We start from the raw sequence: 229,244 nt of genomic DNA on the forward strand, positions 1-229,244 counted from the left end.
TCCCCCCCCCCAAGGTCTCAAACAAACGAAAATAAAATAAAATACTGGTTTTCTAAATCTACCAACCAACAAGACAAAACAAAAAAGCCCTAGGATTTCAGCTATCTGACCCCACGTTTAGGGCTTTCAGGTGGCTGGGAGGGTGGGTACTTACCTTGGCCTCCTCCAGAGCAGCTGGTGACGCTGTGTTACAGTTGGTGTGGTCCAGAGTGGCCATCTTCTCCTACTCTTTCAGCAGATGATGTCTTTAACTACTGTCACCTGCTTTGAACAACAACAGAAACCTAAGTCCTTAGGCAGAAGCTGGTTGGTCAGGAATTGTTTTGTCACAGCAGCAGCAGCCATTTTGTGGCCCCAGACCTGCATGGCCTTCACTTTCAAGTGAAGACTTGGAAGGCTGCTTCCATACCCAAGTCTTCACATTGCTAGCCAGCAAGGGACCAAGTGGGAGCGCAAGGCCTCTGCTCTCCTAATAAGTAAAGGCAGGCTGGCAGTTAGGAGGGTAGGCCTGAGCTCTGTCACCCAAAAAGGACACTGCTTGGGGGGACGCTGTGGAGAGGGTGGGTCTGTAGCTCCTGGAAGCCCCTATCTTGACCACCTTCAACCTCTCTAGGCTGGGACCTGGTTAGAGCCTATGGTTGAAGTCTTTTTGTCTACAGGGCCTGGATGGCTTCTCTCCTGTCTCAAGGAACGGGGAACTAAAGGGAAGAAGTCTTCAAACTACATGCAGCTGACAGAAAGAAGAAAAAAAATTCAATGGGAGTAAAAATGGAGTTCTTGGAGGAGGGAAAAGTCCTGGCAGGGAGATTTAGCAAAGGTGGGACTGACCTATTTGCTGTCAAGGGCTTAGTGTACACCACTACCTCTGTGTGTCTTTCTGTGCGACCGCTTGTCCAAGAGAGTCTCAACGCCTCTGCCCTACCTCTTGCTGCAGTAGCAGCAGCTCTGGCCAAGCCGCTCAAGCCCTAAGATTGGGGGGGGGGGGGAGGAGGATGGTGGAGGGGCGAAGAGGACAGCCTGGCAGCGCAATGGCTGCTGGGGCTTGTAGTTCTTCCACCCTAGGAAAGCTGCCCAGGATACTTTCAAGCTCCCATTACGTCAACAACCATGCCCAGGAACGCCAAAGAAAAAAAAAAAAAAAACCTATCTGACTTTGCGTGGACGTCCCGCGCTCACCGATCTCTTCTTTGATTGGGTCGCTTGTCTGCCAGTCTCCCGACTTTTGTCAACAACTAGCTGTGCGGAAGCACAACTGGACCCGCCCTATCAGGGCTCAATTAAAGAGTTCATTGATGGCGTTAGGCTTTACCAGGGAGAAATAGAGATCCGGCTCGCGGGGGCGGGGCTTGCGCGCGGAGGGATTCCCTAGCCTTGAGGAAGGCGACGAGCAGCTCGGGGGCCGCCGCCGCCGCCGCCATTTTGGGCTGGGAGGAGGCAGCGGAGGGACTCGCTGCGCAGTGAGAGCACCCCATGGGGGGTGGTCCGGGCGCGGGGAGAGGCCGGGCCGAGTGGGCTGCCTGAAGTGGCGGCGCCGGGAGACGGCGGGGAGTTGGGTCGGGGGCCGGGAAGGGTGAAGGTTGGCGTCTCCCCGGCCGAGCCCAGTCCTCAAACCGTCCCGGCAGCCTCTCCGCCTCGCCTTTGAGAGCGGCCTTTTGGGGTAATTACCGTGTATTTCCCGGGATCCCAGCAGAGGAGAGGCCAGTAAGACGGCTTCCCCTCTGCTGTGCTTCCACCGGGACGTGATCCTGAGGCCGAGGTCTGCCCAAGGCCTCTCGTCACCCCCATTCATCCCGGGTATGGCGGCCAGGCCTGGCGTAGCCGGACCCCCCCATCTGAAGGACGAGGTGGGCGCGACGCCAGTTGGAGACCCTGGCTCGCAGGGACGGGCCGAGGTTGCAACTCTGGCCGCATGCCCTCAGCAGTGCTAGTGAGCTGGAGGCTCCGAGGGTGCCCGGCCGGATTGCACCCGCCTCCCCACCCCCATACACCGTGTCCATCCCACCTCTCAGGGCTGCGAAAAGCAACAACAACCCTCTAACTTCTATAACAGCCACCAACTCCCCCTGGGACCAACTAGATCTGGGCCCGTGGAAAGCTCGAGCTTAGCGCTTGGAAATTTCTGAGCTCTCTTGCCCTCAAGATTTCTCCCATCGAGCCCCGACTCTCCCAATGGCCTGACCTCGAACGTCAGCGTCCACTTTTGGAAACTCCTGAAGTGTGCTGCCCCACTTCAGAATTTTACGCCAAAGGGATGGGGTTATGCCCTTTGAAGGGTTGGGGGACAGAAAATAATTTCAGTCACCACAGTCCAGTAATAGAAACGGAGTGGCCCATTTCGGGTACTTCAAAAACATCTGCTTGCATTTTGAAATCTGAGCCGTAACTTAGGGGCGAAGAGGCTGTGCTAAAGGGAGTTAATTCGATGTGATTTTTTTGTAAGCCTACACCATGTCCCATTTAGTCTTGTTCCACAAACTAAAAAGAGTATTTTCTGTGCCACTGTCTCATTGTTACTGAAGCCATCTCTTCTGTAGATGCAGAAAGTACTTAAGTAGAAATGGCAGTTTTGATCTACTTTATGTATGCGTTATATAGGGGAGACCTCGAATAAACTTACAACCTAACATTATAGCACTGCCAGCATTTAAAAGGCTCTCTTACTGAACTTGTTTCTTAAAGATTTCCAGACTACACCTTCAAATGATAGCTTTGTAGTTGAGCTGTCAGTTAAAATTGTGCCCAGGTAAGGCTCTGAAGTAGGTGGTTAACTAGCCATTGATATCTGTGAGTACCTTGTAATGAATTTTACTGCTAGTTATAGATGGTCTTAACTCCTAGGCCCTTGCTTTTAACAGTAGGACCCGTGAAAGTTTCTTCAGGGTTGAAGGACTTCCCCTTGTATTAATAAAAAAAAAAAAAAAAAAAAAGTCTTTCCAGCTGGATGTGGTGGATCTCTTAACAAATTTGAGGCCAGCCAGCTCTCCATAGAGAGTTTCAGGCCAGCCAGGGCTACTAGTGAAACTTGAAATAGTCCTAAATGGGGTGAGAGCTTCCTAGCTATAACTGATTTTCCCCTCCATACCTCGTGGTTTGAAGAAAAATTTTAAAGTCTACTGTGCAAACAAAACAACAAACAGAAATACCTGGTCACTATTGACTGGCTTGTTTTTTTTTTTTTTTTTTTTGAGGCTTCTTACTCTACCCTAGGCAGAGTAAGCCTTCTGCCTCAACCACATGTTAGATTTACAGGTATGAGCTAGTATATCAACTTGTTTTTTTCCTTTGAGACAGGGCTCGAATAGCCCAGACTGACCTTAAACTCTTTCTGTAGTTTAAGCTGGCATTGAACTTCCTTCCTCCGCCTCCTCAGTCCTTGGATTGTAGGCAGGCACCACCAAACCCAATATTATTTATTTACTTCCTTTGTGTTTACATATGCATACATGTGGAGGTCAGAATTTGTAAGTCTGTTCTCTTACCACCTGGGTGTCCGGGGATAAAAGTCCTGTTGTCAGGCTTGGTAGCAAGTGCCTTTACACAATGAGCCATCTGGCTGTTCTAATGGGGTTATTGTTATTATTATGTTTGCTCTCACCCATGACCTGGAACTATCTGCTTGAGCCCCTCAAGTGTTCTCAGGTGTATACCACTGCATTCAGTCATGGCTAAGATTAATTTAGACGGGGTCAACTGTAGTTCTTGCTAGCCTTGAAAACTCTCTGTAGCCCAGACCTTTGAACTCCTGCCTATCCTTGCTGAATGCTGAGATTACAGCTGTGACTGTACCACCACACACAATTTGTGTGGCATTAGAGATTGAATCCAGGGCTTTGTGCACTCTAGGCAGTATCCTGTCAACTGAGCTACATCCCTAGCCCCTATTAAAGTTCTTAATCCAAACTGCCTTTTTTTTTTTTTTTGTTTGTTTTGGTTTTGGTTTTGAGGCATGGCTTTGCTCTGTAGTCTGGGATGGCCTAGGACTTGCTTTGTAGAGTTCATTGGCCTTAAATTTCCTGGGAGCCCACCTGCCTTAGCCTAGGGCTTCCATCAGCAGCCAACACTAACTGAAGCCACAGTGCAGTGCTCATCCTGTAGTTCCCTTTTTGTCATGTTCACTGCCCTGATCAAGAAAAGATGAAGCACTGGGTATGGAGCCTCATGCTAATCCCAGCACTTGGGAGGCAGAGGCAGGAGGATTACCCACAAAATTGGAGGTTAACCTTAGCTGCAGGTTAAGATCCTGTCTCAGAAAGAAAGATTGGGATGTGGCTGGTTGGAAGAGCACTTGCACAGCCTGCTCAGGAGTGGAGCCTGGGAGTGGGGAATGAGTTAGGAAAGCGTGACTCTAACTTGGTAGGAATCAGATAGGCACAGGAGCTGAAAGGGGACCTGGAGGTTCCAGCAGACATTTGTTAGTCATTTATAGATGAAGGTTTAACAGTGTTTAAGTCTTTCCATTCCTTGATTTTTAAGTAGTTGAGAGGTGCTTAGTATAATCCTTAGGAGGCTAAGGCAGGTGGATTGACATACTGAATACCAGTCTGAGACCCTTATCGCAACAACCAATGGGAGGGAGAGACAACTCAGCCAGTGAGTGTTTAAGCATGAAGACCTAAGTTCTGTCTCTAGAACCCAAGTTAAAAGAAGCTGGGGCCTAGAGCAATGTTGAGCAGGTAAGAGCACTTACTGCTCTTGCAGTGATCCATGTTCGATTCCCAGCACCCACAAAGGTAGAACGTGACTGATGCCAGTTCCAGAGCCCTTCTCTGAATCCCATGGGTGTCAGGCATGCATGTAGTGCACATACATTTATACAGGTAGACTCATACATACGCAAAAGGTGGTAGGGCATTTCTTCTCGGGAGGCAGAGGCAGGCGGATCTTTTGAGTTTGAGCCTAACCTGGCCTATAAAGGAAGCTCCAAGACAGCTAGGGCTACACAGAGAAGCCTTTGTTGGGGGGAAGGGGTGTTAGGGAGGCAGAGACAGGCAGATTCCTGGGGTTTGCTGAGTGTACTTGGCTAGTGACAGTCCACCAGTAAGAGGGTTTGTCTCCAGTAAATGAGTGTATGTTTGTGGGAAATGGCACAGGTGGATGGCACAGGTGGATGGCACCAAGGATTACCCTCTGGCCTCCCTCCATATACACGAGTGTGCACATCCCCATGCATATAGACCTGCATACTCATACACAAAATGAATACAAAACACTAGCTATGGCAAGGTGAGGAGGCAGTGGCTCAGGAAAACCCTAACTGCCTCAGTCCCTAACTCTGAATGGAGAAACACTGCTTCCCTCACGGTGCCTCAAGTGCTCACTCTTCTGTACCTGTGTAGACAGCCCTTTCTACTTTAGGAGTAGAGTCTTCAGAAGCTGTGAGGAGGTCTGGTAGAGTCCTTGCCTAGCACATGAGCCTCTGTCTTTTACCTCTCCACCAATAAACTTACTAGAGCATATATAAGACCTGCCTTACCAATGTATGGCTGGGGTGTACACAAAGGAAAAGCCATCTAAGGAAACAGTATCAGTGTCTCATGGCACCAAAGCAGTTGTGATTCTTAAGTCCTTGGTATTTTATATTTATCTGACAGCCAACTTGTGAAGACCAGTCACTCTATAAATTGGATACATGGGCAAAGGTAGAAATGCTTCTCCAAATTTCCAAATTATTCCTTGGTGCCATGAAAGTGCTTGCTTCTGAGACATTTATGCATCTCTGTGTAAACTCCCAACTCACAAGATTTATCCTTTCTTTTCTTTTTCTTCTGGAGACCAGGCTCACTGTATACCCTGGCTGTCCCAGAATTCACTATGTAGACCGAAACTGGCTGTGAAATCAATAAGTAGCCAAAGCTAGGGTTAGATGTGTTCCATCATATGCTTTTTTTCTCTGATCAGATTGTTTGAATGCTATTAGGCTTAGTGACCATTTTCTAGAACTAAAAGGAAGATGTTCCTTCCAGTCCCGAATTTGATATTCTGCTTTTGCCTGAAAGTTGCATTGGCATTATCTGGGTATGCAGAATTCCATGTTTAAAGCAGCCCCCAGGACTGGAGAGATGGCTCAGTGGTAAAGAGGGCAAAGTGCTATTTTAGGGGGCCTGAGTTCAAGTCCCAGCACCCACATTGGGGGGCTCACAGCTGCTATCTCTCCCCCTCTAGGGAATCCAACATGGCCTCTAAGAGTGCTTGTACATGCTCACACACCCTGAGGCACAGACATACCCAGACACATGATTAAAAAGAATACAATTTTAAGGTAGGCTTGTTTGGTTGGTTTGGTTTTGGGTTTGTTGTTGTTGTTAGTTTTGTTCAAGACAGGGTCTCACTATGTATGTAGACCAGGCTGGCCTCAAACTCATAGATCTCTACCTGACTGCCTAAACTAAAAGTGCTCTCCATCATACATGATGCTTGAATGCCTGCTGCAGTTTTTAAGAAAAGGCCTCACTATTTAGCTCTGACTGGCATGGAACTCACAGATACTTGCCTGCCTCTCCCAAGTGGCTGGGATTCAGGAATATAGCTTTTGTTCACTGAAGACCAGTAATAGTCTCTATGTAATTGAAGAGATGACTTAGTGGTTAAGAACACTTTCTGCTCTTGGAGAGAACCCAGGTTCAGTAAACTTAAGAACCACACAGTGGCTCAGAACTGTGTTACTCCAGTTCCAGATGATCCAACCCACTCTTGACCTCCTCAGGTAACAGGCATGTACATTGTGCACACACATACATGTAGGTAATTACTCATAAATTAAACTTTAAAAAAAGAAAGAAAGAAAGAAATGGGCTTGGTGGAACATGCATTTAATATCAGCTCAAAGGCTAGCATATCTCTGAGAATTCAAGGCCAGCCTGGTCTACATATTGAGTTCCAAGCACAGAGCTACATAGTGAGACCTCATCTCAAAACAAAAGAAGGGATGGGGCTAGATGTGGTGTCACACAGAGGTAATTTGGTAATTCTAACACTGGGGAAACTTTTTTTTTTTCTTGGTTTTTTTTGAAACAGGGTTTCTCTGTATAGTCCTGGCTCTCCTGGATCTCACTCTGACCATGTTGGCCTGGAACTCAGAAATTTGCCTGCCTCTGCCTTGCAAGTGCTGGGATTAAAGGCATGCGCCACCACTGCCCGGCAACACTAGGGAAACTTAAGGCAAGAGGTTCAGGAATTCAGGGCCAGCTGTAGGTGCATGGTTAGTTTGAGGCCAGCTTGGGTTACATGATAACCTGTCACAGCAAGGCTAGAGAGAAAATAATGGCTTCAGATGAGACTTTAAAGTCTGAATTTTTACTTGTATATGTGTGCATGTGTGTGCATGTGTGTGCATGCAGAGGCCATAGAGGTCAGGTGTCTTTCTCTTTTGCTTTCCACCTTGTCTTTTGAGACAGGGTCTTACTGAAGCCAGAGCTGACATTTGATTAGCTAGCAAGCTCTGAGGAGCAAAACTCTGGTTCTCATGTTTGGTGATCAACCACTTTACCTACTAAATGATCTCCCTAATCTGAAATTTTTATTATTCTTGAAAAAAGAAAAAAGGTGGGTGTGGTACCTCATATTTGTAATCCCAACACTTAGAGGGCCGAAGCAGAAAGATTGCTGAGAGTTCAATGCCAGCCTGGACCACACAGCAAATTCTAGGTCAGTGTATATCACAGTGAGACTCTACTTGCTTCTGTTTTCTGGTGGTTGTTGTTGTTTTTGAAACATAGACTCTCTGTGTAACCCTGGCTGACCTGGAACTTCCTTTGTAGACCAGGTTGGCTTCAACCTCACAGAAAACCTTCCTCTGCCTCCTGGGTGCTGGGAATAATGATGAGCACCACCTTGGTCAGCACAGTGAGGACTCATTAAAAAGGAGAAAAGAAAAGAAATAAAAAACTTTGGCACTGCTTTTGGGAACTGGAAAAATCATATTAGGTTTTTCAAAATTTACTACCAGCTTCCTGTAGCAGCTCAGCCTTTGAGGTTTGTTGGTGTGTAAAGGTTTGTCATAGAACTAGAGTTGCTGTCCCATGTCATTAGATAATTTTTCATAATTGAATTTCCTCTTTATAAGTAAAACTCAAGAAAAGGGTTATTTAACTTTAACAAAAATAAAACTGTCTTTCTGAGGCAGAATCTAGTGTAGACCAGACTGGACTCAAACTCAGTAGGTAATGGGGATGGCTTTGAACTCCTGATCTTCTTGCCTCCACTTAAAATTCCAAGCACTGGAATGAAAGGTTTAGCACTATGACCCATTTGGAGGTTGCTGGGAGATGCTAGGGATTGAGCCTAAGGACTCCTGCAGATCCCACATAATGAACTAAATCTGGATCTATTGGGAAGATTTGCAAAAGTTAAATTACTGATCTGTCTAAAACTCAGCCTTTGTATCTTCAGTAAGAACCCATTGGTGCTGGATCTAGTAGTGCACACCTTTAGTCCCTGTACTCAGGAGGCAGAGGCAGATATAGATCTCTTGAGTTTAAGGCCAGCCTGGTGTATCTAGAAAGTACCAGGACAGCCAGGGCTACATAGTGAAATCCTGTCACAAAACAATAAACAGAACAAATCAAGAATCCAAGTGGTAATCATTCAATACTCTAAGACATTTTGATCAATGACTCAACTTTTGTTTTCCAGATCATTTGACTTCTTCTACCTGCAAAGTATAGCTGTCTTTTACCCTTTGGTCAGCAGCTCCAATATTATTTCATAGTCTAAATTTAATATTTTCTTTAAATACTTTACTGAGCCAGACATGGTGGGTCATGCCTCTAATCCTAGCACTTGGGAGGAGGCAGGAGGACAGGCATTGAAGACCAGTTTTAGCTTCATAGTTCTGAGCCATGTGAGACCTTTGTCTTAAAACAAATTTAAAAATTGCTTTTCTGAGCCAAGCGTAATACATGCCACGCTTCTGGGAAGGGAAGGGAAAAGATTTTTGGAGCCTAGAAATTGAGATCAGCCTGGGCAACATAATGAGGCCTGCTCACAATAAAGTACATTAATACATAGGGTGTAGGTGGTTCATGTCTGCAATCCCAGCACTTTGGAGACAAACACATGTGAATCACTAAGTTCAAGCATAATTCTGTCTACATGCTGACTTGTCCAGGCCAGGAAGGGCTACATAGCAAGACCCTGTTTCAAAAACAAAACAAAAATAAAAAACCCCCCAAAAAAAACAATAAAAACCAAATCAGTAGGGTTACATTTGAAAATATTTCTGAGTGTGGTGGTGGACACCTCTTTCAGATAGCCTGAACCAGCATCAGGAATCTAAGGCAGGGTAGTTGCAAATCTGGGCAATAAAGCAAGACTATCACAGAAATAATAATTATATATATATATATATATATATATATATATATATATATATGTGTGTGTGTGTGTGTGTGTGTGTGTGTATACATATGTGTGTATATATTTTTTTTTGAGGTTTTCGAGACAGGTTTTGTTTTCCAGATCATTTGTCTTCTTCTACCTGCAAAGTATAGCTGTCTTTTACCTTTTGGTCAGCAGCTCCAATATTATTTCAGAGTCTTCAGGGTTTCTCTGTGTAGCCCTGACTGTCCTGGAACTCACTCTGTAGACCAGGCTGGCCTCAAACTCAGAAATCCACCTGCCTCTGCCTCCCAAGTGCTGGGATTGAAGGCATGCACCACCACTGCCTGGCATAAACATATATATTAAGGTCCAGTGAGATAGCTCATTGTATAATGGTAACTGCCACCAAGTCTGATGACCTAAGTTGGATCTCCAGGACTTTCTTGATAAAAGGAGAGGGCACTTGGCTCCACAAGTTGTCTTCTGACCTTCACTTGAATGGGGTGGCATGCTTGCACACATGTATAAATTTAGGGCCTAGAGAGATGGCTGAGTAGTTCCTAGAACTTGCTACTCTTTTTTAGGACCTCAGTTTGATTCCCAACATCCACCTGTTAGCACAGAACCCCTGCATGTGATCAGAGGAACCTTCTGTACTCTGGATGCCAGGCATGCATGTGGTACACTTAACGTACATGGAGGCACATGACACATGAAAATAAACCTTTTAAAAAACATTACATTACTTTTATTACTTTTCTTTCTTTTTTTTTTTTTAGTTTTTCGAGACAGGGTTTCTCTGTATAGCCTTGGCTGTCCTGGAACTCACTCTGTAGATCAGGCTGGCCTCGAACTCAGAAATTCACCTGTCTCTGCCTCCCAAGTACTGGGATTAAAGGCGTGCGCCACCACACCCGGCTTCTATTTACATTTTATTTGAGAGTAAAGTGGAATTTTTATTTCAATCATCTGTGAAAATGTAGAGTTAATTCCCTTCAAGAAGACAAAGGCCAAGTATGTTGGCTCAGGCCTATAATCTCAGCATTTAGGAGGCTGAGGCAGAATTGTACTAGGTTTGAGGCTAGCCAGGGTTTCATAGTAGCACCTGACTAACCTAGGCTAAGCTGAGGCCCCATCTCACAATAGTGGAGAAAGCTCACGAAGGCAAGTGCATCTCAGTACAAATACTTGACTAGTTATAGCCAACTTTGACCACATTGGGAATATTTGTTATCAAACATTAGGCATGTGAGTAGCTTAGGTTAATGTGTGTTTACAGTTACCTAATGTTCTGTCTTGGGCTTTGTTTTGGTTTTTGTTGGTTTGGTTTGGTTTTCAACACAGGGTTTCTCTGTGTACCCTTGGGTGTCCTAAAACTCTCTCTGTAGCCCAGGCTAGCCAGAAACTTAAGAGATTTGCCTGCCACTGCTTCCCCAGTGGTGGGATTAAATATGTGTGCCACCACTGTCTGACCAGGCTTTGGTTCTTCAGAAACACCAAAAGAGGGTATTAGATCCCATTACAGATGGCTGTGAGCCACCATGTGGTTGCTGGGATTTGAACTCAGTACCTCTTGAAGAGCAGTCAGTGCTCTTAAACACTGAGCCATCTCTCCAGTCCCCGATAGAATTTTTTGTTGTTGTTTTTCGAGACAGGGTTTCTCTGTATAGCCCTGGCTGTCCTGGAACTGACTTTGTAGACCAGGCTGGCCTCGAACTCAGAAATTCACCTGCCTCTGCCTCCCGAGTGCTGGGATTAAAGGCGTGCACCACCACGCCTGGCTTTATTAGTTTCATACATGCATTCGGTGTTATAATTTGGTCAGTATCCCCTTAATCCCTTCTATGAATTTTGTAGCTCACTGACTACACGTTGTGCTTCCTATATATTCAGAGGTGTGAGGCTCTCCACTGGAACATGGTGGACCTGCTAGGGCTACATCCATCATTCAACAAACAACAAGGCTTCCTCCTCCAGAAGCCATCAGTTGTCAGCGCCTCAGCTTTGGGGGTAGAGGTTGTGTCCTGCTGCTTTTTGTACTAGAATGGTGACCCTTGCTTTTCTGAAGGTAGACCATTGGGTAGTGGGGCTTTTTTGTTTTGATTTAGATTCTATGGATTCCTTTTGTTTCTCTGTCTCCTGTGTCCCCAGTCGTGAAGATCTTTGTGTGTGCTAGGCAAGTACCCTATCGCTGAGCCACATCCCCTGCACAGCTTCTCTAATTTGAAGTCATTGGTGTAAAGCATACATTGTTTTTTGCTTGGTTGATGCCCACTATTGACCCCAGCCTTGTGTTTGCTAGTCATGTGCTCTGTCTGCTATGCCACTGACCTACATCACAAACCCAAGGTTTCAGGAGATAATCTCACACCATGTTTCAGGCTAGCCTCAAACTCAGAAAACTCTTTTACTGCCCAAGTTCCGAGACTGTAGGGGTGCAAGTTATATGTGGCTTTAAAGTACTACACACCAGCTATTTACATTTTATATGTGAGAGTAAAGTGGAATTTTTATTTCAGTCACCTGTGAAAATGGACAAAGTTACTCCCTTCAAGAAGACAAGGGCCAAGTTTCATATTTTCCCCAAGCAGACGATCTTTATTCTGAGTGATGTGAAAAGTAAAATCCTGATCAAACAAGCTACTGTTCTTTTTTTTTTTTTTTTTTTTTTTGGTTTTTCGAGGCAGGGTTTCTCTGTGTAGCCTTGGCTGAGCCAATAGCAACTGTCAGGCCTACAGCACCTGTAACCTAGGCTCACCTCCAGCGTGTTGGGTAGCAGAGGATGGCCTTTAGTTCCTGTGTTCCCTGCTTCCACATTCCAGATGCTGGGATTACAAGAGTTCATTGCCACATCCAAGAGAGTATCACTTTTTTTTTTTTTTTTTTTTTTTTTTTTTTTTTTTTTTTGGTTTTTCGAGACAGGGTTTCTCTGTGTAGCCCTGGCTGTCCTGGAAGTATCACTTTTTAAAAGATGTATTTGTATTAGTGTTTTGCCCAACATGTGTGTATGTATGTAGTCCTGGAGCATGCCTGGTACCATGGATGTCCAAGGGAGTTACTAGATCCCCTGGAACTGGAGTTATAAATGGTTGTGAGCCATCATGTGGTATTGAGAAATAGGTCTTCTACAAAAGCAACGACTCTTAAACTCTACCCCATCTCTACAGCCCCCTGTATATCAGAGTTTTCCTGCAGCTATCTTTCCTTAATGACACGTTCATGTATATATGTGTGTGGCTGTGTGTATGTATGGCGGGTACACATAGACATGTGGAAGCTAGAAGATAGCTTATGTCAGTCACTGTCCATTTTGTCTATTTTGTGTATGTTCTTAATGTGCACATGCATGTGGCATATATGTGGAGGTCAGAGGACACCTTCAGCCATTGTTCTTTGGAGCTATCTACCTTTTTTGTTTTGTTTTGTCTTGTTTTTTGAGATAGCATCTCATTATATCCCTAGCTAGCTGGCCTGGAATTAACTATAATAGACAAGATAGGTCTTGAACTCAAAAACATCTGCCTGCCTCTTCCTACTTCGTTCTGGGATTACAGCCATGTATCACCATGGCCAGGATCCTTCCCCCTTTCCTAAAATGGAGTCTCTCACTGGGACTTACATATTACACTAAACTGACTAGACAGCCAGCCCCAGGGGTCCTCCCACCTCCCCAGGGCTGGAATTACAAGAGCAGGCCACCTGGCTTTTGTTATGTGGGCTCAGGGAGCAAACTCAGTTCCTAAGCTTTCATGGCAAGCATTTTGCCATTTTAGCCATCTCCCCAGACCCCTCTCCCTTTTATTATTTTTGAGACAGAGTCTCATGCAGTCAGGCTGGCCTAGAACCTGCTATGTAGTGGACAGTGACTTTTAATTTAGACAAGGTTTCTCTGTATAGCCCCGGCTGTCCTGGAACTCACTTTGTAGACCAGGCTGGCCTCGAACTCAGAAATCTGCCTGCCTCTGCCTCCCAAGTGCTGGGATTAAAGGAGTGCGCCACCACGCCGGACTGACTTTTAATTTCTAATTCTCGTGTTTCTACTTCGGGAATGGTGGGATTACAGGCTTGAGTACGTGCCTGACTTATCAAACCCAGGAGTCAACAACAGGAAAACACTGCACCACTGAACTGCATTCCCAGGCTACTACCTAAGAAAACAACCTTTTTTTTTTTTTTGGATCTTAATCTTGAATTCTCTGCTTCTGTCCCCTAAAACTCTGAAATCAAAAAAAGGATTCTGCCTCTTAAGTCTCTGTGTTTTTAAGTAACCCAAGTAGAGTTGTGTTTGCCTGTCTGAGTTAGTCTGGGAAGCATTTCCTCATTCATGACCATGCCCAGTACAAGAAAGGGAGCAAACTGAAATGGCTCACTTGTCAGCCAGGTCTTCTGAGCAGCTGCTAAAATGTTTGGCAAAGGACTTGCATGAAAGGCTGGGATGTGTGTGGGGAGGATCATTTGTCATCACAACCCTGTTACTACAGGCAACTCAGTGTCTACTCTACTGGAGTGGTGTGTCTGTGTCTCAATGTGTTCATAAGGAGAGTTTTGTGTTAATTTTAATCATTCCAACAACATAAATAGCAAAATGTTAGTGCCTTTGAAACACTCAAATTTGCATAACACAAGGTAAAGCAGAATAATTTAGAGATACTTAAAATTGTAATTTGTGGGGTTTTTTTTCCGGTTTTTCGAGACAGGGTTTCTCTGTATAGCCCTGGCTGTCCTGGAACTCACTTTGTAGACCAGGCTGACTCGAACTCAGAAATCCGCCTGCCCCTGCCTCCCGAGTGCTGGGATTAAAAGTGTGGGTCACCACGCCCGGCCAATTTGTGTAGTTTTAAAAACTAGACTTAATTTGCCTCTTCAAAGTAGAATGTACACCTCTGTACACTTTTTTCCTAATGATGAATGCATTTAACGTCTTCCCAGGGTGGGTTCTGGAAATGCCGTGTTTCTAATAGTAGGAGAAATAGATTGTCTCTAGATAAACGTTTCTTAGGAAAATGTGAATTCAGAGTTTCTCCCTGCTGCATCCTATTGTGGTGCAGTCGCCATGAGACAGGGCTTTGCAAGGGAAAGCCAGAGGGCACTGCTGCTGCTTTCCAGCAGACAGCCAGCTTTCCAGGGCTGCTGTATGATGTCAGAGAAGAGAATGAAAACCACAAGGAAAACGGTTTCAAAATAGACATTTAATGCAATCTTTAGATCAAAGAAAAGTTGATTTTACAGTTTCTGCAGGAGACCACCTGCCAGAATAGGACCGGCAAGCTTGGTTTTGAAGGTCCCAAGCTGTCCTCCTGGCACAGCTTTCCTTGATTATTGATTTGTAGCTGCATTCATTCTTGATGTTTCAGTCAACTCCACTGTTGCCATTTAGCTGGTAGGAAGGCTGAGAAGCCCCCGCCCTAAGGGGTTTTTAACCACCAAGGAATTTGACAACCTCCTGAGTTCTTGAACCCACTTGAATATATATAATATATTCAATAAATATATACATATATTATATATATATTCACACACAATTATGTGGGGCTTGTGGACCCCCAAGGCCCCCTATGGTTTTTAAGACTCCAAGTTAAGGAGCCAGTTGTGCTAATAATTTTAGCAATATCATTGCCCTAAGGAAACACTGACACAGGTCAGGTGACAGGGTTGCATTAACTGTACTGACATGAAAGAACAATTGTTGAGTTTACCATTTTGATTCTGTGATAAGGCCTAGTTCTCAGAGCCTCCCTGCATTTTCAAGAGCAGCCTAACGTAGGCAGCTGTCCAGGCAGCCCAGGAGATTGAGAATAGCTGCAGTACTGGAAACATGCAGGGTTTGTATTCATCATCTAAAGACCTCAGCCCTCTCCTGAGCCAGCTTTACTTGTAGAAAGGGGCATTTCAAATTTCAGTTGGATTCTAATGGAAAGGGCAGCTTTTCTTTCTTATTTTCAATAGAAAAAGTACTTAAGTGTCAGACATTGATGCTAAGTCCTTAGATCACTTAGCCATTTGAAGTCCAACATATCGCTAACATGTTTTCTCACAAGTTTATCTTGGCTATCTCTTGGATGTACTAAGAAAGCAAGTTTACCAGGAGCCTTACCAAGGTAGGCAAACAGGAACTCTATTGGAATTTTGTTGGGTGGTTAGGACAGAAGCCAGAATTACTGAAAAATTGACTTGTGGAGATGAAATGAGACTTTTCGTTATCTAACAATTGCCAAATCAGGCTTATACTTTTGTTAGCACTCTTTTGAACAGCCATCAAGATGCGCAAGCTAAGCTGCCTGTAGCCACTTTCTACTCCCCAGCATTAGGAAGCAGGGCACAACATTGAGTACATTTTACCTGAACTGTATTTTGAAGTATACTAAAACCCATTGGTGGGGGTGGAGGGAACAAACTGAATTTCTTCAAGTATTTTTGCAAATAGATAAACTTAACAATCTTGCTACCCCACCTCAAAAGTGCAGTCACACAAACCAGCACAATTTTGAATCTCTAGAAATCACACTGAAACTGTTACATTTACAAACATTAAATTTATTATAACTAGAATGAATGTAATGGGTCTCAGATTTGGCCACCTTATAGCTCCGCTTAAGGAGGGGATTTTTTTTTTTTTTAAACAGAAAAATGCATTGTAACTTGGTCAAATTACTTGCACATTAAGAAACAACCTCTAAGGAGGACAACAAGAAAAGCAACCCTTCAGTCTCACATAATTAAACAACAGGAGAAAGCACACAAGCAACATCATAGCTACATTTACCAAACCAAAGCCGGGGCGATTTTCTCTTCTGATTATGTGTCATAAAAAGGTCCGCTGTCTTATATACACATGTATATAATGTTACATTCCAGCACTGTAAAAAGTCCCCTTTGCCCCCTCCCCCCAAAAGTTTTCAGTCTAGTCGCCGAACTTGGAAAGAGGCGCTCGCTCCTGCTGCCGGTGCAGTTCGTTCTCGGTTAGCAGCTGGAGGTTCTCGGCGCGCAGCCGGTCCAGCTCTAGCTCTAGCTCCCGCACTCGCGCGTCGACGCCTCCCAGCCGCTTGCTTTCCAGCCGCAGCCGGTTATTTTCGTCCTCCTTGCGGGAGAGGCACTTCTCCAGCTCCAGGTACTCTTTGATGAGCTCCTGCTTGCTCATGTTCTGCAGGCTCTCGGCGTGGTACCGCTCGTACGTCTCCGAGAAGTCCCGCTGCAGAAACTCGCTGCCGTCCCCTCCCATGCCATCGCTGCCTCCGTCTTCCTCACCAGCTTCTTCCACAAAATCCTCATCGCTGGTGTCGTCGGATTTGGCGGCTGCCCGCTTGGGGTAAAGACCGGTTTTGAGATCAGGCTCCTCCTGATCGTGGTCATCCATGAGGAACTGCGTGGTGTTATAGGGCGCAACTGGCTGGCCCTTGGCGAACATCTCGGCTCGAACCCGCGAGGCTCGCAGGCTCTGCTTCTCGTCGAACTTTTTCTTCTCCTCCCAAGTCAGCTTGTAGTAGGGCTTCCAATGCCGCTTCTTCTTTGAGGGGCGTCTCCGATGTTTTTTCTTGCCCAGCTGTCTCTGTTGCTGTCCCCATGGCTCCTCGCCTCCGGCGGCAGGAGCCTCCAGCTTGGTAGCCTCCGAGTCATGACCTGGCTGCACGAGGGACTCTGACATCGGCTCTCCCTCCGCCGACGGGGAGGCACCGCCAGTGGATAAGTCCTCCCCATTCTGGCCCTTCTCCAGGGAGCTCAATTCTGGACAGGCATTCGTCTGCAATGGGGGCAGCTGGTGCTTCAGACCCCCTTCTCCCTCCTGCCCTGGACGGCTACCGGACTGCAAGGACGCTCTCGATTGCCACCTACTGTCCTCCTTGGGCACCCGTTCCTCCGCGCTTGGGGGGCGCTCAGAGGTATGCTCTTCATGGACAACAGCAGCACCTGTACAGTTGCTAGTTTGAGGCTGGTGTTGATGTTCTGTCAAGAGTGGCTCGGCCATGGCTTAGTAGAGTTCTCTTCTGGAAGTTTGAGAAATTCTGGCTTAAGGAAAAAGGTTTTTCTTTCTTTTCAAAATATGTCCAACAAAGTCCTCTTCGGTCAGTAATTTCTGCAGTAACGCCTTCCGTCCGTCCTGTCAGCAAACTCCAATCGCAACTTGGAGTCCAGTCAATAAAGGGTTAAGCGCACACAAGCGTGGCCAACTAGCAGGTCCAGAGGGTTCAGCGGCAGGCACCGTACGTAAATATGCAGAGGGGTGGGCTTCACGCCTCCCCGCCGAATGCTCCCACAGACGAGGAGTTGGTGCGCAAGGAGAGGAGGTTTAAGTCCAATGGGTTAAACCCAACCCGAAAGGGTTAAAACTACCCGATGACGCTGCCTCGGAGGGGCCGAATCCACAAAGGGTTAAATCCCCTGCCGCAGAGCCCACAAGGGGTTAAAGTCCCAGAGCCGCCACCTCCCACTTCCACGGGTGTCGCTCCAACCCGAGCTCCCAGTTCCTCAGGCCGGGCCGGAGCCTTAGCCGAGGACAGACAAACTCATCTCCCCTCTGGCTCGATGCTCCGCTCAGTTCTCCTCCGCCTCCTCCTCTTTTCCTCCCTCCCTCCTCCCCCTTCAGACAGCTCTTCTTCCGCCTCCTCCTCCGGCTTCCCCTCCCAACCTGACTTTCCACCTGCCAACTTCCAACTGCTGTCTCCAAGCCCTCGGCGCCTCTTATATATAGAAGCTTGTAAGCCCCGCCCATGCGCATGCGTAACGGAGTCCAGGTGTGGGGCAGCCGGGAGTCGTAGTTCCCTTCTTTCGGGCCCGCCGTCCTCGCGCGCCGTGCAACGTAGCCAATCATAGAATGCGTAGGGGGCGTCTCCCAGGCCGCCTTCTTCCATCGCTTAGCTCTCTCTGAAGAAACGTGAGCAGTCATTGGGCAAGAGTTATTCGTCTCTCCGAGGAAAGAAGACCAATTACAGAGGAGATGGGGCGGGTTCTGGACCATACCATTGTGCTTCAGGAATACAAGAAGATTCCATGACCTTTGGGAGCTTATACAGAATATTTTTATTAAAAGGTGCGTTTGAAAATCTACTGTCATATTCTGTTCTCAGCGGAAAGGTTCTGATAGCCATAAACCGTTTTCAACTTATGCAAAAATGGTCTGTCCCTAAAAAGTAGTCCCTAAAGTGTAAAAGAGGATTAAATTCTATAAAGAGAGCTGTTAGTCGTGATTACTGACATTGGATTCTTAAAATTACAATAATGTCTCTGAGGTAGGTGATGGGTTTCTTGGAGAGAGATAAGCGGAAGGATATTTTGGACAACTATTTATTAAAAAGACGAAAAGCGCATGAAGAAGTAAACAAATGAATTAAGAAGTGCCGCCTTAAAGGGACAGTATGGTGGCCTGCCGAGCATCAGCTTCAGACTAGGCCTCAGGAACTGAGAGGGCGGGTTCGAGTCCTGAGTGACGTCGGTCCTCAGGCTACCCTGGAGGCCCTTAGGTGAGAGCAGCCACCCAGGCCAAGAGCTATCTCTGCGCCAGAGGTGAAAGCAAAGTGGTCCTCCGCGGCCGAGCTCTCCGCCCGAGCCCCGATGGGAAGCGCGTGGTGAGGAGGAAGGACTCGCCCCGAACCCCGGCTTCTGCCGAAGAAAATGGCCTCCCGGGGTCGACTTGGCCTCTTCGCTTCCGATACCGCAAACCTTTCCCTAGCCAGGATACCCTGGAGAGATTGGGCCAATAGATGCGAAGTCTGTGTTGGGGAGGAGCCCCAAAATCAATGCGTTCCCGAAAGAAGGGGGGTGTCATCCACAGAGATGAGGTGTGCGTGTTGGGGGGAGGCTTCGAGAAGGAAAGCTGAAGGCCTTCTCTGAAATGGGTGTGCTTGGCCCAGGGCCGTAGGGTACATTGGGGGTGAAGTGGGGGTTCTATTCCCCCTTAAAAGGGATCCACACTCTGTACCCCCACTAGAAGGACCCGAAAAACTCCCTTTAATCCCCTTGGCGTAATTGCTACTTCTCCCTTTGCCTGAGTACCCTAGTGAGCCATTCTTCTTTCTCCTTACATTCCAGCCATAATGGAGTGAGATTCTACACATGGAACTATTTGACCAGCGCAGCCATGTGAGCGAGGTAGGGCAGGAGTTAGCCGCCATTTTAACTATAGGAAAGCTCTGCGACTTGGAGAAATCAAGTGACTTATCCAAGGTCACCTGACAACGAAGAGGCAGTTGTAACTAGAGCGGGTCGTCCTCGCGTCATCTAGTACGGTTTTTCTGTCAAAAACACAAAAGCCAAGACCAGGAAAGCCAGCTCAGCAGTTAAGAGGACGGGCTGCTCTTCAGAGGGCCTGAGATTGGCTCCCTGGGACTCACACGATGGCTCACAATTGTCTGTAGCTGCAGATCCAGAGGAGCTGATAACCCTCCATTGACAGCAGGCACATATGCTGTACACACATGCAGGAAAGGAAAAAAAAATCAGATATGTAAAAAAAAAAAAAATTAAAAGCAAAACACAAAATCCTTTCTCCCACACTCCCTCAGTTTTTATTTCCAGTAAAAGCTTCAGCTCATTGCAAACTATTACAAATTGGCAGTCATTTGTTAGGACAAAAAAGATAAAAAAGTCTTTGAGCTTCAAGTTGCCAGGACTGCACAATGAAGCCCGGCCACAGTGAGCCAAATGGCAATAAAGAAAATCCATGCAGCAACTTGCGATCAGACTGCTTGGGACTTAGAAATCTGTGTATTACAGAGCAATTGACTTGGAAGGAGCAGGAAGCACAATTTTGTTTTTGAGGCAAGGCCTCAGGATATAATATAGTCTTGCCTGAAATGCAGATCCTCCTGCCTCAGCACCGTGGTAATAATTAGGTGCATATCACCTCCCAGGTTAAAAAGGTTCCATAAGTAAAAGGGTTTTCGAACTTCAGAGTGCTGGGTGGGGCTACAATCTAGTATGAGACACTCTCTGAGGGGAAGCAAGTGAGAATGCCCCCAGGGGACATGCAGCTGTTTTGAAAATGACCATTCTAGCTTGTTTTCCATGCATTGCTAGAAACCTGGTCTGCCTGAAAAGCCTGCCTTTCTTCATTCATTACTTAGAACGCACCAGGAGACCAAGAACAAAGACTGAAAGGGGGCTCAAGGTATGGGAGATGGCTGCATAGTTAAGAGCATTTGTTCTCTAGAGGATCCAGGCTCCATCCCCAACATCCACGTGGCAGTTCACAAGTGTAACCCCAGTTCCTAAGCATCCCATGCTCTCTTCTGACCTCCACCAGCACCAGGCATGTGTGCTACAGAGTCATATATGCTCATACACATAAAATGTATTTAAATGTCTTTTAAAAAATAAAGAGGAAAAGGAGTCTTTGCAGACAACTTGCTGCAAGAGTCAATGTCCATGCTTCAGATTTTAGAGGGCTTGATTGAGTACGCACAGTCAGGAATATGGAAGTTATGGCTGAACCCAGACTAAGTTTACTAGAGAGGGCTAAGAGTAAGGTCTCATAATGGAAGGGGACATGCTCGCCAAGGTCTTAGACTTCCAGAACTTATATGTTCCGAGTCCTAGCCCTTTGCCAAGTATTTTCTACCCTCCAAGCACTGTTAAACCGCTCGACTGCCTTATGGTGCAGAAATCGGTCCTGTTTCACAAACAAGTCAATCCAGATTCAGGACAGCTAATCTTTTAGTCCACACTTGCCGAGCCAGCATGTGAGTTGTGAGGCCGACTTGACTTTTCCCTGCGTCCTGGCTCCCGCTCACTGCCCCGATGTCTGCCGACATCACAGGTTTAACTGCTTCAGCCTTTTTGCTTGTGAGTGGTGTCTGTCTTTAGGACTATCCTCCCTACTGTTAAAATCCCGGAGAGTGCCTGTATTTTCCAGTGAGGCACAAGGATGGCCAAACCCAGGGAGGTGGTCCGCCTCACAGGGTGTTAGGGAACTCAGAGGAATAAGTCTAAGGATCCCCGCCCAGTACGGTCTCCTTTCCCCCAAAACAAGGAAGATCCTGGAGCCCAGGTGGTATCGGTTGCCAATAGCTAGCCCTCGGTGGCTCTGGGCACTCGTTAGGTGCTGGAGTGGGTAGTTTAAAGCTGAATAGAGCAGCAGGATCGACGCAGATTATCCCGTGGGAGGCCAAGGCCGCCTAGGCAGTTAACAAAAGTTCCAAGGCCAAGCAGCTTAAGAGGTCTGTGCAGCCACTTAGGTCTACTACAATTAGGGGTCCAAGCAACGCAGAACCCTGCCCCCGCCCCTCAGGATAGAGGCTCAAAGTGGGCGGGCTTTGGCTTCTAGAAAATTCTTTGGGAAGAACGGCGATCTTGATAGGGAGTAACAACCAGACTTAAGGGCTTGGGAAGAGGCAAAGGCATTTGGAGCCTAGCACTGGGTACCCCGGTCCTTAGTGCGTTGTGCAGAGTTAGGTCAGCAGTCCTCCCGCTGGGGCGGGGCTGACCAACGCCCCGATTCCCTGCAAGAACCAAGCCCCGGAGCGTCCCCCAGGGTGCTCCCTGACCCCAGTCTGAGGCCTGTTTTCTCCAGGTTCCTTGGGGAGGAGGGAAAATATTCCTTATAAGGAAGTCCTAGTCTCTGCAGGGGATTTAGGGAGGGAGTGGGACCGGACTTGTGACTGGCGCAACCCGCCCGCTTCCCGCTCTTTCCACGGGTTCCCAGACGGCAGACTGAGGTTTTCTTTTGTTTAATGAAGCGTTCAATTGCACGTGAATCTTCAGTGAAGTCCTGAGCGCGATGTGTACTTGTGCGTGTGTACAGGGCATCCCAGCCCCCAGCGTACACACTCCTCCCATCCCTCCCCACTCCTGCGGGCTCCGGTCTTTCCTGCAACCAACCTTCCAGCCAATCAGTCTTCAGGCCAGGTCCGAGTCCCAACTTGCCCAAGAGCTGAGCCTCGGCAGGGAGCCGAGTCGTCGGGAGCAAAGTCAGGTGACCCAGAGGGTGGGGCCGGCTCACCGCCAACCCCAAAGTTAGGATGTGCACCATGACTGCTTTGGGAACTGCTTTTGGGGCGTAGGTGTGAGCTGCAGGGAAAGATGGGTCTTATGGGAGCCCCCATTAAAGGAGGGAGTGCCAGGGTTTACGAGGATGGGAGGAGGAATTTCTGAAGTTGTTTTTCTAAACCCAGGGAGGCTCAGGGCACAGCAGGACCTTTCGGGGACTCCTCATAGTCTTCTCAGTTGCTAGAGAGACCCCGTCCTTGAGTCACCTCTTCTGGGTCCGAAACTGTCGGAAGAGCCACTGGACAACGAAGGGCCACAGGATAAAGAAGAGCAGCGTGGGAACGGAGAGCCCTAGGGGCCAAGGCCGAGTCCTGGGCGACCTCTGCTGCCAAGAGGGAAGGAATCAGAACCCGGCTCAGGTGCAGTATGTCCTAGTAGTCTACTTCCAGTCACTGGGCCTGGCCTCCCTGAGACTAGGAAGGCCCTACCCTACCTCTGCACCACTGGCCTGAAGCACACCCCTCAATTCTCTCTCACACAGTCCAATCCCACTTGATAGGTGAGGCTGTAGGAAGAGACTAGCTTCCAAGCCAGCTCCTCCAGGCGGCAAAGGAGGCACCCCGCGAGCAGTACTAAAGCCCCGTATTGTAGAACACATACCACATATTTCAAACAAGGATGGGGTACTCTGGTGTCAGTTTCTAAATATCTATTCTAGAAGGAGTCAGGACTCCTGGGAGGAGTTCCTGATTCTAAGGTTGGGGCAGGGAAGATGGGGCAATCAATGTCCGACATCTTGTACTAAAAAACCAGGAAGCCCCTAAACTAAGGGTCTCAGAAGGATCTCCAAAGTTGTGACATTGTAGTACAAAAAGGGGGGGGGGAGCTGCCATATAAATCTGATTGCCTGAGTTCAGTCCCAGGCCTTATTTACAGGTAAGGGAGCACCACAGATGTCCTCTGACACAGACAGACAGACAGACAGACAGACAGACACACACACACACACACACACACACACACATAGCAACAGCACACGGTGGGGGTCTGTAACTCCACTGGATGAGCCAGCTACCTCGAGGCCAGCACTGCTCAAACATGGTGCATGACATACATGTAAACAAAATGCCCATGCCCATAAAATAAACATGAAAGACAAAAAGAAGGGCAGAGTTGGGGCTGGAGAGATGGCTCAGGGTTTAAGAGCACTGGCTGTTCTTCCAGAGGTCCTGAGTTCAATTCCCAGCCACCGCATGGTGGCTCACAACCATCAGTAATGGCATCCAATGCCCTCTTCCACTGTGTGAGTGACAGTGCACTCATATACATTAAAAAAAAAAATGGATCTTTAAAATTTAGGAGTCTGTGGTGATAAAAACAAACAAACCCCATCCAGGAGGTTTTCTACTCCATTCCCTACAACATGGGGGTGGGGGTGGGGTTCGAGACAGGTTTTCTCTATATAGCCCTGGCTGTTCTGGAACTCACTCTGTACACCAGGCTGGCCTTGAACTCAGAAATCTGCCTGCCTCTGCCTCCTAGGTGCTGGGATTAAAGGCATACACCACTACCGCCCAGCACACAGTAGTGGAGCTCTGTGATAGTCCCAGCACCTACATGGTAATCCACAGCCACCCATAACTCCAACTCCAGGGGTCATATAGACATAAAATAAATACATCTTAAACAAACAAAATAAACAGGCTAGGAATGCAGCTCAAAGGTGGAGCACCTTCTAGCATGTTGATGCCCCAAGTTCCATACTAGCACTGTAAAAAAAAAACACAAACAAACAAAAAAAACCCAAAAAGAACAAAAAAAGCAAAAAACAATAAAAGGTAAAGAAGTTGTCATGGTGGCCTTGCCTGTAATCCCAGCACTCAGGAGACTGAGGCAGGAGGGTTGCAGGTTAATTCCAAGGCTAGAGTCTGGCATACATATCAGGACCCTGTCTCAAAAAGAGAATTTAAAAACCAACAGATTTTTGCTCTCACTAAATCACTGTCCAGGCCGATGCGACCAGTCGTTGCCAAACACCTTACAGCTCAGTTGATGAATGACATTCCCTCCTTGGCTTCATAGAGTTGGGGCCACACTGTCACCCTTGCATCCAGTACACTCACTAGTGGTAGAAGGCCAGATGCCACCTGTCCCCTGAGTGTCCCAATATTACAAACATCACTCTGATGTGGTTTGTTGTTGTTTCTTTGTAAAACAATATCAGCTTTATTTATGTGTGTGTGTATGTGTATGTGTGTGGGGGTGGTCATGTGTGTGTGATATGTGTGTGTGATGTGTGTATGTGTGTGTGGTATGTATGTGTGTGTGTGTGTGTGTGTGTGTGTGTGTGTGTGATGTGTGTAAATGCCTATCAAGGACTGATTCTCTGGAGCTGAAGTCCCAGGCATTTCTGAGCTGTCTGACATGGGTGCCAGGAAGTGAACCTGGGGCCTCTGGATGAATAGGAAGCATTCTTTTTGTTGTTGTTGGTTCTTTTTGTTTTTCGAGACAGGGTTTCTCTGTATAGCCCTGGCTGTCCTGGAACTCACTCTGTAGACCAGGCTGGCCTCGAACTCAGAAATTCGCCTGCCCCTGCCTCCCAAGTGATAGCTGATCCATCTTTCCAACCTCTGGAGTTCTGTTTTTATTTTATTAAGACAGGGTCTTACTTTGTAGCTCAGCTAGCCTGGGAACTCACAGCAAACCTCCTGTCTCAGCCTCCCAAGTACTGGGATTACAAGTATAAACTACACTAAGTGGCAAAGGGAAGGGGGTAGAAACAAGGCAAACCACTGTAAGTCCAAGACGAGCCTGGTCTACATGGCAAATTCCAGGCCAGCCGGAGCTACACAATGAGACCCTGTCTCAAACAAACAAGAAACAAAACCAAACCCCAAGGGCTAGAGAGATGTCTCACTTAGGAGCGCTTGCTGCTTTTGCACAGGACCCGGATCTCAAGGTGGCAGCTCACAGCTGTCTTTGATTCCAGGGGAACTGACTTCTGAGGACACCAGACACCAGGCACGCAAGTGGTGCACATACACACATGCAGGCCAAACACCCAAACACATTAAATAAAAAGTCCAGGTAAATAAAGAAAATACTAAAACCAAACACAAGAGTAAGCTACGATAGCTGGCCTCTGATGGAACCCCGCCCAGAATGCATACCTGGATATGAAACCAGGCTCGGTATCTTACACTCAGTGCCCAAGAAACACAACATACAAAGATGTCATACATACATGATTAGACCCCAAAAGGTAGAACATTCTACATGTTCCTGTGCCAGACTAATTCAGGCTGAGGGAGAAGTTAGATGAAGAGCCAGATGTCCCCGGTTTGACATCTGCCTCCCAGCACAGCCAACGACAGTAATGATGATGGTGAACTAGGGACAGTGTGATCCCAGACTGGATAACAACAGCTAGAAAAGGTAGTTCCAGGACAACTAGGAAAATCTGAAATTGAGTTGCATATGTGATATTAAATGTAATAAAATGTATTCAGAGTGGAATGTAAATATAAGCATTATGATATATATACAATTTAGGGTTTTTTTTGTTTTTGGCTAGCCTGGGACTCACATTGTAGCTTAGGCTAGCCTCAAATATCATGGATCTTCCTGCCTCTGTGTCCAGAGTATTAGGATTATAGTATGCTGTTTTGGTTTTTCGAGACAGGGTTTCTCTGTGTAGCCCTGGCTGTCCTGGCACTCACTTTGTAGACCAGGCTGGCCTCGAACTCAGAAATCCGCCTGCCTCTGCCTCCTGAGTGCTGGGATTAAAGGCATGCGCCACCACGCCCGGCTTGTTAACTATCTTTTAAAAAATGCCTAAAATCTGTGAGATGGGTCTGCAAGAAAGGGTACTTGCAGCCAAGCTCGATGCCCCAAGTTTTTGTTGTTGTTGTTGTTTTTTGTGGGTTTTTTTGTTTGTTTGTTTGTTTGTTTTTTTGAGACAGGGTTTCTCTGTATAGCCCTGGCTGTCTTGGAACTCACTTTGTAGACCAGGCTGGCCTTAAACTCAGAAATCCGCCTGCCTCTGCCTCCCGAGTGCTGGGATTAAAGGCGGTGCCCCAAGTTTTAATCTTAAGGACTCATGTGTCAGAAGGAGAGAAGCAATTGTCCTGTGACTTGCACATGTGTGTGTGCATGCATGCACATGTATACACACACAAACACACCACCCTGCCCCCTATTTTAGCCAGGACTGATGCCACTGGCCTGCGATTTCAGTTACTTAGCAATGCTGGGTTTAAACTCCCTCCCCCCTTTGGTGGGGTCAGAGATTGAATCAAGAGCCGTATGCTTCCTAGGGAAATGCCCTATTGCTGAGCTATACCCCCAGCCCAAGCCCAGGTATTTTATAGTCTATAAAACAGATTATAATTTCAACTGGGCAATTTAGTAAGACCTTGTCTCAAACAGAAAAACGGGGCTGACTATCCTTCCTTGATTAGGAATCCCTAGTATTGGGGTGGGGGTAGGGAATCCTTTGCATTTCAAGTGGGTAAAAGGTAAAGGGGGGGATCGTTGAAGAATGCTCTGAGGGGAAAGGTGGCAGTGTTGAAATCCTTGTCACCAGGGCTCAGATCCACCATACCCAGTGGGTTAAAGAGTCACACCAGAGATCCCCAAATAGAGCAGCTAGGCCCATTCCTGGTATAACAACACCAGGCTTCTCTCTAGGGTGAGCACCAGCAGACTTGGGGCCACCTGTGCTCCATCCCTTGCTGTTTAGCCATCATAGATAGCAAAAGAGCCCATTTGAGGAGACCACTGGGTACCGGGCACCATGAAAGCAGTTCAGGAAAGGTCTTCCATGTTATATGCCCTCTGATAAGCTAAATTCTCACACCTCTGTTTCCCCTTTTGTGAGAGGGAAATAAAGCCAGGTGTGGTGGTGGACACCTATAATCCCAGCGCTTGGGAGGCTGGGGCTAGAAGATTAAACATTTAAGCCTTTGTCTTGCCACAAGCAAATAGACAAAAGCCAAGCCTGTAGGCCACATGGGGGGAGAAAAGGAATGAAGGAAGGTGGAAGGGGTGGGGTGGGTGGGGAAAGAATATCAGCAAATCAGTAGCAAGCCAGTAGGCGGCCAGGCAGAGTGGGTAATCAGGGATTGGTCCTCCACTCCTAGCATGCCCTTCCCACACTCCCTCAGGGCATAAACACTCCCACTGAGTGGCTTTAACCCCACCCAGCACTTTGGGGGCAGAGGCAGGAGGATCTCTGGGTTCAAAGCCAACCTGGTCTACAAAGGGAGCTCCAGGCCAGCCAAGGCTACACGGAGAAGCCCTGTCTTGAAAATAAACAATTAATTTAATTAATTAAAATAGAGGTTTCACTATTCTCTGCACAAAGCAGTGGACAGTTGGGAGTCACGGGGCCCAAGCCAAAAGCAGCTGACTGAGGAACCAAGAGTAGACTTCTGAGGTAATCTTCTCCACTCTTGACATGAAGGAAGGACTCACCTGCTTGAGTGGCTGGGGCTTGCTCTCCAGGCTCTGTAGTCTCCTGTGAACGTCCTTCATGCTTTCCTGCATGGCCCGGACTGTCCCCACCAGCCATGTGTCCAACTCCTGTGGGCCTATCAGGCCGCCTCCCAACCCCTCTGTGGAGCACAGACACACAGGGAAAGGACTCAGGAGTCCAGATGCACAATCTGGGGCAGCTCCAGAGAGGGGAAGAATGCCCTGTCCCGCCCCGCACTGGGACCTTGAGCAGGCCTGGCACAGGACAGAGTAAGCAGGCGTTGGAGTGTGGCCACTGGGTGTGTGGCTGTGTGACTCTGGGCAAACCATTCGTCTCTCTGGGCCTTGTCTTAGCTCCTAAAGATGGACGGTGTCTTCCTCACACCCTATCTGCTCAGAGGAACTATTTAGGAAAAGTACCCCTTTGGAGATTTAGCACACAACAAGTTCTAGACAAGCACAAGGCAAACAGAGCTCACTGTTTTTCTTCCCCGGAGAATTCCAAATGGCAGGCAGAGAGAAAGGGCAACTTCCCAGTGCCATACACCCGTCTACAAGTCGCCTGGCTTCGCTGAGGGTGCAGAGGCCAGCGATCTCAGGAAGTGCCAGCACTGGGATTTTGCTCACCCAGGCAGGCTTGCGTTTGGCTGCTGGGTAGCCCTCCCGGGCTGCTCTCCAGTGGCCCCATTCGACTTTAACCTTTGTCCTGACTGGGAGCCCAGGGAAGGCCTAGGGTCCCAAGAACGAGGTCAGGGTAGGAAGCTCTCACCCTTCTCCCCAGGGGACTCGGGGCTGCTCCTGGTGGTCAACTCTCTGCCAGCTGCTTCCTTCTGCTCCGACCAAACCTGCTGAGCCGAGGAGTCCCAGGTCCCAGGGGGGAGGTGGCACAACTCAGGCTCAGCAGCAACAGGGGACAAGACAGGCAGTCTCACCAACTCTGGCTCTAGCTGTTCCACGGAGTCACAGAAAACCTCCAGGTCCGGGTCTCTGGGTAGCCGGGACTCTGGAAGAGAGAAAAGGAAAGGAAGGCTTGTAGGAAGGAGAGCCGCACTGGGGCTGGGGGGTCCCTGCCTTTGGGAGGAGGGGGGAGAGTGGGCCACCGAGTACCAAGTCCTTCCTCAGGAGACCCAGAGTTCTTCCATAGCAGGTACAATGGGCCCAAGATATGAGACCCTGCAGAGAGTCTCAGAGCTTCCCCGAAGAGCACAGGAAGTCTCAGTGTCCCTGGGCATGCGATTCGAAGGGGACAGGGTGGCATCCGGCTTCTTCCCCCCCACCCCCTGCAAGTATCCCTTCCCAGTCTAGGTATGGTCCTGTATCCCTCCCGCTCAGCAGCAAACCTGGACTTGGAGGCACTGGCTCCTTGGGGACACAAGAAGGCTCTGGAGCCGCCTGATCCTCTCTCGGCACCACCGGCTCCTTCCAACCTGTCAAGACACAGCACTCAGACTCAAAGGTGGGGCAGGGAAGAGGCTGGCATCTTCCAGTGAGAGCAAGTCCCTTGTCCCCATTAGTCATGCATACTGGCTGATAACAGGGGCACCAACTCAGGTCCTCACAGAAACCACACACACCTACAGCTCTTGGCTCCTGCTGCCCTACAGCTGACAACCACCCAACAGCCTAGACCCGAGACAGTTCACTCTGTTGTTATCAGGGCTCCCATTCTGGAGATCTGACCTGTGACCCTTCTCAAGAAGGTTTCTGGGGGCCTCGGCATGTCAGGGATCACCTGGTACAGGGGCTCGAAATAAGCAAACAAATCCACTGCCACCTCGCCCAGGGGCACTGTGTCGATCACCTGTGCAGGAAGGGGTTCTAATGGAGCAAGCTGGTCCCGCCCGTTACCACCCACAAACCCCCTCTCCAGCTTTGCCCCGAACTACCTCCGTTCCATACACTTCCACCTCGTATCAGTCAGGATCAGACAGAATTGGGGGGGTGGGGGGGGAAAGGGCAACAGAAAAAGGATTTCCAAAAAAAAAAAAAAAATCAATGGATAGAAAACATGGAAGCACATCCCTGGAAGACAGAGGGGCAAGCCACCCTTAGGGACAGAGCACCACAGCCCTCACTACCTTCTGTGCCACCAGCTTCATCTCAGAGATGTAGGCAGACATGGCTTCCTCCCTGCTCATCTTGCCCAGTCTGTTCCAGGCATCCCTAGGAGGCAGAGGTCCTGTGAGAAGTCTGGGTAACAGCTGAGGCATTTGTACCCTGCAGGAGGGGAGCTCACCACTTGTAACGTCCAATGGGGTCCCAGAACCCAGGCCGGGGGACCAGGCAGGGCCCCATGGTAGCCTGCTTGTAGTAGCTGTAGAATCGCAGCATCTCTTCATAGGAGGGGCGGTAAGAGCCTGAGCAGAGGGTTGGGAAGGGGAGGGTACCTCATCAGCCCCGGGTCCAAAAGGGTGGAGGCTGCACCTTGGAAGGGCAAAGGTGGCCCCGGATCTCACTCATAGCATCTAAGACAGGAAGCAGAGGGGACCCCACCACAGCCTAGGGAGGAACTTGTCTGTCAACATTTGCAGGGTACAGGCCCAGTTTCATCTCATCTCGGGGTCGGAGCCCAACCATTGTGAACCCTAAAATGCTGATCTGTACAGGCTCACCATTCTTAGGCAGGTTCTGAATGACGCTGACTGCTGCCTGGAACTGTTTTTGACAGTCGGGCTCTTCCTTCTCGGTACCCATGCTGCTCCGAGCTCTGGAGCCCTACTTTGAAGCGACTCTGCAAGAGTGAGTGTCAATGTGACCAGGCTTCATGGTCCACGGTGGCATCCTAAGTAAGCCACCGGACCGGTTCCCAGAGGGGCAAACTTAGTCCTAAGAACTGATCGCTACCCCAGGAGGCCAGAAGTTGAGCTGAGAAGGCTCCTTCTCCTACCTCAAAGCAGCGCCAATGAGGCCAGGGTGGCGAGGACCACCAGCTTGGCCATGAGTGCGAGGGGAGGCAGGTGGCAAGGGTCTCAGAGCCACGTACGTCCCCTGATGCACCTCTCTAGACACCCATTTCCAATTCCTGAACGGGCGAATCAGCGAACGAGGAGGAGTCAGGATGGGACGAACAGCCTTCCACCCTGGCTCCCCGCGCCCCGGCCTCTCACTCACCCCTAGGCGCCCACTGCCAGGACACCAGGGTCCTCTTCTCATCACTCACCAGTGGCTTCCGATTGACCTCTTGTTCCAGAGGGGCAGGGATAGGGCGGGATACAGAGCTAGGAGAAAAGCCAACCAGAGGCACCGTTTCGTATTGGTCTTTTATACCCTAACCAGTCAGGAAGGCTCTTTCAAGAGTATGCAAATAATGCTATTCTGCCTCGCCCAGCCAGGCGGGGCTAATTTATGGGTGGCATTCCGCACCGCGCGACTGCCCGAGGCGGGCTGCAGCGCCTCCCGGTGGACACACTGATGGTCGCGGAGTCCTCGCGCCCCCTGGTGGAAACTCACGGGAGTGGGTCGCGGGCTCCGCCTGTCCGAGGCACCTCGACTCAGCTCTTGGAACACGTCTACGCTGGCAATAGAGGAGAGTCCTGGAGCCCGGCGTTCCGCAGAAAGGACACTGGAGCTGAGTTTTGGGAAAAGTAAGAGTGAACCAGAAAAATAACAACAACAAAAAAAGAACATTCCTGGAAGGAATCAAGAGATCAAGCAGAGGCGAAGGTTTGACATATAGTAAGCAAATTTAAGATCGCAGTGGTGATGGGGACTTAAGCTAGTATGAAGAATTGTCGGGACTTGGATAAATGAGAAAAGAATACAGAGGGGCAAGTAGATGGAGATTCCAGGACTCGAGAATCGCTACTTTTAGCGTGGGAAGCCTGGCTGTAGGTCGCGTCCAAGTGACAATATACGACCAGCTCGCTGCCCCTATCCAAAGCTCGTGCTTGAAAGCCACATGCACACCCCACCCTTTCGCATTCGCAAGGGTATGTCTAACACTACACCGGCACCCGTACAAGGAGGTTTTTCATGGGCTGACGTCATCAACACCTTGGCAGAGTGTTGTGCAGATCCCTTGACCAAGGATGGAGTGTCGCTCTGGAGTACCAAGCTTCTGGAACTCTAAACTTAGTCTCATCTTAGTCTTCAGATCGGTTGGCCGCAAGACGTCCACCTTTGAGGACTGGCTATTGGCCCGGAGCCCGGAGGTTAATTCATGACGTCACTGCCCGAGCCTCTCGTCCCCATTCCTGCGCAGCTCTGCTCCAGAATTCTATGGGTTTCCTCTGTACCAGGACCCTGTGTCCCGGGACGATCTCCTATAGATCTATCCCTTGTCTGGCTCCCTAAGGAACGCGGCTAAGGTGGATGGACTAGGGTCCTGAGTTCCCAGAAAAATGTGTCTGCGCCGGAGGACAATCCTATCCCTCCGAGAAATTCAATTCCCTTCAACAGGGACTCTGGCCACTGGTAGAAAGGAGATCCGGGGACCTCTGAGGAAATGGAAAGACCGACTCACTAGCAGGGGCGAACGCGTAGACACCAGGGCGCGCAGCTCCAGGCCTGGGGTCCCGCAGGCGCCTCGCACCGCCTAAGTTCGGCCTCGCTCCGCCCACCTCCACCTCGTCCCTCCCTCTCTCCCTCCTCCCGAGGTCTCCTCCTCCTGACTCTTAGGGCGCCGCTAAGTTTCTTAGTTCCGAACCGCGCCGCGAGCTGTGTTCCCGTTGCCCGGTTCTCACGCACAGATCCCGGGCCTGGCCCTGGGCCCTTCGAGACCATGCTGTGCGGTGGCTGGAGAAGGAGCCGCCGCTCGCCGGAGGAATCCCGGGTGTCCGCCCAGGTCGCAGCGCCCCTCGCGTTCCCGCCCTCGCCCGCGTCGTCGGACAGCAGCACCAAAAGGCCTGGGCTACGGGCACTGAAGAAGATGGGTCAGTGACACACAAGGATGGGTCCGGGTGGGCGCGCACTGTCTCTAGGGACAACCTGGACGGAGCGGGGTGTACGGGCCAACTGGTTTCCCAGGGTGCTTGGAATTGGGGGGGGATCTGACCAGGAGCACCAGCACTGTTCCAGTTGGGGTTCACACCTGGGGTCATGAGACTCCCAGGCTGTTTTAGAAGGCTTGGATGCCCCGGTGCATTCTCACCGGGAGGCGCTCGCGGGGCCGTGCTGGGGTGAGAATTTGGGACTAGGGGCATGGATAGGGTTGCTGGAGAGTGAGAAGAATGGACTGAGAGATAAAGCTTGGAGTTAGGTTGGGGATGTAGCTCAATCGGTAGAGCTCTTAGCTCTGGGTCAGATCCCCAGTATCACAACAACTTACTGTTGTTAATCTCCCAGCACTGGCGAGGTGTCAGTAGGAGGATCAGGAGTTCAAGGTCATTCTCTGCCACAAAGTAAAATGTGTGTGTGTGGTGTGGTGGTGTATGTGTGTGTGTGTGTGTGGTGTGTGGTGTGTGTGTGCATGTGTGTGTGTGCGTGTGTGTGGTGTGTGTGTGTGTGCATGTGTGTGGTGTGTGTGTGTGTGTGTGTATGAGTCTGGGATATATGAGACTCTGTTCTGTTTCAAAAAAAAAAAAAAAAATACAATGCCAGACAGTGGTGGCGCATGCCTTTAATCCCAGCACTCGGGAGGCAGAGGCAGGCAGAGGTACATTCAAGTGCTACTTGAGGTCTCTGGGCATCTTACAGCACCTGCTGCTCTTGATCCTGAGGAGCTGTTTGCAGATGGCCTCTGGGAGATTCTAGACACCCAAGCCAGCCCTGTAACCCTCAGGTCTTCTCTGCCAGCTGGTAACAAAGCCCTGGCAAGACCCGGGGGCAATGGTGCGAAACAGTCCAGCTTCCTATTTCAGAGGTGAGGGAAGTCACTAGTCTTTAAGGAGCCCTAGAGTCAGCTCAATACTGCTGTGGTTTGCAGGTGTGGTGCTAAGCTCACCTTCCTGAGGTAGGTGTCCTGAACCCCATTTCACAGAGGAGGAAACTGACTCAGACATCAAAGAATCTAGTCAGGGCCACTCAGACTGTGTGCCATCCCAACCTACACGATCAGAGTCCCGGCAAAATGGGACTCCCTAGGCTTGAACAAGGAGCATCAGTGAAAGCATTTTATAAACTGTGAAGTGCAGGAAACTGAAGTGGTTTCTCAGGACTGTCAACCTGGTGCCAGAACTCAGGGGTCCCAGATGCCAGCCTCCTCGGCTTCCCTCTCAGCTGTGCCCTCCTCTTCCTCATTCCACCGGAATGTATTGGATGTCCTCACTGTGAGCACTGTGCCTGGGGCAGATCTTCATCCTTCTCCGGTGTAGTCATTCAAGAAGTCAATATTTACCTACCATACAACAACAAACACGGCACACGCGGTCCTGTCCAAAGAGAGCTAAACAACTCAGTATTGCTGTCAGAAGATGGACCTTGAGGGAAAGAGTCAGGGAGGGAGGAGTAGACTGTGATGCTAGGGAGGCAGAGAAGACCCCACTGAACCCCAGAGCTGGACGGAAGCTCATGTGAAGAGGAGAGAGGTAGACAGACACCTTAGGGCTTCTCTGAAGCTTGGGTGGCGCTAAGGGTTCCAGAAAATCCACTGGCTGAGTTAGAGGAGCGGATGGATTATAGGGTGGTCAAATAGGGCTGAAAGGAGGCAGGGAGTAGCTCATGAAGAGGTATTGGGGTTCAGGTGAGAGCGGCACAGAAGAGAAGGATGCACAGACACGAGGAGGAGACAGGGTGGTGGCTGTCTAATATGAAGTCAGCCGTCTCTGGCTAGAGGTGGCACTAGTGGGGTTGGCTGTGTAAGATGATCTGCCACGGAGGCAGGACAGGGCTCTCAGGAGAAGCAGCCTGAGCCGTTGGCCCCTGGGGGTCGTGGAAGTTGCTGGGGACAGAGAGGAAGCTTTCCCACACCTGGGGCCATTTGCTGAGCCCCCGTCAGTGGCCACAGCACTAGGCCAGAGGCTGAGGCCACCAAGCAGGACAACTGAGGCTTGCCCTAGAGGTACACAGTGTAATAAGAAGAGACTTGTGGACACATAATTACGGGAGCGCCCAACTGAGTGTGTGTCAGCTGAGGGAGGCTGCATGGGAGCTCTGAGGAGCTCACCCTGGAACTATGTACATATCAGCATGTCATCGTGCCCTCCCTGCCACTGGCTGAGTGACTGCTGAGTGACCACACAGAGTGTGTAGGGAATGCCACCTCCTCAAGCAGTGCTGAACCCACAATGGCTGAGGCCTAGGCCTGTCACCCCCCCGTAGCTTCCATCCCCGCTGCAGATGCTGCCCCTCGTGAGATGACCCTCACCACCCTGCTCAGGCTAAGAGAAAACAGATCTTATTTCAGGTCAAGGAACTGGAGCAGGGAGTATCTCAGAGGAGCCCCAGGGAGGAAAAGGCCTGTGGAGCCACAGTAGGGGGAACCAGGCCAAGGACAGGGGAGGAGAGGACTGGGAGCCATCTGCAGCTTGGGGTGGGGGTTAGGGGTGGGCCAGACCAGCTCTTCAGGGAATCATAATATCCTGAGCACTCCTGCCCACTGGGCTTACCTTAGACTTCACCCTACTTATTTCTCAGCCTTTCCTGGGGCATGTGCCCTCCTCAGTGACAGAGAGACAGAATGTGACAGGATAAAGCCATTAAGGGACCCTGGCTGCCTGCCATCACAATCAAGGTTCCAAGGGCACGCTTTATTGCCACAGTTAGTGAGTGCTAACTCCTTCATAGCATCGTGCCGTGTGCTCTGTGTATCATCCCATTGCACGCTCACAGTCACATGAGATAGATGGCACCACAAGTGTCATTTTACCATGAGGTAACAGGCCCAGAGAGGGCTCAAGGCTGGAAGCAAGCCAGCTGTGGTGGCCCGTGCCTGGAATCTCAGCCCTGGAGAGATGGAGTGGCCAGCCTGGTGAACAGATTGAGTTCTAGGCCAGAAAGGTCTATGTATCCATCAAGGCCCTGTCTCAAAGCAAAGGAAACCAAAAAAGCCAGAAGTGATGGAGAGATTTGAATCCTAGTGCTGTGGTCCTGAGTCTAGGCTCTAAATGCAGGGATGAAGGAGACTCTCATCAGGAAAGGACCAGCTGTTTCCCAGAGGTGTCTCCTTGAGGGGCCAATGAGATATAGGGTGCTAAATTTAAATGTCAGGTAGACAAAAAAGAATTTTGAATGTACCTATGTATCTATCTCTAGAAAGTGTATGTAAATTACATATCCATGGTTATATATACTTTGGGTGGGGGGTGTCTGAGGACGGAACCCATGGCTTTGAGCATGCCGGACAGGCACTGAAGAACATCTGGAGCCCTGTGGGGTAGACTTACATTAGAGAGGTGTTTGCTGTTTATCTTAAACTCTCACGTAAAGGAGTCCCAACATCCCATTCTGCCCTGCCTGTCCAAGCCTGCAAGCTTAGGCTCCACCCAGACCCCTAATCCTCTTGACGGGCAGACAGAGTGCTGAGTAGACACAATCTGGTTCCCGTGGTCTGTGTTTGCTTACTCCTCTGATAAACGTGCCTGGGTGAGGAGCCTTTCCCAATGGCCTGTCCAGGATGTCCCCTTCTGGGTGAGTCGAGCTGGCCTGGGGTGGAGACGGCCTGAGGGGAGCTTTCTGAGACCTTAGACCTAGCAGGTGCCTTGACTGGGCGGTAGGGAGGGCAGGGCCGCCTGGAGCCTCCCCACCTCACCATCCCTTGACCCCGTTCATGCCTGTTCTGACCCAGACAAGCCCAGAAGGTACCACACCCTCAACTCCCCGGTCTACAGGCCTCTGGGGGCAAGCCCCACCTCCCCTTCCAGCTTTTTTTTTTTTCATCTTCCCAGGAATGTTATGGAAAATACTGAGCACTCCCTCTCTCCCTTGCTCTCTCTGGCTTCTGTGTGATGGTCAGCTGGGACAAGGAGCTGGGCATCCTTGGTACCTGGGACAATGGGGCTGGTTTAGGGATTGGGGCAGGAAGGTCATGGCAAACATGGCTATTGTGTGTCTTTTCCAGCACTTCATAAACTCAGCCACGAGGAAATGCTGCTGGCTCCCACCCCCCCTCACACACACTTTGGCAGGAGCAGTGGACTGCCCTGTTCCTGCATGTCTCACATTCCTGACAGAGCCCCGTGTGCTTTTCCTGACTGATAGTGCAGTGCGTGCGATGGTACGCACATGCACACACACACACACACACACACACACACACACACACATGCTACCTCCCCATGCTGACCTGCCTTCCTCCCGCCCAACCCACAGGTCTAGAGGAACACAGAAGTATACATCACCCCCGTTATAGTCACACCTACTCTACACATAGCCCTCTGTTAAATGCTCAGAACCTTACAGCCGTGTCTGCCAGTCTACACCGGCCTCTGCTCACTACGCAGCCCCTGCCTTGGGTATCCACACTGTTTTTAGCAGTGCTAGGATCTGGGAGCCCTTCCTAACTGAGCACTGTGCGTTTTTTGTTTTTGTTTTTGTTTTTGTTTTGTTTTGTTTTGTTTTGTTTTTGGTTTTTCCAGACACGGTTTCTCTGTGTAGCCCTGGCTATCCTGGAACTCACTTTGTAGACCAGGCTGGCCTCAAACTCAGAAATCCACCTGCCTCTGCCTCCAGAGTGCTGGGATTAAAGGCGTGTGCCACCACGCCCGGCGCACTGTGCATTTTTACTGGTTCTCCCACGGCTTGTGTTCCAGCTTAGACAACCCCCACCCCCTTAGCTCCCAGTTCAGTCTTACTTCACTACCTGGTTAGCTGTCCTGTGCCTCCTCCTCAGCAGGTTTATTGAGATAATTCATGTTCTGTATAATTCAGCTACTTAGCATAGAGCCTAGCCAGGAGTGCACACACCTGCAGCCGCAGCACTTAGAGACTGACGCTGGAGGATTGCTGTAAGTTTGTATGTGAGTTTCTGTTTGGAGGTGGAAAAGGCTACAGTAATTTTTGGTATATTATTAAAATTTTAATAATTGGGGACTCAGTCAGGTAGCTCATTTCTATAATCACAACACTGGGGAGCTGAGGCAGGAGAATTGTGAGTTTAGGGTTAGTCTGTGTCTAGACGTCTTGTTTCAAAAACACGTGAGTGGGTGTGTATGTGTGTGATAAAATTGATTGTTCTAGGCCTGGAAATATAACTCAGTGGCATACAATTTTTATGCCTGAAGACCTGGGCATGAAGAGGGAAGGAAGGGGTGGGGAGCGGGGAGAGAGGCAAACATCTATAATCTCAACATGCAAGGGCAGAGGCAAGAGTTCAGGGCCAGCCTGGGCTACGTGGCAAAGAAACTTCTCTGAACAGCAAGATAAAAGCAAACCAAAAATGAAACCCCTGACTGGTAGTATCAGTAATGCCAGGACATGGGAGATGGGGGCCGGAGGCTCAGGAGTGTAAGGCCATCCTTGGCTGCAGAGTGGGGTTGAGGCCAGTATCTAAGTGGTTGGCTCCTGGCATTTCTGCTCACTTGATATGCAGCTGTCATCATTACCTAGTGCCAAAGCTTTCCGTAGTTAACCCACCCCCACCCCCCCAGGTACGTTATAACCATTAGTTTCCCCTGCCAGTGATCTGCTTTCTGTCTTTGAGGCTTAGTATACAGCCTATCAGGAGTGCTAGTTCTGTGAAACTGCCAGTTCTGTGTGTCTCGAATCCGTTCAATCACAAGATCTGTATCACTTAGGGACCCAGTTTCTGTCACTGACCATCAGATTTCACGGCCAGTGTGCCAGGTGGCGCAGATTTCGCTTTCATCATCATTATCACTAGAAAGATAGTTTTGATATTTAGCCCAGGTTGGCCCTTTAACTCTCCATAATCTCCCCTGTCAGCCTCCTGAAAGCTGGCATTCCAGGCAGGCCCTCCACCGCTTTCCTTTGTCTCTGCCATGCTTCAATTCTCAGGTCATCTTGGTTGGGCGCTCGGGTAGTTACCACCTCTGGCTCTTCACCTTCCATTTCCTCCCTATTGTTATTTAATGAGCAGTGCCCCTCCCGCACAGTTGAGAGTGGTTGTGGACTCAGCCCAGGGTCCCGTAGAAAACCCACAGTCACAGTAGGATGCAGGAGGGGTGTGAGCCTGTACAGGGCTTGTAATTTATGAGACACCTGTGGGGTTGGGCCTGGCTGAACCCAACATCTGTTTCCTGGTGGTCAGGTAGAGAGCCAGCACCCACGTTACTGCCCTACGTCTGGGCCTCCTGCTGGCCTTGCCCCTTGCTTTTGATGACCCTGCTCATGGCTTAAGAGTGCCCACCTGGGCCCCAGCCCCTGGCGCAGCTTGGTTATACACTCTCACTATGGACTCCGTTTGACTTTTTCTTTTTTCCCCCCCTCTTGGATGGGAGAGGGTCCTTTGGGGTGAGATAAGGTCACAGTCTACAGTTTAGGCTGGCCTCGAACTTGGTAATCCTCCTGACTTAACCCTCTCAACCGCTGAGATTTCTGGTGTGAGCCACCACCCCTGGCTCTGGTTGGCTTTTCTATGGATGTGTGGTTACGGTGTAAGTAAGGGTGGTGGAGACCGGTGACACTTGGGTGGGTCGCTTTTCCATCCCAACAGACTCTAGCGATTGAGCCCAGGGGTGAGGACAGGAGTATAGGAGGCCTTGTCAACTGTGGAAAGTTGCTTCAGTGGAAGCCATCATCAGGCTTTACGACTGCCAGGCTCAATCTCAGTGGCCTGTTTGCCGAAGGCTGGGGACAAAGCAGGCCCGCTGTGACTCACCTCCATTTCCGGGCTTAGTCACTCCCCAGCCCCCTCCCCACTCCCCCTGGGCTTGGCATCAGAGGACTGGCCCAGTTAGGGGAGGTGACCTCAGCTGAGGAGCCTTTCCAGGCTGCTGGGGTGAAGGAAGGGTGAGCCCAGCTACCTTTGGTCCCAGGCCTGGTGGCGCCATCAGTGCCCCCTGCATGCCCTGCCCCTGTTGTTTCTCTGGATCAGATAATTCAGATTGCCTGAATAAATACGATAGAAAGAGGGAGGAGGGAGGGTGACTCGGAGTGATCCCTTAGCCTAGCTATATGGAAACAGTATTTCAGCCCCGTCCTGATCAGGGGCACGAAGGGGAACAGAAACTGAAGACCTCAGTCCTCTACCCCAGGGAATCCACAGATACCTAAGGGAGGGCAGGCTACTCCTGCCCGGAGACACTGATTTTTAGTCATGGTCACCCTTAAACTGTAAGGTAAATTTGGGGGCTGAGGAGACAGTTCAGTCAGGAAAGTGCTTACTGTGTAAGCTTGAGGTGTGGTGGCACATACCTATCATCCCTGTGTTGAGGAGGCAGAGCCAAGGTCAGATCAGTGCGGCTGGCTGATTAGCATATGCATACATCCTTGCACACGCATAAGCACTTCTGCAGATTCGACCACGCCCTCTGCCCAAAAAGTCATAAAGTACAATTTTAAAATACAGATGCCCAAGTGCCAGCTCACGCCTGCTCTGGCCCCGGGAGAACCTGATACACAGCTAGGGCTGAGAACCCAGAGCCCAAGGCATCAGCTCTGAACTCGGGAAAGACTGGGAAGGGCTGTGGGAGAATGCAAAACATTTAGCCGGTCCGTCTGCTTTGGCTTCAGAGTCTTCCCGAAAATATTAGCTGGAGCCAGGCTCTGGGAGATAGAGAAGACCTCATTCTAAGCCTGGGTTTATTAAAGTCTCCTGAGATTTGATACAGCGTGTTGTTTTGTGGTTGTGGGTGGTGGTGGTGCATGCGCGTGTGCCTGCATGTGTGTGTGCTCACGCGTGCACGCGTGCACACCTGCATGCTTGCTCAAACGCCAGAAGCAAGGGCCCTGCTCAGTTTCTCTTGGCCTTATCTCCCCAAGACAGGTTATCTCTCAGAGCCCGGAGCCTGGCTGCTGGACAGCAAACCCAGCAATCTTTCTCTGGCCAACTCCGTGGCCCTGGGATTACAGGTGTGCGCAGCCACAGCTGGCTTTGATGTGGGTTCTGGAAATTGGAGCTCAGGTCATCAAGTTGGAGCCACAAACTCTCTATGGCTGAACATCTCCCGGGCCTCGATGGTTTTTTGTTTCCTTAGACGGCTGGTTTTCTTGAACTCACACCTTCTGTCTCAGCTCCCCAAGTGCTGCTGGGATTTGGGGTTTACAGATTTGGGACACATCTTTTTTTCTTTTTTCCTTTTTTTTTTTTTAAATTTCTCCCTGTCGAACTCAGAAATCCACCTGCCTCTGCCTCCCAAGTGTTGGGATTAAAGGCGAGCACCACCACTGCCAGGCTTCTTTTTTGTTTTTATTCCTCTTCCTCCTCTGTTGTTTAAGAAAAACAAACAAGGCTAGAGAGATGACTCAGCGGTTCAGAGCACTGACTGCTCTTCCGAAGGTCCTGAGTTCAAATCCCAGCAACCACATGGTGGCTCACAACCATCCTTAAGGAGATCTGACTCCTTCTTCTGGAGTGTCTGAAGACAGCTACAGTGTACTTACATATAATAAACAAATAAATAGATAAATAAATATTTAAAACAAACAAACAAATCAAGATCTTACTATGTAGTTACAGCTAGCTTAGAATTTGACATGTGGACCAGACATGGCCTCAGATTTATAGAGATTGACCTGTTTCTGGCTTCCTTTTTTTTTTTTTTTTGGGGGGGGGGGTTTCGAGACAGGGTTTCTCTGTGTAGCCCTGGGTGTCCTGGAACTCACTCTGTAGACCAGGCTGGCCTCGAACTCAGAAATCCGCCTGCCTCTGCCTCCCGAGTGCTGGGACTAAAGGCGTGCGCCACCAACGCCCGGCTTGTTTCTGGCTTCCTAAATCCTGAGATTAAAGGCATGCACCACCATGCTTGCCCCTTGTTTGTTTTTAGGATTGATTTTATTTAGTGTGTGTGTGTGTGTGTGTGTGTGTGTGTGTGTGCACAGGCGTGGGTTGCATGAGTACCTCAGATCCTTGGGAGCTGGAGTTATGAGCCTGGAACTGCCTCCAGTGGGTGCTGGGAACCGAACTGGGTGTCCCGGGAGACCAGCAGAAGCTCTTCGCCATCGGGCTGTCTGTGTAGCTCCTTTTATTTATGTTTAAAACAGAGTCTCATTCTATAGCTCAGGCCAGCCTAGAACTCTGTAGTCCACTCGGGCCTTGAGCTCAAGGCCTTCTTCTTTTTTTTATTTTTATTTTTATTTATTTATTTATTTATTTATTTATTTATTTTTTGGTTTTTTTCGAGACAGGGTTTCTCTGTGTAGCCCTGGCTGTCCTGGCACTCACTTTTGTAGACCAGGCTGGCCTCGAACTCAGAAATCCGCCTGCCTCTGCCTCCCGAGTGCTGGGATTAAAGGCGTGCGCCACCACGCCCGGCTATTTTTTTTTTTTTTTTTTTTTTTTTTGTTTTTTCGAGACAGGGTTTCTCTGTGTAGTCCTGGCTGTCCTGGACTCACTCTGTAGACCAGGCTGGCCTCGAACTCAGAAATCCGCCTGCCTCTGCCTCCCAAGTGCTGGGATTAAAGGCGTGCGCCACCACGCCCGGCTTTTTTAAATTTTTGTTGTTGTTTTTTTTTTGTTTTTCTTTTTTTTTTTTAAGATTTATTTATTGATTATATGTAAGTACACTGTAGCTGTCTTCAGACACTCCAGAAGAGGGCGCCAGATCTCGTTACGGATGGTTGTGAGCCACCATGTGGTTGCTGGGATTTGAACTCTGGACCTTCAGAAGAGCAGTCGGGTGCTCTTACCCACTGAGCCATCTCACCAGCCCCCCTTTTTTTTTTTTTTTTTAAAGATTTATTTATTATATGTAAGTACACTGTAGCTGTCTTCAGACACTCCAGAAGAGGGCGTCAGATCTCATTACAGATGGTTGTGAGCCACCATGTGGTTGCTGGGATTTGAACTCCGGACCTTCGGAAGAACAGTCAGTGCTCTTAACCACTGAGCCATCTCACCAGCCCCCTCAAGGCCTTCTTCTTGCCTCAGCCTCCCGAGTCCTGAGATTGCCGGGGTGAACCACCAGACTCAGTTTTTTTAAAAGGAGAAGGTTCGGTTAGTCAAAGAGGGTGAATGCTTCTTGGTGAGGCAAATCGGGGAAGGCTTCCTGGAGGAGATGGTAGCTGAGTTTGTCCTTGAACTCAGCTACAAGAGAAGAGAAAGAGAAGCAGAAGAGGACTATCACTACAAAGAAGGGGTGGGGGAGAGAGAGAGAGAGAGAGAGAGAGAGAGAGAGAGAGAGAGAGAGAGAGGCAGACAGACCCAGGTCAGACTTTGCAGTTAGGCAAGCAGGAGCCTCGGAGTCATAAGACAAATCCAACATTGGAGCTTCCTAAGAGAAGGGGGGTGGGGGTGAGGGTGGGGGTGAGGGTGGGGGTGGGGGTGGGGGTGAGGGTGGGGGTGAGGGTGGGGGTGAGGGTGGGGGTGGGGGTGGGGGTGAGGGTGGGGGTGGCAGCTCACGCCTGTATTGCCAGCACTCCAGAGGCTGAGACAGGAAGAATGACATAACTTGAGGGCATCTTAGGCTACCTAGTGAAACTCAAGGCAGCCTGGACTACAAAGTAGACCAGGTCTCAAAGAAAAAAATGAATCAGTTGGGGATGGGGTGGGGATGGGAGGACTTGTAGCCAAAGAGATGGCTCAGGGGTTGCAGTGGTGGAGCACGCCTTTAGTCCCAGCACTTCAGAGGCAGAGGCAGATGGATTTCTGTGAGTTCAAGGCCAGCCTGGTCTATATGGTGAGTTCCATACATAGTCATAGTGCTACATAATAAAACCCTGACTCAAGAAAAAGAAGAGAAAAGAAAAGGAAAAAAAAAAACAGGGAGGAGGGGGGCACGTTGTCATTTGCCCCACTGTGGTTTTGGCGTTTTGTTTTTTCAATTTGATTTAGTTGCCAATATTTTAAAAATGTGGTCACTTCCCATTCCAGATGCAGATTCCTGGCTCTGGAAACTCTGGGCCTTCTCCACTCCTGGCTGTCCCTTGTCTGAAGGGTGTGGGCTCTCCAGTGAGCCTGGTCCCCTCCTCTCCCCCTGTCCCCTCTGGCGGTAACCCTTTGGTGTCTTCCCTTGTGGAGATGTCTCTGAATGAATTCCAGCAGAACTGGCCAGCGCAGGCTCTGGTCTTTGAGCTGGTGTGATCTGAACCCTCCAAGGCAGGGCAGGCTCTAGTACCCCGGGAGTGCTGGACCATGCGGCAGGTATTCATGTAGTCTCTATTTGTCAGCTGGAAAACTGGCTTAGTGCAGTCTCAGGCTAGTGCCACCAGGGTCATGTACCTGGGAGGTGACAGGGTTGGAATATTATTACACAGAGCTTTGAATGTAAATCTTGCTCTCCCCTTAACTTCTGCTACCCAGGGTGTTTGAAGAAAGCAGGAGGAGAAATATGGACCCTGGAGAAGGGCCCTGCAATGCAGTGGCCCAGGCGCCTGGAGCACGGGACTCCTGGAGCCCTTAACCTGATGCTCCTGAGGGCAGAGTGGCTCCCGCTGCTCCTGCAGTGGCTTTGGGAAGGCAGAGGCAAGGAAGGAAGGAGCTCGGGGTGCAGTAAAATTTAGGTTAGATAACAGTGTGGCTACTTTCCTGATGGCTGCAAGTTTCACATGAAGGAAAAGGTTGTTGGTGGCCAATTCTGAGCTTGGAGGCTTTAACAAAGCTTTAAGGTTGTATTTACATAGTTGCATATACATGTATCTGTGGCTTAGAAGACAATTGGCTGGAGTTGGTTCTCTACTCTTATCCTGTGTGTGTGTGTGTGTGGGGGGGGTGTCTCTCAGGAATAGAACTTAGGTTGCCAGACTTGCAGGGCAAGCATTTTATCCACTGAGCCATCTCACCAGCCCTTGAGGTTTTTGGTGGAGGCGGCTGGAGGAAAGAGTAATCCGCAGTGTGATTTGAGATCCAGGCCCTGTGTTTGGGAACTGCGGAAACCACAGTATGCAGCAGAGGGCCTCCTGCTGGTCAGCCCGCAAGGGGCTCCAAGCTTCAAGCAGGTGACAGTGGTGATGTGGCTTGTTAAAATGATAGCGTGCAGGGGGAGGGAAGCGCTGGCTGTGGAGAAGCTGTCAGAGGACCCCCTCCCCCACATCCTTCACCAGCTGGGGGACAGTGCAAGGGACAGATGGACAGGGATGCTACCCAGCACAGCCAAGCCCAACGCCCCATGTTTCCCTGCAGGCCTGACGGAGGATGAGGATGTTCAAGCCATGCTGCGGGGCTCCCGGCTCCTCAAGATCCGCTCACGCACGTGGCACAAGGAGCGGCTGTACCGGCTGCAGGAGGACGGCCTGAGCGTGTGGTTTCAGCGGCGCATCCCTCGCGCGGCTTCTAAGCACATCTGTGGGTGTGGGTCAGGGGTGGCTCGGGACGGGGCGGTAGGGACAGCAGAGGGCGCCTCGGCTGACGTCTGACCCTGCCTTGATCACAGTCTTCGTGCAGCACATCGAGGCTGTCCGGGAGGGTCATCAGTCGGAGGGCCTGCGGCGCTTCGGGGGCGCCTTCGCGCCAGCGTGCTGCCTCACCATCGCCTTCAAGGGCCGCCGCAAGAACCTGGACCTGGCAGCGCCCACTGCGGAGGAGGCGCAGCGCTGGGTGCGAGGACTGGCCAAGCTGCGGGCGCGCCTGGATGCCATGAGCCAACGGGAGCGCCTAGACCAATATCCTGCCTGGCTGGGACGGGGGACCTGTCCTTCCTTAGACGGTTCCTGATGTTCTGAAAGGGGGGAGGGTGTGTGGAAGTTCACCCTGGCCTGGTCTGGCCTGAGCCTCTAAGCAGAAGCACTGTCCCCACTCCAGGGAGGAAACAGGGAGGCCCTCCTAATTTGGGGAGCTGAACTCTGTGAAGACATTGCCTTTGTGCTGGGCGCGGTGGCACACGCACTCGGGAGGTAGAGGCAGGTGGGTTTCTGAGTTCGAGGCCAGCCTGGTCTACAGAGTGAGTTCCAGGACAGCCAAGGCTATACAGAGAAACCCTGCCTCGAACCTCCCCCCCCCACCCCCCCCCAAAAAAAAGAGAGACATTGGCTTTGTGCTCTGGGAGCCCCCAGGCTAAGAGAAAAGTACAGTCCCTAATTCCAAAGTCACCCTAACTGCCACCAAGTAATGACAACCTGTTAGTGTAAACCAAAGGACCTAGTCTATTGCTGGTTTAGTTCCTGAGCACACACACCTGGATCCATTCCTATCTGCACCGGGCTGACTCCGACCAAGACAGTAAGATGAGCTTCAAGGAGATCAAGAGCCTGCTGAGGATGGTGAACGTGGACATGAACGACATGTATGCTTACCGCCTCTTCAAGGTGAGCTCTGCCCCCAGATAGCTCTATCTGTATTTTTGTTGTTGTTGTTGTTGCTGCTGTTGTGTTTAGATAGGATCTTACTAGGTAGTCCAGGTTGCCCTTGAATTTGTGATCCTCCTGCCTCAGCTTCCGGAATAGCTGGGTTTTTTGATAGGTACCATCAGGCCTAGCTATATCTCCAGCTTTTTTGGTATGCAGTCACCTCTCCCTGCAGAAAGGCAACACCTGAGCCTGGTTAGTCTTTTCCAGCCAGGTGTGGTGGCGCACGCCTTTAATCCAAAGACTAAAGGCAGAGGCAGAGGCAGGTGGAGTTCCGTAACTTTGAGGCCAGCCTCATCTATATAGCAAGTTCCAGGCCTGGAGACGCTACCAAGTAAAACCCTATCTTCAAACAAATAAAACCTCTTTTCCATTCCCCGGAGCCACGGGACCAGAACCCTTTAGCAGAGCCCAGACATAGTGTGACACCTTCAGAGCCATCTTGAGCAGCAGAGTCGTTTTCACGACTCCCGGGCTGCGGGGCACCACTTGTACATGGGACTGTGTGGCTTGCACGAGGGAACACAAGGCAGACACACTGGAGTGCACAAGTGTGCATAGTTCTCCACAGTGAAGGACCTGCCCCTACATCTCTTGTGTGGGAGCTCTGGGGTGCACAGGTGACTCCATCTGTACATTGATTGTGGGACATGGCAGAGACGTGTGCGGATGCCGAGTGTGACAGCCTGGGCCCTGAAGAAACAAGGGAGCCACGTGCCTGTGCTCAGGCCCACATGGCTACTCGGAGAACTTATTTCATTCACTTCTGCTCACTGACTTGGTAGCTCATGAGGATGGTAAGTATATAGGGAGCACAATTGTGGCATAAGTCCTGCCTCCCAAGGCCACCATTTTGTCCCAAATCCTGATCTTGATCCCTGGGACGGTTGAGGACTCTGGGAGGCTTCCTAAGACTATCCCTGCAGTTCACACGGGTGTGTGCTCAAGGAACTGGAGTCTTAGGAAACAAGAGTTGCTGCTTTTCCAGTTGTCAGGGTCCTGGAGTGTGTCACCTGGAGTGTGTCAATTCAGTTCCCTCCTCTGAGCCCCACCTCCCTATTCTCCAGGAGTGTGACCATTCCAACAACGAGCGTCTAGAGGGGGCCGAGATAGAGGCGTTCCTACGGAGGCTGCTAAAGCGGCCTGAGCTGGAGGAGATCTTCCACCGGTACTCCGGTGAGGACCGGGTGCTGAGCGCCTCTGAGCTGCTGGAGTTCCTGGAAGACCAGGGCGAGGATGGTGCCACCCTGGCCTGTGCCCAGCAGTTCATCCAGACTTATGAGCTCAATGAGACAGGTGAGTAACTACAGTTTAGTCTTTGGATCTCCAGTCAGGAAGCTCTGCCGTCACTGACTGTCCCAGGCTGGTCCCCTCTCCTCTTCTAGGTATACACGTACAATGTGTTTGCCCCTCGGGGTTCTGTGGGAGATTAGAAGACGTGGTGCAATGCAGTCAGTCAGCAGCCTAGCTGTTCTAAGTGAGCCATGGGTGCTGTTTGAACCTGGACACGTGCCTCTCCCCCCAGGTAGCCCCACCCTCTCCTCCTCTTCCCTGTAGCCAAGCAGCACGAACTGATGACGCTGGATGGCTTCATGATGTATCTGTTGTCGCCTGAGGGGGCCGCCCTGAACGTGGCCCACACGTGTGTGTTCCAGGACATGGGTCAGCCCCTCGCCCACTACTTTATCTCGTCCTCTCACAATACCTACCTGACGGACTCTCAGATCGGAGGGACCAGCAGCACAGAGGCTTACATTAGGTACAGTGTGTGTGTGTGTGTGAGATCATGAAGTTCTACTCTGGGTTTCCTGGCTAAGCCTGCCCACTGGCCTGCTCTGTGGCACACCCACAGTTTCCCTTATCCGTCTGTCTGTTGATTGTAGGGCCTTTGCCCAGGGATGCCGCTGTGTGGAACTTGACTGCTGGGAGGGACCGGGAGGGGAACCTGTCATCTACCATGGCCACACGCTCACCTCCAAGATCCTCTTTCGAGATGTGATCCAGGCTGTGCGTGACCATGCTTTCACAGTAAGTCCCTGGGACCTCATGCCCAGCCCCAAGGCCGTCCTAGTGACCCCCTTGCCCCGCCCATAGCCCGATGCCCTTCCCAGAGCATTTGTTCATCAAGTGCTGTGAGAATATCAGGCCACGAGGTAAAATAAAGCTGAGCTGAGTCCTCCCTCCTCCAATCCTCCTGGCTAACAAATGGGCTGACATCACCCAATTTCCAGAAGTAAAACCTTGGGGCTTGGTGGGGGGACGGGACTTAGTCCTGACTGCTGAGTGGATACCTCATATGCTTTACAGTCATCAGGGTAGCCAACCTCATAGGCGACAGCATCTGCCACATCACCTTGAAATGGTCAATGTCATTAACCCTGAAGGAGCGTATTTCTAAACAGTTGCTGAAGCTACCCCAGTCTCCCAACAGTCCACCCTCTTCCTGAGACCAAGCTCTGACCGCCGGCAGGCACTTCCATACCCATCCTGGTGCCAGTGTGCCCCGTGCCTTACAGACTTGGTCCCTTGGGGTGGGTTTTCACACCTCTACCTTTGCCTGCCTGCCTCGAAAGAACTGACCACCATGTGTAGAAGAGGGGCCAGCAGATGGTGGATTCTGAACTGTTACCTGTGCCCCCCATCCCAACAGTCGTCCCCATATCCTGTAATCCTATCCCTCGAGAACCACTGCGGGCTGGAACAGCAGGCTGTCATGGCTCGCCACCTTCGAAGCATCCTGGGAGACATGCTGGTGACACAGGCCCTGGACTCACAGAACCCCGAGGAGCTGCCATCTCCTGAGGTGATGTTCCCACATCCATAGCCTGGGAGGTGGGTCCATCTGACTGGAATGCACCCCAGTCTTCACTCACACACTCCCTCTAGGCCAGGATCCCTCATCTCTTTCTTCCTGGACCTTTTCCTGCTCGGTTTAACTGGCATCTGCCACCCAACTGCTGCCCTCTGGTTCCTCCTTTTGTTTATCTGAAACAGGGTTTCTCTGTGTAGCCCTGGCTGTCCTAGAACTCACTCTGTAGATCAGGCTGGCCTTAAACTCAGAGATCCACCTGCCTCTGCCTTCCAAGTGCTGGGATTAAAAGTGTGCGCCACCACGCCCGGCCCTCATTCTTGACCATCCACTTCCTGGGCCTTCTGTGTCTAGCTCTACCTGGCCTGGTTTGTGTCCCTTCTCATAGTGTACCTGTAGGCCCAGCCACTTCCACCTCCATGTCCTGAGTTGACACTTCCTCGACCTAGATCTCCCTTCCCAGCCATCTGCGCTGGCCAGCTGCCACCTGCTTAGGACCACAGATAAGTAGGGCTGGACTGTCAGTACACACTATCACTCTCTTCAGCCACACCAGAAAAGGCCATCGAACCCCATTGCAGATGCTTGTGAGCCACCATGTGGTCGCTGGGATTTGAACTCAGGACCTCTGGAAGAACAGTCAATGCTCTTAATCGCTGAGCCATTTCTCCAGCCCCCCATCTTCCATTTTTTAATGTGTGTGAATTTTTTCATATATTCACACACCTATGTACACAATGTTTTTCTCATTTATTTACTTGTTTCATTGTTGCTCTTATTTCGAGACAGGACCTCATATAGCCCAGGCTAGCCTCCAACCCTTTTTTAAAAAATATTTTTATTTATTTATTATTATAAATAAGTACACTGTAGCTGTCTTCAGACACACCAGAAGAGGGTGTCAGATCTCATTACAGATGGTTGTGAGTGGTGACTGAGTTGGGGTTGCTGAGATTTGAACTCAGGACCTTCGGAAAAACAGTTGGTGCTCTTACCCGCTGAGCCATCTCTCCAGCCCGCCTCCAACCCTTTATGTAGCCGAAGGTGACCTTGAACGTTGGGATTACAGGAGTGTGCTACCATTCCTCGTTCATTCCTGGTCTACATGATGCTGAGGGTAGAACTCAGGACGCTGTGCATGACAGGCATGCACTCTTATCAACTGAGCTACTGACTCGGCCACGACTGGCTTGTATTCTTTAGCCCAGGTTGACCATCAAGTTGACATCCAGAAGGTTGTGGGACAGAGAACTTTATTGAGACAGAAGGATCAAGAGATGGAGGCTAAAAGCTAGGAATAGTGAGTGGCACATGTCTGTAATCCAAGCACAATCAGGAGTTCAAAGTTACCTTTGGCTACCTAGTGAGTTGGGGGCCAGCCTAGGCTACATAAGACTGTCTTGGAAACAAACAAAAAAAAAGTAGTATAAAAATATGTGCTGTAGTCATTCCTTCCAAGAGAGAGCTTTCTGCATTGGGCAGTAACAGCGGATACCTTTAATCCTATCACGGTGGAGGCAGAAGCAGGCAGATCTTTGTGAGTTCCAGGAGAGCCAGGGCTACCCAGAGAAACCTTGTCTCAAAAACAAAAACAAACAAAAAAACGAAAAAGGAAAGATCTTTTAGGAAGAGTGCTCCTTCCCTGTGCCCGAGCTGCCTCTGAGCTGTGTGAGCTGCTGTGTGGCACTCCCATGAAGGACACATTTTCATACACCCTCTCCATCAAAGGCCTAGAGGTGAGATCACTTCTTCCTGTTAGGAACAAGCCCTCCAGTCCTCCCGCCCCCTCCCTACCAGCCGCTCTCCCCAGTGGTGCCTGACCACCCCGCTGAAGGGCTTGCCTGAGGGCTTCACCTGTCTACCCCTGGCCTCTACAGCAGCTCAAGGGCCGGATCTTGGTGAAGGGGAAGAAGCTGCCAGCTGCTCGGAGTGAGGATGGTCGAATTCTGTCAGACAGGGAGGAGGAAGAGGAGGAGGAAGAGGAGGCAGAAGAGGCTTTGGAAGCTGCAGAGCAGAGGAGGCGAGTGAGTGTGTCTTGACAACTGGGTCAGCAGGCTGGGTCCTGCTGCGGGCAAGGGGGTGGGGCAGCAGAGAAGGTTGGGAAGGAAAGGGAAGTGGGGTGGGGGAGGGGCTCTTGAACTTAGTGATTCCCCACTGAGGCTGGTTTCCCAGGCCAAGCAGATCTCCCCAGAGCTCTCAGCGCTGGCTGTATATTGCTGTGCTACCCGCCTGCGGACCCTGGATCCCAGTCCTGGCCCGCCTCAGTCTTGCACGGTTGGCTCCCTCAGCGAGCGCAAGGCCAGGAAGTTCACCAGGGAGGCAGGTAGGGACCAGACTCTGGATATCTGGGGACATGGGGACAGGGGAGCATGGAGCCCTCCGGGCTTGGGTGGTGATGGTGGCGGTGGGTGGAGGATGGGCATCCTAGAGTGTTCTCAAGATTTCAGAGGGCTGAGGACATAGGAGGACCAGGTAAAGACTCTGTCTTTATGAGGGCCTGGCTCCAGGCTAAGTGTGGGTGCAGAGCCACAGAGGAGAGAGGTTTGGAGTAGCCTTCACCACAGGCATAACCAAATGGTGGTCAAGGCACCGGCTAGCTAGCCAGCCAGGCTAGTGCCAGGGGCTAGCAGAGCCTGGAGGCTATGAGACCAGGAAGGCTTCCTGGTTCATCCCATGTCTGAGAAGACGTCACTGCAGAGGAGGGAGGAAGCAGAAGAGGAAAGGACTCCAGAGAGGAGGTACAGGTCATAGGAAGACCTAGAGGCATGGCCACTGTAAGAGTCCCAGGAACCTAAGGCATAGCTAGGGGTGTGGGCAGGGTGAGTGACAGGGACCAGCATTCAGTGTAGGCTGCAGTCAGGCTGTGTGGCTGTCAGGTGTCCCTGCCTCTATCTGGTCCTTAGCAACCCCCTCTTTCTAGTCTCACCATAGGTCAGGAGAGAAGGAAGCTGGGGTGAAGTATGTGTGGGGGCGGGGCGATAGGGCCTGGAACTGGGCCAGGGACAGGAGCCTGGGTCCTATCATAATCCTGTCCCAACTTTGCCCCAGGGACCAGCTTTGTCAGGCACAACACTCAGCAGCTGACCCGAGTGTACCCACTGGGGCTGCGGATGAACTCGGCCAACTATAACCCCCAGGAGATGTGGAACTCCGGCTGTCAGCTGGGTGAGCGGGGCTGCAGGCAGGGAAGTCTCTGGGCGGGGATGGGTATTTCAGCAGTGGGCAGCCACCCAGCTTTCTAGAAGGTGGGAATGCATTGGTGGTTAACGGGCTGTCTGAAATGTAGGTTCATTCGTTCCTAGCAGTATGGAAGTGACATTCTGTTTTGTTGAGCCAGAGTCTCGCTATGCAGCTCTGGCTGGCTTTACACTCCTCTGCCTCTGTCTCCCCAGGGCTGGGATCATAGGTGAGCACACCACGGTCAGCAAAAAAATACACTTTTTCTTTTTCTTTTCTTTCCTTTTTCTTTCCTTTTTTTTTTTTTTGTTTTTTGTTTTTTGTTTTTTGTTTTTGGTTTTTTGAGACAGGGTTTCTCTGTGTAGCCCTGGCTGTCCTGGCACTCACTTTGTAGACCAGGCTGGCCTCGAACTCAGAAATCTGCCTGCCTCTGCCTCCCGAGTGCTGGGATTAAAGGCGTGCGCCACCACGCCCGGCCCCTTTTTCTTTTCTTGAGACAAAGTCTCTGACTGTCCTAGAACTCACTGTGCAGAGCAGACTAGCTTCACCTGCCTCTGCCTCCTGAGTACCGAGATTAACAGCATGCGCCACAGTGCCAGGCCAAAGGTTATATTTCCGTGTGGTACTCGGGTGGTAGAAGGCAGGGGGTGCAGTAGTTCATGTTCCTCCTTGGCTACTTAATGAGTCTGAGGCCAGCCTGGGTTACATGAGACAGTTTAAAAATACCTAAGAGAAAGTTACTTGTTTTTGTATGTTCCTGTGTGTGCACATGTGTGTGTGCACGCATGTGTGCATGGATGCAGAGGCTAACATGGGGTATCTTTTCAGATCTCCACTTTTTTTGTGTAGGAGTGTTGCTATGCAAGCATCTGTGTTGCTATGCAAGCATCTGCATCACATACATGCCTGTGGAGGCCAGAGAGGGCTCTGGACTCTCTGGAACTACAGTTACATACAGCTGTGAGACACCACATGGATTCTGGGAACCGAATTCACATGCTCTGTCCCCAACTGCTAAGAGTCATCTCTCTGTCACCTTAGTTTGTCAGACAAGGTCTTTCACTATCCCTGGGGTTTGCTCTTTTAGCTAGGCTGGGTGACTAGTGACCTTCCCCCGCCCCTATCCCAGAATCCACCTACCTCTGCCTCCACAACCCTGAGCTCAGAGAGACATACTTCTAGGCCTGGCTTTTTCATAGGTTCTGGGGATTCAAACTTGGGGCCTCATGCTTGCCCAGCAAGCCCTTTATCCCCTGAGCTGTTTCCTCAGCTCCCACAAGTTAGATCTTTCTGAAGGTAGACATTAACAACTGGCTGGGGTGGTGGCACAGACCTGTAGCCCCGGCACGCAGGGGGCAGAGGCAAGAGAGTGATGAATTCAAGGCCAGCTTTGTTACAGAGGCCAACCTGGGTTATGTGGTCAGACTGGACTGAAACAAACAAAACTAGCAAGAAAGGAATTCAAGGGCTGGGGAGATGGCTCAGTGGTTGAGAGTGCCGACTGCTCTTCCGAAGGTCCAGAGTTCAAATCCCAGCAACCACATGGTGGCTCACAACCATCCGTAATGAAATCTGATGCTCTCTTCTGGAGTGTCTAAAGACAGCTACAGTGTACTTACATATAATAAATAAATAAATCTTTAAAAAAAAAAAAGGCATTCAAAATCTTTATTTCCACATACACACACACACACACACACACACACACACACACACACACACACTCACACACTCCCTTACCTGATGATTTTGCCAAGTAAATACTGAGATGAACAGATTCTGGGAGAAAGGGCTTGGCCAAAGGAGACCATGACCCCTTTGGAGGTAGATAAGCAATGCCAAGCTTTTTCAGGTCTTGGCTCTGATCTGAGGGGTGGGGGGCCAGGGGTGGGGGTGGGAGTCTTTGTCATCACATCCCCCCTCCAACACCACTTCGCTGTTCTTGAAGAAATGCAGGGAGGAGGTGACTGCATGGTCCCCTCCTCAATAGGTCTCGACAGGGACTGGGCATTACCATCTGTCCAGCCTGGCTTTTCTGAATCTGAGGGGAGGAGAAAGCCGCTAAGATGCTCCTGTTCGACCCTGTTGTCTATTCCACAGTGGCTCTGAACTTTCAGACTCCTGGTTATGAGATGGACCTCAACACAGGGCGCTTCCTCATAAATGGGCAATGTGGCTACGTCCTCAAACCTGCTTACCTCAGGCAACTCAACACCACCTTTGACCCTGAGTGCCCCGGACCCCCCAGAACTACTCTGACAGTCCAGGTGAGTAGGCTGGTCCAAGTCTCCACCTCAGGTCAAGGCTAGCTCTGGGGAGGCACCAGCCTGTGGGGAAGAAAGACAAGGGAGGCCAGGAATGGGCCTGGCATGAGGGTAGCCCACGGGTGAGCATTTGTGCAGGAAGGACAGTGTCAGCATGAGGACAAGGAACTTGGAGCTCCAGAGGGGCAAGGGTGGGGGTGTGGGTCCTAGTGGGGAACAGGCAGAAGCTGCCCTCCCTCCCTTCCTCCTTTAGGTGTTAACGGCCCAGCAGCTACCCAAGCTGAACGCAGAGAAGCCCAGCTCCATTGTGGATCCTCTGGTGCGCGTGGAGATCCATGGGGTGCCCGAAGACTGTGCCCAGAAGGAGACAGACTACGTCCTCAACAATGGTGAGTGAGCCCTTGATTGAGGAGGGAGGGCCGTTGATGGGGGATAGAGGCCTGGGACCAGTGGACCCTAACTACATCCCTGTACCCTAGGCTTCAACCCCTGCTGGGAGCAGACTCTGCAGTTCCAACTGCGGGCCCCAGAGCTGGTGCTGGTCAGGTTTGTGGTAGAAGATTATGACACCACCTCTCCCAATGATTTTGTGGGCCAGTCTACACTGCCTCTCAGCAGCCTGAAGCAAGGTATGATGGATGGTAGGGAGTGAGAAGGGAAGGACAGGATGGAGTCCCAGCCTCTCACTTGTGGCTGCCTTCCCCCCAGGGTACCGCCACATCCACCTGCTGTCCAAGGATGGAGCCTCGCTCTCTCCAGCCACGCTCTTCGTGCACATCCGCATTCAGAACTCTTGAGGGCGTCACTGACTTAACCCTAACATCAGCAGGGCTGGCGTCGTGGCACGGAGCCCTCTGGAGCAGAAGACCATGGGAGTCCCAGCCCCTCACACCAGGTCCCTGTCCAGGTCACCAGGTGCTGTGCACGCCTGGGTGCTGGGAGCTGTTTGGTTGCTCAGTGAGAGAGAGGACCGTGATTGGTGTCCCAACCAGTGGATTTCAGGGGCCTCCAACCTTGGGGCTCTGAGGTGGTCTCAGATTCCCTGGTCTTCAACTTGAGGAGCAGGACACGTGTCCCCCTGCCCTCCAGCGGGGCTATCGTAACCTCCATCCCTGAGAAGGGCACAGCCACCCTCACTGCCTCCTTTCAGGGCGAGCAGAACCCCAGAGCCTCCTTCCCCTTAGGAGAAGGGACTTTTCTGGCTTCTCCTTCCCTTCCTGTCTCAGGCAGGCGGGGAGCAGCTGAGCCCTGGGAGAAACCTAGCAGTAGGTTTGTAACTTGTGTCATAGAAGAGCCCAAGAGGGCAGAAGAGTAACTATTTAAAAAAAAAAAAAAAAGTAAAGAAAAAGTGTATCTTTCCACTTTATTCCCCAGGCCCATGGGGAGAGGGACAGGCCAGAGTGGGGGCCTCAGGCCTCTCCTCTCAGTGGGAGTTGGGTTTTGTCCAAGACGGCCAGGGGTGGCTACAGGAGGCATGATGGCTTTTGGCTTAAAGCTGCTACCTGTACTAATATAAGGTTCCTTCCCCTCTCTCTGTGTACACACACACACACACACACACACACAGAGCCTTACATGGAGAGGGAGAAGGCCCAGCTAGGGTACATCCCAAAGGCAGGGCCTAGCAAAATAGCAGAGATTGGAAGGGGGCTGGGAAGATGGTGCAGCGGTAAGAGTACTGACTGCTCTTCTGAAGGTACTGAGTTCAAATCCCAGCAACCACATGGTGGCTCACAACTACCTGTAATGAGATCTGACGCCCTCTTCTGGTGTGTCTGAAGACAGCTACAGTGTACTTCACATATAACAATAAATCAACTTAAAGAAAGAAAAAAAGATTGGAAGGGTTGGGATGGGTAACCTCCACGGAAGACAGTAAGACGTAAACGCAGGTGACTGGGCCTGCTCACCGTCATGTTAGAAATCTCCCTGAAGAGCCTTTGCCACGCAGAGCAGGCTTGAGTCCCAAGGTCAATTCCCAGTCCTGCAGCATGCATGCCTCAGCTGTGCCCGGTGGGACAGGCCCTTAACCCCTCTATCTAGGAGGTTCAAGCAAGGCCAGCTGAGTTTCAGGGCCAGCCTTGGAAACCTAGTGAGACTATCTCAAAAAGTATGTCGGCAGTTAAGGTGCTCATTACAAAATGGATGATCTGAGCCCAATCCCTGGAGTCTCATGGAAACATGGGAGGGGAGACTGGGTACCCTGTGGCACCTGTGTTGCGCATGCACGCACACGACTGTGCAGGGCTTAGTGGCAGGGTTCTTCCTTAGCTCGTGGCTGCTCTTCTGCATCAGTACCAGCCTCTCTGTGGTAGGTGGGAAAGCCTGGGGAAGAGTCCTAAGCACCCTGAAAGAAGTCTTGCAAAGCTGTCCGGGTGTTGGTGGCCCTGGGGGCCCCTCGCTATACTACCTGCCGCTGACCAGAAGAACACAGGAGAGAGCAGACTGTTGAACTTCCTTTATTAGAAACAAGCGAGAGGCCCGGAGTGGAACAGTACATTGGGTATCCCAGCAACGAACGCCCCCAGCACAGCCCAAAGAAAAGCCAAGACAATAGAGTGGAGCTCTCCGGCCCTCAGATGCAGCACCTGAGGGCCACAGTTAACACTTTAGTTTCATTCCATGAAAACTGCCCCAACTCTCCTCCTCGGGTGCAGTCCGTCTGTAGACCTGCCTTCACTCTGCAGCAAGACACAATGGGTCTCCTCTGGTTCAAGGACAGGCAGACAGGGCTAGAGGGACGCTCTAGCTCCCTTTTCTGAGAGTCTTTCTCTCTTAGACGTAGACAGCTCCATGAAACCTCTTCAGAGCCCTGGGGCCCCCAGGTTAGTTGAATGCTGGTCATCTTTGGAGACAGAATTCAAAACCACAAAGAGACCTGCCTCTGGGCTTCAGAGCGCTAGCAAGTGAGGGCAACAAATGGCAGAAAGAAGGGGCAAGGCCTGAAATTTTCTATTCAAAAGAGGAGTGTTAGCAGAGCTTGGTGTGAGCCAATCCTCAGATAGCAATACCTTCAGACACAGGTCTGGGTGGGGACAGCAAGCCCACGCAGGCCTCAATCCAGAGTTAAGGCCTTTCTACCCAGCTCACTTTACAAACTAGTGTCTATGGCAGCATGGAGAGTCGATCCAAAGGCAGGGAAGGAAAAGGTGGCCTTCAGGACACGGCAGAGGACTAGGGTTAGGCTCATAGAGGCCTTCTTCCAACAGAGGCTGCCTGAGGCAGGTCAGCTTGGATGCCCCAAAGCCCTTCTTGTTTGGTCCAAGCTAGTCACAGGGCTGTCATACTGTGGAGTAGCTCTGAACCGCACAAATGGTGCTCTTTAGCCCCTAATCCCACGAGGGTTGAATGAAGACACCAGAACGGTTTAGATAAAAATAAGACTTAAAAACAACCCCTGAGCCAACTCCTGCAGACCTGGGCAGGGCGCCCATCTCAAGGCAGCGGCAGAAGCAAAGCAAGCCACCTGGTTTTCGGGACAGAGGCCTTGCCAGCAGCTCTTCCAGAGCATCCCCCTGGGGTTCACTGTTTTTGTCCCATGACCAGGGTCAATGAAACCAAAGCTCACTCCAGAGATTTGTGTTCCCCAAACCCCAGAAGCAATTTGAGCCGAGGGCTGGCTTGCAGCTGATAGAGAGTAAGACAGGAGGGCTTTCCACATTCCAGGCCCGCCCAAGAAGGAAAGCCTTGAGCACTCTGTCCTTTAAAGTGTGGGCACTTAGGGTAGTGTCTGATGATGGAGGCTGAGGGGAGCCCCGCCTCTGACCCCTCCCTTCTGGAGAACTCAGTGCACATTTTGCCAAGAACAATAGTTTCTTTGGTCTGAGTATCTTGGAGTCACAAGTCGGCCACCTTCGCTGGCACTTGCAGTTGGCAGCACAGGACAGTGAAGGGAGGAAGGTCCCTAAGCCTCTGATGAGAATCCTCCAAGCAGAGCTTCTGTCTCCACCAGCAGTCTACCAAGCAGGACTCATCCCTAGCACAGTTTCCTTCAGCAGAGGCGATGTGGCATTAGCTTCTGCAGGCCACCACCAGAAGCCACAGCATGCCTCAAACCCCTGCTCGCCTGTACGACAGCGTCATTCAGTTCTGGGGACAAGGCTGAACCTGGCTAGTGGCTAAGGCTTCTTTCCCCTATAAAGTCTCCCCGACCCCCAAGATGCCAAGAGGAGAAAGAGCAAAGAAATTCCCTACTATGTGTCACATGGCGCTTTCTCTCTTGTAGCACAAGCTACAAGGAGACTGGGTGTGGCTTGCTGACAGTTCAGCTCAATCCTGGGCCACTTGGCTCAACACTGCTCAAGAATGCCCACACGGGCGGCCAACGTGGTCAGGGGCTTGACTACTTCTGGAGAAACTGGCAGCATCGAATAAACATCACTACCACCACAAAAACCCACAACAGCACCGATGATGATTAGACTCAGACACTGGCAATGCCGCCGCCAAATCTAGATCATCTCTAGTTACTGCTTCTTGCGGCCACTGTGGGCTGGGCGCCCTGGGAAGGAGACAAAAGAGCACAGGAGATGGCTGAGGGGCTGAAGGCACAGGCAGGGGCTGAGACTCACTGGCCTGGGCATCGCCACACCACACCCACACCACACCTGCTCAGCCTCCCTGGGAAACCAGCTCCCTCCTTGCTCTAATATGCCTTAGACAGAGCTTGCGCTCATGTGGTCTCAAAGAGGTTCCAGATTCTACAAAAGGTCCAAAGTTCCTTTCAAAATGTCACCCATCCTAGGCAGTGAGGACAAAGTCTCTCAGAGGACACATACCTGTTAGGCTGCCAACAGCCAGCTCAGAAGCCTTCTAAAATCACTTGGTAGAATAGTGTCCTCTGGGACAAGGCCCAGGAGATGGAAGAGGGACTTGATTAATGAATCTACTTCCATGATTGTCGCCACTTCCTGGTCTCAGAATGCAGTAGTCTGGCCTCTGCCCAGGGCCAGTTCCACCCTAAGAGCTTGTCCTGTCATGCTGGAGATCCGAGCCCTCTCCTGAGCTGGCAGTCCCTCTCCTTTACCTCCTTGCTCAAAGCCTGCTTGGCAGCCAATTCCAAAGGGGAACAGGTGAGGCTCCCCAGATCCTCTTTCTCCTGCTCCCCCTGACAACAGCCACCACTCCTGAAGAAACAGTAGCTGTGCAAAGCACATCTGTCCGCTGCTGTCCTTGGGCTCTCATTGTGAAGAATGACCGGATTCAGCTTCTTTCTCATCAGAGACCAGACATCCTTGCACATTTGGAACATGAAAGATATTTAGAATATTTATATATATATAATATATATACTTTTATTATTCACCCGTTAACTCCATAATATGCCAATCACGAGCTAGGTTTCAGCAGTTACATTCCCTTGATCACGGCTGCATGAGCATGTTAATTCATTGAAAATAGGGAGACCAGAAACATGGCTAAAGGTGACATCACGCAGCCTACGCCATCGCAATATAATTGTCAAGTTCGCTGGCGGTTTGGTAAAGCCGGTTCAGTTCTGTTTTGTCTGTCAGAGATCTCACATCTGTGAAAGTTGGACCAACAAGTGGCAGGGTTCCGTTTCCTGGTTTGGATTCTCAGTGCCTTTATCCAGAATCTCACTGGCAACTGGTTACTGTAACACCAGCCCAACCTAGGAGAGCCAATGGGGAAAGGTCATGTTGAGTTGACAATATGCAGGAACTTTCCTGCCTCCCCAGACGTGTAGGTCAGGTCTACTGAGCTCAGAGGAAAATGTCTGCCATGGGAGAGCAGATGCCGAGCCCAGGCCTCTTAACCCAGCCTTTGCTGGGTTTCTATTTCCTTCAAGGAGAACAGTGGTGGCATCCTGAAGAACACTGGGCCAATGACTTCCAAAGCAGCTCCCGGTCAGTGCATCATAGACACTGACGGGTCCCCTGACCGACCACCCTGCAGTGGAAGGTGAAGGGGCAAGAAAGGGCCACACTGAGACAGGACAGGCAGCCTAGACCAGGAAAGGTGGATCTGCAGACCCTAACCAACCCTAACCTCATGGGTTAACTCCTGAGTCCCTCAAAACTGCATGCCTGATGGTGCAGGTCTTATTTCCAGCTTCCTACCGAGAAGGCAAGAGGCAGGGGGATGTTAAGTTCAAAGCCTGCTTGGGCTACAGATTGAGCCAGCCTGAAAGACTTAGATCCTGAATCCAAAAAGAAAAGTCTGGAGGCACGCCCTTCAGTCCCAGAATTTGGGAGGCAGGGCAGGTGAATCTCTGTGATCTGGGAACTTGAGGCCAATCTTTGTCTACATGGCAAGTTCTAGGTTACAATGTGAGACTGTGGCTGGAATTTATATATATATTTTAAATTTCAAGGTACACAGTTACCCAGCATAAGTGAGGCTGTATGACCAAGCTCCAGAACTACTACAAATGCAAACAGCACTACAGGGTGCCCTGCTCCCACAGACCAGAGCTCCCTGACCAGGAGCCTGGCCTCTGGCTGGGACACACATACCTTCTCGGCCCCCATGCTCGGGCACTTCCAATTGTACAGGTAATACTGCAGGTTGCCGTCCCCTATGCCGAACTTGAGCTTCTCCAGGAATGTCTTGTTCTCCATGAGATCCAGTGCATTGAATACGTCGAACCCTTTCTGCAGGGCAGCAGGAGAAAGGGCAACAGGTTACCTTCCTTCCCCCGCTGGCCTACAGGCAGCCACAGGGCAGGTTTCCATCACAGGTTCCAGTGGCATCCTGGTTAGTGCTCACTCTCCAAGACAGGCCTCGGATCACCCACAGCCTGGCCTTTCCTTGGTGTCTCCGTGAGCGGACAAAAACTGCATGCAGGCCATTCCTCCTGGAGTCAGCTCCTAAGCTTCCTAGCTCTGGTCACTGAACTCCCAGGTTCCCAGTGTGCACTGACTGAGCATGCTTGACAGGCTGCCCGAGGCTAGGACTAGGACATTTCTAAAATCTCACCCAACTGACCTGATGACCTGACGGAGAAGGACTAGCCTGCGCAGAGGCTGGCCTGGTACAGATGGATCCCAGAGTCATGAGAAAGGCAAGTAGACAACAGACAGACCTACCACTATGCCTGTCGGTTGGAGTCAGCCATCCATTCACTCACTAGGACAGATCCCAGGCTCCCCTCCCATGCTCAGAAAGCCAAAAGAACCCTAACACCGAGGCTGGCTGGCCAGTCAGGCCCCAACCAAGGAGTGACTCCTAGCCCTCTTCTAGACTGGAGTTGTAGCTGAAAATGGCTGGGGCCTTGCCTAAGAGCTGGAAACTAAGAGCTTGAGGCCTCCCACCCTATGGGCAGCTAAGTCCTGAGCTGTGCTCACTAGTACTACAAAGCCCCCCACCCCGAATCTCCCAGGTCTGGTCTGCTCCTCACCATTTTGGCTAGAACGAGGGCATCACTCATAAGGTCTAGAAGAGGGGTCTGGGTGTGGACGTTGTAGAAGGAGTATGCAGCTTTCAGACTCTTGTGGGTTGGATGGTTCATGATGGTGGAGGGAAGTGTATAGAAGCTCAGGAAATCAGTCACCTCACCGTTGGCATTCTGAGGGAAGAGTAAATAAACAGGCGGTGTCACACAGGCAAAGGAACAGCAGCCCAGAGACCATGGAAAGCTCACCCCGTCTCCAGGCAGCTGACTGGCTGGAAACTGGGACAGGGGAGGATGAGCAAGACGCAGCACACCAGCTAAGGCTCTTGAGCACAGCCTCATGGGGATTGCTTCTAATGCTGTGTCTTACTTCGGCTCTCAAAATATACATGTCCAGACACTGGGAATCCCTGTCCCCAACTGGGTTTTGATTGAATCAATAAAGAGCCAGCATCCAATGGCTGGGCAGAAGGACAGAGGGACCCTTTAGGATTCTAGGAAAGAAACAGAGAAGGAGCAGAATTGCCATGACAGGGAAGCAGAGAGGTCAGACTTTAGAGCCCGCTGACATGTAAGAATTTGGTAAACTCTCCCGATTGGGTCTGGGACAGCAGAGAAAAATATAGATTTTATATTGGGTAGGTGCAGAGCTGCACGCACCCACCAGGAGCAGAGCTGTGTAACAATTCACTGCTACAGATGGTGTTCAATGTATTACAGGCTTGTACCCACTATTAGAAATTAATTAGAAATCCTCAAATAGAATACACATGTGCCATGCTGTAAGCTAAGGAGCTGGGGAGGACTGGCTTCTTAGCAAGCTACAGATTTTGCCTGAGCCATATGGAGATTTCTTCTCATGGTTCAGAACTATTATAAAGAGTTTGGGCTCAGAGGCACTGGGCGCCCCTGCTACGTGTAAAGCCAGGCTGCTTGCAAGCCAGGCAGAGACAAATGGCAGGAGCTACATGCCTTTCACAACCAGATAAAGAAAGAACAGAGAGGAATAAAATTTGATTTAATTGTTTTTAAGGATAGAAAGGAGTATAATAGTAATTGTTTAACTGGTTTGTTTGTTTGTTTTGTTTTTGTTTTTTCGAGACAGGGTTTCTCTGTGTAGTCCTGGCTGCCCTGGAACTCACTTTGTAGATCAGGTGGGCCTCCAACTCAGAAATCTGCCTGCCTCTTCCTCATGAGTGCTGGGATTAAAGGCATGCGCCACCACGCCCGGCTTGTTTAACTGTTTTTAAGTATACATAGAATAAAGAAATTCAGGCCTTTGACCTCAAATATAGGAATCAAAGGGACAGAGATAAAATAGAAAAACTAAAAAAAATTCTTTAAAGAAAAAAACTGAGAAAGTCTTGCCAGGGCAAATACTCGAGATCTTTGAAGGTTGTCTCCATGGTATTTCTGGGATTGCGCAGCCTGGTATGACAGACTTAGAGCCTAGAAACAGGCTTATAGAGTAAAGAGAAGGCAGAGTTAAGTCTACATAGACGAGTAAATAGTTGAGACTTCTGATCATAAATTATAGGTCAAAGAGCAGAGGCTAAGTGGAAAACCTTATCAGACAGATAAGAGAAGCTTATGTGAATTCAAGTTATAGAAAGAGAAAGGGGACATAAGTATCCACAGAGATCCTGATCCGCACAGAAGGGAGCATTTAAGTATACAGATGAATAAATAACTTAGGCTTGACGCCATGTAGGTTGGGGCAGGAGACGGTGAGGAAGCACTATGTCAACAGACAGTAACATTTGCTTAGATTGTTTTAATTACTTTGAATTGTTTTAATTATCAAAATGCATGTGGTTATGAGTTTGCTGAGTACATTAAAATTCCTCTGGGAGAGAGGGCAAGCTATTAAATTAATTCAATGATTTCTGGTTGCTATTTTGGGAGAGAGGCTCTGTATTTATGTTGACAGGAAAGGAGAAAAGGCTTTGGATCCCTTCCAGTGTGATATGGATCAGATGTGACTGGGGAAGACCCCCTAGAGACGTTGGCTACAGGAAAGAAAAATTGGAGAAAAGCAAACAAGACAGGTAACTTGATCTGCTGACCCTTCAACATGGGGACAACCCTGTAACTGGCTTCGACATAAAATGTCTCTAGCCAAAACTTCAGCTAAAATTAGACAATAAATTGTGTTGGTTATGGAATCCTTAAGGTTCATCGTGCCATCCTTCAAATGGCAGGAATGAAGATTATTACAACTGGCTATTGATCAAATTAACTCATAAAAGGGCAGTTAGTTGTCTCTCACCTGCTCAAATAAGGAACAAGATTCATCTTTAACTGAGCTGGGCATCTTGCACAACAATACAAATATCTTTTTTTTTTGGGGTTTTCGAGACAGAATAGCCCTGACTGTCCTGGAACTCACTCTGTAGACCAGGCTGGCCTCGAACTCAGAAATCCGCCTGCCTCTGCCTCCCGAGTGCTGGGATTAAAGGTGTGCACCACCACGCCTGCCTCCCATACAAATATCTTAATAGTACTAAATTTTTAGTTGTAAGAGTCATATGTTGCAGACCTTGCAGCTCTGACAAGAATCATCGATGGGGACACTGAGGTGACAGCTGTTCCAGCCCCTGCCTCCTGATGCTGTCCCCTGATGGACTCCGTTCATCCAGCCTTCCAGACGGATCCAGTCAGAACTTCAGTCAAGCCCTGAGCCTTCTAAGCATCCAGAGACTGGATAACAGACGCTAAAGCTAAAATTTCTTTTTTTTTTTTAAGATTTATTTATTGATTATATGTAAGTACACTGTAGCTGTCTTCAGACACTCCAGAAGAGGGCACCAGATCTCGTTACGGATGGTTGTGAGCCACCATGTGGTTGCTGGGATTTGAACTCTGGACCTTCGGAAGAGCAGTCGGGTGCTCTTACCCACTGAGCCATCTCACCAGCCCCCCTAAAATTTCTTAAGTCTAAAAAATTTTGCTAATTTTCCTACCTCTCCCCACCCCTTTAAAGTTTTTTGTTGCCCCTATTCAGCAGAAAGAAGCTGTGGAGAGCCATCATCCTGATCCCTTGGGTGTGGTGTCTGGTTATGGCAAGTTTATACATTATAGATAGGTTGTCATTCTAAGGGATAATTTGGAAATGGCCATAATTTTCAACAGGCAGGAAAAAGACGGGATGGATTAATAAAATTATTCTTTTTTTTTTTTTTTTTCCTGTTTTTTTGTTTTGTTTTTTTTTCAAGACAGGGTTTCTCTGTGTAGCCCTGGCTGTCCTGGAACTCACTTTGTAGACCAGGCTGGCCTTGAACTCAGAAACCCGCCTGCCTCTGCCTCCCAAGTGCTGGGATTAAAGGTGTGCACCATCACCGCCTGGCAGTAAATTTATTCTTTTTTTTTTTTTTTTTAAAGATTTATTTATTGACTATATGTAAGTACACTGTAGCTGTCTTCAGACACTCCAGAAGAGGGAGTCAGATCTCGATACAGATGGTTGTGAGCCACCATGTGGTTGCTGGGATTTGAACTCTGGACCTTCAGAAGAGCAGTCGGGTGCTCTTACCCACTGAGCCATCTCACCAGCCCAGTAAATTTATTCTTAAGCAAAGCATTATAGCCACAATCTATATAGTGGTAAAAATCTTTATAATTGATACAAATTGAAGTTATTAGTTTACATTGGTACAGAATTTATGATCGATGCAGATTTAAGGTATTTATTGGTATACATTTCTATACTGATACAAAATTTGAAGTTAATGTTGTTACTCTTAGATAGGCATTGTGCCTATGCAACACATTTAAGAGTAGAAGGCTTAAACTCAGTCCCTCTCCTACCTGCTATTACAAACTGTTTAGGATGATTTAGTATCACAGCTAAGGACCAGATGGTACAGCTGTGAGTCTCTCGGCTTCTGGTCTAAGTATACTAAGCGCTCTCTGCGTCTTCCTGTAGCTCTCACCTCAGACTTTGGTGTCTGGACCACACTAGGCCGAGCTGAGACAAGAAGAGAGCAGGAGGCTCGCCCAACTAAGGGGTATGGTGCTCTTTATTCTGTACTGAGATGACCACAATTTGTTGAGGACCAGAGACTTTGGGAAGCCTAGCAGGGTAATAGCAGCTCTCTGGGAACCTAGATGACAACTCACCTCTACCACAAAAGTGTCAATGATGTTCTCCTGGGGGTAGAACCAGTGCTCCACCTCCTCCTGGTTCATGACAGGGGTGAGGTGAAACTGCTTCAGGTACCTGCTGAGCAGTTGGTGCACTACTGGAATGTCCTTCTTCTCCATTGGTCGTAGGCCAGCTGTCTTGGGAGTCTGGAAGGACAGAGAAGATGGACTGAGAGCCTATTATTCTCGAACCACCCAAACAGGCCCTTGAGAGAAACCCGAGTCACCCTCAGCATCAGCTGTAGCCCTCTGGGCATCCAGACTCAGCTTGCCTTTGGGGTCTGCTGGCCCCACTTCTTTGTAGGGTAGAGGCTGTGGTATCCATTTCTTTCCCACTTGGTTCTAGTCTGTCTTAAGATAATATAGGCCTCCCTGCCCTCCCTTGGGCCACTCTCCACAAACCATATAACCTGCTACCCTAGAGCCAACTGGCCATTGCAGCTATCAAAAGTATTCAGTGGAAGGAAACCACATGACCCGATGGAACAAATATTAGGGCTAGCAGACTATCCCCAGAGACTCAGCACACATAAGGGCTGGTCCAAGTTATAAACAGCAGAGTCATGGATGTTATATGGCTGTCTTCAGTGTGGAGCTACTATTAAGTATAAGGACCTGAGTTCAAATCCCTACAATCCATGTAAAAGCCATATGTAACAGTGTAAGCACCTGTAATCCTAGTACTCCTACAAGGAGAAGAGAGGTAGAGACAGCACAATATGCAGAATAACTTGGGCCAGCGAGCTTGGTGTACACAGAGGAGAAACAGTAGAGACACTGCATCAAAACAAGGCTGAAGGCAGAGAATGACCCTGGAGGTGTTCATAGACACACACACACACACACACACACACACACACACACACACACACACGGACCTCTAGCCTCTGACTCCCTAGGTCTCTCTCTCTAGGGACTGCTTACTGCATCACAACAGTCCCCACAGTGACCTCTGTAACCCCGAATACATCTACACTGGGTTCTCATCCAAACCTGCCTGGAATACAGGGGAGGGGTTATGGGATGACACCCAGGGAAAGACATCCCCAAAGCCCCTATTCCCCACCCTACCCCCCAAGACAGGATTTCCTGTAGCTTAGGCTGGCCTCAAACTTGTTATCTAGCCAAGACTGCCCTGGATCTTCTGATTTTCCTAGTCCTGAGTGATGGGGTCACACACACACACACACACACACACACAGCAGCTTTCCACAGCTACTTTGTCAATATGGAACTAGGCTGAAGGACTCTCTCAAGACAGGATAATGACCCTAACCCAGTCCTGTGCCCATAACAAGCTAAGCACATGGGGATCGACAGATTTGAGCTGCAGTCCTCTGAGCAGCAAGTACTGGTGTGAGTGACACCACCTGGTGGATGCGCTGAGGCCACTGAAGGGAACGAAAGATCTCACAGCCCAGGGTCCTGAGGCAGGCATGGCTGGAGAACAGGACACTTGGGAAGAAGTAGGCAGACTGAGATCTAGAATTGAAGATCTGGTTACTTCAGGCTGTCCAGTCCCTCAGTGCCAATTCTGGGTATAGGGGAAGGATTAGAAATCTGGCTTCTCTCACGAGCTCTGCCAGCCCTCCCCTGCCTGCCTTGGCAGAGGGAGTGGACACTTGAGAGCTGACTAGTCTCTGGACTATGTAGGACAGACAGAGATGACGGTTAGAAAAGAGATCCATTTTCTATCCACACTTCACTTAGGCTAAAATTACAGGGAAGCAGTCTTCTTTGAGCCCGGCAGCAGACAGCAGGGCTACTAAGCCAGGCATAGACGAGGCAGGAGAGCCGAGAATAGAAAACAAAAACAAACCTTTGTGGACAGTAAGGCACAAGAGCCTGGAGACTAGGGGCTGGTGAGTGGAAACCTCTCCCACACCCTCGCTCCTGCCCACCACCCCGGGGCACCACTGGCCTCTGGCAGTCGGTAGAGCTTCATGGTGCGCTGCATGGTCATATTTCTGCTCAGGTGGGAGAACTTCACTTCAATCAGCTTCCGAGGGTTTAGGGATCGATGCCAGTACCTGTAGGAACATAAATGTCCTGGCCTCAGAGGACTCCAGCCAGTCCCACTCATTAAGAGGGCAAGGGCAGGGGACCTCAAGGTGATAGCAGGTGTCATGAAGAAGCCCTTCTCTAGAAGAGCAGCCTCAGCTTCTTCCAGGGGGTCAGGGAATCTTTCCTCCCTGCTCTTCCATTTCAGAAGCCATTCCTTGTTAGATCAGGTGTCTGGGGAGCACAATCCTCTCTCCGGCAATCAGGCCAGGGGGAGGCTGACAATGCCCAGGAGACTGGCAGGCAGGCACTCGCTCCCCCTCCCGCCTGCTCTGTACTCTCCTGCAGTTATTATTTATGCAGCTCTCTAGGCAGAGAGGATTCAATTGTTTCAAACAACTTTCTAAGATGGAGGTCATCCTTAGATTACACAAGGGATCATCAGACAAGCTCCCCTTGATCCACAAAATATTCATAACCCCTCCCCGCACTCTAACTGCTGGCAATCCTACTTTGACAATGTCTAATCTTTCTTCCCACTCCCTGAACCATACTCTCCCTACATTCCGAAATCTTCTCCATCTGCCTCTTTCCAGTACCCCATCCCCAAAAACACTTGGCCCAGAAAAGGGCGATGCTGTGTCTCGGTGACATCCCTCCTCCCCTGCATCCCCAAGACCTACGGGAAGCAAGTCTTACCTGCAGGTGCCCACAGGCTTTGGCAACACCACTCCGGCAGTGTAAACAGCTTGGAAAATGCCCTCTAGGTGGACCCGCCGGGTGATCTCTCGGATCAAAACTGGAGCCACCCTCTTGGAGCGCAGCTTCTTGTGGACACACAGGAAGTTGATCTCCACCATCTTCTTCTCTCTGAAGAGAGGCAAATTGCTGACTTTCACAATTTTCCCCATTCAACGTAAGAGGAATCTTGCCAAGCAGACAGAACCTCACTTGAAGGGGTACACTCGGCTGTAGTCTCCATTGAGTAGTCACTCCTGGGGATCCCACCCACTGCCACTTTCTCCTTGGCAAGCCTGCCTCACATGATCTACTTCAAAACAGAAGGGGGCGCCTTCAAATGCCTTTCTCTGAGGGCACACCTAGCACTGCCCTGTGGAATCCTGAGAGTGGGCTGGGAGGCCCACCTGAGGCAAGCAATGGAGAAACCCCAGAGTAAATCAAGGCTCATCTAGATCAGAGACAAGGCTGATCTTGAACCTGCTAAGTAACTCGGGCCAGCCTTGACCCAAGCTTAGATTACAGGTGTGTCCCAGTGCCGACAGATGCTCAAAGGTTTTGGTTCTCACATGAATTTACAGCCTGTACACCCAGAAGATGGCCGCAGATGACTGTGAAACCATCTGAGCCTGGGTCACACTGGCTCCTGCCCATTTCTGACACTGCTCAGCGTGTCAGCATGTGACTGGGGCAGGAATGCAGAAGTGGATGGCCTCACTATAGGTCACAGACAAGGCTACCAGCTACAACTTAGAGACAGTCTCACTATGTAGCCTTGGCTGGCCTTGAACACAGAGATCCACCTGCCTCTGCCACTATGTGCTGGGGTTAAAGGCGTGCACCACCATGTATGTCAGAACATGTGGTTCTATGACGAGTGTCGTCACTCCCAGTACACAGATGCCTCCACTCCACCAGCCCCTCCATCCTCCTCGAACAGTGACCACGTAGCCTTCCTCTTCCAAACCCGGCAAGATGGTGGCCACAGGGCTGGTGCTTACGTGTCATAGATGTGGATGTTTGCTGGGATGGCACTGATGAACCCAACCAGTTTCCGACTTGAGACCACTCGGACCCCACAGTGCCACTGTGGGAGCCAACCTGGTGGCCGGAGAGCCCTGGAACAGAGACAGGGACAGGAGCTGTGACACTGCTCATAGCAGGCAGGTTCTGACCTGTACTAACACCTGGGGTTAGCAACTGTATTCTCTAGGACTAAGACTTCCTAGACACCAACACATTAAGACAACCGTTTCTCACAGCACCTTCTTGTGCTGCAGACGGTGCCCAGTCTCGCACATACATTCCAGGCAAGTTCCTTGGTACCACACTATAGCACCACACAGGTTCTGAATGTCCCCTAGGCTGGCCTGAACCTTGTGACCATTCTGGTTCAGCCTTTTAAGTACAGCTGTATGCTAGGTTCTGTGTTTCTGTTTTTTGAAACAGGTTCTTACTGTGTAGCCTCAGCTGGCCTCGAACGCACAGAGATTTGCCTGCCTTTGCCTTCCGAGTGCCAGTTTTTGTTTTTGTTTTTTTTTTTTTCCTAAGATTTGTAGTGTCTGCCTTTCTTTCTTTCTTTCTTTCTTTCTTTCTTTCTTTCTTTTTTCTTTTTTTCTGAGGATAATCTCTTTTTTGTTTTAAATTTATTTATATGTAAGTACACTGTAGCTGTCTTCAGACACTCCAGAAGAGGGAGTCAGATCTCGTTACGGATGGTTGTGAGCCACCATGTGGTTGCTGGGATTTGAACTCCAGACCTTCAGAAGAGCAGTCGGGTGCTCTTACCCACTGAGCCATCTCACCAGCCCCCCGAGTGCCGGTTTTAAAGGTGTGTGCCACCATGCCCAGCCTTTATGTTCATCTCAAAGCTTGGACTGGAGGTCTTCCACGCAAAGAGCCAATTGTCCTTTGGTAAGGAACTACACTGTGCTCTGTCCCCTGCCTCTCAGCATCGCTCCTTTCTGCTTTCCCTACCTACCAGGGTGACCCTGCTCCACTTCAGCCTCATGCCTCTATCTGCTGAGATGGTAAGTGTAGCCCAGGATAGCAGATGGTTAATCCAGGAGAGGCTTTTTTCTATAATTGAACACGCTCAATAACTGGATTGTAAAGGAATTTTCTTTCCAATTGTAAGGGCTCTTCTGCTCTTCTCCCCTTGAGAAAGTCACCATGGAGTCTATGGTCTTTGCTGGGAACCAACTCTACATGTCTCCCTCTAGCAATTTATTTTAAGGAAGGTTTCAGTTCTAAACACCACTTAAAGCAAGTCTCCAGATGTACAAACGGAGGGACACAGAGATTTCACACTCAGAGGCTGGCTCTTGGGATCTGCTACCTGCTTTGCCTTCTAACTAGGAGAGGTTTTGGAGACTGGAGACCAGGCTATTATCACACTAAACCTCTGGCTCCTTCGATTTCCTAGCCTCCAGAATCATGAGAAATGAATCCCTACTGTTATATAAAAAAGACACCCCTTATGACGTACCACAAGAGAAACTCTGGGGAGTAGTCGAATCGGAACATATTGTCATCGTCTTCCACGTAGTTCTCGTTCAGGAGGGTGTACAGCTCTTTCAGCTGCGGAAAGAGAGGGACCTCACTGAGATGCTCTGCCACACGGGGCAACTTCAACTCCACGCAGCGCCAGGCTTCACAGAGGACAAAGCAAACTACCAAATCCACCCCAGGTCTCACAAATCCCTCTCATCCCAGGCATGGTTAGAACAAGAACCCTTGGTTGCAATAAGAAATGGAACCACTAGAGGGCAGAGTCGCACACTTCAGTATACAGCTGCATCTATAGAACCTGCTAACCAACTACTTAAGATTACCCTGGTCCCCAGAGGAAGCCTCCCATTTTCTGTGAACATGCTCTGGAGAAGTGAGTTTGGAGGTTGATGAAGGAATCACTTACTTCCAGGACACCACTGCCATATTTAAAAAACCAAAAACATGATTGGATTTTTTCATTTAGCCCAACAAACTTTTTCTGCCTTCATAAGCCATCCCCATCAGTTGGCCCAAGTAGGAGAAAACGGGTCTAATGACCTGAGTTCAATTCCTGGAGCTCACATAAGGCAGAAGAGAACTGACATCACAACCCTGTCCTCTATCTCCACAGGGATATATGCTATGGCCCACACCTGCTTCTCATCTCCCATCCTCCCACTCCCACCTCACCAGTAAAAAGCTAAAGAAGGGGGCTGGCAAGATGGCTCAGCAGGTAAGAGCACTGACTGCTCCTCCAAAGGTCCTGCATGGTGGCTCACAACCACCCATAATGAGATCTGATGTTCTCTTCTGGTGCATCTGAAGACAGCTACAGTGTACTTATGTATAATAATAAATAAATCTTTAAAAAAAAAAAAAAAAAAGAAGAAGAAGAAGAAGAAGCTGGGCAGTGGTGGCGCACACCTGTAATCCCAGGACTCAGAAGGCAGAGGCAGGTGGATTTCTGAGTTTGAGGTTAGCCTGGTCTACAGAGTGAGTTCCAGGACAGCCAGGGCTGCAGAGAAACCCTGTCTCGAAAAACCAAACAAACCAAACAAACAAACAAAAAACCTCTGTTCCTAAGACAGGTATGGCAGAGCTGCTGACAGTCCTTGAGAGGATCTCTACAATCTAGTTGAAGGGAAAAGGCACTTAATAAATTGGGAGGGTGTGTGTGTGTGTGTGTGTGTGTGTGTGTGTCATTCCTTACAGAGAAAAAAAAATCTAAATCCCTAAATCCCTGATGTTAAGACAGGAGGATAACCAGTGTGGTCGTCCTGCAATCTCGGTGCTCGCAAAGTGAGGCAGAAGGTTTGACTCAAGTTCAAGGCCAGCCAGGGTTACATCATAAGACTCTGTCTCCAAGGGGAAAAAAGAAAGTGGCCGGGGGAATACGTGGGGGGAGTACATGGCTCAGTTGGTAGAGTCCTTGTCGAATAGTCCAGTACACACAGAGCTCTGGGTTCAATCCCTAGCCCTACGCAATCAGGTGCTGGTGACACACCCTGCTATACCAGCACATCCACCTAAGAAACAAACCCTGAACACGTGCTGGGCATGGCGGCGTGCGTGGGACTGTCACTCCAGTACTTAGAAGCTCTCTGTGAACCCAAGGCCACCTTGGTCTACAGAGCAAGTTGCAGGCCTGCTAGGGCCACACAGTGAGACCCTTTCTCAGAACCAAACCAAACCAAACCAAACCAAACCAAACCAAACCAAACCAAACCAGAACTAAATATATGGATACATGGTGCATACACACCCACACACCCACATTTGGGCACACGCAGTTTCCGCTAAATACACATTAAGAACGTGAATTATGGCGCACGCCTTTAATCCCAGCACTCGGGAGGCAGAGGCAGGTGGATTTCTGAGTTCGAGGCCAGCCTGGTCTACAAAGTGAGTTCCAGGACAGCCAGGGCTATACAGAGAAACCCTGTCTCGAAAAACCAAAAAAAAAAAAAAAAAAAAAAACCCTATCTCGAAAAACCAAAAAAGAGCCGGGCGTGGTGGCGCACGCCTTTAATCCCAGCACTCGGGAGGCAGAGGCAGGCGGATTTCTGAGTTCGAGGCCAGCCTGGTCTACAAAGTGAGTGCCAGGACAGCCAGGGCTACACAGAGAAACCCTGTCTCAAAAACCAAAAAAAAAAAAAAAAAAGACCGTGAATTAGGCGCTGGAGAGATGGCTCTGCGGTTAAGGCATCTGCTGCACTCCCAGAGGACCCGTCACTTCCTGACACCCAGATCACATGTTCACAGCCATCCAGAACTAGCTCCAAATGTAGCCTTGGGCCCCAAAGGTACTGTGCTGGTTAGTCTTGCCAAATTAACACAACCAAGCATATCTAGGGAGAGGAAATATTATTTGGGAAAATGCCTCCGTAAGAATAGACTGTTTCAGGGGCTGGAGAGATGGCTCAGAGGTTAAGAGCACTGACTGCTCTTCTGAAGGTCCTGAGTTCAAATCCCAGCAACCACATGGTGGCTCACAACCATCTGTAATGGAATCTGATGCCCTCTTCTGGGTTCTGGGGTGTCTGAAGACAGCTACAGTGTACTTACAGATTATATATATATAGATTTACATATATATATATATACTCATATAAATATATATGAGTAGACTGTTTCTGCCTTGACTTCCCGTTACTCATGGCGTGTGAGTGAAATAAACCCTTTCCTCCCCAGGTTGCTTTTGTTCCTGGTGTTTTATTACAGTAACAAAAGTCCTGACTAGGACACTCACATACCGACATGCAAGCTCACCTTAAATCACTAGTAAATATAACAACAATAAAGAGGCAGCTGCTGGGGTTGAAGCTCACTGTTTAGAGTGCTTTCTCAAGACCTGAACCATTATTAAAAAAGCACAAGGTGCTGGGTCGCCACTGAGGAAAGGTGAGGAGGGTAGAGCCCTCAGCAGCTCAGGTCACAAGTCAAGCAAGGTACAGACAAGAAGCCAGGCCGTGTGTCAAATGCCTCTAATCCAGCATTTGGGGAGAGGCAGGTGGTCTCTGTGTTCGAGGCCAGCCTGGTCTACATAGTGAGTTCCAGGACAGTCAGTTACATAATAGAGAGAGGACTTGCCCTCAAATACAAAACAAAATAAAAGAAAACCAATGACAAACAAATAAATAAACAAAATAAGAAAGAAGAAAAAAAAAAAAAGAAGGTTCCACAATAGGGACTTCAGAAGTCAACTTTCACCCTTACACCCATGACATGCTCTTACTGTATAGTCTGGGCATGCCCAGAAAGTACTGGATGGGGTCTGTTCAGCTCTGAGGCTCATCTCCTAAGAGTCCTGTCCCACCCACAAGCCAGGCCTACTCACCACACCACGGTCTCCCAGATCCAAGGCATCCCAGGTGAAGCCCTGGGGCAGGGTGTAGGGCTCCTGGCGAATGTTGTCTTTGTCAGGTTCGACTGGACCATGGGTGTTTACCACTTCACCTACAAGAAGAGCACAGCAAGTCTATTGTCTGCCCACAGAGTGCGTGAAGGGGCTCACTGCACACACTCACTGGAAGGCTAGCGAGGAGGTTCAGGTGGTAGAGTGGCTGCCTTGCCTGTGTGTGTCATACTTAGTACTACATAACCCACCAGAGTGGTACAAGCCTCTAACCCTAACACTCAGGAGAGGCAGAAGGACCAGAGCTTTCAAAGTCATCTTCCACTGCACAGTGAGTGTAAGGCCAGTCTGGGCGACACAGACCCTGTCCCAGAAAGAAACAATTATACCAGAGTAAATTCCTCCCGTCCCTAGGAGCCTTGCAGCTGACGAACACTCTACACTCTGTAACTGCAATCTCTCTCCAGTCTTTGGTCCCTAGAGAGGGCGGGCGCACAGCAAAACCTCAGAATAATCTCTAGGATCCAAGGTGCCTCATTTTTGGAAATCCTTTTAACTCTCCTGCAGGCTCCTGAATGACAAACACTCATCACAGCTGATTTAGCTTCCGGTCTCCTGGTTGGTGTAGGGTGTCGGCATGTTCCAGCCCAGACACTCTTCCCTGACTAGAGCTCTGTAAGGTTGCATAAGCCTGCCTCTGTGTCAAGACCAACAACAGTGCACTGGCCTCACTCCTCAGTCAGATGATCGCTCTAGCAGCCAGGGTCTCTCAGCCTTCCAGCGTCAGCCTCTAGGCTTGTGGGCCAGCTAACTGCCAGGTCAGGGCATCAGAGCTCTGAGCCCTCCAGATGCCTTTGGGTTGAATCACCCTCCTGCATGATGCAGGCAGGAGGTCTCCCTCTCACACAACCCTCTGTGGGGGAGCTTGGAAGCTGAGATGAAGGGAGGAACTGAAACCAGATAGGGCTGGAGAGGAAAGCTAGACAGGCCAGTTCTCCCTCTTAATAAGTTTTATTTATTTTGGTTTGCCCATCTTTTTTTTTAAAACAGGAGAATACTAAGTAGCTAAGGCTGGCCTTGTGCTCACAGCAATCCTCCTGTCTCAGCTTCCCAATGCTGTATTCCAGGTGTGCAGCCCTCCAAGTACTTTTAAGCAACTTCCAATTGTCCTCAGACATTTAACTTCCTGTGTTGGAGGGGCACACTCAGTAGAACAGCCTCACACTCGTGAGGTGGAAGGCAGGTTCTGAGCCTTGGTGGGACGGGACTGAGGGGAGAGAGAGAGCCTCCCCTCAACAGGATAAGGAAAGAGGGCAGCTAGATAGAATAGATCTGAAGAGAGACTGAAGGTTTGCTCAGGTCACATAACAACAGTTACACAGACCGAAGCTTCTGACACTGAATTGTAACCTCTGGTTATGTAAGTCAAAGTGTGGGGGTGTCAGGAAAATTCAGCAATAGTAAAACCAAACACAAACTGAAAATTAAATATGTACGGAATCTGAGGTAGTTCAGGCAGTGTCACGTGACCTCACATGGGCACACTGTACTCACTGTGTGTGGCCAACATGCAATGAAACATCAAGGAACCTGCCTTAGATCCCTACTTGGATGGTAACTGGAAGACAGCTCGGTGGCTAAGAGGAGGGCTGCTCTTCAGTTCCCTTCAGCTGCCAGCACCCATGCCAGCTGGCTCATAACTGACCTGGAAGGCCACCTCCAGGGGATGTGGTGCACGGTGCAGTGCCCTCTGCTAGCCTCTGAGGAAAAACGTAGACCTAACACAAGCAGGCACAGGCACAGAAACGTGTTTGCCTGCATATGCACCATGTCTGGTGCCCATGGAGGTCAGCTGCAGGGGTCAGAGCCCTGGGACCGGAGTTATGGATGGATGCCAGCCACCACCTAGTGCTGGGAACTGAACCCGGTCCTTCCACCAGAACAAGTGTTCTTAACCACTGAGTCATTTCTCTTGGCCCCACATGATCACTCAACAAATTTTGTTTAACAAAGGCATATGCCAGGCCCACCTGGATTTAGTTTCTTTCTCTTAATTTGGTTTTTGGAGACAGGGTTTCACTGTGTAATAAATAGCCCTGGATGTCCTAGAACTCACTCTACAGACCAGGCTTGCCTCAAAACTCAGAGATGCCTCTGCTGCTTGAATGCTGGGATTAAAGGCACGTGCCACCGCAACCTGGCTATTTTCACTTTATAAGTGGTTACCCATAATGACACAGACCACTTAAGTCAGGAAACGCCTGTTATGTACGCTTCTCACCTCCATAGACAAATGCTGTTGGACACAGCTGTCTTTTTACTTCCTGGTATTTGACTTGGCTCTGCCCTCCTAACCCACAGAGTACTGCAAATGTTACACTATTTCTTGAGAAGCACAGTAACACTAACAACCTGACCTAGCTTACCTTTGGTGTTAGAGCGTGTGTTGGGTTTTGTTTTGGAAATACCCTAAGCTAATGCCATGGCTTAGCAGTGAGGAGCACATACTGAAGACCCCAAATCAGTTCCCAGACCCTGTATCGGGGGCCCACAACTGTCTGTTGTTCTGGGTCTGCACTCAATAAAGGCATATATCCACACATATACAGGTATTTAAAAATAAACAATAAATTAATATATATTAATATATGTGTGTATATGTGTATATATGTATGTATTAGAAGAAAACACAGACACACTCCCTCAGCTACATACATATGAAGAAAGAATTAGGTCCCTGCATCACTCACAGAACCTTTGTCCACCAGAGGCTCTGAGGTTAGCCACTCAGGTCAGCTCCAACTCCAGTATGCGCTATCGATTCTGGAATATTGGGGGGATTTTTGTCCATCCAATCAACCCCTTTACAAGTTTATCATAGCAGTTTTTAGTTTAGTTTAGCTTGTTTGTTTGTTTATTGTATGACTACACTGTTGCTGTCTTCCGACAAATATCTATCTATCTATCTATCTATTTATTTATTTATTCAGTCAGTCAGTCATATTTACTTGTCTATGCTGTTGCTGTCTTTGGACACACCAGAAAAGGGCATTGGATCCCATTACAGATGGCTGTGAGCCACCATGTGGTTGCTGAGAATTGAACTCAAGACCTTTGGAAGAGCAGTCGGTGCTCTTAACCACTGAGCCATTTCTCCAACCCTAGTTTTATTTATTTATTTAGAGACAGGGTCTCTATCTATCTATCTATCTATCTATCTATCTATCTATCTATCTATCTATTTAGAGACAGGGTCTCACTGTGTAGCTTTGCTGGACTGAAACTCCCCTTGTAGACCAGACTAGCCTCAAACTCAGAATCTACCTGTTTCTGCCTCCAGTAATGAAAGCAAAGGTGTGGCCCACTCCTGACTTTCCTGTGGCTATACACAGGTGCCCCTCGGATGTGAGCCGGGACTGCTATTGGGATTTAGTAAGCACGCATCACTGAGGGAAACGGAGGAACCAGGGGAGTCCCCAGGCCAGAGTTCACAGCTGTCTACATGAACAAAGCAGTCTGTCACTAATGTAAGAGGGAGGCTAGACCCCTGGGCAGACATCCCCACTCACCATGTGTTAAGACATTGTTCTCTGTAGATTTATTTAAGAGGAGAGTGGACTAAAAAGAACCATCTTTGTTCGATGTGTGTGCTGTGATAAGGTTTCTCAACAATAGTCTTTTATGCAATCCTTTTAAGAACTCTCCTCTAGAAATAATTACTAAAGAACTTGTGGCCCTCCCTTACATAGAGGTGCGGCTAAGGCCCATTCCTTGCTCTCAGCTGGGAAAGGAGACACATACCTAATTTGGGCACTGGCTGTGTATCCCAGAACTGGTAGCTCCGTTTACTGGCTTCCTCCATGGTTTTGGCGGGTCCCTGACCCACTGAGAACAGCTCAATGGCCTTCTGTATTTCCTGGATCCTCTCTGCTGGCAAAGAGGTCATCTGGGCGAGACAGTTGGAGAAAGAAAAGGCCCATTGTGTTAGCGAGACTTGACAATTCACTGTGAGTTCAAGAGTTGGCAAGGGCATGCACGGTGAAGCACACCTTTAATCCTAGCACTGGGAGGCAGAGACAGGCAAATCTCTGTGAGCCAGCTTGGTTTGCACAGAGAGCTCCAAGCCAACCAGAGCTTAGCAGCGAAACCCTGTCTCAAATAAACAAAAAGAGTTAGCTTGGTATTGGAGTACAAATCTGAAATCCTAGCTCTCCGGAGGTAGAGGCAGGAAGATTAGAAGTTTGAAGCCAACCTTGGTTACATGAGACCTTGTATCAAAAACAAAACCAAACAAAATCCAATAGTTTAGAGCTACAGAGATAGCTCAGCTGGCAAAGTATTTGCCAGTCCAGCAAGAGGCCCTGAGTTTGATCCCCAGCACCCACTTAAACAAAAGTCAGCAATCAATGGTGGTGTATGTGTAATCCTCTGCTGGGGAGGCAGCACTAGGAGGATCCCTAGGGGCCAGCCAATCTAGCCAGATCATGGAGCTCCAGACTCAACGAGAAACCTATCTCAAAAAGGTGTCAGGCCTGGGCAGTGGTGGTGGACGGCAGTAATCCCAGCAAGGCCAACCTGGTCCACAAAGCAAGTTCCAGAGCAGCTAGGGCTACAGAGAAACTCTGTGCTGGGGAAAAAACAAAAACAAAAGAGCAAAAAAGGTGGCAAGTGACTAAGAGAAAACCAACACTGACCTCAGACTTCCACACAGCATGAGCAGCGTTCATGAACAAGTGCACATACACACATAACCAAGCGTTCCAAGCCTAAAAACTATCCAGATCAGGGTGCGGGTCTTGATCCTAATAAGGAACGGAGCAAGAATAGCTGAAAATTAGCTAACAGGGCTACCTATGGGCTTTTGTTGCTTTTGGGTTTCTGTTCCTTTTGGGTTTTGTTTGTTTGATTTGGGGTTTTTGTCTTAGACAGGGTCTCATTACGTGGTGTTGGCTGGCCTGGAAATCGCTGTGTAGCTCAGGGTGACCTCAGATTTTGCAGTTCGTCTCCTCTCCCGCTAGCATTACCAGTGTGCACCGTCACACTTGGATCTGCCTTCAGGATTCCTCTGCACGCCAGACGCATGCGGTTTATGCCAAAATAGAGATGATTGCAAAATTGCAAGCAATGCAGAGCAGAAAATACAAAGAAAAAAGCCTGTACGCAGGTGCAGTGGTGTAGGTTTGTAGTCCCAGTCCCTGAGAGGCCTAAACACAAGGATCAGAAGTTCAGGCTGGCATGGGCAACATAAGACACTGTCTTAAAAAATACACGGAGGGGCTGGTGAGATGGCTCAGTGGGTAAGAGCACCCGACTGCTCTTCCGAAGGTCCAGAGTTCAAATCCCAGCAACCACATGGTGGCTCACAACCACCCGAAATGAGATCTGACGCCCTCTTCTGGTGTGTCTGAAGACAGCTACAGTGTGCTTACATATAGTCAATAAATGAATCTTTAAAAAAAAAAAGAAAAAAAAAATACACAGAGGTGGGAGTGGCGAGGCGGCTCAGCAGTTACAAGCACTGTGAGCACTGGCTGTTCTTCTAGAGGATCCAGGTTTGATTTCCAGCACCCACATGGCGGCTCTCAAGTGTTTCCGACTCTGGTTCCAGGGGATCTGATACTCTCTTCTGCCTGCCACAGACCCCGTACATGTGTGGTGCACAAACATACATGCAAGCAAAAAACCTAAACCCACAAAAATAATCAATCCCATCCCCTCAACTACGACCCTCATTATGAGTAGTTTTAATCTGAAACTCTGAGACATACACAGTACCCCACACTTCTTTGCATGCAAGGTCAAAACATAGACTTTTTTTTTTTTTTCCAAAAAAGTAGAACTGGAAACTGACCAAATGTCTTATCAAGAAAAGGTACTTCCTGCCAGGCGTGGTGGTGCACGCCTTTAATCCCAGCACTCGGGAGGCAGAGGCAGGAGGATTTCTGAGTTCGAGGCCAGCCTGGTCTACAGAGTGAGTTCCAGGACAGTCACACAGCGGAAAAGGAGCACCAACTGCCAAAACTGTCCTTGAACTTCTACAGGCAGGCCGTGGCACAAGCGCCTCCCCCCTCACATGAATAAGCACGTGCATCCACATACACACACACCTACACCCCCATACACAAAGCAAAACTGGCTGCTAGAGATGTAGCTGAGCGGCAGAGGACTTGTCTTGAACATGATCCTGGGTTCGAGCCCTAGGATCACAAAAACAAAATATAAAACAAAGCAAAAAGGAAAAAAAACCCTTGACTACCTATTATCCTAAAAGTGTTCTTTAAGAAGTATGCCTTAGGTCAGGCACAGTGGCACCTACCTTCAATCCCAGTACTCTGGAGGCAGAGGCAAGAGGATGTCTGTGAGTTCCAGATCAGTCTGGTCTACAGAGCAAGTTCCAGGTAAGCCAGGGCTACACGTGAGACAGTGAGACACAAAATAAGCCTCAAACCTATCCATTAGAGGAGCCCAGGGGCGTAGCTCAACACAGAGAACAGTAGTGTGCAGGGGGCTCCAGGCTAGATCCTTAGCCCAGCACTCCCAGTGTCTTAGTCCTGTTAGGTAGGAAGATAAAACTGCTGCCATACTGTGCTGCCAATGTACTGTGCATGTGCGCCAGTGTCTCGACCTAGCCCCTGACCAGTTAACTGATGAGTATTTTGACTGGTTTGCTCTTCTTTGACTGTACTGCTGTGATGTAGTGGAGTGGTTCTCTACTTTCCTAATGCTGTGACCCTTTAATGCAGACAGACTCTCATGTTGTGGTAACCATTACCCCAAGCATAAAATCATCTCATTACTACTTCGTAACTAATTTTGTTACAGTTATGAATTGTAATATAAATTTATGATATGCAGGATACCTAGCTTGCCACAGCTTGAGAACCACTGTAATGCCTTTCTAACTATTATCTCCTGTGTGTGTGTAGGACCCCACCATGTGAGTCCAGGGTATTGAGTTCTGGTCATCGGCCTGGCTGCAAGAGACTTACGATCCAGAAGACCAAGAGCCACTGCTCCATGAAGTGGGGACTGTCACATTCCTACTCCATGGGACCCTGCACTTACACATGCCACATGTACCTGCAACTGAGGGTACTGTGCTGGGGAGTCGGGTCTAACCTGCGGGCCTCTTTAAGGTACTGAGCACAGCTTCATCACCAAAGTCTAAGGCACAGAAGACAGACAGCACCGGGTGGCTTCCATCTTTAAATAATAAGAGTGGAGATGAGCCACTCAAGCTGTTCTTCACATATACCTCGCAACTCCTCAGTCCTAAGAAAACCGCCTCCTGGTTACCTTCACGGGCTGGTCCTGGGTGGATTCCAAGTCGCTGCCTTTCTCTCTCTTCTTCTTTTGTTTCTTTTTCTTCTTTTTGGCTCCAGTGTCATTGGCTGGACTCAAGCCACTGTAAGACAAAGTAAACACGGATGGAGGTTCTAAACCAAACAAACAAAAAATCAAATGCTTTAAACCACACTGACAAAAGGCTTTTGTGTAAAGCAGACCTTCCTTAATCAAGCCTGTTGGCTGCTTCAGAAGCTGACTAGAGAATCCAGCTCCCACAGGGGGCGTTTGGAGGACAGGAGCAAGCACAGGTCCCTTCTCCACTCCCACCCCTCAGCTCCTCTTGCACATGAGGAGACATGTGCAAGGCATGTCCTATTTATTCAAAGGGCCTTTTCTGTTCTTGCATTCATCCAGCCAGCCATCGATCCATTCATTCATTCATTGAGACAGAGTCAGTCTCAAGCAACCAAGGCTAACCTCCAGCAATGACTTTGAACTCTGATCCTCCTGCTTCACCTGAAGAATGCTGAGATTACAGACGCTCTACCCACCTGGTTTATGGGGCGCAAACCTATGGGGCTTCCTGCCAGCAAAGCAAGCATTCTACCACCTGGGCCACAATCCAGTCCTTTCTTCTTCTTTTTTCTAAGATAGGATTTCTGGCTTGGTACCTAGTATGTGTCTTGGGCCGGCCTTGAAATTATAGCAGTCCTCCTGCCTCAGCCTTCTGGGAGCTAGAGAATACCTTTTTTGGGAGGTGAGGGGGTATGGACTTATTTTAGAGCTTTAGCTGCACTGAAGACCATGGTATCTCTCAACGCTGTGCTGGGACTACCACGTCCCCAGGGCCTTGAATTGAAAAGGACAGCCAAAAGGCAGCAGCAGTCTTTTGGGAACCCTCTGTCCTAACTTCTCCAAGGGTACTACTTTTATTCAGATTGTCCAACTAGGCATAAAGCAGCAGAGAGTATGGAAGGAAAAGAGACCATGAGGAAGAAGAGGATAGCTTGACATTTCTGCAGCCCATGCCCAAAACAGTCACGAAAGACAAGGGCCTGAATTACACATCAGGTAGCAAGCCTGAGCAGTCACTCAGGGCAAACCCAGAACTAGTAATCTCCGGAAAATTCAACCACAACAGTCTCACACGGTCACTTCTGCCACAGACAGATGACACTTCTGTGTGCATGGAAGCAGGAAGGGATGGCCTTAGGCTGCTTTTCCTCAGTAAGTCATGGCAAGACATTTTCCCAGCTAAGTTAAAATGTCAAAATGAGACCAGCATGGGATCACGTCCTTGCTGTGAGAGCACATGGGAGGCTGGGGTGGGGACAATGTAAAAGGGACATGGTGGTGTACATTTTTAATCTCAGCATGCAGGAGGCAGAGGCAAAAAGCAGGCAGGTCTCTGAGTTCAGTTCAAGGTTAGCCTTGTCTACATAGCAAGTTCCAGGCCAGCTAGGACTAACATTGTAAGACACATTCTTTAAATAAATAAATAAATAAATAAATAGGCACGGTGGCTCCCGAGTCCCAGGCCAGTCCAGAAGAGTTCTAGGCTAGCCTGAGCTACAGTATAGGACACTGTTTTTTTAAAAAAAAAAAAAAAAAAAAAGTAGCTCAGGGTTTCAAAGTCCTTTGCGGTTATCTGAGCATTAATGCCACCTTATAGCAATTGATCAAGTGCTATCTGTGGTAGTGAGTGTACATATATACAGAGAAAGTGATTTGTTATCACACACTTCCATTTCTTGGGCTGAGGCTGTAGCGCAGGGCAGAACGCTTCCCTAGTGCGTTCCAGGAAAAGAGGGTGGAGATGGATCTGGCAGACATATCCCACCATCTCTTCAGCTCTATCTCCCCTTACTCCCCCAACACTTAGGGGACTGACTTCGGGATGCTGAAGGCAGGGAGCCATCGTAAGGTTGGCAGTTCTCTATCTGAGTCGAGCATATGGCTGTCGAGTCTGGACACAAATGCACCTAATGAGAGCTCTATTAATGAGACACAGACGGCACAATGCAGAGGGGGGCTGAGGACATTCAGAGGTGGAAAAGGCAAAGCTCTTAAGACCAGATGCTCAGTGGATCCTCCAAGGCCACAGCAAAGACTAGGAGGCACAGTCACTCCTGAGTCAGAGACCTGCCTCGCTGCAGTAGCTCACGAGCAAAGAGTCCCATGCAGAGTCCGTTACAACTCAGGTCTCAGCTCAGAGATATGTGTAGTATTTCAGTCTCAGAATTATGTGTAGTATTGAAAAGGTATGTGAAATACAGTTAACGTGTTTCATTCACATCAGTTTATAGAACAAACTATCAGGGTCCTGTGTAGGAGTTACCATACCACTATTTCTTACTTAATTCTGTGGAAAAAGAATCAAAAGGTAAGCCGGGCGTGGTGGCGCACCCCTTTAATCCCAGCACTAGGGAGGCAGAGGCAGGTGGATTTCTGAGTTCGAGGCCAGCCTGGTCTACAAAGTGAGTTCCAGGACAGCCATGGCTATACAGAGAAACCCTGTCTCAAAAAAACCAAAAAAAAAAAAAAAAAAAAAGAAAAAGAAAGAAATGATGCATCCAGGTGTGCTATCTCATCTTTGGGAAACAAATGCAGGATTACTGCCACAAGTTCAAGGCTGCCCTGGTCTACAGAGATAGTCCCAGGCCAGCCAGGACTACACTACAAGACCATGTCTCAAAACCACGAATAAGGGGGCTAGAGAGATGGCTCAGTGGTTAAGAGCACCAACTGTTCTTCCAGAGGTCCTGAGTTCAAATCCCAGCAACCACATGGTGGCTCACAACCAACCTTAACAACAAGATCTGGCACCCTCTTCCGGAGTGTTTGAAGACAGCTACGGTGTACTTACACATAATAAATCAATATAGCTAAAAAAAAATAAAAACCCCACAAATGAACAGGTACAAAAAGCAACTCATGTTAGTCCCCAATGGGACATTAACAGGTAACAGTATTAACAGGTATAAAAAGCAAGGCATGGGCTGGAGAGATGGCTCAGTGTTAAGAGCACTGACTGCTCTCCCAGAGGTCCTGAGTTCAATTCCCAGCAACCACAGGGTGGCTCACAACCATCTGTAATGGGATCTGTTGCCCTCTTCTCGTGTGTCTGAAGACATAGGCAGTGCACACACATAAATAAAATAAAATAAAAATAAATAAAGGAATGCATGTTAGTTACCAATGGGACATTTACTACCCTCCCGGGGCTCTTCAGAAGAAAGGCCACTCGCGCTGTCACACCCTGAGCCTCATTTCTGTGGAAAGACCACAAACTGGATATACTCTTGTTCTGGTTTTGATGGTAGAATTTGTTTTGTTTTGAGACAGTCGCTCTATGTAGGCCAGGCTGGCCTTCAATTCAAAGAGATCCTCCCACCTCTACCTTCCAAGTGCTAGGACCGAAGACACGCCCCGCCACATCTGGCTTTATGTTTTCATTTTATAATTCATTCTACTGAGGTACTAAGCCACAACTATGAGAACACACGGCGTCATCATGATCTTACTGACAACATCCCCCAAAAGGGAGACAAGTGAATCTGAAGAGACACCAAGGAGTCTAGTACTATTCAAGGCAATTATAATAACTTACTCATAAGCTACCAAGATCAGAGACTTTGAGAATGCGGCCTCGAGAGGTATTGGAAACCCTCTAGTACTTGGAAGGATGAGACAAGACTGCATGAACCCAGGAGATTTAGGCCCAGGTCTTGGTTGAATATTCTAGGGCACGTCAGAATTTAATAAACTGAAAAAGAAATCTCTCATAAATACAAGCCTGAGACAGACCAGAAGCACGCACTTGTTACAGCAAACCAAAGTTTAACTTGGTCCTTTTGGTCCAAAACACAAAGCAGAGAATGAGATGGAATCTGTCCTTGGGAGGCAGGAAGCACCTGCTATGGAAACTGAGATGGGTGTTCATGCAGAAAGGCCCAGTCTAGACCTGTTTAAAGGTTTATTTATTCTATATGGATGAGTGTTTTATCTGCATGTGTCTGTGCACCCTATGTGCCTGGTGCCATTGGAGGCCAGAAGAGGGTGTCAGATACCCTGGAACTGGAGTTTTATGTAGTTTGAATCAACATGTAGGTGCTGGGAACCGAACCCAAGTCCTCTGCAGAGGAGCAGCAAAATTGATCAACTTAAGTAAGGCTGGGTGCCTTACTTTATTCTTAGCACTTGGGAGGCAGAAGCAGGAAGATTCAGGATAGCCAGGGGCTACATACAGAGACCGCGCATGCGCGATGAATTGGAAGAATGACAGATCCAGGGCAGAAGAAAAGCCATTAGGAAATGTCATCTTCAGAGATGCTGCGATGGCTTAGCAAGGGAAAAGTCCCTGGAGTGCGAGCCTGGCACACTGAATTCAAGCGGAGATCCAGGTGACGGTGGGAGGGAGGAGAACCAGCTCCACACTGTTGTCCTCTGAACTACACAGACGGTGGCATGTGTCAGACAGCGTCTTACACTGTAGCCCAGGCTGACTGTGAACTCATGGCAATTCTCCTGCTTCAGCCACTGGAATACTAGGATTATAAAGTATGAACTACCACACTCAACTAGAAATGTCTATAAAACAAAACAACAACAGGGTCTCTCTGTTTAGCCCCTGGCTGTCCAGGTATCCATGCATAGACCAGCCCAGTCTTGAACTCACAGAGACCCGCCTGTCTGTGCTTTCCTAATGCTGGATTTAAAGGCATATGCCACTCCACTCCACAGAAATGGCATTTTAAAATAAAGGCCCTAGATTTTAAATTCAAACACACAAGAAATCTATGGATGCTCTTGTACAAAATCAGAGCAGGAGAAGATAGAAAATGAGCCTCCCTCCGTGCTTCTAAAATAGACCCGGGGCCGGGTGTGTGTGGGTGGGAGGGAAGGGCGAGCTGACAGATGAGCAGAAGGAGCACAGAACTTCCTGACAACATGACAAGCCGTAACACAGGCCTCCTCTCCCTCTCACAGGACCAAAACACTCAGATGTGGGCCCGAGAACTCAAATCTTTTATTATGGGGGAGAGGGTACTGAACCTCCAGCCTCGGGAAGGATCGCACAGCAATCTGCCTGCTGCTTACATGAAGCAACCTGCTCACCAACTAGCCAGTCACCAGGAACAAGCCACTCTCTAAAGACATGGGGCCCTTTTTCCCTCATGTTAGTCTTACCAGTGGTTCTCAACCTTCCTAACGCTGCGACCCTTTAATGTACTTCCTCATGTTGTGGTCACCCCCAACCCATAACTTTATTTCATTACTACTTCACAACTGTAATTTTGCCACTGTTATGAATTATAATGTAAATCTGATATGCAGGGGATATGTGACACCAGGGGAGTCCTGACTCACAGGTTGAGAACTACTGTCCTATAGGACATATCCAGGAAACCACATTATTTGACTATCTTCTCACACCAGGCCCAAGAATGAAGCTTTAGTGTGACAGAGCAGGTGTCAGATGTACTGAGAGGCAGGCATGGTGGCTCATGCCTATCAGGTCAGTACTAGGATGCTCAGGCAGGAAGACGGAGAGTTCCGGGTCAGTCTGTGCTGTGCGGAGGATGAGCCATGGTTCATTCTGAAAGCCATCTCTGACTCCTCCAACTCTCACTGACATCTGCTCTAAAATTATAATCTTCTAAAACATTATATACATATAATTATTTACATAAAATGATGGGTTTCTTTCTTTGCTTCCCAATGATTTTAAAAATGTTCAGAGTGTGGAGGCCACATCACACAGCTGCTCTTCACAACCCCTCCCATTACACTGCACACAGCAGTTCAACAATTTTATGCTTGCCTGATGCTTTCTAGGCACAATGGACTAAAATAAAGCTCAGAAAAGCTACAGCCCAAAAGAGGTCAGTGAAGCATCTCCAGTGCTGTTTGCAGACAGCTGGGCCAACATTCTGAGAGAGTCGGAGAGTGCTGTGCTCCTCTGGGTCTCGGTTGAGATTTCAACCTACTTCCTGGCCACTGCCCTCCTTAGGTCATCTGTTCCCTGAAGTCAAAGCAGAGGAGAGTGCCACTGGCTGTCCAAATGGTGCCATCTGCAACACAGACTGCAGGTTTATGAGTACAAAGTTCAGAAGGCAAAATCTGCAACATTTGGTGACCAGTTTCCTTCTTTTGCTTTGTTTGCAACGGGAACCCATCATGGAGAACCTTGAACTCAAGATTCTCTCATGCCAGCCGCTTCTTGTGTATACCTGGGCATGTGGCTTTCTTTTCTTTTTTCTTTTTTTTTTTTTTGGGGGGGGGGGGAGAGGAGGGGGTTGTGGAAGGGGACACGGGATTTCACTAAATGGCCCTGGCTGTCCTAGAACTCTGTAAAGCAGGCTGGCCTCACAGATCTGCCTGCCTATGCCTCCCAAGTACTGACATTAAAGGCCTATGGGACCACAACTGTCTTTTTTTTTTTTTTTTTTTTTTTTTTTGGTTTTTTGAGACAGGGTTTCTCTGTATAGCCATGGCTGTCCTGGAACTCACTTTGTAGACCAGGCTGGCCTGGAACTCAGAAATCCACCTGCCTCTCTGCCTCTGCCTCCGGAGTGCTGGGATTAAAGGCGTGCACCACCACGCCCGGCCACAACTGTCTTTATTAACTTTAAGTGTAAGTGTGTATGTTTATACTTGTGTGTGCTGGTGACCTTGAAGACCAGAAGGAGCTGGATCCCCTGGAGCTGGAGAACCCTTTGCAAATGAAGTTACCCTTAGGGCTGCGACAGAGATGAGAAACAGAAGGATATTTACAAGGATGCTCAGGAGGAAGCCAGGTGGCAGGAGTCAGTATCAGCAGCCTATTCTCTGTACTGTGGTGGCTGCTGGATTACTGGGCATCATACCCTAAACTCTACATATTCCCACCAAGTAGTTAGATTGGGAGTGTGGAGCACAGATGGCTCAGCAGGTAAAATACCCACCGCCAACCCTGAGGACCTGAGTTTGAACCCAGGATCCACATGGTGCAATGCAGAGAACTGACTTCCTTTAAGATGTCCTCTGAGATACACATGTGTAACTGTGGTACACCTGTATGTTCACAACTACACACATTTAAAAAATACAATTAAAAAAAAAACCAAAACAAGAACTTCATTGAGAATCCTACACTACTCTGGTCCCAGAGGCACTAGGAGGCTCTAAGAAGGCAGGAACTGCAGAGGGCCACTTTTACTGCCACCTTTGATGCTGCAGATGTTTAGCAGGTTCCTGTCATGGAGAGCTGTTTTTAAGAACTCAAAAAGACTATGATAAAACGGAATAAAAGCTGGACCAGCAGGGCTAAGGGAAAATAAAACTGAAATGAGGATAGGCAGGGAAATTCAACAGCTTGTCTGGAGCATTGGGGCACAGCAAGTCAAAGCTCAGACTAAATGCTATTCAGTCCTCAGCTCATGTCCACTGAAGGTGATCCAGGCCTGTTAATGAGTTTAAAAGGCTGGCCAGCTCCACTGCTACCTAACTCCCTAGTCCGAGAAAACACACAGGTTGTTGAAGAGATCCAAAGAGGATTCCTGCTGCTACAGGATGCAGGAGCTGGGAATCCTGCCTAGTGGTTGTCCCTATCACGTGGAAGGATCTGGGTCTGAACATCAGCTCACCACCATCATCACCAACAACAAGGAGCCAGGATACAGAGGAAAATACAGCCCTAAATTCATCCTCTCGTGTCAAGAGCATGAGGTGGAGGCTCACGACAAAATCAGAACTGGTCTTCCTGAGTGAGGTGAGAGCTTGTTAGCACACAGTAACCTCAGTCACCCGCCAGCTGCTCCTCAACCAGCAGCACTAGACACACTGTAAAGCCAGGACTGCCCCCCACCCCACCCCCGCAAGGCATTCTGGGTGTTAGTCTTAAGTGCTGACTGCAGAGAACAGTGTGTTTCCTGTGCTTTAAGGAAGGACACCTCCTCCTGGAATCAGAAAAAAGGCTTTCAGAGAAGAGCTTGCTGAAGCAGGGACTGTGGCTCATGCCTGTACTTCTAGCCCTTGGGAGGCTAAGGCAGGAGGACCACAAGTCTGAAGGCAACCGTGGATACAAACTGAGACAGTCTCAACAAAACAAAATAAAAAACAAACAGCCGGGCATGGTGGCACACGCCTTTAATCCCAGCACTCGGGAGGCAGAGGCAGGCGGATTTCTGAGTTCGAGGCCAGCCTGGTCTATAGAGTGAGTTCCAGGACAGCCAGGGCTATACAGAGAAACCCTGTCTCAAAAAACCAAAAAAGAATGGATGTGCAGATAAGATAAGGTGGACAGGGGTGCTTGTGGCCAAGTCTGATCACCTGAGTTTGATCCCCCAAACCCACATGGTTCTTCTGACTCCCACAAACTTGCTATGCAGACACAAGACATTCACACAATATACACACAATAAGTAAATGCAATAAGTTTGTTTTTAAATAAAGATTTCGCATTTTGCCAGGCAGTGGTGGCGCACGCCTTTGATCCCCAGCACCTGGAAGGCAGAAGCAGGCAGTTTCTGAGTTTGAGGCCAGCCTGGTCTACAAAGTGAGTTCCAAGATAGCCAGGGCTACACAGAGAAACCCTGTCTCAGAAAAAAACAAAAAACAAAAATAATAAAGAAAAAATTTCAGGTTTTTAAAAAATTGAGAGGAAAAAGCTATAGAAGTATCTCCCTATACCCCCTAATCTCTGAGCTCCGGAGAGAAAGGGTTAACTGGCAGTCTGGCAAAGCTGACAAATTTTGGAGCGAGTGAGTGAGCCTATTAGTTCAACAGTGTGGAGATCAGCAGAACCAGCCTGCCATGGGCAGCCGTCGCCCTGAAATAGGCTTCATTGGCTTTTCTTTTGCTCTCCACTTTCTTCTCTTTGAAGCAGCTCTTGATTAGTTTCTTTTTAAACTGACATTTAATTAGGAAACATAATTAGAATACTTATTTGATAGCAGTGATGAGAGTTCTCTTCATTTCTGCTTTGATCTAGTTTTGAAACACCAAAAGCTGAAGAGAGATGGAGCAAGTGCCTGAAGGACCTTCCCAAGTGCTCCATGCAGCAAGAAGCCAACAACGAACCGCTGAGGGAGACCAAAGGGAGAACAAGCAAGTAAGGAGAGCTCGCCAGAGTTTACCTTCTGTCCTAGCTGTAAGCAACTGTCACCCTGACCCAGCCTCGAGTCCTCTGAGAGAGGCTGCAGTGAGGCACTGTCTAGATCACATTGGCTTTAGGACCTGTTCTGAGGGCTGATACGGGAGGGCCCAGCCCACTGTGGGCAGCACCATCCCTAGGCAGAAGGTTACATGAGAAAGAAAACTAGGGAGGCAGAGGCAGGCGGATTTCTGAGTTCGAGGCCAGCCTGGTCTACAGAGTGAGTTCCAGGACAGCCAGGGCTACATAGAGAAACCCTGTCTTGAAAAACAAAACAAAACAAACAAAAAACAAAAAACAAAAAAAAAAAAAAAGAAAGAGAGAAAGAAATAAAACTAGCTGGGGAGTGTGTTGGGGCACACTTCTAATCTCTGGGAGGCAGAGACTGGTAGAACTCTGTGAGTTTGAGGGTAGCTTGGTCCACAGAGCAAGCTCCAGGACAGCCAGGGCTACACAGAGAAATCCTGTCTCAAAAAACCAAAAAAAAAAAAAAAAACAAAAAACAAAACAAAAACAAACAAAACAAAAACAAACAAACAAACAAACAAACAAACAAAAAAACCCCTAAGAGCCCAGAGAAATGGCCTAGCAATTAGTGCTGGGCATGGTGCCCCATGCCTGTAATCCCTGCCCTTGGGTGAGAAGCAGGGAGCTCTTGTGAGTTCAAGGCGAGCCCAGTACAAGTTGCAGGCCAGCCAGAGCTGCGTGGTAAGAGCCTGTCTGTCTTTTGAAAAAGCCCTGGTGGCTCTTCTAGAGAAACCAAGTCTGGTTCTCAGCATCCAGATGGTGACTCACAACCATCTGTAACTCCAGGGGAATGGCTGTCTTCTTCGGGCTTCCACAGACAGCAGCACACAGACAGCAAAAACACACACACACACAAGTGTGAAGACAGTGGAGCGGCACTGGCTAAGCACAAGTGAAGGGGTGAGCCCCCAAGCAGAGCTCCTCCTCAGGTTCCTGTCCTGACTTCCCCTCAACAGTGGACCGCAACATAAACCTTTATCCAAGCAACAGGAAGTCAGCTAGAATGCCTTCTCCAAGTGAAATCTACTGGCTTCCCTCTGTTTAGTTATGTACCTTGTTTTGAAATGGTCTCACCCTGTAGCTTTGACGGCCCTCAAACTCCTGGCAATCCTCTGGCCTCAGCCTCCTCAACACTGGGATTACAAACACATTCTACAATATACACCAGCACTTTTTCCGAAGAGTCTTCATAGGTTACAGTAGTACCTTTTGATCAGGACATGAGGAAAACCCCTAAGATACCATTTCAAAAGCAGAAGAGGATGGCAAACGTCACTGTGGGAAAAGGCACCTGCTCCAGAGCCTGAGAGCCTGAGTGCCACCCCTGAAACTCACATGGTGACCAAATGACACAGTTGTCTCTCATCCCCCGCACATGCATGTAGCACATGTGCACCCACATACACACACATCCCCATATGCAAAACAAATAAAAATTTTAAATGCAATAATTTAGGGGGCTGGGTGGAGAGATGGCCCAGAGGTTGCTGAGTGTTCACAACCATGTATAAGTTTAGGTTCAGGGAACTGAAGCCCTTTTCTACCTCCCTCAGTTATCTGCGCACGCATTCACATGCACATACACATAATCAAAAAATTTTAAGCTAAAATTAAAGACTGAAAGGAAGAAAGAAAGAAAGAAAGAAAGAAAGAAAGAAAGAAAGGATACAAGCAAGAAACAGTTCAAAAATAAAAGAGGCTTCCGTAATAAACCGGAGGGAGGCTGGTTTCTGTATCTCAGCAATGTAGGTAAGAAAATCTGCTAAAGGTGAGCAAGCCTGACTGACAACCTGAGATCTGTCCACAGGAGCCGTGCAGAAAGGCAGCAGGTGGCGGCACACCTGCAATCTCAGTGCTCCTGGGAGGACACCCAGGGTAGAGAGGAGAAGCACCCAGAAGCTTGAGAGCAGTTAGCCTAGCACGCACAGCGAGGCAGAAACAATGGAAGAAGACTGCATTAACAAGAAGGAAGGAGAGTACTCAGCCCCCAACACACACACACACACACACACACACACACGATTTATTGTCGAAAGTATGTATAAAAAAAAAAAAAAAAACGGGGCCTAGCAAACACAGAAGTGGATGCTCACAGTCAGCTATTGGATGGATCACAGGGCCCCCAATGGAGGAGCTAGAGAAAGTACCCAAGGAGCTAAAGGGAACTGCAACCCCATAGGTGGAACATTATTATGAACTAACCAGTACCCCAGAGCTCTTGACTCTAGCTGCATATGTATCAAAATATGGCCTAGTCAGCCATCACTGGAAAGAGAGGCCCACTGGTCTTGCCAACTTTATATGTCCCAGTACAGGAAAATGCCAGGGCCAAGGGGTGGGGGTGGGTGGGTGGGGGACTGGGGGGGGAGTGTATTGGGGACTTTTTGGATAGCACTGGAAATGTAATTGAGGAAAATACCTAAAAAAAAAAAAAAAGCTAAGACTGGAAATGTGCCCAGGATCTTAGAACTAAAGAAGAGAAAACAGGAGAACTAGAAATTCAAGATTGTTCTCAATACAAAATGAGTGTGAGGGCTGCCTGGGCTACAGAGACCCTGCACTAACCTCAGGCCAGGCACTTTAAGATTTGCCTTCACTCACTAACACCTACTATGCACTAGGCAGCTACAGGACACCATCCTTCTTCTCATTTAATAGTCCATGAGATGGAGACCTAGACACACTCAGTAAGTTATCAAGACGTATTATTTGTTACTATAATAAAGCTACAAGAATGGAGTTTGTAAAATTAACAGAAGGCAAGCTGGGGGAAGTTAGGGGAAGACATGAAGAAAGAACAGGGAAGGAGAACTCCATCCGAAATGCTCTTTCCTCTCTACCCTCAGAAGCAACCGTGGAGAAAGAAACTTTCCCAAGATCACAACTACTGCGTACCTTAACCAGGTTTTAAAATAAAAGGTTTCATTTTGTCTTTGTAGATGGACTCTCACTATATAGTCCTGACTGGACTGCTGCATAGACCAGGCTAGTCCTGAACTCTCAGAAATCCACTTGTCTTTGCCTCTGGAGCACTGGGATCAAGGGATTGCACCAATTGGTGCAATTATAGGTAGAACACACCTACAATTCCAGCACCTGGGAGGCAGACGCAGGTGGATCTTGGTGAGGCCAGCCTGATCTACAGAGTAAGTTCCAGGGCAGCCTGGGTTACACAGAGAAACCGTGGGGTGGGGTTGGGGTGGGGTTGGGGTGGGGTTGGGGTGGGGTGGGGGGGTGGTGTATTGCACCACCACACCTTGCTCACAGTAGGTATGAATGACTCCAAAGTTCATACTTTCCCAAGGGTGATGCTGTCTCCTTCCAAAAACACTTACTCTGCTTTGATAGTTCAAGGAAAATGCTGGTTCTGTGCCTCAGAAGGACCTCCTGACCAGGTCCTTCATTTGTCACGTGCCACCTGCAAACTACTTCATTTTCACGGACCCCTCGATTTGGCATACTAATATAATTTGCTTACTCAAACCATATCCTGTAATAAAACACCCTCCCCCCCCCCCGCCCCCCTCTGGTCACTCCTAAAGATTTTGGGGAAAGGGAGCTACCACTCTGTGGTACCACAACTAAAGCAAAGAACTTTCTGGCAAACAGGATTTTCCTGGTTTTCATGCTTGTGACTGAACACCAGGGCCTGCAACATGGTGAGAACGTGCTCTATGGCCAAACTAGATCTCAAGTCTTGGCAAAGTTTTGTAAACTGCGGTTTTTCAGCGTACAAACCTATTTAAAAAATAAAATAAAAATACTGACACCAGTTAGGGGAACATCTTCACAGAGAAAATTAGAGCAATTATAGAATGAACAAAGAAAAAGTTGGACTTCCACTTCTGAAGGGACTTTCACACTCAGCCCTCTCATCTGAGAGATTTCTCCCTCAAGAGGCCTGTCCTGTGTTCCTCCAGCGCCTACTTCCTCCTCCTCAGCTCTTCCTTTCTTGGGAATAGCTGTCTTAAACGAGGCTGTTACACTGGATCTGCTGTGAATTACAACCACAGAACAGTCATGAAATCAAAGCTGGCAAGCTTTCTTCTCTGCCACATTCTTGTGATTTTTTTCCCCCATGCTGGTAAGAGAACAAGAGGCTGGATCCTTTTTTAAGCCTAAAACTCACCACGGTCAGATTACTGACCATTTAATCCTTTGCGCAGCCATCTTTAAGACAGAAGAATAAATAGAGTGTAGCCAAAGGTTACAAACTTCTATCTTCATCTCAACTTTAACTGGGGTTAGGGGGAAGCTAAGAGCTGCTGGCTACAGCTAATGGCAAGTTGGCTATAAAAACCAAACTACCGCCAGGCAGTGGTGGCGCACGCCTTTAATCCCAGCACTTGGGAGGCAGAGTCAGGTGGATCTCTGAGTTCCAAGCCAGCCTGGTCTATCTACAGAGTGAGTTCCAGTACAGCCAGGGCTACACAGAGAAACCCTGTCTCGAAAAATCAAAAAAACAAAACAAACAAACAAAAAAACCCAAAACCCAACAACAACAAAAAACAACCAGACACTCAACCACACACCCACAAGTCTCTACACAAAAAAATATACATATGCATATATACATACATACAGATTGGGTGGGGGGTGTTAGAGCAGCAGGAAAATAATATGAACTTAAATACATCATTTTCTGTGACTGGCTTACAGATGTACTGATTGAAAAAACAAAGACAAATACAAATTCTCAAATATCTGGCCCATTTCTTCTTCTCTAGTAACAAAAGACAGACATTACTTATAAGACCCTGACCTACACAGTGACCTGTAACAGTAATAATCCCTACTATACCCGAGAGACAAGAACATCACCCCAAGTTTGGAGTCCATCTGTTCTACATTGTATGTCCCAAGCCAGTCATAGCTACACAGTAGAACCTGTCTAAAAAGGCAAAACATAACAAAAACCCCAGGGAGACCCTAAAGTACAAGACGTGCAGTAGTACCCCACAAATACCACATGTTCTCCAAGAAGCAACATCAGTTTATTGAAGCTTTGAGGCCCTTCACTAAATTAACAAAGTGAAGGTACAATGAAATTGACTCTCCACCGATTATTTGAGGCAATAGACACTGAATAAATTAAAACATCACATCACTAATAGCATAGGATCATAGTGTGTTTATATTTCGGACTTGTCTGGCAGTTATATTTTACAACATAATTATATGCATGGCTTGTATAGCCTAGTGAATTTCCTCATTAAGCGTGAACTACAACGAAATGTTTTATTATTAGTTTATGGCTAGTCACGTTTCTCATACGCCTTTATAAGTAACGTTCCTTCTGAACTGCAGCATCTAGATTGCTCTGCGTTGTACTACTGAAACCCACCGTTCAAAATGTTCTTTTCCCCCATCGTGCCTAAAGCAAGGGAGTGGCACACTACACAGAACTTTTATATAATAAAAGTATTGCATGTCTCCGACCCTTAATATCTGAGCACCCATCCTGGTAAATGACAAAGACAAAAACCAATCGCTAGGCAGGATCTCAATGGCTTAGCCAATAAGAACATGGGGGTGGGGTTAGACTAAGCTCCCGGTGACTTCCCCGCACCCCAGATACCCAGCTTGTGGGAGACCGGACAGGAATTGGGCTACGATGATCTCGTTACCTCCTGTTGTGGCTGTTGTCCTCCTCGTTCTCGCAATCGCTGCAGTGCTCATGGCCGTTTCCATTCCCTTCCATCATCAGTGGCAACGAAGGTGCCGGCAGCTTCACTGCTGTCTCACTCTCATCCGCCATCTTGGGTTGCGAGAGCCGGACTCCGCGCCCCGCTACATGGAGGGCTCCTATTGGACAGGGGAAGTACGCGCTGTATTCTGGGTTTTGTAGTTTGTATGAAGAAATCTGCCACTAAGGGTGGCTTGTTTTCAAGAAACTGTACCGATGTGGACTACAAAACCCAGAAATCATGAAGGGACGCTGCCTTGGGAGGAGCGGGCAGCAATTCCGGAAGCCCCTAGGTTCAGCCGCCCTCTGAGACGAAGGGCGCTGTACGCCTTACAGGGTGGTCGCGGGGCATGCTGGGAGTTGCAGTTCCATGTTGAATTAGAGTTTCGCAAGTAAAGGGCTTGCAAAGTCCAAGGTTTTCAGGCCACCCTTGGTAATCAACGGGCCACAGGTGAGCCGTTATCGGCTAACGTTAAGGACCGTTACCATTCCTGGGTAAGTGAAAGACACTGAGGTCCATGGCTGCGATTCGTCAGGAGCTCAAATGCCCTTACAGAGGACTTTCCTACAGGTTTGCTCTCGGCTGCCTTCCCTACTCCAGCCTTTAAGGAGACCTGGGTCTTTGGAAATCTAAAACCGGGAGGCAGTGCATTGAGGTGTGTGGAACCCTGCCCCCGAGCCAAAGACTTGATTGCTTGCAGGCGAGGCTTACCATTTCTTGGCTTCTAGTTTTGCACTGCGCTCTTCTTAACATTTCCCTTTGATTCTCCTCTAGAGCCTTCCATAACAAGTCTTTTTTTTTTTATTAAGATTATGATAATTACACCATTTCCCCACTTCCCCTTTCCTTCCTCTAGCCCCTCCCATATACACCCCCACCTTGCTCTCAAATTCATGGCCTCTTTTTCTTTAGTTGTTGTTACATATGGGTGTGTGTGTTTTCTTAAATATATAAATATAGCCCGTTCAGTAAGCATAACGTTGTATGCAAATGATTTCAGGGCTGGTGTGCCTGGGAAGAACTATTCCCTCCCCCATTTTTAGCTTTCCTTAATTGCCTGTAGTTCTTAGTCTGGGGTTGAGGCCTCAGGAGCTCCCTACTCCCAACACAAGACTTTAATGAGCACTTACACACCAGGCTCTGGCGTAAGACTTTTTGTACATGAATTCCTATAGTTTTAACAAGCTTAGAATGTGTTATGCCATTATTATTCCTTTTTCACAGATGAAAAGACTGTTCCAGAAAAGTTGGTACATTGTTTGTAGGCGGCAAAATCTGTCTATAAATGTGTATCTGCCTACTCTGTGCCCTCTGTAAGGCTTCACCATCACACCAGTCACACTGTTGGATCCAGGCAACTGCCAAGGAAGAATCAATTATAGCCAGGTAAATGCAGCATCTATCTGAGAATTGCCTGAATGCTTCTGTCCCTCTGGGCTTCGTCCTGTAACTAGCTAATCTAATCATAATCCTGAGAAGATTGCCCAAAGACAAGGGCTCGGAGCCTTCCTATTTGTGCTGAGTATGCTGAATGGTGAGAGACTGGGTCTTACCATCAGAGAGCGGCAAGGCCGAAAAGGGAAATGACCTTTGCCTTGGTAACACTGAACAAGGGAAGAAGCAATTCCTTTTCTGACTCACAGAAAACAACAACAACAAAAAACTGCAGAGCTAAATATAGCCAACTCATCTTACTTGAGTGGCAGGCCCAAAGAAGTAAGACTCCAAAGATGCAAACACTCCTTGGTCATTTCTGTTTGATTTCGGAAAGCAGTCAAAGCTGCCCACTTGGGCTCAGCTGTCTCTTCAGGACCATATTCGCATTAGGGCCTCGTGGTAGAGAACATGCCTAGCATGCATAAGGCCCTGAGTTCACTATGCACTACTACCTCCAGCATATTACATGTATTCCTGTGTGCATGTGTGTACATGTTTGCATGCTTGCACTTTGACCCACTGAGCTGTCTCACCATCTGGAGGTTAACTTTTCTTTTTCCTTTTTCTTTCTTTCTTTTTTTTTTTTTTTTAAAGATTTCTTTATTATGTGTAAGTACACTGTAGCTGTCTTCAGACACTCCAGAAGAGAGCATCAGATCCCATTATATATGGTTGTGAGCCACCATGTGGTTGCTGAGATTTGAACTCAGGACCTTCAGAAGAGCAGTCAGTGCTCTTAATAGCTGAGCCATCTCTCCAGCCCGAGGTTAACTTTTCTATTGTCTCCTTTAACTCAGATGCTCTTGTAAAGTAGACACGGGAGGGGACTTGAAGAAAACTACATGTTCCCAAACTCAGTGATACTCAATTGCAAAGCTTGAACGAGAACTTAATCTCTTCTAATTCCCAGACCTGTGTTGTTGGCTTTTGCACAGACATGGTTTATGGTCAAGAAAGAAGGAAGATGTGGGTTTCTGAGGGTCCTGCCATTCTTGGAGTTCACAGCTAAGGTACAACATTTTGCTTTGCCAGCTGTGATGGTTCTTGTGACCCTAGGACTGTGGGCAGAGGAGGGAGGATTATAGCAAGTTTGAGGCCACCCTGAATTCCATAGGACTTTTCTGGCCTCTGTGGGTACCAACATAAATGTGTACAAACCCACACACATATATAAACATACACATAATTAAAAACAATAATAATAATAAAACATCTTTTAAAGAAGATTTCACAGCTAAGCCAGGATCGCAAGTTTAAGGTTAGCCTGGGCTAGCTAATGAAACTTTGTTCTCAACAACAAAAACAGATAGTACTTATAAATGATCACCTTTTGATTTATTGGGGCCAGGGGACAGGATGACAACAGCCCCAGCAATAGAGTCCAGGCCCTTAGACTGGGGAAAGGGGTCCTGCGGGAAATGACAGCTGAGCTGAGTTTTCATAAGAAAAGCACACCCAGTAGGGCAGTGGTGATGCCCTTTAACCCCACGTATTAGCCAGGGTTCTCTAGAGTCACAGAACTTACGGAATGTCTCTATGGTGAGGCAGTTTATTGTGATGACTTACAGTCTGTCGTCCAATTATCCCAGCGATGATCAGCTTGGATGGAAAGTCCAAGGATCTAGTAGTTGCTCAGTCCCACGAGGCTAGGCGTTTCAGCTGGTCTTCTATAGAAGTGGGTTCCAACAGATGTGCTGGCTAGTAAGTACAAGCAGGCGAAGAAGACTGAATCTTCCTTCTTTCAATGTCCTTATGTAGGTCTCCAGCAGAAGGTGTGGATCTGGGATTTGCTTGTCCCAGGCTGACCTTCAACTCAGAGATCTCCTTGCCTCAGTCTCCTGGAATTAAAGGTGTGTACTACCTTGCCTGGGCCTAAGCTTTTTATGGCCACTATGCCTCAAGATCTCCATGCCAAGATCCAGGTCAGAAATTTGTGTCTTCCAGCCTCAAGAGGGAGATCACAGGTGAGCCCTCCAATTCTGGATTGTAGTTCACTCCAGATATAGTCAAGTTGACAACCAGGAATAGCCATTACACCCCAACACTTGGGAGGCAGAGGCAGGTAGATCTCTGAGTTCAAGGAAAGCCTGCTCTACAGATTTACACACTAGGCAGGGCTACACAAAGAAACTCCGTCTCGAAGAGCAAAATGAGCAAACAAACCTCCAGCTCATCAGGGTAGGTGTTCTAGGCAGAAGGAGGGTGCTATGTTTCACATTTCGTGTTACATGTTTTGAGGGAGACTGCATGTATATATGTGTGCAGATGCACGCACTCACAAATGTCCATAGACAGGCCAGAGAAGATGCCTTTCTCTGTCGCTTTCCACCTTATGTCCTTGAGAGAAGCTTTCTCCCTGAACCTGGAGCTCGCTCACTGTTGTCCGCTAGGTGGGCAGGCCAGAGAGAGCATGATCCGAAGTGTTCTGACGTTACAGGCACACACTGCCAGAGCCAGACTTTACATGGATGCTGTGTCACTTAATTTAATCCCCATGATTGCGAAGCAGATAATCGTTGCTGCTGTTGTTTGAGATAGGGTCTTAGCTGGGCAGTGGTGGCGCACGACTTTAATCCTAGCACTCGGGAGGCAGAGGCAGGCAGATTTCTGAGTTTGAGGTCAGCCTGGTCTACAGAGTGAGTTCCAGGACAGCCAGGGCTACCCAGAGAAACCCTGTCTCGAAAAACCAAAAAAATAAAAAGATAGGGTCTTAACTTTGGAGTCCTGGCCGTTCTGGAACTTGCTTTGTAAACCAAAGTGGCCTAGAACTCAGAGATCTCCCTGCTTCTGCTTCCAGCTGCAGGGATTAAAGGCATGGGTCACCATGCTGAGCACAGCATATCCCCCCCCCCACACACACACACACACATACTGAACCATCTCATATCCCAGGACAGAGCTTTTGCACTACCATAATGAATTCATAAAGCTGTAGGTTGGAGGATGAGGAACATACTGCAAGTCAAGACTGGAAGCTAGGTTATTGGTACAGGCCTGTCATCCCATCTGCTGGGGAGAGGGGGCGTAGTAGAACAATGCCAGCCTGCCAACTTAGTGAGACCCTGTGTAAAAATAACCAATACCACTGAACTAGGGAAAGTTCAGTGGTAAAGAATTTGTCTAGCATGCCTGAGATCCTGGGTTCCATTCTAAGTACTACAGGGGGTGGGGGAGTGGAGGGAGGAAGGGAGGGAGGGAGGGAGGGAGAACAGAGACAGAGACAAAGGTAATACTAGAAAAGTAGGAGAGGCCAGGCATGGTGGTGCACGCCTTTAATCCCAGCACTTGGGAGGCAGAGGCAGGTGGATTTCGGAGTTCGAGGCCAGCCTGGTCTACAAAGTGAGTTCCAGGACAGCCAGGGCTATACAGAGAAACCCTGTCTCGAAAAACCAAAAAAAAAAAGAAAAGTAGGAGAGAGTTAGGCTGAAGAGAGGTAGAATATGGACTTTAGAATAAAGTTTCCAGGAGGAAAAAGGCAGACTTTAGCATTCTTAAACCTTTATTTCTATTTTATGTATATAAGTGGTGTGTGTGTGTGTGTGTGTGTGCACGAGCACGCACATTACTTGAAGGAAAAGTCTGATTCCCCAGAACTGGAGTTACTAATGGCTGTGAACTGCTACATGCATGCTGGGAACCAAACTTGGGTCCTGGGATGTGGCCTCCCTTCCCCCAGCCTGGAACCTGCTTGCTCAAGGATGGAGCTACCTGCTCATTCGTCCTGCCACGCCTACTGCTGGAACCTGCCTTTGCTGCCTGGAGGCACACACGTGTTCGTCCTGCTACTGGACCCTGAGTTACTTGGCAGGATATTGGGTTCCCTCCCCCTTCCTTTATAACTGAGTGTCTGGAAATAGTAAAATTGAGCTTTGATCAGGATGTTGTCTTAGCTCCATTGTTTCTTCCGCCCCGTCTAGATTCCTCTCTTTTCAGCGAACTGCCATTCTCAGTTGAACCGTTCGTGTTGTGGACTGCGGGCAGGCCGCAACAGTTGGCGCCAGAACTGGGACCTGAAGAATGGCAGAGGGATGCTAAGAGAAACGACTGCTGTGTGGAGCTCCATAAGAAAGGAAAGGATCTTCGTATCGGAGGAGCATCGGAGCAACGGACAGGTACACATGCTAGCGCTAGCCTAAAATTTCAGTTTTGTAAAGTGTTGCTGAGGATGCGGTAGGATACGAATCAAGTTTGAATCAGTGCTGACCCAACACTGTTTCTGCTTGGGGTCAGTAGTTCGTTAATCGGAACTAGATACGGAGACAGGCGGTGTGCCGCAGCTTTTTAGAAAGCTGCTTAGGTGGAAGAAGGAAGGGTTCAAAGTCAGAAATTTTTTAGATAAGATAGATAGCTGTTGTCCATGGTTCAAAGAAGAAGAAATGATAGATTGTGGAACCTGGGAGAAAGTTGGTGAGGCCCTGAAGCGAGTTAGAGTTTGAGATTAAGCTTCAGAGGCTGAGTCTCTTAAGATATTTCTAGTTTAGATAATGATTAATGTGGTTCCTATCCTAAATAGTAAAATTTAAGATAAGATATAAAGCAATGCCTCTTTATTAAAGCGTTAAAGCTTGCTTTAATAGGTATTCATAGGTATTAATTGATATCCAAACTTCGTAATATGATAGTAATGCTTCTAATATTGATTTTAACAGTGATAAATTGTTTTAAACATAGGTTTTGCTTTCCCAAAGTTGTAGATATTATCCTAACCTTGCACAAAAACTTAAAAATTATGGTTAAAACTGCCATTGTTCCATTGACTGCAGCTTGCAGTTTGATTGCAAATTTAAGATTAATGCTCAGATTAAAAAGTATTTTACCGGGGGCTGGTGAGATGGCTCAGTGGGTAAGAGCACCCGACTGCTCTTCCGAAGGTCAGGAGTTCAAATCCCAGCAACCACATGGTGGCTCACAACCATCTGTAACGAGATCTGGCGCCCTCTTCTGGAGTGTCTGAAGACAGCTACAGTGTACTTACATATAATAAATAAATAAATCTTTAATAAAAAAAAAAAAAAGTATTTTACCTTTGAGTCAATACAGGGCTCTGGGCAGTCCCAGAGCGGCTTGTGGCCCTTTCTTTTGTTTTGCAAACAATGCCTAAAAAAGTTTTTCCCTGTGTTCAAGAAAATTTCTTTTTAACAGTGTTACAGATCTATTCAGATGTTTAAAATAATGCTTAAATTCAAAGATTTTTGCTTCTAGTAAACTGGTAATCACTAGAAAATTTTGCCTCTACGTATGGCTAATATAGCTTTACATTATGTAAGAAAAATGTTTATTGTTTCTGCTTCTTTACAAGAAGCCAAAAGTTTTAATCTTTCAGTATATATTGTTTCCTAAGTGGAAAGTATTTTATTAACTAATGCTTCTCAAGGGAAGTTTACCTTAAATCCTTGCTTGTCATTTTTCCAGTTTAGACTAGCTTCTAGCCTTTTAACTTTATGGCAATAGTACATCAGAGACTGTATATTCAGACTTAGTAAAATTAGTCATTTAATAGAGTCATAATGATTTTTCACTCTTCTTCAGTGTGACCAGCCATTCTAACTCAATCTTAGACTGGTCTAATATTCAGTTCAATTATTAGAGATTCCTATATTCTAAATTACCTAGCAAAGTTAATTCAGAGCATATCCCCCAAGGTCACCAAAGGCTCATCTTGCCTTCACCTTATTTGTCCTAAACTTTTTGCAAACTGACATTAAAGGTCAGTCTGCAGCGGAACGCCACTGGCACCCAGTTACTTCTAATTCTTATGCATTGGTAAAATGGAAGGACGCCCTGACTAATAAATGGAAGGGTCCAGATCCAGTTCTAATCTGGGGAAGAGGCTCGGTTTGTGTTTTTTCACGAGATGAAGATGAAGCACGGTGGCTACCAGAGAGATTAATTCGTCAGGTAAACACAGATTCTGTCTCTTCTCGTAAGTATCATTCTAAAGACTAAAATTCCTCTTGTGCTGGAAGTGGAAGCTCTCAGAAACACTGTTTTCCTCTGAGCCAAATCCCCTACAGGAGGCCGGAGATTAGCTTTAGTTTTACAATTTGCATCTAAATAAAGTACCTTGACTTCTCCAAACAGAAAATTTACATTGCTACACTCTCATTGTTTAGAATTCTTCCTTTTCTCAAGCAGGTCAATCTACATTCTCAGGTTCTCCGCCCCTAAGAGCAAACAGGTGGTACTGCTAATCTCCCTTCCAAGGACATCCCAGCATGTGGCTTTTCAGTCTAAGATAAGATTTAGATTTACCAGGAGAGCTAGGGAAGTAGAAATTTCATATATATTTACAGAGATTAGTTCTTATTTTGATAGAGATGGGCTTAGTCCCTTAGCTGGCCTCTGGCTTTTCACCCTTGCTGTTACTGCAAGGTGTCCTTAGTTCCTCAGGCTACTGGGAATAACAGAGATGAAGAGGAAAGACCTTCAGCTCCTATTTTAACCAAAATTAGTGATGTTAATACTGACATAATTTTTGTCTAGGCCTTGCTAAATCTGAGGTTGACAAGTCTCATAGAGACCGCGCATAACTCAGAAATGCGCTACTGATTCATAATCATATGAATACAGTATGGGTACTGCTTGGCGCAGGAGATTACTGCGGAGGGAAGGTTCAGCTTGACCGTTTCTGAGTTCCCTGTGCGACACACCTGATTTGAAAGAGGTTGGTATCTGACTCCAGCTAAAACCCAAAAATACTTAAGGCTCTGCCTCCCCTCCCCAAAAGATACCAAGAGCCACAGATGTGAGTTGTTATAATGCTCACGGGAGGAATCAGGTCAATGTCCACCCAAGTCAAGGTTAAAGGCCCACTCATCTATGGATGAAAAGAATCATTTGATCACCTCTGTTAAGCATTGCCTATTTAAACTTAATTAATAGGGGGGAGAGAGGTTGGAGACCTTGCTGTTGTAAGAGCAAGCCCTTCACTGCCTCCCACCCAAATAAAAAAGCCAACTGGCCTTGTACTAAACAGCTGGTCTTACCCCCTTCTCACTGTTTCCCCTGCCTGTCATCAAAAATTGCGGAGGATTATCAGCTCAGTGTTATTCTAAATTTGTTTAGTTAAACTCAGCCAGGGTTCCAACGCCCTACTTAAAATGCAAACAGGTAGCTACCTATTCAGCACTAATTAGCATTATAAAGTCAGAGCCTACAGCCCAGCGCTGCTATTCCGTCTGCTATTCCGTCAGTGCTTTAAAGACAGTCTTAGCCAAATACAGTTTACCATTAGAAAAGTTAGGGAAAGCCGGGCATGGTGGCGCACGCCTTTAATCCCAGCACTCTGGAGGCAGAGGCAGGCGGATTTCTGAGTTCGAGGCCAGCCTGGTCTACAAAGTGAGTTCCAGGACAGCTAGAGCTACACAGAGAAACCCTGTCTCGAAAAACCACAAAAAAAAAAAAAAAAAAAAAAAGAAAAGTTAGGGAATCCCACGGAAACAGGTTTTTTCTTTAGCCCTAAGAACTCAGGCAGAACTATTGAACATAGATAATTTTTCTGCCTCAGGCCACCCCCTTTTTTATTTTTGTTTTGTTAACGAATGGGAGGAAATGTGGCCTCCCTTCCCCCAGCCTGGAACCTGCTTGCTCAAGGGTGGAGCTACCTGCTCATTCGTCCTGCCACGCCCACTGCTGGAACCTGCCTTTGCTGCCTGGAGGCACACACGTGTTCGTCCTGCTACTGGACCCTGAGTTACTTGGCGGGATATTGGGTTCCCTCCCCCTTCCTTTATAACTGAGTGTCTGGAAATAGTAAAATTGAGCTTTGATCAGGATGTTGTCTTAGCTCCATTGTTTCTTCCGCCCCGTCTAGATTCCTCTCTTTTCAGCGAACTGCCATTCTCAGTTGAACCGTTCGTGTTGTGGACTGCGGGCAGGCCGCAACACTGGGAAAAGCAGCAAGTGGTTCTAACCACTAGGCGATCTCTCCTTCTTACGTATCCTAGGCTAGCCTTGAACTTGCTATGCATGGAGATGACCCGGAACTTCTGATCTCCCTTTGTCTACCTCCCAGTGCTGAGATTATAAATATGCATCACTATGTCCAGTTTATGTGGCACTAGAGACCCCGCCCAGGGCATTGTAGGTACTGCATAGGCACATTTCTGCAACTGAGCCATATCTCTAGCCCCATAAAACAGACTTTACATTTGGCTTTTAGAAGCTACTTAAACTCTGGACTTTCTTCATTGTAACTTCTAGGATTCTATACACACACACACACACACACACACACACACACCACCTCCTAAGCTAAACTGCAGATTTGCTTTGGTGTATGTGGTTATCCACCTCAAGAACTTATGTTGTATGAGGTGGGAGAACCGGTTGGATTTTCCTCAGTTCTGTGTATCCCTTAGGCCAGCACATACTTAAAATTTGCTGAGTGGGGCTGAGTGGCAGAACCTTTGTCTAACATGTGTGAGATCCTGGGTTTGTTTTCTGTCCCTAGAAACAAAGAAACAAAAGTAACAACAACAAAATTGTTAGATTTAAGCATGAGCAAGAGGTAGCAAAGAAGGGGTAGGGTTGTAGTGCTGACAAGTAAAGGACCAGCAGGGACACAGAGCACATGCCAGGGGTGTGTGTGTGTACCAGGGACACAGAGCACATGCCAGGGGTGTGTGTATGTGTATCAGGGACACAGAGCGCATGCTGGGCTGTGTGTCTGTACAGCACTTTCTTGCTAGCATCCCATCCTGTTGATCCATGCCACCTGCTATCACTGTCAGTCTTCATTCAATGGTTTGTCTGTCCAGTGTCGATGCAGCTTAGGGTGGAGTTGGGACCTTAGATGGGATGTTTGAACACAGAGCTGGGCATGAATCATATTATCTGTCCTTCCTCTTGCACAGGGCATCATTTGAGTGGAAATATATGTGCAGTGATGAACTGGCCAAGCTACAAAGGCTGTGAGGCCAGCTAAGGAGTTTGGACTTTGTGAGAACCCAGGGGACAGTTATGCTTTTAGCAGCCTTCTCTCTCTCCCTCTCCCTCCCCCTCCCCCTCTCCTTCTCCCTCTCTCTCTCTTTTTTCTTTTTGAGACAGTATCTGGATGTAACTCTATGGGTAGCCCAGGTTAGATTCAACTCATGAACCTCCTGCCCAGCCTCCTGAATACTGGGATTACAGACACATACTGCCATACCCAGCCGTGAAAGGTTTTAAATAAAGAATGAATATTAATGGTATTTGTAAAATGTGGTATAAGTTTGTGTATTAATATTTATTTAAAGTAAACATGGAGAATAGATTTAGTTTTAGGAAATAGAAGTGGAGTCATTTTTAATGGCCTCTTCATACAAAGCTTGAAGCTGTGTGATCTGTTAGGCTAGATGCTAAGTAAGGGTCCAGATGGAACTAAATCACTGTCAGGATGAAACGAGATCATGGCCTAAGTTGGGGTCAACTCAAGGGTTATTGTCACTCTCTTGAATACTGGGAAGTCGGTGGGTTGAAAGAGTTGTTGATGGCATCGCCTCAGAACTACAAAGGTTGAGACTGAGGAGTTGGCTCAGTGAGGTCGAGTGCTTGCTTGCTCTGCAAACCTGAGTTTGAACCCTCAGCATTCATGTATTCATGGAAAAGGCCAGGTATGGCTGCATGCATCTTTAACCCCAGCACTGTGGTGGGGAGAGAGACTGCCCAAAGGGAACAAGAGTTTCTCTGTGTAGCCCTGGGTGTCCTCGAACTCACACTAGATCCTAAGTTGGCTGGCCTCCAACTTAGAGATCCATCTGCCTTTGCCTCCAGAGCACCAGAATTAAAGGTGTGGGCTACCACCAGCAGGCGCTGTAAATCAATTGTTACAGGGCAGAGACTGAGACTCTAGAGCTGGCTTTATAGAATAAGAGATTTAGTCTTCTTTGTCCCCTGCCTTAGAACCAAGAGAGCTGTCTCCTAAGCAAGAACTTTCTTCTGAAAGTGAACTTCAGTGATAGCAACAAGCTGTCTTGGTGTAGGGAGTTATTCTGTGGCTCTGTTCCAGGAAATATTCCCCAGGCATGCTAATGCATACAAGCAAAGTGAGTCAGAAGAAAAGAAAAAAGACATAAGGTATGAGGGCCTTTGTCGGGAAGAAGAAAAGTTTCAGGAAGACACGGGAAAGGGCTGGCAAGATAGTTGAGAGGGAGAGGAACTCACTACCAACTCTGCAAACTGGAACTGAACCCCAGAATCCACAGGGCAGAAGGAAAGAGCCAACTCCTACAAGTTGTCTTCTGACCTTGAAAACACACACACACACACGAACCCCAAATATTTCAAGAAAAACATGTTTGAGGGTGAATTCTAAGGTACTGGGCAAGATGCATACATCTAAGTCTGGTTAGTAGAGATGGTGGAGGAGGCTCACACCCTGTCTGCATGTGGGGAGCACAGGGCCCATTTGATTGTGAGATGAACTCTTATTTGCAAGTTCAAGGCCAGTCTAGGCTGCATAGCTACTGTGTTGGGGTGGGTGAAAGGATAGATGCCTTTCGTTTGGAGACAGCATAAGCATCCTTGGCCTAAAAGGTAAGTGGAGAGTTTCCAGGACTGGGATTTAGACAGCGGGTAAAAAAACTGGCATTCTTCCCACTCCCTAATTCTTTCCCTAATTTATTTATTGTATATCTATCTACCTGTCTATACTGGAATTGGCACTTGGACTCCAGGCCAAGTGTTCTAGCACTAAGCTACATTCTTAGCCCTTTAACATTTTTATTTGAAAATGGAGTCTCTAACTTCCTCAGGTTGGCTCTGAACTCAGTCTTGCCTAGGCAGACCTTAGCCTTTTGCTCCTTCTGCCTCAGATTCCCAAGTAGCTGGCTGGCATTACAGATCTGAGTTGCCAGGCCAGGCACCCTACTCTTCTAACCCCCCATCCCCTCCCTGTCTCTTTTATGTGTGTTCCTTTGAGACAGAGTCCCATGTGGTCCAGAACTGGCCTGATTGCTTGAACTCACTCTGGAGTTGAAGCTAGCCTTCGAATTCCTGATCCCTCTGCCTCAGTCTCCAGAAGGCTAAAGAAAGTACAGATTCTAGTCCGTTTACTCAACTCTCTAAGGAGAGAGGAAGAAACAGGGGCCACCACTCAAAAGACTATGCACAGCATGCAGATTTCCAGCCCATCGGGAGCCCCTTTGTTCTATAAAAGCCCTTCTTGCCCCTCCCCATACATATTTGAGACACAAAGGTGTCCTCTATTTTCCTTAAAGCCAACCCTGTAAATCTACTTCCTGGCAGTAATTTTTGTCACCTGTTTTTGTTTTTGTTTTCCATAGAGAAGTGAATATGAACCTTATAGTCCAGTAACAAAGTATGAGTGAGAATCCCTGGATATAATAATGGCTAATCTATTGCAGCTGCCTGGATTTCCTGTCACAATGCCGCCTGTTGTGGTGATCATTTGCCTGTAAGTGTGGCTAGCTAGCCCACAGCATGGGAAATAACTAACCATCCTTAGCAACCACATGAACTCCAATTCATACAAGTAACTTGAACTCGAATTCCAGATGGCATATATACTACTGTCAGGCCTGGGAGGCTCTGGGCGTCCTGTGCATACTTAGCCTTCTGCCTAGGAGCCACCTTTACTTTGCCGACTCTGGTATGGTGTACCCAGAGATTTGAGGTTGGTCCATTTTATCCAAAGCGTTCAAAAGCTATCAGTGTTCTGTGGCAACAACATTCACAGCAGATTAATCAAAACTGGCCAAATGCTTGAGCCAAAAGAGACCAGCATCAGTCCTAGACTAGGGGTTCTAGGACAAGCTGCGTTCCTTACAGATGAAGAAGGGATCCCTTAAGTACCAGTGACTGTGCCACTGCTGTGCTGAGTGTGCTGATGCACCATGACCGAGAACAACCTTGGGCTAAAAGGGTTTATCTGGCTCACATGTCCTGATTCACAGTCAGCCGAGGGAAGCCGAGGCAGGAACTCAAGCTGGGCAGGATCTTTGAGGTGGGAGCTCATGTCTGGGCCATGGAGGGGTGATGCTTACTGGCTTTCTCCTCATGGATTGCTAGGCCTGATTTCTTATAGAACCCCAAACCATAAGGCCAGAGGTGATCTCACCCCACAAAGGGCTATGTTCCCCTACATTAATCACGAAGAAAATGCCCTACAGGTCTTCCTGCCTGCTACAGCCTGATCTTATAGAGGCATACATTTTTCTTTTTCTTTTTTTTTTTTTTTTTTGAGACAGAGTGTTTCTGTGTAGCCTTGGCTGTTCTATAACTCACTCTGTAGACCAGGCTGGACTCCAGTTCACAGAGACCTACCTGTCTGTGCCTCCTGAGTGCTGAGATAAAAGATGTGTGTTACCACTGCCTGCTGAGGCACATTTTTTTTTTCAATTGAAAAAAAAAATAGCTCTCCTCTCAGATGATTCTAGCTTTTGACAAGTTTGCATAAAACTAGCCAGAACACCTTGGAAGAGGGTTCACTTTCAAAACAAGACATACAGAGGGAATGGGTGGGAAACCCTCGTAAAGAAAAACCATGTATTGCAGGAAAGGGTTAAAACCACCAGCGGAAACATTACAGGACGATTTCCAAACTCAGAGGTGGGAAGAGCCTGTACTGGAACTCAATAGGATTAGTAGACTGTGTTACTGCAAATGGAATCTGAAGTAGCTGTGTGCCCATGGTCAGTGCTCCTGGGCATCGGAGCCGGAGCTGACATCTGGAGATCGTATGGAAAACCTCAACTATGGGAAGCAGTAGGGTTTATAACTTAAGACAGGTCTGGCCTCTTGTTTCTGTCCCTGTCATAAATAGAATTTGGTACATGGGAAAAGGCCGATTGTGCTGGGAGGAATTCAGGATACCTAATTTCTTTCATTGTAATATGACTGTCTATTTATCTCCTCAAGGTGGAATCTGGTATAACACCAAGGTAATAGGCCAGATGGAGCCATTATCCAAAAACTAAGAGTTCCAGTAATTCAGGTATTGAAGAGCAGTCTCCCGAATCGGAGCTTTCACCACCACAGGAGGTGACTGCGGTGAACGCACGCCGGCCAGATGAAAGGCTAGAGTTAAAGAGTAGCCAACTGTCTGAGATGCAGCCGACTACAGAGAAAGTGTTCTATGAAGGTCAAGCGACAGTAAACACCGAGACTTAAGGAGTGTATTGACACAGTTGGAGGAACTCGCTGGGTTGGGAAGCCTTCCTCCTTGATCTGCCCCTCCGAAGCCAGCCTGTGTTCCTGATTACTGTAACTTTAGGTAGTATAGTCCTATTATTAAAACATCACATGTAAAAATATTTCACAGAGAGTTCAAAAAGAAGAAAAGGTCAGGTCCAGATCATGATGACTTGTAGTTTTGATAAGCCCTTAAAAGTTTTAAGACAGCTTGCGAGTGGTGGTGGCGCAGGCCTTTAATCCGAGCACTTGGAAGGCAGAGGCAGGCGGATCTCTGAGTTTGAGGCCAGCCTGGTCTACAGAGTGAGTTCCCGGACAGCCAGGGCTACACAGAGAAACCCTGTCTCGAAAAGACAAACAAACAAAAAAAAAAGAGACAGAGAGAAAGACTCAGCCTGGACCACCTTTGGCTCTCCAAACCTCGGCCCGGCCACGCCCACCTCATCTCCTGCACGCGGCCGGCGCTCTGCCCCGCCTTCCGGTCCCGCCCCTTCCGCTGGCTGGACGTCCGGTCCGCGTGCACGCTCCCGAGTCCCGCCTGTGTGCAGAGAGCCAGCCAGTAAGCGCCGCGGAGATTGGGCTAGCGACGGAGGCTGAGGCCGAGTCGGAGCCCCGGTAGGTAGCGGCGCGGGTGAAAGGAAGCCGTGAACCCCGGGAGGGGGCGGGGCGGACCGGGCGAGGTGGCAGCGGCGAGCAGCCGCTTTGTTTCCTCGGGTGGCGCCCCGCAGGGCCGGGGTCTTCGCGCGAGACCCCCGCCCGAGCGAGGGATGCTGCGGCCGAGTTGGCGCATTGTGCGCGCCTTTCTCCCTCCCCCCGCCCCCCCTTTTAAAGCACATATTTGTAGCTCACCTGGGGCTAACAAGCGCGTTTAATCATCATCCTGATAACAAACCTGGGAAATCAAGTGTTAGTTCCCCCGGTATAGCCTTGGAAAGGGATGGAGTTTACGGCCAAAGTCTGCGCTTTAGAGCACTGTGGTCGGACTCAGTTTTGATTTTTAAATCCAACCTCTGCCTTTTGCAATCGTGTGACCTTCTGCCACCTTGCCCATCTGAAAAGTGGGGATGCAACCTATAGATGCTGTTTTGTATCTACCATCTGATATTCAGACCTACCCCCCCCCCATGGCTTCCTTCCCCAGGGAAGCTAGACTAGTTGATCGTCTGAAGTCTTTTCGTTTAGTTTAGGTCCGTGGATGGCATGAGTCTCCCACTCATCCACTAGTAAAGGCTCTCACGAAGGATCCAGGCCAGCCTAGCTACGTAATGCAAGACCTTTGGCCCCAGAGGAAGCATAGACATAGATAACATCTCTGGTGTTAACTTACATAGTTTTCACCACTATTATCATCACCCTGAATTACAAGCCATTGTGTTTCAATTTTAAAGATGGCGCATTTGAATGTTTTACATTTTGAGTTTTGCGTGGGGTTGTGCATGTTTTAACCCACAGCTTGGTAAACTGGGAGCTGACCCCATATGGAGTCCCGGTTAACTGAGCTGCTAAAGATGCGGCAACAGTGAAACGTTTATGATGGCGCAACAACCAAAAATGAATTCAGAACCCAACACCGAGTAACTCCAAGGCTTTCCGGCTGCGTTTGTTAGAATTCCATCCTTGACCTAGCCGCGGCTTTGGTTCCCTGCACCGAATGCGCACTTGACTTGTACACAGCCGAGTGCTGTGTCTCCAGAAACGGTGATTTCCTTACAGAAAACGGGCTCTTGATGTTACACCGTTCCTCCGCATCTGTTAAATAAGCACATCTTTGGACAGTTTGGCGTTAGAATACTTTATTTTGCCGGGCAGTGGTGGCGCAGGCCTTTCATCCCAGCACTTGGGAGGCAGAGGCAGGCGGCTTTTTACAGACCAGCTAGGAGATTGAGAGAGAGAAAGGCTAGCCTGAGCCTTCAGCTTCCACCTTCCGATCCTATTTATTTATTTAGAGTTGAGGGTCGCATGGTCATGCTGGCTTCCAGCAACCAGTAATGTCGCAGCTGAGGATGGCCTTGAGTTCCCGGTCTCTAAAGCGCCGATGAGTACAGACACATACTGTGTCAGTGTGAGCCCAGAGAAAAGCCCTTTGACATAGTCGTCTCAACCTTTACCTCTATATCTGTACGTACGTGTGAATGTCCGCTTCCTAAATGAAGCCAAGGGTTGTCGTCCAAACCTGTAGTCTCAGCACTTGGGAGGGGGAGGTCGGAGGAACAGTTCGAGATGATTCTGGGATATGTAGTCAGTTGGCGGTCAACTTGGCTACATGAGACCCTACCAAAAAAAAAAAAAAACCAATAACAAGAAATTTGCTTTGTTTTTGCAGTACTAGGGATTGAATTCAGGACTAACGCTTGCTGACCAAGTATAAGCATACTCTGTCAATGAGCTACATTCCCAGTCCAAGAATGTCTGTCTGTCTGTCTCTCTCTCTCTTAATGTGGTTGTGCACTATAAAGTGTGCTTGGTACCCTTGGGGTCAGAAGAAGGGAGGGTCAGATCCCTGGAACTGGATGATTGCGCCACTGTGTGAATGCTGAAATTTGAACCCAGGTCTTCTGCGAGCACAACCAGTGCTCTTAACCACTGGGACATCTCTGCAGACATTGAGCAACTTTTTAAAAACTTTTAATTAAAAATATATTTTGGGGCTGGTGAGATGGCTCAGTGGGTAAGAGCACCCGACTGCTCTTCCAAAGGTCCGGAGTTCAAATCCCAGCAACCACATGGTGGCTCACAACCATCCATAACGAGATCTGACTCCCTCTTCTGGAGTGTCTGAAGACAGCTACAGTGTACTTACATATAATCAATAAATAAATCTTAAAAAAAATATATATATATATATATTTTGAAGGAAGCTCTCTAAATTGTTAAGCCAGGCTTGATGTACATCACCACTTGGGAGGCAGAGGCAGGTTCTTTGTGAATCTGAGGCCAGCCTGGTCTATAGAGCAAGTTTCAGGGCAGCTAGGGCTACACAGAGAACCAGGACGGGGTGGGTAGGTGGGTGGCAGGGATTGGGGGGGGTAGGATTTGTTACTGTTAGTAGAATTTTTGCATATTAAACGCCTTATTTAATTGGAAAAAACCCCTAAGAACTGAGTAGATGCCCTGCTACCTTGCTGCTGTTGCAGATTGACTGGTTGGGAAAGGACCTCACACAGCTCAGGACTGTGTGAGACTTGTGACAGTTCTCTTACCTCATCTTCCCTAGCGCAGGGATTAGCCATGAGGCACCATGCCTGCCCAGCTACCCGTTTGTATTAAAATGGCAGAAACAGTTCATGGGGGGAAGTATGGGGATGGAATTTGTAAAATGCTTTGATCAAACAGTGTCTGATCAAAAGAACGTGGGAAATGACTAGTAACCACCCGGAACTGCACATTGCCAGGCTTCAGGGCAACCCCAAGCCTGTCGATCAGTTAGGTAACCCGCTGGTGTTCCTTCATGTAAGATAGGATTCTAAAGGAAGCATTCACACACCATCTCTGCTTTGTCCTACTTAGACGGTCACTCGAGGGGAAACTATTATCTTAAAAGATGATGTATTTTCCACAAATGAAGGCTTAAAGGGAAAATGATCGTGTTTGTGTCTGTGCAGATGTTACAGAGCAACTCTGGGGGAGAGTTCAGGCTGGAGGCAGTGAGCAAGTGAATCACTCAGGTTCCGTAGGCACTGTAGCTAAGAAGTATCTCTCAACCCTACCAAGGGCATTGAAGCTATCCCTTTACTGCCATTTGTTTACAAACCTCTGCAAAGCCACACACACACACACACACAGTGCTTAAAAACGGTTGTTACTATGTGCACACTTAAGGTAACTCTTAGAGTGAAGTTTAAGTAGAAAGATGAGGATGGGGTTTTGCTTGAGCAGAGATCTGATTTTGTTACTGTGTCATTATGATTCTTTTTTTTTTTTTTTTTTTTGGTTTTTCGAGACAGGGTTTCTCTGTGTAGTCCTGGCTGCCCTGGCACTCACTTTGTAGACCAGGCTGGCCTCGAACTCAGAAATCCGCCTGCCTCTGCCTCCCGAGTGCTGGGATTAAAGGCGTGTGCCACCACGCCCGGCTGTCATTATGATTCTAAAACTTACTTGTAGGATATTGTCAAAGAACTCAAGGATTTAAACATGGCTCCTCAGGAAAGAAATTGTAACATCTAATGTTACAAGAAAAAATGGAAAGTTTTTCTTTAAAAGTTAATGTTTGAGCCAGGCGTGGTGGTGCAGGCCTTTAGTCTACAAAGTGAGTTCCAGGACAGCCAGGGCAATACAGAAAAACCCTGTCTCCAAAAACAAACAAACAAACAAAGTTAATATATGGGATGGCTCAGCAGTTAAGAGCACTGACTGCTCTTCCAGAGGTCGGTCCTGAGTTCAATTCCCAGCAACCACATGGTGGTTCACAACCATCTGTAATGGGATCTGATGCCCTCTTGTGGTTTGTCTGAAGACAGCTGCAATGTACTCATATACATAAAATAAATAAATCTTTTTTCAAAAAGTCAATGTGTTGAAGAATAGAGTGGAAAATGCTTATTTAGAAATCTTTATAGTGGGCTGGAGAGATGGCTCAGCAGTTAAGAGCACTGACTGCTCTTCTAAAGGTCCTGAGTTCAAATCCCAGGAACCACATGGTGGCTCACAACCATCCTCTTCTGCTGTGTCTGAAGACAGCTAGTGTACTTACATATAATAATGAATGAACCTTTGGGTCTGAGCAAGCGGGGCCAGAGAGAGCACAGAGGTCCTGAGTTCAAGTCCCAGCAACCACATGATAGCTCACAACCATCTGTACAGCTACAGTGTACTCATATACATAAAAATAAATAAATCTTTAAACAAAAAGAAATCTTTATAGTTACAGATGACATTAAATTGAAAATAACCATCCTGAAGATTTAATTGTAGGAGTTATAATTGGCCATCTGAAGTCATTGGATACAGTGTTAGGACATTGTTTTCTTTTATTTATTTATTTTCAAGACAGGATTTCTCTGTGTAGCCCTGGCTGTCCTGGAACTCACTCTGTAGACCAGGCTGGCCTCGAACTCAGAAATTCGCCTGCCTCTGCCTCCCAAGTGCTGGGATTAAAGGTGTGTGCTACCACGCCCGGCTTCTTTTTACTTTTTTGAGCCAAGGGTTCTCTATGCCCTGGCTGTCCTGGAACTAGAGACCAAGTAGGCCCCAAACTCCTGCCTTTGCGTCCTTAGTGCAGGAATTAGAGGCGTGTACTGCCACGAGTGGCCTTCTTTTCTATTTTTAATTCTAAAACTATATTGGGTTTATAAGCTGTTATCTTTGCCATTAAAGTTCAGTTTTCAGGGCTGGCCCCATGGCTCAGTGGGTAAAAACACTTGGCTATGCAAGTGTGAAGATCTGAGTTTGGATCCCCAGCTAGGCAAGAAAAGGCCAAGTGTGGTGGCGCACACCTTCGATTCCACCACTCAAGAGGCAGAGGCAGGTGGATCTCTTGAGTTCAGGGCCAGTCTGGTCTTCATAGTAAGTTCTAGGTCAGAGCTACACAGACCCTGTCTTGAAAAAGAACATCAAACATAAATAAATGAATAAATAAAAGGATCTTAATCGCAGTCTCATCCCTGTCATTCTGTGCTGCCTGCTGATGGGAAGCAGTTGTAATTTCCGAGTTGATAGTTTCTTGGACTTGGTTTTGTCCTTGAGCAGGTCACATTATGTAACCCTTGGCTAGCGCCACACTTACCTCTACCTGTGTTCTGGGATTAGCATTGTTGATCCTAAAATCGAGATATCTGTCAACTTGGAAAAAGAGATGCTAGTGTTCCGCCGATGAGCCAAGATGAAAGACTTACGTAAAGTGAGCAAGCGCCATGTGCTCGTCTCCTTGCCATACGGAGTTGCTCACAAATGTCAAGTAAAAAGGAAGGGGGTGGGTGGGAGAGATGGCTAGCTCAGGGTGCTTGCTGCTCTTCCAGAGGATCCAGGTCTGGTCCCCAACACCCACACTGGACAGTTCAGCCACCTGTAGTTTCAGCTCGAGAGGATTTGACTCCTTCTGTTCTCCTTGGTGACCTACACACATATGGCATATTATACTTACAGAGCTGTATACACATAAAAGGAAATAAATAGAAGATAAGGATTGGAGCGATGGCTCCATGGGTAAAAGTGTGGAAGGAGGAAACACTCTCTCCCACGCTCCCATGGTGGTCCTCTGACCACATGCGTCTGTGGCAATTGAACACGCACACAGCAATGAAGTGTAAAAATCTCAGGCAACAATGGGTCACTAGTGGAGAAAAATTGATTTTTGTGTGGCATCAGCCCTAGGATAGGTTTGAGGGGGTAGGTGAAAGGTCAGAGATAAGGTTCATAAATAGAAACCAGGCAGGCCCAACACGATGGCTTCGTCCTAGATTCCCATCAGATTCTCTTAATTTTAAAACAAGCAACAAAAAGCGAGCTGGAGAGATGGCTCTGCAGTTAAGATAAATTGATATTTTTGGAGATGAGAAGGCTTTGGTTCCCAGCACACACATCAGGCGCTTAATTGTAACTCCAGTTCCAGGAGACCCAAGGCCCCTTTCAGGCCTCTGTGAGCACCAGGCATACCTGTGTTACACACACACACACAAGTAGGCGAACCTGCTCATAAAAATGAAATATTTATTTTTTGAAGACGAATGCAAGATGCATAATGAGATAGATATGATTGTTTACTTTTAGTCAAAAAATTAAATTGTATGTGCCCTAGTGACTACCTGACTTTGCTCTCTTCATCCCCACCCCCCAATAGGTAATTTTTAAACTTTTAGCATTAAGTACTGGGGCAGAGAGGTAGCTCAGAGATTAAGAACACTTGCTCTTACAGAGGCTTCAAGTTTGATTCTTAGTCCCCTCGGGGTAGTTCACAAGTATCTGTAACTCCAGTGTCTGAGACTCTGATGCCTTCTGACCTCTGGACACCAAGTCACACATCTGGCATGCAAATACATATAAAATATATCAACCTAGTAAAAAATTTAAAAGTAAATCTTAGTTGATATTTGAAGTACTGCAGGATGTAGATCATTTCTAATGTTTTTCAGAATTTATCATTCATTAATTTAGAGACAGGCTCTCTCTATGTAGCCTTCGCTGTCCTAGAACTCACCAAGCAGACCAAGCTGGCCTCAGACTTTGAGATTGCTTGCCTCTGGCCCCCAGGTTCTGGGATTAAAGATGTGCACAGTCATGCCTACCTAAAATTGTTTTCAAAGGTTTATCTATTTTATGTGTATGAGTGTTTTGCCTGTGTGTTTGTATGTGTACCATTCATGCAGTACCCAAGGAGGACAGGAGAGGGCATTGCATTCCCTGGAAGGAGCTGCGGGTGGTTGGGAATGGCAGTCTGTGCTGGAAATAAACCCAGGGTCTCTTACAGCAGCAGGTGCTCTCAACCACTGAGTCAGTGCTCCACCACTTGTAGTTTTTGAAACAGGGTCTCATTATGTAGCCTAGGCTGGCTGGAACTTACTAGACAGATCAGGCTCCCAGCCTGGCTGGAATGTTGCCTATTATAAATATTCAGTAAAAAGTGGCAGAAATGTCTAATGGCTTTTTCCAAGAAAAAGGAGCCAATTAAAGGTCTTCTCTTTTTCCCTATGAAACTCAAATCAACTCAACATTTTTTAACATTTTTTTTGTTGATTTGTTTTCCTTTTTCTTTTTTTTTTTTTCTTTAAAAAAAAAAAAAAAAAAGACAAGATTTCTGTGTAGACCATACTGTCCTTGAACTCCTTAGGCCAGGCTGACCTAGGACTCACAGATCTGCCTGTCTCTGCCTCCTGAGTGCTGGGATTGAAGGTGAGCGCCTCCACCCACATAGGTATTTTGTTGTTGTTTCAAATTACATTGTGTATGTTGTGTGTAGGTCAGAGGACAACTTGTGCAGAGGCAGAGGCTTTGTCTCCCTCCACCTTGTAGAGCCAAGATCATCAGGCTTGGCAGCAAGTGCCTTTATACAGCAGGCCACTTTGAGTGGCCTGGCCTTGATTGCTGACACCTCCCTGCCTCCCTCCAGGCTCCATAGTTCTAAGGTTTCAAGTATGAGCCGCCACCCTGATACATGCAGTCAGTGCTAGGATACCATCCAGCCCGCCAGGCAACTGCCAGCTGAGCTAAATGTTTCTATAAGCCCTTCCTCTGTTTACCCATTAGGAACCCTACAGCTCAGCGTGCACTAGACCTGGTGTGCAGGTACTGCTTGGTTCTTTGCATTGTGCATAAGAGATGAGCGCATATGTTGGGTATCCAGGACCCAGGGTGTGATGAAGTTTTGAGCTGCAGTATAAATGAGCACTAGAAGAAACGCCTTGGATTCATTTTTATTCATGTTGGCCATGCACATTCATAATATTTAGGCTGCTGCCAAGTTTTTGTAACCCCCACATTCACTTACACAGCCGCGTACGGGTTGCTACCTACAGCTTACATGGCTGGATTCTAGTAGTGAGGCAGGGGACACTGTAGTGTGTTGGGTGGGGATAAATTAGTGCTGTGAAGAGAAGTGAAGCAGACGCTAGAGCAAATGGGGTGTTGGGTTTTTTTTTTGTTTCTTTGGTTTTTCGAAACAGGATTTCTTCATGTAACCTTGGCTGTTCTGAAACGCATTCTGTAGACCAGGCTGTCCTGGAGCTCACATGAGGCTGTCGTGTGTGCACTTGACGACGGTGAGGCAGAGAGGAGAGCTGAGTGGAGGGTGCTTGTCTGCTTTTTAGTCTAATATTGTGTGTGTGTGTGTGTGTGTGTGTGTGTGTGTGTGTGTGTGTGTGAGTGAGGGTGCCCGCTCTACTGTGTGCTTAGAGGTCAGCTGAGGAGTTGGTTCTCCTACCCAAGGATTCCTGGGTTATCAGACTCAGGCTTGATAGGCAGGCCCTTTGACCTGCGGAACCTTCTCACCTACAGGAAAGCTTTCTTTGTTGGGAGCTGCTCAGCGTGGTCAAGCAGCCCTGTGACCAGCAAGGAGAGCTACTTAGGAGAAGAATGATGGGAAACCCACGGGGAAACCCGCGGTGGGGCAGCCTGTGCCCTTGAGGTCTGTGAAGGACTGCAAGGGCCTGACTTACACTGGAGGAATTCCGGGACAGTTGTTTGTTGTGTTTTGCTTTTCAGAGCGGGGGTTCTCTGTAGTCCTGGCTGTTCTGAAACTCTCTCTAGACCAGGCTGGCCTCAGACCCACCCACTTCTGCCACCCAAAGGCTGGGATTAAGGGCTCGAACCCATTAATCCACTGTCCAAGTTCCTGGAGTGTTTTTAGCTGAGGGCTGATCTGAACAGACACTGCTGGACCAGCAGATTTGATCCCAGGAGTCCAGTGGCAGGAGAAACCCACTCCCAGAGGTTGTTACAGCACCTCCACACTCAAGCTGAGACACTCCGAGCTTCCCCCTCACCTCTTTTCCTCCCCCTCTTTAACTTACATTTATTTCCCTCCCCCCCCTTCCTTCCCTCCCTCCCTCCCTTTATTCTTGAGATGGACTCTTACTGTGTTCCCCAAGAAGGATGGGAGGCTTCAGTGACTGGGTGACATCACATTCTGCATTGGGAAGATGAAGTGACCTCTGTCCTCTAATTTAATTCTGACAAGACGCCTGTGAGAAGTCATTACTGATCCTACTTTTTTTCTCAATTAAAGGGAAGTTCAGAACACGGAAGGAAATTGCCCAAGGCATTTCTGATTACAAAGCCTCTTGACGTGGGCCTGCCCACGACCCTTCTTCTGCATTAATGTCTGCATAGCAGTCCAGTCCCTGCCCACTCAGGTGCTTGTTGAGGCGCTGGCTTGGGATGAGGCCATCTCCTCCCTTCTCTTGCTTTGGGTGGGAGGAAAGGGAACTGATTCCTGACCCCTCTCTGACCATTCCCTCCAGGTCTTGCGCAGCCCAGAGAAAGTGGTGACGTAATAGCCCTAGCAGAGAGGAGAACTTGGACTCTGGTTTAAACAGCAAGCCCTCACCAATAATGACCGATTAGGAGTGCAGAAAGTGTGTAAAAATAGCGCTTAATAGTTAACCAGCAAACAATATATTTTTGCAGTCATTGGTTCCACAAGAAAATAATTGGGTCCCAAGGCAGGAATGACTCGTTTTGTTGAATGATTATATTGATCATTGGAGGAAAATGGATACATCCCTTCTGGAGAGCAATTGAAAGAGAGAAGTGGCCAGCTGGCCAGACATGCCCGGTGTGACACCCTGAGGAGCGAGCTGCACACTAATGAGCAGCCAGGTCCTGGCAGAGGGCAAGTAGACGGGGGCCATAGAGGAATGCCTCACACGGTATGCAGCTTTTCCTGGGAAAGAGGGCGTGGCTACCCAGGTATCAGTTCTTCCTAGTTAACCCACTGTGTACTTTGAGCCCCCAACCCCAGTGATTTGCTAACAGCGGTCACCATGCTCAGATTACATAGAAAGCAGACCAAGAGACTAATTGTAGCCCCTGGTTTGCTGCTTAGAGGAGAATGTGATCCCAGTGGCTCCCTTCCCTTCCTGGCATTCATTGCATAAGTAGTCGCTAGAGATTCCCTCTAAGCGGGCGTGGTTGTGTGTCCTGCTATCCCGGGTGGAGAGGATTGCCCCACGTTAGAGGCTAGCCTAGGCCACATAGACCACATCTCACAAAACGTCCCCTTAGTTCCGAATGACATCCGAAGAAACTGAGTTGAAGAAAGACTAAGTGGTTTACTAATGTTGCCCACCTATTAAATGAGACATTGGATTTCGTACAAGATGCTGGGGATGAGAACAAACTAAACAATGGTTTGTGGCTTCGTGGAACTCATTTTATCTGACACTTTAAAATAGTCATGCACAGGGGCTGACAAGTGGCCCCGGGGAGCTTGTCTTGGTTGCAGAGGGAACCCGAGTTTGAATCCCTGCAGCCAGTTGCCTGTAACACCAGCTCCAAGGGTGTCCAGTGCCTCTGGACTCTGCAGGCACCCACGTTTACATGCTCAGAATTAGACCTTTTAAAAGCTGTCATATACAAAAAGTCACAGAAGTACAAAGCATGAGGAGTATGTGGGAGGGAAATTGAATAGACTGGCGGGCAGTCAACTCCTGGTGGGGCCTCAGCTCACACAGACCTCTCCCGTCCCTCATCCAAGACAGCAAATGCCACCTATTCCTGTCTCCACCATCACAGCCTGTTCTCCATCCTGACTCCAGACTATGAGCTGCCTGGTAGGGTAGGGTCAGTTAACAGTGGTCTAAGTCAGACTGCAAGGGTTGTCGGGAACAGCATGCACAGAGACCTTGAGATGGAAAAGAGGCCTCGTGCCCACAAGGGGAGAGGGAGGCCTGACATCAGACCGTCCTTTAGTAATGATCTTAGCTCCCAGAAAGTTAAGTGGGAACTGTCTGGCCTGTGGAGTTGGACCAGCAATGAGGCTCAGTCTGGAGGTGCAGAAGGCAGCCTGAGTACTTTCTCTAAGAGAAACTAGAGGGAGTTCCAAGAGTACGGGCCCCAAGAGGGAGCAATGGAGAGGCATATTGGAGTAGCTCAGTTTAAGAGCCCACCATTTGCAAAGCACAGTAGTGTGGAACTTCCTCTTGGGCCTTTAGGCTTACCACAAATTTGGGGTGTAGACGTTGCTGTCTCCAAGTCTTTCTTTGCTTCCCATTTTCTTTGTACTTGGGGCTCTCCCCTGACATGGAGAAAGAGCAGGGAGGAAGCTTTGAATGTGCCTCTGGGAGCAGAGTCCTGCTTTTCTGCCAACTTTGGCTAGTGAATCCCTGGTGCTGGCTTCCATTTCCCTTTGGGACCTTTAGCTTTCCTCCAGCCAAGCCAGCTCTGAGAGTAGCCTTGGGCCAGCAAGGTGGCTTATTAGGTAAAGGTACCTGCTACCAAGCCTGACAACTGAGTTCCTCCCCAGGACCTACATGGTAGAAGGAGAGAAGCAGCTTTCAAGTTGTCCTCTGACCTACACACATGCACATACATACATACAACATACAAACATAGTACATACAACTTTCGTTTTGATTTTTTTAGACAGTCTCATTAAGTAACCCTGGCTATCTTGGAACTTGTTCTGTGGACCAGGCAGGCCTGAGACTCACAGAGATCCTCCTGCCTCTACTTCTCGAGTGCTGGGATTAAAGGTAGGAACCAACACGCCCAGCCAATACATGTCTTTTTTTTTTCCTTTGGTTTTTCCAGACAGGGTTTCTCTGTGTAGCCCTGGCTGTCCTGGAACTCACCGCCTGGCTCTACATCTTTTCTTGAAAGTCTTGTAGAGGACTCAGATTTGGCCAGGCCTAGAAGTGCTATGAAGTAGATTCTAGAAAATAATGGCTTGGTTGGCAACTTAGGTTGTTAAAGGTGGCCGTTTCTTCATGTGCACTTGGGGGGCTGTCTATGGGTTTGAGTGGTACTTGGTTTCTGCCTTGCTGTGCTTTGAGAAGCCAGTGGGCCTTTGCTTCAGCCTCCTTTCTGGCAGGGCCTAACCTACACACTGCCTGGGGTACAAAGGGACTTTTGGGCCAGGCCAGGGCCAGCATCATCTGACCATCCCGCTCCCCACCAGCCAGCTCTGTTCCCCCCAGCTGGTTTCATTTGCTCTGGTCTGTCTGCAGTTTTCCCACAGGGAAACCTGGAGGTTTCCATGGGTTGTCTGAGAGGTCCCTGGCACATTGCTGCAAAGCACAGAGGAGCTTAGTCAACAGCTGGAGAGGGAATGAGTCAGCCGGGCTTGCTGGACAGGAACAGCTGGTTCTTATCCATCCCCTTCAAGCCGGCAGCCAAGAGCCTCCCCGTGCATTTGTTCCTTCAGGCTTCCAGCTAAAGGCAAAGTGACTGGTCGTTTCTGCAGATAGAAGTCCAAGGCACTCAAAAGGGTAGCTGCTCATTTGGTTGCCATGGGAGCCTGCACTTCCCATGTGTCTTGATCATTGTGAGCAAGCACCCTCCCTCCCTTTCCGCAGAACAAAACAGTATGATAATCAAGAAACCAGCCACTGGGAATGATGTACATGTTTATAATCCCAGTGCTTGGGAGGATCAGGAGTTCAAGGTCATCCTCGCCTATATAGTAACCTGAGTTAGCCTGGGTAGGTCCCTTCAAGCTCTGCTCACTATCTGCTGCTATAAGTGTGAGGAGCCAGCCGGTGCACGCCTTTAATCCCAGCACTTGGGAGGCAGAGGCAGGCGAATTTCTGAGTTCGAGGCCAGCCTGGGCTACAAAGTGAGTTCCAGGACAGCCAGGGCTATACAGAGAAACCCTGTCTCAAAAAAAAACAAAAAACAAAAAACAAAAAAAACTGTGAGGATCGGGCTGGCGAGATGCCTCAGAAGATCTTGATGCTCTTCCGAAGGTCTTGAGTTCAGATCCCAGCTACCACATGGTGGCTCACAACCACCCATAATGAGATCTGACACCCTCTTCTGGTGCATCTGAGGACAACTACCGTGTACTAATGAATAATAATAAATAAATCTTTTCTTTTTTTAAAGATTTGTTTATTTTATTTATATGAGTACATTGTAGCTGTCTTCAGACACACCAGAAGAGGGCATCAGATCCTATTACAGAGGGACAGATCTTCCTTGCCTTAGAGCAGGACTTCCTTGTTTTCCACTCAAATCCCCTTTTCACCAGAATGTGACTTTGGGTGTGTGGATGTTAGTGGTAATCATCAAGGAATTGATTTTAGACCAAGTGGTGGTGGCGCACGCCTTTAATCCCAGCACTCAGGAGGCAGAGGCAGGTGAATCTGTTCGGAGTGAGCATGGTATATAGAGTACATTGCCGGACAGCCAGGGTTACACAAGAGAACACCTGTTTTGAAAAAGAAGTAGGTTTAAGGGCAGGCACAGTCACTAAGCAAGTAAAGATGCTTAAAACACTTTGGCATATACAAATCTGTACACCAGCAGGTATACTGTTTTTACATAAATATATGTCTATATATGCATATATATACCATATATGCATGTATGCCAGGTTTGTGCCTGGTGCCTGCAGGAGCCAGAAGAGGGTGGCAGATTCCTGGAACTGGAATTACAAATGGTTGTGAGCCACCATGTAGGTGCTAGGAATGGAAACTGGATCCTCTGCAAGAGCAGCAAGTGTTCAAAAAACCACTGAACCATCTCCCCAGCCCCTTTCTGGCTTTTTTTTTTTTGAGTCAGGATCTTGCTATGTATACCAGGCTGGCTTCAAACTTATAACAAATGCCTTGCCTTTTGAGTGCTGAAATACAGGAGTATGCCTCACCCAGGAAGAATTAAATTAAATCAAGGTTGAGGGCCATTTCAGAAAGTGTTGGAAATTTTGCCCTAATTCTAAGTCCAAAATAATCTGTTGTTGATGTTGTTGTTGTTGTTGTTGTTTTTAATGAAATTCAAGTCACCAACTCAGACAGTAATTTCAGAATCAAACATTCAGGTACTATACTCTAACCATTCACTAATTTCATCCTTAAATGCTAAGGATTGGCAGAGGAGAAATACTCTTTCCTTTCTGTAATTAAACCACTGTGTTTCTGTACGGGAAAATTACGAGTAGGTAATTTTGTGCCCGGAGGGAAAACATTGTAATTCCTAACACAGTAGTCTCCCATAGGCGCTTCGAGCAGTGTTTGCTGGCATTTGGTTAGCAGCATGGAACGTGAAGTCACGGCATGGCCAAGAGCTACACACGAACCATTTTGAGAGTTGTGCTATGGTTGTTTAAGTGGGTGTTTGGGTGTACATATCGAGACCAGAGGACAACTCTCAGGAGAGGTGGTTCTCTCCTTCCACCGCGTGGGTCCCAGGGGTCAGACTCAGGCAGTCAGGTGACAGTAGGCACCTTTGCCTGCTGAGCCACCTCAGTGGTCCTCTGACCCATCTCGTAGTTTTGTTTTGCTCACTTTTAGAAATATAGTCTAGCCCAGGCTATCCAGGAACTTAACACATAGCCCAGTCTTCTGTAAAGTCCTGAGTGCTGGGGTTAGAGTGTCTCACTGTTGTACCTAATTGAAAAGCCACTCTTGAGGGACAGCAGCAGGGACAGCTGTCAAGACACTGCATGTGACTTTCTGTCAGGAGGGACAAGACCAGGGGGTGACAGTACCCTCAGGCTAACTTGTAAATTGTGGACTCCAGTCTGTGGGAGACACCCTTGACCGTGTGAGAATGAGCTAGGCACGTGGAAACTTGCAGGCTGCTTTCTTTCTTTCTTTCTTTCTTTCTTTCTTTCTTTCTTTCTTTCTTTCTTTTTATTTATTTATTTAATGTAAGTACACTGTAGCTGTTTTCAGACACACCAGAAGAGGGCATCAGATCTCATTACAGGTGGTTGTGAGCCACCATGTGGTTGCTGGGATTTGAACTTCGGACCTTCGGGAAGAGCAGTAAGGTGCTCTTACCCACTGAGCCATCTCACCAGCCCTGTAGGCTGGTTTCTTGTTATCCCGTGTCACACTCGAGTGGCTGTTTCCTCCTGATGTGTCTTCAGGAGAGGCAAATTCATTTCCATGTGGGCTCAGGCAAGGTATAATTAGGACAGTAAATCTGTAGGTTAACAAAAGTGGCTTTGGCAGATTTCAGGCCCTACTAAGAAGGGCATATACACAATGTATTTAAAAATGTAATTAAAAAAAAAAAAGATTTAAAGAAACCGAGAGCAGTGGCACAGACCTTTACTTAATAACCGGTGCTCAGAGACCTAAAGCAGAAGACTGGTGAGTTCAAGGCCTGCAGGGACATACTAATGAGCCCACAGCACTCGCCTGACATGCATAAGGCCCTAATGTCCAGCCCATACCAACACCCACAGTCCTGGAATTTAACTCTCAGAAACAGCCCCAAATCTCCTCACGCCCAGGGCTAGGCCTTGTTCAACCTTGTGTCTTCGTGCCCACTGCTGACCAGGCCTGCATGTCTCTTAACAACAGGATTTCCCAGCCTGGTAAAGCAGCTGACTGGCGAGTGTGCCAACTGTCCGTGCTTCCTGGCTCCTACCTTGCCTGTCTTCTCTCTCTCCTGGGAAGATGTTCCTGGTGGGGCTGACGGGAGGCATCGCCTCAGGCAAGAGCTCCGTCATCCAGGTATTCCAGCAGCTGGGCTGTGCTGTGATCGATGTGGACGTCATTGCGCGGCACGGTGAGTGCGCAGCAGTGTCCCCTGTGCTTCCATCGTTAAACTCTGTCTTCTTAGAGTGTCCCTGCCCCCGCTTGCCCCGGAGGTCCTTCTGCTTATTCTTCATCCTCCTCAAGATCCAGTCATCCTAAACTCAGCTCCGTCTCGGGCTTGAGGGAGTCCTTGTGCTCTGCTCTGCCCTCTCGTTTATTTTGGCTCCAACCAAAGAAAGAGCCTTGGAGTACCCCATCAGTCTGCCCCTCTGGTCACTGGGGTGGGGGTGGGGGACTTCTGGATCACTAGAGGCTCTGGAATGACCCAACCTCTTCATACCCCAGTTGTCCAGCCAGGGTATCCTGCCCACCGGCGTATAGTAGAGGCCTTTGGCACTGAAGTCTTGCTGGAGAATGGCGACATCGACCGCAAGGTCCTCGGAGACCTGATCTTCAACCAGCCTGACCGTCGGCAGCTGCTCAACTCCATTACCCACCCTGAGATCCGCAAGGAAATGATGAAGGAGACCTTCAAGTACTTTCTCCGAGGTGAGACTCCAGACAACCCCCTGACAGAGCAGGGGCCTTTCTCTGTTTGAGGCTGGGCCAGGCTAGGAGTTGGCTGACTAGAAGGCTTACTGGTCTAGCTCACCCTGTCAGTCACAGTGTGGAGACTCCTTCCTGGAGAGTATGAGGTCAAATGTCTTGTGTAAGTATAGCCAGGCTCTTGTGTCCCCCTAGCACGTCCACTGGTCAGTACTTCCCTCTGAGAGGCATCAGTGAAAGCATCTATAATGTTGGCCGAAACCTGTCTCTCAGTCCCTAAACTGCTGGGCAGGCCGAGCTGGCTCCTAGCACGTGCTTCTGTAAGTGCGCTCCTGCTGTTTGTCCCTGACACACTGCCTGCCAGGCCACCACTGTGCCACTGCTCCCTCTGCCCACCCTGCCTGGCAGAGCCTTCTGCCTTTCCTTTCTGCCCTTTCCATTTGCTCCCAGGCCAGCTCTGAGTACACTTGCAGGGCCACGAGGCACCGGTGGTGGCTTCCCCTTTCTGAAATTAAGCATCGGATAATGTCACCAGCTCCAGAGCTCTCCTGTAGTGCCAGCCACCCAGCCTCCCCACCTCCCCAACCAGCACCACTTAAATAAAAGCCAGAAAGCTCTTTTCAGTTCGATAAGGTGAAAAATGGGGACGACAGCTGTGGCTTCCACAGTCCCAGCTTCTCCCCGATGAGTTTAACAAATACAACTGTCAAAGTTGGTATAATCACATGTCAGATAAGATCAGCAGCTGCTGGGGAGGTCTCTGCGTAGGCAGGCGGATGTCTTAATAGAGTCAGGATAGTTTGCAGGGCTTATCAAGTAGGAGGCATGTGACAGCTGAATAGCCCTTTACCGGTGAACCAAAGAGCTGGCTTCCAGCTCCCAAGAGGGACCCAGGAGAAAGGACAGTGAGAGGAGAGGGGGGAGGGATGGGACAGGAAAGGGAGATAAGAGGCCCAGGGAGGACCTGGTCTTTTCTGTGGCTCAGTGCTGGAGAGAGTGAGCCGGGAGGTGCAGGGGCACAATGCGAGCTTCACTTCCTCCTCCCAGAAACACTAGCAGTAACGCCTATCATTTAGGGGTTGCTTAGCTGAGGGGCCTGGCTACCGCTCAATGGTTATACACCCTCAGCTGTGCCCAGCACCCTGTTAAGGACGTGGGGTCATGTGGGGTGCTGCAAACCAAGGTGTGTCAGCAGAGTCAGGACCCCAACACCCTCATCAGCCAAGGCTTCTCTTAGGCTTTCTGTGCACAGGCTGTGGGGAGCAGTAACCCCAGCAGCTAGTGTGCGGTTTTGTGGTTGAAAGTGTAGGATGAAACCCCTCCGGCCCGGGGTCTCTGAGTGACCCCAGTCCCTGTCCTTTCCTACCGCCTTTCACCCCTCCCAACTCTGTTCATCCACAGAGGGCCCAAGGAGCAGCGGGAGGGCGCATGTAACTGTTGGATGTGCCCGCCACGACGTGCTAGGGCATCACCTCTCTCTGGCTTCAGCTGTGGCAGGGCCTGGAGTGCTTTTTCTCCATTGAGGGAATCCTGTAGTTAGCACCAACTACCTTTGCTGCTCTGGTCTGGTACAAGTGTCTCACAGAAAGTCGCAGAGGTGGCCATTGGGACTCTTTAAACGGCGGCCGTGTCTGGACCTGGCTTCCAAGAAAGGGCTTCTCCTTTTAGGTGTTTTGAACCAGTATGAAATGAAATAGGACAGAGAGGCCTCAGCACCTCCCTGAAACCCTTCCTGGGCTCCTACAGCCCTTGCTCTATCTCACCTCTGGTTAGAAATAACTTGTATAGTTGAAGATGCCTCACCCTGAGCACCTAGTCCTCCATCCTGTCTGCACAGGAGAGCGTCCCAGCTCCTTGGGTTCTGTGCTCCTCATCTGGAGCTCCTTGCCCCCACCTCCTCATTCCAAGTGACTACGTCTTGCCTGCTTTTCAAAGCCAGTGCAAATGCCAGCCCTTCTCCGAGGTCTCCCCTGTTGTTCTGGCCAGAAGTTATTTTCTGCAGCATTTGGCTCTGAATGGCATTGGGACCAGCTGACACTCAGGGTCTGTCTGTCCTCGGGAGGTCTCCCATCTGCTGGGGCACTCTCCGTGTCAGGGCCTGGTCACAAGCACCCTTCCTGGTGTCCCTGCAGAATTGACCTTGGGAGTTCTGCATCCTCTCCCTCTCCCCAGGGTACCGATACGTGATTCTGGACATCCCCCTCCTGTTTGAGACCAAGAAGCTGCTCAAGTATATGAAGCACACAGTGGTCGTGTACTGGTGAGTGTGAAGTGGAGCCTGGCTCATGGGGGCCGGGAACAACACTTAGAGTAAGGTGTACCTGGAAAACATCCCTGTACACCTTTCTCAGGAGGTGGCCAAAGCACTAAGTAGGTTGGGGTAGTGGTACCAAAGCAAGCCTACAGACACCAGCCTTTGTACCTGGTCCTGACGCACCTGGGGCGGGTGTGAGGTAAGAGGGGCCCAGGCTTCTCTGGTGTTTGGGAAGGGTTCTCCCTGCTGGCTGTTGGGAGACAATTCAGTTGGGCTGCCTGGGTTTGCTTCTGGCCACCCTGTTACTCGCTGGCTTCCTTCTTCCTCCTAGAGCAGGTCACATATTTTCTTCTTCTTCTTCTTCTTCTTCTTCTTTTTTTTTTATGTTTTGTTTTGTTTTTTCAAGACAGGGTTTCTCTGTGTAGCCCTGGCTGTCCTGGAACTCACTCTGTAGACCAGGCTGGCCTATGAACTCAGAAATCTGCCTGCCTCTGCCTCCCAAGTGCTGGGATTAAAGGCATGCACCACCACTGCCCGGGGCGTCACATATTTTCAAACAACTTCTTTAGCATGAAGTACTCATGGCAGGGGCACTTGTGACTTAGAGAGGAACATGGAAGTGGAGGCAGTTGGAAACTTTGTTGAAGATCATCCATTGGTAGCACCCAGAACAGAGAGCTGTGTGGAGGCAGCTGTCAGAAGCCACCTGAGGAAGGAGCTTCATTCTCAGAATCCCCCAGGACAGGAAGAAAATCAGAATCCAGGTTTGGCAAACAGGAGAATCAAGCTGCCAGAGAAATGAGTCACACAGTCCCTTCAAGTGAGAGTGGATGAGGCTGCAGGGTGTGTCTGCTTTCCACAAACTTCCCAGATGTCATCCACAAGTGTGGCAGACACATAGGTCTGTGGCAGACACATAGGTGGGCCTTGGGTCTGCAGGCATTTTCAGCACAAGGTGGTTCTCAGGGGGTTGGTGTGTGGGAGGCTCCTCGTACACTGAAAGGCTCAGTGCCTGAGGGTTGCCTTGCCCTTACCTCAGGTCTCTCAGCTCAGCCTGAATCCCCCGAGCCTGGTACTGGGATGCAGACATCCTGTCAGGTCCTCCACAGGGCTGGGCTTCCCTGTGTAAACCTTCAGTCTCCCTTTTTTGTCTTGTTTTTAGTGGCTATGACTATAGAACCCAGAGCTTTGCATATGTTAGCAAGTGCTCTGAAAGCTAAGCTATATCCCTAGCCTGTCTGGGTTCTTTATTCTATTGTAGAAGATACCAGCTGAGCCCAGGAGGGCCCTGTGAAGTCCTCGGATTTTCTGTGCTTTAATAACAAAGTTAGGGGACTGGAGGGATCGCTTAGCATTTAAGAGCACTTGCTGTTCAGAGGACCCAGATTTAGGTTCCAGCATCCACACGGTAACTCACAGCATCCTTAACCCCAGCCCCGGGGAACCTGACTCCTTTTGGCTTCCAAGCACACACCTAATGCCCTTACATACATGTAGGCAAAAACGCTCAGAAAACAAGTCTCTTAAAAAACTGTGTGTAGGGATGGAAGAGGAATATTAGACTGCTTGCTAGTCACCAAGAGGAGCTATACCTTTTGAGGCCGCCTGGAGTACTTCCTACAGAGACTGTACCTGTGTGGTCTGTGATGTTTCTGAGAAGACTGGGGAGGAGTAAAGGAAAACATGGCCATAACAGAATCAAGTGTCACCATCACAGCCCCGCAGCCCAGGGCCTCTCTGTTCTGCACCACACTTTTGGGAAGGTGGGTGTACTTCCAAGCAGCTGACAGCCGTCTTCATTCTCCTTCAGGTTCCCCAGCCATAGACGTGTGGCATCTAAAGCTTGCATCCTCTACCCACTCCGTCCTCTGTAGTGAGGTTGGCTTTCATAGAGAAGGCTCCTCTCATGTCTTGCTCTCTTCTGTTTCTCTGGTTGCAAATAAAGGCCTGGAATGGTAAAAATTGTCCCAAGGAAAACTGAGGCTGATTGGCAGGCAGAAAGGCCTAGATTGTGGAGAACAAGGGCTACAGCCCTTTCTCCTGCTCTTGTCAGGGGTCTAGTGGTTGATAGGATGAGGGCTCCTGCTGTATAGGACTTGTCACCATTTTGTGTGGCTACAGAGAGGGAGTCTCCTAAGGGAAGGTGCTGCCTTGGCCTCTGTTCCAAATTGGGCCAGACCCAGCTGCCCACTGCTGAATCTTGCCGTGGAGAGGGAGGCTGGGATCTATGGTCACATTTGCTCTGCCCTCAGTGACCGTGATACACAGCTGGCGCGGCTGATGAAGCGGAACAACCTGAACCGGGAGGATGCAGAGGCGAGGATCAACGCCCAGCTGCCCCTGAAGGACAAGGCCCGCATGGCCAACCACGTTCTGGACAACTCGGGCGAGTGGAGCCTCACCAGACGCCAGGCCATCCTCCTGCACGCCAAGCTGGAACGCTCCATGGAGTATCTGCCACTGCGGCTCGGGTTCCTAACGGGCCTCGCAGGCATCGCCAGCCTCCTCTACCTGCTCACCCGTTACCTCCTCCCTTCCCCCTAGCTGGGTACACCCAGGCAGCAAGCCTTAGGCTTCCTTCTCCTTGGAGGCCTGAGTCAGGTACCATGTCCACAACACTACAACTCTCTTGACTCTGAGACTGGCCCCTGCGGTGGGGCGGCTCTGGAGTGTAACCAGTCTGGGACTCAGCAAAAGAAGCCCACTGACAGTATGTACCCCCCAACACACACCGACACCCCACCCCACCCCGAGCCCTACCATCCCTAACTACCACTGCAGAACAACATCCATGGTGGCAGGAAACCAGCAGTTAGCAGGCTCTGCGGCTCTCCCTACAGTTAACGACTATGTAGCCAAAAGTGTCTTGGGCTTGAACCTTTCCAGAGCATCTGCCTCCGCATCATGGCCACAAGCTTCCTAGTGGACCACAGCAAGTCCTTCCAGACTGAAGGCCTTCTTCAAACAGAGTTCTCCTGGGCGTGCTATGTGCAGTGTGGTTCTCCTGGGTGTGCGTGCTGTGGCTGCATCGAGCAGAGCCCTTTGGAGCAGTCCAGCTCCGGTGGAGCTTTCCTCGAAGCTAGCCACCACCTGTGCTCTCGGCATTCCCCAGGCCCCAAGCTATCCTACCTCTGTGCCTTCCCCACATGCTCCCTGCCCTGCAGTATCTTACCCCTGACTGTCCCAGGTCAGGCTCCAGCAGCCCCAGACTGAGTTAGGTGCTATAGAGATCACCTTCCTGTCTCATCCAAATCCACAAGAGAACGTGTAGCCTGGTTGGGTTCTCCCAGACTGTACGCCTCTAGATGGCAGGGCCGATTCATCTCCACTCTAGTGTACCACAGCCTGCCCCACAGGTGCCCAATAAATGGAATTGCTCTAAAATGTCCACTGAATTCCACTTGGCCTTTGTTCACACTGAGGAAGCCTAAGCATAGGACTCTAGTCAGACCTGTGCACCTCTGGGAAGTCGGTGGAGCTGTGAGGAGATCACATACACTCGCCACAGGTCTGCTTTTTTTCTTCCCCAACCCAATTAGACCGGTGCAGACATCAGCCTTCCCGGCCGGCATCTACAGACCTGCTGATGTGTAGATCTTGTTCACAGCAGCCTATTAAGGCCAAAAATGAGTGTGACTAATGTGAAGGCAGCAGTGGCCATTCTTAATGCCCCTTTCACAGAGCTGCTTAAGCCTCGGAGAGCAGCTCATTAGCTCCCTGCACATTTCCAAGCAACAAAAAAGGGCTGGGACAGTCAGTGAAGAGCTGTCACTCACAGAGTGTCACAGAGTGGCCTGCTCCCTCGGGTGGGTGGGGTCGAGTAGAAACCTGGCAGAGCAGAGTTCTGAATCCCAGCAGTGCCCTGTAACTGAGAGTCCCACCCTGGAACCCTGTGGAGTGCAGGACACTGCGTGTACAGCAGACCACCAAGGGATTTGGTTAGGAGAGTGCAGACTCCGAACTGCAGACTTTGAGTCCCCTCTCAGGAGGAGCCGGAGACCCAGGACTGGGCTCCAGTTCTATCTCCTTACCTTGGGTTTCTGCATAGTAAGTTGAGGACAGTAAAACCCTTTTTAAAACCTTGGAATTCAAGCAGGAACTTCCTTAGCCCCTCTCTAAACTGCATCTAAGAGGATGCAGAGCGTGAGAGCAGGCTGGTATGGAAGGTGTGCAGAAGCCAGTGTAGCTGTGTGCTGGCCCTGGCCACACCTCAGCTGCCCTCCTCCCGGTCTCCTTCCCTCCTGACCACTGGCTGAGGTGGCTTTGTGGAATGGCTGCCTCATTGGACCTGTGCCTCTCCAGAGCAGGTGTCCTCCCCTGTGGCCAGCAGGTGGCAGCACTCACTCAAACCTGGATCTGGGCCCAAGCCGGAGCCCTTTACCCACCACCACCACCACCACCACCACCACCCCCCCAGGGCAGTAGACTGCCTCAGACTCAGAGCCTCTCTGATCCTGAGCAACAATTAAAAAGTCTCGCGGAGAGCCGGGCGTGGTGGCGCACGCCTTTAATCCCAGCACTCGGGAGGCAGAGGCAGGCGGATTTCTTAGTTCGAGGCCAGCCTGTTCTACAAAGTGAGTGCCAGGACAGCCAGGGCTACACCACAGAGAAACCCTGTCTCGAAAAAACCAAAAAAAAAAAAAAAAAAAAGTCTCGCCGGGCCCATGCCTTTAATCCCAGCACTCAGGAGGCAGAGGCAGGCAGATTTCTGAGTTCGAGGCCAGCCTGGGCTACAAAGTGAGTTCCAGGACAGCCAGGGTTATACAGAGAAACCCTGTCTTGAAAAACCAAAAAAAAAAGTCTCAGATGGGAGTCTCGGAGCAGTAGTGCATGCTGGGAATCCCAGCTTTAGAGAAGTTAAAGCAAGATTACGAGGTTAGACACCATTGAGTTGCCCAGCCAAATCTTGCCTCTGTCTGTCTTTTCCTCCAGTGTCTGGACCACAGTTCCTAGCTTGGGCTTCAACCACCCTAAGATGAGCAGTAGGATGCTGTGTGCACACACTCACCTGCTTCTTGGCAAGTGTTGAAGGATGCAGGCAGCCCCTAAAGCTGCTTCCCTCTCCTGGTCCAACTTGCCCAAGGTTAATCATGGTTTTGCACTTTACCAAAGCACAGCCTGTATCATCTTCAAATCTTCCCAGCTCTGCAAACGGTGTGGGTGATGTAAGGGCAGAATTTACACAGGTTTCAGAGGGGATGGAGGCGGGTGCAACCCAGCGCTGTGAGCACCATTCTGGATTCCCAACGATGTTGTACTGACAACACCTTTATCTGCCGTAACTGAAAACTCTTCAGATGACTTCTCTATCCTTATGGGACAAGGAACAGGGCAAGAGAAAGCTTGGGAGTAACTGGACAGGAGGATAGTGTCTTTTCCCCAGGGGCCCTTGTTTCACAAAGGCACTTGATCTCCAGGACTGGGTGGCAGAAATGACTGCAGGGGAAGGGGGTTGCATGGATGGCCAGGAGAGGCCCTTGAAGATGGCCGGAGAGGCCGAGTGAAGGTAATGAGATGTGGTGGGTTGCTCTCCTCAGGGAAGGGAGGATGCGGCTGGTGGCTGAAGCTGCACCCAGCTGGGACCCAGAACTGCCTCTCCTTGCTCTCCACCCCCTCCCTTCCCCATCACTCAGATTCCAATACAATTTCCAGCTAACCAGCATGTCGATAGAACAAGTCGGGCGGCTGGATTGCTGGCCAATTACAGGGAATCATTCAGCTCCACCACAGCTCAGCCCTCCAGGAAGGGGGGCTGGGGGACGGAGCGAGAGCAGGCTTCCGATGGATGTGCGGGCAGGGAAGGGGCTTCAGGCTGAAGGCAGGGAGCCTGCAGCAGTTCCCCACTCTCACACACACACATACCCCTGAGCAGGAAGCACAGGAAGGGGGTGGGTGGGGAGGCTCTTGAGGACACCAGCCCCGGGTCCTTCCTCAGCCTCACACAGAGCTCTGTCTGGATCCAGCTTTTTTGCGGGAGATTGGTGCCCCAGGCCATAGAGAAGCACAGAGGCTAAAGGCCTACGGGGATGACTCCTGAGGTGAAGTATTGTGTTTCAGGGCATTTGCCTGGAGATGGGGAAGATGGAGAACCACAGATAAGACCGGTCTGCTCCAGAGAGGACAGGAGAATAGGACAGGGTGGCACTCGGGGACCCTACAAAACTCTGAGGGCCTACAAACCTGCAATTCCACAGACAGCCCCAGCATAGGGCTGTCTGGGGAATTCAGGAATGGCCCCATAGGAGAATAGGGGAGGCTTCGAATATTGAAATACCCTGACTTGGCTAATGGGTTAAAAAAAAATGTAGCCAGCCTTTCAGTCCAGAAGGTGGACCACAGAAGTGTGGGAGATGGGGTCCTCCTCGCCTCCCCAACCCTCCTGCCAGGGGTCCCACCTGGGAAAGGACACCAAGTGGCCTCCACTCTGTCTGCCAAGCTCTGAGCTCACTTGGATGCCCCTCTGCCAACCCCATTCTCTCCCTCCCTCCCTAGTTCCCCCCAGAAATGTCTTCAGCCACCCTTCAGTAGCCCATGTCACAGAGCCTCTGCCTCCATCTCCCTACCCCCGCTAAAGAGCTCCCCTTTTCTGTCATGGGGCATTCCCCACAAAATACTGAGCAATCCTTGAGGGGCAGAAACTAGTCTATGGGCCCCAGTCCCCAGTGAACAGCCATTGTGGCTGTTTATCTGGAACCCCAGAAGTACTGTGACAAGTGATCCATCACTTTCTCCAACTTATAGCTACCCCACCCTCACCCCCACCCCCAGATGCTTCGCCTTCCAATTCCAAAACCTCGCTTCTACTCTCCTTCGGTGCGGGCCTGGGGTGGATTTCACTGTGTGGCCCTGGCTGTCCTGGAACTCACTCTGTACACCAGGCTGGCCTCAAACTCAGAGGGAGCTGCCTACCTCTGCATCCCGAGTGCTGGTTTGATTAAAGGCTTCACCTGCAGCTCTTTGGCCCACTCATTGGTAGATAGATGGGCAGCCGTGGGCAGGGAAGAGGAACCTGGGATTCTGGAAGATGCAGAGAGAACACAATTGAGGTCATCTTCAAAGTTACTCTGCTGAGATGCATCCGGAGAGCAGGGTCAGCGCCCAGGGAGCCCTTCTTCCCAAGGCCTGTTGTAGTGTGCAAGCTCAGACATCGGGGTGGAGGTGTCTGGGCTGGTTCTGTTTGTGACCATGGTTTGGTGCTCCTGGACGCTCTGAGGTGCCCCCTCTGGCACAGCCTCTCCCGGGCCGTGCGCCCAGTGCTCGGCGATTCGAAAGAGGGCGCCGATCCTGCCCTCGTAAGAAGGTGCCTACCGCCCGCCGCTAGGCGCTCGGCAGCCCGCAGGCTCGGTGCCATCGATCCGGCCGCGGGGACCCGGGCGCGCTGCCTCCCCACGCTTGCTTTTCGCTTTTAATTGAAGTTTGTTTGAGCAGAGCGCGGAGCAGGCAGAAGCAGAAACCAAATATTTAGTTGCTGCAAATTGGCACCTCCAGATCAATTACCCGGCCCGTGTCAGGGCCTGCGCCGCCCCCCGCGCCCCGCGGAATCTCAATGCCGCGCTGCCCCCGTGTGGGCCGCCCGCGCCGCCGGTCTCCATTCCACCGCACGTTTCTCATCAGCTCCAGCCATACATCACCCGTGGCCGCTAGGGAACAGATTTTCAATGTGAAAAGTTCCCAGAGAGAGTCCTTATTGCTGATTCCCACTGCGCCCTGCGCTGTCTGGACCCTGGTGCCATCTCTGAGCTTGTACAATGGGGATATCCTGGGAGGTTGGAGTTTCAAAGGACTTTGGGTCACAGCGTCTAGCCTCAATCCTAGCAAGTCCACTTCCGGAATGAATGATCTTGGGGGGCATATTTTCTCTGAGCCTGGGTTTCTCCTTCTGTGATTAGGGAGCTTAACCTTCAGCAGGCATGATCAACATCACTGAAGTGCTGTGCTTGGGGACTGTGGGTTCCTGTACTTACTTCTCTGCTGGGCTGTATGTAGCTCAGTGGGTAGAGTGCTTCCCTAGTATACATTAAGTCCTAGGTTCGATCCCCAGCAACGCATAAAACTAGTGGTTCCGGCCTGTTATCGCTACATCCTGCACGCAGGAGAATCAGAAGTTCAAGGTCATCCCCAGTGATAGTAAATTTGAGGCCAACCAGTCTCAAAAAACAATAAAGTTGGCTGCCCCTGCCCTGCCGTGTGTGTGTGTGTGTGTGTGTGTGTGTGTGTGTGTGTGTGTTGACTCCTGGAAAGAAGCAAGAGGTAACCAGCCTCGCAGGGCTGGAAGATGCCCAGAGCTAGTCAGGACAATTCCAGGACCCTGTCCCAGCCCAGGTGCCTCAGGACACAGTTATTAGGAGCTGTTTTTTTTCCAGCTACTGAAAGCCACATAAGGCATCAGCAGGAATCTGGAAATGGTAGCCAGGATCTCCTAGCCCAGGTTACTATGGGGACCAGGGGGCCTGCCAGAATCAGGACAGAGACTACACACTAGGCTCTGCCTTGTCCCTTGGCAAGTTACTCAGCCTCAGTTTTTCCCGGTGTAAATTAGAGCCACCTCCCAGGGCCTCTATGAGGAGAAAAGGTGGTGTTGGGTGCGAAAGGAGCCTCTCGAAGGTGCGAGGGAGGGGCCTAAGTGAGCCAAAGTTCCCTTCCTTCCGATACTCAGCCGCTTCCATTCCGAGTCCTTTGGGAAAACTGCAGTCCAAGAGTTTGACATTTCTAAAGGCCACCACAGTAGACAGAGTGACAGGGGCTCTGGGTGGGATGAGCAGCGAGGGGGAAGTCTGTAGCCCCAGTCTACAGCTGGTCCTCCGTACCATGTCTGTGATGCCCATGGCCACCTCTGTCCCTGGCCAGGATCCTTGCTCTCCCTTTGTCTCTGCTTCTCAGAGGGGCAGGATTCAGTCACCCCTGGGGGAGAAACTGGAGGTGAAGTGAACAAGACTGACAAGACATTCAGATTCCCCCAGTGAAAGGCAAATTCACCCCTAAGCCTCATTTTTCCCAGCTGTGAAATGGGAGACCAGGTCCATAAGCCTCTAATTAAAATGTGTTACTTGGACTGCTGGTTTATTATTAATCAATTAATCTATTTGCTTTGAGACAAGGTCTCACAATATAACTCTAACTGGCCTGGAATTCACAGAGATCCACCTGCTTCTGTCTCTGCGAGTGCTAAGATTAAAGGCATGGGCCACCACCCTTGGCCTGGTGAGTGATTTCTCAAAGTTACTGAGTCTATTTCCCTCTGCTTCTTACATATACTCCTAATCTATCTTCAATAGGATCACCTTCACTGACGAAAGCCCTTCTTCCAGGGCGATAGCCCACCATTCATCAAATCAGAAAGTTCTTCTGACAGTCTACCTTAAATCTCTCACTACTGCCTTCAGAGAAAATGTAAAAAAACCAACAGCTACAAGATAAATGTTTATGGGTAGATAATGCCACGCTATTTTAAAAAATACCCCCCAAAGAGGACCAGAGGGGGTTGGGAATTATGGTCGAACACAATGCTTTTTACACTGAACATCTTAGCGATAAATATAGCTATGTGATTCTTTTTTTTCTCCTTGGCAGAGGGAAAGGCTGAGACTGGGCAGAAAGGCAGAGGGGCCCGAAAATATAAATCAATATGTGACTTTAATATATGTGCTCTCGGTGGCTGTGTGTGCTGGGGGATTATTAGTAACCTTGATTCCTGCTCAGTGTCCGTGCGAGGCGGGGAGATGCTCAGCCCCCAGGGAGGAGAAGAGAAATTAGGAAGCCAAATTCTACTCCTGATTGACACCTGGGTAAACATTATCCCGGCAGAAGGGAAAGGGAAAAAAGATCAATGCTGGTATTTTTATCACGTTCCAGGGACGGACAGGGGGAGAAATTAAAGACACAGTCCTGTGATATCAACGACCAGGCTCATCTACGGCGCTGAGCAGGATTAGAGGCGGTAAAGGCAGGGGCAGGGGCAGGGCGAGAGAACAGGTGCATCTGTGCCAGGGAGCCTTAGCCACAGCTGCCAGGTCTTGCAGCCCTCACAGGCAGGTAACAAAGATGCCAGCTTTTCATGGCAGGGGTGGGGGTGGGAAAGGCACCAGCTTTGATGGGGGAAATCACAGGCCCAATGGGCTAAAGCAGTGATTCTCAACCTGTGGGTTGTGACCCCTTTCGGGGGAGGTCTTGAATGACGACATTTTCATGTAGGTTGCTTAAGACTGCTTAAGATGGGGCGGGGGGGGGTAGACATATTTACAGGACAATTCATAACAGTGGCAAAATTACAGTTATGAAGGAACATCGAAAATAATTTTATGAGTTGGACTGTAGTGGCGTATAACTTTAATCCCAGCACTCAGGAGGCAGAAACAAGCCAGTCTCTGTGAATTTGAGGCCAGCCTGCCATACAGAGCAAGTTTTAAAACAGCCAGGGCTACACAGAGAAACCTTGTCTTGAAAAACCAAAATAATAATAACAGTAGTTTATTAATATCAATTAATTAATATAATTCCATATAATTATATTTAACATATAATTATTGATGATGATGATGTGGTTGTGGGGTCACCACAACATGAGGAACAATATATATTAAAGGGTCACAGCGTTAAGAAGGTTGAGAACCACTGGTCTAAGTGACATCAGACCTTGGCTCCCTTGGAGGACGGAAAGGCAGTGGTCCCCACAGGCCACAGGCTGTTTCTCACAGAAGGAAGGTTTCTAGAACATAGAGATGGAAAGGTGGCTTTTGAGGGGCCACAGAAAAGGAGGGGTCCAGGGTGGGCTGATGTCAGTGTGGAGGGAGAGGTACCTCCTGGTCTGTCTCAGCTCTGGAGTCAGGAAACATCGTCCTCCACCCCGACCTAGCTATATGACCTTGGCCAAGGCACTTGACCTCAGAGACTCAACCTCCTTACATGTAAAACAGAAATAAGAGACTTTGCTTCCCCCTCAACCCTCTGCCACCCTCACACTTTTTCAGTGAGATTATACAAAGCATTCTACAGGGTGTAGGGATTCCGTCTGACTAGCTCTGTCTGTGGAATAGGATGGTGTATTGATGTTGTCATTAAAAGAAACAAAATCATAGATGAGATCCACACCAGTGTTTGAGAACGGTGTCAGAGGTGCTCCGAAAGAGTAGGAAGAGCCAGGCATGGGGGATTTTAAATTTCAGGGCTATCTAGCGAGACCCTGTCTCAGATAAACAAAAACAGAACCCTACAACATCATTTCAGCTAATGGCCACTGGCCACATCCCAAGTGCTCAGGAGTCACATCGGCAGAGTGGCTTCCAAGCTGGGCCAGCACAGCTCTAGAAAAAGGAGCCACACACAGGCGCTCCTGTCCCAAGGCAGGGGAAGGGGCCTGTGCAGACAGAGGGCCAAGGTGTGCTCTTGGGACCCAAGGTGAATGCCCCTTTTGTGCTGTGGGGTGTTTTGTGACTCCCAAGGGACTATAAGTGCCCAACAGAGGTTTTCTATGGGGACAGCCTGGTGGCATGTGACCCATCTCAGGTCACAGAGGTCCTAGGCAGACATGGAATGGACATGAAGTAGACATGAGGTGGATATGGGGTGGACCTGGGAGTGGACATGGGGTCTCTTGTCTATGAGTCTTCTGTGTCCTGGTTTCAAACTTGTCCTGCTAAGGAGGTAGGAGCCAGGTGAGAGAGGCGCACGCCTTTAATCCCAGCACTCAAGAGGCAAAAGCAGGCAGATCTCTGTGAGTTTGAGGCCAGCCTGGTCTATAGAGCAAGTTCCAGGACAGTCAAGGACACACAGAAAAATCCTGTATCAAAAAAGAAAAGGAAGGAAGGAAGGAAGGAGGGAGGGAGGGGCACCAGGCTTCCCCCAGGACCCCAGCATGCCTGTCAGGCCCCACACTAGCCTTGGTTTACGTATTTTGCACACTAGTCAGGAAGGCTGAGATATTAGAAGCCATAGGGAGTCCAGCAAATGGGAATGGGGCTTAGGAGATCCTGTGGACCCAAGGTATCCCTCCCACCCTCAAAGGCCAAATACAGTGTTTCTAAAGGTTTGTCACGGCTAGCAGGAATAAGGGACCCTACAAGGACAGGGACAATGACTGTAGGACACATTCCCACCCCTCACATACACTCTTAAAAAGACACACACAGTCTGGGTGTGCTGCACACACTGTCTGGGTGTGCTGGTGCATGCCTGTAATCCCAGCCATCAGGAGGCAAAGGCAGGGTTGCCACAAGTTCAAGCCCAACCTGGACTACTATTCCAGCCTGCCAGCAAGACCCCGTCTCAAGAAACAGAAGGAAACACAAGCCAGATATGTACACGTACACACATATGCAGACCTATTTACATATACATATGTAGACCCCATCTCATGTACACATACCTACACATATAAGTAAATGCTCTCTGCTTCCTCCTGTACTGTTTTGAGATCCTACATCTGGGTTTCTTGTGTTTGTTGGTTTGGTTTGGTTTTGGTTTTTAGTTGGTGTGTGTGTGTGTGTGTGTTTTGTTGGTTTGTTTTTTGTTTTATTTTGCTTTGTTTTATTTTAGTCAGGACAGTTGGCACTGTCCCAGGTATCCTACTCACCCCCCATAAGGCAACACCAGGGTCAGATGTGAGGAAAACTAAGTGACCATATGGGCATTGGTAAGGCTCAGGCATTCGCCTCTCCCCAGACTTCTTACTGGGCTCCTGCTGGCCCTCACTTTGCTCCCTCGGCCCCTCCCTTCTGCCAGGGCCAGCTGTCCAGATGTCCAGAGTCACACTGTCTAAGCTGGACAGACACTGTGCCTGTCTTCTTTGAACCTAGGGCCCTGTCCGTCCTGTTCTGGTCTCATCAACCTGGGATCATGGGGGATGGGATGTAAGGAAATACCCCTCTTTCCTATGCGGCGAGGGGTAGGGGAAATCTTTTTTTCTTTTCAGTTCATTCAAATAAAGACTTCAGACAGATGCATGTGACCAGAAAAAAAAATTAATGAGGGAGGGAGTCAGAGGGGAGAGAGGTCCGGCTTCTGACACCCATAGGCTCTGTCCCTTTCACCCAGCAAAGGTCACCTCTCAGAGCCACCACTGTGAGCCTGTGCCCAGCCTATCCATCCTCCTTCCCAGGGCTTTCCTCCCTTGACAACCCATGAGGCTGTGCTCCAACCCTGGCCCAGCCAGCCCCAGCTTGCCTAGCCCCAGACTCTCATGTTTCTCTCTCTCTCTCTCTCTCTCTCTCTCTCTCTCTCTCTCTCTCTCTCTCTCTCTCTCTCTCTCTCTCTCTCTGCCATCTGCAACCACAGCACATCCAAGCTGTCTGATTAACTCAATTGATTAATTAAGCTCTAATGAGAGCTGTGACTCACCCCTGCAGCTGCTGACCAGGAGGCCAGCATGCCAGGAAGGGCACTGGCTCCACGGATATGGCCTCAGGAGGGCACAGGGACAGAACACTCAGCTGGTGACACTAGTTGGTAAAGGTGGCACACAGCTTGCCCATGGCTAGGTCTCCTCCTCCTCCTCTGGGAAGGGAGAGGGCTTTGTCGCCTAGAAGAACATCACCTCCTCAAACGGCCAGTCAGTACATTTAGCACCAGCTCTTCAGGAGGCAGAGAACACAGATGAGAGGTGAGTTGGTTGAGAGACGAAAAAAGACCAACTTGACTCCTGGGAGCGAGTGCCCAAGGCCCAGGGAACACTTCCTTCCTGGATCCCGGCCACAGGGACCGGAGCTCCACCGGCTGCCATCTTCATGGTTTCACATCCATCACAAGCCCCAGCCATGGGAGCCCCAAGCCCAGGCTTCCCAGCCAAGCCTTACCATACAACCCCCTTCTGGCAGAGTCTGTCCCCTCATCCAGAATCGGGTGCCAAGTGCCCTTCACGAACAATTATAAATGAGTGAGCAGACCCTTCCACCTCACAAATGAATCCTTCAAGGGGAAGCATGGCACGTGCTGCAGAGAAGAGGACATGACCGGCATCACAGCTGACCTGGGGGACATCGGCTTCTGCCTGGCTCTGGCCTTAGTGTTTGTCTCAGGAGAACACACTCTAGTGGAGCACACATATGGACATGTACACACACACACACATACACACAACACCACACACACACACATACCCCATACACACACACACTACACCACATACATACACTACACACACATACACCATACCACACACGCACACCACACACACACACACACACACATCACATCACACCACACACCACAGTGTGCCCTAATCCTTTAACTCCTGTCTGAGGACAACAGTCATTCTGTCTGTCCCCGCCCATCCCAGCACCCATACAAGTTCAAATGAAGTAAAGACGTAATAAACAGTTCCTGAATAAAGAAAGAAAAAAAAAAAGAGAAGATGGGAAGAAAGGAATGAGCTATCTCCAGGTGGCAGATAGCTGAGCCCCAGTCCAGCACTGGGAGGAGGGGCACTGAGACAGGGGACTAGGCAGGGCCACTGACTCTAGGTGTCTTAGCTGGACACGTAGACACTATTTGCATGGATCATTGGGCCAGAGGGTGAGCTGGTAACCGCCCTCTGTTTCTCTCTCTTCCTCTCCTCTCCCCTCAAATGATGCGGGGGAGATGAGGAGGGGAAGGGAGGGGAAGGAGGATGTGGCTCTGGATGCTCCAGCTTCCTTCCTTCCTTCAGGAAGCACAGGGTGCAGGCTGGGGTCTCAAGAGTGGGATGGAGTCCCAGCTTTGCTTGATTCTTGAGTGGCTGTGAGGCCTGTGGCCTCCATCTGTACTAGTCTGATGGCAGAGGCTGTGGTCTGTGGTACTTCACCTGCCCAGCAGCCTCCCATGCAGCTCCAAGGGACGTCTGTGACATGAGCCTGTGAGATGGGAGTGGGGACACACACTCACTCACTCACTCACTCACTCACTCACTCACTCACTCACAGAGTGGTCAGAATAATCACTGCCAGGAGCCACCGCACCCCCCCACCGCCGCCACCCCCCCCCCCCCCCGGCCCCTCTGCTGTCGCTGCCCTCGGATTCAATTACCAGCTCAGCTTTCAAATCAGGCTTCAGCCAGAAACTTTTCTGGAGACAATGATTATGTGATTATTTCAACCTTGCTCCAAACACAGTTTTAATTGGATCTGGGAAAAGGCAATTTCTACATCAGAGGGGCCACTTGAGAGGGGAGTGGCCTGGGACAACAGGCAGGAGCCGCTTGCCTCAGCCTCCAAGGACACACACACCCACACACAGGCAGGCCGCGCACGCAGCACGGGACGCCTCTAGGACTCACTCCTCCCAAAAGCTCCTCCTGTCCCTGGACCCAGGGGGAACCTCAGAGAGAAAGAGGACATTGTAGGAAGGGCTTCCCAAGAAAGGGAGCTGGGCAGAGGGTTGGATGAGGGCAGAATCCTGAGGACCAGGTCTCCATCCTAGAAAACGTGGTTTTCTGCCAGTCTGCCCTCTTGCCTCAGCCCTCCATTCCCTCACAGCCCTCCTTACCAACCCAAAGTAAAAGTTTTGTTTACACTCCAGCCTGAGGAGACAGAACTGGAAGCATCCAGAATCCAGTAGCGCCTTTGGAAGGGAGCAGAGAATATCCGTTCCAGGGGCTGGGGCTGGAGTGGGAGGAGGGCAGAGGGCAGTGCCCCAGACGTGGACAGAGGAGACAGAAAGCCTCATGGACAGCCACTTGGGACTCCATCTTAGTCACAGGCACATGGCTTTCATAGGGGCTTCTTCTGATTCCCCTCCCATGATGAACACCAGGTCAATACTGTAAAAATTGCGTAGAGTGGCGGTTCTCAACCTTCCTACTGCTGCACCCCTTTAAAACAGTCCCTCATGCTGTGGTGACCCCCAACCATAAAGTTATTTCATTGCTACTTTATAACAGTCATTTTGCTACTGTTAGGAACCTCACCATATAAACATCTGATATGGGGGAGATCTGATATTTGACCCTCGGGGGGGTGGGGGTGGCAGGGTCAAGACCCACAGGTTGAGAACCACTGGCTTAGCAGTTGCCATGTTGGAGAAGGGACAGTAGGGTGCTTCTCACTGAAAGAGCAAATGTGTCTCCCATACCCCTCCCACCCACCCCCACTCCCCTCCCCCACCCTCGGCATCTGCCAGCCGTCAGCAAGCACATCCTGGATGCTCAGAAAATGAAGGCGAAGAGACACCAAAGCAGACACGAAGAACACGGAAGTTGCCGGCTGCTGAGCATTTCTTGAGTGGCAGGTGCAGGGCCAGTGTCATGTCACAAAAACTAACAATCTGGCAGGACACTCTTTTCTCAGGAGTAGCCCAGAACCCTGAGGCATAGCAGAGAAGAAAAATTAAAGAAAAAAGAAAAAAACACACACACACACAAACCCCCCAAACCAGCCAGTGAGGCTGCTCAGTGGGTAGACTTGCTGCTGTGCCTGCCTGGTGACATGAGTGGATCTCTGAGACCCAAACAGAGGTTCCAGGAGAGAAGTGACTCACAAGGCTGTTTTCTGACCTCCACGTGCATCACGTGGTGTGTAACCCCTCTCCCCACTGAGAGAAATTTATCATTAGAAAAGAGATGAAGCCAGTCACTAGCCTGACACATGGAATGAAGTCTGGGAAGGCTTCCTGGTAGAGTCTGGGTGCTTCAGTAGAGGGCATTTCAACAGCAGGACTGCAAGGAAGCTGGGAGGGGAGAGGCAGAGGGGTCTCCACCTTACTTGTGAGAAGCCTTGGGAAGGGATTGCATAGACTAACAGTCCCGAGACAAAGGTGAGTCAGACACTGTCAGCATCTGATGCGACTATGAGGGACATAATTCCTCAAGGCCCACCTGCGTGTGAGCTCCCCTGACTTCTCCTTAGTCTCTGTGACCCCTGGAGTTGAGTTCACCAGCAGGCAGAAGAGAGCCAGGCTGGGAGCTAAAAGGACAGTTCTCTGGGACCCCAGAGGGCATGAGAATAAGATGTGAGATGAACAGGACCCCAACCCTCCTGGGAGAGAGAGCCTGCCTAGAGACGGGTGGGGTGGGGGCGCAGGGGTTCAAATGTCTGGATTGTGGGGGTGGGGGAATTCTATTGTCAAAGATGAACCCCAGCCCCACCATCCTCCCTTCACTCATTAATTTCTGGAGAAGTATTAGCTGTCAGCAAGCAGCGGTCCTCCAATTCAAATTACAGAATTTGAATTCTTAATTTCTCCTAATCCATCAGTGAGCTGCCTTCCTGAGCTAATATTAGCTGCAACTGGTGAGGCTGGGAGCATATTCCTTGATGCCTCCCAGACTCTCTAATCGATAGGGCTGGACCCAGGCCCTGGGCCCCTCCCAGGCAAAGACCCTCTGGAGACTCCCCAACTGCCTCTACTTCCAAAATAAATAGTGAGTATTAGGAAGACCCCTGGAGAGATAAAGGAGCCAAACAGCAGGAAAGAGAGAGAGAGAGAAAAAAGTAGAGATTTCTCTGAGGTGGAGAGGTGGACCCAGACCCTGGAAGAAACCGGGAGCTGGTAAGAGACCCATGGAAGAGGTGATTAGTGAAGACAGGAGAGATAGACAGCCAGAGCCAGAGCTGGAGAAGAGGGAAGGAGCCCTTCACACCCCAAAGCCAGAGCAGCCAACCCCAATGTTTGCAGGAAAACAGCAAAGCAAAGCAAACCTGCAGGGGTTCACCAGGGTGTCCTGTGAACCCTGAGTCTTCCCATGGATGTCTGGGGGAGGGGCAGCGCTTAGCATCTCATGTCACAGCTCAAAAGCCAGGAAGCCCTCTTGCTTTTTCTCTATCTGTATGATCCCTTTACTTCAAGTATTAGCAGACAAGCAGTCTGCTGAGGCCCCGGAGATGACCACTAGGCTAACCATCCCATATCTGTTTATTTTAAATCTTTCTTTTTTTTTTTTTTTTTAAGATTTATTTATTTATTATATGTAAGTACACTGTAGCTGTCTGTCTTCAGACGCACCAGAAGAGGGCATCAGATCTCATTACGGGTGGTTGTGAGCCACCATGTGGTTGCTGGGATTTGAACTTCGGACCTTTGGAAGAGCAGTCGGGTGCTCTTACCCACTGAGCCATCTCACCAGCCCTAAATCTTTCTAAAGAAGGTGTGCATGTGTGTTGAGATAGGATCTCAGGTAACTCAGGTCAGCCTGGGACTCTTGATCTTTCTGCCTCCACCTTCCTAGTACCGACGGGTTTGCAGGCAGGCAACACCACACCTGACCAGTTTATTTCATTTCTCTATTATTTATTTATTTTGTGGTTCTGTGGCTCAAACCCAGGGCCTTGTAACATGCTAGTAATGTGTTCTATCACTGAGCCTTCTCCGTAGCTCTTGATTTTTGAGATAGGGTCTCACTTTGTGGCCCAGGTTGGGCTCAATTTCATAATCCCCCTGTCTCAGTTTGCAGAGTGCTGAATCACGCATGTACCAGAACGTCCTGCTTGCTATTACCAGGTAAGAAGACAGGTCCAGGGTCACTTGCTCAAGGTCATGGGAGTGCTAGGACTTGTGACTCCAAAGGAAAATGGTCGACACCCTGTCATACAATGTTGGGGACTGTGTACTGAGAAACAGCGGATGTCCTTATTGAATTAGCAAAGGTTAAAGAGAACTGAAGGCTTGCCCCATGACTTCCTCACCTGACCACAGCTCTATCAGCCAATCTTAGCAAAATCCAGATGGCCTGTACCTTCCAGATGCTCACCCAGCTAACAGACTCTCTTCATTTCCCCGAAATGACCCTTCGCCCAGACAGGCCCAGTTCAGGTCAGGCCTTCAGCTGCAAGTCTCCTTTCTCTCTCTCTCTCTGTCTGTCTCTGTCTGTCTCTGTCTCTGTCTCTCTCTCTGTCTCTCTCTCTCTCTCTGTCTCTCTCTCTCTCTCTCTCACACACACACACACACACACACACACACACACAGAGTCTCCTATGGCTTGTTCTTCTGTGGTCTGTTCTTTGTCTTTTCAGTACTACCCTTCTCCTTGGTAAGTGTGAGTCTCTCAGCATGGCCACAGGCCCTTCAGTGTTCTAAGGCCTGGCCCAGCCTTGCCCTGGAAAGTGCTCTGTAAACATTTGTGGACTTAGCAACAGATTGATTGGTGTGGTGAAGACAGGAGAGCCAGGCTAAAGCTGAGAAGTATGTCTTTCAGCCTGTGTCCTGGGGAAACTGAGATAGACAAGTGGTGGCCCCGGGTCCCAGCAAGTGTGCATGGTGAGACACAGAGACAGTTGTCAGAGAGGGAGGGCTTGGGGGTGTGATGGGGTATTAGGAAGGCAGTGTCCAGGCTGCTCAGGACACTTCCCTGGCCAGGCACCCAGGCGGACTTTCATCTGGAGAAGGTCTCTGTCCCTCCTCCCTCCTCCCCCTCAAATCTGCAGGGCTGGGTTTGCTTGGAACTATTTTGGGCCAAACCTCTGAATTATGCACAGGCTGGCCAGTGAGCTCAGCACTGCTGGCACGTGGAGAGGGGAGGGGGAGGGGGAGGGGGAGGGGGAGGGGGAGGGGGAGGGGGAGGGGGAGTTCCATGTTCATGTGTCTGAGATTGCACAGACTGCAGGAGGAGGGTGGTGGCTGGCCACTGTAGCTCTTGTGACTGAGGGACTGTACTTATGAATAAACAATTACAGCTTCATAATCAGGGGTTGTGAGTTCCCAAGGATGGTCCCCATCCCAATGACATAACAGGATGAAGGGCTCCTGGACATAGCAATCTGTGACCCTCAAAACTCTGCTAGCGTTGACAGGGACAAAATGACTGTATCATATGCCTTGCCCCTTGACTGTCTGCCAAAAGCCATCAGCCCAATCAGTGGTGTGGTGCACGCCTTTAATCCCAGCACTCTAGAGGTAGAGGCAAGCAGATCTCTGTGTGTTCAAAGCCAGCCTGGTCTACAGAGTGAGTTCCAGAACTGCCCTGAAATCCTGTGTCAATGAAAACAAAACAAAAAGCCATTGCTCCATCAGAGCTATCCCAGGAATACTACCAACGCATTAACAGGGTTGTTGCAACAGACACAATCAGCAGATGCAACAATCCCCACTTTACTGAAGAGGAAACAAAAAGTCAGAAAGACTAAGTAACAAAACAAAGAAAAAGAGGAGTATCTTGCTGGAGCTGTATACCACTGGAGCAGGAGACAGAAGAGCTAAAGGGCTGAGGGAGAAGTAAGAGTGAGAGACCCGCCGGGCGTGGTGGCGCATGCCTTTAATCCCAGCACTCGGGAGGCAGAGGCAGGCGGATTTCTGAGTTCGAGGCCAGCCTGGTCTACAAAGTGAGTTCCAGGACAGCCAGGGCTATACAGAGAAACCCTGTCTCAAAAACAAAACAAAACAAAACATATATACAAGATTAAAAATAAATAAAATAAGCCTTTTTCTTTTTTAAGTACACACCTCATAAACATTCTCAGGGAAAGCTGCCAGATACCAAGAGTACATACCACATAATTCCATTTATATGAAACACTAGGAAAGACAGATCTAATCTACAGCGACAGGAGGCAGATCGGTGGTTGTCTGGGGCTGGGGGCAGGGTGGCGATTGACTGGGAAGGGGCACCAGGGAGCTTTGGGGATGATGGAAGTGTTCTCTATCTTGATTGCTGAGGTGGTTATACGTGTATATATATTTTCCCAAATTCTTCAGACTGAACACTTAAAATGTATGCATTTTTACTGTGCATAAATTGTATTTACATAAAGTTAAAAAAGAAACCCAGGCAAGCTGAGAGGGAATGCACCCTTGAAACTGTTGTGTGCTGTGTCTGAGCACTGGGCACCTGGGGCCCCTTTAAGAAAGTGTGCGTGGTTCTGTTTTGGTTGGTTTTTGTTTGATTGCTTGTTCTGTTTTTAACGCTTTATTTACTCTTATTTTATGTTTATGAGCGAGGGCTTGCATATATATGCATGTGTACTGTATGTGGCCTGATAGCCAAAGAGGTGGGGAGAAGCAGATACCTGCTGGGCTGGAGTGACAGCCAGCGAGCTGCCATGTGGGCCAGCGAGCTGCCATGTGGGCCAGCGAGTTGCCATGTGGGCTCTGGGAATTGAACCTGGGTCCTCTGAGCAATCGCTCTGGCTCTGGGTTTTTTTTTTCAATTAATTAATTAATTAATTAATTAATTTCAAGTCTTATTTAGGAGAGATAGCTTAGCAGTTATGAGCACTGACTGCTCTTCCAGAGGTCCTGAGTTCGATTCCCAGCAACCACATGGTGGCTCACAACCATCTGTAATGGGAACTGACACCCTCTTCTGGTGTGTGTCTGAAGACAGTGACAGTGTACTCATATAAATAAACTTTAAAAAAATCAAATAAAGTCTCCTGTAGCCCAGACTGGCCTCAGACTGGCTACATCCCCGAGGATTACCCTGATCTCCTGATCCTTCTGCCCCCATCTCCCACGTGCTAGGATTACAGGCTTGTGCTACTATAGCAAACAAAGATTGTCACTCTCTCGTGTGTGGTGCCAGGGACTGCAGCCAGGGACTCATGACTTCTATGCGATGGTAGACAAGCATTCTACCATTCTACCACTGAGCTACATCCTAAGCCCCCTCCCACTTTGGGACAGGGTTTCACTGTGTAACTCATGGTGGCTTTGGACTTCTAGTCCTCAGCCTCCTGAGGGCTGGGATTACAATGGTGCGCCACTGTGCCTGGCTTGTGTACCAATTTGCTGGCGTGGGAGTGGGTGGGAGTGGGTCTGAACAGGTGGGAGTAGACCCGGGGTAGTTGTTCCTATCCTTTTTTTTTTTTTTTTTTTTTTTAAGATTTATTTATTGACTATATGTAAGTACACTGTAGCTGTCTTCAGACACTCCAGAAGAGGGCGCCAGATCTCGTTGCGGATGGTTGTGAGCCACCATGTGGTTGCTGGGATTTGAACTCTGGACCTTCAGAAGAGCAGTCGGGTGCTCTTACCCACTGAGCCATCTCACCAGCCCAGTTGTTCCTATCCTAAGAGTCTTTAGACTTGATCACCTGCACCTACCAGGGAGGAAGCATCTCTTTCCCTCTGCCTGACTGCTTACACTGCCCCAGACTCCCTAATGCTTTCACCATAACACAAGAAACTGATGTCCCTGGCGCTGTTGAGTCACTTACTAGGGTACCTCCATGGGCGGTACTTCATAACTTCTTCAACTAGCATCCTGTTTGGCAGGTCAGGAACCCCCAAAGGACCAAAGTTTAATTTGTTTCCATTCCCTAAAGTTAAGGCCACTCTAGTGTCCTCGCGCATCCCTGGAGAGGCCACTCTCACCTACCCCCTGGGACATGGTGGGAAACTTCCAGAAAAGTAGAAGGGGAGAAACTAGGTTGACCCACCAAATGCATTGAGGGTGTTGAGGAGGACCTGGCCAGTGTGTGCTATCCCAGTGGGTGTGGTTATAAATTGCTTACTGAGTATCTGCTATACACTGGGCTTTGAATTAAGCTCTATGCCTGTATTGCCTGCTAATCCTCCAGACAGAAGCCTCAGTGAGACCGGGAGCTACTGCAGTCCCCATTTCACAGATGAGGATGTGGAGGCACGAGAAAGGGATGCAAGATCATGTGACTCGAAGACTGGAGAAAGACTGACAGCCACCTGCAATGGTGATTTCCCAGCAGTCCTCACATCGGCTCTGTCTGAATCCCAAGGAGGGACTTCCTGTTTCTGGTTTTGTTTTTGTTTTGAGAAGGCATCTTACTATGTAGCCCTAGCTGGCTTGGGCACTCTCTATGTAGACCAGGCTAGCCTCAAACTTACAAAAACTTACAGAAAATGCCTCTGGCTCCCAAGTGCTGGGACTTCACAAAGGCATGTGCCATATAATTCTGGGCCATCTAGGATCATTTTTTAAAAACTACAGACTTACACACGAAGCTGCCATATGACTCAGCAGGTAAAAGCCTGATGACACATCCTGGAAGGCAAAAACTGAATCCCACGATGAATTATCCTCCAATCTCCACACGCACACCCCTACATAAGCAGATAAATGAATTCTAATAAATAAATAAATAAATAAAAGCACATTCATGCATTTCTTTTTCCCAACAGGGTCTCGTCTATCCCAAGCTAGACATGAGCTCAGCATGTACCATTGGATGGCTTGGAACTCCTAATCCTACTGGAGCCTCTCCTCCTCCTCCTCCTGCTCCTCCTCCTCCTCTCCTCCTCCTCTCCTCCTCCTCCTCCTCCTCTTCTCCTCCTCCTCCTCTTCTCCTCCTCCTCCTCCTCTCCTCCTTCTCCTCCTGCTCCTCCTCCTCCCCCTCTTCCTCCTCCACTACCACCACCTCCTCCTCCTCCCCCTCCTCTTCTTCCTCTTTCTCCTTTTCCTCCCCCCTCCTCCTCCTTCTCCTCCTCCTCCTCTTCCTCCTTCTCCTCTTTCTCCCCCTCCTCCTCCTCCTCCTCTTCCTCCTCTTCCTCCTCCTCCTCCACCACCACCTCCTCCTTCTCCTCCTCCTCTCCTCCTCCTCCTCTTCTTCTACCTCTTCCTCTTCCTCCTCCTCCTCCTCTCTCTCCTCCTCTTCCTCCTAAGTGCTAAGATTACAGGCACCAGCCCATAATCTTACTGGTTTTTGTGGTGCTAGGGATAGAACCCAGGATTTTTTAGATGCTAGGCAAGTGCTCTCATAACTGAGGTACATCCTCAACCCCTAGGTTACTGTGTGTTTTTTGTTTGTTTGTTTGTTTGGTTGGTTGGTTGGTTGGTTTGGTTTGGTTTTTAGAGAGAGTGTTTCTCTGTGTATCCTTGGCTGTCCTGGAACTCCACTTGTACACCAGGCTAGCCTCAAACTCACACAGATCTGCCTGCCTCTGCTCCTTGAGTGCTGGGATTAAAGATGTGTGCCACCAGCCCTGCTGGTTACTGGGATTTTTGTCATGTGTTTCTTTCCACCTTGAATTTTTAGGAGTTCACCTAGGTAGAAGGTAAATCCTGCCCCCAGCCATCCCACCAGGACTCATAATGGGCTCCCTAGAGCTGGGCATAGGGCCAGTCCCTCTGCCTGAGGCAGGTGGGTGGGGTTGAACTTGGATAGAACTGGCTGGGGTTGGGGAATGGCAGGGAAATGAGAATCTACAAATAGCAGCAAATTGTTCATTGATTTCTATCCTGTTGGGAAGAACCCTGGGACCAGCAGGAGCAAGGCTTGGTTTGAAGGAGAACAGTAAGGAGGAAGGCTGAGCCTAGGGCTGGCAAGCAAAGTCAGGAGGTAGACACCAGGATGCTAATGCCTCCTGGGGCCGTCTCCTACACCTACTCAGGAGACTCCTGGAAGGCGGGCAGGTTCTAGGTAGTAGAACAGGCAAATAGAGACAGGGGTGAAAATGCAGGAGAAAAACTCTCCATCCCCAAATACCTGCTTCTCCAAGATGACCCACATTTTAAATATCTTGCGCCATTAGGTTCTTAGACACAAATGGCTGCCGTAGGCTGAGGTTTGGGAATCAGAAAATAACCATCGTGCCTCGACAGGGCACAGGGCCCCCAGGGACCCACCTTCCCCGCTTCCCAGCCAGTGAGTACTCTAGGTTCCTGGAGCTGGTTGTATTCTCCCCCCCCCCCCCCCACGCTCTATCCCCCTCTGTGTCTTTGCACAGACAGTCGGTGTTTCCTCTGGGTCCTGTACTCTGCAATCCTGAAGACCTGGACAAAATCTGAAGCCCTGCTTCCTGCTAAAGCCTTCCCAGCTGCCTGCAGCCTCCTGGGTACTTTCTTCCTTTAACTCCTGGGGTCTGGTCTGGAACAATCAAACTCGTGCCTTCTGCTTGCAGCGTGTGTGTAAATGTCTCCATGTGGAGGCTCAGAGAATGCTGTTCTCCTGTGGTTTCCTGGGCAACAGTCCCATCTCCTCCACTGGACAGTAAGGATCTGGCTGTCAGAAACCACATCCAAACCGTCTCCGCCCCCATCCTTACCCTGCAGCCGACAATACTGTGTGTGGCTGCAGCCTTGGGGACACCTGCAACTGGAATGATCCACAGGGAAATCTTTTTTTTTTTTTTTTTTTTTTTTTTTTTTGGTTTTTCGAGGCAGGGTTTCTCTGTGTAGCCTTGGCTGGCCTCGAACTCAGAAATCTGCCTGCCTCTGCCTCCCGAGTGCTGGGATTAAAGGCGTGCGCCACCACGCCGGGCTCCACAGGGAAATCTTTTTTTTTTTTTTTTTTTTTTTAATTTTCTTTGAGAGAGGTCCACATTGGATTTACATTTATTTATTTATTTATTTATTTTTAAGATTTATTTATTTATTATATGTAAGTACACTGTAGCTGTCTTCAGACATTCCAGAAGAGGGCGCCAGATCTCGTTGCGGATGGTTGTGAGCCACCATGTGGTTGCTGGGATTTGAACTCTGGACCTTTGGAAGAGCAGTCGGGTGCTCTTACCCACTGAGCCATCTCACCAGCCCCCTCCACAGGGAAATCTTGTCTCCACCTTGCAATCCAGAAGTTCTCATGACGAAGCATGTTTCCCCCTCATGTTAGTTTCTGCTCTATTGCCTGGAAATAGTGGATTGAAAGGACTCTAGACAGCTAGCTTTCCAGGTCCTAAACTCACCCACTACATAGTGTGTGAGAATCCTACCCAGGAGGTTGATGGTGACTCTCTCTAGGTCCCAGGGTGCAGTTAGAACCCAGGAGAAGGAGGAAGAGGAGGAGGAGGAAGAGAAGGAGGAGGGGGAGGAAGAGGAGAAAGAAGAAGAGGAAGAAGAGGAGGAGGAGGAAGAGAAGGAAGAGGAGGAAGAGGAGAAGGAGGAAGAGGAGGAAGAGGAAGAAGAAGAGGGGGAGGAGGAAGAGAAGGAAGAGGAGGAAGAGGAGGAGGAGATCTTTGAGTTTGAAGCCAGCCTGGTCTACAAGGCAAGTTCCAGGACAGCTAGGACTATACAGAGAAACTCTGTCTTGAAGAGAAAAATAAAGAACCCAGGAGAAGTTACAGCCATCCAGCCCAGTCTTATAGTTCTGTACAAGTTACAGAGGCCTGTGGTAAAAGTACCTGGGAGAGGGAGGAGGAGCCCAGAGATTGCCCACCATGGGAATCTGAGCCTCCTTGATAGGGAAACGGAGGCTTGGAACAACGACCTGAGCTGGCTACAGCATGTTAGCGGCCAGTGCCTTCTCACCGTATGGGACTCTCCTGAGCTTGGTCCATGGTTGGCAGTGGACAGGACATCACAGCTGGCATATGTAGCCCCCTGGGCAGGCCTCACAGAGAAGAGAATAGTCAGTCTGCTAAGTTCACAGTCAGGGCCAGAGCAGCCCTTCCAGGGACAGACTGATTTCCTGTCGCCTGGTCCCTGGGCCCAGAGCAGCTGCTCCCTCGTTTAATTAATGGCGCTGGTTCCGAGTTCTTGATGAAGGGCGATCATGAGCTATCGCTCCGCTCAAGTCTCCATGGGGCTTTCCATTGAGCAAGAGTTTCAGGAGGGGTTGGGAGAGATGGGCACAGCTCACAGGGCTGCCACACTGAGAACTGCATCCCTTCCCAACTCTCAACCCCTCTTTTGTCCTCACCTCATCTTTCCCTCTTTCCTTTCCTTTCCTTTCCTTTCCTTTCCTTTCCTTTCCTTTCCTTTCCTTTCCTTTCCTTTCCTTTCCTTTCCTTTCCTTCCCTTCCCTTCCCTTCCCTTCCCTCTCCTTTCCTTTCCTTTCCTCTCCTTCCCTTCCCTTTCCTCTCCTCTCCTTTCCTTTCCTTTCCTCTCCTTCCCTTCCCTTTCCTCTCCTCTCCTTTCCTTTCCTTTCCTCTCCTTCCCTTCCCTTTCCTCTCCTCTCCTTTCCTTCCCTTCCCTTTCCTCTCCTTCCCTCTCCTCTCCTCTCCTCTCCTTTCCTTTCCTTTCCTCTCCTCTCCTTCCCTTTCCTTTCCTTTCCTTTCCTCTCCTTTCCTTTCCTTTCCTTCCCTTCCCTCTCCTCTCCTCTCCTTTCCTTTCCTTTCCTCTCCTCTCCTTCCCTTTCCTTTCCTTTCCTTTCCTTTCCTCTCCTTTCCTCTCCTCTCCTTTCCTTCCCTTTCCTTTCCTTTCCTTTCCTCTCCTCCCCTCCCCTCCCCTCCCCTCTCCTTTCCTCTCCTCTCCTTCCCTTTCCTCTCCTCTCCTTTCCTTTCCTCTCCTTTCCTCTCCTCTCCTTCCCTTTCCTTTCCTTTCCTCTCCTCCCCTCCCCTCCCCTCCCCTCCCCTCCCCTCCCCTCCCCTCCCCTCCCCTCCCCTCCCCTCCCCTCCCCTCCCCTCCCCTCCCCTCCCCTCTCCTCTCCTCTCCTCTCCTTCCCTTTCCTCTCCTCTCCTTTCCTTTCCTCTCCTTTCCTTTCCTTCCCTTCCCTTTCCTTTCCTTTCCTTTCCTTCCCTTTCCTTTCCTTTCCTTCCCTTTCCTTTCCTTTCCTTTCCTTCCCTTTCCTTTCCTTCCCTTTCCTTTCCTTTCCTTTCCTTCCCTTCCCTTCCCTTTCCTCTCCTCTCCTCTCCTTTCCTTTCCTTTCCTTTGTCTTCCACACTCATGAGTCTCCTCCATCCTCTGCTTCCTTCCCTGAACCTACCTTCTTTCAGTTGTAAGTGGGCCACTGAGTGTGGTGATCTGGGCTTTCCCCAGGAGATCAGCTCACCCCAGAAACAACGCTCTGTGAACTATCACTTTCAGCAATTAGCAGCCTGCCTGGGGTAAGGGAATGCTGGAGTTGTCCAGTGGACAACAGCTGGATTCCTTGGAGCTTATCTCAGGAAAATGAGGGAGGTCTTCCCATGTCAACTCTGTCCCCTGCTCATAGCTGGCTGGTATGGAAGTCAGGACCGGGTTAGATGGAGAAGGACTGGGTCAGAGACCAACAGATCCACTCCTGGCCAACTGGTCAAGTCCATGAAGTTAGAGGAAGTTCAGGTTAGTTCCAGTCAGAGGCAGACAAACCCAGCAGTTACCAGCAGACAGCAACAGAAGATGCTCAGGAACTTTGTTAGATCTAGGACTGGAGAAAAATTATTAGCCAGGGTTAATTTGAGGTGTCATTTTGGGGAGCGGTTAATGAAGGCTTTAACTGATGGTTGGGGTGACTGGTCATGGTGGACATTTGATGTTGAGAGACCACTACTGAGCTATTGTATTCACACACTGGTGTCGGGTCACCTAGTTGATGAGCAGTGAGGTTGGGTAGACATTGGCTGGCTGGTTGAGCATGGGTCATTATTGTTGGAGGTCAAGGAAGTCAAGGGGTGAGCAGGCCTTGACAGATAATTAGTTTTGCATAGTAAGTGTAAGAGGCAGACACTGAATGTCAAGATCTAGATGTTGGAAAGAAGGTGCTTGGTCCCCTACACCCTAAGGCACTGCATCGCCTCTCAACATTGTGTGGTGTCTAATAAGGCTCAGGCCACGATGCCCCAGGATGCCAGCTCTACTCTATAATCAGCCCCAAGCTGGGCAACTTGTTTTGCTCAGGCAATGGTCCAATGAGTGGAAGGGGCTTGGCCTCCTGGGGTCTGGCACGTGGGAAGGCAAGGCCAGGTCCTAGGAGAGACGAGTGAAGGGCTTGGGGTGTAGCTCCGCTGGTAGTTGATTAGCATGCATAAAGCTCCGGGTTCAGTCCCCAGTTCTGTACAAAGCCAGGAGTGGTTGGCACAGTGGCACACACCTGCAATCCCAGCACTCGGGAGGAACAGGCGGGAAGATCAGAAGCTGGAAGTCATCCTATGCTACACAGGAAGTTTGAAGGCAGGCTGAGATACTAAGACCCTGCCTCAAAAACAAACAAAAACAACAATGACAGATATAGAAGTGTGGAGCATGGGCGATGGAGTGTTTAGTGATACAGTGAAACTCGGCAAGGATGGGGGCGGTGACAGGCCAGGATGCTTATTGATGAATTGATCCCCACTATTGATGTTCCTTGGACAACTTTTGAAAGGTGGAGCTGACGGAGAGGATGAAGGTCTCCCAGAGAAAGGCATGGCATCGCGTGGCCACTCAGAATACCAATGAGATGTCTGCACACTTGGCCTTCCACATCCTATAGGGTGCATGGGAGGTGGAGACATGTACCTGAGTTTGCCATGAGCTACCGTTGTGAGGACTTGGGGGGGGGCTGTGGTAAGCAATGAGCCATCGTTCTTGAATACAGCACCCCAGCCCTGGGCAAGTGACAGGCATGCATGAATTTCCTAGGATAGTTTAGCTTCCCATGGGGACAGTTTCTGCAGAGAGTTGGTCATCCTCCAAAAAGAGACCATTCCCCTGTTCAACTGACAGCAAGTGCCCTGAGCAGGAATTATCCCAATAAAGCTGAGCAGTCCCCTCTTGAGAAAGGTGACTTCTGAGTCACCCCTCCCACCGTATATTGTCATAGCGATCTTATTCACAGTATGGATGGGCCAGGTCCTCTTAGGGGTGTAGGGATGCTTACCACAAAGGGCAAAGGAATAGCTGCTGGGATGGAGTGTGATAAGGATACAGGCAAGCAGAGGGAAGGGAGACTGGGTGAGACCGTCCAGTTCAACGCTGTGAGGTGGGGCAGAGCTGGGATGGAGATGAGAGTTCAGGATGGAGTCACTGTCAAAGTCACCATGATCACCGAAGCACAGCAGCATAGGCTGGCCGGACAGGGGAGGCACCATTTGTGCCTTAGATAAATGTCTAGTCTGATGGAGAGGTCTATTCCTTTTCTAGGAGCCCCCACTGTGAGAAGGAGACATAGACTTTGCCTCTGGGAACCAGTGCCTGCCCTTAGAGTGTGACCTTTGCTTGGGAGGAGGTGAGAGGCAAGGTGTCCTGATGGGAGATGGACAGGGAGACCAGGCCTGAGATGGGAGACCAGATGGAATGTGGAGGCCAAGGTAGCCTCAAAGGCATCACTGAGATGAACGGAGAAGACACATGCTGTCTTCTTACCCCTAACTTTCCAGTGCTGGCCTAATTCATCTCCCATTGTTACACCTGCGTGTATGGCTCTGTTCCCTGCTCTGTCCCCTGCTCTGTCCCTGATGAATTGGTAAAAGCACTCAATCCAGAAGGAAGCTGTGGCTGCTGCTCCTGGCAGAAAGAGTGGGCCTCTCCAGATGTGTTGTTCTTCAACCAGGACCGTCAGACCCCTCTAGCCCCACACTCACTTTCTGAGAGATGTGCCTTGTCTGTTCCACCACCCCTTACTCCGACAGCCCCAACCCAACCGTAGGCATCCCTAAGGTGACCAAGACCCAGAAGATGAGTAATTGCTTTGGTGTCACTTCTAAGCATACTCATGACAACAATTTCCTACGTGACTCTGGACAAGCCCATTTCCTTCCGTCATCCGGGGCACAGACGGGTTCAGCTTCATTGCCTCCCTGGTTCCTGCAAGTTCCGCTCTCCAGCTAACAGCAATGTCCAGCTGAGCCTGGCGGTGCTCGCTGTAATCCCAGGACTCGGGAGGTAGAAGCAGAAGGAGTTGGAGCCCAAGGTCATCCTTGTCTGGCCAGTTTGAGATCAGCCTGTGCGTCATGAGAAGACGCCTTTAAAAGAGGGTGGGCGGGCGTGGTAGAGCATAATTTTAATCCAAGCACTAAGAAGGCAGAAGCAGGTAGATCTCTGTGAGTTCAAGGCCAACCTGGTCTACACGGTGAATCTCTGTCCTGTTGGGGCTACATAGAGTCTTCTCTGTTGTAAAAAAGAAGAAAGAAGAGGAGGAGGAGGAGGAGGAGGAAGAGGAGGAGGAAGAGGAGGAGGAGGAAGAGGAGGAGGAGGAGGAAGAGGAGGAGGTAGAGGAGGAGGAGGAAGAGGAGGAGGAGGAGGAGGAGGAGGAAGAGGAGGAGGAGGGAGAGGAGGAGGAGGAGGTAGCATCCCCACCATTGTCTGAGATGGGTGCGATGGCACACAGTAATAATCCCTCAAGGCTCTGCCATTTAGCAATGGGTGGCTTCAGTAATAATTCTACCTCCTAGAGCCTTTGTCTTCTGTAAAATAGGCACAAGAAGGAGTCGTGGGTACAAAGACTGAATTCCCCTCCCGAGACCAGTGCAAACATCTAATGGTATAAAGCAAGGCAAGCATTTGGCTCATAGTCCGTACTTAAAAATCCCACTGACAGCCATTGCTGGTGAAATTTTCTTTCCCAGGAGTGGTGCTGTCTTAGACACTCCTCCTTTGGACTCTACTCCTCCCTCTTCAGGTGACGACTACTATGCCACAGCTGGCTAATTCAATATGCCCAGCTCCCACATGGCCTTCCATCCCTTTTCTGCAAGTGTCCCCTTCCCATGTCCCCCTGCCCGCTGAGTCTACACAAGCCCCTCCCTATACACTTTACCACCACTCAGAGGGCTCCCCCCACCCAACCCCCCTCTACAGCAATTATGTAGAGCAAACAAGAGCAGCTGATGAGAAAGGAGCTGCTATTAGCTTAACCTTTCGGGACTGGAGCTGCTGGGAAGAGCTGGGGGGTGCACAGGGAGGGGGCTCCAGTACAGGTGGGCTGGGGGTGGGGGAGGCAAGCAAAGCAGGTGGAAGGAACAGGCTCCAGGGGACTAACGGGCAGGATGCAGCCCAGAGAAAACAGTAAGGGGACAGAGGGACAGAAAGAGGTGGAATAAGGAGACTGGAAGCTAGTATAGAAGATGTGGGTAGCAAACAGAAGGTTGGAGAAGACCCATAGAATAACCATATATCCCAGCACATAGTACATAGCACATAGGCTTCTTGCACATAGTAGGATAGCATGCCAGAAAGACAGACACTTCTACTCTGACCACTACGCTGAATTACTGAGTAAGGATTAGCAGAGACACCACCTGACCCTGCTCTCCCGTTCTATTTTTCTTTATTTTTTATGGTTTCTTGAGACAGGGTTTCTCTGTGTAGCCTTGACTGTCCTAGAACTCACTCTGTAGACCAGGATGGCCTTGAACTCACAGAGATCCAATTGCTTCTGCCTCCCTAGTTCTGGGATTAAAGGCTTGGGACGGCACTGCCCAGCACTCTCCCATTTTATAAATGGAGAAACTGAGGTCCAGAGATGACCTCACATTCTCTAAGTCATAGTGATTTGGGTAAGTACCTGTGGGAACAGTCAGGCTTCTAAGCTCCTTCCCTATCACCTCCCATCCCTCCCTCCCTCCCTCCCTCCCTCCCTCCCTCCCTCCCTCCCTCCCTCCCTCCCTCTCTCCCTCCATGTACCTATCCACTGTCCTGTCACTGGAAGAGACACAAGCTCTCATTCAGCCAGAGCTGGGCAGCCAAGGCAGGGTCCCAGCCTGCAGATTCAAGAACTTTGACCTGGTGTCTGGTGAGAATGACAGAGGAACCAAACAGGGTAGCAAGACCCTCAGAGAGAAAAGGTGTCCTTTGGCCATCACACACAATTATGGTTCCTCAGCAAACCTATCATCGACCTATACCGACTTGTATAGGGGATCAAAAATCTGTGTGGCTCGGGAGGGCTTTCAGGGAAGAGCTGATGTCGATCTGGGCTTTAAAGGATGGAATCAAGGAAAACGTGGCTGTTGAGACTTCTCCAGTAAGGCCAAGGGAAAGTGCTGGAAAATGCTGACTGCCCCTCTTCTCTGTCCCCTGAGTTCTGAGAGGAGGGGACAGGAATATTAGGATGTGGAGAAGGGATGGTGCCTCTATGGAAGCGTTTCCCTTCTGAGGTAGAGGGATGGAGGGTGGGGCTAGTCGGGACAAACAGGTCAAAAGCTAATTGGTGGGGGGAGGGAGAGGGGCTATGGCCTTTCTGCTTGCCCCCACCCACCCCCACCTATGTCTCCTGCCTCTGATCTTTTGTTCAGGTGGGCCAGTCACAGTCAGGAGGGCAGGTATCAAGTGTGAGATCTTTAGAAGGCCTGGGTGGTAGCCCTAACACCTGACCTGGGCTCAGCCAAGCACGGGCTGGCTGCTCACTGTGACCCTTCATCCTCCATTATCACTCGGGGTGCTGGGGTGGGGGGATGGCAGTAGGGGACGGGGGAGAGGGAAGAGAGACCTGACTCACACTTAGCCCACATCCTCGGCGAGACAGTAAGGAATATTTTTAGGAGCTCATTAAACAGGGAAGAAAGAAAGGAAAGGGAAGGAAGGAAGAGGAGGATTATGCATTATTTTTCATCCGAGTGACAGCTCGGAGCGCTTCCACTGGAACTGTCACGCAAAAGAAATGGCATGTCTAATATTATTATGGAACGGGAGTGCGCCAGCCCGCGTGGATATGCGTGGCGTGTGGGAGGGTGCTTGCGCCACCAGTGAGCCACACTGTGTGGTGGTGAGGCCAAGGTGAGCCTGGGTATGTGACACCAGGCTGGGGGGGGCGGGGGAGTGGGGGGGGAGGAGTGGGGGATAAGGATAACTTCATGTGGGCATTGGATGCCTGGGATTTTAATGTAGGAACAACTCTGTGAAACTATGTGTAATGGGGCGTGCAGTCTGTGTACAACTGTGTAATTGGGTGTGTGTAACTCGAGTACGTGAGGTATCTCTGGAATGCTTGTACCTCTGGAACTGGGGGTTGGGGGCATACTCGCAGGTGAGGGAGCGGCCAGAAGCAGAATCGGTTCCAAGGTGACCCCCCAGAAGAGAGTAGAGAAATGGAGAGAATGAAAGGGGGGCCTCACCCACCTATCCGTGTCTTTGAAGGAATAAGAGCTGTGGTTGGAAGGTTGTGGGCAAACACTGACCCCCTGTTGTGAGTTCCAAGTTCTTGGATGGAGCTCCAAGTACTTAGCAGGTACTTCCCAAAGATGATCTCACTGGATTTCCAGAGTGCTCTAGAAAGGCAGGCCGTTATTCTCACGGTCTGGGTAAAGTGGGCGGGAGGTATATGACACGCTGTCTGACAAGTACTTCCCTGACATCATGGAATCCGGGTATCAAAACTAAGATGTGACTTCTTGAAACGTCTAGAGCTGAGAACAAGAAGGTGACCGAGGAGACTGGGCATTGGGAAGGCTTCTCGGGATTTGTTTGGAGTTCTGTGAGGATCTGCCAAGATGATGAGAACCCAGAGCACTCTGGGAAAGAAGGAAGCCAGAGAGATACAGGGAGACAGAGCCATGCAGCAGGGCCGATGAGGAGATTCGCTACTGTCAGCGGCTGAGCTGTGGCGCGGGCCTTGCCGACTCGGTAACTAAAGCCAACCTCGTAAGTGGCTAATTGATTTCTGTTCCCTGATTAAATGTGCAGCGCTTTACACGGCAGCAGAAGGAGGTCAGCACTCCCCCCACTTCTCCAGCGCGCCTCGTGCGAAGAGACAAAGAAATTGATTTTCCAATCGATGCTCTGAGCAATGATTAAATGTTCTCTGCACAGCGGGCCTAATGAGTCCCAGAGGGGCGTGCCGGCCCTTTAATTAGAGACTCCCAGGGGGCCTGGGATAGGGGCTGCTCTAGAGTGAGGGGGCCCTGCCAAATAGGACTCCGCATCTCCAGGGATTTGGTGGCCTTGGCCTCTGGGGCAGCATCGTGGTCTGAGAAAAGGGTCCCTATCTAGGGACCTTGTGGAGGCGTCACTTGGAAGTCTCCATCGAGGGACCCTCCAACAGGGAGATCCAATGGAGGGGCTGAAGGGCTGAGGGTCCCTGAGCTGAGCCTTCCAGGAAAGACCTGGGCTAGGAGAGTTGGAGATTGCACCCCACCTCCCCTTAGCCCCAGCAGAATACAGAGACCCATCCGCGTGGGCGTGATCCAGGGCCACCCGGTGGGCTGGGTGCTCAGGCCCAGGGCCACGACTTCCACGTAGACAACAGTTCTCCCTCCGGTCAGTCTAACTCCTTCAGCAGCAGAGACCCAGACAGGAAATGAATCCCCCTCTAAGCGGCTGCTGCGTTTTCATTACCCAGCTGCCCCATTGGAGGAACCGACTAAAGACTTTAGAAATTCAAATGAGGCTCTCCGGGGAGACCCGGGCTTAAACATTCCCCTGCGCAGGCGGCTTTATTGAAGGAATAAACTATATTTGCAAAGTAAGATATTGGGACTGTCAGTTTCTCTTAGGGATATAATGAGATCCTGGGAGGGAGGCAGCAAGATGGAGCTCCCGAGGGCGGGAGCCCCAGGCTGGAGCTCGGAGGTGAGCTGGCTCCCAAAGGCCAGCCTTGCTTCTACTGTGGAGCCCAGACCTCCTCCCCAGATCCACTATCCCACCTCCCTCTCAGTGCTGAGAGTTAGAGGCTTGGTGCCTAGGGAGAAAAAATAACATTGCTCTGGCCTGGAAATCCTAAGACAGTGGAGGCCTCTCCAGTCTCCAAGCAGCTCTGCTGCTTACCCGTCTGCTCTCCTACTACCTACAGGATACTCTACAGGGAAAACAGAAGTGGGCATGTGGGCTGGGGTTAGTTGTATAACCATTTTTTTTTAAGGTTTATTCATATTTACTATATGTAAGTACACTGTAGCTATCTTCAGACACCCCAGAAGAGGGAGTCAGATCTTGTTACAGATGGTTTCTGTGCCACCATGTGGTTGCTGGGAATTGAACTCAGGACCTTTAGAAGAGCAGTCTTAACCACTGAGCCATCTCTCCAGCCCTAGCTGCATGACCTTGAATAAGATACTTAACCTCTCCATGTCTCAGTAACATATCTGTAAAATACTAATATCTCCTTCATAGGGTTGTTGAAAAGATTAAATGAATTACTATATATAAAGTATTGGGCATGTTACTTGCTTATTGCATAACACTCAAAAAAATCTTGCTGGGCAGTGGTGGCACATGCCTGTAATCCCAGCACTTGGGAGGCAGAGGCAGGCGGATTTCTGAGTTCGAGGACAGCCTGGTCTACAAAGTGAACCAGCACAGCCAGGGCTACACAGAGAAACCCTGTCTCGAAAAACCCAAAAAAAAAAAAAAAAATTCTCAGCTACTATTAAGAACTGGGTGGGGGCAGGGCATGTGCTCATCTGGGGTGGTGCTTGCCTAGCCCACACCAAGTCCAGGGTAATCCCAGAAACATCTAAAGGCAAGTGTAATGGGCCATTCCTGTAACCTAGAACTCAGGATGCACAAGGAGGGGAATTGTAAATTCCAGATCATTCTTGGCTATGGAGAGAGTTCCATGACAGCTCAGGTTGAAGATGTGGGTGACAATAATGACCATCCAATCTCTAATTTCTCTCCTTATTCTATGCAGCGCACTTGAGAGCTACTACATCACCTTCACATCCTTCATCACTGTCAGTATCACGGTTACCAGCATCACCATCACCACTAACATCACAGTGGCTCATCCTCATTTATCCCTGACATGAAATGGAATGATGGAGGTAGACCAGATGGCTGGAATGATGGGACGCATCCTGAAGGCTTCCTGGTGGTGGTGGGAACTATATGCAGCACAATTCTCTTGCAGGTGGGTTGAGGTCGAGCTACCTGTCTGTCTGTCTGTTTGTTAATAGAGCACTAAAATCCAAGACAAGAAAAGAACCAGGAAAACAAGATCACTAGATCCTTAGAGACAAGGGAAGCAGGGTGCCAGCCCTTGTCTTTCTACCTCTGTGTCTCTCAAAGCCACTATACCCTGGAGTTTAGGCCAAGGGAAGCCTGCAGTCAGATCTGGGAAGGGAGCTATCAATTTAATGGGTCAGGCAGCAACTAGACTGTCTGTCAGTCTAACTCTGGGGCTAGAGGGGAGATTGGGTTTGACAATGTACAGGATCAGGAGAACAACAGATGCAGAGCCTGCCCAGAAGCTGGGGAGGTCTGAGCTGGCAGGACCGTGAGAGTCCATGTGCCGGTCCATGCTTCTTGGTCAGACCCCAACTTCTGCGGCCAGGAAGGCTGCTGAGAGGGAGAAGTGCAGGCAAAAATGAAAGCACCCTGACGGCCATTTCCTGTCCTGTTGGCAGGCAGGTAGGTGGTTTTCTGATGGCACCAGAAGGGAAGAGGGAGTTAGGGATGTGGCTTAGTGGCAGAGTGCCTGCTAAGCATCTGCAAGACCCAGCATGGCCAATTCAAACAAACAAACAAACAAACAAACAAAACAAAACAAAAAACAAAAATCAAGAACATGGGTTAGAAGTCAAAGGAATTCCATACCTTCCCATGCCTCTAACAGGTCACCAGACTCCAGGCTCAACGTTCTATTTGTTCAGAGTCTCACCGTGTAGCCCAGGCTTGCCCAGAACCCATGATCCTCCCCTTTGACTGTTGGGATTGCAGCATTTAGCTCTCATCTGCAGAAGGAGACAGTACTCCCAGGGCAACACTGTGAAAATGAAGCAAACACCACAGGGCCCGGCACACAGTAGGCCCTCGGGGCTTAGCTGAAACTGAGCTTTCTTCTAGCTATCAAATCTATCAGAATATAGCGTTCTGAAATGAATTTTCGCTACTGTCACCTCCTCCACCATCTCCTCCAGCAGCAGCAGCAACACTTCCAAGACTACCCTCACCAATACCATCATGGTCACCACCAGTGCCACCAGCACCGCCATCACCACCTCCCCACAAAGGTCACACATACAATCTAACAGTGATGCATGCAGTGTCTGGGGGGCTACAGGAGCAAAGTCAGACCTCCTGATACCCTCCCAAACAACAAGAGCCTCTCACCACCACCACCACCACCCCACTTAAAACAGTCAGACTCAGAACAGCATGAGACTCGGGTCCCTGGTGCAATGGAATTCTGGATCTTTCTGCAGCCCTGGCTTCCCAAGCTTTGGCACATAATTGCCGGCTATTGAATTTGCAGCAGATAAAACACAACTGGCAAAGATGCAAGTATTAGGTGAGGCCCTACTGTGTGCCAGGCACAAACTCTGGTGCTTTATACTATGACAACATGTAATGGATACTAGCTTCTAAATTCCAAAGAGAAAGAAGCAGCAACTCAGAGACAGGGAGGTTTGCCTACAGTCATCTGACCACTGAGGATTCAAGAGGAGATTCATCCATACCCTTATTATTATTATTATTATTATTATTATTATTATTATTATCTTACTTTATGTGTGGGGTGTTTTGCCTGTTTGTATATATGTCTCTGCACCACTTGCACAGCTGCTGCCCGAAGAAGCCAGGAGCGGGCGTTGGATCCCCTGGAATTGGAGTTAAAGAAGGTTGTGAGCTGCTGTGTGGGTGCTGGGAATCAAACCTGGGTCCTCTAGAAGAGCAGCCAGTGCTCTCAATTGCTGAGCTAACTCTTTGGCCCTCACAGCACACTCTTGCTCCCTTTCCTCGGTGTCTTGCTCAGGGGATCCAACTGCAGAGGTACTGTAGAGAGGTGTTGATTCTGAGATGATAAAGGCTTCTGGACCACTTTATTTTGTGGCTTATTTATTTATTTTGCATGTGTGTTTTGAGTCCCCCAGAAGGTCTTATAAAGCCCAGACACATTTAAGCATGCATGCATGATATATAGCTAAGGATGACCCTGAACACCAAATTCTGCCGCTTCCACCTCCCAAATGCAGGGAGTCCAGACATTTATGACTGTATCAGTGTACACAGCTCTTCTGCTCATCTTAACGTTAAAAGTTTCTTTACATTCATTTTGTGCGTACACACACACTTGCAGGCATGTGACAGCACATGTGGAAGGCAGAGGACAACTTGTGGGAGTTGGAGGTTGGTCCTTTCCTCCTACCACAAGGATCCCAAGACCAAACTCAGGTCACCAGAGTTGGCGGCAGGCACCTTTATCCACTGAGTCATCTTACTGTCTCAATCCTTGAAAAAGACAGACAAAAGGGAGAGAGACTGGAGAGATGGAGATGGCTCAGCGGTTAAGAGCACTGACTGCTCTTCCAGAGAGGTTCTGAGTTCAATTCCCAACAACCACATGGTAAGCTCACAACCATCTGTAATGGGGTCTGATGCCCTCTTCTGGTGTGTCTGGAGACAGCTACAGAGTACTCATATGAATAATAAATAAATACATTTTAAAAACAAACAACAGCAAAAGCAAACAAACAATATCAACAACAAAAACCAAGCCAAACCAAAACCCAGGATCTTGTTATATAGCCCAGGCTGGCCTTGAACTCTTTAGCTTTCTGTCTCTTCCTTTCCAGGGTCTATGTTACAGACAGTCAACACTCCATCTGGCTTTTGGATCATTTTCAAGCCTTCAGCCAGAAGAACAAGATGTCCAGGTCTCCAAGCTATGCCTTATGACATTGCCCCTAGACCCCAGGGGAGTCGCTCTGCTGTGTGGTTTGCCCATCTTTAATTTTTAACACCAAGCAAGCAGGAACCTTGCTGGGCTTTGTCATGGGCTGCCGAGACACAGCACAGGGGCCCGGTACTATGATGAGTAATGATGACTGTGTGAACCCATGAATGAGCCTGCGAAAACATGAATCAATCAGGGCGTCAGGACCTGGGAAGAGCCTCACTGACCACCAGAGAGCAGGAAAACAGCAGTGTCCGCCATTTTCCCTGCGTCGTCTTCTCCCCCACTTTTCCCCCCCTTCTTCTTTCTGATTTTATAGAAATGGTTCTCCTCAGATTGCAGAGCACAAACGGACTGATTGATGCCCCAGAACTAATGCCCTCAGACAGACCCGAGGCGAGGGGATGATTATTAAACACAGCACCCAGGGGCGTGGGGTCTGGGAACATCATTCTTGCGTGGTATAAAGCAAATGAAATAAAAAGTTTATGCCAAAACCATGTCAGGCTCCTCCTCGAAGTGGCTTCATTTCCACCCCCCACCCCCCCCTTACAGTCCCACTCCCTTTCCTCTGCCTGTCTCATGGGTCCTGGAATCTTGGGAACAGATAGATGCTCCAAACTCCCCAAGCCCCACTTGGGAGTTCAGATCCCTGGGCAAGGTCTGATTAACCCTGTCCATCTTTTGGGGAGTAGGACCCTCTTGCTTTCTTCCTGACACGTCCCTTCAAGGTAAGGACAGTGCTGATCCCCAGTCTCATCTGGGTCCCTCTCGGTGATGAGATGGGCACTGATGGGTGAGCTGGCAGTCAGGCTGGAGTGGCACAGCCAGATGCCTTGGGCGCTCTCTCCCTGCTTGTCACCACTCCCGGCTGCCCAAGCAGCAAAGCAAAGCCACATTGACAAGATCCAGAGGGGAGAGGCTCCAGCTGGGGCTGTGCTGGTCTTTCAGGCCACTGGAGCAGCAATGTGACAGATTCTCGTGTGGGGAGGGGGGGGCTTGGTCCCTGGTTCCCGCACCCCCTGTTTCAGCCCTTGGCAGTCTCCATTTCTTTGCCTTGCTTTTTGTTTCTTCCTTCCATCCCAGACTGACCTCACCTCAAAAATGGCCCTTGGTTCAGACCTCTCTCCGTGTCCTCTTTTTCTTCTTACTCACTCACTACACACCACACACTTGCATGTCACACACATACACACACTCACACACCTCTCCAGGAATCTCTTAAGACCATAGGAAGTGACTAGGACTTGAGTCTCCCTACCCCGTTAGTGATTTTGAGCTGATGTGTGTGTGTGCACAAGCCTGAGAGCATCCGTGCAGATGTGGGAGTTACAGTGTGCAAGCACACACAAGTGTACGAGTGAAAGTCCTTATGTGTGAGTTGGGCATGAGTGTGGCCTTGGCCCGGTGATCCATCGGGTGAGCTGGGTGAGGAGAGAGGATGGGGATGACTGTGAGTGTGGAGACCTAGCCCGGGACAGATGGGAAAATGCACCCTTCCAGCTGGCATCTCTGGATGTAGATGCAGCCAGCCCCACACCCTTTCTGACCACCCGCTTTGTCATCCTGGACTCTCTCAAATCAGGCCAGAGAGTAAGGAAGCTGCTGGGCTGCAGGCAGAGTCTCTGCTGCTCCCCGGGCCTGTCAGCCACTGATCTGTTCGTGTTCCTATAAATATTTACAAATCTCAGCTGCTGAGGAGCAAGACATCCTGCGCCAGCTGGGGCTCCCAGGCTGGAAGCTGGCGGGAGGGATCTGGCAAGAGAGGACCACGGGAGGGAGGGAGGGTACGGCTGTTGCTCAGAGACAGGTGTTCAGGACTCCGGAGTTCAGCTCCTAACTTTGCAAAGCTTAGCCCGTGTGGCCCCGTAGATCTAGAAATATCAGCCACAGCTCTGAATCAGGGAGCCTGCAGAATTCCTGTCAAATAGAGGGTTCTCTCCTTTATAGCCAACCTCCTGCATCTACCCATGTCTCCCAGCTGGGATTTAAGAAGGGTCTTCCGACATCTTGGATAACACAACACGCCCCCACCCCACCCCGGAAGTCCTTGGAGGATTCTGTTCGGGAGTGTTCTGGACGGGAGGAGGCCAGTGGGCCTGCAGCTCAGAGTTCTTCTCTGTAGGCAAAAGCATTTTCAGCTGGACTTAACCTTCTGCCCCAACCAGCTCTATCACTTCTCCTGCTGGGCTGGAAGTGAGGGAATTCCTGAAGGAGGAGGACCTACATACCCAAGCCTGCCTACAGCAGTGGGTGCTCAGGCATCACGGGGAACTGGAGGAGGGGAGTACTTTTTCCTAGACAGAGACTGAAAACTAATTCTCTGTCTAGCACAATGCCAGGCCCTGGGACATCATAGGAGCTGTCCGACTGCTTTGAATATGCTATGTAGCTGAGGATGGTCTTTAACTCACCATGCTCTGTCCTCTACCTCCCCAGTGCATCAATTATAGACCTGTTACCATGCCTGGCATCTGCATTTTTTTTTTTCTGCCTGACCTAGAATTTGCTATGCAGACTGGGCTAGTCTCCAACTCCCAGAAACCAGCTTGCCTCTGCCTCCTAAGTGCTGGGAACAAGGGCGTGGTCACTACACCCAGCTTACATCCCCCCAGGTTCCCAGAAGCACTTAATGGCAGACTCCAGCCCTTAGTGGCAGAAGGTGTGTGCTCATGATCTGATAGCTCAAGCCGCAAATGTTTCAGGCCATCCAGTTCAAACAAATCCAGTATGGATCCAATACAAACTATCCAGACTATCTATGATTTCATACTCCTGACTGGTGAGCCCCCTGGCTCCCAATGGGACTCCCTTTGACCTTTCCCAGGTAATGCCTATGTGCTTATGTGTCTTCAAGGCCCTGTAGTGAAAGGAAAAAAAATTCAAAGTGGGCAAGGGGGGACCCGGTGACTCCGAGGGTTCCTGTCTGCTTGTATGAGTCACCCAACTGGAACTCTACAAGCAGACAGGGACTGTGCTCTGCCAGAGGGCACAGAGGGCCTGGGGGCTTTCCATCGTACTGCCTGGCATCCAGGTCTCACCATTTTTAAGATTAGAAGGGGGCTCAGTGACTAAGATCATCCCCTGCTCCTACAGGATGGGACTTTGGTTCCCAGGTAATAAGATAAGAAGAGCTGAGAAAATTCTCAAAGAGATCACCCTCTGTAGTCCAGGACTTCAGATAGGTAAAGCACAGAGAGTGGGATCAGGAGTCAGGAGTTTTCTTTGGTAAAAGTCAAACCTTGACCCTTCTCAACTTGTAGGGAGGAAGAGCAGAGGCTAGGTGGGGTGCAGGGCGGGGACAGAAAGGAGGGGCAATCTGGAGCTGGCCTGTGTTCTAGGAGAGAGATCTGGCAATGGCAGTGGCTCTGGAAGGGTTAAGAATATTCCTAAAATAGCTGAGCCAGAGCCCAAAGCAGCCGGCTAGTGCCTCTCCCAGAGAGCATGGATCTATAGCAGGGAAAGCCAGCCTACTCTGCACCCCACAGCCTGCTGCCTGGCACGGCTGCTAATTAATCTCACAGCACCCCACCATACACACGCACACCAACCCCTTCTATCCCAGCAGGAGGCCAAGGGAAGAGAAAGCAGAGGGGTTATATCTCATTTTCCCCAAAGGACAGGAAAGTCCAGCTGGGACTGAGAGTCTGATGTCCAGTGGCCCCATTTCATGTCTGCCCCAGGCCTTGGGCTAGGAGTGGAACACAGGAGTGGAACACAGGAGTGGAACACAGGCAGTCACAATGCAATGAGCTTGTAGCTGACAGAGCATTGTGTCAAGTTCTCCCAATATATACATGGTCAGCCATGGTAGGTGGAGATTCCAGGAAGCTCACTAAACACCAGTTTTTCTTAGACCTGTGTCCCCCTCCACTTTGGCATATTGGGGTGGTGTTGGGGCAGGGAAGGGACAATGAAGTCTCTCCAAGATGAAACTATATTTCTACCTTAGGAGAAGGACAAGCCAGGCTCTTTGCAGAGCCTCGTGGGAAATGAAAACATCACATTGGTTCAAAAACGGGTAGGGGTTTCAGGGTGGCAAGAATAGAGCATCAAACGAAATTCAAGCCAAGTCTATTCTGAACGCCAGGCTTATATGACTGCACAGACTTCATTCATGTCCATGAAGGCATCCCTGTTTAGGGGTACATTTAATGGGCATGGACTATGTACCCATTGCTTAGGTCCACCTGTCTCCTGGCTTTACCATCTATTTTCTGGTCCTATTAAGTCCTATATAAGGACTATTTTCGTGGTCCTTATATACTCTTTTTTTTTTTAAAAATATTTTAAGTATATGAGTACACTGTAGCTGTCTTCAGACACACCAGAAGAGGGCATCAGATCCCATTACAAATGGTTGTGAAGCCACCATGTGGTTGTTGGGATTTGAACTCAGGACCTCTGGAAGAGCAGTCAGTGCTCTTAACCGCTGAGCCATCTCTCCAGCCCATGTACCCCTCTTCAGGGAGAGGTGAGACTCATTCTGAACACAGCAAGGGGAGGAGGGCCATGCTACCCCCAACCTTGTCTGACTTGGGCTCTCCAAAGATACTACTACAGCCATAGGTCCAGGACTCCCACCCAGCTGCCACCCTGAAACCCATCCTCCACACCACCCTCAGAGGGTCTGTGTGGACCACCCATAGGTGTGCTATCTGCCTCTTCTCTTCTTGAGCCTTTTACCGGTAAGATCTCTGATAATGTGTCAGGGACTTACTATTGCTCTTCCTCAGATTGACCCTGTAACCTTGGACAAATCAACCCTCCCTCCCTGGGACTCAGTTTCCCTGTCTGTGAATGGAAAGCTCTCTAAGACCTTTAGATCCCAAGGTTTGTACCTCTTAATGAGCAGGGAGGGTTTTCCTTAAAAGAGAAAGGCTTTCTTTTTTCTTTTGTTTTTTGTTTTGTTTTCAAGACAGGGTTTCTCTGTGTAGCCTTGGCTGTCCTGGAACTCACTCTGTAGACCAGGCTGGCCTTGAACTAGGAAATCCGCCTGCCTCTGCCTCCCAAGTGCTGGGATTAAAGGCGTGCGCCACCACTGCCTGGTGTGAGAGATGCTTTCAAGTTGGTCTTGATAACACAGGCTTATGCTTCCAGCCGCAAAGGAGAGTAGTAAGTTCAAGGGGAGCCTGGGCAATTGAGCAAGATCCTGTCCTAAGATAAAAATTAAAAAGTGGGCTGAGGGTGTAAGAGCAGGAATAGAATTCAGTGGTAGAGCCCTTGCCTAGCAAACACAGAATCGGATGCTTCGGAGGAGAAAGCCTTCCCAGGTCATCCTTCCTGGGGACAAGAAAGTCTGAGCTTTCGATCCTTAGACCCAGAAACCTCAGAGGCCTGTCTTGAATTGCTCAGGAGTTCCAGTTTCTTCTCGATCCTGCCTTCTCTCTCTTTTCTGGTGAGGCCAGAAGAATAGAGGCCTGTGAAGGGAGAACCTAAGGGGAGTCTGCAGATCACACTGGCCAGACGGGTCTTTGCTGTCGCCTTTGCAGGAGACTCAGCATAATTGCACTGCCTGTCACTCCTGCATCCCCGATATCTGTCTCTCCAGCTGACCCCACGCACCCGCTATTATATTGGTTCCTGTTTGCCTGCAGAGGCTCATCACTTATACATGCAGCTGGGAGATGCAGACTGGGGCTGAGAGAGACGGCCCCTCCCCTCAGTTCTCCTCCACCCTCAGCCAGGGCCTCTTTAGAGCTGCCTCCCTGGATTTGAATCTGGGATGGGGATAGACAGCTACTGTTTAGCATGAGTGAGCATACACAGGGCTGGGCAGGTCTCTGAGGAACTCCCCCACCCTCACCCCAGTCCAGGCACGAGGTCCAGGGTCCTCTCATGACAGAGGGGTAGGAAAACCTGCCAGTGAGTAACCTGGGAACTTTGTTTTTTTATTCCTGGATCCCTCTGTCCTCCTTGGGAGCTGGAGCTGGAGACTGGAACTTGGAGGAAGTCTTTTTTCCAACCTCTGAGATGGGTCAAGATAGAGTTCTGAGAGCCAGACTGGATAGGCCTACTGAGGTATGTACCCCCTTACCCCAAATCACAACTCAAATTCTATTCTCCTGTGCTTTCTGGCCCAATGTCATTCTTCTCCAAGGGGGAGGAGTCTTAAATTATGAAGAGCCTTTCATGACAACTCTGGAAATGTCTAAGTTAAAATGCCATGGTGGGAATGGAAATATTTTAATAGATACCACTGGGGAGCTATCCTTACTGTGAGCAACACAGCCTTCCAGAGCTTTCCTGGACAATTGCTCAGCCCAGAAGCCCTAGCTGGGTAGGGTGGTACGTGCCCTTGTGGGTGGTGGTGGAGAGAGAGGCAGACAGATCTCTAAATCTGAATTCAGCCTGGTCTACAGAGCAAATTCCAGGACAGCCAGGGCTACATAGAAAGACCTTGCCTCAAAAAACAAAACAAAACAAAACACTAAAAACCAACCAAACAAACAAACAAAAAACCCCTCCCAAACACACCCTATCCACCAGTAGCTCTGGTGCCCATCTCCCTATCTAGCCCAAGCCAGAGCTTCAGGGCCAGAAAACAGAAATGTGCCTTTTATAAACCTGGGTCTTGATCCTAAAGTCCTCTTTGTCCTCCCACTCAGGGATGTGCCCAGGAGGGATGGAGAGATGAAGGGCCCCAATCTGGGCTCAAGAAGACCAGTGTCCCAGTCCCGCCTCTCTCACTGGCTGCATGGTTCTTAGAAGTTGCTTAACCCCTCTAACCCTCTCGGTCCTCCTCCTCCTCCTCCGTGCGGAGACCGCACGCAGAAGCACCTGGTCCATCTTGGTACCCAGCACGCACCATGCTTCATTTCTCCAATAAACATGTTAAGATTCCCTCTGTCCCCCTCCCTAGCCTTTCAGTCAGTTGCTAACTTAACCAAGTTTACCTTTTGCCTGCCCAGGTTAGGTCACTAATCCAGGCTCACCTGAACCACACACCTGCCTCCGTTATAATCATCCCTCCCCATGGTAACCTGAGTAATCATTCTCCTCGCAAAAGTTCTGATCATATTTCTTACTCCACATCCTTCAGTACTAGTTTTTTTTTTTTTTCTTAAAGGTTTATTTATTTATTATATGTAAGTACACTGTAGCTGTCCTCAGATACCCCAGAAGAGGGCATCAGATCTCGTTACGGATGGTTGTGAGCCACCATGTGGTTGCTGGGATTTGAACTTGGGACCTTTGGAAGAACAGTCGGCCCTCTTAACCACTGAGCCATCTCACCAGCCCCAGTACTAGTTTTTAATTGCCTTGGGATAAACTGCGACCTCTGTGACAGCCCGTAGGGCCCCACGAACTTAGTTCTTAGCACATGCTGTTCCCTCCGAGCTGTCCAACTTTCCTATCCCTCCTCTTAACAGCTCTGACAGCCATCCCCCTGCACCTCAAAGACTCCTCTTTTCAGGGCTTAATTTAAATAACACCTGGGTCAGGAAGTTTTCCTTCTTTTCTGTTTCCAGAAGAGTCCTGTGTGGATGGCTCACGTTCTTACCCAGTCCCAGGCAGCAGGCTTGTCAGGCTTAACAGCCACTGTTTGTTTAATCGTCCACAGTCCAGTGATGCGCTGTAAACTACATGAGGTCGGAAGCCTTTTCTTGCTCATCATTATGTCCCGTGGTAGTAAATTGGACCCCTAGTCAGTTAAGATTGTTCTACAGAATGGATGGAAGGAAGATGAATGAGTAGACAGACAGGTGCGAAAAGATAAAATAAAAGATGCCTCCTCTGTAGTGCCTCCCTAGAGCCCTGTGGGCTGGCTAATCTTCATCTGTGCATCTCCATGCTAGTACAGACCCCTGTCGGAATCTGGACTCCTCAGCCATAAAATGGGGCAAACCACAGCATCTGTCTAGAGGTTTCTATTATAGAGACATATATAATAGCCAGGCGTGGTGGTGCACGCCTTTAATTCCAGCACTTAGGAGGCAGAAGCTGGCGGATCTCTATGAGTTCAAGGCCAGCCTGGTCTACATATCAAATTCCAGGACAGCCAGTGCTACATAGACGAAAGACCCTTAACAATGTTAAGGGCTAGAGAGATAGTTCAGCATTTATGAGCACTGACTGCTTCTCCAGAGGACCTGGGTTCAATTTTCAGCACCTACACATACTTGTAACTCCAGTTCCAAGGGAACTGGCGGCCTCTCCTGCCTCCACAAGCAAGAGGAATATACGTGGTCACAGACATACATGCTGGCAAAATACACACACACAACATAATGAAGAAGACATATAACCTTACATCCATGATAATCGATTGTTAATACTAAAGAAGGGAATCCATATAAAGTGCTCAGAGTGAGTTCTGGCATTTAGTAAGTGGATAAAACCTCACATTGGCTGTAACTTACGAGTTCTTACTGTCTGTGCCTCCTGCCAACAGTGCTCCTCCTGCCTTGTTTTCGTGGGCAGATCACCAGTACCAGCTTGTAGCACCCAGCTAGCTGTCTCCAGCCAAGGCAAAAACAGCTGAATGCAGGTCTGCCAGCTGCCGAGTCAAGACTCAGCTCTCTCACTCACATCCCAGACACCACTAGCATCCCAGTCTCTTACACATTCACACCCACTCAGGTCCATTCAGAGTGCCTCCAAACACCAGGGAACAGCTACATAGTTTCCTACGTTAGGAACCTTGTACCTCTCCCCCTGTACCCTCCCCAAGCAATCTACCTCAGCACTGAGAACCACCATGAAGAGGGAAATCAAAGCCAGATTTCTTTTCCTCTCAACTACTGCAGAATGCCAGCTATAGCAGGATGCTGCCTGCGCTCCTGGGAGGGCCTTACTTCAGGGTCTTCTTGAACACCTTAGCACCTAGTGTTAGCAGTGATGACCCAATTTATTCCCAGCACTTGGGAGGCAGAGGCAGGCAGGTCTCTGTGTTGGAGGCCAGCCTGGTCTACAGAGCAAGTTCCAGGAGAGTCAGGGCTACACAGAGAAACCCTGCGGGGGTGGGGGGGGTGGGGGAGGGGGGAGGGGGGAGGAGTCTGGAGCCAGGTGTGGTTCCTTCAATGACCCCAGGCAATCAAAGGTTCTAGGCAGGAAGACTGAGTTTAAGGCTATCCTGTGTTACACAGCAAGAGCTAGTCTCAAAGAAGAAAAGAAAAGAAAAGAAAAGAAAAGAAAAGAAAAGAAAAGAAAAGAAAAGAAAAGAAAAGAAAAGAAAAGAAAAGAAAAGAAGGATGGATGGATAGATAGATAGATAGATAGATAGATAGATAGATAGATAGATAGATAGATAGATTAAGCGGGCTGTCAAGACAGCTCAAGTAAAGGCAGTTAGTTGTCTTGGAAGCCTTGCAACCTGAGTTGAGACCAGGGAGCCCACATAGAGGTGGAAAAAGAAATCTAACCTCACAAAGTTGTTCTCTGGCATCCACATGTGGGCCATTACATGTATACCCACATGAACATGTCATGCACACACATGTGAGCACGGGGGCACCTACAATATACCCATCCTAAACCTTAGAAAGGGGAAACTGACAGGCACACATAGGTGTGCTGGAGAGCCACAACTCCAGACGTCATTACTTTCTCGGATGATTCTCTCTCTAAACCTAGAAGCACACACCCTCTGCCCTCCTCTCCTTGTCCAAATACAACAGTCTTCAGGGAAAACTACAGCTCAATTTAGGCCAAGGGTGCGAGGACTTCCTTAGGCTTGAGGTGACACAATTGTATTAGCAACTATGGCCTGGCATTCTCCATACATCTCATTTAATACCCTACAACCACCCTTTTTCCAGAGGAGGGCACTGGAGGTTTGGAGTTGAGGCCATTGATCTAAAAATCACCAGGTGGGATTGGCACCTAATTCTTTAATTCCAGAATCTTGGATTCGGCTTTTGAGAACGAAGAAAGCTTGGAGCAGTTATTTTTACAAAGTAAAATGGAGAGAAGCCGTCAGTGCAGCACTTTCTCAATCGCTCAGACCTGATCTCTCTGGTAAAGGGGTGCTGAGGGCCAGGGGTAGAGCTAGTCACCTACGGGACTGGGGCGGAGCCGGGAGAGCCCTGGGGAGGAGCTCAGGGAGAAGGCGGTGGCTCAGGCTCACAGGCCAAGATGGCTGTTAATTAAAGTGCTGGCACCAGCTCCTTTCTGCAAAGTTTGAAGCCGTTATTTTCCACTCCAGCGAAGCGGGGAGAATCCGGCTGGGCTGACAGAGACGCCACACCGCGCCAGGGGAGCGGGCGCGCTTTCAGAGCGGGGGGCGGATCGCGGTGCGGCGACGAGCGCGCCTCTCGGACGCCCCGGCGAGCACGGGGGTGAGGTGGCTGCCTTCGGTCCCCTCCTCTGCCGCAGCAGACTGGTGGATTTTTCCCCCGCCCACCAAGCCACAGCTTCGGGCAACTAACGAACGCCAGCAGCCTAGGGGACTAGGGGCTCGAGGGCGTGTCTAGAAGGCTGGGGGTCTGGATAGATCATACCCATGACCGTGCAAGTGCCCCTCCGGTCACTCACTAGCCCGGTCCTTCTAAAGGGAATCATGCTTAAGAAACTGTCCCGAGGGACCAGGAAGCCGCTGACAGCTGAAAGCTGAGGGCTACCGGGCCTGAGTCTGCCTGGAGGAGTGTAGCGTAGCGGTCCTAAGGCATGCTCGCATCACCTTGCACTTTCGACAATAAATAGGCCCCAGAGACCCTGTCGCGTTGAGATTGAAACAGCGAGGAGCAAGGCTGCAGGCTTGAATCCCATCTCCGCCACATCTTACTTTCGTGACTTGGGGGCAAATCTCTTTTAAGTTCCCAGAGCCTCTGTTCTCCATCTGTAAAACGAGGATAATGGTGGGCTTTATATCTAGATTGATGTAAAGATCAAATGTGACCATACATACAAAGCATCCAACGCAGTTTGTCTTAGCTCCCTCCTCCTTGGTGATGGATGTCATGCTGACCCGGGTTAGTATTTGGAAAGTCCTCTCTGGCAGCGTCCCGCCCACCCCCACTTTTACCATTGGTTATTCCGGCATCTCAGTTTTAGGTAGGGATAGTCAGGGAATCAAATGGACAGTAGGAGGTCGGCGGTGGGAGTGTGAACTGGGAGGAGTCTTGCAGGCAAAAAGAATGAGTCTGGAGTGGTGTTGTTTATCGTGGCTAGAGGCCTCAGAAAGACACAGCCCTCCTCCTCGGATAAAGGAGAGAAACCCTGTCTCAAAAAACCAAAAGAAAAAAAAAAAAAAAAAAAAGGAGGGTGAAGGAGGATCACAGCTTGAGCTGGGACTCACAGAATATGACAAATATGTTGATGGAAGCAGACACATTTCAGTTTATGCAACCTAAACATTTTCCTGCACTAGAAGAACGTGATGGGGTAAGAGTTAGGGGGGTCCCCTAAGGGGCTAGGAGAGATCAACCCCCCTCTTTCTGGGGAGTGCTAGAAAACGCAGCACTACCTAGGACTGGTTAACACTAAGAGATGACATGGAAGGGGTACTTCATTTTCTCAGGGTCCTTATTTCCCACTTGTCTAGCTAGTAGCTCAGATCAGAAAAGGCCTCGGGGAAGAGGCCACAGGTAGAGGCAGCCTAGAAGATATCCCCTGGGGCAGTGGAAAAGAAGAGGCTGAAGACGCTGCCACCTGGGAGAGAATGCCCCTGAAGTAGTTAGAATCAGATAAAAAGTCAGGCTGCTGTTAGAATTCAGAGATTCCCTCTGGGCACCCTAAAAGCAAAGGATCCAGACCAGTTATCTGGATGCTAGGCCTGGGTGCCTATGGAACGCCCCTCCCCAGTATTCCTTCCAGGCATTAGCCCTCATCCTCTTTCTTGTTCTACTCTCTTGTTCCTCACTCTGTAACCCTCCACTCCCTGCAACATCTCTTTGTCCCCTGCAGACAGGGGGCAATGTTGCATCCTTCGACCTCCTGCAGGTGGTGGTCCTTTGCCCCTCTGTCACGGTTTTCCTCGGAACTGACCCTCGGAACATCTATCTCAATGCCACACTGAGCTCTCTGCCTCTCCCTGTGGCCCCTCCTTCCGCTCGCCCTTTGGTCCTACTCATTCCTGACTCTAGCCCCTTCCCCATTCTGAGCCTCAGTCTCCAGCTCCCTCTGTGATGCCCACCACTCTTATAGCCCCGCCCCTCCTTGCCCCTCCCACCTTGAGGCTTCCGCGGCCCAATTAGGCGCCTGCCCCGCCCGCAGCCCCACCCCTCGCCCTCTCCGAGCCCCGCGGAGCGGGTGGGCGGGGCCCAACGGAGGAGGCAGTGGCCCCAGCCGAGGAAGGCGGGAGGAGCTAGGCGCTAGGCAGGCAGCGGCGGCGGCCGCCGCGTTCAGTCCGGCAGCACAGCGGGAGGGAAGCACGAGGCCGGAGCCGGCTGCTGGGTTCCGCAGCGCAAGCAGCGCAGCGCGGCGCCCGGGCCTCGGCCCCATGCCCGCAGCCCCGCCAGACCGCCCTTGAGCGCGGGCGTCGCGCCCGCGCCCCTTACCCGCCGGCATCATTGCCCCGACGGCGCGGCCGGGTGGCCCGGCTCTCCCCAGGCTCCGCGCCGGCCGGAAGACCCTGCTGGTTGCCGCCGCGGGCGTGGTGATGCTGCTCGTGCTGGTGGTGCTCATCCCGGTGCTGGTGAGCTCCGGCGGCCCGGACGGCCACTATGAAATGCTGGGTACCTGCCGCATGGTGTGCGACCCCTATCCCGCGCGGGGCCCCGGCACCGGCGCGCGATCCGACGGCGGCGACGCTCTGAGCGAGCAGAGCGGTGCGCCCCCGCCCTCCACGCTGGTGCAGGGCCCCCAGGGGAAGCCTGGCCGCACGGGCAAGCCGGGCCCCCCCGGGCCTCCAGGAGACCGGGGCCCACCAGGTCCTGTGGGGCCGCCCGGGGAGAAGGGTGAACCAGGCAAGCCTGGTCCTCCTGGCCTGCCGGGTTCGGGAGGCAGCGGCGCCATCAGCACGGCCACCTATACCACGGTGCCACGCGTGGCCTTCTACGCCGGCCTCAAGAACCCTCATGAGGGTTACGAGGTGCTCAAGTTTGACGACGTGGTCACCAACCTAGGCAACAACTACGATGCGGCCAGCGGCAAGTTTACATGCAACATTCCTGGCACCTACTTTTTCACCTACCACGTCCTCATGCGCGGCGGCGACGGCACCAGTATGTGGGCAGACCTCTGCAAGAACGGCCAGGTGGGCCATGAGGGGGCGTGGGGCTGACCTGGGGGCAGGGCTCCCAGGGAGCCCCCAGGAGAATGCGTATTGGATCAGAGTCGACAGGCACACCGGGCAAGCGTAGGTGGAGACCCTAAAGCGCCCCCCTTAACTATCATGTGAAGAATGGTTGTAATTAGCGGGCACCCCTGAATCTTCAACCCTTGGGCTTGAGCTCTTAAGGGAAAGGCTACAGGGCACCCGCGGAGTGGAAATGCGTAAAGAAAATCCAACTAGTCAGACCACAGGGCTCTAGGGCGCACGAACTGGTCCTTAGGGGTTTGGCCCTTGGGAGGCTGATTCAGGCTGATTTCTCTTGAGAGCTAAGATTCAAGCTGACGTCGACTGGCTTTAAGGGAACAGCAAGGATGCTCTAGGGCACGGATAAGGAGAAGCAGTCTCCGCGCCGGAGGGCGCTAAGACGAGTGGCTGTGCGCTCAGGAGAAGAAGGAGGAGGGCTGCAGGAAATGTTTTGCGCACAAAGGCAGAAGGAGTTCGGCGCCCAATAGCCTTAGCTGCAGTACATCCCTGGCCCTAGAGAAGGGACCATCCAGCTGAACTAACACCCTTTGCAAACCCCTTGGAATGCGCCACCTTTTCCCAGAGTAACAGAGCTATCCTGCGCCTCCGGGGGGGAAAAAAGTTTCCTCTAGAGGCGGGGCGGAGTGATGGAAACTCCCCTCCTTAAAGTCTCCAGGTATAGCTCCTCCAGTATCCTAGAAGATAGGGAGCTGGTGTGCACGTGTCTGAGACACGGATGCACAGCGGTGTCCTTGGAACCACCCACCCTGGGTTCTCAGCTCCCTGCGCTCTCACCTCTGGGTTATAGGGGCCCCACCCCGGGGGGCGTGGTCAGACTGAACCTTCTTTTAGCTGAGGCCAGGGTCAAAATTGAGGGTAGGCAAGTGGAAGCTGGAAGGAATCCCCTACAATTGAGACTCCAGATCTTCTCGGAACCCCTCCCACTGCAGCACTACCCTGCTTGGGTATCTGCAAAGTTTGGGGATAGGAGAAAGGGCAGAAAGCCTATCGGTGTGGAAGTCTGTCCTCTTTTTTTCTTCTGCCTGCTCCTCCCAGTTCCCACTATAGTGTCTACCTCTTCTTTCTCTGTCTTTTGACCATTTCTTACTGGAATCTGCCATTCATCTCTGTCTCTCTTCTCTGGGTTCACCTCCCCCCACTTCTCTATTGCTGTGACTCTCTCCCATTTGTGTCTATCAGGCTTCTGGTGTCTCTCCTCTTTGTCCTTGGTTCCTGACCAAATGGGGAGGCTCCAACATCTAGCAAAGGCTCATGCAGACAGCCCCACAAGTCCCCTTATTAATCACCAATAAGGCATGCAGCAATGTCACCTTCATTGAGGGACTGTCTTCCTTCTGCAAAGAAAGTTTGAGCTAGCCCAAAGTGGAGGCTTCAGGGACTAGGGGCTTGCTGGGATTGAGAGTGGTCACTAGTCCCTTAGACATTGCTTAGACCACAGGGGGTCACAGCAGGGCCCCAGCTATAGGGCACGAGGAAGCTCCCAAGATAGCAAGTGCTTGTAGTGGGGCTGCTTGCCTTAGTTCCTTGGAGGCAAAACATTCCCCAATCCCTTCCTTCCCCACTAGCAGTGCTAGGATGCTGTCAGAGCATAATGGAGGAGAGGTTACAAGCTGAGAGGACCACAGGCTACTGCAGGATCACTGGATGGGAATTTTAGGGTTTCAAAGACTTAGCACATTAACAGGTACTGAAGAGCCCCCCCCCCAAACAACAACAACAAAATAACCAAGAATAACAATGGAGTCTACAGCCTTTTGTGACTTCTTCCAGATTGTCCAAGAGGCTGGCTGAATCTTACCAATGAGCCCTCATGTTAGCTGTGCCCTCCACAAGAAACAAGGTTTGAAGCTTGTTGGGCACCAAGGAGTTAGTAGGTTAGTCCATCTACACTCTAAGACTTTATGGCTTATGTAGTGGGCACAGTAGTACTGGGCATACATTTACACACTCAATACACACTGCATTAAAGGTGGGCTAGGGGTGCACCTAGCAACTCCTGTCTCCAAATGTGTCCTCTGAGAGAGTGATCTGGTGGTGGGTCTGCCCTACCCTAGCTCAGAATCACTTGGCAGAGAGGAAGGGATGGCAGCTCTGTTTACCATGTTAGGAGACACCACTGAGGAAGAAGGAGAAGGTCATGTGTAGGGGAAGACTAGCTTAGCGGTATGAAGCCATTTAACTAGGCAGAGGAAAGAATGGCCGGGCGGCAGAGTGCGTGGGGGCTGAGGAGAGAAGCTTCCATGTTCCGTGCCTTCAGGATCAGAGGCCTCCATAGGTTTTGAGTTCCTACTTTCCTGCTTACAGAGGGGTTTCCAATCTGTGCTTTGGTCCTTCCCTGGACAGGATGAGTAGAGAAAGGGATTGTCAGCCACATGCCTAGTGCCTAAGGACCCTTGTGTATAGCCCACTGCACATCCATGGGATAGCTTTGAGTCAACACTCCCAATCTGATGGCTCCTGGTCCCAGTGCTTAGGAGAAGGAGCCTGGGGAAAGTGAGCTAGGCTGCCGAGTTGCCCACAGCTACCTCCGTGTCTATGGTTGACACAAGTCAAGGTGGACACAAACTGATAAACATGACTACAAGCAGAGGTTGTATGAGGACGTGCCAGTGGTCAGTATGCTTTCTGTGTAGGGTGGGGGGTATGGGGAGGTGAGTTTTACACGTGGATTAGGGCTTGGAGGATGAAGGCTGACAGATACATAAATTGAGGACTGTGCTGTTAAAAAAAAGAAAGACCTACTGAGGGACAGGCTTGGCGGCACATGCCTTTAATCCCAGCACTCAGCAGGCAGAAGGATCTCGGTGAGTTCAAGGCTAGCCTGGTCTACAAAATGGGTTCCAGGACAGCCAGGGCTGTCACACAGAGAAAGCCATCAAGGATCAGCTTCTCATCTGGAGGGTGGACAGAGACCCACCTATTCTCTAGACTCTGGGGCCATTCTTAGCACAGAGCCTAGAACCTGGCATAGAAGAGACCAAGTAAACCTCTGAGCCGACAGTGCTCTGGGAACCAGGCTGGTGACTTCTGGGAGCCATACCTGCATTCCCAAGACCTGGGGACTGGGGACAGGAGTACTTTCCTCAGCTATACCCTGGCAGCTCAGTTCCCCTGGTCAATCCACTGCCTCAGTTTCTCCTCTTGGCAGTCCTGCCTGACACAAGACACAGCCTGCTTTCTGGATTCCATGGCAACCTCCATTTCCCCCATCCTCCCTAGGGCTCCCAAGAGGAGCTAGATGCAACTGCCTCAAATCTTGGGTAGGGAATCGGGACCCCTGGGTTCCATTTCAGGATCCCCTACTGTCTAAGGATGGAAGGGCATAAATTCTTGCTGCTTCCATGGATAATTAGGATAATTACAGCAACAATCATGGTGATGAATAAATAATAAACGTAAACATAATAGTTCTGATGCCTGTCACATCACCAGGAGATTCCCGTTGACGGATGACTGTGTCCTAATGGATTTGGCTATTAAAGTGCACACTGTTTTAATGAGTTAAGGCTAAATTAATCTGGGTAATAAAAATAATTGTTATTGGTGCTAATTTATTAGCAAAGATAATGAAGTGCACGTGTAGGAATAAATACTACCAGGATTGGGGCCCAGGGAACAATACAGAGTCTGGCTGCTTGCTCTTAGCTCCTCTCTGCTAGTTTAAAGCCCTATCAAGACTTAATTTTTTTTCTTTATCATCTTAAGGCTTATGTAAAGGTGGCAGTGGTTGGGTAGGATTTCTGATCCATTTTTCTAGGCAAACTGAGGGTTTAGATAAGCAGAGTCTCTTCCGTATCTCCTGCCACCTTGTTTATTTTTCTCTGAGACAGTGTTTCTCTGTAACTTTGGCTGACATATGACTATACTCACTTTGTAGACCAGTCTGGCCTAGACCTCACAGCAATCCACCTGCCTCTGCCTCTGCCTCCGCCTCCCGAGTGTTGGGATTAAAGGTGTGCACCTGACTGCCAGGCCCACCTTTAAAATGTTAGTATATATATTTATTGTGAGGAGGCATAACATTTCTTGGTGTGGGGATTCAAAGTCGGCTTGTAGGAGTCGGCTCTGTCCTGCTATGTGGGTTCCTAGGGACTGAACTCAGGCTTGGCAAGTAAGCACCTTTACCCGCTGAGATATCTATCTCATCAACCCTTTCTCCTGCCGTTTTTAGATGTTTTCCCAGTTATAATCCACGTGGTTCCGCCCATGGTGGGAAGAGGTTAAGGAGAGGGACAGGGCCAGAAGGACACTGGCCATTGGGAGGGCTGCATCCAAATGTGTTGGGCCCCCTTTGGCGGAGCGGTGCTACTGAGTCAGCTGTTTTTAGCAAGGCGGCTCCATGGTTCTGCTTCCCTCCTTTCCCCTTTCTCCCTCCTCGCCAGCTGTGATTTGGGTTCAGCCTAGACATTAGTCTTCTGTTTGAGGGCTACAGGAGCTGCCTTCAGAAAAACAGTGGGATAGAGAGGAACTGTGCAAAAGCCCACCTGAGAACCATAGCCTTCCCCACTGCAAGCCACAACCCAGGGATGGCTTTTCTCCCCCCTCTCTCTCTCCTTTTATTTTTTTTTTTAATTTTTTAAAAATATATTTTATGTGTGTGGGTGTTCTGCCTGCATGTATGTCTGTGCATCACATGTGTGCCTGGTGACTTACAGAGGCCAGAAGAAGGCTACCATTCCCTGGAGCTGGAGTTTCAGACAGTTATGAACTGTCATGTAGATGCTGGGAATTGAACCTGGGTCCTCTGGAAGAACAGCCAACAGTCTTAACCACTGAGCCATCTCTAGTCCCTCTTCTCCTGTTTCTTACCCTTTGACTCAGGGAGACCCTAGGTCCTAAAACTTCGTTTTCTTGCTGCCTCAGAAATATCCACAGATAATTCAACTACCAACACCTCCCCCGATGTCTTAAAACTAGTCAGAACCTCAAAAAGTCAACGAAACCTTCAAATCCCAATGTTAGTACTTCCTTTGACCCGTTTCCTCCTGTCCTCACTCCCCTTTAAGATAAAGACCACAGAAGACAGAAGGCTCCAATTCCTTTCTGCCCGTCTTGTTCCTCTCTGCTCTCCTGTGATAAGACATAAAGGGCTGGAAGTCCTTTGGCCAGGGCAATAGTCACGGGGACATAGCTATAACTCCCAGAGGCCTTGGGCAATGAGGTCACTCTAATTCCAGGAGGGGAAAGCATTACCAGGCCTCAAGTCTCAGTGCTCCAGTGAGAGGGACTCTGGAATGAGCTTTGATAAGACCAGAGACCCTGGTTCTGGGAGAGCTTCCTACTAGCAGCCTGCTATTGCTACAGCTGTATCACCTATGTGGCCAAGCTGTATCCTTTGTCCATCTGTTGACATAAGAGCAGGTGGGTGGTGACAGACATGAAAACACTGTCTCTGTTGAACCAGGAGGGAAGGGATGTTAAGGAGAGGGGGAAGATCTTGCATCTCTGGTAATACAATGTAGCTCTCTATGCAAGGAAGGACTTCCAAGCTGGGCCACCATGAAGGCATTGAGGTGGGCAGTAGGCATATGTAAGACCTGCAGGAGTTACAGAGTAACTTTCCATCTGAACTTCAAATTCTGGCCCACTTGTGCCCTGCCCTAGAGTCTAGGGTTCCTGTATGTCTGCTTCTAAAACTGTTATACATGATTAGAATGGGGTAGGGTGGGACGATGGGGAAAAGCAAGCCAAGGTCCTGAATGGCTGGAAAGCTGGGTGTTAGGGTCCCCAGATCCTCACCATGTGGCTGCCTCACCTCCTTCCCCTCTCATACTGCCCCACTCCCCATCCCTATCCCTACTTCCACCCCCCACTCCCAACCCTACCCCCCTTAGGTGCGGGCCAGTGCAATTGCCCAGGATGCAGACCAGAACTACGACTATGCCAGCAACAGCGTGATCCTGCATCTGGACGCAGGGGATGAGGTCTTCATCAAGCTGGATGGAGGCAAAGCGCACGGGGGCAACAGCAACAAATACAGCACTTTCTCTGGCTTCATCATCTACTCGGATTGAGCCCCCACCCCACCCCTTTTCATCCGTGGCTCTTCATCCTTGGACTCCCCTCAGAGGCAAACAAGAACCCACTCCCCTACTCATTTTCAAATTGTCTGACCAAGGCTGCCGACCCTCCCAGGCTGAATCGTCCTTAGCCTGCGTCCAACCACCCAGTCTTTCCTCCGCTGAACACAAAGCTCCCCTCTTCCCGCACGCACGCAGTTCCGGCCCGGGTGGCAGGTTGCCTTCCTGGTCCCAGCCTGCACTGTATATGTGTACAATAGGACTGTTTACTGCCCCCTCCCTTCCTGCCAGCCAGCCCCAGTCTGGGGAGGGGGGCGGGGAGTTGGCGCGGTTGCTTCCTGCAGGGTGACCCTGCCTGGGGAGGAGTGGGTTAGGGGTTGGATAGCTTCCCAGCACCCACAAAACCCTGGAACAGCTGCACCCGGTCTGACCAAAGCTATAATAAAAACATTTCGACCCCGTGGGGATTTCAGTCTGTGCCCTGGGGAAGACTGTAGGAGGCGCCCTGGACCTTGTCCTCTAGGCTGGCAGAGTGTAGTGAAAGTTTCTAGAAGCAACCAGATCCAGAAGTCCTAACTGCCCCAGGAGGGGAAAGGCCAGAAGGTCTGACGCTCACCACCACCCCAAGTGGGCAGCTAGAATGGGAAGCAATCCAGCTGTATCTTTTTTTGTTTTGTTTTGGTTTTTGTTGGTTTTTTGTTTGTTTGTTTGTTTTGTTTATTTATTTATTTATTTATTTATTTATTTATTATATGTAAGTACACTGTAGCTGTCTTCAGACACTCCAGAAGAGGGAGTCAGATCTTGTTACAGATGGTTGTGAGCCACCATGTGGTTGCTGGGATTTGAACTCCGGACCTTCGGAAGAACAGTCGGGTGCTCTTACCCACTGAGCCATCTCACCAGCCCTTGTTTTGTTTTTTTTAGAGACAGGGTTTCTCTGTATAGCCCTGGCTGTCCTGGAACTCAAAGCAGAAAGGACCAAGTTTTGCACTAAAATCTGGTTGACCTTGGTCCAGTCAATACTTCTCCACCTCTTCATCAGTCAAATGTGGGGAAGCAGACCCACTTTGCTGGATTGAAGATTAAGGAGGTATAACATGCGTGCTCAAAGTACATCAATCTTCTCGTTAAAATCTGCAGAATGCGTGCAGGTACTCTCTCACCCAGGCTGGAGCTAGGGGGATGGATAGGTTTTCTTCCACAGAGGTTAAAGTGACAGGGTGGCTGAGTTCTGTGGTTGTACTTGAATCCAAGTCACTTTGTCTCTTTGGCCTGCCACAGCCTCTACCAACCTCTCTGAACCGTGAGGCTGTAACACGCAAGTAGGGCATTTGGATATTTCAATTATAGTTGATATTTAGAAAACACTCTGTGTCAGACACTGTAGACACCTTATAAAAATGTCCTCACCGATATATGTGTGAGGTGCAAAATAGGTTCATGGAAAGTGCTCCCGCGCCCAAAGTTGCTATTTTGTCCATTTTAATGATGTACTTATTTTGAGATGGAGTCTTCCTCATCATCTTGTCCAGGTTGGTCTTGAATTCCTGAGCTCAAGTGATGGTATTTCAGCTTCTCAGTTGGGATTACGGGTGCACTGCATTATACCTGGCTATTTTATCCACGTTTAGATAAAAACAAACAAACAAACAAACAAACAAAAAACCTGAATCCCAGAGAGGCAAGGGCCACAGGGCCAGACACAGACAAATGCCAATATCTGAGCCAAGGACAGTGCTCTTACCCAGTGCTCCATATTCATAAGGAACTGGCATCTTTAAAGCAGAGCTGAGGCTGGCATTGGGGCTGCCCCACCCCACCCCTCTCCTTCCACCCCAGCCCTACAGAGGCCTGATCCATTAATAAGCATCTGCCATGGGCCGCAGCCATGGGGGTGGTGCTTTGGGAGGGTGCAGAGGCTCTATCTACATTGAGGAAAAGTCCCATCTGGCTCCCCAGGCTGGCTCAGCTGGGGAGACAGGAAGGAGGGGGAGCCACCCTCCTGGCCAGGCCCCATGTATGGACCCTTGTCAGTGCTGGCAGATTTGAATGGCTCTTTTTATCTTTCCTTCTCTCCCCTATTTTCTCCCCACTGCCAGCTGTGGCCATTTAATAAAATTAGTTTAATGCTTGTTCCTTCCCTGTGGGATCTGGAGATTGAAATCTGCGGGTCCCCACAAACCCAATAAAACCCCTGGCAGGTCTGGATGGAACTAGAGTCCCCGTGGGAAGTGTGATTAGATTAGAAGGCACTCCTTCTGTCCCCCAGTGATGTCCACAGCTGCCTGATTCTTTAATAAGCACATTGACTCAGAATTACCCAGGAGCCATAGTTGGGGGTTTCTACCCTACCTGAGAGGCCATAGAGACTGACCCAGGACCTCTGATACAACCAAAAGCATGCTAATCATGTCCACAGTGGCTAGCTGGCTGATTCGCTTTCCTTTCTGGTGACTTGAATCTTCATGTCATTTTGAGAGATGAGACTGAAAACTTCATTCTTACTGTTGAGGACCCACAGAAGGAAGCTCGTGACGTGCCTGTGGTCCTAAAGGCAGGGCTTTTGTGGTGCAGCTGGGACTGGATCAAAGCCAGGGAGTTTTTCTACCTACCCAAAGCTCCAGGGATGCCCTGCAGTGCTACCTGCTTGACACTTAGGCAACATCCCGGCCACAGGGGAACCTACTAAGGTGTCTTTCTCAGCAAACAGTGGCTCTCTAAGGACAAAAATCTGCTTTATTCCCCTCCGACAAGAGACAGCTGATGGGGGCAAGAGGTATAGCTCTACCATTCAGCCTGGGACGTTTTCTGACAGCAAGGCTTGTGTCTCCTGCATCAGACAAAGGGGACCTCAAAATCAGTATTTTCTTTTCAAGCTGTCATCTAGCTCCTTGATGGAGAGCTGTGTGTGTGCTTCAAACAGTAATTTGATCCCTCAGTGTAGTTGTTCAGTGGGCAAGCACAAGTTTACTTTTCTGTTCTCGGAAGCCTTTCTGTGATGAGGAGAAAGTTTCTGCTGGTGAGCTGGGGTATCATTGACAAGACTGTCTCCGTTGCAGCTGGGAGCTCAGTAAGAGCAGAGGGTGTGTCTTCTCCCTCAGCCTTCTCAGATGGGGGCTTTTCAAGCACAGGGATATCCCAGGGGTGGGGCTAAGTAGAAAGTGGAAGAAGGCCAGGCAGGCAGAATGTGAATCCAATTCAGAATGTGAGGGAACGTGAAGTCTCCCCGGTCGCTGCCCCTTTAGAAAGATGCATGCTTACTTAAGGAAGAACACCCTATCAGGGCAGGAGTGATGGTAAAGGTATCCCTGGAGTTCACTCACACAGGAATGGCAGAGACCAGTCATAGATGCTGGTGTCACCCTGGTTTCTGAGGTTATAGGGTCCAGAGGGGGCAGTGGGGCCCACTGCTGGGGGCTGCCCTAATTGGATGACTTTGCAGGAAGGCCAGGCAGGTGCACTCAGCCCTCCGCTTCAGCTTCCTACAAACACATCTGCCAGGCCGAGGTCTAGGGGTTAATTGGCTCCTGCCTCACTCCTGGTAACCAATATTTCATTTACTGCTCAGAGGGGGAGCTGCCCAGACAATCAATCCTGGACAAGCATCCAGGAGGTGGGGAGATGGGCAGGCGTGGGAGGAGTTTGGGGAGGAGGCAGGAGCTACAGACCTTCTCTGGGTCTCCAGTGGCCAACTACTCAAAGCAACTCTAACCCTGGCTGGAGTTCTGCCCACCATGACAACAGCCCCAAGACCCTCAAAGGCTGAGAGCAAATTCCAGGAGTCCAGAGGTTCCCCCCTCTACAGCCAGCCATGCTATTTCCCCTGCCCTGGTGCCCTCTGCATTTCCTGATCTAGATGCCCCACCTCACCCCCAGATGAAGCTGTCTATGACAGGTTAGATGCTGTTAATAAGGTTTTTTTCACACGTGACGATGGTATATATGAAAAAACAGAATTGGAGGTGTGAGTTCTTAGCTCCCAGGTAACAAACCTTAAAATTCTACAAATGAGGTGATAATAAAGTGGAAGCGAGAAGTCTATACACGTGTGGGACAGGAAGGGACCTGAAGGGTTACTGAAAAATTATCACGTCGTGGCTGAAAGAGGAAAGAGACCAGAGGACTCTCCCACCCCAGGCAGATTCCATAGGTCACCCAGTTGTTTTACCTGCTGAAACAGAGAATCAGAACCCCCGAATGGGTGGATTCCACCTCACAGCTGGAAACACACAAAAGCCCAAATAAAGGTTGCCCAGGACAGAGCTAGAACCAGAGGTTGCAGGACCTAGTGGATAAACATGGAGTGGAGACAAAAGAACAGGCTCAAGTCCTGACTGTGTTAGATGTTCTAGAAAAAGTTCATTTTTCCGACCTTTTGTTACCTCATCTACAACATGGGGCTGGATAAAACAAAAATCTACGTGAAGGGCTGTCCTGAGGAAGTAAATGAGACCTGTTTTGCAAATTATGAAAAAATGTCTATGATGTAATCCAAGTCTCCAGTGTCGGGTGATGGAGACTTAGCTGTCTGCCAGTGCCTGGGACTGATATGATGGCCCCTATAAGGTGATACCTGGGTTGCTTTCTGGCCTGGTAATGACCAAGTGGGTGTGAAACCCTAAGGGGAGGATCCAGCATGGGGACCCAGGAGGTAGAGCTGAGTCTCCATTCTGGACTCTTCCACCCTTCCTTCTCTGTGGCTTCCAACTTGGGACGAGTACAGGGATACCCAAAGGCCTCCATCTGTTCTTGTCTGGATTTCCTCTGTTCATGTCAGCAAATAGCTCTAAACACCTACACACATGCAAGGCCCAGTGCCAAGAAACTAGAGAAGAACCCACTAGAACGGTGGTTCTGGTTCTCAACCTGTGGGTCGCGACCCCATTCATAGCAGTAGCCTAAGACCATTGGGAAACACCACTACTTACATTACAATTCATAACAGTGGCAATTCATAACTATGATGAAGCAGCAATGATAATGTTATGGTTGGAGAGGTCAGCACAACCTGAGGGTTGCAGCATTAGGAAGGTTGAGAACCACTGCTCTAGAGAGTCACAATACCTATGGGGACCCTATAGATACCCACAGCATGGTGGCAGGGGAACCTTCACCAACTGTGAGCAGAGGTTACTCTGAGACAATTGTACTAAGTGGGGCTTGCTTTGTTCTTGTTTTTTGTTTTACAAGTATATAAAATCTGTGCCCCTGCACCTGGAGTTGCTGTAGTTGAAGTTTTGGTGTGAAAGTGCTTCTTTCCTCCCGGTCTGAGCAGCAATTCTTCCCCTAAGTTATCTAGCATACCTTCTGTGGTGCCTCCTTCCAGCTGGTGAAGGGCAAATCCGAAGGCATCTCCCCAGGTGCCCAAAGTAGAAGTCCCTTAGGTCCCTTAACAAGAAGTTCCAACCTGGATAGGAAAACTGCCAAGAGCATGAGATCTAAAGACCTCCCCGTGACTGACCAGATCTAGAGGTGGGTCCTCCAGGGCCCTTGGTTACTGCAGCTGCCTGAAGAACACCTGCTTGTTCTTCAAAGTCCAGATTCATTGCCTGCTTGTCTGTGAAGCCCGCCAGTAGCCACCTGTCCTGAGAGTCAGCCTTGGGATCTTTCAAAGAGGACAATGTCCCTTTAGAACAGAACACTGTGCCTGACACATAAGAACCATTGTGCCACCGGATGGTGGCAGGCCCTGTGCCTTTCATCTCAGCAGAGGCAGAGGCAGGTAGGTCTCTGTGAGTTCGAGGTCAGCTTGGTTTACAGAGTTCCAGGACAGTCAGGGCTACACAGAAAACCCAGCCTTGAAAGACCAAAACCAAAGCAAAACAACAAAGCCAAAAACCATTCTGCCACAATGATAGCTATTTTAAATGTCTCTCACCCTCCTTAAACTCTCCCCTCCCCCACCCTACCCTGGGATATGGGCACTGTGAGGCACTACCCAGGTGTCCTTCAGGGCTGAAGGACCTGTTCCCTTGACTGCTAGGAGTGCTGCCAACAGACTGCATTCAACTGCCTGAAGATCCCTCTCCTGGGGGATTTACCTCTGCCAGTGTGAATGACTTGCTCGCTCATTTGCCTTGGAGTTTAAGGGCCCGGCTCCCTGCCCAGGCTTCCTGTCCCTTTAAAGGACCCCACTGAAGTATCCTCCTGGCTTCAGAGATCTCAGCACACTTCCTCCCATGGCCCTATCCTGCACCATTCTCTTCTGTAGGTGTTAACTCTAACAGCTTATCTCTGAAATCAATCATCAATCAATCAATCGGAACCTATTCTACCAACCTGAAACACTTGCCCCCGATCTTTTTTTCAATCCTTTTTTTTTTTTTTTTGAGACAGAGTCTCATCATGTAGTCTTAGCTGGCTTGAAACTCAGTCTATAGACCAAGCTGGCAGAAAACTCAGAGAGGTCCAGCTGCTTCTGCCTCCCAAGTGTCTGGATTAAAATTATGCACCAGCACACCTGACTGCTCTTCCTACTTTGTTTTTTGAAACATAGTTGCTCCCTGGGGTCTGGGGATTTCTCCCTAGGCTAGGATTACTGGGTCAGAGAGTTTCAGGGGTGCAGGAGTCTTCGCTTCTCCAGGGATTATAAGTGCCTGCTACAATGTCCAGTTTTTTATGTGGGGGATGGGGATGGAACTCCAGCTTGCATGGCAAGCACTTTACTGACTGAGCCAGCTCAGCAGCCCTGATAATTTCTGTTTTTGTATCAATCTTCAACTGCTCATTTGTCCTTAGCTCTTCTCCATCAACATTTAAGTTTTTCTTATACATAAAAGGCCTCCTTTGACTCCCTGCCCCTCCTCTCACTACTTCCATGTCTCTCTGTTCCCCCTTGAGAATTAAATGTCCTCAAAGACTGGTTACTACTTTCCTCTGTCCCATCCTGATCTAGGGGTGCCATTCCCCCGAAACTATCCAAGACAAGGCTACTTAAGAACTCCATAGTAACAAAGCAAATGGATTCTTTAATCCTCATCCTGCTTTGAAGTGGAAACTTGAGGGTTCTTTGGAAAGTCCGTTGGATGATGTTTTGCTGGGACAAACGTGAAGGAACGTTTCCTTCAAGTGGACACAGGTGAAAGACTAAGGCAGATTCATGAAGGAACGTTTTGCTGAAGCAGACATGGGAGAGAGGATGTTCTGCTAAAGCAAACACATGAAAGGACACATGATGAAGGATTCTTTGCTAACGGCACTCATATATTGGTCCACCTTACATTGCATAGTTGAGCTGCATCTGTCTGGACTCCGTAGACTCGGGCTGATTGGATTGCATGTGCTGAGGCAAGACACGTGGAGAACACATGATGTTTGGAGGTATAAATCGGACTCCACGGAATGATGGAGACAGAGCTTGGGTTGCTGGTATAGCTAGCTGTGCAATGCTTGTGGGTCTTGAGTCTTCGCTGATCTTCGCTTCCCTGAGAGACACACCGCTGAGAACTTCTCCTGGTGTTCCTATTGGTCCCTCCTGTGGATTCCAGCCTAGGCTGAGGCCTGGCTGTCTCTGCTAGTTTGCTTACCTGACTCTACCGAACTGAACTGTGGGTGTATCCATGAAATGTTTGTGAGTAGATCGAGCTGCCGCTGCTGACCTGTGAACCAAACTGCCCATTTCCAGACAACACAGATGGGAGTTGCTTCAAAGAACCTTTCTAAACAGGTCCACATCCCTATAGCCTTTCTTTTCCACTACCTCTGGTGAGTGGTGGGCTACAAGGGAGGTTAAAGCGTTTAAGAACCATTATTAAAAATAAGAGTAGCCGGGCGTGGTGGCGCATGCCTTTAATCCCAGCACTCGGGAGGCAGAGGCAAGCGGATTTCTGAGTTTGAGGCCAGCCTGGTCTACAGAGTGAGTTCCAGGACAGCCAAGGCTACACAGAGAAACCCTGTCTCGAAAAACCAAAATAAAATAAAATAAAATAATAAAAAAAAATAATAAGATTAAAAAAACTAAAGTTACACTGCTTGGCTTCTGTACGAGGTTAAGACATCAAGGTTACACGAGGCTTAAGATGGCAAGAATGATGTTTTACCACAAGGCCCGATGGTTCAGGCCTGTAAGCCCAGCTACTTCTCAGGCTGAGACAGGAAGAGTTTGAGTTCAAAGGTAACCAAGAGGATAGAGTGAGTTTAAGGGCAGGATGAACAATTTAGTGAAACATTTAAAATAGAGGGCTAGGGCTGTAGCTCAAAGGTAGAGCTCTTGCCTCGTAGGTGTGAGACTCTGGGCTTAATTCTCAGTATTGCTAATAAATAGATGAATGAGTGTCAGAATGATGGGCTTGATCCAAGGGCCTTTTCAAATTAGTCTATTTCTTTATAAAAATATTTATTTACTTAGGTGTATGGGTGTTTGATCTTCCTGGAGTCTGCGGAGGCCAGGAGAGGGCCTCAGATCCCCTGGAACTGGAGTTACAGACCATAGTGAGTGGCCATATAGGTCCTCTGAAAGAGCATGTAGTATCTCTATAGCCCCCCCCCAAAGCTAGCCCCCCAAAAATATTTGAAGCATTTAATACCAGACCTTAATAGTGCAAAGGACGTACAAATTAAATAGACAAGGGATGCGGCTCAGTTGTACAGCATCTGCCTGGCATGCACACAGTCATAGTTTTGAACCCTGGAATTAAAAATAAAAATGTTCAGATGTGCTTCCCATTGGAATCCCCTAATCATCTAGGGCCTGTTATTTCAGAAGTCACAACGTTAGATATCTGGACACTCCAAAGATGTAGACCACACCAGCTAAGAAGCACTTCTTGCCTTCACAGAAAGAAGACAGAAGCTAGAACTGCACACAACTCTCGGGTTTAGAGTCTAAGTCTTGAGGATATTTTTTTTCTACATTTACTTATTCCCTATATATTATTCTACATGTATGAATGCACACACCACAATAATCTTGGCTTAATTTTTTTCAAAAACTATTTTAATAAGAGTTCTTAAATGCTTTGACCTCCCTTCTAGCCCACCACCCACCAGAGGAAGTGGAAAAGAACAGTTATTAGGGCATGGGGGAGTAAACCTGCTTAGAAATAGTTCTTTGGGGGATCCCAATCTTTGTTGTCAGGATGTCAGCAGTTCAGTCTACTGGCAAACCACAGAATACAAATCAGCAGTTTCAGTTCAGACCTCTCCACAGACACCACACACACATCAGCAGCCGCAGCTCGAGCCAGAATAAACCACGAGGCTCCACCAAATTGGCATGAGTCTGTGGAGGTAGTGAGAAGCCGCCGGAATACCACGAGAAGTCCTTTGGCAAGTTTCTCTCTATGAAGTCACGACAAGCGAAGGTCAGTGACTCAAAGCAAGGGCAATACATGCCTGTTATCAGCAAAGACTGGTGAGGCCGAGCAGTTTGAGCCGAAGCACAAGCCGCATCCCGCCCCTGTGGTCATATTTATATTCTTTCTAAACATCACAGGTCCTTTCACCTGGGTGCCCCAGCAAAGCATCACTATGACCTAACTGAGTCTCCAAAGAACCCAAAATTTCTACTTCACAATAGTCATGTTGAAGACATAGGACAACCTGTGGAAGCCAATTCTCTCTTCCACCATGTGAATTCTAGGGGCTAAACTCCAATCGTCAGCTTAGCAGCTTTTACCACTGAACTACCATACAAACCTGCCTTGAGCTTGTGGGTACACACACACACACACACACATATATACACTTTTTTTTTGTTTACAGTGTTGGGGATCAAACACATGATCTCGTGATTGGTAGACAAGCACTCTACCACTGAGCTACATGCTCAACCCTAAGCCTTAAAAAAAAAAAAAAAAAAAAACTCTTTGTTTTGTTTTTTGAAACAGGGCCTGGCTATCCTGGAGCTTGATATATAGGCCAGTCTGGCCTCAAATGCACAGTGCCTCCTGAGTGCTGGGATTAAAGAAGTGCGCCACCACACCCGGCTGAAATCTTAGATTTCTTTTTAAATGATGTGTACACGTATGTGTCTGTGAGTGGGTATATGCATGCACAGGAAGGTTGCTGGCAGAGACCAGAAGGGGTTGTCAGATCCTTTGGAGCTGGAGTTACAAGCAGTTGTAAGCCTCCCAGCATGGGTGCTGGGAACTGAACTCAGGTCCTCTAGAAGAGCAGAGGGTGTTCTCAATCACTGAACCATCTCTCCAGCTACTAGGCTTTAGAATTCTTGTGGAGCTAACTATATATCAACTGACCTTCTCACACACACACACATACAATATATATATATATTATTTTGGCTTCTGAGATCCAAGAAACAGACACTTTGCCAGATTCTCTCTCTATTTTCCTTTATACCTAAGCTAACATACCCAGTATTTCCCAGTGTCTTAGTTTGGGTTTTATTGCTGTGAACAGACAGCATGACCAAGGCAACTCTTATAAGGACAACATTTAATTGGGGCTGGCTTACAGGTTCAGAGGTTCAGTCCATTATCATCAAGGTGGGAACATGGCAGTATCCATGTAGGCATGGTACAAGAGGAGCTGAGATTTTTTTTTTTTTAAGATTTATTTATTTATTATATGTAAGTACACTGTAGCTGTCTTCAGACACTCCAGAAGAGGGCGCCAGATCTCATTATGGATGGTTGTGAGCCACCATGTGGTTGCTGGGATTTGAACTCTGGACCTTCGGAAGAGCAGTCGGGTGCTCTTACCCACTGAGCCATCTCACCAGCCCGGAGCTGAGATTTTTACATCTTCATCTGAAGGCTTCTAGAATACTGATTTCCAGGCAGCTAGGATGAAGGTCTTAAAGCCCACACCCACTCCAACAGGGCCACACTTCCTAATAGTACCACTCCTTGGGCCAAACATTTTGAAACCATTACATCCCACTCCCTGGCCCCCATAGATTTGTTCACATGCACGGGGGTCATAACTAGCCATAGAATAATGCTAACTTCAAACATCCCCATACTCTATACCAGTCTCAATAATGTTAGAAGCCCAAAGTTCAAAGTCTCTTCTGAAATTCATCCAATCACTTAACTATAATCCCCAAAGCAAGACAGGAAACCAGCTAGCAAACTCCAAACTCTGCATCTCCGTGACTGATGTCAAAGTGGTCTTCAGATCTCCAACTCCTTGTTCATCTTTGTTGACTGCAACAAAGTTCTTTCTCCTGTACTGGCTCCACTCCCTGTTAGCAGCTTTCCTCAGCAAGTATCCCATGGCTCCAGCATCTTTAATATCTTTGGGTCTCCAAGGCAACTTCAACTTCATAGCTTCTTGCTCCAGTGTCATGATCTTCTGGGCTCCTCCAAAGGGCTACTGTCACTTCTCCAGCACTGCCCTCTGTAGCACTCTAAGCTCAGGTTGATCCACTCCACTGCTGCTGCTGTTTTTGGTGATCAGCCCATGGTACTGGCATCTCCAAAAGCACTGGGGTCTTCCACTGCAATTAGGCGTCACCAATAGGCTTTCATAGGGTCGCTTCATGGTGCCAAGCCTCAACTTCTTTGCATGACCCTTTCAGTCCTGGGCCTTCAACTACAACTGAGGCTGCATCTTCACCAGTGGTCTTCGATGGCCTCTCACAGTGCTGAGCCTCAGTTGCTCTTCATGACCCCCTCATGCCTTCAAAACCAGTACCACCTGGGTGACTCTTACATCACCCAGCTGTAGCATGAGGTACAACCTTAGCTATCTCTAGAATGCAGCTTCTTTATGTTCTCAGAAAACAATTCCCAGAATTCACCTCAGTGATGCTGGTCTTTTCTTATTCACTGATAATTTCTTAGCATCAGTTGTCCCAGTAGTCTCCTTCTCCTCTTGACTCTAAAGCCAGAGCCAAATGGCTGAACCTGCTAAGTTCTGCTGTTTGCTGGGGCTGGAAAATGGCCCCCTTGTTCTATTATATTATTACCAGCTTTCTGTTTTCAATGAATTTATTCTCTTCCTAAGCTTGGTTATCCTGGAACTTGCTCTGTAGACTGACTTTGAACTCAGAGGTTTGCATGCTTGTTTCCTAGGCATGGGATTAAAGGTGTGGTTCACCATGCCTGAATTTTACGTTTTTCTCTATTTGGAACTTGCTCTGTACCAGGGTGGCTTTAAACTTAGAAGTCTGCTTGTCTTTGCCCCTCCTGGCTTGTACTACCATGCCTGAAACTGAATTTAGCTGGGTGGGATTTCACCCCAAGTTCACCACCCTCTTAATTCAATTTAATATCCTTGAACACAGGATTCAGCTTCATTTCACTTCCTGGTGCCCCTTTAATACCATATATTTTGTATTTTTCCTTTCTAAGCTTGCTATGCTTGTTCAAAATGTTCTTCATGAGACTTAACCAAAGAACAAAGTCTCCAGTGGGCTTTTTGAGACTTCCTTTGTCAATGCAATGAATATAAATCTCTTTCCCTTAGCCTCACCATAGACTCTTCAGACAAGGGCAAAAGCGGCCACATTCTTCACCAAAATATCACAGAAACAGTTTCTAGGCCACACACTGAAATTCTTCTCCACTGAACCCTCTTAGGCCAGGTCTGCACAGTTCAAATCACTCTCAGCAACAAAGTCTTCCATATTCCTACTAGCATAGCCCATTAAGCCCCACTTTAAGCATTCCACTGATGTCCAAATCCAAAGTCCACATTCTTACAAACAAAAGCATGGTCAGGCCTATCTCAGCAATACTGCAGTCCCTCATACCAACTTCTGTCTTAGGGTTTTACTGCTGTGAACACACACCATGACCAAGGCAACTCTTTTTTTTTTTTTTTTAAGACTTATTTATTTATTCTATGTAAGCACACTGTAGCTGTCCTCAGACTCCAGAAGAGTGGCATCAGATTTTGTTACAGATGGTTGTGAGCCATCTTGTGGTTGCTGGGATTTGAACTCAGCACCTTCGGAAGAGCAGTCTGTGCTCTTAACATCTGAGCCATCTCACCAGCACCCCCCCCCCTTTTTTTTTTTTTTTTTTTGGTTTTTCAAGACAGGGTTTCTCTGGCTGTCCTGGAACAGGACAGAACTCCGTAGATCAGGCTGGCCTCGAACTCAGGAATCCACCTGCCTCTGCCTCCCGAGTGCTGGGATTAAAGGCCTGTGCCACCACGCCCGACTCCAAGGCAACTTTTTTTTTTAAAGATTTATTTATTTATTATATGTAAGTACACTGTAGCTGTCTTCAGATACTCCAGAAGAGGGCGCCAGATCTTGTTACGGATGGTTGTGAGCCACCATGTGGTTGCTGGGATTTGAACTCTGGACCTTCGGAAGAGCAGTCGGGTGCTCTTACCCACTGAGCCATCTCACCAGTCCCCCCAAGGCAACTCTTATAAGGACAATATTTACTTGGGGCTGGCTTACAGGTTCAGAGGTTCAGTCCATTATCCTCAAGGTGGGAGCATGACAGCATCTAGGCAGGCATGGCTCAGGAGGAGCTAAGAATTCTACCTCTTCATCTGAAGGTGGCTAGGAGAATACTGACTTCCAGGAAGCTAGGACATGGGTCTTAAACCCAGGCCCACAGTGACACATTTACTCCAAGGCCACACCTCCATATAGTGCCACTCCCTGGGCCAAATATATTCAACTCACTATACCCAGCATGTTTTAACTATATCCTGTATCATCTTATGCTATTGTTAGTTATTAATTCTCTTCTCCCCCCACCTCTGTCCCTTTCCAGGGACTCCCTAAAGTTCAGGCTGATCTAGTACTTACCGTGTACATGAAGCTGGCTTTGAACTTGCAACATTTTCCCTCTCCTGCCTTGGCATGTATCACAATCCCCACCTGTGATAAATATCTAAGTTTTTCCTATAGACTGGGAGCTCTGTATATCACATATCACTGTAACCTCTGAACCTGTCATGACAATCGTTGAATGAATCTGAGAACCCCTAGTGCCGTTTTATTGAACATCTACAAGGTGCGTTATTCACTTTACGTTTTTTTGAAATTTTTACTTATGGGGATTTAGCTCAGTGGTAAAGAAAAGGCCTTGGGGGCTGGAGAGATGGCTCAGCGGTTAAGAGCACTGACTGCTCTTCCAGGGGTCCTGAGTTCAATTCCCAGCAACCACATGGTGGCTCACAACCATCTGTAATGCCCTCTTCTGGTGTGTCTGAAGAGAGCAACAGGGTACTCATAAACATTAAAAAATAAATAAATAAAATGAAAGACCAAGCAAACTTCACTCACTCAAAAGAAAAGGCCTTGGGTTTGGTCCTTGGCTTGGGGTGTGTGTGTGGGGGGGACGTTTAGGGCACAAAACAAACAAACAAAAACAAAACCAGATTTACAGTAAGCGAGGAGGGCACTCTTTACCAGGAAGCTATCATTAAACAACTGTTCCTTTTGAAGTCGGAGAAGGCAAGAGTATTCAGTGTTCTTGTTGCTTTGTACTAACCCTAACTTCATGTAATTTTATTGTTTTGGTCCTCACTAAACTAAGTGTGGTGAATAAATAATCTGAGTCAAGTTATCCAGTATTAAATGACTCTACTAGCTTGTTCACAGTTGTGGTGAAGGAAACCCTACAGTAACCTTTACATGCCCCAGACTTGCTCACAACGCCACCATGAGGACAGTTTACTTGAGAGAGAGATCGAGTAAAGCTCTCATGTAGCTCAGGCTGGCCTGGAACGCTCTACCTGGAGGCTGGCTGGTTTCGAACTCACATAGATCCGCCAGCCTTTGCCTTCTGCGTGATGGGATTAAAGGCAGGAGCCACTCTGAATTGGAGGGTGCCTATTTGGGCCACAAAAGCAGGTTTTAAATTCTGTCGAATGTGTGGTCGCTGTAACCGCTGCTGAACTCAGCCCACAGACCACAGAGACGGGGCGGACTCCCTCGTTACAGCGCTAGAGACTCGATTCTGGTGGCAATTCTGCTCCGTCCGGTTTGATTCAGCCAAAGAGACCCAAGGCGCGCAAGAGAACTAGTGCGCAAGCGCACCTCCGGCTGTCTTTGTTACTTAGGAAACAGCCAATCAGCGAGCCGGGCGGTGACCAATGAGAAGCGCGGATGAGCGGACCGGCTAGTTTGAACGCGCCGCGCCGGAAGAAGGTTGGTTCGGTGGAATCGGGTGTGGGGGAGCTCTCTCCTGAGTCCGAGGGCTCCTGTCCGAGGCGGAGGGACGCGTAAGCGACCCCCGACACCAGCGCCGGGAACCGAGAGGTAGGCTTTGGTCGACGGTGGGGCGGCCCCGCGGGCTCGGTGCAGAGCTGTCGTTTGCGCGGGCTCGCTGCAGTTGTCTGGAACCCGAATCAGCACTTGTTTGGGCAGGTCAGGGACGAGTAGGAGGGCACTTCTTTTACACCGAGCGTGCAGCCGATCGCGATCCCTGCGTCCCACGGTCCGGGGCCCGTGTTAGGTCCTCTCATGTATACCCGGTCCTTTGAAAGGTGCACCCGGCTCCGTAGCAGCTACCCCTCCTCGTGTGGGAGGTGGAATTGGGTCTTTCTACAGGTCAGAATTGGAGATCTGGGACGCCGGGCAGGAGAGAATGGGAGAGCCACTCCGCTCGTCTTGTCAGAGCTGATTATGCGGCTGTGTGTGTACCTAGGGAAGCAACTTGGTTACTGGGACACTCCTAAACACTGGGGTGCATGAAAGAAAACCAGGCCTCTGTTAGTACCAGGATGATCGAGTCTTTTAGCCTTGGACATTTGAGCTACTGTGACAAGTACAAGGTAGAGCCTGTTTTGTGCCAAAGAACTTAAAATACTGGTTTGTGTTGGTTTTGGTGGTTCTGTGCATCATAGGGAGATGATGTATCATATAACTTTACCAGCGGTGTCTAATATTTGTTGGGCACTTAAAAACCGAATGCCATTCAAGCTTAACACAAACCTGATGCGACAGATAATTAAAAATATTACAATTTGCATATTGAGAAACCGAGGCACAGAGTGTAGTTAAGCTTGACTTGGGAGGACATATATAATTTTACTTTTGTGGATGAGCTTTTTGTTGTTAACAGCACTTCCTTCAATGCCCCGATCCTATTTCTTCCGTGCCTATTTCATTATGGAACCATACCCTCCGCCTGTCAGGATTTTAAGGCATCTCATTCTCCATGACTTTGTTTTTATGTTATCTAACTTAGCTCCATTGTACCTTTTTTTCCTTTTCATGGTCTAGAGATCAAACCTAGCCCTAATACCTTTTTTAAAAAAGTATAGAAGCATCGTATTATTAGAGACATTTGCAAAGCTTTTCTCTTATCTAGTGACACATCAACTGAAATTATCATAATATTGTATAAACTATATTCTCTCTCCTCAAGCAGTTAAGTTATAAATACAAACTAGGCATAGTAAGATACTTCTATAAGCCCAGCCCCTGAGAGAGAGGCAGAGGAGAAGAGTCTCTGAGTTGAAGGCCAGTTGTATTGAGACTCTTTCAAAACACCACACACACACAAATACAAATGAAAAATTGAATTCACACTTGGGAATTTAAAACAAAATATACTGAAGTCAGTTAAATAGATCATAATTATAGTTAAAAGAGAGCTGGCGTGGGGTTGGGGGTGTGAGCTAGAGGCAAATGCTTCCCTGGCATGCACTGAGGCCTGAGTTTAGTTCTCAGCACCCCCACCACGGTCCTCCCAAAATAGAAGCTATAGGAATTTTTAGTTGATGTGAGGTCAATGAGGTGATTAAATTAGCTTAAAAATTACCTTCACACAAATGCAAACAAACGAACAACCACTCAATTCCCAGATATTTACAGTCAATTAGAAAAGCAAACCTTTTCTTTCCATCTTAAGAGTCTAGATTTTATTTTGAACACGATTAAAATTACAAGTCTACCCTTTTTATAGGTGTGCTTGTAAAAACCTCAACTAAAACCTCAGAAACCAGAAAGTAGCATGTTCAAGGTCCTAAGTTCAGTCCTCTGCACTGCCAGGGCTCAGTGTCTGCGCGTGTGGGTCAGGGTAACCTGGGGATGGAGACAAATGCCATTAAACTAACAAAGTATGAAATGACAAAGAACATCCCCTGTAAATGAGTAAAGAAGGGAGAACACTCACTATCGCTGCTTCCAGCCAATCCTGTTCTAGGACTCCTAGCCAGTAAGACAAGAAAAATAAATCACAACTTATAATAAGAGGGAATAAGCAAAGCAGACATAGTGGTGGCATGTGCGTATAGTCCCAGCACTTGGAGAGCAGAGGCACCAGATCTCAAGGCCAGGCTGAGCTGTATATCCAGATCAAAGAAAAGGAAAAACAAAAGAAAGGCATCAACCATTAGAGCTCAGCATTAGGACATGTACAGCACCCAGCACTGGATAGAAAAAGCAAGCTGTGTGCAGGAGGGTGCAGTTATTGTAACACACTGCTCTATGGATGCCAAGGTGAGAGATGTACAAAGCCCAGAAGCTGGGCAAAAAAAAAAAAAAACCCTACTAGATTGACCTGCAGGTTTAACTAGTGCAAGGATGGAGTAGTGTCTCGGTGGGAGCTTAGGTTCTAGCCTTGCCTACCATCTATTTGATGGGGTATCTTTGTTCCATGACTTGCGCACCAATTCTCACAGAATGGGATTGTTGGGAAAGCTAAAAGAAGCCATTTGTAAAGAAAAGAAAGCATTTGGCCTAGAGTGCTTACCATGCAGATACACTCAGTGAAGCACTCTGTAAATGTTAGCTATGATATTTACTTTTAGGCTTTAGGGTTAAGCCTCTGTTCTTCGCTGGCCCTTATTCATTCATTGGACAAGTACAGTCAGCATCTGCTGCATGCTGAGAAAGGCCCCCAAATATTTGGGGTGAGTGTGTGAGACAAGACACAAGTGTGTAAGGAATGCTAAAAATCAGTGAAGGGGCTTTCGCTGCCCCTGTAGCAATACCAGGGGAGAGTGCCTTCCTTCCCCTCTGTCTTAGCTCTCATTGTCTGCAGAGGGGGGAATCCCCACAAGTCCTCAGAAATTCTCCTCCAGGGTCTTCAGAGGTTGATCTCATCCCTACAAGGGTGGGCAAGAGAAACCACCCCTAAAACATCTGGATCCTGGCTTCCCGGCCCCAGCTCAGCGGCGTACTGGCCTCTGGGTTTTAATGAGCTGCCCAGGGTTAGAAATAGGACTTGAGCGTGGCTGCCTGCGAACCCTGAAGATCTTATTAAAGAATCATCTCCCTTGTACTTTGGGCTGAAATGCTCTTTCCAAGCGAGGATCAAAGCAAACTTGACAAACGTTCTCTCATTAATCTCCCCATCCCCCTGGGGTGGGAGCAGATTGGGAGCTGCTCTCGCTGGCTCTCAAAGCGAGAAGCTGACATGACACTGATGGGCTTGTGTGGCTCAGGGAGAGACCTCCCCACGAGTCAGACGCAGAACTCAGACCAGGACCCAGGTGTCCTTGGGGCACCCATGCCGAGCGCTGCCTTACATTCTGCACCTGGTGCCCCCAGCACTGTCTTGGGAAGAAAGAACATCTCATTAGGCAAACAGACTGGCCTCCCTGCCCTCGGGAGGCGGGAGAAGAGAGCTGTAAAGGTTATGCGTACTCCTTGCCAGTGCCCTTTTTAATTTCCTGCTTAGAATGTTAGGCTGCTCTGTGGCTCCTCCTCAGCTAGAGCTCTCCCCAGCCTCAGGGACTGCTGGGGAGGCAGCCAGTGTGGACCTGAGCTTGCTCCGTCTTTCCGTTCCCACAGAGAAGCAGGTCTCCTGGGAGTGTGAGTGTAAAACAAGAAAAGGGAACTCTTGAGTGTTGAAAATGAGGTAGAGTCCATATCTGCAAGTGCTTTCAAAACATATGATCTAGTTCCATAAAAGGGATCATAGTCAATATATAAACATAGGGACTATTAAAGTCATGTGGCCATCGCAGCATACTATATAATATCATTATCAGACAGGACAGCAGGCTCTGTGGTCAGACTGCCTGGGTTGGAACTGGCGCTCCATCACTCACTAGTATTGGAACCTTGGGCAAGTTGCTTAACCCTCTCTGTCTCGATTTTCTCACTGAAAAATGAGTGTAATAATACTATCCATCTTGTGGGGTTGCAGTGGAGATAAAGGAGATGATGCGTGTGAGCTGCTTTGAACAGACCTTGATGGGATGGGCACTTCACTAATATGTTTATTATGACAATCTGATTGCCAGGATGAAAACTGAATTATACACACATAAAAGGATTATTGTTGGTTGGTTTCTTTCCCTTGTTTGGTGCTGGGAAGATGTGAAGGAGTTCCTGAAGGAACAGGCGTTTCAAATGGCTCACTTCTGCCTCATTCCCCAAGGAAACCCCAAGCTGTTGGCCAGAATATTCAGCAGAAGGCCCACTTCCTTTGCTGAGTGACCTTCATTATGACTGATCAGCAGGTATAGCCTTTATCGGGAGAGCATTCATCTGTTTATATCCCTCAGGAGCAGCTCTTGTTCCTTCCCCCATGTTAATATGTCCCTAGAGCTGGCCCGACTGACTCCTGCACACATTCCAAAAAAATCCACCCCTAACTTTGGTAGCTTGCTCAAAGGAGAAACAGACAGGCACCGAGATAAGAAGGAGTACCAAATGACTACAGGCTGGAAGCCTCTGGAATTATTACCAGGTTAACTCTGGGGGATCTGTTGTGTTACCCTGTGCATCAACAGATTCAGGCAGAGACACAGTGCAATCATTTCACCAAGCACCCATTCCTACATCCCTCCCGGGCAGTGGAGGCTAGGCAACCAAATAACGAAGAGCTGAAAATAGAAAGCAACTGTCATTATTTGCAAACTATATTATCATGTAATTGAAAGGCCTAAGAGAATCAATGGCAGTCTATTAGAACTAATAAGAGCATTTGGCATTCTGGGCAGATGCAGGTTATGCATCCAGATATTCAAAGCTTTCCTGTCTATAATCTGGCAAACTATAAACTGGTTTTGAAAATGCAATTTTAAAAGGTTTCTATTCACAATATAACAAAGACTGTGCAATAACTAGTAATAATCCTAATCAAGAGTGTACGATACTCATGAGAAGAAAATTATGAAGTTTTCCTGAAGATTATAAAGTTTCCAAGTGACTGCATGGGAAGAGACAGCAGGTCCTGGGTAGGGAGCTTCTGTATCATAAGGTCAGGAAGTCTTCTCCTGTTAACCTATAAGCTAAAAATAATCCAGACTGGCCAGGCGTGGTGGCACACGCCTTTAATCCCAGCACTTGGGAGGCAGAGGCGATTTCTGAGTTCGAGGCCAGCCTGGTCTACAGAGTGAGTTCCAGGACAGCCAGGGCTATACAGAGAAACCCTGTCTCTAAATAAATAAATAAATCCAAATTAAAATCTTAGTAAGATTTTCTTCAAGGGGCTTTACCAGAGAATTCTAAACTTACATGCAAGGCCAGATTCCCGAGAATAACCAAGAGAAAGAGGACAGGGAGACACGTTACAGAGGAGTGGCGACAGTGGTGAGCCAGGGAAGCAGCAACGGCGGAGCAAGGCCCACAGATAAGATCATGCCTCTAAAAATTGTTTTGCGTTTGAAATAGGTGGGAAAGAAATTGTCCTCAATAAATGATCTTGAAATAATTGCTTGCCAGGTGGAAAGAAAGATTTTTAAAACTTCACTATTCATAACAATTTTATCTCCATAAAGAACAAAATGTAAGAAAGGAAGGTATTATGTATCAAAAGATGGCCTAGTCGGCCATCACTGGAAAGAGAGGCCCATTGGACTTGCAAACTTTATATGCCCCAGTACAGGGGAACGCCGGGGCCAAAAAGTGGGAGTGGGTGGGGCTGGGTAGGGGAGTGGGGGGGAGGGTATGGGGGACTTTTGGGATAGCATTGGAAATGTAAATGAGGAAAATACCTAATAAAAATATTTTTAAAAAATTAAAAATACCGGGGCCTGGCAAACACAGAAGTGGATGCTCACAGTCAGCTAGTGAATGGATCACAGGGCCCCCAATGGAGGAGCTGGAGAAAGTACCGAAGGAGCTGAAGGGATCTACAACCCTATGGGTGGAACAACATTATGAACTAACCAGTACCCCGGAGCTCTTGACTCTAGCTGCACATATATCAAAAGATGGCCTAGTTGGCCATCACTGGAAAGAGAGGCCCATTGGACATGCAAACTTTATATGCCCCAGTACAGGGGAATGCCAGGGCTAAAAAAATGGGAATGGGTGGGTAGGGAAGTAGGGGGGAGGGTATGGGGGACTTTTTGGATAGCATTGGAAATGTAATTGAGGAAAAGATGTAATAAAAAAAATTATAAAAAAAATTAAAAATAAACCTTTTAAAATGTATACTTGTTAAATAATAAAACTAATTATGGTTATTTAAAAAAAAAGAAAGAAAGGAAGGTATTGGACAGGAGTGTAAAAAAAAATGTGTTGCTTTGGAGAAGAAATGGTTTTTTTTGAAGCAGGATCTCTCACCACATATCCTTGGATGTCCTGGAACTTACTATGTAGACCAGGCTGTCTTCCAACTCACAGAGCTTGACTATCCTGCCTCTGCCTCCCCAGCCCAGAAAAAAAAAAAAAAAAAAGGCATCTTAAACATGACATAGAGGCAGGAAGATCAAGACTTCCAGGCTGCTCTCAGCTGCATAGTTTAAAAAAACCAGCTTGAGCAACTTGGGACCCTATCTCAAAAAATGTATCAAAATAAAATCACTACATGAAGAAATAAAAGCCGCCTGAAAATTGCTAACAACAGTCATCTATCCTTACTGGGTCCATGGCAAGCTCATCCTAGCACTTGGGAGGTGGAGGTGAGAGGAGCAGAAGCAGTTTAGGGTCATCCACTGCTGTGTAGCAAGTTTGTAGCTAGCCTGAGCTACATGAGACCCTGTCTCAAGCAAACAAACAAAAATGTTACAAGTTTTATTACAGTTAAGGCAGGTTTTCCCCAGGGTTACCTTAATACCAGTAATAGCCAATAATATACCCCAGGGAGAGAAGACACAAACATCAGCAGGTACAAAAAGCTCTGTATCTTTCTAATAACAACTGTATTTAAAATAATAGAATGGGCTGGAGAGATGACTTAGTAATAAATGGCTAAGTAACCTAGTCACAGTAATTACAGCTGGAGGGATGAATCAGCAATTGAAAACATTTACTGTCTTCTCAGGGTACCAGAATTTGATACCCGTAACACCAACCTAGGGGGACTTGCAGCTACCATCTGATGCCCTCTTCTGGTCCCACATATAGTATCCATACATGTACATACACAAAATAAATTATTTGAGATTACATATTGTAATTACATATCTGGAAAATTTTTATTTAAAAGATGAAAACATATTCAATATAAAATGTATCTAAATAATCAATAGCCACACTTTTGCCTAAAATGTCTTGTTTGTTTAGGAGGTTTTGATTTTTGAGACTAGGTCTAGCTAGGTAGCCTCAGCTGTACTGGAACTCAGACATCTTCCTTCCTCTGCCTTCTGAGTGCTAGGACTAAAGCTGTCACCACCACATGCAGCCTCAAATAGTTAATAAGTATGTAAATTTGGTGTCATTTCAGCTGTACTAATATCAGGGTTATTTTTGAGGGAAAAGGACATTTTTTTTAAAAGAGATTTATTTATTTTATATATGTGAGTACATTGTTGCTGTCTTCAGACACACCAGAAGAGAGTGTCAGATCCCATTACAGATGGTTATAAGCCACCATGTGGTTGCTGAGAATTGAACTCAGACCTCTGAAAGAGCAGTCAATGCTCTTAAACGCTGAGCCATCTCTCCAGCCAGGACAATTTTTTCTTACGTATTTAAATATGTATTTAGTGGTGCTGGGGATCAAACCCAAGGCCTCAATTATGCTAGTATAAGTGTTCCATTAAACCACACTCCAACTTCCAATTTGTTTCTCTTTTCTTTCCCTCTTGGTGTTGCCATGGCAGCCAGAGCTTCACATAAACTTGGCTCCAACATTCCTTTTTTTTTTTTTTTGAGACAAGGTTTCTCTGTGTAGCCTTGGCTGTTCTGGAACTCACTCTGTATGTAGACCAGGCTGGCCTCAAACTCAGAAATCCGCCTACCTCTGCCTCCGGAGCGCTGGGATTAAAGGCGTGCGCCACCACACCCAGTGGCTCCAACATTCTTATTTACCTGGGACAGAACCCAACTCTGTAGCCTAGGCAGGCCCTGAACCCATGGTCTTCCTGCTTCATCCTTTTCTGTAACTGGGATTATAGTTTTTCAAAATCAGGCTATTGCCAATAAAATTTCTTAAAAAGTCAAATAGCACAACAAATGCCTGAGAATAACTAACAAAGTTAAGAAAAAGTCCAGTGAGGGAGTCTTGCTAATAGATTTAAAGTGCATTGTTTTTTTGGGTTTTTTTTGGGGGGGGTTTTTTTTTTTTTTGGTTTTTGGTTTTGTTTTGTTTTTATTTTTTCGAGACAAGGTTTCTCTGTGTAGCCCTGGCTGTCCTAGAACTCACTCTGTAGACCAGGCTGCCTCCCAAGTGCTGGGATTAAAGGCGTGTGCCACCATTGCCCGGCTAAAGTGCGTTTTAATGATAGGAAAAGTATGGAAGGAGTGTGAATATATACATTGTTTATTACATTTTATTTCTCATAAAGTGGCCATGCCACACAGCATGTGTTGGGTCAGACAAAAACTTTCAGGAATCCTGGGGATTAGGCTTGGCTATAAGCAACTTTACCTGCTGAGCCATTTCACTGGCCCTGTAGCCAAATGGCTTAGTGGAAAATATAGGAAGTACAGTAAAAGATCTTTGGAAGCAAAGCCATTTGAATATGACAGAAGTGCTATTTCAAGTGAGAAAGATGTATTAATAGTTGATTCTGCTACCGATGTCTTGCTCTATGGAGGACATACTAGAGCGGAGGTTGGCCACTAGGAAGGTGGAAGGAAGGCCGTTTGATACTGAAGCATACACTAGAGCTGGTGTGGTCCTCATCTCTCTGCACAGGTGTTGCCATGGTGATGGCTGTGGAAGACAGCGTGGTTCGGGTGGTCGTGCGGGTGAGGCCTCCCACCCCTAAGGAGCTAGAGAGTCAGCGGCGGCCTGTGATTCAGGTGGTAGACGAGCGGATGCTGGTGTTTGACCCCGAGGAGTGTGATGGGGGATTTCCTGGCCTAAAATGGAGTGGTTCCCACAATGGCCCCAAGAAGAAGGGCAAAGACTTGACATTTGTCTTTGACCGTGTCTTTGGTGAGATGGCCACTCAGGAGGATGTGTTCCAGCACACCACACACAACATCCTCGACAGCTTCCTCCAGGGCTACAACTGCTCAGGTGAGAACTGCCTGCTGGGTAGTTTCTGGCTTGCCTTCTGATATCTCTGCTTTGGGGGTGGGGTCCACTCATTCACTTGAATTGCACTGGGTCCTAGTCTACAGTAGCCAATTAGTTAGACACCGAGTTTGAACTCGTGGTGCTTACAACACTCTAGAGGAAAGAAACACGGGCCGTGAAACCACATGTGTGTGTATGGGAGTGGGAGTGTGTGTATTCACAAACTGTGGATCTGTATCAGAAGATAGCCATAGCATAGAGAAGGAAAGAATAGTTCTCAACTCCAGTGCAGATCCTACTGACCAGAAGCCCACAGGCTAAACTTGAGCACTGAGGGGTACCAATGGGACTCTCAAAGCCTTGGGACTCTGGTCACAGGCAGCAGGGGAAAGGGACTTGGGAAGGCCGAGCTTGGTGGAAATGTTCTGGGACAGCTTTGGGGAGAAAGATTTGGCCCTGCTGCCACCCATTCCGCATTGTGTCCTTTATAGTGTTTGCCTATGGTGCCACCGGGGCTGGGAAGACACACACAATGCTGGGGAGGGAGGGAGAGCCCGGCATCATGTACCTGACCACCATGGAACTGTACAGGCGTCTGGAAGCCCGCCAGGAAGAAAAGCAATTCGAGGTGCTCATCAGTTACCTGGAGGTAGGGCTGCTCCTGCTCTGGCCCACATCACACTTCATTCTCAGAACACCTGGAGCGGGTGGGGTGGGGGAAAGGCTCCAGGGAACAGATAGAGCCCAATGAGAGATCAGGTGAAAAGGAAACCCGTCCTTCTGCTCTTGTCATCATCGCAAAGCACCACTGCGGGCTTGGTGGCTCAACGTCGGTTGTACTGAGTCTGGCCCTCCCCACCCTGTGGATGCTCTCTGTGTTGCTGTCCCGGGAAAGATGATCTTCCTCAGGTCTCTTCCTCTTGTCCTTCTTCCTAAGGTGTACAACGAGCAGATCCATGACCTCCTGGAGCCCAAAGGGCCCCTCACCATCCGTGAGGACCCAGATAAGGGTGTTGTGGTGCCGGGACTTTCTTTCCACCAGGTATTTGCTGGGCCTCAGGTGTGGCCACCACTCCATTGGTCCTCTGGGGGTCCCTCAAATGTAGCTTGGGAATCTCCTGGATACCATGGAGGTGATGGGAGCCAGGGGGGCAGTGGTGGTGGCAGTAATGGTGGTAGAGTGTGACAGGCTCTGAAGAGCAACCTTCCTACCGGGAGAAAAGCCCTGGTGGTAAGACACAACCCCTCCCTGGGTATCTTTTCTGTAGCCAGCCTCAGCTGAGCAATTACTTGAGATGCTGACGAGAGGCAACTGCAGCCGCACACAGCACCCCACGGACGCCAACGCCACATCCTCCCGCTCTCATGCCATTTTCCAGGTGAGCAGCAGCATGTGTTCAGCCTAAAGTTGAGGGCTCTGATGTGTCCACCCCTCACTCCTCCCCTCTGCTCCCCAGATCTTTGTGAAGCAGCAGGACCGGGTTCCAGGACTGACCCAGGCCCTTCGAGTAGCCAAGATGAGCTTGATTGACCTGGCTGGCTCCGAGCGGGCATCCAGCACCCATGCCAAAGGAGAGCGGCTGCGGGAGGGTGCCAACATCAACCGCTCTCTGTTAGCACTCATTAATGTCCTCAATGCCCTGGCTGATGCAAAGGTACCACAGAGCTTGCCCAGCACCCCAAGAAGAGAAAATGAGCACCTGGACCCGGTGTTCCTTCCCTCTAGGACAGGGCAATTTAACCCAGCTACGCACTTACTGCTGCCAGGGCCGCAAGTCTCACGTACCCTACCGAGACAGCAAGCTGACCCGCCTGCTCAAGGACTCCATTGGGGGCAACTGCCGCACTGTGATGATTGCTGCCATCAGCCCTTCCAGCCTGACCTACGAGGATACTTACAACACCCTCAAGTATGCTGACCGTGCCAAGGAGATCAGACTCACGGTGCGTGCCAGTAGGGAGGGAGCCCCCAACCTGAGTGGAGAGGGGGACAAGCCCTAGACAGCCTCTTTAGATTCCTGTTCAGTGCCCCAGGCACAAGAACTGCCCTGTACTCACCAATGTCTTTGTGAGTGTTACTTTGTCCTGAGGAAGACTTCAGCTAGACTGAGGGACGATGGGCTAGTCTTGCTATAGGCAGCAAAGCCCTATCTAGGTTCAAAAAGTGGCATAGGTACCCACGTACACTGACCCCTCCAAAGGCAGAGGAGTTCTAGTCTACCCTGCCTGTCTCTGCAGTGGACTCCACTTCCCTGGAGCTGCTACAGAGCAGCCCTCTGCCTATCTAGAGTGTTCCAGTCATAGGCAGGACTCAGGGCTCACAATCCTCTGCCCCTTGGTGTGCTCCCAGGCATATTACTGACTTGGGAGAGGGAGTCTCAGTAACATGAGTGGGCTTCCCTATCCCTGTCATGGGGGTAGCTGTTTGAGTAAACAAATCTCTTCTGTGTCTCCATCTCAGCTGAAGAGCAACGTGATCAGTGTGGACCACCACATTAGCCAATATGCCACCGTCTGCCAGCAGCTCCAGGCTGAGGTGAGGCATCCTCTGCGAACCAGACTTAGGGCTGGGAGCAAGACACACAAGTTTGTAGTCCTGCTGGGGTTCTGTGCCCTGTGTTTGTGGTCACCTGGGACTCTGCAGACTGAGCTAGCTACTGTTGTTTCAGGTAGCCTTCCTGAGGGAGAAACTCCAGATGTATGAGGCTGGAGCCCAGGCCCTGCAGCAGCCTCCACCGCCCCCCACGTTGAGCATACCACAAAGGTAAGTTTGGCTGCCCTTTCCTGACCCACCCTTCCAGTCAGCCGCAGAAGGAAAGAGCCCCATTCTTTTTTTGCCACTTGGTGAGCTAGGAATATTTGCCTATGTTCCAACTCCTTAAACAAGGGGTTCCTCACCAGACCCAACAACTAAAAGTTACCTAGATGGGCAACTAACATCCTAGCCCAAAAACACAAACGAGCGTCTCTTCATTAGGAGGAGGTCAGCATCGGGCTCCCACTCCCAGTGCCCGTTTGTCACTCCCGTGTGGCAGATGGGGCTCTGCCACCCAGATACCAAAACATTCTGCTTCCCCTTGTTTACTCCCCCTCTTAGACCTCAAAATTCATCTCTTCCTTAGCCTTTCTAGCTCCTCGTTACAGCCTGGGCCCTCCAGCCAGTCCTCTACCCCAGAGTGCCATGCACAGAATGAAACTCTTCAAGAGGAGAGCCTGGGATCAGACGCCCAGGGACAGGAGATTGTGGAAGAAAGCGCTTCAGAGCAGGAGCAGTGCCCCCAGGACAAACAGGCAGGACTCTGGGGAGGGTGTGTGTGTGTGTGTAGGGGGGAGGCGTTATGTGTGAAACCTGAGCCTTAAAAAGACTTGGGCTCGTGGGATATAGGGAAGGCAGCTCCCCATCTCTGCTTACATGTGTGTCTTGAATCTGTCAGGTTCTTACTTGCCTGAAAGTGACTGGGAGAAAGGAGGGAAGGATTTTATTTGTTTATTTTTGAACATTTGTTTGTTTGTTTATTGTATGTGTGTGTGTCCATGCCGTAGTGCATATGGATAACTCAGAGGATAATTTGTGAGAGTTGGTTCTCTCCTCCTACCACGTGGGTCCCAGGGATTGAACCCAGGTTTTTGGACTTAGTGGCAAGGCCCTTGGTCTGCTGAGACATGTCAGCATCCCAGGGGAAGGGTTTTAAGAGCTCATCCTGGCTGCTCCGTTAATGCCTCCTCCTCCTGTAGTATCCAACCCAGAAGCCAGAGCCGAACCTGCCCGGGTCCCCTAGTCCAAGTGTACAGGCGAAGCCAGGCATGGGCCAACACTCACCACAGAAACAGGATGCGGACCACTCCAAACAGTAGGTGTCTTGTCTCCTATGAGTCCAGGGTGGGAAGTAACAGGACAGCCTCCTGGGGTGACAGCTGATGTTTAGAATGTCATTAAAGTTCTGGTGCTTAGCTGATAGTTAAGTCTCTTTTCTTTTGGCTTTTAGAGACAGGGTTCCTCTGTGTAGCCCTGGCTGTCCTGGAACTTGCTCTGTAGACCAGGCTGGCCTCAAACTCAGACATCCTCCTGCCTCTGCCTCTGGAGTGCTGGGATTAAAAGAGTGTACCTGTTTTAACTCCCCTTTCATTAACTTTACCCCATGCTGTTTTCTAGCAATCAGACCCGCAAGGAAAGTAAACAATACCACCCCACCCCCACCCCACCCCCAAACCTTACCAACCCCCATAGGCAGAACTGCTGTCCACAGCCAGGAGGAGACAGGCTCCACATGGAAGAGAGGTAACCCAGAGTCAGGTTTGACTATGCATTGTGGCTAATTTTCCCCAGGAGTAAATAAGAGCCTCCACCCCAAGCCAAAGGAGGAAAGATTTGGACCATTTCTTCTGGGTCACATAGAGGGGATTTTCCCTAGTTTTCCCATGGCCCCAGTACGCAAATCTCCGGCCATTTAGCATTGCTGCTGCCAGCCCCCTCCCCCTCCCCAGCATGGTTCACACCAGGCAGTGTATTTAAAGCTTCTGGACAGAAGGGCCTGCTTAATTTTATTTCTTGTCGGGGAGTGTCTGTTCCCGACTCAGCAGAAATGCTGCGGCCTGAATAATCAAAGGCTCATTATCTGTCTCCTGCTGCCAGCTCCCTGGACCCTGAGGAGCCCGGGATACAAGGGTGGCATGTCCCACTGGCCTCCCAACCGCTGGCTCCCATGTGTGATTCAGTGTCTTGCTTCCTGGTGTCCCCATTATAAAGAGAGAGGACACTTGGTCACCATTTTGGCTCTGCCTGTGGCTTTGTGGCCTTTGACAAGTTACTTCCATCCAGGCTATGATTTGAAAATCACAATTCTTATGCCCGCTAAGTTCTTTGAAATGGAATACTAATAAAATATGACACAGGGTCCCAAAGATCAGCTGTTACAGGCTGCCTTAGTGTCCTTTGCATTTGAAAAAGCTCTGACAACCAGATAAAGTAATTTCTCTTTGACTTGATTAGAACTTGGACCACCAGGGCATTGAATAGATTTGAGATTTTTTTTTTTTCCAGTTCAGTGGTTTTTTTAAGACTTTTTAAATTTTCAGTTGTAAAATCTTTCTTCTCCCTTGTTTTTTTTCTCTTTAAATCTTGTTTGGTTGGTCAGTTTTTGTTGTTTGGAGACTAGAGTATCTCTACATAGTCCTGGCTGTCCTGGAACTCACTATGTAGACTCCATTGGCCTCAACTCACAGAAGTCATCTGCCTCTGTCTCCCATGCTGGGATTAAAGGTGTCACATGAAATCTTATGCTGAGGTCTAATACATAGGACAGACAAAACAGAGTTGTTCTATCGTATGTGTGTTGGGAACCTAATTTGAAAGCCCATGTCCACAAAGGGAGCTGTGCCCTTTATCCAGGGCACAGCAAACAGTCAGACCCGAGTTGTCTGAGAGCCAGGTTGCTTATCTCTCCCAATGCCCACTTTTTCAAAAGAGTTCAAATCTTCCTCATAAACAGTGGCTCAAAAGATACAGAGTTTGTGCTGTGTCCTCTTTAATTAATGTCCTGTCTGCTTTCACAAAGGCCTTGAGGCTGCTTTTCCAAATGAGTTTGTGTTTCTTGAGCACACACTGACCGAGAGCAGTGATAGGGTCCAGAGAGTCCAGACAGGTGGTTGGTTACCTGAGGATAAATCATTTGCCGTGAATAATCTGTACCGAGGTAATTGTGTTTATTCTTTTATCACAGGCGTGCCTTAGAGGAAGGGAATTTTCTTTATGAGAATCTAAATTTACAATATCAATAATCACATTACCCTCAGAGTTTCCTTTAAATAGTCCCCTGGTGCCTGTGAGATGTGTGTTGGTTTCCACACACGTTTTCAGGATCCCTGCTATTTGCTAGGAAACACATCTCCAAAGGCATTTTTAATCTCAAAGCCACAGTCAACATAGTCTGTCTTACTTAATCTCCCCATATTCCAACAAAGTAGATACCATTTTACAGAAATAATAGTTTAGCGTGATGGGCATTCTGTAAGTTTTCTGCAGGTAAAGTAAGTCACTTAGGCAGGCTATGATGGCACATGCCTTTGGTCCTAGAACTCAGAAGGCTAGATAGGATCTCTGAGCTCCAGACCAGCCAGAGTTATGTGGTGAACCCGTCTCAACCAACAATTAAGCCAATGTGGTGGCGCACACCTTTAATCCCAGCACTCAGGAAGCAGAGGCAGACAGATCTCTGGGTTTGAGGCTGGCCTCAAACCTGGTCTATAGAACTAGTCCCAGGACAGCCAGAGCTACACAGAGAAACCCTGTCTTAAAGAACCAATAAATAAATAATATTAGTTAATATTTCCGGCAGCCCTATGAAGTGATTGTACTTGTTCTAAGCCATTTTTAAACTGTAGAGACAGAGCTAACCAGTGAGTCAGGATCTTGCCACTGGGGACGTGTTGAGCTGGGATCTGAGCAGCACTGACTGGATCCGGGTTCTTAATTCTTATCTTCCCCTCAGGGTAAATGAACATCAGCCACAGCACTAAGCTAGGAGTGCACACATCTGTATTGCTAGCATTTGGGAGGGGGAGACCAGAGGGTAGATCTGGAGTGTCATCCTGAGCTATATAGCACGTTCAAGGCCAGTCTGAGCCACATGAGACCAAAAGACCACAGCAATATCAAGGGGCAGAGCTGAGGAGGAATTCAGACCTCCCAAGTCTAAGGTCGCTTTCCCAAGTCACTGGCTTGGTTGTGGGGCATGTATAATGGGTGACACCTCCCACCATTGCCTGTTGGGGGCGTTGGCTTTCATTAAGGGTATGCCAGAGAGGACCCATGGCCAGCAGGAGGGTGAAGCAAGTAAGCTAGTCTGGGGCAAGACAGAGGGAGCTAGCAGGAGAGCCCAATTGCCCTCTGTCACATCTAGATGCCTGCCTGCCTGGTCAACCTCGATCTCAGTAAGTTATATGCAAACTCTCTATCCTCTGTTCCAGGTTGGCCCTCCGGGTGCTCCGCCTGGCCCAGCGACAGTACTCCCTGCTGCAGGCAGCCAACCTCCTGACTCCTGACATGATCTCAGAGTTTGAGACCCTGCAGCAACTAGTGCTCAAGGAAAGCGTTGACCACAGGGCTGAGAGCCCCAGGTCTCCTGGTCTGGCCAGAGGGGACCCGCTAGCTCAGGCGCTGTGCTCCGAGTCTAGTGAGTGTCACCTCGTAGTACAACCTCTAAGGCCCGCCTACAGCCAAGGTGTGGACTGGACCCACATGCTGGCTTAGGCTGTGGTGGGAGGCTGGAGCTTACTAAAGCAGGCCAAAGAGAACCGAGGGGTTGAGGCTCTTTGTGCCTCTGCCGTCTGCCCCCTGTTCTATACACCCTCTTTCTCTCTAGCCAGCCCCAGTCTCATCTCAGCATTTCCCTTCTCTCTGGCCAGAGTCTTCAGGGTACTGTGGTCCAGTGACCAGGACCATGGCAAAGCAACTGAATGGTCTCACACACACTCTGGGGACCCCACTCGAACCTGACTGCACCTCAGATAAGACGTTCCAAAAGCCTACCAAGGAGAAGAAAAGGAAGCTGACCCCCGAAGAGCCAGGCAGCCTACCAGCCCCAAATCTGGAGATGAAGCGCCAGCGCCAGTCCTTCCTCCCCTGCCTAAGAAGGGGCTCTCTACCTAAGGCCCAGCCGTCCTCTGAGCCGAGAACTCCCAAAAGAGAGAGGGCCTCTTCTCCCTCCCCCTCCTCCCGAGTCTGCCCAGCCACAGTCATTAAAAGCCGGGTACCCCTGGGCCCTTCTGCCTTACAGAACTGTTCCACTCCTCTGGCCCTACCCACTCGGGACCTCAACACCACCTTCAATGTCTCTGAGGAGTCCCCCTCCAAACCCAGCTTCCAGGAATTTGTTGACTGGGAAAAAGTTTCCCCGGAGCTGAACAGCACAGACCAACCCTCTCTCCCCAGGTGAGTCTCCCACATCTGCCAGAAGATGGAAGGTAGCCTGACTCTTGGAGCGGAGACATTTGCCATCTGCCTCCTCTTGGTCACTTGACAGCCTTGTGCCCAGGCCCAGGAAAGCAGAGTATGCAGTTGTAAGGCAATGTGTACCTATGCCTCATCCTCCAACTCTGTGCTGGTTTGTGGCATGCTCAGGAGGAGCTAATAGGACCTTAACTCAGGCAGGGTCATCAGGAAACCAGGGCTTAGCAGGCCCAGCCTATCTACCCTGATGCTCTGCTTTGGTTCCATGTCCTGCTCTGAGTTTGTGTCCCGCAGACAAATACCGATTTCATCTACTTGTACTCCAGATTTTTCTCTCTATCCCAGTGTTGGAGAATAGGAAAGGAAGACAACATGGTGGCACATACCATTAATTCCAGCACTCAGGAGGCAGAAGCAGGCAGATCTCTGTGAGGTCAAGGCCAGCCTAGGCTATATAATGAGTTCCAGGACAGCCAGGGCTACACAGTGAAACCCTGTCTGAAAAAAACCAAAGGGGTCAGGCAGGGCACTATGAAAGGAAAACTTAATTTATTATTTTCTAGTGCAAAGACAGAGCCTTTGCCCTCTGACTACACGATGGGGGAAGGGAACAGCTATCTGCTCAGGACTGAACAAGTGGCAGAGTGACCTGGACATGTAAGGCAGAGGCCAGCAGGCTGTCCACCCACAGCCCACACCTTCCATGCCCCCTGAGCCGACTCTCAGTAACAAGCTCAGAGCTGGGCAGGTGGAAGGGTGAAATTGCTTGAACTCCAGCTCCCAGGACACACAAGAAACTGACATCTGGATGTTCTCCCAGAACAGGGCTGTCACTCAGCTGTCAGCCCGGGCTGAGAGAGGCAGGGAGAGAGACCACCTCTTAGCAGAAAGAAGCCTCCGGTCATTTGGTCCAACCTTCCTTCCTGCAAGCTGGAGGTGGCTGGAGAGAGGAGACTGTCTGCAGCGTTTCTGGTTCCCTCCTGACCTGTCTCTCCCACCCCCACAGCGCACCTGTCTTCATATTCACGAAGGGCCCCAAGCCTTCTCTTCCTGCAGTCACTGCCAGCAAGAAGAGGCATGCTATGAGGTGAGGCTGGTGGTGGGGAGAAAGCTCTAACTAGAGCAATGGGCACCAACTGAGAACAGGTCCCCACTGGTTTTCTTTCACCTTGGAGAAAGCAGCCAAGAAACTGTGAGAAGGGCCAGTATTTGGTTCTCGTGCTGGGATTTCTCTGGTGTTTATTTATCACAGGATTTTCCCAGAGATGATGTGGGGCCTTGTTCATTGGTTAACCTTCCTTCCTTTACCTCTGCTCCCTTGAATGTCCCTCATTCCACAAGCCTTGCCCTCTTTGTGCCTCCCATTCTCACGTGGTTTTGAAAACTGCCATTTAGCTTCTGCCCTCGAGGTTTAGTGCCTAGCTTACCCTTTCAGCACACGCCTGGGTCCAGAACATACCTGGAACCTTCTCTACTTCTTGTCTCCTTGCTTTCCTTCCTTCAGGCCCTCAGTCTCCCGAGGCCGCAGCTGTATTGCCCGTCTCCACAGTAGCACCTTAAAGAAGCCAGACAGGCCCTTCACAGTCCCAGGTGACTGGAACTGGGGACAAGCATAACTGGGCAGAGGTGGTAGACGAAAATGGGGTGTGGGGCAGGGTGCGTGGGGACCCAGGTGGAAGGAGGGCCTGGAATACTTTGAAACATTTCAGGGACCCTCAAGAGGGAGGAGGGGACGGGACGAGAGGCAAGAGTTGTGGGCAGAGCCTCACTTTGTCTTTCTGTACCCCTCTCTGTCTAACTGACCTGCAGAGCCACCCTTGAGCCCCCACTGCCTTGATGACCAGAGGACTCCTAAAGAACTGACTGGGGTGACAGAGTCCTATTAACTGAGTGTTCTGACCACGAGGGACTCCTGGCATCCACGATTGTTCTGATTCGCCAATAGCCTTCTCTTGTCTACAGCTGCCAATGCCAAGAGTCCCTAGCCTGCCTTCCTCACCTTGGAGCAATTAACACCACCATGCCTTAGCTCTGTTAACACCCCTCCCCAACCACTTGTCTATTTGCCTTCTTTATTAATCTCTTTCACACTCAGCTTCTTGGTATATACATATTCCTTTGTGAGTGTTAAACGTGTGGCTGTATTAAAGGATCCTGTCAGGGTTTCTCATTCCCAAAGCCTTCCACAGAAGCAGGGAACTCTTGGGCTCTGTTCTTTACCCCTCAGCTTCATGTCTGACAACAGGGCTCAGCACAGTGAAGGTGGACAAGAGAGGTTGCTGACAAATGCCGGCTTAGCTCTCCTGGTGCTAAACACAGCATACATTCAAAATGTAAGGAGAGAGGGGACTGTAAGGATAGAGCCTTAGGTCTAAATGCTAGCTGGTTGTGTCAGTATTTAGGCATCCTTCTCATCTTTGGCTTCTCCACATTCACATGTATTGTATTTATATGTATACACATAGGTGTATGCCTATAGATATATAGATTATTTTTTTGCTGTAATAATAAACGTCTCCGTCTTTGGTGTCTTCTTCCTTCTACACTCTGGAAAGTTAGTGCTGACTTTTCTTTCTTACCCTGAAGACTTCAAGCTGGGTGTGGTGACACATGCCTGTGATCCCAGCACATGTTAAAGCTGAAGCAAAAGGATCAGGATCAGGAGTTAGAAGCCAACTTTTGCTATATAAGGTGAAAGAAATCCACAGGGAACGTCTAGGCCTGTAGCCCAGTGGTAGGGTGCTTGTTTAGCATGCTTGCAGCCTAAGAATCCAGAAAACAATACCTGCCTGGCCTCCTACAGCCTTTTGGTCTGGGCTTGTGCTGGGCTCCTCACTCCAGTAACTGTCCTCTTCCTGGGCCTGGGAGATGGCTCGGCATGTAAGGGCTCTGGTTTTGCAGGCCTGACAACCTGAGTTTAATCCCAGAGCCGACTCCACAGTTGTCCTCTGACCACACACACACACACACACACAATGGCATACATGTTGCCTGCACACAAAATATTTTCCTCATTTCAGGATCCTCCCCACCCCCACCCCACCCCCGGGTGGATTTAAGAGAAATCTTACTTGGATGTCCAATACATGCTATAACCTTAGGTTGCTTATCGTGCTGTCAGGAATGGCCTTTGGATAGTACCAAAATCTGAAGTAAGGCTCCAAGTGGATCCTAGCCAGAGTCCATTGCAGCCTGTGCCTCCCCTCCCTCCACATTCCTTCCCATTCACTGGGTCGCACAGCAATTCAACATGGTTATCTCTGTTCTTCCTGTGAAGACATGGTTGGCTGAGTGAATTAATAGTGTAAACAAAATTACAGGAGCTTGTGTTGAACTTGCTCCTGAAAACCAACATTTTAAGGGTATTTAGCACATGTGTGAGTAGTGTGTAAATAATGCTGCCAGCCTCAGGAGTTCTTGCTGTTCTGGGGAGCAGTCACCCTCTGCCTGCCTGGGCCCCCTCCTGCTCAGTTCTGTCCTTTGTTGGGACAGGGAGGAAAAGCAGGTGGATAAGCATCTCTGCTGTCACTCCCAGCCTGCATCCCAGAGCTTATGCTGCCCCAGCGAGATGGATAAGAGACAAAATGGACCACCTCCAGCACACATTTCTGATTTTTTACATAACACGGGACTGCTTCCTTTTTTTGAAGTGAACAGACATCATTTCTCTCTCTCAGGCACAAGGTTCCCGCCTCTCCAATTAGTCTTAATGAGTTTGTTCCCCTGTGTACCACGGCTCCCTTGAAGCCATCACAGATGCACATCTGTATCCCATGGCAGCTTGGCACAGCGCTTTCCCTTCAGGAGGCCTTGCTGAGTGATGGCTAGATTCCGATGGAATAACTTCTCCATTTCCTGGGGTCTTCACATACATTACCTCTTCTGATCATCGCTAGCGCCCTTTGGGTGCAGAGGCAGTTGGCTTGGGGCAGGGCCAGGAGGGCACACTCTGTACAATAAGTTCCTCGCATGAGGCAGAGTTTGCCCAGGCTGGGGGCAGCCTGACAGTGGGAGAGGTCACTCTGGACAAGGATGTTCAGCAGCTAGCCATTCTCTTGGCAAACATTTGTGGCTCCGTGGTACAAAGTGTGCTCTCGGGTGACCCATAAAATTGTACAAAGACTCTGGGCTGATGGGAACTAAGCACGCGCATCTCCTGCCCTCAATCACAGGAGGTCAGGCTGAGAGCTTGCCATGTGGTGTCCTGCAATGCCATAGGCAGTTGGGACTGCAGGAGGGTGGCAAGCTGACATCCAGCTTCCGTCTGACCTGCATGAGCAATGAGACTCTGAGATTGGATTGTTCTTTCATAGAGTCATCCACAAAACATGGTAATCAATGCCTCCCTGTCCACCATAGACCCTCCTCTCCCTGCACCATACTGGCCCTGCTCCTGTGAGTGAAATTCTGTCACTCCACACATCCCCTATAGCCACCCACTTGCTCACACCCACACCGAGGCTCAAATCTGGACCTGCCTCAGGAGTATACATTTCTACCCAGTTCATTAAATCAGGCATGTGACCAAGAGACAAAGACCTCTGTGGTGGAAGAAGGGCTGGCATCTATCCCTGTGCTGAAATAAACAGCAAAATCTACCTTCTGTGTTTCCCCTGCATGCAGCCTTCAGCTTCCCAGATTTCCAACCTGGGGACTCTCCTTGGCAGTTAATTCATGAGTTCTGTCCTGGAGTCCCACTTTCCTGTTTCCAGAGTCTTCCTGCAATGGTCTCATGGCTCTGGCCTCTGCTTGAGGATTCCTGGTTCCAGATAGAATCATGTGGTCTGGTCTTTCATAGTTCTTTTGTTTGTTTTGTTTTTTGAGACAGAGTTTCTCTGTATAGCCCCGGCTGTCCTGGAACTCACTTTGTAGACCAGGCTGGCCTCGAACTCAGAAATCTGCCTGCCTCTGCCTCCCGAGTGCTGGGATTAAAGGCGTGCACCATCACACCCAGCCATAGTTCTTTTGTATTTATGTGCTTGCTTGCTTGTTTCCTTGAGACAGGATCTGTCTATGGAGTGCTGTCTGTCTTGGAACTCATTATGTAGACCAGGCTGGCCTGGAACTCAAAGTGATCCTCTGGCCAAAGGCATGTCCTTGGCTTGCCATAGTTCTGTGAAGAGGAATACAGGACAACTAGGGATGAATGTTGTTGAGGGAGGAAGGGACCAGATTTACCCCGAGGAGTCTGAGAACTGTGTTTTCTGATTATTTGTTTTTATTTCATGTGCATTGGTGTTTTGACTGCATGTATGTCTGTGTGAGTATGTCAGATCCCCTGGAACAGGAATTACAGATAGTTGTGAGCTGCCACGAGGGTGCTGGGAATTGAACTTGGGTCCTCTGGTAGAGCAGTAGTTTTCAATTAAGCCTCAAGGCTCTCCTCTGCTAGGCACAGCCCCATCCATTGGTCCATCCTATCTACTTGGAGGGCTGCTAGGCTGGAAATGGTGGTTATCAGCCCTTTTCTCCCGTCAGGGCCACATCTGGTCCCTGCTCATCACCCTCCCTGAGGTACCCAAGGTGAGGGAGGCAATGTGGGGAGAAGGCGCAAAGCAGACTGGGAAAGCAATTAAAAAGTAGATTTCAGGGTAAGAGACTAGGAGGTAAAGGACAAGCTGGAGTGAGTCTGACTGGGGCTGTGAAAGGCGAGAGAGAAAGGGCCTGAGCTTATTAACCCTGCCACAGCTGCCTGGCCCCAGGACCCGTGGAAGTAAATGAGCTGATGACGCCACCAAGAGAAAGAGGTGGGGCCCCAAGGAGGAAGAAGAAAGGATTCTGGAGTCCAGTCTAGGATCATTCTGCAGCCATGGAAGCTGATTTCTAGTCAGCAGAACCTGTCTGGGGCACAGGCTATAGGTGGAAGAGTGAATGGTCCCTGCTCTGAGGCAGGAGGTCCTCTCCAAGTGAAGACAGAAACAGCCCTTATACTTGCATGGGTAAGAAGCTGGAGAGATGGCTCAGTGCTTAAGAGCACCGACTGCTCTTCCGAAGGTCCTGAGTTCAAATCCCAGCAACTACATCGTGGCTTACAACCACCCGTAATGAGATCTGATGCCCTTATATGGTGCATCTGAAGGCAGCTACAGGCGTCTTGATCTGGGTGGAATAGACCTTGATCTGAAGGGGATGACAGATACTAGCATCAGGAAATCCCCACCTGTAGGGGAAGACTCAGCTCATCTTTCAGAAGCAGAACTGCACAGGGCACCCAGGCATGAAAGTTATCAACACACCAAAAGTTTCTGGAATCCTATGAAGTTGAGAACCTCAAGTCTAGGGAAGGCAAGTGAGAACAGTTACCCACTGGGAGATTAGGGGGTCAAGAAAGTGGGTTGGGGGGTGCAACATCTACTTCAGTCTCCACACAGTTTGAAGAAAACGTGGAGCAGGGCTGTGGTTGTAGACAGTGCTAACAGGCACGGCCGTTACCTTAGGTTTGAGCCCCAGCATCGAGTAAAGCAGGCGTGGTGGTGCACACAAGGAATCCCAGCACCCAAGAGGCAGGAGGATCAGAAGTTCAAAGTCATCCTTAACTACATGCATAGCAAGTCTAAGACCCAGCCTGGGGTATATAAGGACTGCCTCACGAAACAACAGTAACAACAAAGAAATAACAAGAACCCAGCTATGAAGCCATCAACAGAGGTCTAGGAGGAAATGGCATTGACTCTCACTCTCTTTACCCATTGTTGTAGCCACACGCCCATGTGGTCTTCCTTGGTCTCACATACTCCCAAGGAGGCAGTAGGACTTGGCAGCCCTCACTCAAGTTCCTGCCCCTCCTGGCCAACCCATCATAGAAACACTGATGTTCGGTAAGTAGGAGGAGGCGTTATTGGCATGGACACAGTGGCTTGTCAGTGTCTGCTGTGAGTCTCTCTCACTAACAATCCTCACAATGTTCTTGGAAGACGAGTCCTCATTTCACAGATAGGGAAATGGAGAATCAGAGATAGTGTCATCTAAAACGTCACAGCCTCCAAAGAACTCAAGAGGGCACTGCCACAGCTGAGGCGAGTCTAGAGGGAAAACAAAAAACAAAACAGAATGACCAGCCGAGGGATACCTTGGAAAAACCACCAACCACTAGGAAAGAAAACCTGTTCCTTCCACCAAGCTTCTGTGGCCAGACCTGGGCAGCTCAGCACTGCCATCTAGTGGCCCTAGGTCTCAATTCCCCTCCTTCAGCCTCAGCCAGTCTTGATTCCCACCACCATGCTGCACTGACACTGGGCAGGGCGAGTGTACAAGCAGGTACAGCAGGTGACACTCAAATTACATGGCCACTTGTGGGACTGGCGTCTGTGGGAACCATCAGGAACTGTGTCTATGAGCTGAGACTGGAAGTGGGATTGTCCCAGGAGGCGTTTTCGCTTTGCCTGGTAGGTGAACCATCATCTGTCAGACTCTAGTACAGGACAAGGGACACAAGGAGGCCATCTTATCCCCACTCTGGCTTGAAGCTGAGCTCAGCTTGGCTGTGGGCTCGGGAGTGAGGTATCCAAGCATCTGTCTCCTTGGTTGACAGCACCCTGCCATGGAGTCTAAAAGTCTGCTGGAGTTTGGCCTGAGGCTTTGGTGTTGGAGAGTTCTGCCTGGGAAAGTTGAAAAGTGGGAAGCCAGAGGATGAGGCATGAGCCTGGCTAGGAGGATGGGAATGCCAGCCGTGACTGGGAGGGCAGAGGGCCTGCCTGTTTTCCTACCAAGTCCCTGTCTGGGGCAGATACACATGGGTATGGCGAGCCGTGGGCTAGGGACTTGGTTAGAGGCTTACAATTGTTGGCTGTGCAACAGTAAGCTTAGTTAAATGAAAGCAGAGAGTGGAAAGCAATACAGCTGTTTAAACGATGATAAAGGTAAATGTTTATTGATTTAGAAAGATGTTCACAACATATTGTTGAAAGAAAAGCAAATTACAAAATAATTGGTGCAGTCTGGGCTTGTTTTGAAAAAATGTATTTATTTGTGTAGAAAAATCTGGCCATGTTTATCTCCATGTGGCAAAAGTATGGCTAATTAAATATTTATATTGCTTATATGTGTTTTCTGATTTCTCTACAGTGAATGGGTAATAAAAATACTAATAATGAAAGTTTGTACATCAACTGCAACCAGGAATGCCTTTCTTTTGTCTCTATGCACAAAGACCCTTTGAAAGAGCGTAGCAAAGATCTGAAAGACTAGTGGGGTTAAAAACGGGACTTGGGCCTGCATCAGGACCCCAGGGAGGGGCCTGTAGGACAGTGGCTGGAGAACTCCTTGGCTGGTACTGAGACAAACTTACATACACAGGAGGTGTGGTGGCTGTTCCTGGTTGTCAACTTGACTATGTCTGGAATGAACTACAATCTGGAATTGGAAAGCTCACCTGGGATCCAGAGCTTAAGGCTGGAAGACACAGTTTCTGACCTGGATCTTGGCATGGAGATTTTTTTTTTTTTTTTTTTTCCCCGAGATAGGGTTTCTCTGTATAGCCCTGGCTGTCCTGGAACTCACTTTGTAGACCAGGCTGGCCTCGAACTCAGAAATCCGCCTGCCTCTGCCTCCCAAGTGCTGGGATTAAAGGTGTGTGCCACCATGCCCGGCAACCGGCATGGAGATCTTAGCATAGTGGCCATGAAAAGCTTAGGCCCAGGCAAGGTAGTACACGCCTTTAATCCCAGAAGTCTGGGCAAGGAGATCTCTTGAGTTCAAGGTCAGCATGGGATGAAGCAAGTCCTAGATCCAGGCATGCCAGCACATCTGTTGGAACCTACTTCTACAGAAGCCCAGCTGAAACAACTCGCCTCGTGGGTGGGACTGAGCAACTACTAGGTCCTTGGTCTTCCCATTCACAGCTGCTCGTTGTTGGGTTAGTTGGACTACAGACTGTACGTCATCACAATAAAGTCCCTTAATCTACAGAGGCATTCCATAAATTCTGTGACTAGAGAGCCCTGACTAACACAGGAGGGATTCTCCAGCGTTGCTGACAAACCTTTCCTACCCTCGTCATATCTTTTTCCTTCAGAACCACTCTGTTTATACCTGGAAAGATGGGCCACTCCTATTCTGTGAGCTGTGT

At 49.2% G+C, this 229,244-nt stretch overlaps 8 protein-coding genes and 2 long non-coding RNA genes across 36 annotated transcripts in view; 6 read left to right on the forward strand and 4 right to left on the reverse strand.

Annotated features, from left to right (window-relative positions):
* Hexim2 (HEXIM P-TEFb complex subunit 2) overlaps positions 1-964 on the reverse strand; it is a 5,718-nt gene extending 4,754 nt beyond the window's left edge. The window contains exons 1-2 of one of the 7 annotated variants that reach the window (XM_021177404.3): positions 864-964; positions 155-264 (exon numbers count right to left, since the gene is read on the reverse strand). In XM_021177404.3, coding sequence (XP_021033063.1) covers positions 155-217 — 63 coding nt within the window. In that variant the 5' untranslated portion in view covers positions 218-264; positions 864-964. Of the gene's footprint in view, positions 1-154 lie in introns of all 7 variants that reach the window. The other 6 variants (XM_021177403.3, XM_085829517.1, XM_021177407.3 and 3 more) reach the window with 6 other exon arrangements.
* Positions 965-14,487: 13,523 nt separating this feature from the next.
* On the reverse strand, positions 14,488-18,117 carry Hexim1 (HEXIM P-TEFb complex subunit 1). The gene has a single exon (XM_021178252.3). It carries the CDS (start codon positions 17,279-17,281, stop codon positions 16,220-16,222), a length of 1,062 nt encoding a protein of 353 aa, XP_021033911.1. The 5' UTR covers positions 17,282-18,117; the 3' UTR covers positions 14,488-16,219.
* A 3,844-nt stretch (positions 18,118-21,961) lies between these two features.
* Acbd4 (acyl-CoA binding domain containing 4) lies at positions 21,962-32,261 on the reverse strand. 9 transcript variants are annotated; one of them, XM_029483799.2, is made up of 13 exons: positions 32,174-32,261; positions 31,162-31,279; positions 30,872-30,929; positions 30,599-30,733; positions 30,324-30,442; positions 29,948-30,068; positions 29,790-29,874; positions 29,392-29,512; positions 29,052-29,138; positions 28,481-28,714; positions 27,712-27,851; positions 22,503-22,621; positions 21,962-22,317 (listed from the first exon to the last, which is right to left on the reverse strand). In XM_029483799.2, the coding sequence occupies exons 5-13, from the start codon at positions 30,403-30,405 to the stop codon at positions 22,140-22,142; spliced, it is 1,167 nt and encodes a 388-aa protein (XP_029339659.1). In that variant the 5' UTR covers positions 30,406-30,442; positions 30,599-30,733; positions 30,872-30,929; positions 31,162-31,279; positions 32,174-32,261; the 3' UTR covers positions 21,962-22,139. The 9 variants fall into 9 exon arrangements, with proteins under 9 accessions (XP_029339659.1, XP_029339661.1, XP_029339658.1 ...); XM_029483801.2 differs by having other exon boundaries at positions 22,503-22,618; positions 30,823-30,929; XM_029483798.2 differs by having other exon boundaries at positions 30,823-30,929.
* Plcd3 (phospholipase C delta 3) lies at positions 31,894-55,478 on the forward strand. 3 transcript variants are annotated; one of them, XM_085829520.1, is made up of 15 exons: positions 31,894-32,582; positions 44,765-44,932; positions 45,015-45,243; positions 45,756-45,885; positions 46,992-47,220; positions 47,482-47,683; positions 47,808-47,952; positions 48,575-48,727; positions 50,611-50,757; positions 50,906-51,056; positions 51,782-51,898; positions 54,011-54,177; positions 54,428-54,563; positions 54,654-54,803; positions 54,883-55,478. In XM_085829520.1, exons 1-15 carry the CDS (start codon positions 32,432-32,434, stop codon positions 54,969-54,971), a joined length of 2,364 nt encoding a protein of 787 aa, XP_085685646.1. In that variant the 5' UTR covers positions 31,894-32,431; the 3' UTR covers positions 54,972-55,478. The 3 variants fall into 3 exon arrangements, with proteins under 3 accessions (XP_085685646.1, XP_085685647.1, XP_021032686.1); XM_085829521.1 differs by having other exon boundaries at positions 50,614-50,757; XM_021177027.3 differs by having other exon boundaries at positions 44,765-44,926.
* Positions 55,479-56,617: 1,139 nt separating this feature from the next.
* Nmt1 (N-myristoyltransferase 1) lies at positions 56,618-96,541 on the reverse strand. Of its 2 annotated transcripts, XR_015044942.1 has the most exons (13): positions 96,336-96,541; positions 81,555-81,663; positions 78,060-78,204; positions 74,241-74,359; positions 70,899-70,990; positions 69,412-69,528; positions 68,372-68,542; positions 67,593-67,701; positions 65,648-65,818; positions 61,535-61,702; positions 60,651-60,788; positions 58,953-59,806; positions 56,618-58,675 (listed from the first exon to the last, which is right to left on the reverse strand). XR_015044942.1 is itself a non-coding variant. In XM_085829524.1 (12 exons), the coding sequence occupies exons 1-12, from the start codon at positions 96,464-96,466 to the stop codon at positions 59,786-59,788; spliced, it is 1,491 nt and encodes a 496-aa protein (XP_085685650.1). In that variant the 5' UTR covers positions 96,467-96,530; the 3' UTR covers positions 56,618-59,785. The 2 variants fall into 2 exon arrangements, 1 of the variants encoding a protein (XP_085685650.1); XM_085829524.1 differs by having other exon boundaries at positions 56,618-59,806; positions 96,336-96,530.
* A 99-nt stretch (positions 96,542-96,640) lies between these two features.
* LOC110305804 (uncharacterized) lies at positions 96,641-106,981 on the forward strand. 10 transcript variants are annotated; one of them, XR_015044945.1, is made up of 7 exons: positions 96,641-96,889; positions 96,966-97,050; positions 97,620-97,781; positions 98,768-98,842; positions 99,591-99,796; positions 101,750-101,944; positions 102,704-106,981. It is a non-coding gene; the product is annotated as an uncharacterized LOC110305804 (long non-coding RNA). The 10 variants fall into 10 exon arrangements; XR_015044948.1 differs by having other exon boundaries at positions 104,316-106,981; XR_015044946.1 differs by having other exon boundaries at positions 98,630-98,842; positions 101,750-106,981.
* A 4,465-nt stretch (positions 106,982-111,446) lies between these two features.
* Positions 111,447-133,227, forward strand: Dcakd (dephospho-CoA kinase domain containing). Its single transcript, XM_021176633.2, has 5 exons — positions 111,447-111,578; positions 126,863-127,070; positions 127,385-127,588; positions 129,758-129,845; positions 132,092-133,227. Exons 2-5 carry the CDS (start codon positions 126,959-126,961, stop codon positions 132,381-132,383), a joined length of 696 nt encoding a protein of 231 aa, XP_021032292.1. The 5' UTR covers positions 111,447-111,578; positions 126,863-126,958; the 3' UTR covers positions 132,384-133,227.
* A 30,527-nt stretch (positions 133,228-163,754) lies between these two features.
* On the forward strand, positions 163,755-169,254 carry LOC110304243 (uncharacterized). Its single transcript, XR_002379035.3, has 3 exons — positions 163,755-163,845; positions 165,833-166,051; positions 168,717-169,254. It is a non-coding gene; the product is annotated as an uncharacterized LOC110304243 (long non-coding RNA).
* Positions 169,255-181,125: 11,871 nt separating this feature from the next.
* Positions 181,126-188,481, forward strand: C1ql1 (complement C1q like 1). Its single transcript, XM_021177746.3, has 2 exons — positions 181,126-181,955; positions 187,853-188,481. The coding sequence occupies exons 1-2, from the start codon at positions 181,359-181,361 to the stop codon at positions 188,030-188,032; spliced, it is 777 nt and encodes a 258-aa protein (XP_021033405.1). The 5' UTR covers positions 181,126-181,358; the 3' UTR covers positions 188,033-188,481.
* Positions 188,482-203,059: 14,578 nt separating this feature from the next.
* Positions 203,060-222,670, forward strand: Kif18b (kinesin family member 18B). The gene is made up of 16 exons (XM_021176093.2): positions 203,060-203,174; positions 211,903-212,229; positions 212,721-212,878; positions 213,167-213,271; positions 213,498-213,608; positions 213,687-213,884; positions 213,997-214,173; positions 214,691-214,765; positions 214,899-214,993; positions 215,352-215,520; positions 215,965-216,080; positions 219,196-219,401; positions 219,634-220,159; positions 221,184-221,264; positions 221,682-221,767; positions 221,987-222,670. Exons 2-16 carry the CDS (start codon positions 211,911-211,913, stop codon positions 222,061-222,063), a joined length of 2,499 nt encoding a protein of 832 aa, XP_021031752.1. The 5' UTR covers positions 203,060-203,174; positions 211,903-211,910; the 3' UTR covers positions 222,064-222,670.
* Positions 222,671-229,244: the final 6,574 nt, after the last annotated feature.

This window comes from Mus caroli, unplaced genomic scaffold, assembly GCF_978045245.1.
Source record: "Mus caroli unplaced genomic scaffold, Mus_caroli_1 scaffold_13, whole genome shotgun sequence".
Taxonomy (NCBI): Eukaryota; Metazoa; Chordata; class Mammalia; order Rodentia; family Muridae; genus Mus; species Mus caroli.

What these genes read in the sequence shown, in the direction of transcription:
- Hexim1 (XM_021178252.3), bottom strand. Translation starts at nt 17,281, where the DNA reads ATGGCCGAGCCACTCTTGACAGAACATCAACACCAGCCTCAAACTAGC.
- Acbd4 (XM_029483799.2), bottom strand. Translation starts at nt 30,405, where the DNA reads ATGGGTACCGAGAAGGAAGAGCCCGACTGTCAAAAACAGTTCCAGGCA. An exon ending in TGAAGCTGGTGGCACAGAAG is followed by an intron (nt 29,513 to 29,789) that starts GTAGTGAGGGCT and finishes CTTCCTGCACAG; the next exon opens with GTGATCGACACAGTGCCCCT. An exon ending in AGCCCCAGCCACTCAAGCAG is followed by an intron (nt 22,622 to 27,711) that starts GTGAGTCCTTCC and finishes CCCTCTTGGCAG; the next exon opens with CAGAGGTCGCCCAGGACTCG.
- Plcd3 (XM_085829520.1), top strand. Translation starts at nt 32,432, where the DNA reads ATGCTGTGCGGTGGCTGGAGAAGGAGCCGCCGCTCGCCGGAGGAATCC. An exon ending in ACGGGCACTGAAGAAGATGG is followed by an intron (nt 32,583 to 44,764) that starts GTCAGTGACACA and finishes GTTTCCCTGCAG; the next exon opens with GCCTGACGGAGGATGAGGAT. An exon ending in TCTCAGCAGCCTGAAGCAAG is followed by an intron (nt 54,804 to 54,882) that starts GTATGATGGATG and finishes CCTTCCCCCCAG; the next exon opens with GGTACCGCCACATCCACCTG.
- Nmt1 (XM_085829524.1), bottom strand. Translation starts at nt 96,466, where the DNA reads ATGGCGGATGAGAGTGAGACAGCAGTGAAGCTGCCGGCACCTTCGTTG. An exon ending in ACAGCCAGTGCCCAAATTAG is followed by an intron (nt 74,360 to 78,059) that starts GTATGTGTCTCC and finishes CTCTTCTTGTAG; the next exon opens with GTGAAGTGGTAAACACCCAT. An exon ending in TCCCCAGAGTTTCTCTTGTG is followed by an intron (nt 69,529 to 70,898) that starts GTACGTCATAAG and finishes TCTCTGTTCCAG; the next exon opens with GGCTCTCCGGCCACCAGGTT.
- Dcakd (XM_021176633.2), top strand. Translation starts at nt 126,959, where the DNA reads ATGTTCCTGGTGGGGCTGACGGGAGGCATCGCCTCAGGCAAGAGCTCC. An exon ending in GGACGTCATTGCGCGGCACG is followed by an intron (nt 127,071 to 127,384) that starts GTGAGTGCGCAG and finishes TTCATACCCCAG; the next exon opens with TTGTCCAGCCAGGGTATCCT. An exon ending in CACACAGTGGTCGTGTACTG is followed by an intron (nt 129,846 to 132,091) that starts GTGAGTGTGAAG and finishes CTCTGCCCTCAG; the next exon opens with TGACCGTGATACACAGCTGG.
- C1ql1 (XM_021177746.3), top strand. Translation starts at nt 181,359, where the DNA reads ATGCTGCTCGTGCTGGTGGTGCTCATCCCGGTGCTGGTGAGCTCCGGC. An exon ending in ACCTCTGCAAGAACGGCCAG is followed by an intron (nt 181,956 to 187,852) that starts GTGGGCCATGAG and finishes TACCCCCCTTAG; the next exon opens with GTGCGGGCCAGTGCAATTGC.
- Kif18b (XM_021176093.2), top strand. Translation starts at nt 211,911, where the DNA reads ATGGTGATGGCTGTGGAAGACAGCGTGGTTCGGGTGGTCGTGCGGGTG. An exon ending in GCTCTCATGCCATTTTCCAG is followed by an intron (nt 213,609 to 213,686) that starts GTGAGCAGCAGC and finishes TCTGCTCCCCAG; the next exon opens with ATCTTTGTGAAGCAGCAGGA. An exon ending in GCCAGCAGCTCCAGGCTGAG is followed by an intron (nt 214,766 to 214,898) that starts GTGAGGCATCCT and finishes CTGTTGTTTCAG; the next exon opens with GTAGCCTTCCTGAGGGAGAA.